The sequence below is a fragment of the Martes martes genome (genome assembly GCF_963455335.1).
Source record: "Martes martes genome assembly, chromosome: 4".
NCBI lineage: Eukaryota > Metazoa > Chordata > Mammalia > Carnivora > Mustelidae > Martes > Martes martes.
This window is the reverse complement of record NC_137891.1, coordinates 18,935,175-19,178,725: the sequence shown is the minus strand read 5'-3', so window position 1 is coordinate 19,178,725 and position 243,551 is coordinate 18,935,175. Positions and strand designations below refer to the sequence as shown.

The window sequence follows — 243,551 nt, the reverse complement described above, 5'->3', positions numbered from 1 at the left end:
TTCTGAGCTCTAATTTGTTCAAGTAAACCTCCTGCCCCTTTCTCCTGCTCCTCATCTTTTGGGACCCCTACTATATGGATATTATATTGCTTTCTGCAATTACTGTGTTCTTTCAGTCTCCCTTAATGACCTAATAGTTTTCTTTCTCTCTTTAAATTCCTTATTTTCCATCATTTTATCTTCTATATCACTGCTTTGCTCTTCTGCTTCATTCATCCTCATTTTATTATAACCTTTACTTGGGACTGCGTGTGAGTAATAGTGTTTTAAATTCAGGTCTGACTAGATTTTAGTTCTTTTATTTCTATAGTAAAGGGTTGTCTAGTGTCTTCTCTGCTTTTTTAAGCCCAGCTAGTATCTTCATAATCATTGTTTTAAATTCTAGTTCCGACATCTTACTTATATCTATGTTGATTAGATCCCTGGCAATGAGTCCTACGTTCTGTTCTCTCTTTTGGGGTGAGTTTCTCTGTCTTGTCATTATGTCCAGAAAAGAAAAAAAGGAAAGAGAAAATGCACGAATAACAACAATGACAACAGAAAAAAATGAAATAAACTGGAAGAAACAAAACAAAAAACTACACCCTGGGTATGTTTTCATCAGCTTGTGAAAAGAAACTAGATCTTAAAATAATAAAGGAAGAGAAACATATATATAGTGTATATTTAATAAATTAATATAAATTGTTAATACTATAGTATATTATATAATTATATAATATTAACATAATAATTTTATATAATAAAATAAAAATAATATAAAGGTAATATAATGAAGGGAGACAAAAATAAAAATATCTGAATATAACAAAATTTAAAATTAAAAAGTAATAAAAATGAATTGAAAAAATAAACTGAAAAAATAAACTAGAAGACTAAAGAATAAAACTACAAAGAATGCTATCTACTGTTTTCCCCAGGAGCCAAAGCTTTGCAGCCCTCTACTTGCTGAGTAAACTTGCTGAGAGCCAGCTGTCCTGGCTGGTTTTCTGAAGGAGGGGCTGTTGGTGGACTTGCCCTAGTGCAAATGCACACACAGCCGGTGTGCAGGGAAGCAGGGATCAGTGTAACAGGCTCCCGTCTGCACTAGGTGGCGCTGTTTTGCTCCTTGAAGGCTTTCAGCACTGATGGGCAGGATGAATATGGCAGCCCGCCCACCCCCCCCACCCCCGCCCCATTTAACCCCAGGACTGAAAGTGCATGCTCCCCACTCTTCAGTGAGCCCTCACAGAAAAGCAATCACTCTTGTCTCCCCAGTTTCTGTCAGAACTCTGTGTTCACCCAGCCCCTAACAGAGTTGTGCCGCGGAGTCTCAAAACCGCAAAGTTTATGGACTCCTGTGGCGCGCGCCCACGCGTTCCTCCCCTGAGGAAGGGTGTGACGGTCTCACTGCGCTTCTGCCTCCTGCTGGGCGCCTGCCAGGACAGCGGTCGCCGGACTGTGGAGCCCCTCACGGTTTATGGCAACACAGCAGAATGCCGGCGTCCAGATTCACTCTTCTCAGCCGGCCTCCCTGCTCCTGTGCCCGGAAACTGCCACACTCAGGCACCCCGGCTCTTCTCGTCACCCCGGGGATCCTCAGACCACGCCGTCCCACCTGGGCTGCCGTCCCACTCCGTCCTCTGAGCACCTTTAAGCCGGGGACATCCCCACTGCTGCAGGCTTCCAGAAGGTCCGACTGTGCTCCGCGGCTTGTAATACTTCGCGGTGGCCTCCTCCAGCAGGTTCCCTCGCCTCCACCGTATCCTCGGCTCTGTCACATCGGACTCAAGTCTCCACACGTCCTACCCTCCGAAAAGTAGTTCCTTTTCTACTGGTAGCGTCGCAGCATTTCTTTTCTCAGATCTCCGATGGATTCCTCAGGTGTTCCGGATGATTCGATAACGACCCGGCTATATCGGAGGCCCCAGACGAACTTGGGCCTCCCACTCCGCCACCATTTTGGCTCCTCTTCACTGGCTTAATTCATTGTTGTTGTTGTTGTTGTTGTTGTTGTTTTTAAATTCTTATTAAGTTCAATTAGCCAACACACAGCACATCATCACTTGGGCAAACCGGGTTTGGGTTGGCCAAACAGCCCAAAGGTAGGTCAATAAGTGAAAGGATAAACAAATCATAAAACGTGTATATAATGGAAAACTTACCAATACAATAAGACAGACTAAAATCGGCAGCCACACGGATGACTCTCACAACGCGCTGAGAAGAAAATGCCGGATGCCTGAAATTCTAGAAAAGAGAAATACAGGGTCCAAGTAGTTTCCTGGGGCCAGATGTTGGAGTGACTGGAAACTGGCACCAGGAAACTTCGTGGTGATGTAGATGTTCTATGTCATGCTTGGGATGGTGGCTACACCGCGTACACACATTTTTTTTTTTTTTTTTGCGTACACACATTTTTTAAAAAATATTGAGTACATTTATTATTGTGCTGCCTGTTTAAATTCTTTTTTAATTTGACTGCACACACATTTATCAAAACTCACCAAACTGCATACTTGTAATTGGTGCATGCTGTATAACACGGCTACTAGAGTGTTCTCTGATACTTAATAAAATCTCCCTGCCTTCATTTCCTTTTAAAATACCATTGTCCTATCAAGGTCTCTAATGTGTTCACAGTCCCAGATGATTAGTAGTAGAGGAACCCCGGATCCAATCTACTTGATAAATTTGTGTATTCTCTGGTAGGTTGAACTGTACGAAACTGCTGATCCCCAACCATTTTTGCCCTGGAAAGAGCCATCAAATGCAGTGTCCAAAGCACTGCACACTTGCTACAGCTCTGTTGGCGAGTGAGGCCTGTGAGCCTGAGGAGGTGAGTGGGTGGTGAAGGGCGGGAGGTGAATCCGTGTGAAGCGAGACAAGGGAGACCAGATAGATCCTCGCCAAGAAGACACAGTAACTCCATCCGCGTTTTGGAGATTTTGTTTAGCTCAAGTTACATCCCCAAAGCGAACCGGTTGTTTTGACTTGGAAAACTTTGTTGGTCTTTTCAACTGATCGGAGAAATCGGTTCCTAAACTTTGAGATGCCTTCCCGGCATCATCTCCACATTGCCTACCTCAGGGCCTGAATTCCCAAGTAAAAAGTGGTTCAAGAGACTTCAAAGAAATGTGAAGATAAGCACAAAGGAGAGACCTAACGGGTCCAGAGACGTAGGTCAGCTTTTGACCGTGCAAGATCTTTTAGCCGGGGAGCTTCGGGCAGATCGGACTTCGTGCAAGCTGAGCTCCCAGAAGAGCGGGCTGGCCTGGAGGGCAGTGGCGTGAACTTGGGGGCTCTGCTTCCCACGAGGAGCCCCGCCTGCCAGCCAGTTGCTCTGCCTTTACACAGGGCGAGCATCACAGGGACCTTCCAAGGCAAACGCGAAAGAGGGCAGACACGGGACTTCGACAGCAGCTATGCTGGGGCGTTATTTCCCGGGGGCGGGGGACGATGCTGAAAGCTCTCACTCTTTAAGATGAGGAGTTTGGAAGGAGGGAAAGGGGGGAGCCACTGGGCCCCACAGCTGAGCTGCATTGTGCAGAGATGGTACGTTTGGCAACACTGTTGCCCGCAGGAGCTGGAAAATAAGTTGCATCTAACGAACTCATGGATTCTTCTGGTTATTTCTAGGCAGAATGTTAAAAAAAAAAAAAAAAAAAGAGTCAGTGGACCATTTGCTCATTCAGCTGAATGTGTAAGACGCAGGAAAAGAGAGATGAGCCGGAGCAGGAACTGTGGTGGCTTTCCAGCGTTTAGAGGAAATCCTGAGGGCTGAGGGCATTATGGATTCTGAAACTAAAATGGTTTCCCACTTCCAGCATCTCCGATAGCAAAAGTGTCTCAAAGGAAAAAGATCGAATTTAAGGTGTGCTTATATAATCCTTGTTTAAGACCTTGGAAATATTTATGGTTAGTGATTTCAAAGCAGACCCTCCCTGCTAGACAGAAGGGCTTTTAAGAATCACAGGGGTGGGGGCGCCTGGATGGCTCAGTGGGTTAAAGCCTCTGCCTTCGGCTAAGGTCATGATCCCAGGGTCCTGGGATCGAGCCCCACATCGGGCTCTCTGCTCAGCGGGGAGCCTACTTCCCCCTCTCTCTCTGCCTACTTGTGATCTCAGTCTGTCAAATAAATAAAAAAAAAAAAAAAAGAAGAAGAAGAAGAATCGCAGGGACGGCGGGTCCCCCAGGCACCCTGCCACCCAAGGGAAGAGAGAGCTGTCCTGACAAAGGATTGTGGGTGTGGCTCTCATCTAAGGGACTAGACTAGAACGTGAGACATCGAAAGCCTACAGCGGGGACGCCTGGGTGGCTCAGTGGGTTAAAGCCTCTGCCTTGGGCTCAGGTCATGATCTCAGGGTCCTGGGATCGAGCCCCGCATTGGGCTCTCTGCTCAGCGGGGAGCCTGCTTCCTCCTCTCTCTGCCTGCTTCTCTGCCTACTTGTGATCTCTGTCAAATAAATAAATAAAATCTTAAAAAAAAAAAAAGCCTACAGCTTGAGATGTAACTCACACATCATGAAACTCACCCTGTAGAGTGCATAACTCGGTGGGTTTGGTACACTCACAAAGTCTTGCGGCCATCACGGCTATTTCCAGAACGTTTCCATCCCCCCCAAACAGACATGCTGTGTCGACTAGCCGTCATTCCATATTCTCCCTCCTCCCAGCCCCTGGCAGACACTGATCTACTTTATGTCTCTCCAGATTTGCCTCTCCCGGACATGTCATGTGCGTTGACTCCTACAAGTCATGGCCTTGTGTGTCTGGTTTCTTTCTCTTAGCGTGAGGTTTTCAAGGTTCCTCGGTGCAGTAGCCTGTGGCAGGCCCCGTCCTGTTTCAGAGCTGAATCGTTCAAGGTGTGAATCAGCCACATTTTGCTGATCACCAACTCGCGGACATCTGGGCCGCTTGCACTTTTTGGCGATTACGAATGAGGCAGCTATGGACTCTGTGAACAAGTGTTTTGCGTGGACATACATTTTGCATTATCTTGGGTAGGTGCCTAGTAGAACTGCTCAACTGTACGATAACTCCACATTTAACCTTTTTGTTTTCATGGTTTTCCAAAGCAGCTAGTTGTACCATCCGACCTTTCCACCGGCCATGAACGTGTTAGGGTTCCAAATTCCCAGCATCCTTTCTAGTACTTGTAATTATTTGTCTTTCTGACAAATGACATGAAGTGTGAGGAGGGATCTCACTGTGGTTTTGATTTACATTTTCCAGGTAACTCCTAACGTTGAGCATCTCTTCATGTGCCTGTTGGCCTATGTACGTATCTTCTTTGGAGAACTGTCCACGCAATTCCTTTGACCATTTTTAGTTGGATTATTTGTCTTTTTGTTGTTCAAATGTCAGAGGTCTTTACATATTCTGGATTCAAGGCCCTTATCAGATATATGACTTAATAGACATTTTTCTCCCATTCTGTGGGTTATCTTTTCACCCTATAGTTTTATCTCATATATTTAGGTCTGTGATCCATTTTGAGTGGATCTTTGTGTAAGGTATGATTGTGGAATGTCCAATTCCAGGGCCCCGAGAAGTGAAGTGGAAAAGGGAGAAGAGGTGGGGAAGGCGGCCGGCCGAGCAGGTGACACGTGATGCACGGGCCGCGGCTTGCCCTGTAACCGGCTCAAAGAACACAGCCCGTCCCCCGGCGGGTGTGTTCTCAGTCACAGGGAGTGTCTCGGGGCACACAGCGTATGCAGAAACCATGTCTCGGGGGAAGTACACAAGAAGGAAGAAGAACAATCCTTTCCCACTAAGCTCCTTCCTATTATGAGCTCCTGTTGGCCCCCCCAAAGCAGTGTCAGACTGCTCAGGTCATTCGTGGCCGCTCAGGACACCAGTTCTTATGGCCTGCGGTGTGTGGCTCTTCGCCCAAGTCTGGAATTGATGGCAAAACCCAGAGATGCGAGGATGCATCTCCTTTGCCTGGTTGCCTGGTGGCCGTAGCCAGCGGACGCGGGGCTCGGAGGGGCAGCGTTTCCGAGCAAGCGGCGGCTCGGGTCCCAGCGGCACAAGCCCTCGGGGCGAGCAAAGCCGGCGCGGTGGGGCCTCGGGCCAGCAGCGGAGCGTCTCGGACGCCAGACAGTGGCATGGAGGGAATCTGCTGTGCCCGGCACTGAGCCTCCGTGCGCTCAGGACTGTTTAAAATCGATAGTCCCTAACTGTAAGGTAAAGAAGTTTAGAAAAGGAAAGTCATGATCATAAAATACGAGGCACTTCAAGATGGAGATGCTGGGGCACCACCACGCTGGAAGGTAAAGTAACTCAGACCCCGTGTCCCTGAGGTGCGTATACACGGAGTCAGGTGTTCCGTGTCGGTGACTCGAGCACCGCGTACACACTGGCTCTGGGTGACTCGTTCTGATAGAACGTTTGATAAAATGCCCTGAACGAACCCAAACCACCGTCTTCCTTCCATATACATGGTAGGTCCATACCTAGAAAATTCAGAATGTATCGAATCGGTGAAAACATGTTTTCTTGTGTAAAATATAGTCGGGGTCTAGGCTTAGATGATCATGGGTTCCACCTACCCGAACAACTCCGAGGACCAAACAGTTGTGTGGGAAACGGTCCCCCCTGGATGCGGGGACTGTCCCGTTGCAGGACAGCTACTGGCAGTGGCTCCTGTTCGGTGAAGGCCAAGTGTCTCCCCCGCCCCCCATCGTCGTGAAGACAAAGCAGCACGAGCACAGAGTCCCCACACGACCCGGCAGGTGCCGTTCTTCTGGAGAATCACCTTTTAAGCAACACTCGGAATCCATATGCGTATCCATACGTCTGTGTTTATATCTGCATTTTGCAGAAGTTGCCCTTAGGAACTTTGTCACAGTATCACTTAAGAGGTGGGTCCTTGTCACGCTGCGGAATCTAGTGCATCTGCGTGCTGGGATTTGTTTGGCTTTTAATGATCTTCCTGACCCTTTTAGCTTCATTTTACAACAAATGCCACCAGGATGATTCTTACATGTTAGTCTTTGTGCACTTTATCTATAGAATAAATTCTTACAGTCAAAAGGTACATGCAGGTTAGAATTTTTCTAGATATTGCCAGATAACCTTGCAGATTATTGCCAAATTCAGACCTACTCACGGCCTTATAAATAAATGTCTGCTTTCCCATCACTCTCCACCACTAGGTAGTACGGAGAATTTTAATCTTGGCCAATCGGTTCTTTAAAGATAAAATGAAGGAATTTGAGGTGTCCTACTTAAAGCCATTTTCAGATCATTTTCTATTTCCTGGTATCCCCCAGCCCTGATATGTCTTTTTATCCTATAAGACATTCATGTGGGAAAGGGATCAGACTTCCAGTGTTTTCTAGGGTAGAACAGGGTCATGACTGAAAGGCAGACCTAAATTTTGGCTCTAAGAATAAGAACTTTGCAACAACTCTCACCATCCAGCAGTGGAAGGACCTGCCTTGGGAAAGAAGGAGCTCTCATCCCATAGCTGGAAACTTTCCATGTCAGGCAGAATGAACCGTAAGGGATGCATATACAAGGTCAGCATTCCCCCAAATGTACTACTTAGACCAGGAGTGTATGTGGGATAACTCCGGGTGGTACAGACTTCTTAAAAAAATTTAATTGGTGCACATTCATTTATAGATATATATATAGATAGATAGATATTGTGTTGCACTGTTACTAGCAAATCATATACCCTAAGATCCTAGGATAGTATTGCTAAAATTATAAATAAACTTTGGGCACTAATGGGCTTAATGACCTCTGAAGTCTCTTCAAAAGTGAGATTCTACAGTTCTAAATGTAATCGCACTACTACTAAATTTTCAAATAGTAGAAAGACTTCTCAGCCATAGACTAAGATTAATTATAAGCAATTTAAACACAAACCAAGTTGTAGTAGGACAGAGAACTTAAGTATTTGGAGCTTGGTGTACAGGTTAAATTCCATGAAACTTTATTTAAAATGAGAGCCAACATCCCCATATCCCGGATGCAGACCCATCCTGAAATTATACACAACCCCCCCCCCCACCAAATTTTCCAGCGGCATCCTCCTTTACCCATTAGCACCTTCTGGAGCCAGTCCTGGAGGAAGAGATCAGCAAGTTGTGTCTTCACACTCCCTCTGTGGCTTTGGCGAAACCACCAGTCGGTCCACCATATTCAGAGGTGAATATTTATTTAATTCATATATAAATTTTACATGACATCCATGGTGCTATAAACATAGGCACATTTTTTTTTTTTAACTCAATGTACATTCAAAAATTACTCCCTCTCCCCGGTCCACTCCAATCCCCTCAAGATGGAATACCTCGTATTTGTAAAAGAAAGGCCAGAAAGGCTTCTCATTAATTTCAGGCAAATGCATTTTTCAGCATTTTAATTACATCAATTGAAAGAATTAAACGCCCTACCTGGGTGTTTTTAAGAGGTTTATGGTTTTTTTCTTCTACTTAGTTCAAGTCAGGAAGGAGATTGGTAACTATATTTCTATTGGCCTTCTTTAAATCCCTGGGATGCTTAGGGCTCCCCAAACCTCACCAACAGCAAATGGGTGGCTTCCCACAAGTACAGCTGAAACATCAGTCATTAGTACTGATTGGCCCTTAAAGGGACAAACACGAATTTAATAATTCATTGATTCCACTAAGAAACGGATTAAACACAGAGCAGGTTGGACAAAAACAAATTCCCCAAAATGAATCAGTTGATTCTCCAACTCTACCCAGGCATGATCCAGACGTCTGATTGTGTGTCATTCACAACATTGAAACACACATCAAGACAAGATTAAAATCTACAGTGTAAAATCATTATATAATTTCTTCAATTCAGAAACAAGGAAAAATGAGTATTTGAAATTGATTCACCATAGCCACTCTGATATGACACACTTAACTTTGAAGGAAAAAACAAGGATTCATATACATAATTTTCTTAGTAAAATCATCTACTTCTTGCTAGTACATTTAAATTCAGAAAATGCATTAATTTATTCAAATGTATTTTTTCTAAAATATAAATATTTAAATTAAGTTTTTATAAATGCAGAGAATGTCATTTGTTGACCCCACCCAGATATTAATCAGTCTAAAACTCAAGTGATGATGAAATATTTGTAATTATGGTCATTTTAATTCATCTATAAATATAGAATAGGATCTTTGCAGTTTAATTATGAGTAATTAACTCATACTTCCTGTAGTACTGAGCACCTTAGATTACATATTGTTGAACTGAACTATTGGCATTAATATATGTATTTTAATGTTATTTACAATGCATAATTCTCTTGTATGACAACATTCCAGTGACTTCGAAAATACTTAATGAAAGAGTGCAGTATAATTCACAAACGAATCAAAGCTTTCCTATAATATTCAGGTGGGACTTCACTCTTGAGCATTTTAAAATGGGAAACCGAAAAAAAAATCAGTGACCTAAAGCTGTGTTTCCCAAAGTGCTTTTTGTATTTTATTTTTTATTTTATTTAAGTAATCTCTACACCCAACATGGGGCTTGAACGCAAGAGCCCGAGATCAAGAGTCATATGTTCTACTGACCGAGCCAGCCAGGCACCCCTGGTTTGTTTGTTTGTTTTTTTAAAACACTTGCTTCCCAAAATGCTCTGTCAGAAAGGAGCTCTGTAAGCTTTAAAGTGTAGGAATGGTACACGGGGTCTCCCCTTGAAGAATCACAATGTATACATTGAAGTCTTTGAGGAGGCCCACAATCATGAAATCTGTTTGACATTTCTTACCTCCATTATTTAACACATTTTTGATCATCAAACCTCTTATTCTCACTGCCCCCCTCCCCCAACAAAACACAACAAAACACCGCTCAGTCAATGCCCTTTGGAACCAGTGTTACTTGATACACACTTTGGATGCTGCTTTGTAACTCAATAAACGTATATGTCTCCGTGGGCAAAATTACATTCCTTTAGAACAGTTTTGACTTTGAAAGCTCTTTGCATAGGTAGTTGCTGAAAGACAATTCTGAAAATACACACACATCGAATCGGGAGCATTTGTTTGCGTAAAGTACAAGGGAAAGGAGAGTTACAAATGCTTATAGAAAAACTCTAGAGCTAATTTGTAAGGTTCGAGGAAGGCGACTCCAAAATCAAATAATACAGGTGTCTTTTGAGAGAATTTGAGTTGAAAGGTAAAAATAAACGCATTAAATCAGCGATATGCTCTATGTTGTCTGAAAATATTCTTGTAGAAAAATATCAGGTCATTATATTATTTCCCTGCAATTCCTAAGAGCTGTGGAAGCTGTCAGAATCCTATGAGGCTACGCTAGGACTGGTCTGAAAACACATGCACGCGAGCACAGGCAGAAACAAAGGTCAATAAATTGCTCAGTACGTCTGCTGAAAACCGCGAAACGGGGATAATTAGTTAACCTCATGTGAATTGTTTATATATATATGGATATATATAATATGTTATATATATGAGATATATATGCCACATATATATCTCAAGTGACCATCTTTAAAAAAAAAATCCGTAATTTCCCTTCTCTAAGTAAAGCTATCAGTCTTGGCTCGGCGGAGACGGCACACGGTGGTGTGAGCGCAGTCCCCAGCTGGACCACTTCTCAGGCACACCCCCCCTTCTGCACCGCACAGCTTTGCGACATAAACAGTCTACTTTGGCTCAGATTCTACCAGCTTCCAGCTCAGATCAGTAGCTGAGGCTTTATTTAATCCCCGCTCAGCATATGCTAATGAGAATACCGCAGGGTCATTCCACGTCACTGAAAGGTAAGTCCTTAAGAAGAGAATTACAGCCACTTCATACTTAAAATTGAACAGGTGGGTTTCCCTTTGAAGCACTTCTCTTTCATTAGGAGCGAAAGTCAACTCAATTGGAAGGAGGCAATAAATCACAATAAAACAAAAGATCACTGTCACTGGGGGCAGAGAGGTGAAAATGTCCATTCTTCAGCTACTTGGTTCTTGCTTAGCTGGGTGGACCTGTCGCCTAGGAGCTGGTAGACGAGTTCTTGTGTTCATGACGTCCTTGACTGTCATTATTTCAAAACCAGGTTGTGTATTTATTCCCATTCGCCCTCACCTCGTTACCCTTCTACTGTTCTAGAAAGCCAGTTTTCTTCTGATATTCCTCGTGGTGTTTTCTTGCCCTCCCCGCCCCCCACCCTCGTTGTTGGCGAAGCTGACAGAGAAGTCTGGGGCAGTGGAGAGGACTCGGGGATCCAAAGCCGACCACGGTATGCCACACCTGGTGCGCCGTTCACGGTGTCTGATGTCACCTGCCGGGGGCGCGGCTGCCCTCCTTTTCTCGAAGGCAAATCCCCCCTTGGTTCAGGCCACCAAGCCCAGTCTTGTGATCTTCGCTGACAGGAAGGAGTGAATGATGAAAACGATTGGTTTGGGGCAGGAATGAAGGTCCAGCTGCTGAAATCCCAAAAGAAGAGAGCACGTGAGCGATTCTAAATAGACGCTTGATGCAGAATTATGGTTTCAAATCCTTGCCCCCCAGTGAGGTTTAAAAAATAACTCTGTAAACTTATTTCTTACATCTATCTTTGTTCCCAAAATAGGTTCTGTGAAATTTACATATACCAATAGCATAAATGTTGATGTTGCCTTTCTTGACTATCGGAACAGTTTGTTTTTGGTATCACAATAGTGATAGGTAAGCTTGAAGCGGGACACAGTGTCACATCTGAAAATTCAGCTTGAGTCCTGGTTTTAACATTTTAGAAGAAAAAAAAAACAACGCTTTTGAGATATGTAATCTTGGACAAGTCACTTAAAACTTTTCCCAGTCCTACCTAATTCACAGGGTAATTAGAGTATTCAATGAAATACTGCGTGTGACCACTCAGAACGGGGAAGCCACACCGCTCAGCGGCTGTGTTCCCAGTGTCCTGTGTCCTTGGACTGTTGTAATATGTGTGTCGCCTGTCCGTTAAAGCCCCGCTAAAGTCTTTCTCTTTTCAGCAGTTCCTACATGTGGCCCAGCCTGTGATCAGAGAGAATGAGAGTTGTTCCCAGTCCTCTTCTGCTGATGACACTGTTGGGGAACAGCCACCTGAGTGTGTAATAACGTCTAGCAAAGTTAGGGTTGTATTAATCATGAATCAGGCACTGGGCTGAATATTTCCTCCACACCGTCCTACTTAATTCTCCCAAAACCGATAGGAGCTTATGGCCGTTATCTGCATGTTTTATATGGGAAACTGAGATCTGAAGAAGTTCTAAGACTTTCTGTGATGCCAGAGTTAGGGTAGAACCACAGTGTTCTGTTCCACAAACACGGAATGCAACTTTTGGAAGGAATCTAATTTTATGGACAGAGACCCAGCTCCAAAGACATAAAAGGACGTGCCCAAGACATTTGGTGAGCTAGTTATAGAGACAGAAAGAGAACAATTTATTCCATTTCCTGCAGCCCATGTCTGCTTCCTTCCCCAGAAAGGGGGAAGAAAGGCCTGGCGGGGCCTGCCGCCTGGGGCTGGAGAACCAGGCCTGGGGAAGCTGCGCGTGAACTTGCACTTCTCAGCGGGATGGACCGGCGGCAAACGCGCAGTCCTGCCTACATCTTCCAAGTCAGGTTGTAATTACAGGCTTCAGAAAGGAAGAAATTTAGACATAAGTGATTTTCCTCACTGGCAAAAATAGCCTTGATTTTTCAAGCCAAGGCTAAGGCCAAGAGCCTTTTGTTTTTTGGTTGTTTTGGTCTTGTTTTTGTTTTGCTAGGGAGCCGCCACCTTCCGGAAAGAGCACTGGGTCGAACGATGGATAGGGCAGCAACTGGACTACAAGTATTTTGAGTAAAATGGACTTTCAGGTCACTCGTGTCTTTCCAAACTGCTGCTTCAGGCTGAACTTACTGAAACATACAAACAATAAGACAAAATCCTGTAAAACCCTGCAGATCCATTTTTTTGATATTTTTATTTATTTATTTGACACAGAGAGAGAGATCACAAGTAGGCAGAGATGCAGGCAGAGAGAGGAGGAAGCAGGCTCCCCGCTGAGCAGAGAGCCCGATGTGGGGCTCCATCCCAGGACCCTGACTGAGATCATGACCTGAGCGGAAGGCAGAGGTTTAACTCACTGAGCCACCCAGGTGCCCCACAGATCCATTTTAAAAGGAAGATGATGGGCTGGGAATTGTTCTCTGAAAGCGAGTTCTGATCTGCGGTCAGGGGCGGTGCAGGCTGCTGCCCTCACTGTACTGCCAGCGGCACCCCTCGGGGTCGGGGGGAAGGAAGCGCGGTGCCGGGGCTGGGTGCTGCCAGGCGCCCCTTCCACAACAGCCCTCCTCAGACTTTGAAATGAAGGCCTCATGCTCTCGAGTGTGGTCTCTGTTCTACGCTTCCATCAGCCCCTGCTCGGTCCCCCTGAATGCTTTCTAGAGAAGTCCCAGTCCAGTCCCACCGGAGAAGCCACTGAAGGGGCTGGAGGCGGAGGGAGGGATTGCGGAAGGCCACAAGTTTCACTGAAATTACTAGAGCTTTGAAATTGAGGTTTACCTCTGCATTTTATACATTCCCCATCCTTGTAATCAAGCAGAAGTCAATGAATATTTGCTTAACCTAGTGACTTAGGAAGGACTTAAAGAGAGCCTAGTTATTACAGAATCAAGGTCCTCTTACAAGTTCAGCATCTGACAGCTTAAATGAGATGCTAGGCCTTCCTGAGAATGTCAACAGCTACGCTTGCTGGAAAGAACAGGCAATTCTCACCCTTCATGGAACTGAAGAAATACACTTTTTTTTTTATTGTAATAGGCAGTAACGATCGCAGGAAATCATGAATTTAAGTACACTGGCTATCTGTATATTATTGATAGAAGTCTAAAAGTTACTTTAACTGACAAATTTGCTAATTTTGTTAGACATTATTTGCCATTAGCCCGAAACTTCTGGGCCCTCGTCTGGCCACCTCTCCACGTGGATATCGCTGACCAAGTTTCTCTTTGTTCCCCGCTGACCCTTCTACTCCGCCCCTGTTCCCAACGGTCCACCTCTGTGTTCTCCACATGCTGTGCTCCTCGGAGACCTTCCCCCTGGCTGGCCCTGCTCAGCTTTCATCCTTGCACCCCCGACACGAGCACAAGGCCGCGGCTAGATTAGAGACTTGATACTTTTAAAAAACGAATGGTGCAGGGGCGCCTGGGTGGCTCAGTCAGTTAAGCGTCTGGCTTCGGCTCAGGTCATGATCCGGGAGTCGTGGGATCAAGCCGACGTTGGGCTCCCTGCTCGGTGGGGAGTCTGCTTCTCCCTCTGCCCTCTGTGTGCTCTGTCTCTCAAATAAAATAAATAAATAAATCTTAAAAAAAAAATGGTGCATTTTGAAGCCGGTGGGACCCTATCTGCTAAGAATTTAATTCTAACTTTCTAAAAGATTCCTTGGTTCAAATATTTAGTTGGTATGCTAGTGGGAAATGAGACCGAAGTAAGGAACTTTGGAATAACTGGCTCTCATCATAGTTTTTCAAGGATCAAAGAAGACATGAACTTGCAAGTACTTTGTAAACAGTCAATGGCCACGTAAATAAGGCGGCTGTGGTACGTTCACAAGCCCTCACGGATGTGCCGCCCAGTGAAAAACATAGGAACTCACGCTGTCTGTAGAAACACACTTACAATCTCTCCATCCTTGCCTCCAAAATCTAGATACAGCATCCTGATTCCATCATCCGAAGACATTTTCAGCTTTTCATAGGGAGACTGGATGATTGTCTTGGGAAAGGCACCCTCCTGTGGTTCGGTGGTAATGGAAAATCCGTTCTCGTAATGTACGGTCAGGCGGCACTCCTGGTTTTTGTAGGTGCACGCTGAAGGGGAGAGAGGAGAGAGTGCGGTAGCCACAGCCAGGTCCGTCCATTCTCCCAGGCACTTACCCCGGCCCGTCTCCTCGGTCCCAGGAGCGGCCACACATTTCTCCCCAAGGTGAAAATTAATCGTTGCTCACGAAAATGTTTTCCTTGGACTGATTTTGATACTGTCATTTAACTTGACCCATGAAACCAAGGGAAATAAGCTGAAAGAATTCCTTTTGTTGGGATTTACTGAATTTTATCTGGGCTCTAGCCTTTCTCTGACCATACGGGTGTACTTACCTTCTGCTTGCCTTGTTAGGGATAAAAAAGACCTGACATCTGATAGAGGGTGAGCCAGCTCTGAGTCATCGTCGTCGTCGTCGTCATCATCACACACACACACACACACACACACGCATGCACGCACGCATGCACACCCCATTGCCATGCCTGCCAGCCGGTGAAAGGAGTGAGCATTCCTCCATTCTGCTACCAGTGTAACCCACCGAAGAAGTCGGGAGTGAGCAGCTTAAAAATAATCCCATTTTTATTTTTTTAAAAAGTCCAACAAATCTCATTTTATAAATAGAAATGAGTGTTTTAGAATGTCCCCTGGCGATCTGAGGATCGTGGGTTCTGGGGAAGCTGGACGGCAGAGCGATTCTCAGACGGGGCCCCTTCCACGGAGAAGGCTGCTTTCCGTCTCTGCTCAGGGGGTGGTCACAGGGGACCCTCTGATCCGAAGGAACAAAACTAACACCTCTTGATCAGGACCGCCGTCCGCTTTTATGTGTGGTCCTCACTGCGTTTAGGAAAAGATATCAGTGCTCGAAGCGTCTGAGCTGACGGGGGACTGCCCCAGAATCCTAGTTCCTATTTAGGAAGACTTGCAAAGGTTTAAACCTTTGATCAAAAGAGTTCTGGAAAAGGTTATTAAGTATCAGGTTGGATTTTTCGGCTCACAGAACACCACATTTAACAGACCCCAGCAGGCAAGTAAATTGGCTGAGACCTTCACATACATCTGAAAGCTCTTTAGGGAAACCAGACGTTTTTCTGGGAGAGGGACCGTGTCAGGCACCAGGCGGGGCAGAGGGGGTTGGGAGGAGTAAGGGAGCATTAAGACTGCTCTGTCCCATCCTTAGCTCAACTCAGCTTTATAAACCAAACTGAACTTCACCCTACCACCTTACCACAAACTTCTAAAGCAGGACCTTAGCTAATATATTATAGGTGAAATGTGTCCCAATGGAGGTGGCTTAGAATTCAAAACTCAAGTTCTTTCCACTCTGGGCCATGTATCTTTCTCAAACTCCGGCAGTCGGGGTGGAGAGGGACCTTGGCAAAGAGTCAGAGTATTAACTGTACGGCTGGGGGACCTTCCAGGTTTGGGGGAAAGGAACGGGGGACTCTATCTGCTCACGGAATAAGGCGGCTTTTAACTGGAGCTCTGGTTAAAAGTGTACCCCTTCCTCCGACTTCCCCCAGGCATATTCCAACTTGTAACTAACGGCTGATATTTCCCAAAGGTCCACTACATTCTCTAATAGATTTCTGAGTCCTTCTGAACAGAGCCCCTCCATAAATCTCATCTTCTCAGAAGGACCACAGACCCCTGCCATCCCCGAAGTCCTGGGATGGCCAAAGACTGTGGCAAGGGTCTATGTACGGTTTCCCATCTTGAATCCTTATTTCTGACCCTCTTTACTTCTATTACCTGTAGAATAAGTGGGCGAATGAGCTTTAAACAGGTTTTTCCTTTTTCTTCCTCTGTATTTGAACTTTAAAGCTATGCCCTCAGACATTCAGAACCAACTGACTGTGGTTACTTTCAATTCCAGTTGACCTCAGCTGGTGTTCACGGCCTTCCTGTAATGGAACTGATTATCTGAAGATGTTCTCAATCCACACAGGACAAATCGAACACATTAGCAAGTTAATTGAAGCTCTGATTAAAACACAAGGCCCATTCCCCAATTCTCACAAGGCATCTTTCTATCTGTAACCGGGATGCACCTGCGGTCATGGCAGAATTTCTTCTCTCCCACCACCAGGCTAGCTCAGTGCACACAGTGCTTTGTTGTTTCCTTTGGCTGGTCCACCAACCGCTCCGTGGCTTTCCTAAGTAGAGTTCAGCTTATTGAGAAAGAAAAATTTTGCAAAATCTGCGGAATGTAAACTAAACCAAATCCCCTTGGCCTTTTCCATTCTTTCCTAGAACACTCCTGAATTTGTGGCAAGGGGCATGAACTTCTCCAACATTTACACGTATCAGTTCATCAGGTCTAGTTTTCTGGTTTTCCAACTCTCAGGTCCAAAGCTCTAGTTTTTCTTGCTGTACAGATGCAGCATAAGAATAAGAGCTTTGGGGACACTCTCAAAAGGTTTCCAGCAATGACGGGAAATGGCGGGGGGCACCAATCAGTTTCAGGGTAATTACAAAAAGACAGCCATTTTGTTGGAGTTGCTGCAGCAGACAGTCTACAAAACATCTGGTTTTTCACGTTTGCATGAGTAGAGGAAATGTGGAGAAACCCTGCCTCACACTGACGCATGTCCCATCTTTTCGACTACTCCTGAGTGGGAGTTGCTCCTGGGGGAGGCTGCTCCCTGGTGCGGTGCTGCTCCCAGAGGTCCCCACGGCCCAGGAGCAGCCATACCACCTGGGATGCTACCAGGTACAAATTCTCAGGCCCCAACCCCAAACGGCTGAATCATAGCAATCTGAGGTTTTAGGAGTAAACCAAAAAGAACTTCACTTCTGTTGTTTGGAAACGCTGCACCTAAGATGTCTTACGGGAAATCTGTTCCTCTAGAGGACAGCAGTACAGTAGCACTCTGGGCCATGACGAAAATGTTCTAGATCGGCACCATCTTTCATGGTAGCCGTTAGGTAGGCACAGGGGGTGACTGAGCCCTGGAAATGGGACTCATGTGATTAAGGAATTCATTTAGTTTTAATTAATTACACTGAAGTAGCCACACGTGACCAGAAGCTAGCATACTGGACAGCACAGGTTTGGGGACATAATGACAAGGGTAACAACTAATTGTTAATAATAATATGTAGAGAGAGCTTATGTGTCAAGCACTGGGCCAGGAGATTCATGTGGGTTATTTCTCTTCATTCTTGACAACAACTCTGTGAGGTGGGTACTATTATTTCCTTCTTTTTACAGATGAAGAAAACAAGAGATTCGAGTAAGAGTAAGTAAGAGATTAAGAAAGAAATAGGAGGCATGCCTGAGCGGCTCAGGTTGTATGTGTCTGCCTTTGGCTCAGGTTGTGATCCCAGGGTCCTGGGATCGAGCCCCACATCAGGATCCCTGATCAGCGGGGAGCCTACTTCTCCCTCTGCCTTTCTCTCTCTGTTTCTCATGAATAAATAAATAAAATCTTAAAAAAAGAAAGAAAGAAAGAAAGAAAGAAAGAAAGAAAGAAAGAAAGAGGACTGGAATTTGAATCCGGGGCTTTCTGGCTTACATCCCACCCCATGGCTGTTTCCTTGTACTGGTTCCCCAGAGACAACGCGAAGTGAAAGAACAGGAGAAAAGATAACAGAAGAGGGAAAGGGGACAGTATTCTAAGAAGCAGCCAGTGGGACTGAAAGGTGGATTTACTGGAAGACTGCTGCTGAGGAAAGTAGCTACTCTGTCACATACGCCCTCGTTATGAGCGACGGCAGGAGACGTGGAAGAGAGGTTGGCCTTCAATCTCAGAACCAGAAACAATCCTAGATCTCAGAACCAGCAGCAACAGCATCAACAACACTGTTAACTGTACGTGGTGTGGGCTGCTGAAAATCATCGCGTTCATGTGGACTCCGCCTTAGCAAATGTACATGATTTTTTTTTTAAAAGATTTATTTATTTATTTTAGAGAGAGGTGGGGAGGACCCGAGAGAGAGGGAGAGAGAATCTCAAGCAGACCCTGTGCTGAGTGTGGAGCCCGATGTCGGGCTCGATCTCATGACCCCAAGATCAGGACCTGAGCCAAAACCAAGAGTTGGATGCTTAAATGGACTGAGCCACCCAGATGTCCCAGTGTCCAAGATTTTACAGTATATACTTAGCTTATTCACTTTAGCTGAAATTCATATTAGTTTCTAGTCTCTAATTTTATCTTTGGCCAATAAAAAATTAAATTATCTATATATTTACATACAGATGCATTTCTATCTGTCTGTCACCTATCAATCACCTATCAATCATCTGATTTGGAGAGTGGCATGAGAATCATTCATCACGGCAGCCTGAACAGAATTGCTGGGTTTTGACCAGCGCTACAGCAGTGCGTCCATGCCTCGGCAGGCCCTGGAGTCAATGAAGAATGGGCTTTAGAATGACACAACATAGTGTTCAAGTCGGTCCTGACATTGATTAGTTGTGAGATCCTGGACAAGTTACTTAACCTTTCATAAGGATTTGCTTCCAGATTTGGTAAAATCAGACTGGCAAGGGAACTGTGAGGATTCGATGAGAGAAGGCAATGATTTGTGTTGTGGGACACACACAGCCCTGAATCCAAAGTTCCACAAATCTAAGCAGTATTTGCACTGATATGTGCATTCCATTTAATTTAATTTTTTAAATGTTGGTCTTGCCTCATTGCCTCATTGCCTCTTGATTCATTGACTTCTGGACCCATAACAGGGTTGTTTCTCATAGTGTGGAAAACACCAAGAGACATTATATGAAATGCCTAGCGTGTCGTGAGTACACTCAATAAATAGGACGGTATAGAAGGGGTCTTCCTGGGGTCCCTCGGTCCTTAAGTGTCTGCCTTTGGCTTGGGTCATGATCCCAACGTCGTGGGATAGAGCCCCACATCAGGCTCCCTTGCTCATCGAGGAAGCTGTTTCTCCCTCTCCCACTCCCTCTGCTTGTGTTCTCTTTCTCGTTGTGTCTCTGTCAAATAAAAAAATAAATAAAAAACCAAAATCTTTAAATATATATATATATATGCATGTGTGTGTGTGTGTGTATATATGTATATACATATGTTTGTCTGTATATATATATACACACATGTGTATATACATATGTATACATATATATACACATGTGTATATATACACACACACACATACATATATATATACATATATATATGTCTTCCTTCTACAAACATGTAATCCATGTAAAAAATCCACGTAAATAGTCCTTTCTTGGGACACCTGGGTGGCTCAGTTGGTTGGGCAGCTGCCTTCGGCTCGGGTCATGATCCCATCATCCTGGGATCGAGTCCCACATTGGGCCCCTTGCTCGGCGGGGAGCCTGCTTCTCCCTCTGCCTCTGTCTGCCAGTGCTCGCTCTCTCTCTCTCTCTCTGACAAATGGATAAATAAAATCTTTAAAAAAAAAAAAATAGTCCTTTCTTAGAGCTCTACATGAATGGGGCCTCACTCACTGTGCGCTCCTTCCATCCCGCCTCGGCGTCAACACTCAGACCAGCAGCACTGGTGTCTCTTCTCAAGGCTTTGCCCCTTGCTGTTGAAACCCCCCCCACCAACTCATGCCTCTGTTTCCTGCTCTTTTTCAGAAACTGGTGCCCCAGTTTCCCCATCAACTCTGTGAGCTACCAAAATTATTATTTCCAAGAATTTTACTCTGTGATGAATGACTCAGGGTCAGTCTCTGCTGTTAAAAACAAGAACCCTGCTAGTCGGTCTGAGTGCCTCAAAGCTTGTGCCTGCAGGAAGCCCCCCCAGGGGTCACAGGTAGGAAAATGACCTCTGAATCTCTAGGTGATCAACTCTTTTTTGAATGGAGATGGGAAAATGCTGACATTTGAATAGGCACACGGTGCCCTAATCTGGAAGCATTTAAGTTCACTTCTGGAATTCCAACCAGCCCAGAAGGCCAAGCCTGGAACTACGCTGAGGAGGGGTGGAGGTCGGGGCGTGCTGGTGCCCTGAGAGCCGGTGGAGCTCACCTGTGGTGACTTCCGTGACCAGTTCCGCCGAGTTGTGGCAGCCCTGCACGATGGTCCTCGTCCAGTGGGAGAGGTCCCTGCTGGTCTCGGCCCTGAACAGGTGCGTTTCAATCCCCTGCCTGGTGCCCGTTCGCGTTGCAAAGGACAGATCCACACCAGCCTGGGGCGAGCCTTTGCCCGGACCTGAATGGACCAGCCTGTTGAGAGAAAGAGAGAGAGAGAGAAAAAAACATCAAACCGGAAACCACTGTGTTCCCCTGACTTGCCACCTGGTAAAAAGCTCCCAGATTGGTGATTTGCTCTCGGTTTTCCGCCCTAGACCCAGAGGGTCTGCTCTCGTGCCAGCGTTTCTCGTGGTTTTTCTAGCTTCCGCTGAGCCAGCTCGTCCCCAGGGCTAGAGAAGGACTTAAAGGTGCCCGGGGGCCTGCGTCTGGTGACACGTGCAGAGGAGTTGAATGACATACCTTTAATGAGACAAATTCAACTACGCTTGCTCTGCCAAAAAGAGAATTAAGAAAGCGCAAAAGAGAACAATTGAAAGAATGTGTCAATTCCCTCCTCTCTGTCCCATTCCTGGCCATGTGTATGCCCCAGGGCGAGCGTGACACTGTTTCCTGCATCAGATTCCCTTCCCCTGTGTTCCTTGTGGTTTGCAGCATCTGGCTGCCCCCAACGTCCTTCTGGGGAAGTGTCCGTCGGGCGCACAGCGTCCAAGTGCAAGCAAACCAGCAGGAGACTCAGCGGAAGCAGCAGCGATCCGTGCCCTTGTGCTAAGCGATCCTGTGCCCAGGAAGAGCTGGCGATACTAGGCTTCCTGAGAAAAGGAAGCGAACTGGGGCACCTGGGTGGCTCAGTGGGTTAAAGCCTCTGCCTTCGGCTCAGGTCATAATCCCAGGGTCCTGGGATCGAGCCCTGCATTGGGCTTTCCGCTGGGCAGGGAGCCTGCTTCCCCCTTTCTCTCTGCCTGCCTCTCTGCCTACTTGTAATCTCTGTCTGTCAAATAAATAAATAAATCTTTATTTTAAAAAAAAAAAAGAAAAGGAAGAGAACTGTACTTTATGGGAGATTTCAGGGGATTCCAAGGGTGATCTTTACCACGTGATGTTCACCCTGGCTTTAAAACATACGCCCAGCATAAAATGTGACTCCTGCAGTAGATATTTTCTGAGAGGCCAGACGGAAGAAAAGAGGACTCTCAGATTCCGAGTGCCACCCTTCTGAGCAGCCACTGGCTCCTACTTCTCACATGTCCCCTTTAGCCCCCTGGTCTCTCCTGCTCTCTCCTGCTCCTTGATATCTCAACCTCCTTTGGGGAGAAATGCCGCTATCAATAATTTGCAGGCTAGCACGAGTATAATTTAGTAAATGTTACCTCTCCCCAGGATATTTGCATTTCCAGCCTTATCTTTTAATACAGAAAGAAACAGGACAATTTGTTAGAGGAATTCCAGGTGTCTATTCACTTGGTGCACGGGAGAGGTACTTTCTTAGGCAAAGGGCTTATTCTCTCCAGATTAAGAACTGCACAAAGGAAATCCAAAAGCTTATTTTCTCTCGTAAGCGTAAACATTGTAAAGCAAATGTATTGGTGAAATAAAACATCGCATGCTGTTGAGTTTCTAGCAACGAGCTTGTTGTATAACTCCGAGGAGCTTTCTTTTGTCCACAAATTGGTGGGAGGGTTGTTTGGCAATGTTGACCTGAAGAAAAAGGTTTGTTGAAAAGCTTTTTGGTTGCAAAATTCATTGAGGATAGAGAAGTATCCAAGAGACAAAGAATGTGGGCAAGAATCAGGAGGAAAGGGAACCCCTGCGCACTGCTGGCGGGCATGGAAATTGGTGGAGCAACCAGACTGGAAAACAGTATGGAGGTTCTGCAAAAACACAATTAGAATTAGAACTGCCAGACCCACCCATGCCACCTCTGGGACTATGTCTGCAGGAGGCAAAAGCAATATCTCAAAGACATATCTACAACACCATGTTCTCTGCAGCACTATTCACGAGATCCAAGATACAGAAAAGATACAGAAACAACCTACATGACCACTGATGGGTAAATGGGTAAACGGGGCATGTGTGCCCAAGCACGCTCACACGCACACACACACGGTATGTAGTATTCAGCCTTAAAAAGGAAGGAAATCCTGCCATTTGCAACCGGATGGATGAGCCTGGAGGGCATTATGGCTAAGCAAAATGAGGCAGACAGAGAAAGACAATATTGGGTGTGACCATTCAGATGTGGAATCGGGAAAAAGGTCCAGCTCACAGAAACGGAGCGGGACGACGGCTGCCAGCGGCTAGAGGGTGGGAGAAATGAGGGAGATGTTGGTCAAAGGGTACAAACTTTTAGTTGTAAGATGAGTAAGTCCCGAGGATCTAATGTACAGCATGATGACGATACGTAATGATAATACTGTATTGTATACTTGAAATTTGCTCAGAGAGTAGATCTTAAGCATCTCCACCCCCCACACATGCCCCAAAAGTAACGAGGCGAGGTGCTGGGTATATTAATTAACTAGATTGTGGTAATCATTTCACAATATATATGTATATGAAATGATTATTTTGTGTATTTTAAATCTTACCAATTACACCTCAATACAAAATAATAATAAAAGAGAAGGTCCACGGATCTCATTGAGAGGAGAATCTGAGACAGTGTGCTGACATGGTTTCCAAAATCTAGGAGAGACTAAAGGACTAGTAAAGCATTTCTCAAAAGGCTGCCATAGGTTTTTTTGTTTTGTTTTTTTAAAGATTTTATTCATTTATTTGACAGGCAGAAATCACAAGTAGGCAGAGAGAAAGAGGGGGAAGCAGGCTCCCCGCTGAGCAGAGAGCCTGATGCAGGGCTCGATCCCAGGACCCTGGGATCATGACCTGAGCCGAAGGTAGAGGCTTTAACCCACTGAGCCACCCAGGTGCCCCCTGCCATAGGTTTTAAAGGGACTGAGGGCTGGGTAAAAAATCATTAAGCACAGGTATAAAAAACCAAGAGTTTACAGTGTTTTCTGAGTTGCTCCAAAGTGCTTTTATACTCAGTGGTGTTTACGTTTTAGTTGCTTCAGGAAATACACCTAGTTCTTCCTTTTTAAAATCTTAAAATCTGTATCAGTTGGGGGTGCCTGGCTGGCTCAGTCAGAACAGCACGCAGCTCTTGACCTCAGAGTGGTGAGATCAAGCCCCACATGGGGTGTACAGATCACTTAAATAATTGAAATGATCTGTGAAACCTATGAAATAACAACATTAATAATAATACTGTAAACTGCCCACGTTCGGCACAGACCTAGCGTACGGTTTGTACTAAGTATCACTCCCATAACCCCTTCCCTACCCTTCGTGCCTCCACCTTCGGATTCCTTATTTTAAAAAATGCAATTCCTGCCTCCCACGCTTGGGATTCAATATCATAAAATACATAAAGCCCTTCATCCAGTGTTTAGTGATCATAAGAAGCATTCTGTAAACAATAGTTCCCTTATGCCTTCTCTAGCCTGGCATGTTCTCGCTTTCCATCCCTCAATTTCCACCAAGGGGACGTCAGCTCTGCCACAACCCAGGGCCAGCAGAAATGTAACACAGAGGCACAAGCGAAGGGAGAAGAAGATACACCGTCCTCATGGAGAATGTCACTTGTTTGTGAATTTCCTACCAATATTAATTTTCCTCCAGGCAGACTATAAAATTGAAGCCAATAACTGGAAAAATGTGATTTATTGGAAAATTTGCTGTTGGCAGATCTGGGTATAGGGAATGAAATTATTAACCCAATGAAACAAGGTATGAGAAAGGCCTGTATCCAGCTAATGGGTACAGGGCACAGGGAGTCCTTCATGGGGAAACTCGGGGTGTTACAGGCAGCAATGATGAGGAAAGGGCCATGGGAAGGAGGACTACTGCCGTAGTTATTCGTCTCATCACCAAATTTCATTCAATGAAAAGAAAAGAGAAGAAGAGAAATGGATTTTGCCACTAATCGAGCATGGATTATCTAGTCTCTCCATTAAAGAACGAGTTGATTTGGTATCTGAAGAACAGACATGCTGAATAATGTGTTCCTTTGAACACACCAGCACCGGTTAATGAAGCATGCAGGGCTGTCTGTAAACAATCAAGAGAAAGCAAATTGTCTTTTCTGCTACTGAATGCGCATATTGGTAACAAATAGATACTTTTCCAGATTAAAATCGAGTGATCTACAGGTGCACCTGGGTGGCGCACTTGGATAACCATCAGACTCTCGGTTTCAACTCAGGTCCGGATCTCAAGGTCCTGGGACCTAGCCTTGCGTCCGGCTCTACACTCAGCACGGAGTCAGCTTGGGCTTCTCTCTCCTTCTCCCTCTGCCCCTCCCTACTCCCCCCTCAAATAAATAACTAAATCTTAAAAAAATATCAGGTGAACTACACCCAACATCCACACAATGCGTATGGGGTACACTCCTCTGTGTGGAGTATTACACAGACCTTGAAAATTATTTTATAAACACATATGGCCAGTGTGGGGAAATGTATATAGATCTATGGAAAATCTCTGGGTACACAATTCAACTATGTACAAGAAAAACTTGGAAACAAATCCATGAAAACGTTGAGTGATTTACTGGGTGATTTCATTTCTTCTATAAAATCTTCCATTCCACTGAAAATTTCCACTCCGCTGAAAAATACATACGTTCCGACACCGAGCGTCATACGTGTTTTGTCTGTCGTTTGTTTAACACTGGTGTCAAGTCAGGGATGGAATACCAGATGAGCTCTTCTATGTCCTCCTGCATGTGCTTCTGTCGGGCTGGTTCTAAATGATCCTCGTCTAGCTCTTCAGACTTAACACCTGCAGTGGGACAGCCTTTCTCAAGGTGAAGCTAACTGAGCCACGTGGGATGAAACCTACTCTATGCAAACCCAAGGCTAGCCATGGTGTGAGTAGAAAAGATGAGTCCAAGTTCAAGAGGAGAAGTGCCCTCTTTCCTCTGATTCTCATAGACTCTTCGCTCCAGGTTCTGTCCCCGTTCTTGGGAGTCTCACTCCTAGACCATAGAAGAAAGTTGGAAACAGCCTCTGGCAGATATCAAGTGGAAGAGATGAACCAGGGTCAGGTGGCTGGGTGGAGAATTATTCCTCTTCAGTGGGGCAACCTGATTACTATGGACGTCTTTCTCCAGAGGGTGAACCTGAACCTGGAGTAAAAGCCGTCCCACCACAGCAATGGAGAGCGGTGGATTCTGGCACAAGGACAAAGAGGAACCCTGTATTTGTCAACATATTTGTCATTTCATTCCTATCAAGATGTTGGAAGTATAGATTTCTTTGCTCTTTATATCATCCCCAACTAATTGCTTCTGACTGTCAACAGTAGTAAGCCGGAGACAAGCCACAGAGATGTAGACATGTACCGCTATGCTATCTTGAGAAGTCCGAACAGAGAGGTTTTATAAATCATGGCAATGCAGAAACGAGACAAGGCCACCTGACAAGGTTAAGACCAAGATCCCTTCTCTTCCCTCTTTTTTGTTATGTGGGCTGCTACGGGAATAGGAGTGGCAGCTACAAGGAAGATACAGAGGAAAACGGTGGCCTGATGACATTTACAAATGTTCCGTGAAATCTTTCACTAGATGAACTTGTACTGGCATCCAACTCCAACCAATTAAATAATAATCAGCTATACAACACGGGATACTGTATTGTCCAACTGTTCCCTAAGCATCACCACTCAGGGCTCGCAGGCACCTCCAATCAACAGAGGCTGAAGCCACACTGCCCAAGTTCCTTAAGATCTTAAGAACCCAATACCTGGGTTCCAAATGAAGTAACACCAGGACCCACAAGCACCACGTCCACTGTGAAGGACAGGCTGTTTTCACTGGGAGTCAAACCGTTATTCAAAAGAAACAGTCATGCAGAGGGGAGATGGAGGGTCCATGCAAGGGAAGGTTTCCTGACGATGGCAAGGATGACGAGAGTCGCTCTGTTTAGATGTCGGTGGTGTGCGACGGATAAGGAAGACGCAGCTGGCATCTCCAGGCTAACAGTAATCTTGACGGATGCCTAAGGGAAGATAGGAGACTTGAAAATCCTTGCTTTGCTGCTTTAATGAAAAAAATGTTTTTGAGATGGGAGCCTGAGTAAAGTGCCGCAGAAGCCGAGAAGGGAGTGGCACTTGGAAGAGAGCCACCTGCTGCTTCCGATGAACTTGAGTCCTTGCTGGGAGGATTACACACCAAGGAACCGGGAGAGCTTACATGCTGCAGAAGGGAAACTCGGGCTGGGGGCAGGGCAGTGATCTTTAGGAACTCAGGGAGAACAAGTCAGAGGTTCTAAGACTGGAAAAGTGAAAATGATATCCTGATTTTCAGAACACGGAATAAAGTAGGTTCTTTGACCTCATTCCCAGGCCAAATTCAGTAATGTATTCCTTTAAAGTAGCCTTTAGTAAGTAGACTTAGGGCATCTCTCTCTGATTCTGTTGGCTGAACAACTCCATGAATACAAGTTTTCAAAAATGTTTTAAATATGTGATGAGTTCAGGGGAGCCTGGGTGGCTCAGTCAGTTAAGCCTCTGCCTTCAGCCCAGGTCATGATCCCAGGGTCCTGGAATCGAGGCCCACCTCGGGCTCCCTGCTCAGCGGGGAAGTCTGCCTCTCCCCCGACTCATGCGTGTTCTCTCTCTCTCAAATAAATAAAATCTTAAAAATAAAAAATAAAAATGTGAATTCAATTTTGGAAAGGAAAGCACATGCGCGCGTGCGTGCGCGCGCACACACACACACACACACACACCCCTGACCTATTCTGAAATGCTACGAAACGTGGGGCAGCGAAAAGACCCCCCTCATGGGGTCTTCGTTTGCAGACCACACTGGGGAACACATCACTGTAGCTGGATTCTGGACACTAAATAGCAGGTGAATGTCAGCCGGACATTAAGATTTTTTAAAGTCATCAGGTGCCCATTTAGAAAGCCAGGGCGTCGGGAGAGAACGCGTCCGCCAGAATTTGTCCCATTCTGCCGGGAACAGCCTTTTGACGTTCCTCTCAAGATTCTTCCCAAAGATTTTTTCTGATCTGCAGTCTCAAGGGAGACTCTGAAATAGCTATTATTTATGTTTCAATTATTTTACATTTTAAGCTATTTGTGTAGTTTAAAAATACGACCATCTGTCTCTTATCTGTGGCAGAGACTAAGCAACAGCAACCACGAAAATGCTCTCTCCCCAGAGAAGATAACTTTCTTGCCCAGTCGGAAGAAGACACGGGAAGGCAGCCTGGGACAGGCTTTCAAGCGGCAATTCACACCCAGTATCTAAGTTTTATCGGAACCTGCGTGAGAAGCCCAAGGACATGCTTTGTTCCCTGGTTATAGGATTCAAACACACGTTCCCATGGTTGGAACCAAAGCCCCAGACTCCAGCAAGACTCTACATTTCCTATTATCTGGGTATATGAGTTACTGAACCACTGAAAGGCCCATATAACATGAGTGGGGCAGGAGAATGAAGACTTGGATGTGAGGGGACAAAGCAGAGTCAGAGAGACCAACCCGGCTCTCTGCCAACCGGGTGACCTTGGCAAGTTACCTACACCCTCCATGCCTTGGATTCCTCGAATGCAAACTGGAGATAGCTGTATGCCTACCTCATTGTGTTGTTGCTAAGGATGAAATGAGTTATGTGAATACTACATGGAACAGCACCTGGAACAGAATACACACACAAAGCAACTGTTACCATTAGCTTGATCAGGGAAGCAATTTTTATTGGATTGTTCTGTGCTGTACGTGTACAACCCAGAACAATTCCAGGTCCATGGCAAACACTCCGTAAATATTTGCGAAATGAGTAGCCAGAATACAAGGAGGACTCTTTTCCAAGAAGTCTGTGATTAAGGACTGCCATGAGATACCCTGACCTCTCTCCCACCCTGGGTCTTCCATCCACGTGAAACAGTAGCTAATGCTGGATCCAAAGAACTTGGATTTAGATCCATGAAATGCTCTTTTCCAGATTAATTCAATCCTGGCGAAAGTGATCTAGAAAGCTAACTGGGATCCGATGTTCTATGGGATTAGCCTAACATCCATTTCCTATTCCTTCCTTCCAATCTACCTTTAGCAACTAGTGTTCTCAGCAGTGACTCGGTTGTTTAGGGAGTCAGAGTTATCTTCTTTTCTTCTTTTTTGGTCTTGGAGTAGAAGGTGACCATTTTGTCAAAACAAAAACAAACGAGTCCTTAAGATTTCACATTCACAGTCAGCATGGATCCAAGCTACCTACATATAAATGGGTCCCTCACCCACATTAAAAAAAAAAAAGGGTGAAATGTTTCTAAATTACTGCAATGGCCCAAAGTGGCTCACAAGGAGGATTCAACAAGGCTCAGTGTGGCTGTGGGATAAGCCCATTCACTGGTCAAATTCTTTGTCGGAGACTTGGGGGAACTTGGCAGTAGAAAATCCCCTCATTCCCACAGGAGGCAAGGCAAAATGCATCTCTACCAATAACCGCGGTGCTAGGCTGCACACGGTTTCTGCATCTTCAGATATATCCCTCTGCCTGACCGGTTTTGAGAAAAACAGAAACAAAAAAAAAACCTGTCTCACAAAGGATGCTCATGCACTAATTTAATTCTGGATGGGTGTTAGAGAATGTTGCATAAAATGTTCCATACAAAAACATTATTATTAATATCCTTAATTAAAACAAAAACAGTTGCAGCACACAGATTCCGCCAAATTAGTGAAATTACATATTAGGTAACTGGGTTGCTAAGCAATATTACATTCTCATTTTACTTAATTGCTGTAATTAGCATCTCCCGGCAGATGTCACAATGCAAGACACACACACACACACACACACACACACACACAAAGAAAGAAAGGAAAACAACTGATCCGATCTCGTAAATGGTTCAGGTGCTCTTGAATACTTCCATCCGTTGGCCACCCCAGTGGGACCCAGCAGTCAACAGGGTGTCTAGGCAGGTGAGGGCAGAGTCACTAACAAGCCCACCGTACCAGGAAGAGGGTACACTCCAGCCTGTCAACTATATGCAGAAAGGAAATTACAGTGAGAGACAATAATGAGCTCTTCAGGTCACCCACAGATTTAATTCACCTCCACGCCCACACACTTGCCGTGTCTAGAGATGAACAAGGGTTACCGTCTGATGGATAATCTCACATCGTGACCGTCCATGGTCTTTTTATCATTTTAAGTTAATAGTCTTTTTATCATTTAGCGATCTTAGAACTTTTTTGGGGGGGGGCAGCAGGTGGAAGGAGAGGAAGAAGCAGGGGGAGCAGCAGACAGAGGGAGAGGGAGAAGCAGACTTCCTGCTGAGCAAGGAGCCTGATGCGGGACTCGATCCCAGGACCCCGGGACCATGACCTGAGCTAAAAGCAGATGCTTAACCAACGGAGCCGCCCAGGTGTCCTGCGATCTTAGAACTTTAATTTTTAAATATATTCTTTGAGTTTTCTGGTTATCTCTTCCATATTCCCTTATCCCATCCATGTTTTAGTTACTTCAACGTATATCACCGTGAGTACTGAATATGTATTATAAAAAGACCTTCAAGAACTCCACGGAAGAGAATGACAATTAAAATCTGTTCTCCTTTACTGGGAAAATGAAACCACGAGTGGATAACCTGAACAATGAGCTTTTATAACTCTTGGCTTTTAGCTCTCACATTCTGCACTCTTTTAAACCCCCCTACCATCAGCACCTGGTACAATGCTGGCCCCTCACAGGAGACGCTTAAACATTTCTTAAGTTGAACCGGACATCCCTGCCCCACGGAAGAAGCCATCAATAGGCCTGCCGTGTTGTTACAAGCATCATTCAGAGCTGGCTTTCTTGGGCAGTGGGGGTGAGGAGTTCCAGTCTCCCTCCTCCTCATCTCTCTACTTGTCTCCCCCACCCCTCTCCCACCCAACTCTAAGAAGCTGCTGGATTAACAGGAGGGAGGACAGGAGGCCGGCTGCTAGTGTGAACCCTAGGATCCTGGGGCCAACGGGATGGGCAGATGTGAAGGCAGCCTCTGGACTTCTCAGTCTGACAGAGTGTGGACCCACGGGCCACGCATGCTACCTGAGGGAGTGCCCATGGCACACGCTCACCTTCCCTCCCTAACAGAAGAGGCCTCCTCCCAGGCTTAGTGTGAAAACCACAAGCTGATTGTAATTTAATGTCTGACCCACACGACTGGCCCAACTTGCCCTGGTGTAAAGCATTCCTGAAATTTCTGAGGCTGGCCTGAGGCAGCAACTACTTTTAGCGCTCAGAAATGGGTTAGTTCCTGAGGCACCGAAGATAACCCAGAGTGTTTAAGCAAAAGGCCAGCGTCTTTGGCTCCCCGAGGAGTCAAAGGAGTGAAGGGCACATTCATCCATTCTGGTCTCCGGGCGACCCCAGCCTTCTCCGGGGCCCACAGGTGGGAGAGCCGGGCACAGAGCAGCATCCCCCCGCACCCCGTTTGCAAGCTCTGTGCCGACCACCGGGACCGGGTGTGGCAGAATTTCTGGGTTGCATCTCCTCTAGCATTTCAGAAGCACTGCGACCTTAATCCTTATTCTCTGTAGGCCTAGCTCACTCGCCAATTCTGACGACGGTGACAAAAAAAACAACACACTTCCTCCATGTGGGCAAGAGTACCTTTTTTTTTTAAAAAATGTTCAGCAACATCAAAGCAGCTTTGGCTAAGCAAAAAAATGTTTTCCCAAGGACTCATGAAAGCCGAGGGATGAGAACAGCTAAAATTAGTGTTTGAAGACTTCCCGAGCCACCGTTACCAAGAATTGTGCTACTGAGGCACACAGGCGCCATCCCTGTTTGCCGGCGGGAGAGGCGATGGCTCGGAAACTTCTCCGCATGGGGGTCGACACCAAGAACGTGTCGCCAGCACGGCTGGTGCCCCTCCTATGAAACACAATCAAATTTTCATCTTCTCGAAAAATATAAATTAGATGTGCCTGGGACTACCAAAAAAACCCCAAACAAACAAACTAAACAAATCAACTATGAACTGTCTGGGGGAATAACTCGATTTTCGAAGAACCCTGTTTCCTTCTGGCTCTGGCCCTGCCAGTTCTTGTGCAAGAGGAAAACGGTGTCTGACGTTCTGAACGAGGCTGCCCAGCCCTGCTAAGGGGGAGGGAAGGGGACTGGAGGTTGCCCAGCTCTGCTGTGCCCCATGATGCTAAATAAGGCGGTCCTTCTGTCATGGCTGTGGATTGAATCCTTTCCCACTGTCACCCCGTCGGCTCATAGGTTGAGGCCCTAACCCTCGGTGTGTCTACGTTAAGACATAGGGCTGACAAGGTGGTCTTGAAGGTAAAATGAGGTCGTAAGGGTGTGGCCCAGCTTCAGCGCAAAGAAGTCACAGAAGCACAGAGCAAGGTGGCAGCCACCTACGACCCGAGAAGAGGGCTCTCACTGGAAACCAACCATGCTGGCACTGTGGTCTTAGCCTCCTCAGCCTCCAGGACTGTGAGAAAAGAATTACCAGTTGCTTCAGCTCTCCCGAGCTGACGGACGCAGTCGTCAATTCTGTCATTTCCCTGATCACTGCAGTAGAGATTCTGATCCTAGTTTTCAGGTGAGGAACCAGGATCCGAGAGGTAACAGGATTTGCTCAAGGTCACACGGCCTGTAAACTCTAGGGCTTGACAGGGAGGGCCTGGAATGTGCAGCCCGGGCTGTCAAACCCAATACTGTGATCTTTCCTCTCCACCAGCAAGTTAAGTTGTTGTTTTTATTTTTTAAGGAGCTGTTTTTTCAGGCTTTCTGTTTGCTTGCTTGCTTGCTTACTGGTTGATTGATTGATTGATCGATTGCTAGGATGGGCTTTAAAAGGTTTCTTCCAAAGTGCTCCATGATAATCTGTGTATTTCGGATGCTCACAAGTGTTTAGTGTGATGATGTTGTTTTTCAAATGTGGCCAATGTGCTGTTAAACCCCCCGATAGAGAAAAGGTTAAAAAATAAGAGTAATAATAACCAAATTTATTTAGCACTTAGCATGCATCAAGCATTACCTTACGCCTTTATGTTATCTAATGTAACCTTCTAACAACCTTACCAAGGTAGGTACAAATATCATGCCCATCACAGATGAGGGACACGAGGCAGTAAGAGATTACAAAATTTGCCCAAGTTTCCGCAGCTGGTACGTACGTAGCTGGGATTTGGAGCCATGTTCTAAGTTTCCAGAATCTGTACCCGGAGCATCTGTGCAATGGAACGTGATTCAGGGAGTCAAAGAACGCTAAGGCAGAGTACAAAATATCAGTGGAAAATTCCTACAGGATCATGTTAAGTGAAAAAGCAGGGCGAGCAAACAGCACACTTGAGGAGCTTCCAATGACTCGGTGAGCACTGGATCCAGGACAGCCTTTGAACGCATTCATCGGCGGTCGTCACTACATGCGGCGAAACAGTGCTGCTGCAGGACCGCAGGGAAGGAAGATCCACGTCTCTGCTCAGAGTCTTCCAAACCAGAGGCTCTCAAAATGGAGCTTGGCTCGGAAATACCTGGGGGGCCTCAACTCACAGCGAGGCTGGGCCCTGCCTCCAGTGCCTGAATCCACTGGTCTAGAGCCGGGACCGGGGTGGGGGACATCTGCACCCCTAACAAGCTCCCAGGTGGTGCTCGTGCCCATGCTGAGAACTGGTCACAGCCCAGGGTAGAAACTCCAGGTCTCCGATGGCATCCACAGCCCTGTCCTCACTCTGTCGTGTGATCTGGGTGGCTACCTCGTGATGACGCAGTTGTCAGGAGGGTGAAGGAAAGATCTATATAGCTCTCCTCGGCTACTTCCAAGAGCCACTAAAACTCCAGGGAATAAGAACATGCTCTTCTGGGAGGCTGCGGGGCAGTGGTTAGAAGAGGTTTGCTCAGTTTGGGGCGCCTGGGTGGCTCAGTGGGTTAAGCGTCTGCCCTCAGCTCATGATCCCAGGGTCCTGGAGGATCGTGATCCCGCTCAGCTGGGAACCTGCTTCTCCCTCTGTCCCTCCTGCTCTCTTTCTCTCTCTTTCTCATTCTCACTCTCTCTCTCTGTCAAATAAATAAATAACATCTTAAAGAAAAAAAAGATGCATTCTGAATCTTAGGTCTATCTCTTACTAGTTTATGACTTATCCTCTTAGCTCCTCAGTTTACTTATCTGTGAAACAGGAATAAAACCTACACCTTAGAGGGCTAGGGGTCGGGGGTGGGTTAAATGCGGCCATTTGCCTGATGCTTTCGGAGAACACTTACTCCTGAACCTCGCCTACTGAGCCAGGATCTCTAGGGCAGGGTCCCCAGGACCGGCTTCTTTAGTAAATAGCCAGGTGATTCTTAAATTGGGCCTGTTTTGCAAAATTGAATAGAATCCATGTAAAGCACCAGTTCTGTATGTAGGCTCCCTCCAGGAAGGTCAGCCGCTGGCTGATTAGCACCTTGGCCTGTATGCAAGTAGTCTCACCACCGCCTTCTTGATAATGTCACTCAGCATGATTAATTAGTAGATACTCTGTAATAAAATTTTAGAAGACATGGCTCCATATCCATAAATAAAAATTACTTGAAGTGTACCTTTAGATTTGTGTACACTACTATTTACAATTCGTACTTTTTTTTTTTTTTAAAGATTTTACTTGACAGAGAGAGACACGGCAAGAGCAGTAACACAAGCAGGGGAGTGGAAGAGGGAGAAGCAGGCTCCCCGCTGAGCAGGGAGCCTAATGCGGGGCTCGATCCCAGGACCCTGGGATCACAACCTGAGCAAAGGCAGACGCGTAACGACTGAACCACCCAGGTGCCCCTACAAATCATACTTTTTTAAAAAAGATTTTATTTTAGAGAGAGAGAGTTCACCTGTAGGGGGAAGGAGAGGGAGATCATCTCCAGCAGATGCTGCACTGAGCTGGGAGCCTGACAAGGGGCTCTATGGGGGGCTCAACGTGGGGCTGGACACAGGGCTTGTTCCCACGACCCTGAGATCATGACCTGAGCAGAAACTAAAGTTGGATACTTAACCCTCAGAGCCACCCAGGTCTCCCTATAAATCATACTTTAACAAAAGGTTTTAAAAAGAAATTTTAAAAAGTCATGAGTCCTCTTCTTTTGAATTCAGGGGCGCCTGGGTGGCTCAATCAGTTAAACGTCTGTTCGGCTCGGATCATGACCCCAGGGTCCTGGGATTGAGCCCCACATCAGGCTCCTTGCTCAGTGGGGAGCCTGCTTCTCCCTCTGCCAATCTCTCTCACTCTCTCTGTCAAATGAACAAATAAAATCTTTAAAAAAAAGGAGAAGAAAAATGCACCCAAAGACAAATCACGCTACTAGATAGGCTATGTGTCTAAATGCTCATCTGTGCAGGACACACTGCCACATGCGACGGCATGGAACACACGACAAGTAAAGAGTCACTCGAGGACTTAAATATGTGGCTGGGAAGCAGCCAGGGGAAGGACTGGGGTAACGTGGTAATGGAAGGATCCAGAATTTCCCTTTGACTTCTACCACCTCTGGCAGTGAGTTCTCTGCCGGAAGCGAACAGCTTCAGCCCAGCCTCCCATCTCCAACAGCCCGGGGGGCAAGCACTCTCCTGGAGGGAGGAAAACAAAGATGGAAACTCCAGCTCCTACAGGAGGCAAGTCCGCCACTCACTTGAAGGGATGAAATAAGAAGGAACCAGCAGGGCCGCCACAGCACCTTGGATGTCCTCTGCCTCCCGGGCTACAGCTGGAGGTCAGGGGCATGTCGACAAGCCTAAGCTTTCAGGCACTGAGCTCTGGACACACGGCCGCTGGAGCGAGTCAGTCCAGTCACTCGCCCGAATCAGGACAAATTCGGAGGTGGTCACTTAGGCTACAGGGTGGTGCTGTCCAACAGAACTTTCTGTGGGGATGGATATGTTCTAAGATCAGTGTTGTCCAACACAGCAGCCACCAGCCACAACTACTGAATGTGGCTAGTGTGGACTGAGGCGCTGGATTTTTAAAATCCCGAATGCATGCCTGCATGAATAAAAAGGCAGCCTCCACGTCAGAAGGCCTAGACACTACGAGGAGAAAGCTATGCCTGAGGTAAGTTTTATTTTCAAGTTGCCTGAGAGTTACCTAGAAACTTTGCCTTTCTCAGACTTCTGTTCCTGAAAATCAGTCTAAGAGGCCTGAGGCCCATTTCTCTTCTTAGTACCTGGAAGACAGTGACTAAGGTCTGATCTTTCTTTGGTTCCAGTTGGGAGAATGTCTCAGAATCTGCACATCAGTGCCCGTGGGCGCGGGCTATGGAAAGTGCTGGTGGTTGGGCTGAATGTGAATGGACCCCAAGACACAGCCCGAAGCTCCACAGGTCCATTTTAGGATGTCTGGACTCTGAGTGTTGTGATTTTATTGTAAGCATCAATAGTGTTTTCATAGCTATCCTGCCAAAGATTTTCAGTCTTAGGATACTCAAAAATTAAATTACTGTTTCGCTTCATTTCATTAATATCTGAATGATCTAGGTGTGGCCCCTGATGCCTGACCCCTGAAGGCCTCCTCCTCTACTCACCTCTGGGGCTAATAATTGCCTTCTTCAGGTCACCCTAGCTGTTCTCCATAATCGCTCTAAGTGGAAGAGGGCTTTAAAAGGAGTTTTGGCTCCACACACCACTCCCCTCACGTTCTGCCCCTGGGTCTCATTCTGCTCCCTGCGCCCGAGCCTTGGCTATATCCCGTCTGGCACAACTCAGTCCCTTCAGAACTGGAGAACACACCTTGTTTCTGTCTCTCTCTCTTGCTCGGGACAGATGCCCCCAAACCTCCGTCCACTACGCTCTCTGTCTGTCGGACCAAACTCCTTCCAGAATCTGTCCCACATTGTTCAGTAATTCATTCCACAGACATTTTAGGGCCCCGTATCACCAAGCCCAATGCCGGGGAGGCCATAAGCGTCACGTGAGCATGCCTGCCTTCTAGGTCCAGAAGGAGAGGTAGAGGGTAATGAAAACTATGCCCATTATCCTAAAGCACACACGGAAAGAGCTGGCAACAGGAGCCAGGAGCGGTCAACTGCTCGGACCAAGACTCAGATCTGATGCGCTTTTGTGCTCAGAATACAGACCTTGAAAAAGAGGGTGAGCCATGGTGCATTAAGATAATATGTCACATGACAATAATTGGCACTGAAGGTCTTACGAAACAGACAGACGAGGCAGCCCCACTTCCACAGGAAGCACCACCAACCGAGGAACAACTGGCCGTGGGGTCTCGCGCTGAGCAAACCGTAGAAAGCCCAGTCCCGGTACACTCCCGTATGACAATCTCTGCGCCCCACGTTTGAAGACCCTTGCTTGACGATTCTACCTGAACCTCAAGGTTGCGAACACAGGGGCGTAAGTCCGTCTCAAAGGAACTGGGGTGGAGACCCGGGGAAGGCGACAAGGAGCAGGCCATCTCCCAGATGTCACCGTTCTTTCACGATGGACGAGTGGTTGGTTCTTTGGCCCCGTGTGGCCCCACGCTGGGCCACAAAGGATAATTCACCTATCTGGGTAGAAATGTGTGGCTACATTCCGGAGGAGCTCTCCGTTCCCGATGCGACAGGAAGCAGGGATATTACGCGCCGAGATACTCGTAATTGACTAGAAGGGTTTCAAACGGAAAAGACATCAGACTCCAACACAAGGCCAACGCTACCTGGTGGCAAGAAGAGGGTATGTGTGAACTGGGCTGAACCAGGCTTCCTTCCTCCGTGGCATGCTGTCATAGATTAAAAGGTCCTTCTCGGTCAGCACGACGAGGGCTGGTTTCCACTGCTTCTCGCTCTCCCCGGGCACCTGGAACAGAAAGCAGGGCGCTGTCAAGTCACAGCCTGAAAGGAGGAGGGACTGGAAAGGAGAAGCTGCCCCCCCCCCCCCGCCATACTAATCAGAAGACCCGACCATAGGAGCCTTGGGTTCAGGTCATGAAATCAAAAGAGAAGAAACCATGCTTGATTCTGGAAAAGATGTTTTCTCCAGGGCCCTGGCGGGGATCCTCAGTACAGCAAGAAGGAGCCCAGCTGCCGAACATCTGTCACCGTTTCTCACCTGCCAGTCAGCACTGAACTCATTATTTCAGAGTGCGATGCAGATGCTTGGGGGAATAAGCACACCCAGATGGTTCTCTGGTAGAGTGCATTGTTTTTATTAGGAAACGGTAAGGTTTGAAAGCTTTTGAAGAAATATCCAAAGGCTCCGAAAATGTATTATGGAGGCAAATGTCTGTCTGTCTGGAGAGGTAGGAGACATCACAGCCTTTCACTGACACTGTTTCTACAACTCAGGCACCATCTTAAAATTCTCTTAGTTCCACTTGGCACAGAAAATTCCTTAACTCTGGGGGTGAAATGAGCCGGCGGGGATAGGAGAGGATTCAAACGTCTAGTTGGGTGTTTGGAGCAGGTGACCCTTAAGGCCCCTTCCCGTCCTGGGAGTCAGGTAGCTCAGGTCTTATGAGCCACCCTCCTACCCGGTGTTGATCATCCCAAACTCTGTACATGTTTTTCATCTATGAAAATTCCCTCTTTGCAACGCAAACTCTGGGCCCTGCAATAAGTCTTTATGCTCAGTCCGAACACACTCAGTGTGTTAACCTTGCAACTTGAAGCTCAGATCCTACGGCAGAAGCAAGAGCCTCACATGGGAGCCTGCTAGAAATGCAGAGTCTCAGGCCCATCGCAGACCTATTGAATCAAATCTGCATTTGTAGCAAGACCCTCGGGTGGCTCCTTAAAGATTAAGAATCACTGCGCCAGATGAGGTCAAGGTCGTCTTTGACGCTGGCAATTCAGTGAAGATTCCACCCCTTCATGACAAACCACAGTCCAAAATCTGCTCAAAATGAAGCTAGGCAGTAAGCCGCATAAGTGATAAAGCTAATTTCTTCCCTTTGTATTCTTCTTGTTACTTTTCTTAAGTGCTACAGTGACGTCTGTATTGAAGTGGCTTTAAGACAGAACGAGCAAAGCCAAGAAGATGGGCAGGATGGCGGAAGGGGGGAGCCCGGAAGGTTCCGTAGTTTTATGGGCTGCCTAAATCTGGGTTCCCGCTCCATTATTTATTGCCCGGGTAACTCTGGGAGAGTTATTATTCTCTGTCCTTCTATTTCTCCACCGATAACGATAATATCACACACAGCAGTGGTTTAGAGTATTGTTTCTGGAGCCAGAATGCCTGAACATAAATCATAGCTCTTTCCAATTTACTAGCTGGGGGATCTCGGCCAAGTCAGCTCATCTCTTTGTATCCTTTATATCTCAGTTTCTATACCTGTAAAATGGGGAAATAATAGTACCTATATGAGAGGATTGTGGTGAAGGTTGAGTTAAAATGTCTAAAATGCTTATCACGTTCAGAATAAGCATCCCTCTTAGTAGCGTATACCTCATAACGCTAGAGGGGAGATTAAATGAGACGGTACATGGGGGTGCCGGGCTGGCTCAGTCAGTAGAGCATGTGACTCAATCTCAAGGTGGCAAATGCAAGCCCCCAGTTGGGCGAGGAGCCTACTTTGAAAGAAAGAAAGAGAGAGAGAGAAAGAAGAAAGAAAGAAAGTAAGTCTATACTGTGCTTAGCATAACATCTGGCAGATGGTAAGGCCCTCAGTGAACCATAGGGTGGGAAACTTATAGCCAACTCACTGGTTTCTAAACTTGTCAAAAGGAATTCTTTGGATATGGCAAAAATATGTCAAAGTATGGACTTTCCTTGGGAAAAAAATATAAGGAAAACCAAGAATATCTTTGGTGCTATACAATTTCTACTCATGCTTTTCCCATCCATCCCAAAGTTCTTCCAGGAAGAATCCATGACATGATGATCATGCATCCCTTCCAACAATGCCAAATAAAATCTCCCCTTCGGGGGCACCTGGGTGGTTCGGTCAGTTAAGCTCCTGCCTTTAGCTCAGGTCATGATCCTGGAGTCCTGGGATCAAGCCCCAGGTCGGGCTCCCTGTTCAGTGGCAAGTCTGCCTGTCCCTCTCTCCCTGCTCCTCTCCCCTACTTAGGCTTTCTCTCATTCCCTCTCTCAAATAAATAAAATCTTTAAAAAAAAAAAAAAGCCTTCCTTTCTAGAAAGAAGAAACCATTGTAAAGTTATTTATACTAGAATGTGAATAACTACCTGATTCATTTCTCCCATTATGCATTTGATACATAATTTTAAAAATCTAGTTTCAGCCTATTGCTTTTTCTAACAGAACAATAGCATCTTTCAAGAGATCAAAATGAATTGTTATAGCAAACAATGTACTAGACTTCACAAGGTAACCAAGCTGTGGTCTCAAGGCATAGTATTTGGGGGGTTTGGAATAAATTTTTTCCAGTCTCTATGTTACACTTAGTAAATTTCTTTTCCAGTTCATTAAATTGGACTGGAAAAGATACAAATGATCCTCCCAAAGTGCCTATCTTTCTTACCTAGTCAGATCTGATCCATTAACGTTGGGATCATTTAAATGTGAACACAACTAAGTAACATTCTCCAGAAACAATTTTAGGTTTGCAAAACAAACCTTAACAGTGAATGCCAACAGTAAAATGCAGACCTTTCTAATGGTGAAATCACCAGCTCGACCACATGTCAAATAGTATATTTAGGTATGAGTAATTCTAAAGCCCTAAAACATTTTTTGTCATTTGTTAAAGAGAGCTTTGTGCATTTGTTACCTGTGCTGTAAGAATACTCAGTGAGCATTTTCCACAGTTTCCATGTGCAGAGCTTTCATATTAATACTATGTGAATGCTCGAAGCTAGAAATCTGCCCATGAGGATAACCGACTTTCCAAGGAGAAAAATGTTATGCTGAAAACGGGGTTTTAATACCATTCTTTGTGCTCCGTGAGCTTATACTGCAAAGCCTTCCGAGAACACTTTCTTTTTCAGGCTGGAGTATTTGTGCTGTTGTTCGGTGACAACTTCCATGACAAATCCCAATTTCCAGGCACCCAAAGATTCTCCAGCATGAATGCAACCATTCTGGGATGTGTCTATGTTTTATTAAAACGTGACTCCTTAAACAGATGTGACAACTTCCATCTCGATCCCAGCCTCCTGCCGCGGCAGTATCTTAGGAATCGATCGTGCTTCTCATGAAGAAGGCGAAGGGGAAGACCCGGAAACAGACACACTGTTCTGAAATGACCCTGAAGCACAACTGGGGTGAGCTGAATGCCATCCCCTCAGCCCCTTTGGCAGAGCCTGAGAGAAAAGGTTTGCAAAATAACAAGAAGAAGGTGGGGCACCTGGGTGCCTCAGTGGGTTAAAGCTTCTGCCTTTGGCTCAGGTCATGATCTCAGGGTCCTAGGATCGAGCCCCGCATCGGGCTCTCTGCTCAGCGGGGAGCCTGCTCCCCCACCCCCCTCTGCCTGCTTGTGATCTTTCTCTGTCAAATAAATAAATAAAATCTTAAAAAAAACCAAAATGACAAGAGTAATTTGAGAGAGTGGGAAGACTGGCAACAACTGAGGGAAGTAGAAATAAAGGTAGGAAATCAGCACGTTTTATCTCTCAAACTTACAAAATGTTACATGTCAATTCTATTTCAATAAAAAAAAATGAAGGGAAGTAGAATCATTAAATCCTCTCTTTGAGACAGGTCTCATAAGTCATCTACATCAGCAGCTTTCAAACATTTCAAATTCTTTGATCGCTCTGATCAGATTCAATCACAGGTCAAAGAGCAAAATGTAGAACAATTGAAAGAGGCTCTATATGAGGTTATAGCCTGGTTGAGATCTGAGACTTCATGTCTTTCTTTGTCCTACCACCAGCCACATGCCAGCCACATGCCAGCCACAAGCCAGACACACCACTGAGTGAGCTTCTTAGCAACCACTGGGATATAGCTGGAAAACTGCTGACCTCATTTTCCCTAAAATTTCTAGAATCTGCAGATTATTTTTAAAGAGACTGTTGCACCAGAACCTCTCTGTACCTTTTCTGTGGGTATTTCCAAAAAAAGAATACTACTTGCGGTTGCCTAGACAAAGTTGTAATGATACAATCAATTCATACATATGGAAAGTTTAGAAAAGTGTCTTGCATACAGTAAGCAAGCAAACTTTAAAAATAGTAGTTATTCCAATTCTAAAAGATATACACCCCTATATTTATAGCAGCATTATTTACAAAAGCCAAGATATGGAAGCAATCTAAGTGTCCATTGCCAGATGAATGGGTGTGTATATAGAAGATATGGTGTGTGTATATATACACATATATAAAATCGAATATTACTCAGCCATATAGAAGAATGAGATCTTGTCATTTGTGACAGCTTGGTTGGACCTAAAGAGTATTATGTAAAATGAAATAAGTCAGACGTAGAAAGACAAATAACGTAAGATTTCACTTACATGTGGAATCTAAAATACAAAACAATGTTAAAAAAAAAACAGACTTAAATATAGACAATAAACTGGTGGTTGTCAGGTGAGAGGGGGATGGAAGAATGAGGAAACAGGTAAAGGGTAGTAAGAGGTAAAAACTTCCGGTTCTAAATAAGTCATAGGGATGAAAAGCACAGCACTGGGAATATAGTCAATAATGTAGGAACTTCGTATGGTGACTGACAGTAATGGCACTTACTATGGTGGTAATTTTGTAATATATACAACTGTCTAATCACTATGCTACATCTGAAACTAATGTAGTATTGTATGTTGCCGACTATACATTAATTTAGAAGAAAATGCTAGATATTCTACTACCACATCAAAGTTAGGAGTAAGTGATCAAACAAAAGATCTGAATAAACGTGGGCACGAATTCCTTGCCTTTCTGGGTCTAATGTCCTCCCTGGCCAAAGAATGTGGTAAGACAGGGGCGCCTGTGGGAGGGGGCTGTCAGTTAAGTGTCCAAGTCTGGGTTTTCGCTCTGGGAGTGATTTCAGGGTCCTGAGATAGAGCCCCAAGTCAGACCATGCTCAGCGCGGAGTCTGCTTAAGATTCTCTCTACCTCGCTCTCTGCGCTCCCCACCCCCCAAAATAAATAAATAAATCTTAAAAAAAAAAAAAAAAAAAGAACAAGGTAAGACAAAGTTATTGCTAACAGCCTTCCAACTTGAAAGTCAGACCCTCTTTTTCAGTTTAAAACTCCCTGCTCCCAGGCTCGCACTGCTTTATAGGACTCTTGCTTTATTACCTCTTCTTCATTCCACGGACTCTGTTCCCAGGGCAAAAAGCCCAATGTATGGATTCCTTTTTCCCCGCCCAGGCCAACCCACTCTTCCTAACATGGCGATTTTCTGCCTTCTACTTGAGCACAGGGCATACAGCTCCGAGGCTTTGGAGCCAAAGCGCAACATCTTCGAAATCTGGCTTTGCCACTGCTCAGCTGAGGGATCTGAAGAGATTTCTTAACGGCTGTAAGCACTTGTTCACCCATGGGTAACACGCCCGTAATGGCCTCCTGTGCATGTATTATGAGGATTAAATGAGACAGTGTATACAAAGCACCTCCCAAATGGCAGACACTGGAGGTGCTCAACTATCCCCATCACACGGCTCCTGCACACGCTTGCTTCCAGCTCCCCGGCTCCGGGAGGAAGGTCTGGATGTGAGGCGAGTGGCTAATGGCAGAATAAAGAAAAGTTCACGGGGAAAGGTCAATCGCAACTTGGGTTTGGGAGCTCACGGCTATCTCGGTAACTTTTTAATTTAAGTCTTTTCACCTCCTGACTGCGAGGAATGTAGAACAAAGGACGAGATAGCAGGGTAATAATAATCAGCGGTTATCAACTTCCAAATGCTTTACAAACATGAGATAATTAATCTTGCACCAACTCTCCGAGTGGCCGATGGAGACCCCCTCCCCTTCACCGAAAGGAGAGGAACAAGTCTCAGTGTGGCCATGGGAACATGGGGAACACGCTAACAGGCTGCAGTCCACAGCCCTCTTCTAGCTGGTCCCCAACATCCCCGGGACCCAGCGGTCGGGAGCCAGGCAGGACCTCCACACCGGGATGCGGAGCCAAGTGGAAAGGAAGAGAAGGCAGAGAACGGGAACAGGAAAGGGAACCAGCCAGCACGTTCGGAAACAGGGCTCTGTGGGCGCCTCAGCTCTGCTGGCCTCACTACTGGGTTTGCTTCTCTTTTCTCACCCAGCTCCCAAACTGTTGGCACCTGGACCACATGGTGAATTCACAGGTGGATTACAGGGCGGGCAGATGGAATGAATTCATCTGGTTTGCTAGATATCAAGACAATGCTGGAAAATGTTAGAGCAAGCAGAATGAAAATAAGGAAAAGAGAAATACGGTTTGGGTGCGGGACATTTCGGGAGGGTATCATTTTTACATGCCAACGTTCCCAACAGTAGCAGTCCCCGATTTCAAACATGCTCCCTCCTGCCAAATTCTGAAATTGGCTCTGCAATTCTATAAGCCGTCTGCAATAAAGCCCCAGATTCAGGATTCTTAAGTAGGACTTGCACTAGAGTCAACGTAGGAATTAGTACAGCAGGATTGTAGATAAGTCACCCCGGGGTGGCGGGGGCAGGACCATGCTCCCTCTCAAGGCTCTAGAAGGAAGAATTCTTCCCCGCTTCTCCCAGCTTCTGGTCACCACTGGTGTTCCTCGAAGCTGCATCAGTCCCATCTCTGTTTCCATTGTCACATAGACCTTCTGTGTCTTCCTGTGGCCTTCTCATCAAGACGCCTGCCGCTGGATTCAGAGGCCCCCCCCCCACCCCGCCATTCCAGTATGAACTCAACTAATTACATCAGCGAAGACCCTATTTCCAAGTCAGGTCACATTCTGAGGTCCCGAGTGGACATGAATTGGGAAGGAGCGGGTAAAGCCAAGACATTAATCATAAGAAAAGAGCAAGAACCCACGACATTTTCAGTTAGTTTTCCAGTTTTCTCTTGGAACATTTGGCAACATGGAGTATGTTTTTTGAAAGTTATCTTGTTTACTGAGTATGCAGAAGGTCAGATGCTAATGTACTCTAACAGGAGCCTTTGATGGCTCTATTAAAAGTAATGCTTTGGTCCCCGGGATTTCATAATGAAGCCAACCTAAGGGCAGATGACACATATCCAAGGAGCTCAGTGCAGAGCCTGGGTTTTAAATCTTCTTTTGTCATACAGCATCATGGAAAGAGGAGACAGAAGGCACATGAAGGTCTAGTCCCCATCGAGGCACTGAGCACTTCAACCACGTGAATCTGGCCTTTCAATTGTTTCGTCTCATTTTGCTTACTGCTAATGAGACGGACGTATTCTCAGATACGTTCCAAGAAGGGATTCTGAGGTCTCTTCTTGCTTCCTAAAGACTGCTGGACTCTCCTCGGGTTACTCTGTATCTCTGTGTCACTCCCAGCTCGGGCTATGCATAATCAATTCGGACTAACAAGTTGGAAGAACCAGACCAGCCACCCAAGCCGCTCTCTTGTTAAGTTGGGTCTGATTTTCTACCCTACACTCTTCTCTGCCTTTTGAAAAGCAGAAAGACAACCTTACTGGAGAATCCAACCACAGGAAGGAGGAGAGGAGCTCTCCCCAACCCTCCGTCTGCCCACTGTCTCTCTCAATCTAATTAATTTCCCTCTAAGGAAAGAGGGGCTGTGACTCTAATTATTCAGATCTAGACCTGTCATGGAGTCTTTTTTTAACAGTGGGCATTGTCATATTCATCATAAGTGGGTGTCTGTGGTCACTACCCACTCATTGCAAATCACCATATTTGCATGATGGGAACACATATGCTGGACTGGTCCTAGAACAGACTGGTCTTTTTGGTCCACACCATTGACTCATTTCAATACCCAAGCATCCTAGATTCAAAAGAGGCCACAGGAGGAAAGACACATCACTTCGGCCATGTTCTATATGATGTAGCATTTATCTGAGCTTAATTAGGGTTTATTGGGCACTTGCTTAGCTACTAATAAATATGGGGTTTTTTTTTTCCCTTGTTTCTCATTAGTACATCATTCCCTCTCAGTCTCAGTTGGGAATCCCACAAAGGAGAAGGGGTGTGTGGTTACACTACCTAAATTCTACTCTGAACCACCTAACACTCAGCATTCTGGAAGAAAACCTGGCCATGAACTTGGATGCTCCAAACTGGATTCTGCTCTGTGTTCCCTTGCCGTGCCCATTTTGAATAATTCTGCCTGTTTTGTTTTGTTTTCCTCCCCTGCCCACATTAGTTTTCACCACCAGACAGTTGATTCTCTCCTTCCTTCCAGAGATGCTCTTGCTCCGCGACCATTAGCTGTTTTCACCTTCCTCACCCAGCTTCTTGAATCTAGACTTGCCCGACCTGTCAATTCCTCTCTCATTAGGGAGCCCCAACTCCTGGGAGCCTATCTCACCAACCATTCCATTTAGAGTCAGAAGATGTATTTACCTCTCTGCTCAGTGCCTTGGCTCAACTGGGAACAACCGAGTTTCCCCTCAGGACCTGGCGACTTTCTTTGGACACGTCCAAACACCAGCTGTTTGAAGTGGAGACCCGCTGCTTCTACGAAAATGAATTCCTTACACGGCTTCATATGGGTTTGTTCTTTTAAACTTGTAAACATTCCCTTTCATCTTGTTTACTTGTGTGCTCAGCTCAACCTTTTCTGAGGGAAGTCCAAAAGTAAATTTCAACGCTGTGCCCTGCCTGAATTATACAATACTGTAATTGAGCAATGTCAGAATTGTTTGAGATTTGCTCTATCTTCGGACCTCAAAAGTAGAAGTAAGTCAGAAGGGGCACTTAGGAGAGAAAGGGTTAGAGAGAACGTGACATGTTAGATTCTGAGCCTTCCAATCTGATGGTTTCAAAATCTACATCACAGGAAAAGAATTCTTTTATTAAGGGGGGCTAGGCTAAAGGGGTAAACGTGTATTAAGAACCTGCCATGTGATGAGCAGGGCTGTGGGTTACATGGTGTCCCTCTCTTCTCCAAATTCAGATGTCGAAGCCCGAACCCCCAAAACCACCGAATGTGACCATTTTGGGAAAGATGGTCATTGCAGATGTAGTTCATTAAGACGAAGTCAGACTGGAAGACAACAGACCCTAAACCAATATGGCTGATGTGCTGCTAAGAGGGGAAATGTGGACATGGGGAGAACATCACGTGAACATGAAGACAGTAGTGATCAAGCCCCAGGAGGCCAAAGCTGGCCAGCAGGGAGGAGACAGGCATGGAGTGGACACTCCCTCACAGCCCTCAGGAGCAAGGAAGCCTGCCAGTGCCTGACTGGTGAGTTTCTGGCATTTGGAACCTCGAGACAATCCATTGCTGTTGTCTGATTGTTGTAGTTCCTTATGGCAGCCTTAGGAAACAATACAAGCAACCTCAGCTTCCCCTCCCTCAGTCCCTTCGACACCTTGAGGCATGCATTATTATCTGTGTTTTACAGAAGGAGAAACTGTGGCTCAGAGAGGTCCCACACTAGCCGAAGTTATGCAATGATAGTTACAAAGCCACTTACGTGCCTTCCTGACCTCAAAACTGTGATATTTTCAGATCACAAAGCTGCCTCTCAGAAGAAAGGAAAAGGGGGGTGATGTGGTGATGGGAGGAAAAGGCAGGAGGGAAGAAGACCAGCTGGGAACTTGGCTGTAGTGTCTCCCGCGGACTGCGGTGCACGGGGTCCAGCTCTGTGCAAGTTGGCAACACACTCCTCTGCTCTTCTTTCCCACCTCCTGGCACACGGGGCTCCACTCTGGCCAGACATCGGCTCAGCGCAAGTTCCTCTGATTAATCAAAGCTCTTTATTCCCCAAGTCTCACATCTGATTAAAGTAATTCAAGACTAAGTTGTAAATGACTCATAACCCTTAATATGTCTTTCCACTCAGGGATATTTCTATTTATAACAAGTAGCTGGGACAAAATTAGTCTCCCATGTTTATTCTTCACTGCACAATTGAACGGCTAGTAAATGAACCATGTCTGTTTTCTAAAGGCAGTGAAATATTCTATTATACTATAAATTTAATTTGCATGTTTTTGTTATTTTAGCACACCTTATTCTTTGCTGGTGGTGTTCACTCTGGTACAAACGTCTGCCAGTTTTAAGTCCAAATTAATGAGCTGTGCAGTTCTCAACCAACCATGTATCCTATGTTCAGCAACACAGAACAGAGTACAGTAGGCTATGAAATTTGGATATTTGTAGCTACCATACCTTCCTAGATATTTGAATCACTAGGAAGTTAAGCAGTTCCTGGCCCTTCTAGCTCCTGGCTGAGAAAACACCAGATTCAAAGCACATGCTTTCAGCAATGTTATAGTGGCTGTATTAACCATAGAATCTTCTAGACAAGGAGTCACAAATTTAGAGACTACAGAGAACCAGATGTAAAAAAAAAAAAAAAAAAAAAGAAAAAAGACAACCCACATCCCATTTATAGGGGAGATTCTTTTTAGCGTTGGCCAATCATTCATTATCAGGGAAGGTAGTAGACACAGTATTGCCAAAGGAAGCATTTCAAGAGAGTTTGTACTTTTAAATGTGAATTGTCCCTAGTTTTAGAAGTTCATATATGAGTTTCTTATTGCTGCTTTAAGAAATCACCACAAAAACAGTGGTATTGGGGCGCCTGGGTGGCTCAGTGGGTTAAAGCCTCTGCCTTCGGCTCAGGTCATGGTCTCAGGGTCCTGGGATCAAGCCCCGCATCGGGCTCTCTGCTCAGCAGGGAGCCTGCTTCCCCCTCTCTCTTTGCCTGCCTCTCTGCCTACTTGTGATTTCTGTCTGTCAAATAAATAAATAAAATCTTTAAAAAAAAAAAAAACAGTGGTATTTATTCTCTTATAGTTGTGGAAATTTTAAGTCCTAAAATTAAGGTGTTGGCAGGTCTGCTACTTCTGGAGGCTCTAAGGGACCATCCATTTCCTTGTCATTACCAACCTCTAGAAGCTTCCCTAATTCCTTTGGTGCATGACTCCACATCAAACTGCCTTTTCATCCTTTGCTTCTGTCACCTACCCTTGACTCTGACCTTCCCACCTTCCTCATTTAAGGACCCACGTGACTAAACTGCCCCTCCCCCTGGGACAACCCAAGATAATTTCACCATCTTGAGATCCTTAATTACATCTGCAAAGTCCTTCTTCCTATGTAAGACAATGTATCTACAGGTTTTGAGGATTAGGATGTGAACATCTCTGGGGAAGCATTATTCTGCTTACCTCAGTTGGCAACTAATCCAAATTAGAAAAACAGTAATATGAAGTGAAGTCATATGAAGTCTGGCACTTCTTTAAAAATCTCCAGCATGTTCTCTTCCCTCCATCCCACCCCCAAAATGGGTAAATGGAGAAAACAAGATAGACTTACTATAGGCAGCCATAAAAATTGGGTTATGTGCGGGGCACCTGAGTGGCTCAGTGGATTAAGCCTCTGCCTTTGGCTCAGGTCATGATCTCAGGGTCCTGGGATCGAGCCCCGCCTTGGGCTCTCTGCTCAGCGGGGAGCCAGCTTCCCCCCACCTCCCCTCCTGCCTCTCTGCCTACTTGTGATCTCTCTCTGTCAAATAAATAAATAAAATTTTAAAAATTGGGTTATGTGCACCTGGAAGTTCATTATTGGTTTTTTTCTTTTTAAATGAAAAAAAAGTTCCTTTAATAAAAATTAAAATAACTAAATAATATGGGGACTGAGAAAATACCCCTGCAAGGCAGCCAGGCATGGCCCACAGACTGCCAACCTGCTGTTAAGTAAAGACACCTACTTCAGAAATACACAATGCACAGGTGCACAATCCTGGCAAACAGATTTGCAGAACTCACAGGTAGGGATCCCCCGAGTGCCTTGTGTTCCTCAAGGGCCCCCAACGGTCCGCTGAAGTACAAGTGTGATCTGAATTAACTGAAGGCTGAGGTATAACAGGGGTATTAGCTGTTGAGACAGATTGGCTAAGAGCAGCCTCCATCCTCAAAATGTGTGTGTGTGCGTGTGTGTGTGTGTGTGTGTGTGTGTGTGTGTTTGGGTGCGTGCACACGCGCGTGTGTTTATTCATCATGGCCTAGCTCGTGGCTCCCTTGAAGAAGTACCACCTCTGTCTCTACATGAAAGTGGATACCAAAAAAAGTGGCCATCTAGTGCAGGGGATCAAGTGAAGGGTCAGGGAAAGATGTAAGTTAGTGATCTTGGAAAACTGAAGTTTATTGGAGAAATTTCTATACAGTGGCCTCAAGATCTGGGGACTCTCCAAGCTTCTGAAACCCAGCTCTCACAAATGACAAAGGTCTCCATAATAATCCTCTGGCCCTAAGATGCTACTGATTTCTGCCCCTTACTCATTCCTTCTAACTTTTGAAAATGCTGCCTCCAGAAATTCTCATCTTGGGTGGGATGACTGTCCTTACGGGCTCTTGGTTCTGTATTTTTGCGAGGTGTCCATGGTACATGCCTAACGCCTGGGATCTAGGGGGTGTCCCACAGACTCCAGCTGAACTCTGAAGGATGGAAGTCATACCCAGATAATAGGAAACCATCACCATCCAGCCCTGTTTAAAGAGTCCAGGCACCCGTGACCTCTGTGTCTCTCATGGGCTTTCTTCACCCAGCCAGGGCTCCAATCCCTGTTCCTTTCACAAGGAGTGAGCTGTCCAGACTCAGCTTCCAGAAATGGATGAAAAGCTGCTTCTAATCTGTGACCCTCACAGATAATTAAATTAGACTCTTCTCAGTCTGGTGGGGAAAGCTATTTTATATTTTCATTAACTCCAAAGGGCCTTTTCAATTACGGTCCCTGTTTGGTAAACAAGTTATCTTTGACTAACAGCCTTTCCTTCTCTAACACCAGGAAACATGCCCTTTACAGGGATGCTGATGTGCAGCAGAAATTCATAATTTGGTAAAAAGTTATCTTTTGAAAGGCAGTTGACATTATCATTAAATCCGAAAGGAGCAAGTTCTTAAAAAAAAAAAAGTCTCTGCTTCAGCATCTTGTTTTGTTCTCACTGGGTGTGGAGAATTTTATTTCTCCTTCAAAGGAGAAAGGAAGGGTGCTTTGAAGGAGGAAGACTATTAAAATGTAGGGAGTATCTAGCTTCTCAACACCATGTCAGCATTTTCTAAAGTCATGCCTTGGTCTTACGGCTCTCCAGTAACGTCAGCCACCATAACACTATTTACTGTATGAAAGAAATACCAACATGTTCGCTTCCAGTTGGCAGATTTTTAAAACTAAACAAACAGAAGCAAAAAATAATTCATTTCTTAGAGACAGCTCAACATTCGCGCAACCAAGGATCCCAGTGACAAATTCCAAAGTCCACTTATCCTACTTTTAGTTTAAATGCCTTCATAAAACCTGCCCCAACTAGGAAGATTCTCTCTCTCTCTTTTTTTTTTTTTTCTCTCTCTGACCTCCTGGAAGCAAAGAAGCAATGTAGTATTAAGACCATAAATCTTGCTGTCAGACAGTTCTGGTCTGCAAGTCAGCTCAGCTATCCGCAGTGTGATCTTGAATGAGTTACTTATCTCCTCCACGCTTCAATTTCCTCATCTGTAAAATGGGGGTAATAAAAGTCCCTCTGCCGTAAGACCATTAGGAAGATGGAATCACATAATGTGTATAAATGGCTTATAGTACAGTGCCCAGCAAGGATCAAGTTTTCAAAAATGAGTATTTCTTGAAATTTGGTCTGCAGATAACTTGCATGGAATCAGCTAGGCTGCGGGTTACACGTTCTGATGTCTGCCCCTTCCAAGACCCAATTATTCAAAAGTGCTAGGGGTTGAAAAAAGAAAAGTGGGGGGAAGGGAAAAAAGTGCTAGAGGTAGTATCACGAACTTGCACTTACAGCAAAGGCCCTGGATAATTCTGGTGTGTGTGATTGTTCGAGAACACCTACAATGAGTGTTAATTACGGTCACCATGATTATAAGGTATATAGAACTCATTTTCCAAAGACCAGTACCCTTGGATTCCCTGCCTCAATATCACTGGGGCACGTGGTGGAAAGACCAATTCTTGAACCCCAAATCCGCTGAATGCTGTGTCTAGGATTGAAACTACACATCTCTGTTTCTGGAACTTCTCTGGAGACTGTGATACACAGCCTGCTTTGGGATTCACTGGCCCATATAACTCATTGTGACACTGGCTCCTAGCCCTTCATTTTTTAACCATTTAGCCAATGTCCATGATGCTATGAAAATGTCTATTGTTAAAATCAGCTGACTTGCGGGGTGCCTGGGGGGCTCAGTTGGTTAAGCAACTGCCTTTGGCTCAGGTCATGATACTGGAGTCCCAGGATCGAGTCCTACATCAGACTCCCTGCTCAGCGGGGAGTCTGCTTCTCCAGCTGGCCTCTCTCCTCTCGTGTGCTCTCTCTCTCTCTCAAATAAGTAAATAAAATCTTTAAAAAAAAATCAGCTGACCTGAATAGAGGTGTGTCTGCCTGGGTATACCTCCGAGCTATGATGGGCTCTTAGAAGAGGATACCCTCCCCATTTCTTCCTAATGTGACATCCACGAACATTTGATTCCTGCATAGTTTTTCCAAACCCTAGTCATTCATGTACCATATTCATGTTTTCTATTGATTTCACTTATACCATTAATGGGATTCACCACTAGCTGCTCACCCAGTATCTATTTTCTTCTTCTTTTAAGTAAAAGGACTCCAAGATTATTAGAAGCGACAGTATGTCCAGTTACAAAATTCTATTTCCCAGATCCCGATTACGCTTCCTGTCCCCCCATCCAACCATCCCAACACTGACGTGTCTTCTGCCTTCACCCAGTAGGCTTGCTTCCATATCCAACTTGACACTCATTTGGTTGGACCATATGCACAGACACATTCCTCACTAAGGGGACGCCTCTTTCAAGTCCGTTGGCATGCTCTTTGTAGCCGTCCAACAAGAGATGATATAAATGTTATTTCTGAGCAGTAAAGTAACTGTGATAACAGGGTGACGTGTTCTCCCTCCTCTTTCCAGCCTTGCATTCTCTTCCTCAGTTTGCCTTTCCGCGACACACAACCTATTTGTGGCTGACATGTTCCCTTCTGGAGTAAAAGAACCACAAGGAAAATTCCAAGGGCATTCAAACATTCTGTGGTAGCCCAACAGCAGCAAACGAGCCACAGGAAGGCAGGGAATGTAGTACCATGTCAGTATGGAGATCGTTCCAGGCATAAACATTTTTCTGGATGATCTTGGACCTCTCCAAAGGCTTTTAATTACAAGTTTCATACAAGATTACCTTTATACTATTTAAATAGTAGATCCAACTTCAGATTTATAAAACTGTAAATGCAGTACACTATTAAGAATCTAAAAAACAGGGTGCCTGGATGGCTCAGTCGTTAAGCATCTGCCTTCAGCTCAGGTCATAATCCTGGGATCGAGCCCCGTATTGGGCTCCCTGCTCAAACTGTAAATGCAGTACACTATTAAGAACTTAAAAAATGGGGTGCCTGGGTGGCTCAATTGTTAAGCACCTGCCTTTGGCTCAGGTCATGATCCCAGAGTCCTGGGATCAAGACCCACATCAGGTTCCCTGCTCAGCGGGAAGCCTGCTTCCCCCTCTCCCACTCCCCCTGCTTGTTTTCCCTCTCTTGCTGTGTCTCTCTCTCTGTCAAACAAATAAATAAAATCTTAAAAAAACAAAACAAAACACTAAACTAGAAAACGTGGCTTTCAGAATAAAGAACACCTTGTCATTTTTTTTTTCCTGTCCAGCTTTCCAAACACATTCATTCATTCAATAGACATTTCTTTTTTTTAAAAGATTTTATTTGTTTATTGAGAGAGAGAGCAAGCAGGGGGAGCAGCAGGCAGAGGGAGAAGCAGGCTCCCCACTGAGCAAGGAGCCCGATGTGGGACTCTATTCCAGGACCCTGGGATCATGACCTGAACTGAAGGCAGATGCTTAACCGAGGTGTCCCTCAGTGAACATTTCTATAGCATATATGTGTGCTGGGTCCTCTGCTCAGTGCCTCACTGCCACTAAAGGGTGGTATAAGGCAGAAAAGCCAGGAAAGAGTAAATAAGCATAAATATAAAAAAGTAACTGAGGCAAGTGTTACAAAGAAACAAAAACAGGCTAATATGATTTAAATATGCTATAAAGTATAACAGAAATTTTTACTTAGGAACAGTTCAATTGCTGTCCTCTGACAGTTCAATGCTCTAGCTCTGTGGAGAATTTTTCTAAATCTAAATTTTGGCTTCCATGGTATCAATCATCCATTACTGTCACTTGCAAAAGTACTAAGGATTTCCTTAATGTTTCTAAAATAGGGATAAACACTTTTAAAAGGACTATCTACTTTGATTTAACAATCTACAGTCTTTGAGCATATTTACGCAGCAAGTCTGAAGTCGACCAAATATTTTTAAGACATGGAAATCTACAAAATATAATGGTAACTCTTTAAATAACGGATGTTTATCCACCCATCCATTCAATTACGTAAGGAGCCCTGGGCCAGGCTTCAGGGACTAAACAATGAGTAAGACTTCACCCTTACATCTAAGGGGATCATCATCTCAGGAACACAAGCAGGAGACCCGAAGGGCTGGAAGAGGAAACGTTCGGTGTGTTCCAAGGAGGAAGACACTGGTCCTGCCTCATACGATGAGAGCTAGGATCGAAGAGAAGTCATCTGTTCTGAAGCGACAGCTGGGACTCTTCCAGACACAGGAGAGGAAGAGGGAGGTCCAAGAGTACAGTAGTGGGGAAGGGAAAGCTTAGGAAGAGAAATAATGCATCCAGAGAAAGGTCGCCAGTTCTACGGGGCAGGCGTGTTGGTTGAAGAGGAGAAGAGACAACACGGGAAAGACGGCAGCAATCTGAGGGGTTACAAAACCACTAACGGTTTTTTACAAAACGTGACTTAACTTCCCGAAACCCGCATATTCTGTGCTTGCAACATACTCTTGGTGCAGGGTCTCGCCTTTTAAGCCAGGCGGTGTTGCGGTGAGTGAGTAGGTCCTCGGGAGAGTTTTGGTGAGAGTTGTCTCTCCTGAACCCGGAGCACAAAGACCAGACCAACAGCGGAACCGGGCGCCATCAATAACGCCTGCTCCCCTGCACAGAGGAACCCCCTCATCAGAACCCTTTCGGCAGCTCCATTACCTCAACGAGTTGAGATTCTGTGCCCTGGTTATACCGCATGCGTGACTAGGAACCACCCTAAACCTTTCTCATGACATGGCCATGAATTCAAGCCTCATACCGGGTTGGGCGCCATGACACCATCTGAGCCCTTGGAGTTTTGGCCACGTGGGGTGGCGGAAGCAGAAGATGGGCAGAAGAAAGGCGGGGAAGGCACCTGGCCAGCCACCTGATTGGTGATGCTGGCTGAGAGGCCAGCCCAGCAGCAAGATCTAATCTACATCATTTTGACTCCTCTCCCCTCCCATCCCGCACCCCCCACTCCCTCTGTGTGCCTTGCTCAACTGGCAACAGGAATCCCTTAGGATGTCTTGCTGAAGCAGAGCTCACGGCGCTGGCTCTAACCCTCGAGCTACTTTCAGGGGACGCTTGCAGAGCTTAGCCGGTGCTTCCCACTCAGGCAACACCCTGGACTTCCGCGTGTACCCCAACCTTGCAGCTCACTCCCTTTCGCTTTTCTTGGCATCGTAAATATTTTTTTATAGACTGGACCTAGCACTGCCCCTCAAATGAAACCCTCCTGCCCTATGAAACCCCTGACTCAGCCCTATTCCTACCAGAATGAGCTGCATGTTTTCATTTAGCTCTTCTCCTTCAGCCCCAACTTCCTTCTGTGGTACCAGCCCCAGTTTACTGGATGAGCATTCCAACACTGCGGCAGAAAGTGTTTTCTTTGTGAGAATTTGTTTGAGTTTTAATTTAAACATACGGTAAACTATCTCCACAGTGGTTCCTGAGTATGTATTTAGGCAACAGCCTCTATAGTTTCTTACCACTTCAGTCTAGTTAAGTTGCTATAATAATAATAATACTTTTTTAGTATTTACCAAACAGCAGGCATTACTTTATAAGCGTATCTCATTTAACCTTAAAACAATCCTGTGAGGTACACAATTACCATCCTCGTTATAAAATTAGGCAAGCTATTGTTCAGAGATCTCGAATCCCATACCCAGTATATACAACTCTACTTTATTGTTTACTGTACCACAATATTCTGTGGTTTATTATTGATGGACACACAAAGGATGCCTGACCCCAACACTTAACACAGTGTCTAGCATATAAGAGATGCTCGCTATGGTCTATAGAAGGCCAAGTGGTAATAGGAAAACCCCTCCCTGAGGAAGAGGACCATGGTTACAGAATAGCTTCCCTCTACGTTTTACCCCCACTGGAAGAGGACCAGAAACGCCTACTTCTGTTGGGTAGTTGGTCAAGGCCAGATCACTGGAATCTATGCCAGCTTCAGAGGCAAACGCCCTGTGTTTAGAAGGGTCTCACACTTGGTTTAATGCCTTCTATTGCTGTCCTGAAATTCTTAATACCTTTTTAAAAAATATTTTATTTATTTATTTGACAGAGATCACAAGTAGGCAGAGAGGCAGGCAGAGAGAGAGAGAGGAGGAAGCAGGCTCTCCACTGAGCAGAGAGCCCTATACGGGGCTTGATCCCAGGACCCTGAGATCATGACCTGAGCTGAAGGCAGAGGCTTAACCCACTGAGCCACCCAGGGGCCCCGAAATTCTTAATTTTTTTGAACAAGGGGCCCCACATTTTAACTTTGCAGTAGGTCTCAGAAATCATGTAGCCAGTCCTAACTACTCTGTAAGCTCCATAAACACAGACACTATTTTGTTTACTGTTATATCCCCGACACCTGGGACAAGTTGGGTGTAGAGCAGGTCATCTGCGTGTGTTTGTACATACAGTAGTTCTTCCTTATTTGTGGTTCCAGTTGCCTGAGGTCAACTGCAGTCCAGAAGCAGATGGCCCTCCTTCTGAAGTACCATCACGAGGTCATATAATAGCCTAACACCGTGTCGTGATGTCCCCATCATTCCCCCCACTTCATCTCATCACACGGGTGTTTTATCATCTCACATCAGAAGAAGAGGGATATAGTATCATATGATAGGGGTACAGGGCAATAAGATATTTTGAGAGAGAAAAACCACATTCCCAGAACTTTTGTTACAGTATAGTGTTGTAATTGTTCCACTTTGTTCTTAGTTGTTATTAATCTCTTACTGTGCCTAATTTTTAAATTAAATGTTACCATACAGATATTTATAGGAAAAAACAAAGTTCATATAGTGTTTGGTACTATCTGTAGTTTCAGACATCTAGTGAGGGGAGGGAGTCATGGAACAGATTCTCCCATGGATGATGGGGGAAGCTACAATGTGTATTTGTGTGTGTGTGTGTGCGTGTGTGTGTGTGTGTGTACTGTTGGCTTAATGAAAGATTAACTTGAAGCAGAAGCCAATAACTTACTCAAGGGACTCTACATTTTTGGCAAGAAGCTCAAATTAGATTGAAGGCAGGAGAGTCTAGAATGTTCAGGAAACCAGAAAAGAGCCCTTGGCTATTACCAAGACTACTAGACAAGGGGGCACTGGTCTCAAAGGGAGTGACCTAAGAGGTAGATACCTGTAGACTTCACAGACAGGGTTAGGACTCTACCAAATGGTTGAGACTCCCATCACTGCTGTAAGCATACTTGTGCTCACATTGTGTTTTTGTAATAGCGTGTGTGTCTTCAACCAGACAGTGAATCACTCGTTTGTCTGTTTGCTCTCTGCTCCATTTCTTGCTCTTCTCCAGTGAGATGGTTAGTTTTATGTGTCAATGTGGCTAGGTTATGCTATCCCCTTACTCGATTAAACACTAATCAAGGTATTGCTGGGAACGTATGTGTAGATGTGGTTTACATCTGTAATCAGTTGTTTATATTATACTCCATGGTCCTCTGAGGTCCCTCTGATGCTCAGAACATCGCAGGGCATCCTCTGCCCGCCCCTCCATCTGGACCCATACTTATTCTCCCCAACACACCAGAACCACCCAGAATCACACTTGAGGGCTCCAGCACGCCCTGCTTCCCTTCCTGCGAAATCCCACACTACACCCACTTGCAACACGCCCTGGGCCATGAGCATTCCCCATGATAGATTTTTTTTTTAAAAAGGAGATTATCCTAGATAATCTGCAGACCCCACCTAATCAGTAGGAAAGTCTTATCAGCAAAACTGAAATTTCTTTGAGGAGAAAGAGGTTCACCTGTGGAAGACAGCTTCGGGTCCACCTATAATCCTCTAAGTCTCTCAGTGTCCAACCTGTTCTTCTCAGTGGTCTACCCTATTGATTTCAGATCTGCCAACCCCCACAATCACACAAGCCAATTCCCTGAACTGAATCAATCTCTCTTTCTGTCTCTTTCTCTGGCTTCAGAAACATAGGTAAACACCTGTGCTCCCTGACACTCAAGAAGTCATCTGGAAAGTAGTATCTACCTTGAACGTAATAAAAATCAGTCTACTATGTACTACTCAGGGTCCAGTCAAGAAAACAGAGCACTGCCTGGTAGTCCAGAGGACGGAGTCTATGGAGCTGGTTACAAAGTCTTTGGAACAGACGAAAAGTCAAAGTGGGAATGAAGAATCAACCCTAGGCCAGCGAAGGCTTGAAGCTCTTCCCATGGTGCAGCAAACAGGACGGAGAAAGCGTAGTAACAAGGGAAAAGCTCAGGACGGGGAGCTTTTGAGGACCAGAAAAGGAAACAGAACCGTGGTGGGATGACAGGGAGCTGGCCCATGGAAGAAGGGACGGTCAGGAAGAAGCTAGAACGAGACGAGGCATAGCTGCTCTAGGAGATGGTCCTCAAAGCAGAGAGAGGGAAGAGATACCTCGGCTCCTCCACGCTCCTGCCCTCCAGTTTCTACCTGTGCCTCCCACTGGCCTAAGTGAAGTAGGTAACAGTATCTACTTCAAAGGCTAACTGAGAATCAAATAAAGGATCATACGAAAAGGAGGAAGCACAATTAAGTATTACACGGAGTGTTAACAGGAGGAGTACATGCGGTCAAACGTCCACTGTTATCAACCATGGTTCCTCTGCTGACCTTGCAGGACTCATCAGATAGGAAATGACGTCACTGACCTATCGGCACATCCCTAACCAAGTCTGATCCCCGCTACCCTGTGCTAATCACGTGTTTTAACGACAGCCCTTCTGATTGCCTGGAATGGGTTGTCTGCAAGGCATCCTACTTCCCTGAAGGAAGCCTCTGTAGGTAACGCACACAACCTAGACCCTAAGCTGCCTGGCACTCAGCATCATGGAGTCGAAAACACACTTCTGTCCTGGGTCCTTGCATCATCAGTAAGTCCTGAAAACTAGCCATTTCAAACTCAAGAACACACTTTCCGTCTTCCCATCTTTTGCTTCCAACAGTGTATTTCTTCCTACAGCGTCTTCTGATGTGCTTCTCATTTACCACGCTGCTGGATTTAGGCCGCTTCATCTCTGCCTTAGAGAACTGGTGACCTTTTCCATTATACTCACTTTTTCCCTCGAGCCATCTTAAGACCTGAGGATCAAAAGGCTCAAAAGGCATTCACGCCATTCTAGATAGACTGGCCAGAGATGCACAGCAACTCCGGGACCTCCTCACTCTCTCCCAGGAAGGAGTATCTCAGAACAAGTCTGGCTTTAGACTCACAATGTGGGGAGTAGGTTTTGGGTGGAAAACACATTAACCAAATGACAACATCATGGCTTGCTGATGAACGGCAGCTGCTTATCTACCGCTCTCTGTTTTATGAGTCTGTCAATACACTCCTTTTGACCTCTTTGGCCTCAGACAACCCTCACCTCCAACGAATTCTGGAGTCCTTTCCTCCTTGTCCTCTTGAGCGTCCCACACAGTCCTATCTGCCCTCCTTTCTCTCCCGCCCCCATAAGAGCTCAGTTCTCTGTCATTTGCATTGTGTGCAAAGAGGTGTAACTTAGGTTAAAGAAGTGCTTTTCTTGATAAGCAAGCATTTTGGTCTCAGCGACTGCAAAGATCCATTCTTATTAAATTAAATTGAAGAAGGGATCATTCAGCTGACGACAACGATACGAGTAAAAAAACAACCCACAAACAACAGACCACTTGCGTTTAGCTTCACTACTTTCTCATTAAGAGGCTATTAGGGAACAATCTCTTCTTACTACTTCTATTATAACAGTCACTAATTATCTACAGTTGACCCCATGCGTGAGAAAAACGAAGTTATCTATAAACATAGATTTTTTTTTAAAGTGTGGGAAAAAAAGGGCTGAAAGCCTTGCTAGAAAGCTACCCAGACAAAAAAAAAAAAAAATATATATATATATATATATATATATATATACACATATACATGAAGAGTCCTATGTCAAACTAAGATGTGGAGCAATTTTTACAAATCCATTCACACCGCAACAGGCCATCCCAGCTAAATGAGGTGATACGTATTCAGTCATGGGACAGATATTCCCGAGCACACGCTGTATGCCAAGCGCTGTGCGAGCAACTGGGCACGTCGTGACAGACAGCACTCCCCAGATGGAGCTTCCAGGCTGGAAGGGGGGACAGATGCTCCATAAAGCATCAAACAAACAATAAATATACAATTACACGTGGTACTAACTGCTGCCACTTACGAGGCTTACACAGTAGGAGTGCAACTGAGTCAAGCCCACTTTCTCCTACTCTGGAAGCTTTGCTATTCTCTTGCTTTGTTCTATTTTTTTTTTTTTTTAAGATTTTATTTATTTATTTGACAGAGAGAGATCACAAGCAGGCAGAGAGACAGGCAGAGAGAGGGGAAGCAGGATCCCTGCTGAGCAGAGAGCCCCATGCGGGGCTCCATCCCAGGACCCTGAGACCATGACCTGAGCCGAAGGCAGAGGCTTAACCTGCTGAGCCACCCAGGCACCCCTATTTTGTTTTAATTTTTATTGAAGAACAGTTGATGCCAGGTTATGCTCGTTTCCCACGTACGAAGCTTTGCTATTCTTCATTCTGCCGTTCCCTCTGCACTGATTGCCGTTAAAGGCAAGTGTTAACCAGGTCAGTGAATCCGATATGCCACTTGGAATAAAGGGGACACGGGTGTTGCCAGCTTTCTGGATGTATTTTTGCAAACAGCAGATCCTTCACCCACACCCTGTTCCCATGGCTTTTTCTTTCTTTCTTTTTTTTTTTTTTGGCAAATGTTTGTACAGCTGTTAAAAAGAAAAAGGGGGGAAGAATCGGCTTTTGGGACTCCCTCACCAAAACAAAACACAATATCCAACCAAAATAGATACTCCTCTCCTGCTTTGATTTTTCCACCTTCTCAGACTTTAAACAATCAGTTCCAGAGGGTTTTGATTCGTGGGGTGGAGAATGGCAAGGACTGTGAGGCCAGTAACATTTCGTTGTGACACCAGGAGTGACATTCTAACTATTTAACAAGAGCACAGCCACCAATCGAAGAGGGGCGGGGGGCATGGAAACAAGCCCTGGGTCCTAAGCGGGAGGCACCAGACTCGGGGCCGCCTGGGAGGCAGCCTCACCAGCTCACATGCCACTTTTCTGGTCTTCCATTGTGTTCCAGCACCCATGCCTGAGTCCTGTAGTCCAAGGTCTTTCAACCAATCAAATGCTGACGGATCACAGCTTGTGTCACTATAGCCCGGGAATTGGTTGGGAAGAAGGTACAAGCACTTCCTGTCCTCAGGACTTGAGTCAGCGGTGGTGACAGAAGGAAAGGGCAATGGGAGCGCCTGGGTGGCTCAGTGGGTTAAAGCCTCTGCCTTCGCATCAGGTCATGATCCCAGGGTCCTGGGATTGAGCCCCGCATGGCATCAGGCTCTCTGCTCAGCAGGGAGCCTGCTTCCTCCTCTCTCTCTCTGCCTGCCTCTCTGCCTGCTTGTGATCTCCGTCTGTCAAATAAATAAATGAAATCTTAAAAAAAAAAAAAAAAGAAGAAGAAGAAGAAGAAGAAGAAGAAGAAGAAGAAGAAGAAGAAGAAGAAGAAAAAGGCAAGGGGACCCACAAAGAGTTGGGAACTGTGATCGTGACCAAAGATGAGATGAGGGGGCAGAGAGAGGGAACGGCTTCATTTAAATATGCTCATTCTTACAAGGATTGTTAGGGCTTACAGGGTTAGTCTTGTACGAAGTATTTGCATCTTCAGAAGGGACAAACCACTAAGCCAAAGAAATGAATCGTTAATGATGGGATTTCAGCCATAAAATGGCATAATGAGAAAGTTATTTGGAGAGACGGCCCATCGGACAGGGGTTTTTCCTAATCCCATAAATCACCTCATGTAGGAAACCATCCGGGGAGCCTATTTTTAAAGCTTGCTCGAATTCACAGATACAAAAAAAGTCCTTGTCTAGAAGGGGATAAATATGGAACTGTTCAAGGCGTTCCTTCTTAGGATCAAGCAGGAAGGGAGGAAGGCCTTTCACTGTTTATTTTACCCAATTCTGTATTGTTTGAGTTTTTAATGAGTCTTTATGACTTCTGTCACTCACAAAGTATGTGTGTGTTTCGGGGGGTCTCTTCTAAATAGCTCATGTCTTGATGTAGGAACCTCAAATGATCATGATATCTGTGTATCATTTCAAACCTTCACGTTTGCGGAAATTTGTTACAGCAGCCATCAGAAAGTAGTACACCATGTGGGATGGGGCATTAATTTGCCTCCCACAAGTAGTGTGAAGGATATTTATAAGCATGTGTGATTTGCACGCATCTGCTGAATAGCCAGTGCTCTTGCTACATTGGCTTTTTTTTTTTTTTTACAGGATGGCAGTTTTCAGGAGTACCAGTTTAAAAAAAAAAAAAAAGAGTATCCTGCACAACAGAACCACAAAGAAAGATCCTAATGAATGAGTTCACTAACTGATCACCATTTTCACTGGTAAGCCCTTAATGAGGACTAAGTCAGCAGCTAACTATGCAAAGCGAGGGTGTGGGAGCACCCCCAAGAAGGAAGCAGAGCGAGCTCATTTGCTGATCTCTGCTGACTGGGCTGACTGGGAACCGTCCAGTACCCCTGTGCCACACGCACAGTGACGGGACCCGGCCTCCTACCAGGGATGATCCCATTCTGCGGTCTTGAAGGCCTGAGATCTGGGAGGCCTGAAATCCTAAAAAAAAAGTTGTGTTGTGGTTCTGCTCACTTACACATAGTTCAAACTAACATCAAGACTTCACTTCAAAACAGAACATATATTGTATGCTGAAGGAGGAAGAGTCTCCTGGTAGATTTTTTCCAGCTGTAAAATTCCTCATTCACTCCCCAGAGCTCAACCTCTCTCTTTTTTGGAGATCACCACTTTGCTGGTGCTTAGAACTGACCACCGGGTAAGCCAGCTGCCCACGGACCAAAGCCATCGGCTTTTACCACATCCTCTGCTACTCCTCCCTGCTCCTCGTGGTCCTCGAAGTCCTTAATCTGGCCTCATGTTATCCTTCCGGGGGTCTCTCTGATTTTCCAGGCTTATCTGGTCTTTTTTTCTCATGGGATTCCTCAAATCCCACATTAATTTTCTATCCTCACATTTTCATGTTTGTTCACAACGGAACCATCTGGAATGCTCTCCCCCACTTCTTACCATCCCCATCCCTTAATGTCCATGCACCCCTTCCAACTTGTCCTTAGCTGCAAAAGCACTTGGCATACATTTACTCTATGCCAAGCTCCCAACTGGGTACTGGGGCGACAGCAGGGAAGACAAACCAGGTCTCTACCTCCAAGAGCTTAGTGTCTGTCCAGCAAGGGAGGTAATAAAAAAAGCTAAGTCAACAAATAATTCAAATTGTGACAGCTACTGTATTAGTTTCCTATGGTTACCACAACTTGGTGGCTTAAAACAACAGAAATCCGGGGACACTTGGGTGGCTCAGTCAGTTAAGCGTTTGCCTTTGACTCAGGTCATGATCCTGGGGTCCTGGGATGGAGCCCCACATCAGGCTCCCTCCTCAGTGGGGAGCCTGCTTCTCTTTCTCCCTCTGTCCATCCCCCACCCCAGGCTCATGCTCTCTCTCTCACTTCCTTTCAAATTAATAAATAAAATCTTTTTTAAAAAAATCCATTCTCTTATAGTTCTGGAGGCTAGAAGTCTGAAAGTACTGACATTGAGCTAAAGTCAAGGTGCCTACAGACCCGCACCCATTCGAGGCCCTAGAGAATAATTTTTTCTTTGCCTTTCTAGTACCTACAGCTGCATTTTTTGCAGGCCTTGGCTCAAGGGCCCCTTCCTCCACCTTCAAAGTCAGAGAGTACAGTGTCTTCTCACCCTGAATGCTTTTCTCTGCTTCTTTGTGAGTTTCTCTCTGCCCCCCTCTCAGAAAGACAAGAGGGATTGTGATTACATGGTGGGCCCACCAGGATAATCCAGGATTACTCATCACAAAATCCTTAACCTAATCACATACTCAAAGACACTTTTTCCATAGAAGATAACATTCACAGGTTTCAGGGATTAGGACCTGATACACCTGGAGGCCATTACTGAGATTATCACACGGCCTCTGCGGAAAATCATCAGGATGGGAAGAAAGGACACTGCCTCTGAATGAGATGGCCAGGGAAGGTGAATGCCATGAGGGAAATTTAGGTCAAGAATTAAAGAATGAGAACAAATCTTGGACCTTGATTCTTCATCAGGGCCCATCTCGAAATATAAATGTGCATTAAAAGTTAATCAAAATTCTATGCAAATAATCTGAATAATGGTGAGCTGTATAAATGTGTCCTTTCTATCTCATGAAAATCAAGCTTACTGCCTCTTGAAATGGTAAGATGGACAGAAATGACACTAGTGCATATGAGGATTTATTTTTTGTTTTTTCTATGTTCCTGAAGCTAATTGCTGGTTAGAGGCTTTTGCTAAAAACCCTGATTTTGTATTTATTTATGCCTCACTTCAAAACAAGTTTGAAGAATTAAATAACCGTTGACAATGATAAAAGCTTTGATAAGGATATAGGCCATTGGTCAATTCACTAAATGTTCAGACTAGCCATTCAACTGTTGGGAAAATCCACTTCTTCTATTCATTTGTTGCAAATTATTGGATATTAGCCAATCGAGCCTTGAAATCTATAATTTAAAGAATCATTAAGGGTTTGCGGTTATTTTGCAAATGTCAAAAATGTGTTTTACTTGTAAAGAACAGAAGATTGGTAAGGACTGTTGTTTTTCTTATAATAGATGCTTCTCTTTAAATATTAAATGCTTTTTGTCTTAGCAAAAGTAACAGCTATTGAAGAAGATCTCTGGAATGCAGATAATGTTCTCTCTACTGATCTAGATGCAAGTTACAAGAGCGTGCTCAATTTGTTAACATTCGCCTCGCTGTACTGATAACATATGCACATTTATGTATCTATGATACTTATCAAAGTTAAAAAGCCGCAATTCATTTATTGCTAGAACAATCAGAAAATGCAGTACAACAACAAGAAGTACATAACCACCACCATTATTTCCTGAAAACTGTAGCTGGAAATGTTTCAATTCACCTATTCTTTATCTATCCATGTGTATTGATGTGATGATAGATTAAAAGCATGACAGATTAAAGACAAACCCATCTAGATGTGGAATCTGGTTCCCTTCTGCAGGCTAGCCCTGTGACTGGTTCCACCTACCAGGGTGCAGCAGACTTGATGCTGTGTAACTTTGGAGGCTGGGTTCTAGAGGGGGGCAACTTCTGCTTTTGTACGCTTGGACTGCTTCCCCCGGGATCCAGCTGCCATGCTGCAAGGAGTCCAGATCATATGCTGAAGGCACATGGAGAACCCACGTGCTCCTGTCGACAATCCCAGCGGAGGACCCAGCTGACAACAGTACCGACTGCCTGCCATATGTGAGCGCCATCTTGGACGGAGTAACTCAGTCAAGCCTCCACACGACTGCTGCCCCAGCCGATAGTAAATGGAGAAGTACTTTTCAGCTAAGTCCAGTCAGCTCACAGAACTGTGAGAGGTAATAAATGGTTGTTTTAAGCTACTGCCCCAATTGCATTCAATAGGTAGAGATATTACTAAGCAGTAGGTAGCTGAAATTCTCCACTTGTCTCTTCTTCTATTTACAAATTGATCATTGAATTCACTTACAAACTGTCTTGGTCAGCACCATGTTGTGTCACTATGGTTGTGGGCTGGCCAGGAGAGGAGAGAAAACTGGGCTTGGTCCTCAGGAAGTGAGATGGACCACAGCTGCAAGCCTGTGGAGTGAAGGAGGCAGAAACCGAGGCCACAGAGCAGGGCCATCTTGGGAAATCTGACTAGATAGGAAGACAGAATGAGAACCCAGCATAGCTATGCCCAGTCTGTTCAGACTGAGAAAAGGGACTTGGGTAGACTGAAGCTGGAAGAAAAAGCACACAGTTCAGGTGGGTGGGAAAACACGCTACCACTTCTTCACACTCAAGCGGGTGAAAGAGCTTGGTGCCCAAGGGTCCCAGACGAAGGACGAGGGTCATAGCATTTAGGCTGGGTGCTGTCTCCCAGTCCTTCCGTCCCACTCTGGGGAATAATCCCGAATCTCATCGAAGAATGGGCCAGCTCCTGCTACTTATCATTAGGGTGGTCTCAAGGTGGGAGAGGGGAGGCAGCATGCGGGGTGGGGGTGGGCTCGTTACATACAATGGGGAACTTGGATGTTAGATTTAGATTTCCCAAGTCACATGAGGATGAAAACATCTGATATCCAAAGACCTCTTACTTGGATGAGACAATCTGAAATTATCATAAAAAAATGTAAATTGTGAGGGTGTTGCCCAAAATACCTCACAGACATCCTTCTGTCATGCTGAGCCTGACCCCATCTCTAACCTCATCATTTCCCTCAGGCTAAAAAACAAAGACCCTCATTGTGAAGCCCTCTCCAAAACAAAAAAAATAAAAGTAATGTATATCATGAACCATGTCATCCACTTCCTGTGTCTCACGCCATCCATCGTCCACTTCCTCTGTCTCACCCCACCCATTGTCTACTTCCTGTTCCTCACATCATCCATCGTCCACTTCCTGTGTCTCACCCCATCCACCACTCGTATAGCAAGCCCTGCCTGGGGATGCAGTGGGAACTCAGGATCACCAGCCAGGCACAGAACTGGTTAAGAAAGCACAGCACAACAGCCTCCTCCAAAGGAACTGCTTTGGTCACATGTTAATGACACAGGGAAGCTCTGCTTAATCATCTGGATCTGTCTACAAGATGTGCCTGCCAGCCTACACGCGTTTTCCACTCAGTTTAATCAACCCAGGCTTGGCACTACGAGCCCTCAGACAGTCACAAGCATATGGCTGTCTAGAGTAATAAAGGTGATAGCCAGATAGGGCTCCCGGAGTCTGGGGACTACTTTCTTTCCACCGAGTCTTTAAGCTCAAGGCGTAAAAAGATTCCATTGACTTCCATTTGGTGTGCTTTTACCAAGAGTATGAAAGCGGATCTTTTGGTTCCTGGCTCGTCTTGTCTATTTTCTGAAGAAGTGTTCTAAAGCAGAGGCTTCGGTATTTTATCAGCAGCGACTCACAGTGATGAAGACATTTTAAACCACCGGCCAGTTCACCCAGATGCGTGCCTCTGTGTGTGTGTGAAAATGGAAATGACCATTTTGCCCCACAGTATTTTTATTGTGTCTGATGGTGAATTTTCCACATCAGGCTGGCGAGGCTCTGGTGCACAGCCGTTTGACCCAACAGTCTAGGTGTTGCTGTGAAAGCATTTTTTTAGATGTGATTGTTTAAACCAGTGCGTTTTAAGTAAAGCAGTTTACCCTCCATAAGGTGGGAAGGGCTCTGAGGAAAGATTTGGTCTCTGGGCTGCCTTTGGGCTCAAGAATGCAGATATAACTCAAGCCAGAAAGGCCAGCCTGCCCTGCGGATTTTGGTCTCTCTCATCCTGTGTGTGTGTGTGTGTGTGTGTGTGTGTGTGTATCCTATCAGTTCTGTTCCTCATATACACTATGTAAAACACAGGATATTTCTCTTTCATTCTAATTAATTGAAAGAAAAATGGTGTTTGCCATTCACTCTAGGAAGTAATGACCTTCAAAAACCAGCTTTATTATCATGTGATTGATGTACCACAGACTTCACCCTTTTATTTTTTTTTTTTAAGATTTTATTTATTTATTTGACAGAGATCACAAGTAGGCAGAAAGGCAAGTAGAGAGAGAGGGGGAAGCAGGCTCCCCGCTGAGCAGAGAGCCTGATGCGAGGCTCAATCCCAGGACCCTGGGATCATGACCTGAGCCGATGGCAGAGGCTTTAACCCACTGAGCCACCCAGGTGCTCCTAGCGTTCGCCCTTTTAAAGTGTAAGGATCAGTGAGTCTCACTGTATGTATAGCATTGTATGGCCATCACCGTATTCTGATTTTAGAATATTTCTGTTATCCTCAGAAGAACCCCTGGACGCTTCCTTAGTCATTCTCCAGTTATCACTTGTTTTCTGAAAAGCACTGTCTAAAGCGGTGTTTCTCAAAGTGTGATTCAAAACCGGCATCATTAGCATTGGCTGTGAGCTTGTTAAAAATGTAAATTCTTAGACCCCCAACCCAGACCTCCTGAGGCAGAAACGGCTAGGGTACGGCCCAGACACGTAGGTGGTGATTCAAGAAACTTTCCAGGTGATTCTGTTGCAAGGAGAAGTCTGAGAAGCCCTGCCCTGTGGAACATGACCTGAAAGCAGGGGGACTCTTGCCCATATGCTGGAGTGTTCTCTGCTCCCAGGATGAGAAGGGGCATCCGCTGAGTGCCCCAGTTCCCAGAGGTTCTGTGGGATTCAAGTTTCATGCAAAAATCGCCTCAACAGGTTCAGACCTAAAATTCACTAATCACTTGCAGGAACAGCTCATTCTAACAGAATGTTTTGTGTGAAGTTCCTACCTCTCCACTGGTGGGTTTTGAGTGTGGATGATGAAGAAGATGTGCTGCTGCCCTTCTCCAGAGGGACTAAGAGCATGGTCAGGCTGGGGCTTTGGGGGAAAGGAATCCTGCTCCCCCTGGAGGGTCCATGTCCAAGTGTGCAAGGGGCAGGTTGCTTTGGTAGAGACGCTGTGTGAAAGAGGAAAAATTACTCATATGGGCCCAAATAAAGAGAGTAGGGTGAGGATGCAGAGGCTTCATGGAACCCAAAGATCATGAGGGAAGCAGAGCCGGGCCTTCTAGAAAGGGGAAAGCCAGCAGAGTGCTTCTCCATCTATCAGTTCGCCAGTCTGTGTATACGGTGTAGGGCGCAGCTTTCTCAGGGCTCATGGAGGAGCTCTCCTACCTGAGTCTCCATCACCTGTCCATTAGGCTTCCACTGCTAAGTGGCCCATTCTTCCGTCTCCCCAAATATCAACTCTTCTTTTCTCATGTGGTCTTGTCATAGGCCACTGATTAGCCTATGAAGGCTCACAACTTTTGTGTCTTATATTCATACATCCAACGATTCCACAAATAGAAGCATCAGATCTAAAGACTGAACAACAGTAATGATTTCTGGGTAAGAAAGTTAGAAATCAGGATTCAAAACCAGGCACTTGTGTCTAGTAAGATGTGCTTCTTTATTCAAGCTACCACTATTCCAGAGACAATGAACACACACAGTATGTATGTCATAAGTTGTTACTGAAGGAGTGAAAGTGCTTGAAACCTCAGAAGGAGTAACATCTTGAATCACAAAGATGAGGTCCATATTGCATTTTTTTTTTTTTTTTTCAGAGAAGAAGAGAGAGGGTGTGGGGGGAGAGGAGCAGACAGAAACGGAGAGAGAATCCTAAGCAGGCTCCATGCCCAGCGCGGAGCCAGATGTGGGGCTCGATCTCATGACCCTGAGATCATGACCTGAGCTGAAATCAACAGTCAGATGCTTAACTGACTGAGCCCCCCAGGCAAGCCCATACTGCATTTTTGTCTCTACTTTCTCACTGACAACCGTGTGCTCCTGGGATGGTACGGAACATTCCCGAACTTACATTCCTCATATTTGAGGAGTACAGCACAGACAATGTATAAGATTCCTTCCACCTCTGCATTTATCAGACTCATCAGTGCTGACTCCGCAGCTCCCTTTCTCCAAACTGTGGGGGAATGGCAAGAAATGGGCTGAGTCCTCCGCTGTGGCCAGAGGCACAGGACCTCTACCTGCCCTCAGGAGTCAGCGTGCTCCTCATTCTTCATGACTGGCTCTGGAAGGAGAGTTTACTTACTCCTTCTGAAACAAGGCTTGCCAAACTCCCAGGAAATAGCTACACGGCTAACGGACTATGTAATTCCCAGGGCCCCTTATTGCGTCTGGTTGTGCTTCTCCAGAGATTTAATTTCAGCTAAGAGTAATGTACATTCACAAGAACACCCACGACCTTGGCTGGTGCTTGTGACGCAGCCCTGCGAAGCTGTGTGGTCACTCCTTTTCTACCCAGTGCTCATTAGGGATCCTTGCTTCTGAGATGCTCAGTTGACAGCCATGGAGACGGCATCGTGTTTCAAAGCAGAGAGTAATAAAAGAGTTATAAAAACTTCTATGAAGATTCTCCCATATTTCTTAAAGTCGGGATGAGAAAAAACCTGCTACAGCTCTAAGGAGAGATGCATGCATGAACAGTGTACGGAATTAGGCTTTGGGGGGTCAGTTCAACCCATGGGTCGTGATTATCAGCCTTAGGGACTCTCTAAGAGAATTGGGAAAGGCGCCCTCTTCTGGGAAGACGCAGCCCTGCAGGGCAGACCAATGAGTCTTTCTGTTGAAGAAACAGAGCCCTTTCCTCTCCTGGGGGTCAGGCTCCCGCCACCATCCACAGCAGGAAGCTTAGCAAGTAGAATGTCAGTGGGTTTTTTTGGATTTTTCCCCAACTAGCCCCCACTGCTGGGCACCTCCGAGGAGCTCAAGGAGGCTTACACAGCAGCTCTGTGAATGCCAACTGCATAAAGACAAACAGACCAGACCGGGGTTTTAATACCCTTTAAAGCAAGAGAGACTACTCTAAGAGTTTATACTGAGACATACATATTTCAGTCCAAAACATTACACTGCTTTTTTGAAAATTTTCCTAGGTGCTTTTCAGTTGAAAAAAAGAACACCAGATTTTGGTTTTCAATACGAAAACAGAGAATAGGATGTTTGTGACTAGGTAGGTCTTATCACTCTACCTGGTAACCAAAAGTGGATAAAACCCACCTGCTGGGACAACTGGAGATCACTGGCCACTCAGGGAAAATTCTCGATAAGTTGTCTTTAAAAGAAAATTGATCAAACTGAGTATTTTCTGTGTCCCATAAAACCAGGTGGGGGCAAGAATTCAACATGACAGTGTGCACGAAAGTGCTTTTAAATTCTGGAGACTTACATAAATGGCAGTCACTTTAATTTGCGAGTTAGCCAAAGCCAAGCTTAACAAGAAACCAATAGCAGCATTCCTGTTTAAATTAGGAAAAATATAAGAATGCCCTTGGGGCACTGGGGTGGCTCAGTCAGTTGAGCATCCAACTCTTGGTTTCAGCTCAGGTCAGGATCTCAGGGTAGAGACAGACTGAGGCCCGAGTCAGGCTCCCTGCTCCGTGGGGAGTCTGCTTGAGATTCTCTCTCTCCCTCTCCCCCTCCCCTGCATGCACCTCTCTCTAAAATAAATAAAATCCTAAAAACAAGAATGCTCTCTAGTCTTACTATTACATAACATTGTTACAAAAGTACTATCAATATAGCAAAAGAAATAAAATAGAGGCATAAAAAACTGGGAGGACAAGTGGTAAGAGTGTCATATTTTAGGGCTGAGATAATTGCATACCCGAAAAACCCAAGAGAGGCAATTAGAAAACTGATAGAAACAATAGAAGAACTCAACAAGTTAGCTAGGAACAAGATTAACATATGGAGATCACAGCCTCACATATGCAAAGTCAGTAAGAGTCAAAATGAAAGAAGATCCTATGTGTAACAGCTAAAGATAACTAAGAAATAGAAAGAAGTACAAAACCACACAAAGAAAATTTTAAAAACCTAGTGGAGGGATACCAAGAAAATCTAAACAAATCTCCACTTCTTGGAAGGGACTACTCATTATCATAGAGATGTCACTCCCTCCTTAAATTAATCTATAAATTTAAACCAATCTCAATAAACCCCACCACCTAACTTTTCGCTCTGGTAATGGAAGACCAGATGTCTTGAAAATCCTTATGTTCCAAATACCTGAACGTGCTGGATAAAACTGGATTTGATTGAGTATCTGAAAGCCTCCGGTGCAAGAGAAAAAGAGGGAAGTGATGTGAAGCAATGAGCTGATGCCATGACCAAGCAGGGATAGAATGAAAGAGAGGTAATTAGTCTCTATAACCCCAAACAGGTTTCAGCATCACGTATGATTATTTACTGGGCAACTCTGTGGGTGGCCACGCTCACAATGTGAGAGGCTATAATTAATGTCTCTGCATAAATCTGAACCTTTTAAGGGCTTCACAGCTAGTGAAAGAGTAGACAGAAAAAACCTGTCTTCATAGCATCTTATAATTTGAATAGGATAAAAGTTCTCCTCCGATGCTTTATAACCACAAGCTTAGAGGATTCATGAGGGTCTGGGGTTGATATTTCTATAGCCTACAATGATCCGGGAAACCCCAAGCAGGGTAATTATCATAAACATTGGCCTGAGCCACTGAAACTCTGGCAGCACCTGGTAGATCTTTCTGGATACAGCTGCTCCATAGGGACACACCTTTCACCCACGCACATGACATTCCCATGGTTAAACACCCAGCAGAGATGAGCTCACAGTCCAAAATTTCAAAGCACATGGGATGAAAATCCTCCATGAGAATGAGTCAACAGACACATCACATGGAGGTTCTTAGACCATTAAGAACTTACGGTATGGGCTAAACTGTGTCTCTGCTGGCCCCTACGACCATGTGTTGAAGTTCTAACCCCTAGTATCTAAGAATGTGATTGTATTTGGAGACAAGAGTTCTTTAAAGATGCAGTTAAGGTAAAATGAGGTCATTAGAGTGGGGCTTAATCTATTTGTGTTGTTCTTATAAGTAGAGCAGTTAGGAGGTAGACACACCCGGGTAGAAGAACATGCGAGAACACAGGGAGAAGATGGCCACCCACACGCCAAAGAGAGGTCTCAGAAGAAACTAACACAGCGGACACCTAATGCCGAACTTCAAACCTCCGCAAGTGTGAGAAAGTATGTTTCCATTGTTTAAGCCACTCGGGCTGTCCTACTTTGTTATGGCGGCCCCGGGGAAACAAACACGATGCACTGTAACACAAGGAAGGACAGACACATAGCAGAAGTCTGTTTAAAGCATTAGAAGCCACACTTATAGAATAAGACAAGGACTCTTGCTGAAAAGCCAAACAAGCACTAAAGAAGTGTTTCGGGAAAAAAAGAAACTGAATCCCACGGAAGGAGTGGGAGTGGAGAACAACAGGGAACAAAGAAACCAGTCAACTTATGATAAAATCCAAGCTAATATCATGGCTGGATAACAAGAGTGACGACCGATCTGGGTTAAGTAAAAGGAGGTGGTAAGTAAGACCCTGAACAAAATAACGTGGAAGACAGAAGTGGCGTGAAAGCTTCCCAAGATCCTTGTATTTGAAGAGAAGGGGTTAGAGATAGTAATTCTGTTTGGATTTTAAATCATATACACATACCAAAAATTTAAGGGTAACTACTAAAACAACAGATAAAGACTATATGATTTCCAAAATGAGTAAAAAGGAAAAATAAGAGGAAGAACAAAATAAAAATAAGACATGGGCAAGGAAAGAAATAAAACAACAGAAAAAGCAAAGATCGTAACATAGGAAGAACTCAGTGTCGAACTGCCTGCTTCCTTCCTCTGTGGTTCATGTTCCGTGTTCCTTAAACGGAGGGAAATGATGGGGTACACCGCGTATACAGCTCTGTGCTAGGGCATTTCTCTCACCAAAGACCTACGCGGGGGATCAAGTGACCGCCAGCCAGAGTCCCGCCACCAGGCAGGATTCCCTGAGCCATCAGAAGACTCTGGTGCTGCAAGGCGAGCAGTTCTAACCCATCCTGCCTCCCATCCCCATGGGAGCCACTCTTGCAATATCCAAATCACACTAAAAAATGAATGGAAAATAGTGTTCACAATGGGCACACATTAATTTTTTCAAAATCAGTTTTAAAAGTCACCAAAATGGCTTAAAACCAAACCAAATCAATCCTCTTACTTATTCTTCCTCCTTTTACGCTTGGGGGGAGGGAAGAGAGATGTGTCTCAATAGATCTCCTATTACCTGTCTGTGTGCATGGACATTCCAGCAACGCTGGGTCACTGCTCTGCCGGATGTTTGCCAGTCTTTGCAGAAAATACTTGAAAAATTGACTCCATCGGCTCTGGAATCATGGCACAGACCAGCGGCCCCATGAGAAAATATGCATCCCTCAGGGGGGCAGAAGGGAAATTTACTAAATTTGTATTTTCCATACAAATCTTTTCTTTTGGAATACTGCACAGGGCTGGACCAATGTACTAAGCCCACCTGATCTCATAATTAATACAGAAAGACTCTGACAGTTATTGAATCAAATAGGATTATGTTTTGCCTTGCACAGTTTCTCTGTGGATCACTACTTGACTTTGAAACTTCTCACTTTGTCATTTCCTTCATTAATCAGCTACCTAACGACAGGGACTATGCATTTAGAGCCTACTAACACCCTTGAGCAAGACTGATCCTGTATCAGGCAATCAACTAAAATTGGCTGAATTTTCTTATTAATGCTAAATAGAACACTTATGAAATTAATGCCAGTTGTTATTAGTCCTATCCACCACTCAGCTTGGAATTAATTAGATCTTTCTTCATGGTCACTTTTAGCCACCTACTGGCAAGAGAACCAAGAGTGGAAAAAAGAGAGAAGCGACAAAATCAAAAGTTATCAAATCGCCACCAGAAGCTCGAGGCGGGGGGAAGAGTCAACAAAGAAACTAGAATTATTATTTTAAATTATTTCTGAATATTTGCAGGTTTTTTTTTTTAAGGAAAAAGTATTCCCTATGACAATCTGTGAGGAAAATTAAATCAGAGAAAGAATACCTCTGAGACACAAAGTGATGGGTGGGAAGGCAACTCCCAGAGTTACCAAAAAGGCAAGGCCAGATACGTGGTGATGTTCCTTCTGATGTCTCTTCTAGCAAGAGTCCTGGCTCGAAGGACTCTTAATGGTTTTTTCTTCTGTGTATTAGCAGGGTTGACTGGTTCTTAACTAATGACCCCTTCTTCTAGGTTAGCTCAAGTATCTTCTGTTTACAGCCTTCCATGAGCCCCTCCATAGAGTGAACATCTGGCTTTCCATTAGATTTCACTCCTATAGCACATAGATCATGGTGTCTGTGGCTGACTGCTAAAATTTCACTCTAGGGCTGGACAGAGCACTGGAGGACAGTGATCATGCTTATTGTATGCCTCTACCTGTATAGTGGTCCCGGGAATAACAACAACAACAACAACAACAACAACAACAACAGCTATTATCACCATTAATGAGATCTCATTACAGCAGATGTTGCTATGGTCTGAATGTTTTGTCCCTCCAAAATTCATATGCTGAAATCCTAATCCCCAAAGAGATGATGCTGGAGATGGGGCCTTTGGGAGGTGATTAGGTCATGAGGGCAGAAGTCTCATGAATGGAATTAGCCCTCTTATAAAAGAGATGCCACAGACCCCCTTCCCCCCAAGTGGGGATCCAAGGAGACATCTAGCGCCCAGAAGAGGGCCTTCACCCTACCCACCTGGCACCCTGGTCTTGGACACCCAGCCTCCAGAACTGTAAGAAATGCATTTCTGTGGTTTATAAGCCACCCAATCTGTGTTAATTTGGGTAACAGCTGCCCAAAAGGACAAATACAGACGTAATTAGCACTTCGCATACATTATAGCATTGAATCTTCACAAAAGCTTCATGAAGTGGTGATACCCCTTTTCACTTTTCTTATAACGGAATTGAGAAACATGGAAGTAGCTTGCCTGGGGTCACACAGCTAGTAACTTATAAACCCCAAGAAACCAAGTTCTCCTTTAGCACAGTACACAGGAGTGGTTATCAAATCTCAGCGCACATCAGGGTCTCCAGGGACTGGTGGAAAATGCATATTCCCAGTCTCCGACCCTGGAGTTATTCTGATTCAGGAGTCTGGGGTAGGACCCAGATGCACTTTAACTAGCACCACTCCCTCTCTGGGCAGTGCTGACAGAGAAACACTAGAGTCTGCTGCTTGCCCACCAGACACTTGATCAGCGATGGTAAATGAATGAATTTAACATTTATTGACATTCACATAAAATAGGTATGTGACATTCTTCGCATCTGTCTCTCCATGGGTAAAGATGGAAAATTACAATGGTTGAGATTGATTTAAGTCATGGCGTTCAACACATTCAAATGAGGGCACCCAGGTGGCTCGGTTGGTTAAGGGGCCGACTCTTGGTTTCAGCTCAGGTCATGATCTCAGGGTTACGAGATCGAGCCCCATGTCAGGCTCCATGCTCAGCACAGAGTCTCCTAAAGTCTCTCTGTCCCTCCCCCATGCCCTACCTCCTACCCCACTCCCTGCCCCATGGCCTGGCTCACGGGCTCCCTCTCTCTCTCTCTCAAATATATAAATAGCTAAATCTTTAAAACAAAATAAAAACACATTCAAATGGGTTTCTTTATATCAGGACTTCTCAGAGCCTTTAATATAAGCAAAGTATTAACGGCAAAATATAGCATTTGCTTTAAGGTAATTTTTTAAAAGATTTAGTTATTTGAGAGAGAGAGAGTGCGTGGGGTGGGCGGGAGCAGAGGGGAAGGGAGAGAGAATCTGCAACCGCAACGTCATGACCTGAGCCGAAACCAAGAGTCAGAAGCTGAGCCACCCAAGCACCCCCACTTCAAAGTCATTTGGTCATGGATTCCACTCCTTCCTTTACTCTTACATGAGCCCTTCAAACAAAAACCAAAACAAAAGCAAAAAGAAAAACAACTGTAACAACAGACTTTGGAGAACAGTGCCTTGGAAAATTAATCATCACTTACATTTATTTACATGGGGCTCTGCAGTTTACAACGTGCCTTCGCATGCATTACTACCATCGCCATTTCTAGGGGTGGAGGCAGAAGCTCAGAGAGACTAGCAAGAGTTCACCTAAGAAGAGCGAGCTCACAAATGCAGTGTGAGCATCAGACCTGGGTCCCTGGGCTCGGGGTCCGCTGCTTACCCAGGGCACATGCGGGCACGCTTCTTTCCCATATAACCTTAGCGCTTAAGGGAAGCTGAGCAGTAAAAGTGCAACGCTCTTTACCTTTTCCTTGCCTCAGTTTTCTCATCTGTGAAATGAGTCATCTGGAACAAACTTAAGAGCAGTAGTACCTCACTCGAAGTCAAACAGCCATCTTTAGTAGCAAGGCTCTTATAGTCCGTTTTCATAGCTCCTTAGTGAGTCCAAGAGATCTGTCTTGAACTAGGAGGCAGTCACCATGCCAGGAATTCTGGGGCCAATGAGAGAGGCACAGGTCCTTTCTGACACAGGATTAGGTCTCACGGAATGTGCTGGTACAAATGTTTGTGTGCAACTGCCTTTTCAAAAATTGCTTCCCAGGCCAGAGTACCATGTCCTCTTGTGCCCTGACTCTGGCCTGCCATCTCCTGGGGGGGGGGGGAGGGGGAGAGCTGGACAGCAGGGACAGCAGAGCATTGCCTTGAAATATCACTGGTGTCCTTGTGGTCAGTGCCACATGGCCATGCCCGAGGCTCTGAAATCTACCGTGACTCACCAGCAGGGCTGGAAGTCAGTTCCCTTTGATAATAAAAGCTATTACCTGACTCTTTAAACATTTCAACTTTCCTCCCCATTTCACAGCTCATAAAGCACCTCTCTGATGTGGGGGGATTTTTTTTTTTTTTTTTTTTTTAATTTAAGAGGAGCTAGAAGACAGGGTGTTTTTTTCCACCTCCTGATTGCTTATGACCTCCCCTAAGCTACGAAATGGTGATTGAGCAATGTCGCTGTTCTCACTGCTCACGTCTCTTACGATGCCCCTGCGCGGGGTGTCTCGCTGCCCTCCTCCCAAGCGGATCTTATCGCGCGTCTGGGGTAAGCGTTGCCAGAGCCTAGGTTCATTTGGACGCCATGCAACTCAGGAGCTGCCCGTTAGCATCAGAGCCAAGAATCAGCGCGACGGGTCCAACAATATCTTGGAACTTGGGTCAGAGTCTCAGCTGAGGCCTCATCAGACACAGAGGTCAGCGGCTTGGCACTGGTTCTAGAGCACACACTGAGCATCTTGGGTTCAGAGCAGCCATGGGGGAAGAAGACAAATGCGGGGCCTCATTAAAAATTGAGGGGAGAGGGCGCCTGGGTGGCTCAGTGGGTTAAGCCTTTGCCTTCGCTCAGGTCATGATCTCAGGGTCCTGGGGTGGAGCCCTACACCGGGTTCTCTGCTCAGCAGGGAGCCTGCTTCCCACCCCCCCGCCCCGCCCCGCCTGCCTCTCTGCCTACTTGTGATCTCTCTGTGTCAAATAAATAAATAAAATATTAAAAAAAAAATTGAGGGGAGGAAAAATCCCTCCGCAGGACCCATGGGTCTTCGCGGTTATGGATGCGCCTTTCTGCTCACATGAGGAATGTGCTCAAAATAAGAAAACAAGTGGCATTACCATATTTCCATGAATCAAACACCATTCATCAGGGATCCAAGCAAGCAGCCCCAAGGTCATGGTGAAAAGATTTATAGCACATCTCTTAAATCGAAATGTTATTTCTATCCTTTGAATGCTGTAAACTGGCTTAAATCCAATGGAGGTAAAATGATAATGGCATGTGTTTTTCCTTTGTTTATTTCCTCCTTCCTTTCTCTTCTTTCTCTGTTCTTTTTTCCTTCCTACCAATTTCTTCCTTAAGCTCTTACTAAGGAGACAGTAATAAATAGCTCTTTAAAAAACTTGGGGCGCCTGGGTGGCTCAGGCCGTTAAAGCCTCTGCCTTCGGCTCAGGTCATGATCTCAGGGTCCTGGGATGGAGCCCCACATCGGGCTCTCTGCTCAGCAGGGAGCCTGCTTCCTCCTCTCTCTCTGCCTGCCTCTCTGCCTACTTGTGATCTCTGTCAAACAAATAAAAAACTAACCGTTCTGGGGCGCCTGGGTGGCTCAGTTAAGCAGCAGACTCTTACTTTTGGCTCAAGTCATGATCTTGGGGTCCTGGAATAGAGCCTTGCATCCAGCTCCCCAATCCCTGCTCAGCAGGAAGTCTGCTTCAGTACTCTCTCTCTCCCTATGACCCCCCCCCCCAGCTAACTTGCACATGTGAACACATGCACTCTGTCTCTCTCTCTCTTAAATAAATAAATCTTAAAGGAAAAGGAAAAACTAACTGTTCTCCCCAGAGTGAGGCCTCCCAAATCACCCCCTGCCATGCATCATTTGGCACATAAATCCTGCTCACACACTTCTTATCACCCCTTCTGGAGGACAAAAAATTTTAGTAGGAGCGGGAAAATTATATTAGGAAAGAAGGGTTTCCTCAGATCTCCATGCCTGTCATGTTTCTAAGCAATGATTTGCTAGGTCATTTTGGGTAGGACTCTCATGCTTTTACTAACAGTTTCCCTTTTCGTTAAGGCTGGCAAAATGAGTAGACACTACCAGAAGCTGGTGATTTGGGGAGATGATTACCCAACCCAACACGGGTGTTTAAGATTAGCTTGAGTTTCGTAGGCCTGGTTTGAAAAAGAAGAAACAAACAACAAAAAAACACTCCATGTTTAAAATTACAGAGCACGCAGGGCTCACATTTTCATAAAACCACTTAAAAATGAAAGGTCAAACTAATCACTCCAACACCGAGAATCAGCCTTCTTGTCAGCACGATTCAGAGAGGAGCTTCTGTTCTCCATGATCACACCTATCTTGGCAGAATCCCAATAAGCACTTTGCACCATGACAACCGTGAGGCAGGCACAACATCTCGGATGGTGTCTGTGTCCCTCCTGAAAGGGAATGTGGCTTCTGCATGAGAGCACAGAAGGAATGAGGCTCACATCTCTAACCTGGGCACACCTGCACACAGGCATGGGCTCACGCATGCTCTGGGAGTCATGGGCCACAGAATCAGGGCGTTCTCATGAGCGCTAAGGGAAATAAACATGAAATCACTTCATAAAGCCCTAATGCAAATATCTCATTGTTGCTATGGTCTCAATGTTTGCGTCTCCCCCAAATTCATACGTTGAAAAGCTAATGCCCAAGGTGACAGTATTAGGAGGTGGGGGAGGGGCTCTGGGAGGTGATAAAGTCACGAAGGTGGAACCCACGTGAATGGAATTAGTGCCCTTATGTAAGAGACTCCACAGAGCTCCTTTACCCCTGGGGCTCCTCCCCCTGTTAGGACACAACAAAAAGTCGACAGTCTGGAAGACAGCCCTTATCTGCCCCTGCTGCCACCCCAAACTTGGGCTTCCAGCCTCCAGAACTGTGAGACATACGTTTCTGTTGTTTATAAGCTACCCAGTCTACGGTATGGTATTTTATTATAGAGAGCAGCCCAAACAGATCAACACAACTGTTTATTATAGCTTCTGTAGTTCTAAGTTATCAAGGAAGAACACTGGTGTGGGAGAGACACTGAAGTTTTCACTTCTAAATTGATTTGGGACTAACACACAAGGCCCTAGGCTGTATTTCATAAGAAGCAACATGCTCCAGGTCTCTTAACTTTTTAAAAGAAGGAGACTCATGAGCTTGCGGATTTGCGTTGCGGGGTGAAGATGGAATTAGTAAGTAAAGCTCACTAGAACTAGAAGCGAAGCAGAACAGAGCACCTGGCCCAGTGGTAGGCACTCACAAATGTTGTTGAATTATTTTCCTTAAGAATTTATGCCATTCGGGACGCCTGGGTGGCTCAGTTGGTTGGACGACTGCCTTTGGCTCAGGTCATAATCCCGGAGTCCCGGGATCAAGTCCCGCATCGGGCTCCCAGCTCCACAGGGAGTCTGCTTCTCCCTCTGACCTTCTCCTCGCTCATGCTCTCTCTCACTGTCTCTCTCTCAAATAAATAAATAAAATCTTAAAAAAAAAAAGAGAGAGAGAAAATTTATGCCGTTCGGTTCATCACGCGGTTTGGCTGTGGTGCCCCTAGTGGTCGTCCTCAGTTGGCACCACACCATTGCCCAACTATATTCCAAGGCTCTTGGCAAGACTCACCTTCAGGCACCTGGCTCTGAGAGGCAGGAACCATTGTCTACAGGGATGGAGGGTGCTGAGCTGAGCCAAGCAGGGTGAAAGTGAGAAACAGAACACACTTAGACCAGGAGGGATGCCCATGTGACCGTAGAGTAGATTTTCATACATTACTAAGAAATGGTCTTGGAAGGCAATTCCAAAGAAGAATTCTAAAAATGCAATACAGCAGCATAGGAGTGAAGGTACAACTGCCTAAGGGTGTTGCTAAGAAAGGCAGCATCACCTGAATATATATATTCCGTGTTCCAGCCACCCAAGATTAATGGCCATTCTGAAATGAGGCCATGCATTATGCGCCTTTTGCACACGCAATTCCTACTACCAAGAAAGTCTTTCTTTTCCCCATCGTTAAGATTCCACTTAATACCATTCTTACGCTCCTGGGCACCATTAGCAGATTCCTTCCTACGAGCCCTTGCAGATTCAATGCAGAAATTTAGAGCATGTATATTTAAAATTCTTAGTTTCCCCATCTATTGTTCTCATTTGTCTGTGAGTCAGAGAACATCTTGGTATCTTGCCCTTTATAAACAGTTATCTAGAATAACTCGCCTAGTCCCTTACCTTCACATTCCTCATTCCCCTCATAGCACTTGTATCTGGATTGTTTTTTGTGTATCCTCTATCTCGTCTGTTGAAATGCATGCTCCAGTGCAGTGAGAACTTGGCCCGCTTGCTCCCTGTTCTATTCCCAGAACTTGAACCTGCTCGCATATTGTGTGTGCTCAACAGTTATTTACTAAATGAATGAATTACAGGTACTAAAACAATGTTTATCGAATGAACGAGCAAATAACTAATCATGCATTTGATTTTAACAATCACTAAATTATTTATAATCAAAAAGATGTCCAACCTCTAAAAGATGATGTAAACACAGATTCCTGTGAAAGTTCCACTCTGGACTTGGAGCTATTGGATTTTAGACAAAATTATCTTTCAATTCAGTTATTTCAGCTAAAGCTGTAAAGCTTGAAATGGAGGAAAAACAACATGGCGGAGGGTCCTAGAGTGGAAAACCAAATTCCAGGAGAAGTTGGCTTCTAGGAGCACCTGGGTAGCCTGGTCGGTTAAGCGTCCACCATTGGCTTTGGTCCTGATCCCAGGGTCCTAGGATCCAGTCCTGAGTCTGGCTCCCTGTTCAGTGGAGAGTCTGCTTCTCCTTCTCCCTCTGCTCCTACACCCCCCTCCAAATCCCCCCCCATTCCGCTTGTACACACTCTCTCAAGTAAGTAAAACCTTTAAAAAAAATGAAAAGTTAGGCTTCTACAATTGTAAGGTCTGCTTTCTCAGAATAATGTAAGGGTACGGGGTGAGGTTTCTAGAAACCTGAATAACTAGCAATTATTTTTAAGGCTCTCTTTTGCTACAAGGAAAGTTTAAATACAGGGACATCTGGGTGGCTCAGTTGGTTAAGCATCTGACTCTTGATTTCAGCTCAGGTCGTGATCTCAGGGTCGGCAGATGGAGCCCCACATCAGGCTCTGAGCTGGGCGCCAAGCCTGCTTAAGATTCTCTCCCTCTCCCTCTGCCCTTTTCCCCACCTCCTCACCACATGCACTTTCTCTCAAAAAAAAAAAAAAAAAGAAAGCTTAAATATAAAATGGAGAAAACAACAAAATACAACTTTATGTATTAGAACCTAAACTTTGAACAAATACTTGTTCCTTCAACTTCTGATCTCTTCTAGGGAAAAGAAAAAACAGGAATTATGAATACCTTTTTGTATGCTTTTGCTTAAAATTCATTTTTACATGTTTAGTTATTTAAACTTTATAATGACTTATTATTTATTGCTTTATTTAATCGAGTTTATATAAACTTTAGAAAGGTGTTTTTATAATTTATAGTTGGTTAAATATGGAATTACCTCTATAAGCTTGATAGATAGGGTTTTAGTTAAAATTACATATATATATGAATTTCGTATTGTGTTTACAGGGAAATTGAGACTGATTCACAATCAATCAATTGTACTTATGACTTACGACCTCTTTCCCAGGCATCATGTAATAAGCTCCTTTATTTACGGACTTTCTCTGTGAAATTAAAAAGTAGGCTAAGTACAAATCTTTTCACTTTTTGAGGACCAACTCAAGTCTGATTTTTGCCATCAAGCTTCTCCTAGAAAACACAATTTATACTGTTCTTTCCCCTTTCCTAATTTTGGCAGCGCTACTGTTGGGTATATATTTTTATTCAGTTTTCAATCCACCACAGACAGCAGATCTTTGGCCTTCACGGATTTAATATAGTTGTTACTGTGCGTGACCCCAAATGTCGATGACTTGCAGTCGTTTGTAATTTTGCTAGGGACCAGTTCTTAAGGGGCGGGCTGACTTTCCTCCACAGACCCGTCCATCTGGCTCTGCTGTTCTCCTCATAAAGACACACACACACACCAGGTGCCTGGGTGGCTCAGTTGGTGAAGCAACTGCCTTCGGCTCAGGTCATGATCCCCAAATTCTGTGATCCAGTCCCGCATCAGGCTCCCAGTCCACAGAGAGTCTACTTCTCCCTCTGACCTTCTCTCCTCTCATGCTCTCTCTCACTGACTCTCTCTCAAAAAAATAAATAAAATCTTAAAAAAAAAAAAGCAAAACCTCACAAAAACAACAAAAAAAAATTCACACACACCATGGGTGTACACTCTGCTCTGTTCTTTTTGGAAAACAGCCTAAAAAGGCAAAGGATAGTACTGATTATGAAAGTGATGGTTTTCTGCCAGAAAAAAGAAGTTAAAGACAAACGAAACAGTAGAACACTGATTTGGTAGTTCTGAGTTCACTGTGAAGTCAGTACTTTGTGAAAGAACCACAGCACATCCTTTTTACCACATTTAATAAAAGAAAATATATACACATATATTTTAGTAGCATTCACAGATTTGGGGATTTCTAAAGGCCTCTATAGACATCCCACTTCAAAACTGCTGCTTCGGAAAGAGAGCTACCTTTACAGCAAAATACGTGGGTCGGCCTTCTTAGACTGCTTTCGATCTACTACCTGCTGTGTGCCAGGCCCTGTGCCAGACAGTGACATAAAATATTTCATTTAAACCCTATAAATTCTCTTTTGGGGTAAGTATTAATGTGTGTTTGTTTTTTTTAAGATCTTATTTATTCATTTGACAGACAGAGATCACAAGTAGGCACAGAGGCAGGCAGAGAGAGAGGGGGAAGCAGGCTCCCTGCCGAGCAGAGAGCCCGATGCGGGGCTCCATCCCAGGACCCGGAGCTGAAGGCAGCAGCTTAACTCACTGAGCCACCCAGGTGCCTCAGTATTAATGTCTTTTTTATAAACACAAAGGATCAAATACTTACAAAACAAAACAAAACAAAACAAACAAAACTTGTCTGAAGTCATTCAACCAGTAAGTAACAAAGCAGGGATTAAAATGCAGGTAGGTCCCGTTCCAAAGCCCTGCTCTCCCCTTGGAGATCTTGCTTCATCACAACCCCTCCTACACATTCACTCAGTCAGTTCTTACTGGATTCATTTGACTCCAATCTCCTTTCAAGGCCCTAAATTCACCTTAGCCAAAATGCTTGGTTCCTGAATTCAACCGCTAAGCCAGAGACAATTATAGTGCCCACAGTGCTCACACGCACACATACACACCAAGGGCACTTTATATGTTCTGAGCGCTGACACTATTGACTTCGGGCTGTTTTTGTGCAACACAGACATGCCTTCATGTTCCGTCTTCACTGATGGGAGTCCCCTGACACATTTTCTTCCTCATTGCCTCTGATAAAGATCGGGTTGATTTGCATTTCTCCCTTTCAAACCCATTACTGCTAATGAGCAGAAAGCAGCCCTAAGGCAGACAGCTAACCAGGGAAAAGGGAGTCTAGGGATGCTGCAACTGAGAAGAACCAGAGTATGGTTCCCACAAGATTTAGTCCACCTGTACGGGGAACAAAGAAGGGACGAATGGGGAGGCTGGGGGGTAGGAGATGGAGACTGGAGAGGTAGATGAAGTACACAGACATGTTTTGTAAGCCAAAACAAAGTCTCTTAGACAAGTGCAGTAAGAAGCATTGCTGGTGCTATTCTAGAAGTCTTTCAGGACAAGAGGAAAGTGTCCATACTTATTAGGGCGAGAGAGGCCTTGGCCAATGGGGGTCATCATGACCAGAAACCTACTCTCCTCTATCTCCTCTTCCTGGTACTCCCCAAGGTTTTACTCTTTCGTTCTCTTATTTTCCCAGAGATCTCTTCAACCCTTTGATCTTCTCTAGAAGGTACTCCCAATCTCTACCCCGACCTCTCATCTCACCAAAGTTCCAGACCAGCAGGCCCCCACGATCCCCAAAGGCAAAACAGCAATAAAAGGATTTTATATTTGCATAATTCTGAACCTTTCTCAGGACACTTCATATGGATGGTGAGGTGTCCTGGGTGGAGCCAATTATGCCCTGGGCTGAAAGGCAGAGATACACGAATTTTAGTCTCACACTTCATGTAAACTAGCTACATGATTACGGTCAAGTGACATGAAACTGCCAATTCATATTCTGTTATTTTTATTTTCTCTCCCTCCTATAGCTCTAAAGCTTTGATTCTTAGAACCCATGGAATAAGTAAATCATGTACCTGAATTGTGTTATTTACTGGGGGCAAGAGAGCCAAGAGCCACCTGAGTCCAGAGCCCTCCTTTCCTTTTTTATTTTTATTTTTAAAAAATATTTTATTTATCTATTTGACAGAGAGACAGAACACAAGCAGGGCAAGTGGGAGAGGGAGAAGCAGACTCCCCACTGAGCAGGGAGCCTGATGCAGGGCTCGATCCCAGGACCCCGGGGATCACGACCTGAGCCGAAGGCAGACACTGAATGACTGAGCCACCCAGGCGCCCCCTTTTCTGATTTTAAATCTAGTGCTCTCATTAGGAAGGATGATAAATTCATAAAACATTACAGGTACTCAAAGACCCCCACTCATCACTCCTGCATCTCACTCAAAATTGAGAAGCTTGACATTTTCAAATAAAGGAAGCCCTAAGTTACACCGAGTTTATGGTCCAAGAATTCTTTTTTTTTTTTTTAAGATTTTATTTATTTATTTGACAGACAGAGATCACAAGTAGGCAGAGAGGCAAGCAGAGAGAGAGGAGGAAGCAGGCTCCCCGTGGAGCAGAGAGCCCGATGCGGGGCTCGATCCCAGGACCCTGGGATCATGACCGGAGCCGAAGGCAGAGGCTTTAATCCACTGAGCCACCCAGGCACCCCGGTCCAAGAATTCTTATGTGGAAAGATGATTTTTTAAAACACAGAAATGAGGGTCAGGTGCCTGGGGTTGCTCCTCTCCTCTTCCAACAAAGCCGTGTTGAACAGGCAAAGTGAGACTGTATTTTTTCTCAGAGGACTCTACTGCAGGGTCTGCTGGCAACAGGGAATATGTTTCTGGCTACCACCACTAGTCCACTGACTCACTCATCTGACGATACAGACACTGTCTAGGCTCTGGAGCAACAGGCCTAAATAAGAAATTGCCTCTTCTCTCTGCAAGATTGTACCTGCACGGCCAAGACAGGTCGAGAAGTATTTTAGGGTCTCTCCCTGAATCCTTAGGAAAGGGAAATGGGTAAGAGTAATTCTGAGAATCCTTCTTGCCCTCTGAAGCGCCGTAAAGACCCTCATTTTCATCTTGACTCAGGCCCTATGTCAATATGGATGTTCTTAAATCAGATTCTAGAACTCTAGATACATCTGCATGCCTGTTCCTAATTCTACCTAAAATCAATAAAGGACTTCAAACTTAATCACCCTGATTCAGCTTACAAAACCTGAAAATACCAACTTGAAAGAGTTTCAGGCTGAAAAATGAAACGTGGTTATTTGCATTGCATTTTTAATATTGCAACCTAGTCCAATCAGAACTAATAAAAAGCCCACGCCAAAAATGGAAGGCTGCGGAGGGACTCTGAAAATGACACTGGGAATTTCAAAGCATTAGAAAGTAATTCTTCCAGGGTGGGGGGGGAGAAAGTCATGAGCAAATGCCAGGGTGAGTTACTAGGATTTGACTATAGATGTGAAGAAAAGGAAACTTCTAGGTGGTGGCTAGAGCCCCCTGCATGTCCCAGAACTGGCTACTATCAGTATCTCTTTGCCCCCTGAAGATCTTGTGTACGTGGCTGGAATGTTTTTTCCCTGCGTGAACACACCAGGGATTACAGTAGGTATCACTTGGTCTTCTGCCAAAATTCCCTTCTCTAGGTTGGAGCCCTCAGCCTTCATGGTATGTGAATAATGACTGCCCACAGTAGAAGCCTTCTCTTCCTCTCAAGACCTGCCCCTGGCCCACAGGAGTGGCCTCTCTTTACCTACAAAGTAGCCTACAGCCGGTGGCTGACTCATATGGGGATATAAAATCCCAACTCTTCTGTGTAAGGTGGGGCTGGGTAGTCTGGGCTTCCCTTCATGTTCCAGAGCCCTCTGTGGGACTGGGATGAGGCTAGACTCGAACCGACAGCACATTTTCTAAGCTTCCTCCTGGACCTCTCTCGCTTCAACCATTGCCTTAGAGATTTCTTACAGATTTCTCCTGAGCGCCCTCTCTGTAAGTCCCTCCCCTAGAATCTCCATCTCCAACTTGGCTTCTAAAGAATCCTAAGACACTGAACATGCCGCACGTGCTGCCTTGACCTCTTGGAGCCTCCCAGGGCTCCTGTTCTCATCGGATATGCCTCCCACCCTTCATTCCACTCCCCCTAGCCCTAACCCTATTGGGTTTTACTTCTCTGACAGCCTGCAAAATGATTCAAACAAGCCAATCCCATACTCCTAAGGGATCCAGAGAGCATCTCGCCCACTGGTTACTACAAAGCCTGTCTCACAGTCCCTGCTGTTTCCCTCTGCCCCCTAGTAACCCCTACGGGGTCCTGCAAGGCTTGCAGCATTGTCTCCAGGCTCTTAGTAAATGTCAGTAATGAAATGCCGCCAGGCTCCTCTGTCCAGTGTTTGCTGTCATGGGATCTGCCGTCTCCTGCTGTTCAAGGTGGGGATCTCTCCCTCACCAAGGGGGTGAATAGAAGGTGATCAGAATAATCAAGTAATGGAAATCAACAGGAAAATCTTTTTTTTCTTTACTGAAGAGAGGGAGGTTTTCTGGAAGAGATCTATTTCATAAAAGTAGGGTGGTCAGTAATGACCAATAAGATAAAGCTGAGCAGAGTGTGCTGGCCATACAACCAGGCACAGGGAGCCTTCCATCTTGAGGTCTACACATGTCTCCCAAGAGATCAAGAAGGGCTCATATGAATTTGTGGGAATCAGCCCCACAGGGAAAAAAACGGGCAGCGCGGAGGTGTCCGCCTTGGTGACAAGGACTCCCATTACCAAACTGTGCTGTAAAGTCACGCAGCAAAGTGGGCATATTTCCATCTTTCCATTAGAGCTGCCTCTCGGCCAACCCAGCCACCCCCATTTTAGATCCCCCATTTCTCCGAGCATGGCAGAAGGGCGCAATCTGCATTCACACATGCGCGGTCCCTTTCAAGACTTGTAGTGAAAGACCAACAGGAGGAGAACCAGGCTGTTGCCGGTTTTCCCCAGGTTTTCCCAGTCTTGATCCCTCTCAGAGGTGAATCACTCCGGAACTGGATGGCTTGCCTTTTAAAAGCAGCACAACAGGCCCATTAGCACTTAATTGCATTAACAGTCTGTTTCCTAGCATAACAAACAGACTTGATTTAGGGATGAGGCAAATCAGGGGTAGCCTGGACAGTAGTTCTATTTCTACTTATCTGATGGGAGTTCCCTCAGGTCAGAGACTATTTTCTCTCTGGGAAGTGGTGGGAAATTCCTACGTAGGTGATTTTTAGGCAGATGGTGAAGCTGATATATTTAGAGGCTCCAGAAATATCGTTCCCTTAATTACACTGTCAAGATCTTGATTACCGGCAGCCTGTTTCACTCAGACCAAGGCTATTTCACATGTGCATCTGAGATTCCTCTAAGGGAGCTGGGCAATGCAGCCACAGGATGAAACTGGTGATACTCACGTGGCGTTTGGGTGGATGAATAAATTGTTATTGTTGGAACTGAAAATTAATGATGACTAGGGAATTATGTGAGATATAGGGAAAATATGTTGACAGATGGGAGACGGGTGGATAGAGGCGGATGGATAGGGACAGGTAGAGAGCCGGATGGATGGAGAGAGGGATGAGAGAGAGAGAGAGGGGGACATGGATGGATGAACAGGTATAGGGCAAGATGGATAGCTGGAGAGAGAGACAGATCTGCCTTTGCACAGCAGTGCTGGCCAATAAAAATGACTGTGCGAGCTGAAACCATACCGAGTGCTCTCCATCACTTGGAAAAATTAGTATTGTTCTCTGGACCCTTAAAATTTTTTATTGAAACATTAAAAATGGTCTTGCTGTCAGCTGTAAATATACAGGGAAATGAAAAAAGTAGTAAAACCTATTTACTTAGTAATCTATCCCTTAAGACATGAGGAAGATTGAGAATTCATGTATTTTATTTCTTTGTCGAAAACTTGAGAGCAGTGTGAACAGTGCTTGTTGCCTTCGCCTCATCACAGAAGTGAGGATTCTCAGTGAGCGTCTTTTCCAGGCCTTGACAAGCCATCCTACTCCTTTCTAAGTCTGGATCAGCCGGCAACATTTTATCCTTTCTACTTTCAGCCAGGCGAAATGTCTCGGAGCGCTCCCACGCTGTGAAGCTTCTCACTTCTTCTGGGGCATCATCATCCTCTCTTCACCGACTTCTAGATGCACAGCAAGATTCTCTGGAACAGCACTGGCCCCCAAACTCCCAGGGTCAACCAGTTCTTCCCTAATTCTACTCCCGTTTGATCAGAAGCTCACTTCCACAATGATCACTTTCCACTTGACCGTACTTTCATCTTTTTTGGACAGCTCGCCCTTTCTATTATCCATTCTTATCAAACGTCAAAGATTTATCACCGGGGAACAAGGAGGAAACACCACTACCTGCTTTGCAGTCTGTGTGTGAATGAACACACATGTGGTGACCGGTCACTGACAGACTGTGAGAGAATCACGGGATTGGTCACCAGGCAACACACATTGGATGTTCAGATAATGATTTTCTGAATGAGGAGCTGGCAGCAAAGTCTGTACTTTATAAAATTACTCGCAGTTAATAGACCATAGTAACTGAAATATGAACCGTGTTGTTGAGAGACTGGGGGCATCGATTTGAACCATGATAACCAAATTCATAGTGCTTGCTTCAGCAGCACGTATACTAAAATTGGAACGTAACTGAATTCATAGATATTGGAAACACTCAAAGCAAGGCCAACTCTGTGTGTGTGTGTGTGTGTGTGTGTGTGTGTGTGTGTATGTATTTTAGTCTTCCCCTAACCTGTCCTAACAAAGACCATTTCAGTCTTTGTTGGACCTGTTCATTGGACTTCTGTAGTACAAAACAGGAAGAAAGAGGAGAAAGGCAGAGGATCACTGTGTGGACAATGAAGACTGGGACCCACCAGGTAGGTATAATTGAATGACATAGTCAAGGATGGACAGGAAAAACAGAGAAGAATCTCTCTCTCTTGGATTTATTTTTTTAGGATCGTGAAAGGAACGAAAGTAGTTCAAGATTAGGATGGAAGTGGATAGGAGCAAAAAAAAGATTTTAGTAAGGGTTGCACTGTCCTCATATGAGAGTGTCCCCTGCTGTGGACTGAATACCTTCCCTTCCAAATTCATAGGTTGAAGCCCTAATGTGATGATATTTGCCCTGGGGCCTTCAGGGAGGTAATTAGGAGGGTGGAGCCCCCATGATAGGATTAGCGTCCTTAAAAGAAGAAGAGCGCTACCATTCCTTTCTTTCTGCCGAGTGAGGCGACAGTGAGAGGGCTGTCTATAAATCAGAAAGAGGGCTCCACCAGTATTCAGTTCTGCCGGTGTCCTGATTCCAGACTTCCAGACTCTGGAACTGTGGGAAGCAAATTTCTGCTTATAAGCTACCTGATCTACTGTCCTCTGTTTCAGCAGCCTGAATGGATGAAGACACCCTTTATTTTCATAAAGACACATAAAATATTTGAGTTCTTTTGATATGTCTCTTCATTAGGAAACAATGCTTTTGGGATGTGATAATGCTCTAGCTTTGGATTCTGGCGGTTTCATGCAGACGGACACATGTTCCCTGGGTCGCTGTAGGAGCTCAGCTTAGTGGAAAATTCTGGACGGAGGAGTGGAAAGAAGGGTTCACATTGTCCCTGCCACTTGCTGGAGGAGTTAATTTACTCCTGCAGGCTTGCCTCATAGGATAGGAATCATTTAAACACATTGCCTGCGACAGACTAGGCACACAATAAATACTAATTACCAACTTCCCTTCCTCCAATAACACCCTGGGGAGGCACAGCTATATAAATGTTCCCATTTTTAAAAATCTGAAGTGGAAATGAGGAAAGCTGAGAACTGAATTGGCATCTCAGAGCTCCCAACTGGATTTTTTGTTGTTGTTTCCTTGTGCTGTTTCTGTGTTTTTAATCCGATAAGAAATAGTTTGCAAACTAAGAAAACAAAGTAAAGCAAAGGTAACACCTGATGAACTGAGCACAAAAGGAAATCCAACAATTCTGCCATGTGGCTGTTGGTTAGTGTTTTTCTAAGCAGCAAGAGTCAGAGCCTAGCTTGTTTTTCTCTTGTTTGAAACTGGACCATTGAAAACACCTCAGTAATAATAACTGCAAAAAGATGAAAGAACAATGACGGAAAGATTGTGTTTGGGGCATATTATATTTAACAATTCCAGGTAAAGATTGGCATTGATAGGCCCTTTGGGTATAGACGAGGGCTTGGAAGGAGGTAAGAGGTTTAAGATCAAGAAAAACAAGGGAACAACCACACTGGTACACTTGACCCATCTACAGGTGAGGGTGCTCACAGGGAAAGCAGCGCAGCGCCTGGACTGTTACTGTCACAGTTCAGAAAGCCAAGAAGTGAAGGAGAAAGAAAAAAAATGGCCCCAGCCCAAGGGCAGTTGGCCCAGTGCTGACCTTGACACTGTAGGAAGTCCAGAGAATGGCTACGAGAGTCCAAGGAAAGACTAAAATCAAATGCAATGGATAAGCTGCAGTGGATTCTTTTAAAAATTAGAGAAATAATGATATCATCACATTTTCCACTCTTTAATTATTCCTGTATCTTGATTTAGAGTGTGACTTCAGATCAAACACTTTCCATTCTCTGGGTCCCAGATTCCTCATCTGTACAAAGAAGAGGTCGGTTCAGGTCACTGCCGCAGTTCAGGCTGCTATCACAGACTACCATAAACTGGGTGAGTCAAACAACAAGCACTTGTTTCTCATAGTTCTGGAGGTCGGAAGTGCAAGATCAGGGTGCCAACTTGGGGTTCTGGTGAGGGCCCTCTTCCTGGCCTGTGGAAGGCTACCATCTTGCTGTATCCCACATGGTGGAGAGAGAGTGGTCTGCTCTCTTCATCCCCAAGAAAGGCACGAATCCCATCGTGGGGACTCTACACTCATGACCTCATCCAAGCCTCATTACCTCTCCAAGGTCCGCCCTTCAAATACCATGAGGATGAGGGCTTCAATATATGGATTTGGGGGGATAGGAATGTTCAGTCCCTAGCAATTACCTCTGAGTCCCTTCTCTCTGATACTGTAGATGAAGGTTCCCTATTGTCCACCAAATCAAATTCAAATCATCTGTCCAGCTTTCAAGATCTTCCATAATTGGATGCCACCCAAGGTATCAGATGTGTTTGATGAACCTTCACCTCCCTTTAGATCAATCTCTAGGCATGCCTTCACTATAAGCTGTATTAATCCATTGCCTCCACTTTTTTCCATGTTCACTCTCCTCTCATGGAGCCTACTGAACTCTCTCCATTGCCTCAAGGACTAGCCATTTTGTGGGAGCCATTCTTCCAGTCCTCAGACCATCTCACAGGAAAGAATAACATTAATACAAAGTTTTCCTCCTGTGTACTATAATTTATTTATTTATTTATTTATTTTTTTTAAGATTTTATTTATTTATTTGACAGACAGAGATCACAAGTAGGCAGAGAGGCAGGCAGAGAGAGAGGAGGAAGCAGGCTCTCTGCCGAGCAGAGAGCCCGATGCGGGACTCGATCCCAGGACCCTGGGATCATGACCTGAGCCGAAAGCAGAGGCTTTAACCCACTGAGCCACCCAGGTTCCCCTCCTCCTGTGTACTATAGAGAAAATTTTAGGATTAGCATAGGCAGGATCTTATTTATTTATTTATTTATTTTAAAGATTTTATTTATTCATTCGAGAGAGAGAGAGACGGAAAGACAGAGAGAGAGAGAGAGAGAGCGTGCACACACAAACAGGGGGAGAGGCAGAGGGGGAGGGAGAAATACACTCCCTGCTGGCCTGGAACCCCGACGTAGAGCTCGATCCCAGGACCCTGAGATCATGACCCGAGCCAAAGGCAGATGTTTAACCATCTGAGCCACACAGGTGCCCCACAGACAGAATTTTAAAAGGGAAGTTGTTGTTGTTGTTTCGTATTGTTTTAGCTCATGTAAATGCCAGTTCTAAAAATTTGAAATTTAATTTAATATGTATAAATCATGGCCCAGAGCTGCTGCTATTAATCACAAAAATCAAAGATTAACAGCATAGGAAAAGACAAAGGACATCAATTTAAGGTAAATTACAGCTGAATATATATAGGATCACACTTTATAGCTTTACAAATACCAAGCAAATTCTCTAATATTTGTGATAATATAAGAAGGCCACAGTATTAAGGATTTGCCATTCTTTGTAACATTTTGCTGAAAACCATTTGTATGCCTCCACACTAGGATTCAGTATTAAATATTTAATCAAAAAAGATTCCAGCTTGGATTTTTTTCCCTAGGACTTGATCTATGGTAATCTTTTGAGAAGTTCTGAAGCTGAAGGCAATAAAAGACATTCTTGCTTCTGATAATTGTCCATGGTAAGTCATTACCGCTCTTAGGAATATAACACATAATACAATTTGAAGAAACATCTGTAATGGTTCCTGAAACTGTAAGAACAATACTATTCTAAAACCAGAAAGAGTTTTTATGAGCCTTTATTCCTGCTCCATAGGAATGCCTAATAATGACTCTACTGATAATATGGTATAAGCAGACAACTTAAAAGCGAGAAAATGGAAACTTTGGGGAAAATTTCAACATTATTAATAATGACACAATGGTATTTTCCAAATACACAAATAGTAATGAAGTTTGTGTTAAAAGAGATGGAGGGAAAAAAGAAAAAAGGTAAAAAAAAAGAACCTCCAGGAGTTGAGACCATCTCAGTCTCCTGGAAGTAGAGAGATGTGTGTGTGCTAGACGGCGCCCTTTGCCCCCACCCAGGTCTAGTCTCTACCCATTTCCCCCCTGCTTGTGCCTTTGGAGACAGAGCTTATGCAGATGCATCAGTGGGGCTCCCCTGCCTCTGGCCTGCGGTCAGCCTCAGCCAATGGGAGACACCAGAAGGAGATCAGTGGGAGGGGTCACAGGGGTTGTACTTCCCTCTCAAAGACCATAGCTCTTAGCGGTGGCCCTTTTCTATAGCTACAAGTCTAGCTAGTTTCAGGTAACTGCTCCTTTTCTTGCCATTTCAGATTAAGGGTTGGCTGTGGCCTCTTGCTGTTGTTAGCACTGGAGTGCTTCTCCATCTCGTCTTGGTTTTCCTGATCTTGGCCACAACTTACAAATTATCCCTTCATTAAATCCATTCCAATCATCCCTTTTGAGTTTGCCATCCACTTCCTGCCAGGACCCTGAGATCTCTAGAACATCTGCCAGTCTACTCAGGCCCCTAAGCAGTCGAGGACATCTTTTCATCCCAATCCTCTTCTCCTCCTCTAGCAGATAATGTCTGTTGCTTTGGCTTCCCCAGAATCCATACAGTCTGTTCCTTGCACAGCAGCCAAACTTTCCATTAGAGAACCACCTCTCCTTATCTCTCAGGCACAAGGTCTGGATGAGACTGATCTAAGCACAACCCAGGGTGAACATCTGATCTAAGTCAGTTCCATTAGGCTTAATCTCAGGACTTCTGTTGGAACTATGAGGGCAAAGAGGCTTTTATTCAGGTAGACAAGTAGCCATAATGGAAAACATAAGCCTGGAACTGTCGGGCCAAGGATGAGGGCTTGCCTACATGTACACCAATGAAGTGGGCAGGGTGCAAAAAGATGGAGAAGCAGGCCTCATAACATTATTTGGATCCCTGGATCCCACCATGTCTGAAGCCGATCCTTGGGTACTGTTCTCTGTGTTCTCAAAAGTGATACATCCCTTTTTTGCTCAAGCTGAGTTGAGCTTTCTGTCATTTGCAATGGAAAGATCCCCCACACATTTGGAGGAAGTAAAAAGTAGAAGAGTATTGGAGACTGTTGACTTATAAAATGATGCCATCCCCATCTGCAGTATTGTTTTCATCGAGAACCCCAGCACATAGGTCATGAGAGGCTACCTGGGTTCTTGTTTATTACACTTTCAGTGCTACCACCACCTGCATTGTTCCTTTCATCCTTTGAAATCTGTTTGAGATGGGACAACACCAAATCAAACAACCCACTCTGTGTTGAACTTTGTGGCTGAGACCCAGGCATGAACTGGTATAAAGAACAATGGTGGAAAACAGCCTAATGCTGTGTTCAAGTATTATTTTCAAGTGCTGTTTGACTGGGCCTTCTCAGATGACATGGTTCCCTGGCAAGAAAGCTGTTTATTGCGACAATCATCATTCCCATTTACTGCCTATTACAATGTGGGTCACTGGGAGGTCAGACTGGTCCAAAAGCCCAGTGTTTCTGAGCACTCCAGGTCAAGTTCAAGGGACAGCAGTCAGGTATAGGGATAATGGCAAAGGCTGAATGCTTTGACATAAAGAGAAGGGTTAAGTCCCAGCAGACGGCTGCAAAAAGTGAGTTTTACTGTCTTTAAGGTATCATGTAGCTTGGGAAAAGAAATCAGAGGGACAGTGTTAACATGTCCCCAGGTCCCTTTCCACAGTAGCTGTCCTCCCTGAGAACAAAGATTAAATCTTCATTCATCCTTAAATACTTCACTCCTGCCTAGTACCAGGCCTTGCACAAAACAGCTCACAAATGACGACCGTCAGGACCTGCTGGCTTTAGAATACAGATAAAATATAAGATAACGTATCAAAAGAGTCCACACCTGGTAGTTGCTAAGGCTCTTTGCTATTATTGCTTTAACTTTAAATGAACGTATCTACATTATTAATAAGCAGGTTCATGAAAACTCACAGAAACCCCCTTTTTAAGCAACCTTTTCCACTTCCTCACCTCACAAGGCTAAAGGTCCATTGTGCGTTTGAGTTATTTTTCCTGACCTCCATATGTGTGACAGTCAAACCACGCATCTACTCCCTCGCTCACCCATTCACCAGTCTGCCAACACCTGCAATTTGCAACATATTGGACTCTATGTGGGGGAATCAAAGCTGATTAGGACACAGCACCACCCCCCCACCCCGCCATGTATGACACAAGCCTGCTGGATATGGACCGGAAGTCCAAACAGCCCGCACATGAGAGATCCAGCCTATGTAACGAGGCAACTGAAAGCATGGTTGAGCGTGGTTGCCACAAGTGCTGGGGGAACCCGGGGAGGGGGGGTGATGTCTACTCCCGAGGGAGCATATTCCTTACCTTATCTGCAAGCCAGCCGAGATGCCTGATCTCTCGGCTCCCAGCAATGCCTGTTTTCCCCAGCTGCTCTCTGACCTCCGCGATCACTTGGGTCAGCAGGTCACTAACATTGGAATGGATGGCGCTGAACCAGGCCTGGGCGGTGGCTGAGTCCTTGCTCCGTAGGATCACTGTGTGCTTGGCATCTGGAGAGTGGATTTCAAGCTGCCTAGAGAAGCAAAGAGAGAAGGATTAGAATGCTCCCAGTAGGTCATGCTTTGTCAAGTCCTGGGACACAAAGGTGAATTAAATTCTCTGCTCTCGCTTTCGGACTTTGCCAGCTTTGCTTGGTTTATCTGAAAGCTCCCCTCATTCATTCATTCATTCATTCATTCATTCACTTATGTGTTCATCCACAAACATCCACCGAGATCTAAGGCATTGGTCTAGATACTGGGGACACAGTTATTCAACCCCCAGATCACCTGAATTAAGGATGTCTGGTTTTCCTGTTTTTCAGCTGACTGGCTTGTCCATAGTATCATTTCAAGACTTCCAAACTGCGAGCTGATACTAATTTGCTTTACCTCTCAATCCACAGAAGATTTTAAGAATGTACTTACATGCTTGCTGCTAACACAGGAAGGGGACTGGAAATAGCTAGCACACGCTTCGTCCTACTGCTCAGAGGTAACTGTGAATATTTAAGAACCAAAGATGACCACACTTTACATTCCTTCGGAGTCCTGTCTGTGGCACACTTCCTACCATTTAATCCTTGGGCATGTGTAATGAAGAAATGAATCAGCCTAGGAAGGGGTAACAGTGGGGGAGAGAGGTACATTAAGGGCTCTCTTTAAGGCAGAATAAGAAAGGAAAGAAACAGGGAGCCTGGGTGGCTCAGTGGGTTAAGCCTCTGCCTTCGGCTCAAGGTCATGATCTCAGGGTCCTGGGATCGAGTCCCACATCGGGCTCTCTGCTCAGCGGGGAGACTGCTTCCTTCTCTCTCTGCCTGCCTCTTGCCTACTTGTGATCTCTCTCTCTGTCAAATAAATAAAGAAAATCTTAAAAAAAAAAAAAAAAAAGAAAGAAAGAAAAAAAGGCAAAAGTCAAACACCAAAGCTTACCCTGGAGGTCCACAGGGACCACCTGAGTTATAAATGAGATTTGCATACTTGATTGTGGTAAAAGAAGGAAGTTCTAGATAGATTTTTTTAAGTACTCCTAGATTAACAAGCTATTGCAAAAATAGTATATATGGACCGTATAATGGAACTCTCTGTCCATTACACCCTTCCCCCAGTTTTTCCCTCAGGTTATGGAATACAATATGGAAACCGACATTGGTACAATGTAGGTGTGTGGTTCTTGTGCCACTTTGTCTCCTGTGAATCACAACACTAGGAACACACGACTATTCCAATCCCACATACCCTCCCTCCAGCCACTCCTGATAGTTACGATGCTCCCCTCGCCACTGTCATCCCCAAATCCCCAGCAACCATTAACCTGTCCTTCACGTCTATACTTTTCACACAGCTAATTTGTATTGCAGGGAGACAAAAAAACCCACATTTATTCATTCATGTATACATCCAAGTAAATATTTTTACATTGACGTTTGCATCAGAAAGAGAGGAATTGGGAAAATTCAAAACTGAAGAAAAATGATCCATTTGTTATTTCGTCCCTTAATTATTTGCTACCATGTGTTTGAATGTTTACTATTTACATATGGATCTCCTAATTTGTCTAGGGCTGATAATTATTAGTCCAATTTAATAGAAGGAAAAAACTACAGTTTGGAGGGAGAGAGAAGTTACCCAAGGCCACACAGTGATGTTAGGATTCAAATCTATGTCGGTTAGGCTCCAAATCCCAGGAATTTAGCTACTGTATTACAGTGTTTCTCCTTTAAAAGGGACAACATCCCATGGGGGGGCCCTCGTTTTCTTCCACAGCTGTCTGAAGTCTCATTCTCATGCTCAGTAGTGTCCTGAGTTTCAAAATAACAATTTACAGATCCCTGAAAATCAGAAGTCCCAAGGCAACCTGGCCTCGTTAACATTTGAAACCAAACTTTTAGAGCAAGTAAACCTTTTTACTCACAAACTAAAATTGTAGAAAAGGAATGATTTAGAAAGTAGAATGTCGCTGGGGAAGTTTTAGCAAAAATTAGCTTTTTTTTTTTTTGATCAAAAATTTGCAAAGTAAGACTCCTCACAAAGATTCCAAAGGTTTTTGGCTGTGTGTGTGTGTGTGTGTGTGTGTGTGTGTATGTATGTGTGATTAAACAGGGAATTCTTCAGGTGACATCTGTCCTCAGAAGAAAAAAAATCTCATGCCTTTTGGGCACTTTTCAAAGAAACAGGAGGTAATTCTTGCCTGCAGTTCTCACTCTTCAGTAAAGTTACATAGTCAAATACCAACCAGGGTTCTCAAAAAGCATTCATGTGATTTTCTTTTTCTCTTTTTTCCTTATTTTAAAGATTTTTACTTTTTTTTTTTTTTTTCAAGTAGGCTCCCTGGCCAGCATAGAGCCCAACGTGGGGCTCGAACTCACGACACTGAGATCAAGACTTGAGCTGAGATCGAGAGTTGGACACCTCACTGACTGAGCCACCCGGGCACCCCAGTATTTTATTTGTAAGTCATCCTTATCCCCACATGGGGCTCAGACCCACAACCCCCAAGATCGAGAGTTGCCTGCTCTGCTGACTGAGCCAGCCAGGTGCCCCTCAGAGTGCTTTTCAATTTATTCTAACATGATCCGTTATTCTAGAAATTTAAAACCTGCAACTATTTCATTTACAATATTTTCTTTTGAAGACCCGAGTTTGTTTTTAAACAGATGATGGTTTGGGAAGCCGCCACTCCCCAGGTATCACACACACATACACAAATGATATGCCAGCAAGGAAGAAAGGAAACAAAGAACATCTCCTTTGTTGGATTGCCAGCCTGCCCCCAGAGGAAAGCTGACTTGTAAACAAAGGTACAGGCTAATGATACAGAGGCCTGTTTCTCCCAGGCCCTAACAGCATTTATCATCACTACTTTTTAAGTAAACTTTTCAAGTATAACCTGCAGACAGAAAAGTGTACAAATCGCAGTGCACAAATGTACTTTTTGCAAAGGGAATACATTTGTGGAACCGCCCCTCAGATCAAGGAACAGAACGTGACACGCGGGGTCCCAAAAGTCCCCTTCCCACCCCCCTTTCCAGTTATTACCTCCCCACCCCCAATAAAATCACCCCTATTCGGATTTCTATTACCAGAGATTACTTTTATCTCAGCCAAAATGTGTTTGTTTTTGTCTTCACTGGCTGCTGTTGCCTGACGTACGGGAGGATGTTGGACTATTTCTGGGGCAAACAGGTCCTGTGCTTTTAGTGGTGGTTCTCAAAGTGATGCCCACCGGCAGCAGCGCCAACCAGGGAACGTAACTAGAAAAGCAAATCCTCGGATCTAACTCTGAAGCCACGGAATTAGGAATTCTGGGAGTGGGACCCAGGAATCACCTTCCAGGCAAGTTTGATGCAACTCAAGTCAGAGGGAGGTTGCTCTAGGAGTTCATAAGAAGCCCTGAGCTTGGGGCACCTGGGTGGCTCAGTGGGTTAAGGCCTCTGCCTTTGGCTCGGGTCCTGATCCCAGGGTCCTGGGATCGAGCCCCGCGTCGGGCTCTCTGCTCAGCGGGGAGCCTGCTTCCCTTCCTCTCTCTCTCTGCCTGCCTCTCTGCCTGCTTGTGATCTCTGTCTCTCAAATAATTAACAAAATTTAAAAAAAAAAAAAAAAAAAAAAAAAAGAAGCCCTGAGCTTGGCTGGTTGCCAGGGTTCCCAGTGGCTGAAAGGTGCATTGAGCTCCTCCAATCAGTCTTAAAACCCCAAAGAAAGAACTCAGAGGACACAACAGAGCGGCCTGTGGCTTTTTATAGTTAAAAAAGGAAAACGAAAAAAGATGACAGAAGTTCTCAATCAAAAGTGTTCTTCAGAAACCCCTGAATAGGTTTTTGCTTTTGTTTTGAATCACTTGACTAAATACAGATGCTTAGACCCCATTCCAGACCTACTGAGTAGGAATTTCCAGAGGTTGAGGCCTGGGTATTCACTTTAAGTGTTCCATAAATTAGGGGTGCCTGGGTGGCTCAGTCGGTTAAGCATCTGTTTTCGGTTCAGGTCATGATCTCAGGCCCCTGGGATCGAGCCCCCGCATCGGGCTCCCTGCTCAGCAGGGAGTCTGCTTCTCCCTCTCCCTCTGCCTATACCCCCTACTTGTTCTCTCTCTCTCTCAAATAAATAAATAAAATCTTTAAAATAAATAAATAAATGTTCCATAAGTTATATCAATTAAGGACCATGGCAGGCCTCTCTGAGCCCAAGTTCAAGTCCCCTGTAAAGCTGTGCCTATAGCTGACTATTACCAGAAGGCTTCTGCGCAGGCAGTGTATCAGTTATCCACTGCTGAGTAACAGCCTCCCCCTGAATTTAGTGGCCGATAGCTGCAAAACGTTTATTATTTCACAGTTTCCGTGGCACATGAATTGGAGAGTGGCTCAGTTGGGTGGTTCTAGTTCAAGGACTCTTGTGAGTTTTCGGGCAGGGTGTCAGCTGCAGCTTCGGGCATCTGAAGGCTTGCCTGGGGCTCTACTCCTCAGATGGTGCACTCATTTGGCTGCTGGGGGGAGGCCTTAGTTCCCCGCAACGTGGGCTTTTCCAGAGGTCACTGAATTTCTTCATCACATAGTAGCTGGTCTCCCCCGGAGAGCAAGAAGGAGGTGCTATTCTTTTTATGACCTGGTCTCAAATACACACACTTGGGCCTAATTTGTCACTGAAGCTCCCTTTACCAAAATGTGATCCTGTGCAATGCACGTTTTAGAGCATGAAGAGCTAGAGAAAGAAAGTCCATAATTCCATTCCCGGGCAGGCAGTGTCGTCCTTCCTTCTTCACCAGCCTACTTTCTCACCAGTTTAAAGTGCACGTGCCAGATGGAAGCTGTGAAGCACGTGGAGTTTGGGGTCAGGCTGGCTCTAAAATTTGTTGGCTTGTGAGGCGCCACGCAAGTCACTTAACCTCCCTAAGCCTCAACTTCCTTATCTGTAAAATGGCTCAATAAGCTTGCCTCTTAAGAGTTTTGGAGAGACCACACGAGATAACACGTACAGGAGCTGTCACAATGCCGAGCTGGTCTTGACTGGTTCTGGTTTGCAATGGATAGTCTTCCCAAAGGTGTGCAACACAATGAGAGGGGCCCCGCTTGGCAGGGAGAGTCCTCCACCAGGATGGGCTTCGGTTCAACTCTTTCCCCAAGTCCAACGTGGACTTGAAGGAAAATCCAGATGCAGGAAAAACAAAAAAGTAAACAAGGGCTATTTCTAACATCCTGGAATGGAAAAGGAAGGATAACTTTGGGGAGAGGCATGAGTGTCTTCTGCAAGATCTTGGATGACTTGGGGTAAACTTGAGAATCCATCCCCTGTTATCCCCTTTACCTCTGTTCTACCTAAAAGAGCCCCATGAGACCCACATTCAGGATGTTGATAGGAATTAGGGCCAACAGTGGAGCTACGAGAATCTGCTAAGGCCCCTTTGTTTTCTCAATGGCTGAACTAACGGGCAACCGTGAGGGTGAAAAGAGATGGGGAATTGTTTTACCTTCCTGAAATGATTTTTGCTGATAACATATATAAAAGAACCATTTTCATATCTTTCATGTAACCCATTTTTTAAAACCAATTTCAACTCCAGTAAGTACTTCGTCCATCTGTAAATGTATGGAAGGAGATAAAGATGAAGAAGTGAAGTAGAAATAGAGGAGGTGAGGCGTGCGGAGAGGAAACAAAGGGAAGTAAGAAAGGCCCTAGGGTGGAAATGCTACTGTGGCTGGGTAGCTGACGTCATTAAAGTCAGGGGACCCCAAAAGCATGAGACAATGGAAGTGAAAGAAGCACAGGGCAGGGGTGTCTGGGGGCCTCAGTCGGACAGGCAGACCAACTCTTGGTTTTAGCTCAAGCCATGATCTCTGAGTTGTGAGATCGAGGGCTCCACATGGAGCTGTGTGTTGGGTGCGGAGTTTGCTTAAGATGTTCTCCACCCACTTCCCGCCGCCCCCCCCAAAATAATAATAATAAATAAAATCAAATCTTAAAAAAAAAAAAAGCACGGGGCAGAGCAGTGAGAGTAGTGTCCTATCACTGATGTCAAGCTGATTTTTATAAATGCTTGTAAATGTGGACACTATGCTGGGAAATGTATCCAGGTGGGTTCAACGAGGAGGGAAATTGGGTGAAAAGAGGACAAGATGAGAAAGGAGACTTTGCTGTCTCACATTCTGGCTTCTGAATTTTGTTCCCTGTATCCGTTGTGTATTCACTGTATTGGGATGGCAGAGGAGGAGGAGGAGGAGGAGGAGGAGGAAGAGCAGGAGGACCGGGCTGTAGGTAAAACAACCTTGTCTCAAATCCAAGCCCTGTCACTTGTGAGTGACACAATCACATCTGTAATTCTGTCTACCCAGTTTCCATTCCCCTTTCTGGCAAAAGGCTTTACCCCCATTCTCAGCCTCAGTGGTTTGGGGGCTCAATGGTTTGAGTGTTGTAGGTGTGATCTAATTTGCCTCAAGGGGATCTGGCCCAGGATTTCCGTAGGAGTAACTGCCAAGGAGGTGTTTTTTCCTTATCACATCTACTGAAGGGTCAGAGAAAATCCTGAATCTACTGAAAGCTATCTTGCCATCAAAAGGAGAGGGTCTACCTGCAAATGAAGCCAACACACAGGAAAACAAAGCTGAGAGGCCTGGATCCAGCCATACCTGACACACAGTATATCCTTGTACTTTTCTCTTATGTTCCCCTTTTTGCATAAACCTATTTGAATTGGGTTGTCAAATACAACTACGAGTCCTGACTCACTGACCACAAATAGGTCACATAATTTCTATGAGCCTCGAGCTTCTTTATCCCTTGTACAACAGGGGTGGGATGGTGATAATGATAATGATGATGAAGTGATAATGACGATAATAACGGAAGTGATAATAATAAAACCTTCACGGGGTTACTAGAGCATCAAATGAGATAATAATTGTGAAAGTGCTTTGCGACTTGTAAATCCTGATATTAGCAGGTGTCATGTATGCTTTTGGCATTTTAAGACTCTTCTGTTGGCTTAGTAGCTGGGAAAAGGCACTATATTAGTGAAGACAATAATTTTGAACTGTTGGCCCATGAGCACATATGAGCAAGTTAGTCCTTTCCTAGCTACACCATTAATAAAGAGACAAGGCACGCACACTGAAACAAAATCCAAGTAAATCTCTTGAGTTACAAAACGGAGCTGGAAACGTGGTGATTTCTTAATACATGTACACAAAGATATGCCGTGTCTATATGTGAGTTTTTAAGAGAATTCGAGGTGTTTAGCGTGTGTTAGGTGTCCCTATCCCCAAGAAGCTCACCATGTATATAGTAGGATGAATAGCATCATTCCAAATTCATGTCTGCCCAGAACCTCAGAATGTGACTGGTTTGGAAACAGAATCTTTGCGAAGTAATTAAAGTAAGGATGGTGATGAGATTCTTATTCCACTCGTCTACCCACTGAATTAGAGTGGGTCCTAAATCCAAGGATGTGTCATTTTAAGAGACAGAAAAGACATGGAGACACAGAGAAGAAGGCAATGTGAAGATGGCCATAGAGCCTGGAGTGATGTGTCCACAGTCAACAACAGCCAAAGATCGGCAAGTATCGGAAGCTAGGACAGAGGCATGGGATAGTTTCTCCCTCAAAGCTTCTGGAGGGAACAGCCCTGCCAACTCCTTGACTTCACACGTGCAGCCTCCAAAACACAGAGAGAACACTTCTGGTGTTTTAAGCTTCCCAGTTTGTGCCCACTTTGTCACAGTGGTCTTAGAAAACTAATAACACAGCGTAACAATCTTTTTGCGCATAGCTGAATGGGAACTGCTTAATGTGTGAAACACAGAGGTGTTGAAAGTAACTTGTAAGATGCAGATCACTTAGGGCTATGGCAATCATGCTTGCACTTCAATGGCACGTGGGAGTTGAACAGTCTTCTTCTTGGCAAAAAAACCAAACCAAAACAAAACAAAAACCCACCCCAAAATACCCTTACCCCCACCAACATTCAATTCTACAACCAGAAAGAAAAAGGAAACCCTCCTAAAATGAGGGACATAGTAACCCCTGCTCCGTAAATCGGAGTGCCTTCTACTTCTCTCTTGGCATTAAAAAAAAAAAAAAAAAAAAAATCTAGACAACCTCCTTGCGAGCTGATGAGTCCTACATTTCTGGAGCCGGGAAAGAGGAGGGAGGGAGCACCTCAAGGAGCAATAAAGTTAGGACAGTTGATTGGAGCTATTTTCAGCAGGACAGTCTTTTATGACTCCTATTTTGTTCCCCAGTTGAACTGACCACTGCTTGATGAATTGTATTTATCTGTAGTTCAGCGATAAAGTTCTTTTAATTCCCCGCTGAATAGAAATATTTAGGGCAATGCCACAGCTGTGTTTATTCTCACACTCCACCACAGTTATGTAAATACTGCCTATGGAACTATTTCTGATAAAGGCCCATACCAACCCCGAGGAATTACACGCTCACTCGAGATGTCTGCCAAGATGAGCAGTTTCGATCCAGCTTGGCACAGCCTGTGAATGATATCACAGCTTCTCAGAGATCATTTGGCAAACCTCGCAATAAAAGAGTAATTTTCTTACCCTCTTACTCTTTTAAAGGCTCCCGCTGAGACAAATAATATTTCCCAGAATTCTCTGCTCCCCTGTTCAGAAACATGAGGCTGCCACATAAAACTTGAAGCCTCCCAAGACAAAATTGATGAGTAAAACCTGCAGCCTGGCAACAAAGGCTTCACGTGACCTTTCCCCTCCAATGGGAGGCTGGAGAAAACACAGATGAAGGTAGTTCTGAAGAGAAGGCCTGCAGGCTTGCTGCCACCATTGGGAATGGAGAGGAATTCAAACCACATGGTTCCTGGTCATTATAGTTGCTCCCAGTTCCATGAATCTGTGATTCCCAAGGCTGAGACAAAAGATTTCCTCTCGGACAAATATATGGCCCGCCATGAATACTGGCTATCTCTAGATAGTTCAATTTTGAGGTATTTTTATTTCCATCTTTCTGCTTTTTCCTGCATTTCTAAATTTTTTGCAATATAATCAGACAGATAAGAGGAAAAAAGTTTAAGAAAAGGAATGTTGGCATACCTTTTTCACTAGGAAAAATATCTTTAGGTGAATAAGAAAACACTACAGGAAAAGTTAGAAAAATTTTAGAATCTTTTTTAAAAATCCTCAAATTGGTTGTTAACTAAAAAGACTTCAAAAGAAAGAGATAAGAGGTCTATATTTACAATATTCATAATGAGGAGGAGAACCTGTCCTGTGGGGATGAAAACTCCACCACCAAAGATGTTCACTTTCCTCATTTTGTCCCTTCCACCAGCCTTTGAGGTGAATGGTATTAGTGTGTCTACTTTACAGATGGGGAGATGGTCCCTCATGGGGGCTAACTTGTTCAATCTTCCTGTAAGTAAGAGGAAAAGCTGGAACTGAATCCCTAGCACGTTGACTACACAGCCTGTGTCTTTTTTTTTTTTTTTTTTTAAAGATTTATTTATTTATTTATTAGACAGACAGAGGTCACAAGTAGGCAGAGAGGCAGGCAGAGACAGAGAGAGAGAGGGAAGCAGGCTCCCTGCTGAGCAGAGAGCCTGATGCGGGGCTCGATCCCAGGACCCCGGGATCATGACCTGAGCCGAAGGCAGAGGCTTTAACCCACTGAGCCACCCAGGCGCCCCCACAGCCTGTGTCTTAATCATCAGCTCCATCGAGCAGGGTGTTTGCAAAATGTGGTTTGTTGTTTACGAGAGTAGAGAACATTTCTCCTCTTGGTTGCTGCTCAGTATCTTTCAGACACCCTTCCTGCATATTTGGAAAGTTTTCAAAATTATGAGCTGTGCTTCCCCATGCTAGAAGCCAGAATTCGAGTTCCCCGTCTTTCTTGCTGGTGGGGCTCAGAGCCCCTCACGCAAAATGGCAAGGAGGCACCATGAGAAAGTGGTTGTGTATGGAAGCCATCTTTGGCAAGTATGGCGGCGGCGGCATCCAGCTCTAACTGGCAGCAGCGGCAGATCTTGGCCAGTCCCGAGCTGTTACTGGTGCAAGCTGAGGCAGTTGCCTAACTGTGGCATGGTTGTTAGATGGCAGCAACAGTGGGATTTCTTCCAGAACAGCATTCACAATGTGAATGGGTGTTGAGTTTAGCCTGCCTCTCTGAACTCTTTGGGAAATAGGTGACCACTCTCATATCCTCAGCCAGAGTTGATGCTATTGCCTGAAACTACAATCCCCTGCTAAGAATGCAGATTTCGGACTCTCGTTGCCATGATGGGGGCTACTGAGATCACCTAAGGAATATGTCAAGTGTGAGCAATGAATAGAAAAGGAGCCAGAAAAGGTGTTCTGCTATTTTTCACAAAATCCCATTTCAAAAACAGGTCATGCATGATGTAGTATTCTGCTAGGCTCGGAGGGAACCTGACGGTATCTCTCATGTTGGGTAGCTTTCAGTTTTCGGTAACACATAAATTTACAAAATATGTGAAGAATTTCAGCACTTCGACTTTCCTAGGGGAATGATATCATTATCAAAGTTTTAGGAGAGAGTCAGCTAATGTCAAACTACAGAAACATTTTGTTTTTCCACTACTGACTTCATCTGTACCTCACAGAATATTCTGTGATTTGACCTTGCTCAACTGATTTTTTTTAAGCCATTTAAATATACAATGTGCTATGCAGGTCAAATAAATTTATATTCGTCTCTAGATTCTTAATATCCTACACTGAGAGCATAAATAGTCCATCCCAGAGTCCGGTCCAGAGCAAAGCATTTGCAGTCTGAACATCTATTTTTGCTTCTTTCAAATCAGATTATTTGGGGCCGGAGTTAGCAAATAAAAATATAGGAAGCCCAGTTAAATTTGAATTTCAAGAAAATAACGAACAGTTTTTAGTGTTAAGTATGTCTTGCGCAATACCTAGTGGTAGAAGCGGTATAAAGCACAGGGATTAGAAAGTGCATAGAAAATAAAACTGATAGTCTTTGTGATGGATTAGCTCTGAGGGACAGGGAAGAGGGAAGTGTCAAGGAGTTTTCCAGTTTAACTGCATGAAGGACAGTGTCTGTCTGTTACTAAGATTAAAAATTGAAAATGGTTCAGATTGGGCAAGAAACACGAGTTTGGGTAAATTTCTCCATCTTCATTTAGGTATCTTGTAATAACCTCAAACTTGTAATGTATACATAGACCAGCTATGCCCCAAAGGCCTGTCTCTTCTATGTTTATTGTATTTTCATGGAATCAACATCTTCCCAATAATCCAGGTTGGATGACCCATTCATTCCTGATGTCTCCTGTCCTCTTCTCCCAGGATCCATTCAGTCTCCAAGTTTTATCAGTATTGCACTGGTGGTATCTCCCTTTCAAAAGAGATGGTCAGACTGTAAATTAGCAAGTTTTTGCAGCGGAGCTAGGGTAAGCGCTTGTCTAGGATGGGATAGAAGGTTTACTTTGTAGGCCAGCTTTCATCAAACGGTAACAGTTGCCTGAAATGATATTAAAGAGAGCCTGAGGACTCATTCTAGACTCAACAATAAAGAGGAGCATCATCATATACTGACATCTGGCATGGACATGGGAGTGGGGACTGGCAGCACTCATGTTGTCTAGTTGATATTTCCAGAAAGTGTTTTGAAATGTAGCTCTCACATGTAGCTCCCCATTACCCCACGCTTGGAGAGAGTCGTGGCTTTCCGTCATCCAACAGTTTCTCTTTCAAGGCTTATCCCTTTAGAGCTTCTCTCTCCCTCCAAACCGTAAATTCTCTGAAGGTATGATATGTATTATGTTAATATCCCCCTGTTGCCTGACACACAGAGGGGCATAACCCATAAGTTTCTTTCTTTCTCTTCCTTTCTCTCTTTATTTTTATTTATTTATTTTTTAACCCATAAGTTTCTCCTGGGTTAAGTGAACAGATGGCTCTATTACTAAAAGTTTGTCCAGACTTGATGGTGGCTCCCTTTCTAACCTTTTTTTTAAAAAAATTTATTTATTTATTTATTCATTTATTTATTTATTTACTTGACAGACGGAGATCATAAGTAGACAGAGAGGCAGGCAGAGAGAGAGGGAAGCAGGCTCCCCACCGAGCAGAGAGCCCAATGCAGGGCTCGATCCCAGGACTCTGAGATCACGACCTGAGCTGAAGGCAGAGGCTTAACCCACTGAGCCACCCAGGCGCCCTCACCTTTCTAACTTCTTGTTAAGGTTCTACAACCACCTCCCTTTACATTATGTTTTCGCCTTACTACATGTTAACCCTTTCAGTCTTGAATAATGAAATTTAATTCTGTGGTATAAAGTGCTTCAGTTTTAAATCACAAGATTTATTTACTATAGTTAAATAAGTAAAGTCAAACATGTTTTAATGTCCCAGAAGGGTAGTTTCCGCAGATGATGTGCAACAGTCAATTCTGAAGCATTTGGTTAATTTTGCATTACCTTGTTTATCAGACAATTTGTCATACGTAATTTTCTTGGGCTAAAGTAATCGATTTGTGATCTTGCCAGCCTTATCCAGGTTGGACGTAAAAGCAGACCGACTTGCAACTGTGTAAATCAGGGTCAAAAGATGACACAAAATTAACGCAACAAGGAATACTTCTGAGAGGTAAGAACAGGAGTGGATGCCCTTTAAGTTATTTCTGTGGGATGCACGGACAAAATTACAAGACAGCCTGTCATTCGTTGATTAATTATTTTGAGTGCCTGGCACCTAGCCGTGGAATGAGGCAAACGAGGGGAAGGGAACTGAACACAGATAGGGTTTCTGTGGTTCCTGAGATTCTAGTCCAGCAATCTTTGGACAAGCACACACTTTAAGTTTTCAAATAACATGAAAAATTCCTACCATGAGAGAATAATTTGTATCTGTTTTAGGAACAATCTTTTATTCAGTTCTTAATAAACTAAGCAGTAATTCACCACCGTGATGTCCACAGCTGCCTATACATAGCAATAGTACTTCACCAAAGCCAAAATACCACTCATCCGTTCTGTTTTAATTTCTACTAAGTCTTTCTATGTAAGGGGGAAGGAGAAGAAAAGGGGAGGACAAAAGCACTGTATCTCCAGTGCCCCTATACAGAGAAAGATATCACTGTTGGAAGGCCATGAAGCCCTTACTACCTTTCCATAAAGATTCTTAGTAGCCACCACTCAGCAGAGAAGAGGGCCCCATGAGAAGGGTAAAGACGAGGGAAAAGTTGGATGAGATGAGAAGGATCTGAAAAGGATCTACATCACACGAAGGGACTAGAACAGCCACGGAATTGGGATTCGGAAAAGTGGAAAAGACCATGGGCAATTTTAGTCAGCAAGGGAGCACTAGAGGAAGAAGAGAAGCAGAAACCAAAATGAGCCAGTTAAATGGATGAACGAACAAATGATCAAAGACCAAATTAGCAATCCAGAAAGAATTCAGAGGTCATTTAACCCAACCACTAATTTCAAAGGTGAAAAACCTCCAGGAGGAGAAGTGATTTATCTATCTGCGGTCACACCTGCAGGTAGTAGAATTACTGAACCTGGAATCCAGAATTCCTAACAACGATGTTTATTCAAGATCGGAGGATGGACACAGAGAGCTCACACGCTGAAGACCACCTTACCTTTCTTTACAGTCTTCCAGAGGGCTGGTCCTGAATTTGGGGCCAATACCTCTTTCCGCATTTGAAACAGTCACTGTAATACTTTGTAGATATTTCACTGTCAAAGTATTTATAGAAATGACAGCTTTATAATTATTTTCTCTGTGAAGTCTTTGCTCAAAGACATGTTCACCTCTTTTGTAGATAGCAATAATCATTTCATTACTTGAAGGATTTAAACAAGCACAAACAAATCAGCTACCCACAAAATTGCTATGTTAAAAAAAATCTGTATCTGAACTATCTAGACAAGTTTTAAATTGTCATGCAATTCTGTGCTGGTTGCAAGAGAGGGTGAAAATCAGAATAATGCTAATGATCATCCCAAGTTTCAAAAGGTCACGCTACATGAAATTCAATCTTCTTCATTCTTACAGTAAATGTCACGGTGCCAAACAAGTTGGGAAGAGAGTCAATCTCTCTGTGAAGGAGCAAAGCTGTGGGCTAGATTTGTTTAATTTTATTTTGACTTTATTAGTTGTTTCTTTTCTTCCCTTAAAGAAAATATGTGTTAAAACAGTAGAACAGAAAAGTTGTTACCCATGAAGGAAATTTACTTAAAGCTTCTACTTTTTGACATGGAGGTACATGGGGAGGAAGAAAGGTGGGGTACGCCATGGAGGGGAGAGGAGAGTGCCCTGATTCTGTGGTTGCTACGTGGAAAAGATGAGCTCCTGGGCTGCTCAGATGCCTGCCTCTGCCTATAGCATTCCAAGTATGTGTTCCCTCCAGATGTGCAAGTCAACTGATTGAACTTTCTATTTTCAGCTTTGTACCCCTGGGTAATCTGCATGAGGGCTGCTTACCAATTAGCCTGGACTGATCTAATATATATATATATATATTTATTTCAAGATTTCAATATACCCCCTCCAAAAAAAAAACAAAAACCCTAAAGAAACCAGATACTTACATGGGGCAAGTACTGATAACCTTAATCACATCTGAATCACTCATTCAAAAATATTTATTGAATGCTTACTCTCAGCCAGGCAGTCTGCTAGGTGCTGGGGACACAGTCCAACAATGTAGCCATGGCCTTCAAGGAGCTTATTGTCCATGGGGTGGAAGGGATGTGCTAGCAGACAAGAACCCAGTGATCACCTTTCAGGAGAGGCCACGTAGGACGGTGGTTAGAATGTCATTAATGGAGTCGTTGGCCTTGGTCTGTGCGCTGCCTATGAGCTGAGCATCCTTGAGTGAAGACCTTAACCTCTCTGCATCCTAGTTTCTTCATCTACAAACAGGAGTGGGCTGAGTTCTAACAAATACAACCCCTGGAATAGTGACGATCCTAAAGCTTAATTATTTTAAACATTTTTTATTTAAATTCAATTTAGTTATCATATAGTGTATTATTAGTTTCAGGGTAGAAATGAGTGATTCAACAGTTGCATACAACACCCAGTGCTCGCTACATCAAGTGCCCTCCTTAACGCCCACCACCCAGTTACTCCATCCCCCACCCACCTCCCCTCCAACAACTTTCAGTTTGCTTCCTAGAGTTATGAGTTTCTTATGGTTTGCCTCCTTCTCTGTTTTTATCTCGTTCTATTTTTCTTTCCTTTTGAAGGAAGGGGATAAGTTGGCTAAATCAAAGAGGAGGAGTAGCCAAGGGGAGTATCCCAGGGAGAGGGGCAGTCTGAGCAAAGGACAGAAGGGGAAAACCGCATTGTACATTATGGAAATTGTGTATAGTATTTTAAAGGCTCAGACAAAATTTAGGGGAGAGGTAGGCAAGGAAGTGGGAACAGAAACAGGGGTGAGTCCAGAGAGGACACACTGACAGAATTTCATTTACGCAAGTGATGTGATCAAGCTGTATTTTAGTGAGATCACGCTGGGAAGATGGGATTGGAGGGGACAGAGACTGGAGGCATGGGGACTTGCTAGGAGATCTTTGAAGGGAAAGGGGTGGAAGCAGTAGAAATGCAAAGGAAAGACCACTCTAGATATTAAAGGTTAAACTACAGCAGAGAAGGAGAGCATTCTATTCTATTCTATTGTGATCATCTGATTTACGAATACTTTGATATACTTAATACAAAGATTGAATTAATTAATATTGAATCTTATCTTTGTATCTTTGGGAAAACGTTTCCTCCGAATATTGAATTCAAAAATACCCAGGCATGGATGCAGGAGTCTGCGAGGCATGGGAGGAGGCAGTGGGATATAAAGGTAAGTTGGATGGAATCCAAGCCATTTATAGCCTAGTGAGGGGGATGGTACCAAAATAATTATAATACAGGGCACAACAGGTGTGCCATTAAAGAAACACACAGTATCCAAGGGAGGCATGTTGGAGAGTAAGGATCAGGAAATAGCTCAGGAAGAGAAAGGCATTTGAGATGGGGCTCTGGAATAAGAGGATTTTGACAGGTGGGGAAGGAAGGGGGGGCATTCCGGTTTGTGGGGACCACCCATGACCAGGGACATAGATGCTAAGGGTATTTAAGAATAGCAAATAGCCCAGTTTTTCTGGAAAACTATTTCTATAACTGCACTGATTTTTTTAACAGTGTTGCTGAGATCTAACTGACATACAATGAAATGTACTTTCAGTAGCAGTAGGTTTAGACATATGCACACCCGCCATGATGACTCTGCTTCCCTCCATTTCTCTTACAGCTCAGTTTGCATGATTTAGAATTTCAATAAACGGAATCATTTAGTGTATATTCCTTTTTCCTACACAGTATAATTATTTTGAGATTCATAAATGTTGTAGCATGTATCAGGAGTTCATTCCCTTTTGTGACCAAGTAGTAACCAATGTACAATACACCCCTGTTGATTTCTCCATGCACTTCTGGATAGACATGTGGGTTCCTCCTAGTTTGGGGTTATTACAAATAATGGTGCTGGGAACATCTGTGTTTTTTTATGGACACATGCTTTCATTTCTTTTGGGTAAACAGCTATGAGTAGAATCACTGATTCATACTGTAGGCAGGTGTGTGTTTAACATTTTAAGGAATTACACAACTGTGTATCGAAGTGGTTGTAACAGGATGTCTGGAAGGCTCAGTCAGTTAGGTGGCCAGCCCTTGATTTCAGCTAAGGTCATGGTCGTGGGGCCGTGGGATCCAGCCCCATGGCGGGTGGGCTCCAGGCTCAGCTAGAGTCTGCTTGAGAGTCATTCTTTCCCTCTTCCTCTGCACCTCCCCCCTCATGGTTTCACTCTTTCTCTCTCAAATGACTAGAAAATCTTTTTTTAAAGTGGTTGTACAATTTTTCATTGCCATTTAGTAGTGGATGGAGGTTCTAATTCTTCCATATCCTTGTCAACACTTGATATGATCAGTGTTTTTAATTTTAGCTAAATTAAACTGTCGCGGTATCACGCTGTGGTTTTACCTTACGTGTCTGTAATGACTGACGATGTGTATCTTTTCTTGTGCTTATTTCCTATTCAGCTATCTTCTGTGGTGAACAATATTTTCTCCCAGGCTGTGGCTTGTGTTTTCATTCTCTTAAGAATAAGTTTTAATTTTCATGCAATCTAATTTATCAACATTTCTTTATGGATTGTGATTTAGGTGACATATAGAACTCTGACTGATCCAAATCCACAAAAGCTTTCTCTTATGTCTTCTTCTAAAAGTTTTATAGTTTTAGGTTTTACATTTAAATTGACGACACATTTAAACTAGTTTTTTGTATAGGGTATAAGGCAGGGATTGAAAGTTCATTTTGGGGGGGGGGCATCTGAATACGCCATTTTTGCCACACCACTCACAAAAAAGACTACTCTTCCTCTACTGAATTGCCTCCGTACTTCTCTTGAAAAATCAGTTGTGCACCTCTGCAGGAGTCTTTTCCCAGACTCCCTATTACATTTCATCCACCAATTATCTATTCAATGTCAGTATCCCACTTCTTTGATGACTGTAAACTTTATAAAAACTCTTGAATGATATGGTACGAATCATCCAACTTTGTTTTCTTCAAAGCTGTTTGGCTATTTCTGTATGCATATTTTATTTGCATTTCCATATGAATTTTTTAATCGATTTTCCAATTTCTGTAGAAAAACTCATAGTGGTTTTGATGACTGTGGCGATGCCCCCACAGATCAATGAGGGGAGAGCTGTCTTCTTAACGAGACAGTCATGCTTTTCTGTAGGCCCATATTTCTATTTGCCATCATTTTCTTTCTGCCTGAAGGACGTTCTTTAGCTCCTATTGCATATGCCTGCAGGTAACCAGTTCTTTCAGTTTTTATATGTCAGGAGAAATCTTTATTTTACCTTAATTTCAGAAAGGTATTTTCACTAGATATAGAATTCTAACTTGACAGTTTTTTTTTTTCCTTTCAGTACATGGAAAGATCTTGCTTGACTTTCTCATTTGCATTGCTTCTAAAGAGAAATAAGCTGCTGTCTTGGTTGACTCATGCTGCTGTCACAGGATACCATGGACTGGGTGGCTTATAAACATGAATTTACTGCTCACAGTTCTGCATACTGGGACGTCCAAGGTCAAGGATCCTGCAGATTCCATCCAGGTCTGGTGAGAAGACATGGTGGAAGGGACCAGGAGTTTCTAGGATCTCTTCAAAAGGACAGTAACCCATCATGAGGGTTCCACCCTCACACCCTCACACCTCCCCCAGGTCCCACCACCTAACACCATCACACTGAGGATTAGGTTCCAACAGGGAATTAGGGGCGGGGACACAAACATCCATCTAGAGAAGTTGCCCTTTCTTTGTTCCTTTTTACGTACTGTGTCTTTTTTCTTTAGCAGCTTTTAAGCTTTTCATCACTGGCATTGAGCAATCTGATAATAATGTGCCATGGTGTCACTTTCTCCATGTTTCTTGTGTATAGAGTTTATTAAGCTTCGCTGGACTTGTGGGTTTGTAGTTTTTATCAAATTGGGACAATTACCAGCCAGTTATCAGTTTTTCTTTGAAAGTTTTTCTTCCTCTGCACACTTTGAGGAGCCAACCATAGGTGTATTAGGCTGCTTGAATTTGTACCATAGCTCACTGATTCTCTGTTCATGTCTTTATGGTTTTTTTTTTTTAAGATTATTTATTTATTTGACAGAGAGAGAGACAGAGAGCAGGAATACAAGCAGGGGGAGTGGGAGAGGGAGAAGCAGGTTTCCTGCTGAGCAGGGAACCTGACATGGGACTTGATCCCAGGACCCTGAGTTCATGACCTGAACTGTAGGCAGATGCTTAATGACTAAGCCACCCAGGTGCCTCTCTGTGCATGTCTTTAGAAAATTATCTTCTCTGTTTCACTATGGACAGTTTCTGTTACTGGGTCTTTTCTGTTATTAATATCATCCGATGTGTTTTTCATTTCATACAATGTAGTTTTCATCTCCAGGAGCTTAACTTGGATCTTTTTTGCATCGTTCAAGTCTCTGGCTAGCTTTTTGAAGGCACGGAATACAGTTATATGAACTGTTTTAATGTCCTTGTGGGCTAATCCTAATATCTGGGTCATTTCTTAGTCAATTTCAGCGGATTGGTTCTCCTCTTCATCAGGAAACATATTTTTCCTACTTCGTTGCGTGCCTGTTCATGTTTTAGTAGATGCCAGACATTACGAATCTTACCTTGTTGAGCGCTGGATATGTTTATAGTCCTAAAAATATTCTCGAGAATTTTGTGTTTGTTTTATTTTGTTTTTTTCCAGGACACAGTTAAGTTACTTGGAAACCGTTTGATCTTTCCAGGTGTTGTCTGCAAGGCTTGTTAGGCAGAACTGGGGTGGTGTTCCACCTAGGATGAATTTTCTCCCTCTGTGCATTCTGTACTCTGTGTACTCCTGTGAATCCTGACATCTTCCAGTCCCGCCTCAGGAAAGGCATTATTCCTGGCTTTATGTGAGTGCTGAGTAATGTTACCTCTAATCCTTTGGGGGTAGTTTTTCCCTTGCTCTCGAAATTTGCTCACATGCCTTCTTATCAGTACTCTGCTCACCTTGAGGGGCCTCTTTAAATCTCCAGAAACCTCTCTGTGCAGCTCTCTCCTCTCTACTACCTGTCTTGTGGGGGCTCGCTGTGCTGAACTTCCTGGGCTCTCTCTTCCCTGTCTTCCCAACTTAGGGGGCCTTTTACGCTCCACTGGGGTGCTCTGTCCCTGTGCCATTGCCTGAAAACTCTCAAGGCAGAAAGCTAGGGCAATCTCAGGGACTGTCTTGTTTCCCTTATCTCAGGAATCGCTGCCTGAAATCCAAGGTCTCGAGCACACATTTCAGCTGCATTTTGGATGTTGCAGGTAGGAGAGAGGATAAATCAACTTCCTGTTACTCCGTCTTGCTCAGAGTGGAAGTCTTGTACCTTGCCCAACAATATTAAGTCTTTAAGATAAAGTCTTTTCAGCATGGCAGTCTTCATAATGAAGGCATTATGGCATTCACCATCGCCGATGTATGAAGGGACAGATTAGACTGTCTTCACTTCATGTCAGTCCAAAGGCATTTATAAGGTAGCTACTGTGTTCATAAAGATGAACCCACCCAAAACGGGCTCTGCCTTCCTGGCCTCAGTTTCTAGATACAGCAAACAACTTTGGAAGGAACCAATCATAGGGCTTATGTATTATCCATGCTTTTAGCATTCCCTCTTTCTGAATGGCACCTGCCAACACCATCGCTAATTATGCATAGAAGACAGCTGGAGGGAATAAGAAACTCGAGTTACAAGATTTTGCTAATTTTAAGCAGCCCTTGGGCTTAAACTTAGGGGCAGAAGTTGAAACTCTAGAGGGAAAGGCTTTATGCTGATGAGCTGCTGACTTCTCTAGTTCATGCTACTGTTCTGCTCTCGTAACCAGGACAGAAAACTGGCTCTACTTCAGACAGGAGGAGATAAAGCTGTAAATGTTCCCCCTGCTCCCGAGGATCTGAGGGAACAAAACAGGCTGGGGTAAGGTACAAGGTTGAGGACATCGAGGAGCTGGATTACACAGAGCCATCTCCATGGTGCTTCCAATTTTGAGATGAGCATTTCATAAAAGTCATTCGAAGCAATATGTTGACCTTTCAGGAGTTGGAGCAGCTGACATTTTGCCTGGATCTCAGCCAGGGTGGGTGCTATTCTAAACGAGAAATCAGTTATCCCATCTGCACTGAAGGAACTTGTCCTGATCGTTTGTTAAAGCTTTATTTCCAAGGCACTGAGTGAATTTAATTTTCCCATCACCGTCCCCTCCTTAATAAATTCCTCACACCTGTGGATTCGCTAGGAAATTAAATTTCAGCTCTGGAAAACAAACCAGAAAAAAGGACATTCGACTAAAGGAGGAGAGATTAGTTTTGGGAGAGCCCAGTGATCGAGTCAAAATGAAAGTGCCTCTCAAACTGTAATGAGACGGATTATATTAAAATGCAGATTGTGGTTCAACAGGCCTGGAGTGTGGCCTGAGAGTCAGTGTTTCTCACAAGTCCTCATCTGATGCTTTGCTACTGGTTGTCTCTGTAACATGCTTTGAGTCCCAAGGAGCTGGAAGATACTGAGACCTCGTTCATGTTTCATTTTTCCACTAAGTCACTGTCATAACCTGGGAACCTTCTCCACTGAGCTTCAGTTTACTCTGATCTAAACTGTTCTCGAAGGTTCCTTCCAGATCCTAAGAATGTATCGCGTTCCTGAAAGTACAGGTCTAGCTTCCCTGTATGTGTGAATGCTCGCATGCTATTGGCAGACGTGCCTGGAGCACCTACTGTGTGTCAGGCCCTGAATAAGGTCCTGGCTAGTCACGTATGCACTAGGTCAAACCCCTGCACTAAGAAATCAGTTCAGAGAGAGAAGCGAGCCATGAGAATGTGATGCCATGCATGCTCTCAAGCTGTTTCAGCAATGGCTGTAAGAGGACACAGATGTCTGAGAATCTCGCTGTGTTCTGGAAAGCAGGTAGGAGGGGATGTCCACCCTACAGTGGTTCTCGGACTTCAGTTGCATCAGAATCACCTGTGAGGCTTGTCGAACTACAGATCACTGGGTCCCACCCACAGACCTCTGAGAATTTGTATTTCTAACAAATTTCCAGTTGATGCTGATGCCTCCGGTCTGGCATCGCACTATGAGAAACATTGTTCTGGACTTCAACACACGCCAACGAATGGAACAGGGTTTTTGCTGTGGAATGGATGACTGGGAGGGGTCACCGTTCAGTGGAGGAAACGGGTTTTCCTTCCCTCACCGCATACGGAATGGTTAGGATAACACTGGGAGGGGTGAAGAGAGAGAGAAAGGGTATAGTCATAATACTATGCTGTGTGAGCTCTGGAGTCAGAAAGGGCTGGGCTCAAAGCCCAGTCCTATCACTTTACTGCTTGGTCTCAGTAGAGACAGCAAAGGCCCCCCCTCCAAAAAAAAAAAAAAAGGCTGGGGTTTCTCAGAATAACAATAGCAGTGATTCTACCTGGGGGGAGGAAGCCAGAAAAGACTGCCCAGAGCAGGTAATACCTGTGTGATGATTTGAGGACGACCGGTAGGTTGAGAAATAATCTGTTAGTGGTTAGCAGGCAGGGAGGTAAGTAGATGGTTCTAAGTAGAAGCGTCACCACGGTGTCAAATTACACAGTGTTCTAGTCGCTAAGTACTTTCTTGTACGTGTGCATATATTATGGCCTTGAGAACAGAATCAAATTTAAGATTCCTCGAGAGAAACTAGCCTTTAAAGGAGTCCTATGTACAATTCCTCTGTGAAGTCAAAAGCAAGACATGTTTTAGTGCTAAGTGCACAATGAACACAGACTCAGAAGTCCTGGGTCTGCCTCCTAACAGTTCTGCGACACCTTCAGTTCATGTACATGTGACCTTTCCATTTCTATCAACCCTACAATGCAGCTACCATTATTATTACTGCCATTCTACGGATAGGAAGACTGAGCCCCGAAAGGATTAGATAAAATGCCCAAGGTTATTAACTAGTAAATACTGGCTGAACCAGTATTTGACCTCAAGTCTATTGGATCAAGTTTTATGCTTTGGGATTTTTTGCTTTTGTTTGATTATTTTAAAAGAGGATTTTCTATATGCTACCTAATGATTAGACACAATGAGAAAATCTGTTAAAACTATAGATTTCTAAGCTCTTTCTATGGAGGTTCCCATTCTGTGGGTCTGAGATGGGTCCAGAAATCTATTTTATTTATTTTTTATTAACATATAATGTATGATTAGCCCTAGAAGGAATCTGTATTTTTAATCACTGACTGCCCCCACCCTCATCCTTGCCACTATATACATTTGGGGAAATTTGAAAAGCATCATTACCTGTTGTAGTGGGTTGAATAATGTCCCCCCCAAAATTCGTATCTACCTAGGACCTCAAGGCGACCCCTTACTTGAAATTGGGTCCTTATAGATGTAATTAGTTAAGACGAGGTCATCAAGGATTAGGGTAGTCCTAAATCCAATGACTAGTATTTTTATAAGAAAAGGATACAGGGTGCCTGGATGGCTCAGTCAGTTAAGCATCTGACTCTTGATTTTGGCTCATGTCATGATCTCGGGGTTGTGAGATCGAGCCCCGTGTCAGGCTCCACGCTGGGTGTGGAGCCTGCTTAAGATCCTCTCTCTCCCTCTGCCCTCCCTCCCCATTCATGCCTGCATGTTTTCTCTCTCTCTAAAAATTAAAAAAAAAAAAAAAAGAGGATACAGAGATACACACAAAGACAAGATTAGTAAAGACATACAAAGATTGGAGTGCTGTGACCAGCTGTAAGTCAAGGAATGCCAAGGATTGCTGGGAGCCACCAGAAGTGTGAGAAGGAAGGAAGGATTCTTCCCTAGATCCTTTGGGAAGAGCAGATTAAATCTCTCCAGAACTCCGAGAGAGTAAATTTCTGTTGTTTTAAGACTTTCAGTTTTTAGTAATTTCTTATTACAGGCCTAGGAAACAAATATATTTGCCTCTGGAAATTTCAGGGAAGTAATTGTCTTAAATTAACATTCTGACATGGAACTCTGGTAACGGTGGTTGCTTCGAGGGAGGAGAACCAGGTGGCTTGGACAGAGGAATTAAAGGTTATTTTTCTCTGAATGTCCTTTTGTGCATAGTAAACTGCATGTACGTATTAACTATTGAAAAAATAAAAGAACAAATAAATAAATCATTAACGATTTTAAAGTGATGCCCTAGAGCAACACACTTGGGACCAGAGCCATGAAGTGGCTCTCCATCAAAGAAAGAAATCCTTTTAAAGCCATTTGACACGAAGGGCTCATTCAAGAGTGACTTCCAGAGTCCGTCTTGGGGGTCAGGGTGACAAAGCTTGTACAATGAGAACAGAAGCTGTTGAAGGTAACACAGAACTCTGGCAAGACACAGAAGATCAGAATCATGTATTTGTTAGGATGAAAATGGGGGACCCAACTGCCACTCCTTTATGTTCAAGAACACACTCCAAGAGATAAACTGACCTAAGTCATGTAACACACACGTAACATCATGAGTATGAGAGCCACGTGATCATTCATTCTGTTCAGTGTAATATTTCTTGGGCACTTCCTGTGTGCTAACCACTAGAAATATCAAGATGCATCAGGTGCCTTCCTGGGCCTGTCCTGGGCCTGTCGGTCCTCAAATCCATACCTTGCACTTTTCCTGACTTTGCTTAGTATCACAAGGGGACGCGTACTTGAGGCTTCTGTGTCACATGGCTTCTGCCCACAGGAGACACTGGGGGAGACCAGAAGGCAAGAGGGAGGGAAAACTCAAGCTGGCTTCTCAGCTCATCTTTGACCATTATAACCAATTCACTGCATTCCATTCACTGTTTAAAATGAGCCCACCCCACCCCACCCCCCACCCCCCAAAAAAGCCAAATAAAAATAAAAATAAAATAAAATGCCCAGAGTACTCTGTTTTCCTGGTTGGATGCTGACGGAAATGCTTCTGCCGGCTGGATTTGGATTTCCTGTGGCTGTAAGCCATCCTCTCTGCTTGGGCTACACGGGTCAACTCGGGGACAGCTGGACAGTCTGGAGCAGCACACATCTGCCAGAGTCCCAGAAGTGCCTGCAGCTGGGGCCCTCTAGACCCACTATGACTGCTTGGCTCCAGGGCCTGCACCTGAAACCCAGGGGACAGACGCTGACCTTCCCCAAGCCGCCCCCAAGGCCACCCCCTCCTCCCCACCAGCCCTTCTGGGCTTGAGTTCACAAGCATTTCCCTTTCTTTGTTTTCTTTCTTTTCTTTCTTTCTGTAAGATTTTATTTATTTATTTGACAGAGAGAGAGAGAGAGAGAGAGAGTGAGCACAAGCAGGGGGTACAGCAGACAGAGGGAGAGGGAGAAGCAGGCTCTCAGCTTCCCAGCTGAGCAGGGAGCCCGATGTCGGGCTCGACTCCTGGACCCTGGGACCATGACCTGAGCCAAAGGCAGTCGCTTTACCAACTGAGCCACCCAGGCGCCCCTCCACAAGCCTTTCTATGCTTCAGGTCTGCCTCTGCAGAACACTGGTCACACAGAAGTCGGGAAGCTCTCTAGAGCTCATCACAGTAGGAACGCCACCCAACTCTTACAAATAAGCCCACAGAGGTCAAGGTCCATGCCGCACTACGTAGGGTTGTTTTCCTCTCAGAAATGGTGCGCTACAGCTTTTGCAACCTAATATAGTGACCGAGGCAATCATGGTAAAGGATTTTTCCATCTGGGGACCAAGAGTATCTTGGGGAACTTCCAAGGCCCCAGAGATCACAGCGGAAGAAATTCTAAACATCTGTTTGGCCCCGTCAGTGGTAACAGACAGACCGTAGGAATGCAGAGCAGGGAAGCTGAGAAGCTCTGCCCTGTCTCCTGGGTCTTCCTTGAATTCTCTTTCCCTCATCCACTCATTGGTCCATTCCCTGGCACACACCTCTGTCCAGGAACTATGCATTCAGTGCCTGTCCTGAGCCGGTCACTGACTGGGCTGGGCGCTGGGGAAAGCATGTCAAGCAAGGGCAAACCAGATCACTGTACTCATGGAGTTAGTGAGAGTCAGAGGTCAGTCAAATCAAGACACAAATAAATGTCAAAACCACCACATGGCAAGAGGTACAAAGGGTGACACATGGGGACTCAAGTTGAGGAAGCCCTGGGTTTCTCCTGGGTCCCAGTGAAGGTGTGATGAAGTGTAGACTTCTTTAGTGAGGCATGTTTTTCTCTTACATTCTTCAGCTTCATACCTTATGAAATAATTCAACATATATTATATCATTTGATTTTCATACCCACGCTGCAATGACAAGAATTAAAAAAGAAGGTTGCGGGTGCCTGGGTGGCTCAGTCGGTTAGGCGTCTGTCTTCGGCTCAGGTCAGGATGCCAGGGTCCTGGGATGGACTCCTGCATCGGGCTCCCTGCTCAGTGGCTTCCTTCTCCCTCAGCCTGCCCCTCCCCCAAATTGTGCTCTCTTTCTCTCTCAAATAAATAAAATCTAAAAAAAAGTTTAAAAAAATAAAAAAGGTTGAGAATTATGCAGGGGAAGCTAATCTGCCTGAAAACAAGAGACTGGTAGAGGTGAGGGTAAATAAGAGAACAGTGCATTTTCATGTCTTTTATTCATTTATCAAAAATCGGTGGTCTTGGCCAATACTTCAAATGTAAGTAGTTATAATCTAGAAAGGCAGAAGAAAGGCCAGAAGCAAATACACAAATCCTAGCATTTCAGCTGGGACAGAATCTGGTTATACTCTAGTGGCATCTACTTTTGCTGAAGCCAACAGAAGGGAGACTTCCTTTTGGACAAAGGTATTCTCTAAACTCACAGGGAAAGAGCATTAGCCACAGATAATAACAGTTCCCAAAGCAACACCTCTAACTGAAATAACACAGCATGCTTTTCACATGTTTTAGTGTGAAAAGGCCCAGTGGCCCTTTATTGGGTACCTCTAGGTCATGCTCACTCACTTGGATAATGTCGACTAACAAAGAAGCCATATGGTTGCTTTTAGACTCTACATTAAAAACTATATAATGTGGGGGAAAAAAAAAACTATACAAAGTGGGAAAGAGAGGGGAAATTTTTTCATTTACTAACGACACCCAGCTCCATGAGAATTACTGTTATCTCCCAGTAAATATCAGCTTGACTATATTGTCTGGACATTTCCACGATGACCATATTGGTCACAAGAGGTTTACACTGTGGTGTCAGATTGTCCTGAAATCTCAATCATGTAACATAACCAGCGTTTATGAAAATAACATGTTCTATCCCCCGACGTGAGTGGGGTGGGGATCTGCTCCAGAAGGTCACTCAGGACGCCCCGCCCGCCTAAGGGAACTCTGCCAATTCAAAGCTGCAGCTCCAAGAGCACCTGTGCCCATCAGGGCCTCAGCTCAAAAGCGCACGCATCATCGCTGCTCATGGTTCATCAGCCAGAATTCGTCACAAGGCCCAACACAGCTACAAGAAGACTTGGCAACTCGGGGGGAACAAAAGGACTATTCAGTGAGTGTCTCTGCCACGGCAACCTATTTCCCAAACTCAACAAAACCGACACAGTAGGAGGGGTACTATCTTTGCCACAATTCCTCCAACCATATCAAGGGGCAAAGTTTCCTTTAAGCTCTTATTTTGAGTCCTGATGGGAGAAGGGAAGAGAATTAGCCTTTCTTTAGCTCCTACCATGTAACCAAGGCTGTGTAACGGGTACTGTGAGTTGGCTAACTCAACCTCATTGCACCCTCTTTATAACGTAGAATTCTAAGATAAGTAAACAAATAAATAAATAATCCATGTTCCCAGATTCCCTTATAGGTAAGGTTTTGTAAATATGATAGGTTCTGCCAAATATATATTTTATGTACTCCCGGGAGATTGGGAAGGTGGAAGTTCAGACTGCCACTGCTGGTGAGCAAGGATGCCAGGGTCAAAAGCAAGGAGCAAGGGCAGCTAGCCGGGACTCCTGGCATCCACTCACTCAGCCTCCTGGGCGTCAAGACATAATCCCAAGATGCCAATCCCCTCATTCCTGGATCATTCCCCTGGTCCTGCATCATTTTGAGGGTTCCAAGGGCAACCTCCTAGTTCTCTACTTTCCTGATTGTATCAGTTTTATAGACTCTTGAGGATCATTAATGGAGACCTAGGCTCAGGCCTTCCCATTTTCTGCAAGCAACTAATTCCTTAAATACCTTTCTGCTTAAGTCACCTAGCCCGGTCTCTTGTTTCTTTCACAGCAACCTGACTGATGACATTTACCACATATATTTTTTTTAATTTTCTATTTATTTATCTGACACAGAGAGAGAGATCACAAGTAGGCAGAGAGGCAGGCAGAGAGAGAGAGAGGAGGAAGCAGGCTCCCTGCTGAGCAGAGAGCCCCATGCAGGGCTCCATCCCAGGACCCTGAGATCATGACCTGAGCTGAAGGCAGAGGTTTAACCCACCGAGCCACCCAGGCGCCCCCATTTACCACATATTATTATATATATAGTAAAAGTTGTGAACTCCTCCAGCAACTTTCTGAGAACTCTTAACTGTTGAAATGAGTGAACCTGTACTTTTAGGGAATCTGGGTTTGAGCAGAAATAACTGCAGGCATAAATTTGTTTTAAATCTCACATTATAGCTTTACAATGCATGGGAATGAACGCTGTAATAAATTCTGTTCTTCCAAAATTCACACGGTAATTCACATTCTCGCAAGTACGCCTTTCCATTCAGTGGCTTTATATATTCCCCGATATAACCAACCTTATCCAAGATGGTATACACCTCTCATCTTTTTTAAAAAAAATATTTTATTTACTTATTTGACAGAGACAGCGAGAGAGGGAACACAAGCAGGGGGAGTGGGAGAGGGAGAAGCAGGCTTCCTGCTGAGCAGGGAGCCCGATGCGGGGCTCGATCCCAGGACCCGGGGATCATGACCTGAGCTGAAGGCAGACGCTTAACGACTGAGCCTCTCAGGCACCCCTACACCCCTCATCTTGAGCACATCTAATCTGTGTAAAAATTCTGAAAAGTGGCTCTTACTATGCTTTCATTATTTTCTTATTTACAGATGGATTCACTGGGGCTTACAGGGTTAAAATTAGGTGTCCAAGATCACAAACAGCCAGGATTTAAACATAGGTCTTTCGCTTTTCAAAGCCACGAGCTCTTTCCACTGCAACACGCAAACTTCTAAGAGAGCTACAGTTCATTAGTTCTCAGCCACTCCAAACACTGGTTTATAAATGGTTTGGTTAGTTCACTTAGCTCAGGGCTGGTATTACTAGTCAGTTCTTCTCTCTTTTCCAAGACCTCAAAAGCTATGAGCATCTGTCTCAAAATGGCGTACTTCCCATTTTAAGAAGAATTAAACAGAAAACACGGATGGGACACAGCAGAAAGATCATAGAACTAGAACAAAAAAATGACTGAATCCCATGTTCTCCATTGCTGGTCACCCACGAACAGTATTATTCTAACTCTGGGCACTATACCTAATGGTAATAGACTCGTGAAGCCTGGAAGCCTAGTAGCAACTGAAGTCCACAGGATTCTGAGAGGGCTACAGCATCAAGAGAAATGTTGCTTCCAATTCCTACGCTGGCTCATGCATGCTGTTTTATCTGTCACTCTCCTTCTCTGCGTATTGACTGCAGGCTCTCGAATTCTGCCATCAAGGCTTACTGGAGTATTTCTAAAAAACTGTGTGGCCGTGGTAAAATTCCACCCCTGCTTAGTGATTCAAACCCTGTCTCCGTCTTTCCTGGAGAAATTAATCTAAAGATACTATTTGCAAATTGACCCACTTCTTCAAGCTGCCAGCTCCCGCGGCTGCGGCATCAGACAGAGAAACGTATAAAGTCACAGTGTGGTTTTCATCTGTCCCAACAGCTGTCGTATACTTTTCAACTCAGTATTTTACCCAGGGTTTTCCCAGCACTTAATAAAACTATCTAAAAAAATGCTTACTGCATCTTCCTGCCACTGAAAGAATCCTTTGGTGATCTTCTGAGGGATGGAAATTTCTAGAATAGAGTAAAAGAGGTAAACGGGAAGAGGTTGCCATTTGCTAAGTGCCTACTTCGGTCTAAGACATTAGGTACGTACCTTATTTAATCCTTAAAACAGTACATACATGGGGCACCTGGGTGTCTCAGTGGGTTAAGCCTCTGCCTTCGGCTCAGGTCATGATCCCAGGGTCCTGGGATCGAGCCCCGCATTGGGCTCTCTGCTCAGCGGGGAACCTGCTTCCCCTCTCTCTCTGCCTACTGTGATCTCTCTGTCAAATACATACACAAAATCTTAAAAAAAAAAAAAAAAGTACATACATAGAAACACTAATTTTATTTATTTAAATTTATATATTTAAAAATTTATATTTATATATTTAAAAAATTCAAAATTCAAAGAAAGTACGTAAATTGACCAAAGTCACGCAGATAATTTAAAGAAGAGCTAGCAAGGAAACTCAGATTGGCCTGGCCCGAAAGTCAATCATCTCCAGATTGCATAACGCGTCCCACAAAAAATATTGCCAGAGAACACCAGCTCTCAGAATTCTAACTGCCGGATCTAGTGTTTTGTTTCCAGGTAACATGAGGAAACATCTTCTGATAGCCTGAATATTTAACAGTACAGGAAACAAAACCAAATTGCACTATTTGGCCTTTCCTGTGTGTTTCATAACCGAGGTGGAGGAGAGGGTTTTATTCTAAGGGGAAGAAAGGCACTGCATTCCAACCGCAAGTGTGTCTATTCAGGGTAAATGGTTTGGCATTTTAGATGAGAGAAAATTAACATTAAAAGGATTTTGCAGTTTTCACGCCACTGCTCAACAGTTACGGCACAAACGGACTCCTTCCTCTCCTCACGTCTCCGTGTGTCTATGGCAGTGTCGCTGTTAAAATCGGCTTGGTGCAGTGACAGCAGCACTCCTATCCCCGTTCCCCAGCTCTGTCCTAATGGAAGAGGACACTCCCGCTACACGTCTGCTTTCGGAGGAGAGGACAACCATCCATCAGGAAAGCCATTCATTTCTCCGCTAAGGCGCCCTGACCACTGCCTGCGGCCGGGCCGGTCTGCAGCTCCCGCCTGGAATGAAGTCAACAGGCTTTTTCTCTGAGCATCACTGTGCCTAAAAGAAATCTTGATCCAGGCGGTGGGTGGCTCAGTCAGTTAAGCGTCTGCCCTCAGCTCAGGTCATGATCCCAAGATCCAGGGATCGAACCCCCTGGTTGGGCTCCCTGCTCAGCAGAGAGTCTGCTTCTCCCTCTCCCTCTCTCCACTGCCCCCACTGCTGGTGTGCTCTTTCTCTTTCTCTCTCTCTCAAATAAATAAAATCTTGAAAAAAAAAAATCTTAAAACTTTAGAAGAGGCATAAGACCTTTTATGAAGCAGGACCTTGTAAATATGGATTTGGGGCTGTCCGAGATGTTTTTATCCAACAAGGTCAGGAAATGAAGTGTTCAACTGAACCACCTTTTTCTCATAACTAGTTATCACTTGTTGCATATACATTAGACCCATTCGCCACGTAAATACGCTTCTCGTGATTTCAGTTCTTCTGTTTTTGCCTCCTCCAGATTTGTTCTCTGCCCTGCTTTGCCTTGCTTGCTGCTGTGAGAGTACAACTCTACCCAACATGTCACTTGGGCTCCCTCGACTCTGGCGTCGAGTTGTACGCAGCCATCAGAAGCACCAAGAGCAGATCCTAGGGCAGTAGGGGGTTAGATTAGGGATACGGCCATGCCCCAAACCCTCCCTGGGTCTCGGTGCACCTCTTAGGGTTCCAGTCCTCACCAGGCGGCAGGAATTTCTCTCTCTGCTCCGGCCCCAGGGCAGAAGCAGAGTCCCGTGGTGGCTGAGCCCTGGGTGCGTCTCCATGTGTCCTTGGTTCCGCTAATAAAACCTGCCCTTCTGGAAATGGTCCCTTCACCAAACACTCTTCAGTTAACCCTTCAGGAAGGACACCAGCCACCCTGCCTAGCATCACTGCAATTGCCATTCTGTATTTACTGAGTGACTCCTCCACACTGTTCTAAGAACGAGGGCAAGTACAGAAGAAAAAGCAGGACATGCTGCTCCTCTCACCGTACTGGAGAATCCAAGCAGGGACATAAGACTGTCAAAAGACAGTCAGACTCTGACTCTCAATCAAGGCAATATCTCCAAAGGCTGAAACTTGTCCTGTGCTTCTAGCGACTCCCACCCTCCACGGCAACATACCTGTCCTTGGTCCCTCCACTGAACGCCAGTGTAAGCATCTAGCAATAGGACTCAGGGATGACTGACCATAGCTCTACGTCCACGGGTGACAGAGCAAAACTACTTCTGGACTCCTTTTGCCTCACGCCTTGAAGCCCATTTTATCAGGAACTCCTGCAGATTTTGGTCCTTAAAATCTCTCCAATTCATCCAACTTCTCTGTAGTGCTCCTGCTCCGCTCTAGTACAGGCCCAGGATGATGTCTCACCTCCATTTCTGCAGTAGCCCTCTGACTGCTCCCCCAGCCTTCAGTCTCCAGTCTAACACAGAATGGCTTAGCTCTGATCGTGACCATGTCCACAGACACTAGACACATTCTTCCCATGGAGTGCTCCAAAGAGAAGGAACTTCCAGTTCTTAAGCAGTGCTATGCGTTTTCTTGCCTCGGTGCCTAGACCTATTACAATCTCTGTTGCCGAGAATACCCTCTCTGTCTGCCCTCCCCAACCTCGGATCTGGCTGACTTCTATTTTATTATTTACGTCTCGGCACAGACATCACTTCCTCTGACAATCACCACCCCCCACCCCCCTCCAGAAATAGGGGATTAGGTAGTGTGCCTGTGAAGGAGCTTCCAGAACCTCCTTCCTTCTGCCTCGCCTTTTAGGGTCTGTTCTGTAACTGCCCACTTGCCTGCACACATTCCACCCCACCCCCCGACAGTAAGGTGAGTCAGGGCAAGAACTCTGCCACTGTGGCAGCTCAGGACCTAGCCAAAACCCCGAAGGGTCAAGACTGTCCATCAAAACGTTGAAATTTAAGCAAATGAAAGAAATCTCAACCAGGCTGGATGGCGCAGCAATGTGAAAATCCCTATCCTAGTATTGCTTAGGAGCAAAGAAGGCACCTGTCAACAGACACAGGAAATGTATGCCTAAGTAGATACTGTCTAAATATATCTATGCCTCTCTGTGCCCCCAAACCATCCACGCTGAGCCAAGTAAAATTCTATGCGTGAGCTGAGGAAGGAGGGGAGGGCTTGCTCTGTGGATCCCCCTCTCACCCTCTTCTACCCATCCCACGGCAGGTGATACCTGATGAATGGAAGATGCCTGCATTAGAGCACTGGGTTATTTTCAGAGGCTTCATTATCTCAGCTGGAAAATCCTGGGGCAGCTTTTTGAAAACCAAATGGAGTTCAATTAATGTATCCAGAGCAAAGGATCAAGACCTAAATATTGAGAGTCAACATTAGCAAAAATCTCTCAGCTCCCAGATAGTCAAGTTCAACCTCCTGAAACGCTCTTAGAAGAGGGGAAACTGAGATTTTCCTGGAATGGTGCTTTGAGGCACGGGAAAGAACTAAAATGAACTCATCTTATTGGGTATCGATGAAATCACGGAACCATGCTTGGTAAGCATTCTCCTCAACTCCTTTTCTCAAGGCTACCCAAAAATAGTTAAATGCCCCTTTTTACTAGCTTACCATTGCCAGGGAAACCTTACTAATTTATCTCCCCTGATTAAAAATGTATGATAATTAGGATGAATACTCAAGTTTATCTATGGAGGGAACAGATTTTCTTAAAAATAACAAGGCTAGGAAAATGTTTTTTAAGCTCATTAAAATGAACCTTTTGTGCATTCTGTTGTATACAAAGATGCAAATCATGCAAGGGTTCTTTTGGGGGGGAAACATAGTGACTTCGCCATTCGTGTTCATCTCCACTCCCTTAAAAGATCCCAGTAAAATCTTTACCTAAAATCTTTATCTAAGCCCAAGAGAATGAGTGCTCACCACGTGTCTGGAGGACAGACAGCAATGGATCAGACAGTGTCTGAGGACAGACAGCCCAGTGATCAACTGCAGATTGAAAAAGGAGCCAAGAACGTGACAACCTGAAGGGCTTGTATTCTCTCTAGAATTCTAGAGAAGTGTGAGCTCCTGGCTCTGGACACCTGCAGGGGCTTGGAACCTTCTGAGAGAGAGAGAGAGTTAAGGGTGATGCAGATCTAGAAACAAGGTCCTATGTGAGGTCTGCAAGCTGAGTGGTGGGGCTCTCAGAAAGCTTTCAACCAGGTGTTCTCCTGGTTGAACCCACCCAAAGACTGGATAATTCTCCTAAGTAATTCAATGGACCCAGACCAAAGTTCCAAACACCAACATCTGCAGAACTGGAAGAGGTCTCTTGGTAAAGCTGACTTCCCAAATAGTAACTGTATACAAATTTCCACCAACTGATAATCCCTCTCCCCCCACAGAGGTTCCAATAGGTTTCTTCATCCCTCAGTGTAAAAAACGAGCAGATAGCAAAGGATCACCAAACACCTGAGGAAAACTCCAGCAGGTCCGATGAAGATCCAAACAGAGACAAAAAAATAATAATAACAGGAGAGACAACAAGCACAAAGAAAACAAAGCTAATGAACCGTCTTCAACATGTAAGAGGAAAATACAATATCCGTAAGACAAGAACAAAATTCCTTTAAAAAGGAACACTCAGAGAATAATAAGCTAAAACATACTAGCTGAAATTTAAACACACTATGTTCATGAGAAAGGTCCCAAAAATAAAGTTAAAAAAAAAAAAAAAGTGACAGAGGTAAGAGAGAAAGAAACAGACTTAGAAAATCAATCCAGGAGGTTATCTTTGCAACAGGGGATCCAGGGAGAAAGAAAACCGAGCAGGACATTGCCAAATACATACTATGAAAAAAATCTCTGAGACCTCAGATATTCATCTCTTGATTAGTTTACAAACAGGTTTCAAAATGAATGATAAACACCCGTTGCTTTTTAACAATAAATCTTTTAGACCTATTTGATTTTTTAAACTCTCTTTATTGTTTTAATAACATTTCAACTGTCATTTAAAATAACTTTTGAGGGCACCTGATTGACTCAGTCAGTTAAGTGTCTGCTTTTGGCTCAGGGCATGATCTCAGGGTTCTGGGATCCGGTCCTGCTTCGGGCTCCTTGCTCAGTGGGGACCCCACTTCCCCCTCTGCCTGCTGCTCCCCCTGCTTGTGCTTTCTCTCTCTCTCTCTCTGACAAATGAACAAATAAGATCTTTAAAAATAAAATAAACTAACTTTTGGAAAGGAGTGTCTTTTTTATTTTCTTAGGACTATTATGAATGCTAAAGCCATGTCCCCTTACTTTGCCTAACTATGTACACTTAAAAAAGAACACAACTATTTAGAACATTTCCTTTTTCAGATTTTTGACTAATTCAGCCCTACCTCTCTGAGCTCTCCCTTCCCAACCACCTTTAAACAAACTGTTGAACTTATTATTGTGTATTTCACTTCCTGAATTTCTCAAAAGCAGAATGTGAGCACTGTTGCATCAAACACCGAGGTCATCTCGCTTTTTATGCATACCCTTCTAGAGGAATAAAAATATTTCATTTTTTGGTTGGAATAAAAATATTTCATTTTATTTCAGTGGTCGTCTAGGTAAGAAGCAAGAAGAGATAGATGATAGGTATGTAATAGAGACTGTAGTAGATAGAGGTGATAGACAGTCAGACAGAGAGAGGGAGAGAGGTAAGAGACAGATACAGACAGATGAATAAACATGACCAAAATTGTGCTCCTGGTGGTAGAGGGAAGTCAGCACTTTCTAATAAAAGTGGTAGATCACCCAAAAGATAATATTCATGGGTTTTTTTGTTTGTTTGATTTTAGTTTTATGCACGATTATAAAAGTTTAACCTAGCCATGTGAGGAAGCTGCCAGGTCCATGGTGGCCTACGCAAATTCAGAAACCCTTCTGCTGCGAACACCTGGATATACTAGATAAGATGTAATAAGAAAAGTTTGCTTGTTTGGGCTTTAATGTACTACTGAGCTTGCAAAAACAGAAAAGGAAACTCCCAGATGTCAATAAAAAAGGGGGTGGGTGGGTAGGTGGATGGGAAGGCATTGAAAACAATACTGGTGAGTATTATTCAAGCTGATCGTAAGGCATCCCTGAAAAGCAGAGTGGAGTGGGGTCATGGCAGGTAGTGGGTCAGCAGTGGGTGGGGGGGGCTGAGGACTTGGAGTTCAATACATACATGACAGTTAAGGGTCTGCGAGCCCATGACTTGGGAAACTGGATTGAGTTTCCTGCACAGAGCCAGAAATCCCAAAAGGATAAAAATCTCTGTGAAAGAATGTCTTACACAATAATCTCTGCTCAACAGTTTGGGGAGATGACCTGGCAACTTCTTTCTTCTGGGGGAAAAACAAAACAAAACAAAGCGAAACCCTTCCTCCTTCCCTTATACCCAGGACTGAGGTATTCTGACTGAAAGTTGCATTCATGGCAGAGTTATGCTGCCAGGAATTAGGGGATGTCTACACTGGCACCAAATCATCACAACAGTTAAACGTGGTCAGGTTAGCAAGCACACTGTATAGATAAGGAAGCCGGAAATCAGAGAGATTTGGTAATTTATCTAAAGTGAAAGGACTAAGTGACAGAGCTGGGATTCAAACTCCTCTCTTCTAACCTCAACTCCAGAATTTTATTCACTGATATTAGCAGGTGGTTAATTTCGGCCTCTGTTTTAGAAACTGAAACTGTGTCCACTGACCATAGCGTCACTGTAAATCGATTTTATATTTTCCCTTTGCAAAATGCAAAATGCAATGCCATCATTGTATGCTGGCAATACTTTCCATTATGAGTCCACCACGGTCTGTCCATCCGAGAAAACAGAACCAAGAAAGTACACACCGCATGAGCCTCTTAAGAGAAGCCCTTTTCACAAGCAAGAATTTACTGTGGAGAGAAGGGGAGGAGAACTGTGTGAATCCTCCTCATTCCCTATGGACTAACGGAGGAGCCTTTTCAATAGTATTCCACGTTTAAAGAATACGGTTGAAAACTCTACATAAGCTTTGGGTGAGGGAGACAATAGTGCACTCCCAAACACTGGGAAAAGGAGGAAATAAGGCTAAAACAGTAAAATGATTACTCTTTTCTGGTGGTCGCCAAAAGACCATGTCTTTACGAACGTGAAATTAAAGCACTCAGGATTATCTAAGACTCAGGACAAAGTGATACGGGAGCAATGCTGGGGAGCCAAGAGTAGAAAGCGATTTAATTTGATGAGCAAAAATGAAATCCAATATTCTGATCCCCATCAGGAATCAGACTGGGTGAACACAAGGGGAGGGGGACATCTACCTGGGGGAGTCCCGTGCCCTTAGGAACAGCCCAAAGGAGATTGGGGGGGGGTCTCATTAATATAGTAGTTTCCATAATGGCCACCTTGGCAAGACTCTCCTGATCCCAGGAGGAGTGGCTTCCAGCTTCCCTGTCTAAAATACACTTTTTCTTTTCTTTTCTTTTTTTTTTTTTTTTAAGATTTTCTTTATTTACTTGAGAGAGTGAGAGAGAGAGAGCATGAGAGGGGAGAGGGCCGGGGGGAGAAGCAGACTCCCTGCTGAGCAAGGAGCTGGATGCGGGACTCGATCCTGGGACTCCAGGATCATGACCTGAGCTGAAGGCAGTCGCTTAATCAACTGAGCCACCCAGGTGCCCTAAAATACACTTCTTAAGGTCTGTGAGCATCTCTTGAATTGATAACCTTGGTGACAATTTAATTTCTTGAATGGAGAGAATGCACTGCTTAGGCCGCCTTGAAAGTCCATACTGGTTTTATTACTTGAACAAAATTCACTAATGGGTTGTTCTGGTTTATTTAAGTTTGCTGAGCCTGGCAGGATAGAACTGCATTTTTATTTGTTCTTTTATTCTCAAGGTTATTTAGCGGATTTTTTTTTCTTTTAAAGTTTGAGAAGATAAGAATACCGAAAATGGACAGATGAATCTGCCATTTATCATTAACATATCATATATTTTTGAATGCCTGCTTTGTATCAAGCAATGTTCTAGAAAGCGGAGATTTTAAAATGATAACAAGGGTGTTCCAGACCTTGAGGGTCTTAATAACTTTAAGATCTAGGTAGGCACATAAGAAAAAAATCTCAAGTCATTATAAAGGGTGCCACGATAGATCTACACACAAGGTAGAGTGGGACCAGTGCCTCGCCTATGCCGAATTTTAAAAGGTGACGAGGAAATTGTCAGGAAAGTGAATTATTTAAGGGTGGCTGGGGCATAAATGATGATATGGGTGGAACTGGACACTTAGGGAAGATCTAGATCCTCATAAGGTTTTTATGTAATACTGAGGAGTTTTGAGATTAGTGAAGGGGACAGGGAGCTGTCTTGAGCAAATGGATAACTCTTGAGTGTTTCAAACCCCCTTAGCTAGCTGGGTGTAGGGTAGATGGTAGAGGATGGGGAGGAGGCAAGCTAGAAACAAAGCACCTGGTAGGGAATAGGTCCAAAGAGTCTATAGAACGGGGGTATAGCCCTGGACTAGGGCAGCAAAGAGCTGAATATGAACAACGAGGTATTTATGAAGCAGACTTTTTTTAAAAGTGTTGTAATCATTGACAACCACTAGCAGTGACATATTCTTGTGGATTCGGTGCCTGCTGGGTGACCTTTTCCATAGAAAGAGCAGCAATCCTGCCTGCTGTTCTATGGCTGTTTCTATTTGGGAAACTGAACATTGGAGTTTTTAATGCAAACTCTAAGTAGCTGTGTGTCACCAGCCAAGGGAATTAGCCCCAAGATGCTGCGGCATTTGTCATCGGTGCTCAGGTTTTAGCATCCAGGAGCCCATTAAGTCCTGGCCATTGTCCCTATGGTTCAGGTGAGCCGTTCTGCCAGGTGCTAAAGTCACAGGGAACTAGGGTATCATGATTAAGAACCCGGGCTTCCTGTTGGAACCCCAGATCTACCGTCTGTTTCAGCTCTCATTTCTGAACTAAATTTCACTGTCTATAAAATAGAGGTTAGAGTACCTACAACCCAGGGTCAATACTTAGACTGAATGAGATAGTTGCTTAAATTCACACATAAGTGGCAGAACCCAGATTCCTCTGTGGATCTAGCTGACTGCAGAGTCGACTCTCCCTTTCTCCTTTCTCTTTCATGGTTAACGTATGCATTATTTTCAGCTTTTAAGAAATGTTACAATTTCAGTTTCTCTCTCTCCTTTGACCCAAGACATATTTCACAAAGAGCTTTTAAAAATCCAAGAAGAAAGGCTTTCTGTGCCTTGGTTTTGCAAATAATTTTCTCCTTTGATTCCACTATCCTCAGAGAATGCTGTCTATGGTATTCCAACTCAGGAAATTTATTGCATTTTTCGGTGAGCTAATCTATAGTTAATTTCATCAATGGTTTATCTGGGATTTGAAATGAAAATGTATTCTTTGTTATCGGTGTACAAAGTCTGTGATGTATCCGTATCTCCCTTATTAATTACGTTGTTTGGGTCTTTTGTATCTTCACTGACCTTCTGTTCACTTGGACGGAGAGTGTGTTGAATTACCTGCTATTAGTACATTTCTATTTTGTCTTGCGTCTTCTACAGTTTCCGCTGCAAAGGCCACTGCTGGGTTATTTGGTGCGCATTCACAAGTGGTCAATGTTCCTCATGCACCCTGGCCTTTAGCAGCAACCTGTCCTTTGTCCTGTTTCGTGCTTTCAGTCTGCACTTTACCTTATCATGTATCAAGATCAAAACTGGTACCTTTTGTCAGCGCTCTTAGTTTGCATTTGCCTTGTACGCTTTGCCCATCTCTTTGGTTTTCGCCTTTTAAAACCACTTTGTGCTAGGCGCGTCGGGCTCAGCTCCGAGTCGGGTTTTGCAGAGTCCGCCTTCCTGACTGGTACATTGTACTTGGCCCAGCATGTAACCAGAGTTTTTATAAAATATTTGTTTCCTTTTTCCTTTCTTCTCTTCCTCAACCAGGGTCAAGACTCACCTAAAACCATGATCTTTTCTCACCCGGTCCCCGGCTTAACTGAGGTATAATTAACAAAATGTTAAGATCTTTAAAGTGGACAGCATGGTGATTTGATACACATGTACACTGTCAGAAGTCAGTCTCATTATCTGCAGTTCTGGGTCTGTCCGGACGCAAGTCCCCTTTGGACGCTCTCGTTTAGCTGGATTCCCATCTTCAGTCCTGCCCTGTGGTTCTCACACCCGGGCAGGAGAGGGCCCTCCATACCTCCCATCAAAGACCACGGATATAACACTTTAAAAATACCTTCCTTCTTCTGGCTTAATAGATGGAAGTCTCCAATGTTTGAGCCAAGACCTGATGTCTCCCAGAATATTCTTTCAAACAGAATTCAGTGCCTTAAGAGGGAGTTATAGCATACAGTCCACAGCCTGGAAATCATTGACTTAAACTCTCTCTCCCCAGGCATGAATCTTTTCTACAATATTCCACATTTTCTAGTCTCTGCATTTTTCTGGTATTGGCAAGCTGACACTCTCACCCACACTACAGGCCTGCATTTGAAACCCAGGAAAATCACGTATTAGGTCTAGGATGTTTGGAACTTATATAAGAGCTGAGCCTCTGTTTTTTTATCTACAGAATAGGGACAAAGCGAAATTCAGAGGGCCATTAAGAGGGCCAAAGGGGGGGCGCCTGGGTGGCTCAGTGGGTTAAAGCCTCTGCCTTCGGCTCGGGTCATGATCCCAGGGTCCTGGGATCGGGTCCCGCGTCGGGCTCTCTGCTCGGCAGGGAGCCTGCTTCCCCCTCCTCTCTCTGCCTGCCTCTCTGCCTACTTGTGATCTGTCTCTCTGTCAAATAAATAAATAAAATCTTTAAAAAAAAAAAAAAAGAGGGCCAAAGGGGTCACAGATTCAAGGACTGGACAGGAGATGTGAAGGAGCAGGCAGGTAGCTAATAGAATCCACCTCCCCCCCCCACCAACCAAGGGTACAGCAATAGGAGTGACAAGGAGAGTCCATCCCCCTATATAAGGAGAAGCCTCTACTGGGCTCCTCCCTGCAGCAACATGGGCCAAATAATCTCACCAGATCTTTCCACGGTTCTAGAAAAGCAGAAATCTGGCTTTCTCATGTGGAATTTCCCAATGATTCGATGTGATAAGTAATTCCAATTTCTTTAAAACACCAGACAGGCCATATCTGTGGGCTGGGTACACCTGTCGGCGGCCACTTGGCAGCCTCTAGTCTGAAGTAATTAGCATAATGTCCAGTACGAGATAGGTACTTGGTAAATTATGAATGCAGCAGATCTAACACCTTAGACATCAGACTCTTGGAAGAAAGGACTTGTCTGATTGGGTAGCCTGGAGACCAGGAAAGATCAGGCCCAGAGTGACCAGAACATCCAGCTGCAGGCCCAGGACATCAGCAGAAACCGGGCAGGACAAAACAGAGAACAGGTTGGAACATGGCAGAATTCGGCAGAATCCCTTCCAGTCTGCCTGCTCTGACTCCTCTTCGGCTGACACTCCCCTCTCTCTCCTGCAACCGCAGCTCTGATCCCTGGGCAGACATAACTGGTATGGGAGGGGAGCAGGCTCGATCCTGCAGCGGCTGGAGTCAGAAAGGCTAGCGGCTTCCTTAGAGCGAGCTTATTAGGAGGAGAGCGAAAAAAAGCTCTGAGCTCCGAGCCAAGGAGGTACTTCCTCCCTGTCCCTATTCCCTTTGGCTTTTCCCCATCAGCAACTCAGAACGGAGCCAACTACATCCTGCTTGGGTGGGTTGCAGCTGTCCCACACATGTTACAAATAAGGGCCAGTGGAGCTGTCCCTATTTTTAGCACTTAAATGTGGATGCCAAGAGCTCCAAGATTCCCCATTTGCTGGCTCAATGCCGCTCCCTCTCCTCCACATATCTCTTATTTTTCCTCCCAGATAGATGTTTTCTTGTTCCAAGGAGCTAAAGTAAGATATCTAGGGGAACAGGGACCCCAAATATTTGCTTGTCTCACTAAACTTTTTATAATCACCACAAACTAGGTAATGTATCTCTCCCATGGCACGAGAAATCATGTACAGACTTCGAGAAACACCACTCCAGGGTTGGATCAAAGCCACTCCTTTTTCTCTCTTGAGCAAAAGAGAGGTTTAGAGCAGAAAACGGCATTAAGGATCCTCTCCTGGAGACTTCCGAGTACACAGCTGAGGGCACTGAGGTCTGGGGGGACTGACGTGCTTACTACTACCTGACATTAATAATAAATATTATTACCTTATATTCGTGAAGGTTTTCCTGCACTAAGCACTTCACATGGATTTCTGGCTCAGTGAGGTATCTATTTCAATGATTCCCATTTTACAGATGACAAAACAGGGTTACTGGTTTGCCAAACTTGCCCAAAGTCACCTACACTAGCAAGCAGGGAAGACAAACGTAGGACTCTGACTCTAATTCTTAACTCTTCCCAGAAGCAAAGCTCAGCACACAGATGAGTCATGAGGACAAAAGGAAGGAAGGAGGACGGAGGAAGAGAGGGAGGCCGGTCACGGCTTGAACATACTCATGATCCCTGCGGGGCCCTTTCAGGCTTTTCTCTGGCACCTGCTGAGTGTTTGGAGAACACGAGCACCGCCCTCACACCCTCAGCGGCCGCCCTGCGGCTGAGATCCGGACACCCCTGGCCTTCTTTACCTGTTCTCAGGGTCAGCAGAGGCCAGACTCCGGGTGACAAAGCACATCTTGAGGGGGATGTTCTTCCGATCTCTGTGGAAGGAGCAGGGCTGTGCGGATGACAGGGCGTCTGAGGACCCGGCCCCGAGCCGAGGGGATTCGGGCGGAGGCGTTTCCCAGCCAATCTCCGACACCGGGGAGCCCTTCTTCACATAGGGTGTGGCTTCTCGCATGTACTTCACTGCAAGGAAAGGGACAACGACAGCGCTTTTAAAGTGTGTCACGGTGAATTTCTGGAAAGTCTGACTGCGTTTCTGAAACTTGCACTACACGAGCTCCTGATACCCAACCTCTTAAATTCTGAACAAGACTCACAATTTCTTTTCCTCTCAAAGCAGTTTTTCTGTTATTTAAATTCTATACCAAAGTGGTATTTATTTATTTATTTTTAAAAGATTTTATTTATTTATTTGACAGAGAGGGATCACAAGTAGGCGGGGGGGGGGGGGGGGCAGGGAAGCAGGCTCCCTACCGAGCAGAGAGCCCGATGTGGGGCTCCATCCCAGGACCCTGAGGTCATGACCTGAGCCAAAGGCAGAGGCTTTAACCCACTGAGCCACCCAGGTGCCCCCAAAGTGGTATTTAGAACTTGCTATTACAATGACCTGAACTTGAGAATTACTTTCAGCTTTTTTCAACGATGGCAACTTTTATCTTTTCTGACTTTAAGATGGATTTTGGTGAAGAGGCTGAAAGACAAACGGACAGAGTAGGAGAAAGCATACGGCTTATAAACACATAATTATTCAATACAGAGGCAGGGATTCTGGTCACCATATTCTCTAACCACGCCCCTATTCAGAACTAAGAACGCGCTTTTCAAATTAAGAGTGCTAAGAAAACATATATGCAAAGAAACAAACAAACGGACGGCAACAACAAAAAAAAAAACCCTCACAGAAAAAGATACTTATTTTGCATGGAAAGAACTTGTAAGAGCAAAAATACCTTCTGTAAGAGCTGAAAACTAGGGCCAACCTAAATGTCCATCATAAAAATAATAAATTGTAAGACATCTATACAGTCATTTTTACAAATGAGATAGATTTAGATGTGTTGATGAAGAAAGACCTACAAGATCTACTATTAGTTTAAAAAATGGTAGAGAGAAGTGCACATACTGTAATCTTCCGTATCTAAATCATAAATACATAGGCTTGCATATATACAACCATTTCCGGATAGGAACATAAGAATACGTTAACAGCAGTTAGCTCTGAGGAGTGGAAATAAAAACCAAGCTGATGGAAAGATAGACTTTACTATTCACTTATTACCCGTTTACACCGTTTTTATGTTTGGCCAATATGAGTCTATTACTTTAATAAAATTTTTAAAAAACAAAAATATTTCCAGAGCTGAGTGGAGCAGACCGAAAGTCTGCTCTTTGATTATGTTTCCTCGGGCTTAAGAAGTTATTTGCCTCTTCTGAATTTAAGCCTTTGGTCCTTAGATAGCTTTTGTACTAACAGGGCAACTAGATTCTTGGAACGTGCAACATGAACTTCCATATCCTTCTGTCACTCACACAGTTCGGTTCTGTGCTGCTCTGCAGAGGGGAGTTTGGCTAAGTTCCTTACCGCTATCTGTTATTACAAATGGCAGTGGACTGGAATGGGTACACACTGGAGGATATTTACTCCAGATCTTTGATGATTCAAGTCCACAAACTAACACCTTTATGGGGCAAGACATGAGGCCAGGCTTACAGAGCCTACCAAAATAAGCAATAGGTAGTTTCCATACTCAAGAATCCAAAATCATGGGTGACTCTAGTGGATGCTGCTGGATCCCCTCTGATTCCCTTCCACCATCCTGAGCATGTTTTTCTTAGACGCTCTGTGTTGGCTGAGAACAACTCTTAGCTGTCCACCTGTTCCAGAAAACAGGTGTTGACCCGACAGAAGCCAGCAAGTCTGGGAAGCTACAGAGTCACTGCTTGATTCCCCAGACAGAAGATCTGCTTCTCAGGAACCCCACCTAAGACAGAGACATCATACAAATCCATAAATGATGGCCCAAAGCAGAATGAACTAGCTGAGTGTTAGAACAGGAATGAAGTATGCCGGGAGAACTCACAAGGAAACCGAATCCAGGCGTATGAGTGACCAGTTAGGTTCACAACAATTTAACAAAGCCAAACACACCAAGATGCAAACTATATGGCCAAGTATTAGGGAACTCGACCACAGGTATCAAAAATAGCCATACTAATTCAAGACGGAGATGTCATTTAGTACCAATACATATTTGAAAAGAAGATTTCAGGGTTTTAACTGAATATAAGTGCAATTAGGAGAAAACAGCTCCAAGGTCGCCACAAACCTGTTAGCACAAGATGCCGTTAGAGAAGAAGAAAGGACAGGTATATTTTAAGGAATATTGTTTATTCCTGGGCAATATACCTAAAGAGGAACACAAACACACCTACGAACAAATGCAGAAAATTTAGGGGGACAGATATAAGCTTTCCAAAGCTGGAGTAAATAGACCTGTTTTGAAGACACAGAATTTGTTTTTTCTCTAAAAACATTTTAGTAGAAGCTAGAACACTGCTTAGCTTTGCATTATAGGCTTATACTTATTATATACAGGAAATTGAAGTATCAGTTGAGACAATTTGAAGGCTCTCCTTTGGTTGTATTATTATTCTTCCGGATGGTGGGGTGAGTGTGGTGGAAGTGGGAACGCAGAGATGCTTCATGAAGCAGGTGTCATTTGAACTTGGCCTTGAAGGGTAGACAGGACTTTAAAAAGTAGAGATAGGAATAACAGTCCTTCTTTTATATAATGTACTCTGATTTACAGATCATACTGCAGCCCCATAAGAAAGGAAAGTTGGGCCTCGGTTTGAAGGGGAATAAAGAACCAACATTTCTCATATACCTAACAATGTATGGAACCAGGGGCTTAACATGTCTTCACACATTTAAGGTTCAAAATGACTCTTCAAGGCACCACCATATTTATAAGACAACTAAGGTCCAGAGAAAAAATGGGTAAGGGATCTTTCACTTTCTGAATATCCACATATCCGCAAGCAATGAAAGAGTAAGTTGCTATTCCTTTCAGACTCTGCTAAAAAGAAATGTCGTGGAAGGCTATTCTTATTCTGATGGACACCAGGAACTTTACATATATTATCCTTTCCAAGGCTAGCATTATTTTATGCACAGCACAATCATGCACAGAAGTTTAAATTATGTGGCTGGTAAGTGGTGGAGCTGGAGTCTGACTTCCCAGAGATCACATTCTTTAATGAAATCTGGCTATCCCACATCGATAATGGAGGCAAAAATGACAAGCTAACAGGTGTGGACTTTATTCCATAGGCAGTGGTGATATCCATAGTGGCCTTGGTCTATGAGTGAGGCGATGACAGAATCAGAGGTTCGCCATAGAGGGAACTTTGGTAAAGTAAGATCAGGTGTACTAAAGAGAAAAGACAGCAGAGGCAGACCCACTAATTACAGAGCCATGGGGAGTTACTGCCAGAGGTACCCAGAGCTGTACTCAGAATACCTATGGAAAGCATGAGGAATCCCAGAAATGTATGGTTTGATCCACTTATGGGCAGAAGCATGGGAAGTATGGCAAGTCCTAGCCTAGAAGCAAATACCAACCAGGTAACCACTTCCTGTATGGCACAGAACTTGGGGAATTTATGAAGGAGAGAGAGAAGACACAGCAACACCTTGAAGGACTGGAAATGATATTCAAAATAGTAATCCTTTTAACTGACCAACTGAAAATAAGGACAGAATACATTAACAAAGTAGGGATGATAATTTAAAGATTTATGCATTCATCCAAAATCTACCAGTCATTCATCATATGCTGAGGACTATGCTGTCCATGTGTGATGATCAAAAAAATATGTCCCCATTAAAAAAAAAAAATGTAAGCCTAGAAAAGGGGTAAGGGAAGTGAGTAGGTGACATGAGATCTTAAGTTAATCTTGCACCTGGTTTAAGGAGGTCCCACGCTAGGCAAGTCTCTAGGGGACTGGCAAAATCAAATGCAAATCCCTTCTAGAGGAAGGCAATTTCATCCTAGGCTTCAAAGAGTCCCTGTGAATCACTTTCAAGGGCAATGAGCAGCATCAATTCTAAGAAAATGTTGTTCACATAGAAATGAGGTAGTATGAACAAGAACTAGTAAAAATAACTGAGAGCAGTGACAGTCCCAACAGAAACGACAAAGCAACAAATAAGTTTACCATGTAAGGAAAGTCTGAGAGAATCTTCCGGAGACTATTTTTTACAAGATTTTATTTATTTATCTACGAGAGAGAGAGAGCAGTGGAAAGGGACAAAGGGAGAAGAAAAGTGAGAATCTCAAGCAGACTCCCTGCTGAGCGTGGAGCCGGACATGGGGCTTGATTTCAAGACCCCGAGATCATGGCCTGAGCCCAAATCAAGAGTCAGGTGCTCAACCGACTGAGCCACCCAGGTGCCCCTTCCAGAGAATATTTTTTTAAAAGTGACCTAACAGATTGGTAAAATAACCAAACAGAATATCTAGTAGTAGTAGCCAAAATAATAAGTATTGCTATATAATATATAATTATAATAAATAAACCAGAATTAAAACTTCAATAGGTAGACATATCAATGAAAAAATTAGTGAACTGTAGATCAGAAGACATTTTACAGAATGTAGCATGAAAATATAAAAACATGGAAAACACTGAAAAGAAAGGTAGAGGATGAAGTGAGAAGGTCTAACATATGTCTAACTGGAGCCCCAGAAGTTAAGAGAATATGCCAGAGGCTAAGGATTTTCCTGAGGGAAAGACAACAACCCATGACTTCAAGTAACCTGACTGAACTTTGATAAACAATACCCGTGTTCTTCCCAGTCAAGACAAAGAGAAATAAGGGGTCATCCTGCTTTCAACCTCAAGTAGGCTAAGACTCTCCTTAGAATCCATGCTTCCTCTGAGAACTTTAGCTATCACCTCTCCCTCTCATAAGTTTTGTGAGGAAGATACAGCCAAATCCCTAAATGAGTCCAGAGATCTCTGGTACCACCAGAAAACAAGTCTGCAATTTCAAGGGGAGGGGGAAACAAGCAAGGAAATAAAGAGATTATCATCACCATTCCTGAACAAGATAGGCTGAAATCACCAAAATGTTTTCACAGCAGTCTTGAGGAAGAACAGGTAACATCACATCCCTGCATAAAGCCCCTTTGTTCAGGAATCTTGCTTCTTGTTGACATGTATAGAAAAGAGAACTTGGTTTTATGTATAACAAAGAAAGCAACAGAACATTGCCACTGGATTCCTCCAAGGGCTCATAGCTTCTGGTGGGTCCTTGACAATAAAATTGGCAGAATATCCCTTCTTGCTACAAGCTTGGTCATCAGTTATGAGCAAAATTCTACTGTTGAGCTGTCCCTCTCTAATCACAAGGGAGGCCTGAGGCTAAGTCCCTTCTCCCCTCAAGCAGAGAGTAAGAACAGTGCGGTCACACCTGGGTGTGGTAAAGCGGTGCCTCTAACAGAAAACAAAGCATGTGTGAAACCTTTTCTTGGTTCTTTGTGCTTTAGCCTCTTGAGATAATCCTCACTTTGCAATCAAAATAAGGAGAGGATGGTCTAATTCAGGGAGGGTAAAGTGTTACCCAAAGAGTAGATTTGACTGTAACAGGTGTCCCAAATTACAGTGTATTAAATGATAGAGAGGTTTGTTTTTCTTTTACTAAAAATCTAGAGCAAAAGAAAAGGGCTGCCAGGATAGCTTTGCTCCCTAAAGCTGTCAGGAGCTCAGCCCTCTGCCCCCTTCCTGCTCTGCATCTCTAGCCTGCCATCTGATAACCCAAGATGGCTGCTTGAGTTCCAGCCATTTTGACCAAATTCCCATCAGCAGGTAGGAGGAAGAAGTGTAGGACACACCACGCCTCCTCCCTTAAGAACACTTAAGAAGCTGACACACTCTATCTGCTTACAACCATTGACCAGAATTTAGCCACAGGGACATGTCTAGAAGGAAAAGAAATTTTATTCTTAACTCTGGTGCCAAACCAGCTAAGCATTGGTGGGGAAGGGAGGCTATTGTTGCAGAAGAAGAAGAACAGATATTAGGGGAGGACTCTCAGTTTCTACCACACAAATGCCTCTAATTCTGTCAGCCCATCACAACTAGACGTTATACCACATCCATACAAATAAACGCGTTGGAGAGATCCATTAAAAAGCACAATGTCTAGATTCCAGAAACTCTGCTAAGTGTTTTTTGTGTACTAACTCATTAGAACTTCACAACAATTCCGTGATGGGAGTACTACAATCATCCTCATTTTACCAAGGATGCAGTGGCAGGAAAGGGTTAAGTCATATCCCCTGATTACAGGACTAGAAAAGGCAGAAGCATGAGTCAAAGCCAGTCGGCCTGGCTCCACAGTTCATGCTTTTAACGACAAGGTACTACTGTTTCTCACACATTTTTTTTTTAATTAATTGAATGTGTGTGTATGTGTGTGTATTTAAGCCAACATTTTTATGCACTGGGAGAAAACATCCAATTAAGTGGCTATTGCCTGTCACATAAGAGAGCTTGATTCTGTAAGCCTAAACTATTAAACTATGGCATTTCAATAAATGCCTTTTAAGATATTGTAATACGTATGCATAATAGAGGGTTTAACAGCTAGTGTTTGCATAATTACACCTCCATGTGCTTACAGACCGTAATTTCAGGCAAAGAGCTGTTGAAACCGATCAAGAAGCAGCCAGGCCCCAGTTCAGGGTGCTCATAATCAGAACTAATTAATGAACAATGCCCTTTCTGGGCATCATGAATTAAAAAACTGTGGTGGAGCAATTAACATTCCAATCTTCACTTGCAAAAAATAAAGCGGGAGGGGGACAAGAGCCCAGAAGGAGTGGTCTTCAAACCAATAATCCACCAAGTCACTTTCAATATGTTTCTGGTTTGTCATCTCAAGGACAAGCAGCGGTGAGGCTTTCCAAAGAGCCTTCCGCAAAGCCCAAGTTTGCGAAGGCCCCAAGTTGCCACAATTAAATCTTTGTTGAGGCGGCCAGATGACATTTGGAAGGAGAGGCACACACAGGCTACTAATGAGGAAATGCTTGAGGCAAATCCAATCAGCTTGCCAACCAGGCTGGTTTCTCAGGAGCCAGCGAGCCCCTTCGACACGACACGTGCAAATCTTCTTCTTAAAAATAACAACAGACCAAAAAAAAAAAAGGATTTCCAGATTACAGGAAGGGAAAGAAATATTTCATTACTCTGGGGGAGGTGAACACAAAATGGGCATTTTCTAATGTGATTAAGGTGAGAAGGGACCAGCCGGAGGCAAAAAATATGGGCACTGGGACTGTGGGTGAAGGTTTCAGGTTGGGGACAAGTTGGTGAGAAGGGGATTTGCTACAGAAAGGTTGAGACGTTCCCTTCCTGGCATTTGCCTAGGCCATCTCAGAGAGGAAAGGAGTGGAGGGAGATCATCAATATTTCCAAAAAGGCCAAGAAATGATGAAGGAAGGAATAAAGCTTCTGGATAGCAACCCTCAGGGGAGGCAGAGTAGTGAGCTGGCAAGAGAATTTGGCCGTGGGAGTTGGGGACCAGAGTTAAAGTTTCAGCTCTGCCACTAACTAGCTCTCCAGCCCCAGGCCAGTCACTGCCCCTCCCCGACCTCATTTTCCTTAACTGTCAAGAGAGGGAAATGAGGTCCCTACCCTTCAAACATTCTATAATTCTTTGGGAAGCTGCCTCTTCTGACAATATTTTTTAAAAGAAAGTTTTTTCTTACCTCATCTTGCTCTTTGTGTCATCACCAATAAATAGCTCTGTTAAAATGTGTGCCCCATTCTTGGTCCTTAGATAGATGTATCTTGTGACTTTTTAACCAAACTCTACAGGCATCTGACACATGTGACAGGAAGTCTATGTAGAGATTATGTACTCAAGTTACCTTTTCTTTGGTTTGCAGAGTTGTCTAGAAGGATCATTATTCTCATTCCCTTACCAATATTTATTTATCTTCCCTTCCACTGGGGGAGGGGGTCCTTCAAGGCAGGATTCTAAGAGACACTTGAAGGATAACCCAAAGTTGCTGGTGAAGTCATAAGGACATTCTGGGTGAGCGTACTGAGTTTTATTTTTATTTATTTATTTATTTATTTATAAAGATTTTATTTATTTATTTGACAGACAGAGATCACAAGTAGGCAGAGAGAGAGGAGGAAGCAGGCCCCTTGCTGAGCAGAGAGCCCGATGCGGGGCTCGATTCCTGAGCCACCCAGGCGCCCCTATTTTTTATTTATTTTTTATTGTGTTATGTTAGTCACCATAAAATACACCATTAGTTTTTGATGCAGTGTTCCAAGATTCATTGTTTATATACAACATGGTACTGAGTTATAATGTGTGGTGTCAGGAGTAAGATAAACTGGTTATGAATTTGCTTAGTAATTGTTGGCCTCCTATTAAAAATCTATCTCAAAATTACCCTATTTTATTTTATTTATTATTATTTATTTATTTTTTTTATATCTTTTCAGCGTAACAGTATTCATTGTTTTTGCACCACACCCAGTGCTCCATGCAATACGTGCCCTCCTTTTAGATAGCACAGTGATTGGATGTAGTCTGCCCTAATTTTTCAAGGAAGCAAGATTATTGCCCCCAGAGATGCCTCCAGAGACCCAGGGGGGTTATCCTATCCCATGAGTCCTCGCACGGCTCAGAAACACACTGACGGGTTTGGTTATCCATTAATAAAACATTCAGTGAGCTCCTGCTACGCGCAGGGCCCTGAGTATTGGAATTATCCCACTCAGCAAAACAGACTGGATGCCCACCCTTGAGGTGCCTACGGTGAGGTGTCCATGTGCATGTGGGGGGTGGGGTGGAGCGAACAGACCAATAGATAAATATAGGGCACTGCTCCGAAGGACACGCACCCCGGAGGACTGGGGTCTGTCCCCAGTTCACACAAAGCCCCTCACAAGCCGGCTCCTGCCCACGTCTTGTCATCTCAGCTGACTGACTCCCTCTCAGTCTCCACAGTTCACACACCAGCCATGAAGAAATTATCTTTCATTCTCCGAACATGGCACGCTTGCTCTCTCCTGCCTCTGCTCTTTGCACATGTGGTTTCTTCTGCATGGAAACATCTTCTGGAAAACTTTCCTCTCTGCATCCTGTAAGCCTCAGTTCAGGTAAAACCTCCTCAAGTCCTCCAGATACGTCTACCTGAAGCTCCTTGTGACCTCTCCTGGTATCAGCAGCATCGGGACAGAAACATTACGGGATGGCTTATGCCATGCAAGGCACCATGGTCAGGATCTTACGCACATTTGAGCACTTACACATCACCGTTCTTTATTTGTACTCAAGTCTCTCTGGTGCAAGCATGAGGCCCTCAAAGCTGAGTGACTACAGGAGAAGTTAAAACTCTAGACTCTGGAACCACAGTACATAGTTTCAAATCTTGCCTCTGCACCTATAGCAGTCAATGAACTGGGAGATCACATTTCCTTACTCTTTCAAAGCCTCCATTTGTCCATCTGTAAAATGGGGATAAATAGGGGTGCCGGCCTCAGAGAGTTGCTGGTGGATCAAATGACCTAAGCCACACAGAGGGCTCCGAACTGTGTCGAGCGCATGGTAAGTGCTCACTAGAGAAAAAGAAAACGTGGTATTCACATCTATATCCAAGCAATGAACACAATGTCCGGCTGTCAAACATGGAATTGTTGAGCAAAGGAATGACAATGTTAATAGGATCTCCAGGATAGAATTTTTCACAGATTTGTTCTTAGGGAGGAGTCTTATAACTGAGCAGCAGAGGCCAGAGGGTATGTGTCACCTGTCCAAGGTTTTAAGACAAAGAAGCAACGGATGAAGGTCAGAAGTTCCGTATCCTCTATCCTGTAGGATGGGGGTTGGCAAGCTTTTTCTGGAAAAATCAAGAAAGAAAATTTGGCTGGGCCTGTGGACCTTCGAGTCTCTGTCACAATGATCCCAGTCTAGCAGGAAAGAGCCACGGGACTACATGCAAACAAATCAGCCTGGCAATGACATTTTCTTTTCTTTTCTTTTTTTTTAAAAACAAGTTTGTTTTTTGTTTTTTGTTTTTTAAGATTTTATTTATTTATTTGACAGACAGAGATCACAAGTAGGCAGAGAGGCAGGCAGAGAGAGAGGAGGAAGCAGGCTCCCTGCTGAGCAGAGAGCCCGATGCGGGGCTCGATCGCAGGACCTGGGATCATGACCCAAGCCGAAGGCAGAGGCTTTAACCCACAGAGCCACCCAGGCACACCAAACAGGCAGTGGGCCTGATTCAACCCGGGAACTTTAGAAAAGTAGCAATAACTAGCAATTATTGGCTACTTACTACGCATGGGGCCTCACTTAAAATGTCTGAGGTCTATTAGCTTATTTAAAAACAATTCTATGAAGTAGGTTTATTATTATGCCTACCTTACAAGCAAGGCGAGTGTGGCCTGGAGGCTAGAGAGACTTGCCCAAGGTCTCAGAGCAGCGACTGACAAGCTGGGACCTGGATGGATGCATCCCCGCTCCAAAGCATCCAGTCCTGATCACTAGAAAGGGAACGCGCTCTTCCCTTGCCCTCTCTACACTGCCTCCCCATGCGGCCAAATGCTGCTGCCCGAGTCCTGTTTGTCCAACCATGAATATTTTAGGGATCAAGCTCTTCAAACACCATTTTGTGTGAAATGTCTTCCATGGATTCCTTTTCTCATATTGAACCCAAATCTCACTCCTATACTGAGGGTTCACCGATCACGGCTCGACTCTGCAGAAATACACAAAGCATCCTGAGTGTCCTATAAACTATTAATACATGAGTGTTTGGCCTTCTTTAAAGTAAAAGATAAGCCAGATTACTTGATAAGTAAAAAGATAAGCCAGATGTTGCTTTTACTACTTCAGGTTCCCAGATAAAACAGGAAGAGGCACCTAAAGTCTTAGAAGATAAAACTAAGATTTTAAGAGTTTCACACAGGCCATAAATAAATAAATAAATAAATAAATAAATAAAAATAGGGATAAGATGGAGCATTCTGTCATTGTGGATTCAAAATAAGCATCACTGTAGCATGTAGGATAGGAAAACCTGTATTATAGTTAATGTGAAGGAAAGTTCTAGGGATTTCCATAATGATGGCCCCATAATAAATGGGACATCAGGCTCCAATGATTGAAATATGGTGATCACAAAGGAGAGGATGGTTCCCCTCTTTATCATCCTCATTTGTCCATACCTGAAACCCTAATAGGTTGGACAATGTTTAAGATTTATTTATTTTTATTTGAGAGAGAGAGAGTGTACATACCGCAGGGTAGGAGGAGGGCTCAGAGGGGAGGGGCAGAGGTAGAGGGAGAGAGAAACCCAAGCAGACTCCACGCTGAGCACAGGGCTGGACACGGGGCTCGATCTCACAACTTCAGGATCAGACCTGAGCGGAAAGGAAGAGTAGGATGCCCAACCAATTGTACCACCCAGGTGCCCCAGGTTGAATGTTTATATGAGGGTAAGAAGAATGACCAGGTTGTGGAAAGGTTCAAGAAGCAAAGAAAACATAAATTAAATGAGAGGCCCTAGAACACAGAAGGAAAGGGTCTGGAGTCTGATTGCTAGGGTCCCATTCCTGGCTCTCCTATCGCTGAGCTCTGTGGCCTTAAGCAAATTGCTTAGTTTCCCCATGTGTTCATTCCTTCACCTATCTCAGAGGATTGTTGTGAGGATGGAGTGACTTAATTCAAACTAAAAAATGTACAGGGAACTTGGCATAGTAAACACCATAAGGGGTCAGTTACCACTGTCAGGAGTTAGCCTCAGAAAGAGACTGATGGGATCTAACAAGTGGTGGGTTGGGCTAAGCTCACTCTGTGCGTCTCTGTAGGGTAAAGCCACAGTTTATGAATGCAAATTACCAGAGTAAAATCTGGGCTCAATGTAAGAAAAGACTATGAGGTAGGGAGCTCCCTATTTCTCGTGACATTCAAGCAGAAACTAAAGGGTGGTATGTTCCATGTTGCAGAAAGGATGTGTCTCCTCCGTGAAAGGACAGACTGTTTCTAAAACCCCCTCAAGTTCTCACATTCAATGTTCCTTCTGGAATGTGGGTAATTAAGATGTCTACTCCAAAAAGACTCCAATACAGTGAGCCAGGTCATGGTTGTATACCAATAAAACCATGCCATCCATTTCTTTACTCTTATGTACTTATTAGCTACATATTAGTTCTATGACATGAGGACAGTTCTTTGAGCCTTAGAATCCTCACCTGTACAACGAGAACACAGTGCATTCTTTAGGGAGGCCATACAATGCATTACTTTAATAAATGAGCTCCAGAGTCAAAGGATTTGGGTTTAAAACCCAACTCTTCTGTTTCCAAGCTGGGCTTCTTTGAGCAGGGTATGCAATCTCCCTGTCTCTCAGTTTCCTCACCTGATAATAACAGGACCTATCTCAAAGAATTGTTAATGAAGATTAAATAATTTTTAAAAAATGTATACAGGGCTGCCTGGGTGGCTCAGCTGGTTGGGCGTCTGACTCTTGGTTTCGGCTCAGGTCATCATCTCCTGGTCAAGAGATAGAGCCCAGCATCTGGCTCCCTGCTCCGCCTGGAGTCTGTTTCCCCTCTTTCACTCCTTCTGTCCCTCTCACCACTCACACTCTCATTTTCTCTCTCTCTCAAATAAATAAATAAGTAAGTCTTTTTAAAAAAAAGTATGCAAAGCTCTTAGGACAGCGCCTGGCATACCTGACATACTTAGGACATACTTGACACTCACATTTAACTACAATTACTATTGTGTCGTTGTTACTGTTCTGAGATTTAAATGAGAAAATGCATAGCGGGAACACCGATCTCTTTTCTATCAGAGCTGTCAAAATCATCCATGCTTGAAAGCATCATTTTATTATTTATTCACTGCATATAAATTAAGCCCCTACTCTGTGCTCAGTGGGACTAGACTTGGCAAGATGGATAACTGGTTAGACTTACAAGTTACTGCTTCTGAGAATTTTATGATCATGCCAATCAGAGAAGGCACCAACCAAAAACCTGGGAATTGCTATTGAATGTAAGTCAGCACACACACAAACAGCCTCAAGTGTATTCGTCAGATAGTGGCAAGCGCTGAGAGGACATGGATTCTGATGTCTGCACATTTGACCTCTCAACAATTTGCTGGAGGCTCTTCACCGTTGCAAATAATCATAATTTCTCCTCCTTGGGAAAATACAGTAACTATTTTAACAGCTATCCCCTGACATCTGAAGACAGGAAGTGAGTAATGGGTAGAAAGGATGTCTGATACTCAAGCCCTAATATTGTTTTTACTCTTTCTTATACAGAGGATCCTATGTGAATAGGACTTTACGTCAAAAGGCAGGAAGCACTGCTCTCACTCCCTCTTTACAGGCATCTCTGGAAAATAGACCTCTATTATTCCAGGTGTAGCTTGGTGAAAACATCCTGCAAATCAAACTCAGCCTCAGTAAATTTGCAGCTACTTTTCAGTGGCAGAAGCCCAGAGTCATAAAGCTTTTCCAAAGGAAACCACATTAAGTAAATAAAATGTCATTACCAAGGGCAGACTCAGGCCAGGTCTGAGAATTTTTTGTTGTTGTTGTTGTTGTTTTTTTTTTTTACCCTAAGATATGCTATGGACCCAAAGCAATTATACAGGCATAGGGAGGAAAGGGAGATTGCAGAAAGAGATTTTGAAACATCAGGGTCTCCCAAATGAGACGATGTTATGAACAAACACCCGCTATTGTAAAAGTGTGTTATAGTTTAAAACACTTCCATGTGCACAATCTCATTGCTTGCTTACGGTCCTCCACGGAACCACGCATGAACAAAAAGTCCTTTAAGAGGCTGACTATGCACGTATCTGCTTGAGACCTCTACAGCTTGGGAGGTAAGAGCCTAGCAACCTTCCCCACCAAATTCTACACTCTGTCAAGCACGTATTATGCCCACCCAAACACATCTTGCTCAACAGAACGATGCCTACAGAACCCACCTGATGTACTGGATTTTCTCCTAAAGGCCAAATGTAGCTTGGCCTTGTCTGTAACTCTTCGGCACGAGGAACTGCCAAGAACGATAAGAAGTCAGTCAAGATGGCCGAGGAGAGACCTAACAAGCAAGCTTCTTGGATCTGCCTGTCAGAGCCAGGAGAATAAAACCTTACACGTTTCTCCTCTGAACTTCCAGAAGCTTCAGTGGACTCTGAGCAGTCAGGATAGAAGGGCTTGTTTTTGTTTGTTTTGGTTTTTAAAGAAGTCTGGGGATGCTGGTGAGCACCAGAGAAGAGGTAAGACTTTTTATAATAACCAGACCCCTAGGAAAATTTAACAAGAGAAGAGGTGGGGGGAAATTGAGCTTCAGAGAGTTTATAAATATCTTACTTCCGGGAAGCAGAAGCCCTGGAATTGGGTCCCTCATGTTCTAAATCTAGTATCTCATCTAATAAATCTAATAACCACAGCCGTAACAATACAAGAGATTCAGTGCCACGGAGATACAGGCTAAATGACTATAGCTAAGGAGTAATGAGTTGCTAGGAAAGCTGGCAAAGTCTATGGATAGGCAGGGGTTAAACTAATAAACATTCTCTAATGGGCATATCAGAATTCAAATTATCAAACTATTCCACATCTGTCATAAGGGAAGAATCTAGAGGTAGCATAGGAAAAACAAATAAAAAAACAGACAACCCCCTGCAGTATTTGATGAAATAAAAAAGGTAACAGAAAACCGGTATTTTTGGGGGGGGGGGCCAGAGAGACAGGGAGAGGGAGGATCTTAAGCAGGCCCCATGCCCAACACTGAGCCCTACATGGGCGGGATCTCACATCCCTGAGATTATAACCCGAGTCGAAATCAACATTTAGATGCTTAACTGAATGAGCCACCCAGAGGCCCCAGAAAAACCAGTATTCTAAATAGAAGGGAAAATAACAGATACAAAAGAGATTAAAAAGATAACAAGATAACACTTTTGACAGATTTATGATAATAAATTTGAAAACTTACTAAAACTGACCTAAGTAGAAATAAGAAGTGTGGCTAGTCCTGTAACACTTGGAATGGAAACACTGGTTAATATTTTTCCCACGAGGAAAACACCAGAACAAGATGTTATCAGTGAATTCTACCAAATTTTCAAAGACAGGTCATTCAAATCTTACTCAAACTATTTCGGAAAGCAGACAGAACCTCCCCCAACTTACACTGTGAAGCTAGTATAATGTTAATAAACAGACAAAGAAAATTTCAGGGCGCCTGGGTGGCTCAGTGGGCTAAAGCCTCTGCCTTCGGCTCGGGTCATGATCTCAGGGTCCTGGGATCGAGCCCCACATCGGGCTCTCTGCTCGGCGGGGAGCCTGCTTCCTCCTCTCTCTCTCTGCCTGCCTCTCTGCCTACTTGTGATCTATCTGTCAAATAAATAAATAAAATCTTTAAAAAAAAAAAAAGAAAATTTCAGAAAGGAAAATTATATTCATAAATGTAAGTCCAAAATTCTAAACAAAATATTAGCAAACCAAGTCCATCAATATATCCAGAAGACAGCACAGCTTTGGCCGGGGGGATCTGGGGGACCTTGCCTCAGAGGCATCTTTGATAGACTTTGCCTTAGTGCAATGAAATTTAAAGTAAATAAACATTTTTAATGATTTTTTTTTCAAATTATGCAATATTAAAGGTGTTTTATACATTTATATATTTCAAGTACTCTTTCGGCCTATAGTATACCATTGAATTTAATACCTAGAATAAGCAAACCTTACCACCATATCAGCACTTGTCTATAAAAGCAATGTCATGAATCAAAAAACTGATGAGATATTTTTCAGGCTGCTGGCCCCAGGCTTGTTAAAACTCTGGTGTTAGTCTCTGTCAATGAATATCTATGGTTTCCAGTATTCTACCACAAACAGTGGTTTGTCCCTTGCACAAGACAAGAAGATTTCTGGTTTAGATCCTTCTCTAAGGGCTGGCAGATATGCCTTAAAACATTTTCTGGTGATTATTTTGAGATTCATATTGGTACTCAGGTAAAGTTGCCTTTTGGAACATTTCTGAATGTGTGCTAAATACTATCCAGTTGAATATTTATAGCAAATATATGAGTTATGGGTCATTAGCCCCATTTAACAGTTGCAGATACTGAGGCTTGGGGAGGTCAGGAAATGTTCCATGTAGCCATTTGCGGAGGTGTCAGAACATAAGCCATACTGGTCTGACTGGAAGCCTGTAATCCTGTAGCTAAACGATACTGGTTCTTGAAGAACCCAATAAGCTTCCTGTTCAGTTTGAGCTTTCCGTTCACAACACCCACAACCTCCTCCCTCATCTTTCCTGCTCCTAGATTAGATCTCAGAGCAGAGATAGTGTTTTAGAGCAGGAGGAAGGCTTTAAGTCATCTGCTCAGTTCAACAGCTACTTCCCTGTTGAGCTCTGAGCCTCACTCTGCCCTTTGCTTGGCCCTCGGCTGTCTGCAAAGAAGGTGGGGGGAGGGGAAGATGGTGGAGATACGGATTAATTGAAACAGGAAAGTATCACTAAGCTTGCCATCCCTGCAGTGATCCTAGGGTGTTCGATATCTGCCAGTTCCCTTTGTCCTTGCTCTCTGTCTGTTGTTGGAAGGTCTGCCTTGGTGGGAAACGAGGAAGGGAGATACCATTTATGGTGCAATTTTTTTTTTTTTTTTGGTAAGAAGCTATAAATATATTACCTGGTTTAATACACACAGTAACCCCAGGAGATTAGTATTGTGAAATGGGAAATCCTGGCTACGAATGACAGACTGAACGCTCTCACTGTTCATTGACCTGGCCATCCAGGTTTCCCTCCATGCAAACTTGCCGTGGAGAGAGCGGCAGATGGAGCCAGACAGCCTGAACCAGAGTCCACAGTATTTCTGCAAAGAAAAATATAAGCGCTTTACTTTCTATTAGGCTCTAAACTTTTCGCTCCTTTTTCTTTTCTGTTCAACAGATAATGCTTATCTAAAATATATTACCTTTTAGGATAAGCTTACAAGTCATGCAGGATTTATGACCAGAGCAGGTCCAAGAGGGTTCTGATATAAAATAATCAAATACTTCTAGTCTTACACGTTTAGAATGACAGATGCAGAACTTACACTATTACAGCAGTGTATTCTGTTGGTCAAATATATATTAAAAAAAAAAAAAGATTTCCTTTGTCTTCTATTCTTGGGTAATGCCCTCAAATACCTTTTTTTTTTTTGATGATTTTATTTATTTATTTATTTGACAGAGAGCACAAGTAGGCAGAGAGGCAGGCAGAGAGAGAGGGGGAGAAGCAGGCTCCCTGCTGAGCAGAGAGCCCAACGCGGGGCTCGATCCCAGGATCCTGAGATCATGACCTGAGCTGAAGGCAGAGGCTTAACCCACTGAGCCACCCAGGCACCCCCCCTCAAATACTTTTTAAATGGATATTCTGCTTTAAGAAAGCCCACCCACATTGAACTATATACTATACTAATTACTTCCCAGAAATAGTTCTTTCTAGTTCAACAATCATTTACAAACATTAAGACATATTTCAGTGAATCATACCCAGAGTTCATGGAATCGTAGATTTATAAATGCATTATACTTGGAACGAATTTTCCACCAGAACTTAGAAATACACGGTATTATTTATACAGTGAATGAAGTACATCCAATTCTGAATTATTCAGTAATGTCCATTGCCAAAACAAAGATGTAGGGAGAGAAGGACTGGAATTACTAAATCTTAGCTATATACGCATTTCTCTAATATGATGAAAAATTAATTATGTGGCCACTTGGAAAGGTACAGCACAAAGGTTTCACATTGTAAGACAAAGAATAATGATAAACCCATTAATGCCACAGGGACATTTATTTCTCCTTTAACCAAAACTGTGAATAATAGGAAACATTCATTGGTAATTCGCAGACACTTACGACCTATCTATGAATGACCACACCTATGCCTTCACGACGACGTACGGCACACAGGGAGAAGCTGACGCCCAGACAGGCTTGCTGGCGCATCATTACACACACAGGTAAGCTGCAGAGTGGGAATCTGAACCCGCTTTATCACTGTAGCTCTAGCCATTAACCATTACACGTGCTGCGCACCTTAGATGCCGGTCCCCTTCTCTTGGCTCTTCCTAGCATCCAGCACGTGCTTTCAGAAACCCATCCCTACTCCCGGAATGAAAAGCATTTGAAAATGCACTGACGGAAGACTGGAATAATATCAGTATCATTACTCTTGGACACTGAGCTAGAACGGAAAACCTTGGACTTGAGAGTTAGGATTCCCGGTGGGAGGCACAGCTCTCTCCTTCAACTGCACGACGATGGACAACACATTTCATTTTCCTAAAGCTCAGCCTCTTTGTCTATGTATACCAATGGAAATGGTAATTTTTACAATTTAGACATAATTTATATACAGCAAAGTGCTCAGATCTTAAATGTATCACTCAGTGAGTTCGGATGAATGCATATTAAGAAAGAGAACATTTCCATAGGTCTAGAAATTTCCCTCATGTTCCTCTTCAGTCAACTGTCCCTCACGCCATCCCACAGAAAGGCAACCTGATTTGCTTACTCTAGAATTTTCTATAATGGAATTGTACTGTATGTAATTGTTTGCAGCTCTCTGGCTTCTTCCACTGGGCATAATGTCTTTGACATTCACCCACGCTGTAGTGTATTATAACTGTCCATTCCCAATAATAACACTAGGATATGAGCATTAAAAGAGATAATGTACATTATTACCAATTTTCCCCCCAAAACAGTTATTATTCAAAAGAGGAAACCCAGGAACAAAAGGGGAGGAATACCTACCTCTGTCACAGGCTGGAACACATTTGGAGAAAGGGGCTCATTTTTAGTGGCTCTCATGTCACACTCTTTATATATTTAAGGACACCGATGGCCGAAACACTTACATTTGACATTTTGGGTGAAAGCGGATTGAATTTAGCCTACCAGACCAGAAATTAATTTTCTGCCAAGCAGAGACAACTCTGATAGCATACCTTCCCAGTTCTGCCCACCACAGAGATGGAGATCCACCTAATCAGAAGATTACATTGGAGAGACCAGCATGCGCAAAGCCACGCATTAATGCTAGCCTGTAGCAGGAAGCGAAGTTCATGCTGTCACTTCTGCCCAGCTGTATAATTCAGTGTTCACAAGGGAGCAGGAGCCTGCCCTCACAAGCATGAAACCAATACTGCATTTCACAGAAGGCGATTCGGCCACAATAAATAAATCCATGCTCTAGAAGGAAACAGAATCACTGAGATGCGTATCTTAAGTCCTTTCTGGCAGAGGCATTCTTCACTAAAAGCATGCTGTAAAGGGGAAGCAGGTATCATTCCCAAAGGGATTTTTTTCCCCAACTATCCTTAGCAGAACGTGAGGTAGAAATATTCCAAGTCCAATTGCAAACTCTCAAGCAAAAAGTTCAGAAGCCAGATGAGTTTTGGAAATGACCCCTTGTTCAGGCAGTCACTCAGGCAAGAAGGACCCCGTGCAGGGAAATATGAAAGTATACAAAGTTTATCAAAATATCAAGTCACAATTAGAGCAAGGTATAGAAGAAATCTCCAGCAAGAGAGAAGGTGTAAGCCTGTGGGTGTAAGTTTCTACCCTGCTTCCTGCAAGAACATCTGTTCTTACATTCAGCACAAGCCACCCCTGATATTTATTGCATTGGCTGAATGCTGAAAGCATCTGAAATGTTAAACCTCTTGATCTGTCAGCAGTCGGGTTTCTGTGAAAAGATGAGCTACATAATAGCACAAAATGGAGAAATTCCATGTACCCGAAAGACATAAATCGCCATCACCACCGAATTCTCTTTCAATACACAACTGTAGAAGTTGCAGAAAAGACATCCAACCTTTATCTTAGAATGTTCTCTTCATTTTCCTATACACGCATAGCTCCGTCCCCTTTAATAAGTTACCTCCAAGGTCGTTCAGTTGTGACTTAACCCATTCACTTCTCCAAAACAGGTTTAGATTAAATGCAGGAAAAGTCGAAGCATGTGTTTGGTTCCCATTAAGCTCACGATGTCCCTCTGGGAGAAACAGGGAGTTTGGTTCATTATCCTAACTGTTAATGAAGGATAAATTGCTTATAGTTAAGTGGGGGTTTACATTTTATTTTTATCCACTGCTCCAGTGTCTCAATTCTCATCAAAATGTGCGCCTGGCAGTTACTCAACAGAGCCAGAAAACATCAGCAAATGAGTTTGCATCATATGAGTTGTGGATCTGGGGGAGAAAAGTGGTTAAGAAAGAAAGAAAAAAACAACAGACTTGGGTTTTATGATTTAAGGATGTCCCCTTTAAAAGAGTAATAAACAAAAGATGCCTAGAATATATGAAAAACAAAGAATGTGGGTAGGAACTTGATTACATTTCTATGCAAGATTTCATGTGATGTCAAGCACTGAGACAGTTACTTGGCAGGGACCCAAGGGTCCCATTACCGGAGGCTGAAATGACAAGGAAGGGAGGGGGCACTGCTTCTCTATTGTCTTCTCCTCTTCAACCATCTCCTATCTTGGAAGGACCTCCTGCGTTCACCATCCTGTCCTGCTTGCACAGCAGTGGCGGGAAATATTTTGAGAAACTAACCAAGAGTCTGAACTAATCAAAAAGCCTGGTCTCTAACTCATCAAGGAACTAGGGTTCCTGGAGAAAGCGATGAAGAGAACCAGCTAGTAACAAACTGTGCCGGTCCTATTTTATCTTGGGAGATTCCTTCTGATTTAATCTAGACACAATCCCTCCGTCCTCTTAGAACCCCGGGAATCTTCTTCTTGGGGAGTTATAACGGATGGTTTAAATCATCTCTCCCGCTGGATTCTGGGCTCCTTCGCAGGGGAGAAAACTCAGGTCTTTCATCCCTGTTGTTTTAGGGCTGACCTCATAGTCGGTGCCCAATAAATGTTTGATGAATGTGTGAATAAATGAATGAGAGAATACGGGGAATGAATTTTTCCACCCCAGGCACGTCTGCTATAGACTGACTACCTGGGGATACAGAACACATTCTGTGCAGAATTCTCTTATTATTGATTATTTTCATTCAAAATACACTTCAAAGTGTTTACAGATATTAGTAACTTTAAATTTGCATCCCTATTTAACGTATTCACCTAATAATACTGTTGTTTTCTTCACACATTCATACAGGAAAGAAATGATTTCTTAGCCAACACTCTAGGCAAACTATCCTATCCTGTGAGAGTTAATGCTTTGCAAATTATAGATGTCCTTCCTCCCTTGGGGAGGATGCTAAACGTTAAGATACAGATCCCCGGTTCTGGACAGGTGATGTTCAGGATTTTAACACGTGATAAGAAGAAATTTAACAAGAAGAAATGCCCACAGCTACACGCAGAGAGAGCTCCCTCTCACTGGAGGTTTCTGGATGAGGCTGGAGGTGTGCCGGGCAGCACCGTGGAGAGGAACCCAACATCCCATTTCAGTTGAGATGCCCTTGACCTTCTCTTCAACCCGAAATCCTAACATTTCACGATTTGGCACTGCAAACGGAGGTTTCTGCTAGTACCGTAAAGCAGTTTCGGGGACCGCATGAGGGCAAAGACAAAGAGGACACAAGCCTGGGCTTCTCTGAACAGCAACGTTCTTCCTGGTCTCCTCTTGGGAGCCTTCATGAACTTCACTATTCTAGCCAAGGGAGCCAGTCCTCTCTGCAGAAATCCTTTGCTTTCCCCAGAAGCGACCTTTGGTTCACAGTACAAGGCCCTCCAACATGTCACTGAATCTTCCCCTGGATCAACACTCTTTACGCTTTCCCGTCCAGCACTGTTTCCCCTGGGGAAGGGGGTTCAGCCTTCCTTGCAAACTAATCTCGGGCCTGCAGGAGGCTGCGCAGGAAAACAGGAGGCAGACTGATTAGAATGTTCTGATTCTGATCCTCAGGCCACTAAGGACCTCACTGATAATGGAAATGCAGTTTAATGTTCCTCTCAGTCCTGCCTAGACGATGGGAAGTATCACCTGGTATCTCAGAGCCCGAGATGCCGCCCACTGAACCCCACTCGAATGGGCCCGCACTCCATTAGGGCTGCTCTCCCAACCACGCGAGTCGGGAGCTGAGACACTGAGCCCTCGCAGAAAGGCAGCCCAAGCCAAAGGATTGCTTGGACGACTCCAACGGCCCAGGGCATGTGACTAAAACTCCCTGCTCATCAGCTACTTTTTTTTTCTTTTTCTTTCTTTTTTTCTGGTTCCAGCTTTGCCAGCATACGTTCTCTCTGATTTCGGTTCTACTAACAGAGATTCTCAGCTAGCAGATAATGCTAAGCCTCCAGCGCACTGAGATTTGCCTTCTCCAACACGAGGAAGTTCCCAGCTTTGCTGCAGAGGCTGGACGGGGGTCTCCACGGTTGGCTTCAGCGTCAGACGGGTCCTTCCTCTGGCCCAGATGGTCCAGGGCCAAGGACGACGTGCAGGGTGGAAGAAAGCCGGGGAGGGTCAAGGCAGACTGTCCACTGTTTTGCTCAAAACAGAAACGGGGCTAGGGTCAGAAACTACTAATTCAATCCCCACGCTTTGAGAGAGAGAGATCCTCAGTGCATTCTAGAGAAAACAAAAATGAAATGGGAAACAGAACCCTTTGTCCTCAAGTGCTTCAAAGAAGCAAGAACGTCCGTGGTGCCTGAGGACAGGCTCCAGGTAGAAGGCAAGAGGTTCTGGATGTGTCTATCCATCAGCCTGGCGCAGTCCCGCCCTCTGAACCGGGCAAGAGAGGTCACTGCCCTGAGCTCTACTCCCAGAGGGCTCTGCTCTGATCCTTCTCCAGCCACACTCCTCCCCAAGAGCTGAGGAGTCCTCCAGGCCAAGGGGATGCACCCACTTGGAGCCTGTGTCCCTCCTTCAGGACCCTGAAATTTCCTGTCCAAATGCTTCCAAGCTGGCTGAGGGCATGTAGGCATCTCCTCCCCGTCTGTCCTGAGGCCCAATGAAACACACTATGCCACCCCTCCAGGCTCAAGAGGGGCAAAGGGACACTAGCTTGCAGGGGCAAGGTGTGGACAGAGCCTGTGTGGGCTGCGGGGGGGGGGGGGCGGTCCATACACATGGGCCAAGAGCTTTGTGGCAAGCTTCAGGCCGGGTCCACTCTTCCCCTAGCCCCCCACCAGCTTTCCCCTCCACTACTTCCCAGAGTAGAAAACTCCAAGGGATCTGAGGTTCTCAAGATAGCCCAGCACTGCAGGTGGCCAGACAGATTTCATCTCACGTTTAGAAGTTTGACTGATAGCGTTGAAATAGTACGTGAACCTCCATTTGTACTCACGCCCAGAGCCTCGAAGATACTAGGGTCTGGGCCTAATGCTCATCCTGCCCCGCCCCCCACCTGCCCACCAACTGCTTCTGGGAGGGAAAGGGAAAGAAAGAGTAAGCGTTATTCGGAAGGTGGGAAGTGAGGGTGTTAGAGGGCGGGTGGCGGGTACTACAGAGCTCCTCGAACCAACGGAGAAGCTAAGGAAAAGGAAAATTGCCAGGAAGAAATCAAAATAGAGCACCTTCGTCCCCTGCATTTCTAACTCCAGATGTTACGAGCGTTCAGGCAGAAAGGTGTCAATTCTGTATAAGGAAGGAAGAATACGCTCTTCTGCCTTGACAAGCAGCGGGGTGACAAAAAGCCTTGTGTCACCCTTGTGTCACACTGGAGAGAATCAACAGAAAAGCAACACACAATAATCTGAGTTTTCCACAGCTGGTTCCAAGCGACCGTCCCCCATCTCTCGCTCACGGTACCCTGCACAAATCTGCACCCCAGGCACACCCCTACTTTGTGGACACACAGACTACTGGTGGACCAGGTCCCTCTCTGGCTCGCTCGGGCTGAGAGGGCCCATGGGCTGACGTCGCTGCCCCGTCTTCGCTCTATGCAACATCCCAGTGTGAGAGGACAGTCTCAGTGTCTAACTCACTGGAGTCTGGAGTTCTGCCCCCAAAAGCAGAGCCTGAAATAAGGACTTGGGGGCAGGTGGCAAAATTAGGAGGTGATATCAAGAAACACAAATGAGGATGTGGAGAGAGACAGGGAAGGGAGACCAAGCAATATGGCAGGCCGGGGGCTACTCTTAGCTTTCACCTTTGCTATGCTGGGAGGTGCCTGACCTTTTTACCCCCTCTCTCATGCAGGAATCCAATCATATGAGTAGTGACAAATGCTCAGAGAGCTAAAAGCTCTCATCCTCATGTGTGGAAAACAATTTCGAATTATCCATATTTTAATAAAAATTGTATACTCACTGCCAAGACTAGACCACAGCTGCAAATTCTCTTTGAAGTCAGAGCTACCACCACACCTTCTGGTGATGGGTCATACAGTAACTGCATGGGCGAGGGCAAAGGGGCTGGCGGCAAGAGAAGCAAGAGCTCACGAAATAATTTAGATCACCTCCTGGCGTGCCATGTCCAGAACAGCCCCAGCTGTACCGTACACGGTGGGGGAAAATCCCCGTATGCCCAAGGCTAAGCATATTAGACCTTGCCTCCACCCAAGCTCTCAAGTCTCCTCTCCCCCCGCTCCCCACTCTCCCCCCGTCTGAGGCTCTAGCACACAGGCCTAACATGAGCCAGAAAGGACAGATGCCCAACCCTCCTGACAACACACAGTCAGCAGATGTCAAGTCCCCTGGACTCTCTGACCTTGTGACCCCATTCTGACAACTGGGTCTTTCCTTATTCATCAGATCTGCCTAGGACCTCCTGTCCTTCCCTGCTGTGAGTGAATCCAACTTCCCAAACAACTAGGTGACTCAAGTGGCCGGATCACATTACTGGCTTTCCCCTCTCTGCCTGACCCACGGCGAGGACCGCTAGCCCAGCGTGAGTTACGACAAGGCGAATCAGAGAGACACACACGAGTCCTGTGAGGGCTTCAGCCAGGATCTTTGACAAACCCAACCTCCGCAAAGACAGTGAATCAAGTGTCTTCCATACAGAGGTGACTTACAGACGTTGTTACTGCTCTAGCAGGACGTTGGGCTAATCAGAAAATAATGCAGCCTAATCTCAGGTAATCAGTACCCAGCAGAAGCAGGAGAAAATCTCAGAGTTACCAGATGCAAAGGAGGGTGACCGTTGACCAAACTCCTCCAAGACATCTCAGTCTACTGGACGTCAAGTATTTTCCAAGAGCTTCTATACAGTAGCCTGGGCAGCAGGTGAAAGGACTCGAGTCAGGCATGAGGAACGATTTTCTGACCCTAATTACAGGATTTAAATACTTAGGTGTGTTCCTGGGGCGCTCTTGGGTAGCCTCACTGTTGTCTCGCTTTGATACCTTTGTGAGACTTTTGGGGGTTGCTAAATCAGTGGTTTCTTAGCTGAGTTCCAGAAACCTCTAAGGTGTCATGGAATCCCTCATTTCTACAAAACGTGCTTTAAGGGGTTACAAGGATATTTGGTTAAGATTTCACTTTTTAATAAGAATTTACTTTTGACTATTTGCAAAGCGGTACTAAAAAGGAGTGCTCGTGTATTCTACTGTGTCTTACCCGGAACTCTGACATGTCGGAGCACACCAGGTCAGGACTGCTCTTAATGCGGCTAATTCACTTTTGCAGAAGCTCTGACATCGAGCTTCTCCTGGAGCACATCTTCGGCTAATTGCCGTGGACTCTGTTACATAATGAGGACCACTTCCTAATACTTACCTGTGTGGCCATGGTCTTCCCATCAGTACACAATCAACATAAGGTGCTGAGACATACAGAAAACTGCAGCTGGCATCCCCAACTTCCAATTACAAAGAGTAGCTAATTGGAAGAGCCTTATTACTCTAATTGGCCAGCTCCTTCATAAGGAAACATGAAAAGCTACGCTTACAGAATAAATTCATACAAACACAACCCTACCGCCATTTTTATTTACGCTCTGTCTTTGGGGGAATTTTTATTTCTGCTACTTATTTGGAAAAGGAACAAGTCATGGTGAAAAATCAGTTTGAGACCATTGGTTTAGATAAAGGTGGGTAGTAACTTCAAATAGTCCTTTTCGGTCTGATTTTGTTATCCTATCACTTGTTCCAACCATATCAGAGACATGAAATTTTAATATGGAAGTATATTCATGGTGATGTGTTGTTGTTAAATGAGCAAAGAGGGTTCCAGTGAGTCCTATACAGCATATTTTATATATAAATATATGCACATAGATACACACATGTACGCTACATATTATATATGCTCAGAAAAGACTTAAAGGGTATATGCCAATGTTATACGTTATACAAAAAGCCAATTAGAATTATTTTTAGAAAGCAAAGCAAAGAAACATGACATTTCTCAATGTAGAAAGATAGGTGTGATTGGCATGTACTTCCAAATGCAGCAAGGAAATAGATGTGTGAGATCAGCCTGGGGTTTGCTAAGTACACTCCCTATTCCTTCATTCACTCCCAGCGGGTTGCTTGGCGAAGAGACACACGGACAGACGCAGTGAGGACATACAGAGCAGTGGCGTGTGTGCTGGCTTAGACGTAGAGACAACTGGGTCCAAGTTCTAATTCTGTCCTGAAAAGCTGTATATTCCCATTCACACTTGACCATTCTCACACTCAAATTTCCTCAACTACAAAATGAAGATAGGGATACCTACCTAGTAGGACACTGTATATTAAAAAAAAAAAAAAAGAAAAAGACGAAATACACTTATAGCCTGAGTACCGTGCCTAGCTCATAGTGAGGGTCCGGCGAATGGCAGCAATTAGCAGTCCTAGGATGTGTCTCCTGCTGCAAGATGCTTTCAGTCCAATGGGAAAGGCAGCTGAACTTCTTGCTCATTCACCATGAAGGAAAGAGATGACTTCGGGCTCTGCCACATCTTTTGGGCCCCCAAAGCTAGAAATCCAGGAGAAACAGCCAAGAGCAGAAGGCCCTCGGCTGTCTGTCAGTCCTTCAGCTTAGGTTCCCGGCAAAGGTGCTGTTTCAGGGGGCAGCAAACAACACGTGCGTGGGTAATACAACTGTCAAAGCTCTTGGACGCCCTGGCAAGCTGTGGGCTCGGAATGACAGCTGTGGGCCCAGTCCCGCCTACTTTCACTAGTTCTAGTTGGCGTACGTTCTTTGCTGCTGCTATAGAACACAGAGTCCCATCGTCGTGTGTCACCTGCTACGCAGGGGTGTGTGTCTCCTGCAACTCTCAGAATAAAGTTCTCTCCCCAACAAGCTGAACTCCTCAACCCACACCCTATTCCAGCTTTCTGACTCTGACAGCTATTTTCAGTAGCGAGTCCCTTCTAAGGAACATGGAATACAGGAGAGTTTTGAATTATTTGATGGCAAGGAAGCACTAGATTTTAAACACAGGGCTGCAAATTAGCTCACGGTATCTTGTACGATCTCTAACCCAATGTGAGATTGGAGCTTTGAAAACCACTTTTTTTTGGGGGGGGGGGTCTTTCATTGTCTTGATGAAATAGAAAGCAGATAAGAGAAAAGGGGCCCCCAAACAGGGATGACATCAGCTAGACAGGGAGAGAGGCAGGGGTGACAGAGCGGCACAGCGGGGCGAAGCAGGGAGAGGTGGGCAGGGAGCACTGACGGTGGTGGGAGGAAATGTACCAGGTGGAGCCTGACTGGGGGGAAGCAGGCAGAGGGGGAGCAGGCGGTCGGGGACAGGAGTCAGCATTTCGCGGCAGCTGCTGCTGGGGTTTCATGCGCTATCCCTTCAGCCACTTCTGACGTGAGCCACATCTGGTTTCAGGTCGGGCTGTGGCGGGCCATTCCCTCAGACCTTGACAGCATGCCCCCGCTCCTCCACCCCGTCCTTTTATTAAGGATCCTTGACACACGATGTTATATTAGTCTCGAGTGTATAACAGCGACTACACAAGTTTACACGTTACGCTATGCTCATCAGGGGTGCAGCCACCATCTGTCACCACAGGGCATCATCACAGTATCATTGACTATATTCCTTATGCCACGGCTTTCATTCCCGCGACTTACTCATTCAGTAACTGAAAACCACTCCCCTTCACCCATTTCGCCCGTTCCCCACCCCTCTCCCCTCTGGCTGCCATCAGTTTCCCGAGAGCCTCCCATCTTGAAGATTTCCAGCCCCTCTGCTTCCGAACTTTCTCCAAAGCTGCAGAACCCACGAGCCAAGTGTGGAGGATTTAACGTGAGGCAGGGAAGCGGGAGGCAGGGGGACAGAACAAGGGTCGGGGGAGGAGTTGGTGGGTCACGCTCCAGTCTTCCAACTCATGGTTGTGGTGGGGGTGAGGTGGGGGGAGCCATTCTAGGGGCACTCGGAACACTTTCTCCGAGGGTTGCCAGTGAGACTGAGCCCTACCTGCCCGAAGTGGTAACCAGCTCAGTATCTCAATATTGCACTCTTCAAGGACTTCCCATTCTTGCCCCCATCAATCTCTCTGCCCTCACTCCAGTTTTTGGAGGTCGCCTCCCAAGGAAATGAGCTGCACCTCAGTCCTCGTCTCAGACTCTGCTTTCAGGGGACCCCAAATTAAAAGAGGATTAAAGGAAGGACGCTGTCGGTGGCAGCGGCCACGAGAGAGAAAGAGCACATATTATGTCCATGTAGGTCCTACAACACACAGTATTAATCATGGTGACATTGGGCTGAAAGGGATCTGAAGACACTACCTATGTCTGTCTTCTTACCTTAAGGCAACTACTTCATCATTCTAGACGGCAGAGCCTTTCTTAAAAGTTGCTGTGGGAAAATTCCTCAACGTCATTCACAAACTCTATGAAGTTAAGGGTTATCATTATCACTGATAATGAATTAGACCCCGAGTACCAAAAGCCTAAAAAAAGATACTGTTCTTAACTTGTTATAAGCCAATCCAATCAAGCTGATTGATGACCACGTGGAAAGGTCAGCGTGTGAGTTCAGGGCTCATTATCCTGAATTACGACCTCCTTTCCCACCTCAGCAAGGGCGTCTGCTTTTACCATGTATTGGACAAGAGCTAAAGTTTTCCGTGCTCACTGGTGCTGTATAAGCAATGATTTCGCTCACTCTTATTTAAAAGCTCTGTGCTCATTCAGTTTTGGAAATCTATTTTTTAACACTTACATTAAAAAAAAATCATTAGGTATCACTTAACAACCTGAATATTATTTTAGCTCTCAGGCTCTCTCTTCTCCAGCTTCTTGGATGTTCTCAGAGACATTGATAAAAATTTTCTATCACTGGTATAAATTTTATTGGATAAGAATTCATTTTGTTGCTCTGTAAAAGAAAAGAACCATATATTTTCATAGCAAAGCTATTTTCTTGATAAAATCACCCTCTGTGGATTAAATTTCTCTTTCAACCTTGATGTCCAATATGCAATTCCCAGAAATATTCAAATGGCTAAACAAATTTACGAGTAAATTTCAGATAGCATATAAGAATGAGGGTAGACGTTTTGAAATAGACTCCTGTTTAAATAATCATTACAGGGAAAAATCCCACCTTCAGCAGAAAGAAAACAGTTCCACCAGATTTTTTTTTCTTCTCATGGTACAAATTGGGGGAAAAAAAAAAACGAGTTCTAAAAGGGAAAATTAGAGCCGTTATCTGGACTATTGGTGACAGTCCTCGGAATGAAAAAAGCTATTCAAATCCAAAATGCAGAGTGCGTGTAGCGGGCTGTAATTGACAATGAACTTCCAGTGGTGTTTCCAAGAGGCACATCCTGGCACCGTGCAATGGTGGAGGCAATTAAACAGTCATAAACATCTGAAACTGGAACACTGACAAGAAAGCAGCCTGGCATTACTAGCACTAATAGTCTGGCAGTCCATCTGCGGTGCTCCTCTTCGGCTTAAATAATGTTTGCCAGGATTCTCAGTCAACACTGTTTCCCTCTCTTTTTGCGTTGAGCCTCAGGAATTGTATGGATCCTGCTGTGATCAAGAGATGAAGAGGCACCGGGGTTCTCCTGAATAGGGGGGCTGGAAGGTGGGAGTAGGAGAGATGAGAAAATGCATCGCAGTACAAGCCCTCCCCTGCTGACCAACACAGGAAGGAACGGTACGGGATCTCTGACACGCGGGGGCAAAGCGAGTCTCATCTTGTTATTCGCATTTGCGATAACTTAAAAAGCTCCAAAAATCTTCCTGGAACTTCAGGGATGTGTGCTGGGACCTGGGCTGAGGTAGAAAGTTCACTTCTCCTCTTTGGTATCCAAGGGCTGTCTATAAGGGCGTGAAACCATCTAATCCAGAGAAGGGGCAGGCGAGTGGAGTTAGAAGCGTGCAGATCAGGGTCCAAGTTCTGTAGCGCTGTTTACCTGAGGGGCGACTGTGAGAAAAATATTTTTCTGCTCAGTTTCTGGTCTGAAAAATAATGGTAATAAAACCGTAACGACCTCGTAGGGTTGCTGTGAGCCTTCAACACGATCAGTAGGCGAAGTGCTTCCCATGCCACCCGTAAGTAATACTCATGGCCACTGCTCTCAGAGACAAGGAAATCTAAGTCCAGATTTTGTTCTCACAATATGTAGATTATGACAAGACTCATGCTGAAGTAGAGACAAAATGCTGTAGAGGAGATTCATGACAGAACGGAAGTTTCCATCATCCCTGTGTGAAACCCACCATGTGCCTAGCACTGGGCTGGGTGGTTTCCTATGAGAATTCTCAGATCACTGAGTGAATAATGTCTAACAAATTCTGTGTGAGTGTGATTCCAAGCCCTCTGGTCTTCTAGCTACACCTCCTACCTTACATCTCATAGCTCAGAAGCCAGCTTCCTGGGCAAATCTTTCTTGAGCCTTACTGTGGGATGGTGTTACCATGCAAATATCATTTCTCCATTCCCTCTCTCTTGCCTGTAACCTTTGTGAATTATCTGTTGAACAAAATATTTATTAACGAACCCCTAAGTGCTGGAAGCCTTTTTCTTTCTTTCTTTCTTTTTTTTTTTTTAAAGAAAATCCTATTTCCTAACCAAGGTACAGAACTGTGTAAAATGTGTTCTACTTTGTGGAAAAAGCATACATACATACAGAATGTTCTGAATATGTCTTAGTTCTGGAATATTCTGGAAGAGACTGGTAATTGTGGTTGCTTCTGGGAGGGGTGAATGACAGAGAGAATGGGAGGTGAAACTTGATTCTTATTGAATTATGCACTCCAAGCATGCGTTCAATATTGAAAATTATTTTTAAATGTTTTCCTATGGAGCTATAACTATTATTAGATTATTATTTATTAAATTATTATTAATTATCAATTTTATTATTTATTAATTATTATTAAAATGTTAAATTATTTTTTAAATGTTTCCCTATGGAGCTATAATTATTATTAGGTTATTGTTAATAACTCCATGTTCTGCCCATATCTTCTTATGCTTATCAAAGATGCCCACAATGAGAGTCCTGTCACTTTTAGAGCCAGCTGAAGGAGGGCAGGAGCCCTACCTAACTTAGCATCGACCTCACAAAATGACAGTGCCACTGGAAAACATGCCTGATGTGACATTCCATTTGTTGGATCCAGTATTTCTACCCACATACTTTTTTTTTATTTGAGAGAGAGAGAGAGAGAACATGAGCAGGTGGACGGGCTGAAGGGAGAGGGAGGAACAGATGCCTCACTGAACATGGAGCCCGATGCGGGGCTCGATCCCAGGACCCTGAGATCATGACCTGAGATGAAGGCAGATGGTTAACCACTGAGCCACCCAGGCACCCCTCCACCCACATATTTTTAAGCAGAGAGTGAGGGGTAATGTCCCAGAACCCTGAATACAATGGCCACTGTCCCGTGGCCACTATGCCAATGACTGTTGCATCAGGTCAAGTTGCAAACACAGAGATTATAAAAATGATCATCTCAACATACAACGATGCACTGGCAAGTCTATCACCAACCCCCGTGTGATGGTCCAACCATAAATTCCATTGTTGTAAATCCAAGTATCTGCTCAATCGAGCTGAGAACCTGCCATACACGCCAGGGACTGTTCTAACGAATTCTAGATCTTCACCTCAAACTGAACCTCAAAATGAGTTTCATTCTGCCACAAACTGTTTTGCGAACGGTAGTGTTACCCTCACTCATGCCTCTTCAGTATGTTTTATATACACACACATAATCAATGGGTACAGTGTCCTGCAGTTAGGGTCACTGGGTTGAGTTGGAATCTCAGTTCCACCACAAACTGAGCAAGTTACTTAGTATCTTTCCCCTTCAGTTTCATCTTCTATAAAGTGGGTATAGTGGCATCTATCTTTCATGGCGACTTAAAGATTTTAAATAGTGTATATCTGAAGAGAGCCTGGCTTAGCTTAGCCTGCCGTAGGGTGGCTTAATAAATCTAGCTATGAAGAAAAAGTACAGGTGCTTTCAGTTAAATGAATAAACTGCAGTTTTATAAATCTAAGTCAAATTATACCTTGTCTATTTTAGTTTGCTTAAGGGTGGGTGAAAGAATGCTTCATTCTCTTGTCTTTGTTTTTTTTTTTTCCTACCAGTCAGAGTAAAGAAAATACATGACCATGATTATTAAGAACCACATAGTTCCAGGGGTGCCTGGGTGGCTCAGTCCTTAAGTGTCTGCCTTCGGCTGAGGTCATGATCCCAGGGTCCTGGGATCGAGCCCTGCATCAGGCTCTCTGCTCAGCAGGAAGCCTGCTTCTCCCTGCCCCACTCCCCCTGCTTGTGTTCCCTCTCTTGCTGTGTTTCTCTGCCAAAAAAGTAAATAAAATCTTAAAAAAAAAAAAAAAGAAAAAGAAAAAGAACCACACAGTTCCATAAAATGAGGCAGCAGCCGCTTTCTTCCAGATCCAGAGAGAATGAAAGGTGGTCAACAGCAGGGGACCGGGAATGAATCAACAGGGCCAGCATCATCTCACTTGGATGATTCTGGAAACCCCCAGTGGGCCAAGTTCACGAGAGCTGACTTCTGACACTTCCTTGACTATTTACTGTTTGATCAGAAACAGTAAAGGCGACTTGGCCTTTCCAGGAGTCATACCGTGTCAGTGCAGAAAAGGACCTGAGTGAGCACTCAGACGTCAGGCTCCGGTCACCAGGGAGGAAACTGGGGCCCACGGGGGGACACTTGCCCTAAATCACTCAGAGACCAAGTGCCAAACCCAGAAACAGAAGCCAAACCTGCAAGATGCCCGCAGCAGAACCTTTCTCTCTGTCGTTTCGCACCCCAGCTGTTACAAGATACCATGGGTTTAATTCCACGAAATTATCATGACTTGTTAAATTTTTAACTTCCCCCTGAAACGAACTTCAACTGAAAACACTCAGCATTCCCAAATGTCGTATCATCTCTGCAAAGGCAACTAGTACGATGATTTTATTTCATGAAAATGGGGGTGGGGGGTGTAGAAGCAGCGAGCAGTGATTCAAAACTAGAGTTTCCTCCCACAGCCGCGTGAAGCAATTTGGCTCTTTTCAAGATGCTTATCTCTCCGCGAGGGGATGAAAATTAAAAGTTGGAAAGCTCAAAAACCTCTGTAAAGAGTTTTACTACTGACACTTTCAGTAGGATATGGCGGCTGTGTTCTTTTCTTCCAAGGGCTCATATGACTTCTGGGTAAATTGATTACTTTTTGAAGTCCCCTCTGGTTATCAAATAGCTTCTGACAATTTGTGTGTTTACTCATTTCTGCAACCTTGAGCCACTGAGGGAAAGACAGCATTACAGTTTATGATTAAAAAAAAAAAAAAGGCGAAAACATCCAAAATGATGTTTGCCATCTCCAGCAGAGCTCACATTTAAAGGAGACTTTATTCTAGAGACCCTGAGGACGGGGGTTCCGGGGTCTTGAACGTGCCAAGTTTTTCTTTTGCTTTCAAATCATTATGCCATTTACTTCAGTTCAGAGTTGATCATTTTCATTTTGAAACAAAGGAATAATCTATGAATAGGGAAGGCATACCACACTGCTTTGAGACACCTGCAGGCCGTCAGATGGAAAGGGCATGACTGCTTCCATAATGGGCATTAAGTCAACTCTATCTGCTTTCGTTTTGGGGAGTTTGTACATTGGGATAAAACACATTGCTTTCGAGGGGCAATTCAAACCATAGCTGTTAGCAATTATCAGGAAATGCTGGTCCCGGGGACGGACATCAGAGGGAAGTGACAGAGAAAACTAACTTTACCTAATAGACCCTGATTGGGAGTAAATTTATATGTATGCGAAGTATGAGTTGGCCAAATATCGTCTCTAAGAGGTACTTATAAAGTGGTTAAAAACACACACATGATAATTGATTTCAGAATCATTTGGTGGCCTGTTCCCTTCCTTTTCCTGGAATGAATCATCATACCTAAGGACTGCTCTGCATAGGTCAGACTGTCTATCCGTGTTAAAAATCTGGTTGTGGTTTTACATTGAGGGGTAGGAAGAAAATCCAGGGCCGGCCACTGGTGGTACAGGCAGAGGTGTTGGTTTCATTTTTTTCTTAAAAAATCGGTTCTACGGTCAATACATTGCTTGTGGAGTTGCAGGGCCCAGGCCCAGTGACACTGAGTCTGTCTTAAACTCCCGCTTAGCCAACCGAGTAATCTTTCTCTGTCTTCACCTGCCTTCCCTAAGGACGCTGGCTCGGAATTCCAAGCTCTTTGGTCCCTGCGGGAAGAAGGAATGGAGCGTGGATCTGTGTCTCTTGTTTACTAGGTAATGAGGAATAATTAGCTCTAAGCTCCACGTACAAACAAGCCCATCTTTTCGATCCCCTGCCATCTCTAAGCTTTCACTGATAAGCTCCCTAAGGGACACAGGTGGTGATAAATTTCACAACCCCCAGCACTTAGCCATAGTCCGGCAAACTCTATTTAAACTTCAGGATCCAGTAATCACTATGGAGAAGTAGGCAATGCCTCAAGGAGGAGGAGCTGCTATGATGACTTTGTTGCAATTGCTAGTTTAAACTAGTTAACACCAGACTCTCCCACTGTACTGCAGGAGGGTATAGTATCTGTCTAGTTCAAGGCTATCACTCCAGGATTATAAAGTACTGTTAGTAACAATAACAACCTGGAGGCTCATCATGAACTAAATACAATCGATGAATGTGAAGACCTTAGCACAGTGCTTAGAACATATCAGATATTCAGTAAATATTTTGTTGAATAAAAATAACAAAGACACACAGAGAGGAAGCAGGCAGATTATAACTTGAGAAGTTCAAGACCGGCGCTAAGTTTTATTTGCACAGCAGTCCTGAAAGCTAATATTTACTGAGGGCTTACCACGGGCCAGGCTCTCTGCTACCTCCTCTACGCTTGACAGCAATGTTAAGACCACTTCACAGATGAAGATGCTGAGATCTTTGGGAAATAATACGCCTTTAGTTACCAAACAAGCAGATGGCAACTCTCGGGTTCACGGGAGGCTTTCCCAGTTGTGGCGTATTGTTAGGGCAGCCCCTAGCACATCCACACACAGGGGGAGACGTGAGTCAGGCAGGGATTCTCGCAGGAAGGAAGAAGAGCCGGGAGGAGGAAGGAGAAGCAGAGACAAAGTCAGTTCTCAACGATTCTCCCAAGCATTTTTGTTGTTAACCTTGCCCTTTGGAAGGTACCCCTTAGACTAATGGATCGTGGGGAGTGAGAGACAGAATAGCTAAGACTCAGGATATTCTGAAGAGACCTTTGGCAAGTATAAGGCTTTGCAGCAAGCAGACGTCAGCTGAAAGTATGGTGGTGGTACAGGGGAGACATGAAGAAAAACTGAGGGGCGTGCGAGTGGCTCATTCGGTTAAGCTTCTGACTCGAGTTTCGGCTCAGGTCGTGGTTTCAGGGTTGTGAGGTCCAGACCCACATAGGGCTCCACACTCGGCACGGAGCCTGCTTCTCTCCCTCCCCCTCTCCCTCTGCCCCTCCTGCTCAGCAGCGCTCTCTCTCAAGTAAATAAATGAATCTTAAAAAGAAAAGAAAAGGAGAGGAGAGAAGGGAAGAGGGGATGTGAGGGGAGGAGAGGAGAGAAGAGAAGAGAAGAGAAGAGGAACGAAAAAAGACAAGGAAATGAACATGAACCTGTTTACCTCAAAAGTCTATCAAGGGCTACTTTCACTTGAGACCAGAACTTCTGCGGCTGGAAATTACATTTCCATGATGTGTGTGCGAAGGTCAAGAAGCCAAGTATATACCAAAAGGCCTCACGAACACCTTCGCGTGAACCAGGCTGGATTTGATGAGGGGGCTTCTCCCTCAGCCTGCGCCCCCCAGGGCTTGCCATGCCAACCAACCACCTATTAACATGCAAGGGCTCTTGTGACAGGGCGAAAGCACGGAAGCCTGGCAAGCCAGAAGCTGCAGGAAATTAAACCCACTTCATTCCCATAAGCCCTCTGATTGCATTACCATACGGAAGCCGCAGGCGCGCCTGTGCTTTTCTCCTCAATCACACCTGGGTGAAGTACTCATTAGCTCTCACCTGTGTCGTGACGCGTTAACATTTTCAGTTCTGTCTGTCTTAGTCTGTTTGGGCTGCTATAACACAATCCACAGACCTGGGTGGCTTGTAAGCGACAGGAAATCATTTCTCACGGCTCTGGAAGCGGAAGTCTGAGGTGAGGGCACCAGCAGGGTCCAGTGAGACCTCCCCTCCGGGCCCCAAGGTTTTCACTGCAACTCAGATGGTGGAAGGGGCTAGGGAGCCGTGTGGCGTCTCTTTTGTAAGTGCTAACTCCATCCACGAGGAATCCATCCTCAAGAGCTAAGCACTTCCCGAAGGCCCCACCTCCTAAAACTCTCCTGTCAGGCCTCAGGACTTCAACATATGAATTTGGGGGCACACAAACATTCAGACCATAGCATCCTCTCTCTGCTCTCTTCTGTCGATCTGTCCACACCTCTCTCTCTCTCTCTGCTTTCTCCTCTCTCTCTCTTTCTCAACAGTTTGTAACATGGAATCCAAACTTAAATGTCAAATGGTCTGCTTGTCCACTGACATACTAGCATGGAAGAGTGGCCACCTAAGTGATGGGTCCACCTTCAACTTGTCCTGTGACCTTGAACATATCACATAATCTCCCTGAATTTGTTTCTTCACCCATAAAATAGAAGCATTAGTAATAAGTGTTTTCTATAAGCCACGGGGCTATGGAAAGTTCTTTCCAAATGTTGATTCATTTGATCTTCTCAATCTCATGAGGCAAGTATGTATTATGACCCTCATTTTTTCCAAGAATATTCGGGGTACCTATTACACAGAGTTAATGCTCTAAATAAATTATACAACATGAGAAAAATACTTTGTCAACTATGGGGCACTGAAGAAATGTTAGTTAGCTATCAATTTGTTCTCAGTTTAAACAAATCTCATGATTTGTATAATGGATGTTCCTACTGGTGCTAAGAGGAGGAGGAAAGGCAACTTATATCCAAACCTGACATCATCTCCTATAAATTACCAGTTTTTTTAAACTAGCAATTTTTGATAAAGAAATGAAAACCAAAACAAAAACAAGCTCAGAAAAACCTAACTGCTAGCACTCTCCAGAGACTGGAGGACACTGGAGTTCTGAAGCCACTTAGGGGAACAGTCTATCTTCATGAAATGTGGCTTCAGCACGCTCTCCACCTACCCTTGTAATGCAGTCCTCATTGGTTCCTTGTGATCCTCCAGTTCAGAACTTTTCTTAAGCCTCTGTCATCTGTAGTAAGTATAATCCCATTTTTCATCTCTAGTAGCTCCCCCTAGAAGACAGCACATAAGTGGCTAAACCAATCTGGTTGAAGTGTTGATGAGTGCTAAGCAGTTACTGTGTTACCCCCCAAAGTGGGAACCTGACCATGTGGTAGGCCAGTGAATGAAGAATTTTATGTAGGCCTACTTGTCATGAATCATCCCGATATAGGCCGTAACATTCACCCAAACTTGTAAAGCATGTTTTGGATAAAGTAGGACTTTCATACAGAGTCTACGGCAGATGATCCAAAATCTTATGCAAAAAATAGAATAAAGATTATAATTTTCAGGGTGCCTAGGTGGCCCAGCTGGTTAAACGTCTGATTCCTGACTTTGGCTCAGGCCATGATCAGGGTCCGGAGATTAAGCCCTGCATCAGGCTCTGCAGTGGGCGTGGAGCCTGCTTGGGATTCTCTCTCTCCCTCTTCCTCTGCCCCTCCCTGCCCACTCATGCTATCTCTCTCTTTCTCGTTAAAAAAATAAATAAATAAATAAAAATTTTTAAAAGTTTTTTTTTTTTTTCTAATAAGGAAAGCAAGTCTGGGAGAGGCTAAGTGACTGATTTCATCCTTCCTGCCCTCCCTTAATACACCTCTTCCTTCCTTCTGAAATGTAACAGAAACTTTCCCCCCTACAATTCCCTATTCATCCTAGCTCTGTCCTCAAAAGCTGTCACTGAATCATCAACCAAAAGCCTCAGAAACACATCAGGTACCTAAAAGCCCTATGTAAATTGCAAAACACTATGCAAACATAAGCTATCTAGCTTCACAGAACGCATATCTCACCACCAGTTTTTCATTTTTGTTTTTTTTTCAACAAAAATGACAAACTTTTTATTGTTGGTTGGGGGTTGTTCTCCTTCACCAAACAGGGCAGCTCCAAGAATTCCTACATCTGGGCTCCATTCTGTTCCAATCAAAAGTAACCAGAAGACTTCACTCGTCAACCATTTCTGCAATTTAGGAATAAGCTAAAATTGCAAAGCAAATCATTGTTCATAAGAATTGTTCCTCTGTCTGGCAGCCGAGGTGGGTGTGACATGGGCACAGCAGAGAACAACAGAAGCAAAAGCCATCCTCAGAGTGGGGCAAGTCTTCCCCATGAAACCGTGAACAGAGCCATGTTTACTGAAAAGCTCTTGTAATTTCAAGAGAAAGAACAGAGTTAATCTGGAGAGAGCTCCAGGCATTATTGAAATTATTTTTAAAATGATCCCTCTCCCTCCCCAATTTACCTACACCCTTGTACCCTCAATCAGGGCACCTTGCTGGCGGTAGCAGATGGAGGGTCTCATTCGGCATTAGGACCCAGAGGGGTTGTGAAGTTGAGGGGAAATTGTCCCAGCCGATCCAAGGAAATGAGCTAGCCTAAGGAGAGAGGAATTCCAACAGTGGCTGTGGTTCTGGGACAAAGGCATTCAGTTTGGGTTCAAACACAAAGGGGAACTCCTGTCAAAAAAGGGAATTTCCCAAGGAAGCCTAAGTGTTTCTGTGCAAGCATTTAGAGACTCAAGATGGAGAACAGGACACCGGGGCTCCTAATGAACCAAAATTACCTTTTGCAGAGGAATTAGAATGAACTGTTAATTTGATGTTGGATAGGAAATTATTTGGGCGTCGTGGAAAAAGGAAAAGAAAGGGCTGGAGAAGTTCAGGGTCCCCAGTGTTCGGATTGGGGAATTAAACACACCTCAAGGGCTTCTGGAACAAAAAGATTAATGCTGAGTTCCACACTCTCCTGACATTTACCTCAACTACTAGGTATTAAATATTTACAAATCACTTGGGCTTGGATGGCACTTCCTAATTCTTCTTCAAATTTTTGCCTTCCTCACAGAGAGGGGAATGTTGCTATTACTCCTAGGCTATTAGTGAAGAAATGGGGGGAGGGGTCATAAATGCCAAGTGACTTATTCAAAATGGCGGTTAATGGAAGAGTTGGGGCTGGTGTGAGGGAAAATGATGCAGTCAGGCATGAACCCAGATTCCCAGAGGAACCAATCCGGACCCAGGAGAAATGAGCTAATAGGCCTAAAAGAAATTCAACAGAAAAGCAGTGGCCTGCTTCCTTTCTATAAAAAATAAATTTCTATGATCTGTGTTTGCCATAGGCAAGATAATGGATTCTTATGCCCACACACACACCACCTATTTTTAAAAATTCTTTAATTTTAGTGACGTGAGAAGACCTGGAAGAGAAGGGGAGTGATGTACCACTTACAAATATGGCCAAAGACAAGGTGGAGTCCACACTGAACATGGCTCTGATCATGCTTGCTATGTGCCGAGCCATGAAACCATCATGTGAGAATGGGACATGTGCTATCTTCTGTATTTTGCACAATAAAGCATCCAAGTTCATCCAAGTTCTCCATCACCTCCACCTCTTTCTTCTATAGAGTGATCCCCTCAAGGAGGCATCATCCATTTCCTTTACCGGATTTTGCCGTCAAACGATAATAGTAACTCATAGTTATCAGAGCATTTATACATGCTAGACACATTCTCAGCATATTAAATCTATTGACTCCATCTTCACAACAACATGATGAGGCGATTACAATTATTACTCCCATTGCGCAGATGTGGAAATGGAAGCCCTGCACCATTTTCACTCACGCCAGCTCTTCCATTAACTTTGCCATTTTGAATAAGTCACTTGGCATTTATGACCCTCTCCCTCACTTCCTCACCAATAAAGTAGAGGAGGAATAGCAATACTCCCCTCTCTAGGTGGAAGGCAAAAATTTCAGAATTAGGAAGCACTATCCAAGCCCAGGTGATTTGTAAGACTGGTTCCAGCACAGCTAGTCAGCAGCAGAGCAAGGACTTTGATCCACAGTTCAAGCTCTCAATCCCTTAGGCCCAGCAATATTGTATCAGCCTTCTGCCCCTACCCTTAGGTCAGGCCATGAGTCTGCACACAAGGACGTATCTTCTTGGTGTTCTGTGCACCCACGTCCACTTCTTATAGCTCTTTTCCTTTTAGATGAGGCATTATCCTTGCATGATGCTATTCCCGAGGTGTGTCCAAGTTTCCCAAGTCTTGATGGCAACCGTTCAGTGATTTTATTTCTTTGAATTAAAAATTTCTAGGTAACTTTGATTCATGTCCTCTACACTCATACTCAGATACACATGGTTAAAATTGTAACCATATAATATGGTGTTTTACCCCCTCCTGGTTTTTAAAGATATGAATCTGAGCATCTTGCCCATTTTTACTTTTCTATATCAAGGGGGCTACAAGCCAAAGCCCATGGGCCAGTTTGGCTCTTGGCTTGCACTTGTACAGCCTGCTTGCTGAGAATATGAAAATAGTTTTTGTTTTCTTTTAATGTTTTTGAAGTTGTAAAATAGACTAGAAAGAGGAAGAGAAGACAGAGGAGGGAAGGAGGGAAAAAAAAAAGGGAGGAGGAAGAAAGAAGAGTGTGTATTAAATAGCGCAGGTGACCTCCAAAGCCTGCGGTCTTTACTCTTTGGCCCTGTATAGAAGAACATTGCCGATCTCATATTTTATATAATTTCTAGAGTTTGCCAGAGAAATGTATGTCCCTTTTTCTCTAGGTATTTTGTTCTGTCCATTGCCATAATCAAATATCCTCTTTATCTGATGAGCCCCTATCTGAGTAAATCAATCCAAGAGAGATCATAGGTCTGATGTGGCAATATTTAGTGGTATGCTGGAGCATAATGGATCACGTGCACATCTGCCCAAGTCAGCACTCGATGCCTTTGTCCTGGTACCTGGCATCAGCCACGGTGGGAGTATTTACGGCATGGGAATTGGCAAACACTGCCACATTTTACCTAACCGTATGGGAGAAAAACACATCATAGTAACTCCTCATTCTCCAAAACCATCCCAGGGTCAGGATTAAAGGTGGGTATGTGTAGGAGATAAGTACAAAGACTGCCTTTTACTTTAAAAAAAAAAGTTGTTGAGAAAGTAGGAGTTTAAATCAAGAGTCACAAACCCAAATATCCACAAGGGCTGGAAGGGTAGATTATACAAATGAATGGGCTGGGTGGGGGCAGACAAACCATGAGAGACTGTGGGCTCTGAGAAACAAACTGAGGGTTTTGGAGGGGAGGGCGGTGGAAGGTCGGGTGAGCCTGGTGGTGGGTATTAAGGACGGCGCGGATTGCCTAGAGCACTGGGTGTGGCGCATAAACAAGGAATGCTGGAACACTGAAAAGAAATAAAATAAAATAAAGTGGAAAAAAAACAACAATAGGAAATGACAAGTCTGTGCAAACAAGTGGACAAAATCTAAGTTCAAATTTTTAAAAACGAAAGGAAAAAAGAAGAAAAGCAAGCCCTTTGCCACTCAAGCAAAACACTGCCTGACAATTTATGGCCAATGGCTTCAGGAAAACATTTTGAGATAGAAAACTGTGCCTTTAAAAACATTTTCTAGGGGGCGCCTGGGTGGCTCAGTCAGTTAAGGGGCTGCCTTCAGCTCAGGTCATCATCTCAGGGTCCTGGGATCGAGTCCCGCATCGGGCTCCCTGCTCAGCCGGAGAGCCTGCTTCTCCCTCTCCTCCCTGCTTGTGCTCTCTCTTGCTATCTCTGTCTCTCTCTCTCTCCAAGAAATAAATAAAATCTTAAAAAAAGAAAAAAAGCAATAAAAAGGATTTTCATGAGCTATAAGGAAAAGTGTACCGATGCAGGGTAATTGAGTAAGAGAAGAATTACTGAAAGAGGTAACAGGCTCACCTGTCCTAGAGGATGTTTTTCAACTGAAAGGATCACATTTGTCGGAGGCCATTTATTTTCCTACGGAAGGCAGAGGGATTCACGGGTGAGATAGCCCCTAAGTATCCTGCTCCAGCTGTAGGAGCTTCCGCCTATAGTTAGGGTAGACGTTCTCCCCTTTTTGGACATTTGTTAACTCTTTCAAGCCATATGGGTTGCATTTCTTTTTTTTTTTTTTTTTTTTAAATTTTTTTTTTTTTATTTTTTTATTTATTTGACAGACAGAGATCGCAAGTAGGCAGAGAGGCAGGCAGAGAGAGAGAGAGAGAGGAGGAAGCAGGCTCTCTGCTGAGCAGAGAGCCCGATGCGGGGCTCGATCCCAGGACCCTGGGATCATGACCCGAGCCGAAGGCAGAGGCTTTAACCCACTGAGCCACCCAGGCGCCCCATATGGGTTGCATTTCAATAGGCTGTCCCATTCATGAGCTTTAAATGATCACAGACAGACTGGAATCATGGATTTTCCTTCCTCTTTCTGGAAATTATTAGACTGATAGGTTTTTGGTTTTGATGCAAACATCACAGAAGACCCCAAACACAGCATGAATGTCTCAAAATGAAGCCAGGGCTGTCCTGTGGCTCTTGCAAAAGAGAGGGAGGAAGACAGATCAACTCAAGCCTGGTAGGAGGTATGGGGACAAGTAAAACCAATAGTGACCCCAGAGATCAGACCTACACCAAGTCTCAATTCAGACTTTTTAAAAAGAATTTATTTATTTATTCATTTGACAGAGAGAGAGAGAGAGAGAGAGAGAGTACAAGCAGAAGGAGCAGAAGGGGGAGAAGCAGGCTCCATGCTGAGCAGAGAGCCTGATGGGGGGCTCGATCCCAGGAACCTGGGATCATGACCTGAGCCGAAGGCAGATGCTTAACCGACGGAGCCTCCCAGGCACCCCTCAATTCAGATTTTTAATAATGACTGGGAGGAGAGGAAGTATAAAGATTTCCAAGTGTGCAAAAATAAGACATTCCAAAGAAATATAAAGTGAGATGACGTAAACTACAGGGAGCTCTCTGGGGTCCCACAGGGGGTCACTGGAGGGGCTGCCCCTTCCCTGAAGGTGAACAGAACAGTGCATTTAGGGAAAGAGGACACCTACAGAAAAAGGTTGCTGAACCACCCTTGTGGTCAGAGAAAAACATGGAGGAAGCAACGACACTGTATCCTAAAGACAGCATCTAAGGTGGGCAAAAAATTCTGCATCACAAATAGTCTGTTTTGTTCTTTCTGCCCCCATTGACATTATACCTACTCTGTGTTATGACTGGAAAAATACCATAACTAAAGTTGTTTAAAACCAAAGGACTAAAAAGCCTTTTGTCTATTTGCTTTTACAATTGCTGTGGACTGACTGACTGTGTCCCCCTCAATGCCGATGTCGAACTCTTCATCCGCGGGGTGATGATGTTAGGAGGTGGGGCCCCTGGGAGGTGCTCCTTCTTCGTCAGTGACATTAGTGCTCCAATAAAAGGGGCCCGAGATATAGAATTGTTAAAATCACCATATTGCACACCTGAAATGAATATAACACTGTATGTGAACTATATTGGAATGAAAATTTTTTAGGATTAACAAAATAGAAAATAAAAAATAAACAATAAAATTTAAAAATGCCCAGAAAACCTCCTTTGTCCCTTTTTCCGTGTGAGGACACAGGGAAAACACCGCTGTGTGTGAAACAGGATGTGGGCTCTCACCAGACGTTAGAATGAGCCAGCATTTCGATCTCAGGTTCCCCAGGTTTTTATTACAGCAGCCTGAACAGACCGAGGGAACAATCCATAGTTACTGATTAGGATACTGGGGACCTTTAGGAGAAGGCATAACCAAGGACAGAATCACTGTGTCGAACGAGAGTTGAAAGCTCACCACATGCCAACGGTGGGGGCTGGAATCTGGTTCCCAAATTCAAGACAAAGACCTGAAGGATGAGAAATTTCTCCATGTTCTCTCCGTGGCACTGTGTGTGCAAATCTAACATCGTTCTTGTGCACATTCAAGTCCTTAGAACAACAGAACTCCTAAAGAAAAGGTCAAAAAGGTCTACAAGCCGGTGTCTGGACAATAGAGCCATTCTTCCTTCAGGACAACTATCAAAACTCGAGCTGTTCGGGGAAGGCAGGTAGAGTCTAAAGTGATCTTACTTGCCTGCTGGGTTACTGGTCGTTCCATTAGCATAACCCAAAATGCCAATGCACAAACTTGCTTTTCTCTCATGAGTGTTAAGGAAGGTGTGGAGTTGGCAACTTTGCCTGGCACCTTTGGGTTCTGGGACAGTGACTTGCACTACGGAAGCAGAAATTCTTCTTTCTGGACCTTTCCATTCAGTTGCACAAGGAAACCTCTGATTTGTAGGAACAGAGTATGTGAGGGCAATCCCAATGAAGCTTCATCTTCAAAGGACACAGATCTTAAAAGGACACCGAGCCTCTGACTGTGTTTCATTATCACTCAGAGTCTGGAGATTGCAAATAACACAGAGGTAATTACGGAAGCACATCTGACACCCTTTCCTTGGCTTCTTGATTGATGTTCCTGCTACCTGGCCAGCATCACTCTAGTTAATGGATGGCTGTAAATGCAGGCAGAGTGACCAGACCACATGAACGGAACCCTGGGTGAAGGGTCACACATGGTTCTGTGTTGACGGGCCTGAGCATCAGTGAAGGAAGTCAAAATCTAATGGAGTCTGATTTGCAGCAGGGGTATAAGGAGTGATTCTCCATCTCCTGATAAACCAAGACCCTCTTGTAGTCTCTGAATGCAACATTAAAGGAACAGCAAGTAGTTTAGGGACTGAGGCACACTGAGGGGGGGCAGGACTTCCTGGGTTTTGTGGGTGTCATCATTACTATTTTGGCAGGTGGTACAGAAATAGCTAAAATCGGGCGCCTGGGTGGCTCAGTGGGTTAAAGCCTCTGCCTTCGGCTAGGGTCATGATCCCAGGGTCCTGGGATCGAGTCCCGCATCGGGCTCTCTGCTCAGCAGCAAGCCTGCTTCCCTTCCTCTCTCTCTGCCTGCCTCTCTGCCTACCTGTGATCTCTGTCTGTCAAATTAAATAAAATCTTTAAAAAAAAAAAAAAAAGAAATAGCTAAAATCTTCTCCTTAACTTGTGTGTCTCATACTAGAGCACGGAGCCCCCGGCCTTACAGTACTGTGATACTGTTATACCATAGCGTCCAATGAAAGAAACATAGGGCTTTTTCTTTATTTTGGATCAGGAAATCCCTCCCACAAAAAGCTAATGTGCTAAGGAAATTCATGTCTTTGCCTGCATTTATTTCTAGTTTTATTAGGAAGAGAAGCTGATTCAATCAGCCTTGGAAGAAGGGCATTCTACTTCTCTCACACTAAGAATTAACTAGTACTTCTCATTTCCTCTAAAAGCAGACAGATCCATTTAAGCCAAGATCAATGTTAATGCAATTCCCTGGACTAGGAAGACATACGGGTTCCTGGGGCTACACAAGAAGATGATTATGAATTATCACTTGTCTTCGTCCTCCTACCCAGCCTTCAGGCTGACTCGTCTGGAGAAGGAGGATCATCTCACTCGCTCAGATACAAAACAAAACTTTCCAGTAACTCTTTATATGTTTGATATGGCATTAATTCCATGGTTTTCCAGCAAATAGAATGCATCACTGTAATTGCAGAGGACTCAACGGGCATAACTTTTTCCTTTTATTTTAATATCTTACTACTTATTTTTTAAATGTTCGTAGAGTTTTTCCTGGAAAAAAGAAACTCTGAATGGCTGCTACACACAGATTGATCTGGGACATATTTCAGTCTCTTGAAACCAAAACAAGGGAGCAAGGGCAGTTTAACCTTGAATATGTGCAGAGCTTTTAACCCATTAATGTCACTTGTATTAATTTGCCCTAAGAAAATTAGTAAGTACTGCATAAAGATTTAGTACATCAACGTGGATACTTAGTAATAGGTAAGCGGAAAGCAACATCTATAGCCAACAACTACTGGATGTCCATTCCAGTAATACTCTAAAGCAATGAAGAATAATGAAGTACTCTTTTCCTTTTTTCTTTTCTCTTCTCTCCCTCTCCACTGCCCTGCTCCCCACCCCCGGGTTTTTTTTGTTTTTTTTTTAACCCAATAAAGATGTCCATGGTGTATTTTAAAGTAAAAAAAAGCAGGTGAAAATACAGAATATATAGTAAAGCCCTATTTTTGTTTTAAAAATATATAAGCAGGGCGCCTGGGTGGCTCAGTGGGTTAAAGCCTATGCTTTCAGCTCAGGTCATGATCCCAAGGTCCTGGGATCGAACCTCACATCAGGCTCTCTGCTCAGCAGGGAGCCTGCTTCCTTCTCTCTGCCTGCCTCTCTGCCTACTTGTGATCTCTCTCCCTCTGTCAAATAAATAAATAAATAATAAAATCTTTAAAAAATATATCTATATATAAGCATATCCATGCTCCCTATGTACCTATACAAACAAAATAATCTAGAACAACACACCAATTTTGAAAACATAGTTGTCACTGGGTGGAGAGATAAAAAATGATTATTTTTTTCCTTTTTCTTCTATTTTTTTTCCCCACAAGAAATACATTCCATACATTACTCGGCATTTTCTGTTGAATGAGATGCTGAAGTGACTTGTCTGCCAGAGTTTTAAATATTCTACGCTTGCAAAAGAATGTCTGTTGGCTTCGCTAAGTCGCCCAAACCTTGCACTCCCCTTTGTTCTGGGCAACTGGGCATTCTCATAGGTAGGTTACCCTGAGTCCATTCAAATAAGCTCTGTTGTAGCAACAGTTGACATCCTGCCCCACTCTCCTGAACGTGAAGACTCCTGTAATTCTCTGTATTTACAGCAGGGAGTTGTTTGTTTGGGAGTGGGTTTTTCTCCCCCCTCCTTTTTTAACTTGCTCTAAAAATATATGCATAAAAATAAAGATGACGGAATACAAAAAAAAAACTTAGTCCTCATCCTTCCGTGGTCTGGGAATTGTGGTCTGGAAATTCAACACAAAGGATTTGTTTTCTGAAGCATCTGGCACATGTGGGGAGTGTGGAGAGGAGAGGGGGTGAAATGATCTGCTGTCTGGGGAAAAGCCAAATTTCTGCATCAGGAGGCTATAGGACCGCTCTGGAACTGCCCAGAGAAGGGGAGACATGGGAAGTTTCTTGAATTTGCTGTGTCACTTTGAGGCAGAGAATTCCACAGAAAACTAAAATATGAGAATTTCTTCTAAGGGCCACATAGTTACTACTTCTGTGCCCAGCTGTAGACTAGAATGGCGCTGATGACCTATGTTTGCGTCACTGCCTAGGGCAAGCATTCTGGTTCCAGTGAGCCCGGTGTGGTGACCACAGTCCAGGTTGGAAGCCACGCAGTCTCAGGCACTTAGGTCCCCGGCCATGTTACTTTGCAGCTGCAGGACACTGAGTGAGGCATTTGCATCCATCTCTCTGGGCCTCAGTTTCTTTTCCTAAAAATAACAGACATACTGCTCCCACCCTTGTACAGATTTTGTAATTGTCAGTAATTACATACGTAGTGGGCAGCATCCTATCTGACACCCAAAAGGAAAACAGTAAAGGTTAGCTACTTTACTAATAAAAGAAATAAAAGTGATAAGAATATGGTTATTTCTTTTTTTTTTTTAAGATTTTATTTATTTATGTGAGAGAGAAAGAGTGAGAGAGAGCATGAGAGGGGAGAAGGTCAGAGAGAGAAGCAGGCTCCCCATGGAGCCTGGAGCCTGATGTGGGATTCGATCCTGGGACTCCAGGATCATGACCTGAGCCGAAAGCAGTCGCCCAACCAACTGAGCCACCCAGGCACCCAAAAAATATGGTTATTTCTAACACCGGTTATATAATATCATCTTCTAGCTTGCCTGTTTTTTTAAACTCTGAATCAGCGGAATGCCTGAAAAATATTCAGAGGACAGCCTTCCAGGAATTAGTCAAGAAGGTCTCGGTCAAAGCCTATTTCTAGCTCGTTCTTTCCGTGACCTGTTTTCCCCAACTTTATAAATTAACTGCTACGGCAAACCTTCAACAGCCCCATGATAGAGGGAGGAAGTAAAAGAGAAAGGATAAGCAAGCTCCTTCTTTTATGCAGGGTTGCAGAGTCTAGCTGCAACGGAGGCCAAGTCTTAAATTATTCCTTTTGCCGTACGCTATTAGTTGACCAGACTACTAACTGAAAAGCCAAATCTTTTTTTTTTAAGACTACTTAAATTTATTGATCTTTCCATGTCAAGAGTTGGATCAATATACTCTACAAAAACCACTACAGTCCCTCTATGTTTCTACCAAGTACATTTCATTCTCCTTCTCTGGCGGGTATCTTGTGGTTGTCTGTGTGCTGTGAAGAGGCCCTCTCTTGGGGCTGACGGCGGAGTGTTTTGGTTATTCTGAAAGTCTTACGAAAATATGTTGATAAAGGTTTGCAAAGAAGAAAACTGAAACAGACTTAGGGGAAGTTAGGAACCGAGTAACTTCCTGTCTTTCTATTTCCACTGAAAGCAGCAGCGGCAACCCTCACGTCAGTAGGGCAAGGTCTGCGCCGGCCTTGGGATCCCTGTCTGCTGAGCGCCGACTTGTGAACTCACCTAACTCCTCATTTGTCCTGGGATGAACAGACTGTCCAAGTCTTTGTACCGAAGCCATTCAATGGTTCTTTCCAAGTTTTAAAGTTTTTACTTGATAAATCTCCAGCAAACACAGGATGTGAACAGAAATTTCTACTTCTGGTTTTTCAAATAAATCATCGTATACATGATGATTTTCATTACTAATAAGTATTAAGAAATCTCACGTGAATCTTCAAGGCCAATCTTCTCTATCAGAGACAAATTATTCCATTACTTAGAGTAATAAGCCCGCCTTCCTTCCCTCCTTCCTTCCATCCATCCATCCACCCTTTTCTGCCTCTTTCATTCATGTATTCATTAAAATGTACCCCACAAAGTCAAAGACTCCTCTACCCCTAGCTCCTAAAACAAAACCAGGCACATAGTGAGCCTCATTATATACTATTTGAATGAAGAAAGAAAGAAGGTCCCTTTGCTCATAGAGCCACACCGCCATTACTCCCCCGTAATAACATGGCAGAGAGCAATACTATACCACAGTATTACTACCAGGCCAAGCATTGTTTTTGATAATTATTTTGTAACTGTAACTTCCCAGGGACAATGCCACTGACCCCTGCCTGGGGTTGGGGCAGGTGATGCAGTGGGCAGGCCGGATACAACTTAACCCTTGTTCCCTCAGAGCTAACAGCTGAAAGATGGTGAGAACCAGGGAGCAGATAATTACACACGCAGTAACATTGTTACATGTTCCTGGGTGGAGAAGCATAAGGATGTTTTGAGAACATATAGAGGGAGACCCAATCTTGTGAAGAAAAAAGTACAGAATGGGGACGGGTCAGGGCAAGGTACCCTGAGTTAGTGACAATTAAGCTGGAAGCGAAAGGGTGGGCAAGGGTGGGCTTGTCAAAGGGAAATTAAGACGTAGGCAGGGACGCAGCAAGCAGGCAGCCCTGAGGTGAGAAGCGGCACATCTGGGAATGCAGAGAGCCTTGGCAGGAACGCGGCCAACGGGGCAGACTGAGTTGGCGAGGAGCGGAAATTGAGGGAGATGCAGAAGGTGGAACTGGCAGGGCTTGAGAAATACATTCATGAAGGGGCAGGGACAGAAGAATCAAGCAATGCCTCACGATTCTGGCCTTAGTAACTAAGTGGCTTTATCTTGAACTCATTTTTAGAATTTTAGTTCACTGTATTAGTGTCTTTGGGGAGGAGGGGTTGCAGAGAGAGAGAAACGCTGCAAATGGGTCCCAATTCCTTAGCTTGTCCAGCAAAGCCCCCCAGTGGTCTGACCTTTCTTTCTCTCTCGCATCCCTTCCCCAACACGATGCCGCAGGCAAAAGTTCACAGCTCCCACGCATTTGCTCGCCTTCCCTTTCCGAATCCCCTGTTTGGGGAAGTCCGTCCACCATTCTCCACCTAATCAACATTTCAGCTTTTAACAACATCCGGCAGTCACTTCCTCCCTGACACCTCTCAGAATAGGACTGACACCTTCCTCCTTCATTTCCTCCTGCACCTCCGAGCCGCAGACTTTCAGCTTAAATGCTAGACTGGCCAGGAGGCATATTTGCAAAAGAGGGTCACTTTGCGCAGAAATGAACACGTCCGTATTGTGCACTGGGTCGGGGTGGGGAAGCTGCGGCTCATCACAGACGGCCACGTTACTCAGCTTTAACTAGTCTTTACCATGGGAACGGGGGCTAGAGTTAGCAGATTTGAGCTCTTCCAAAGCAGCTTGAAATCAGAGGGCATGTGTGTGTTTGTGTGTGTGACAGCATGTGTAGGCATGCACGTGGCAGGGTGCAGTTGTGTAATCTCTCCATTTCTCAACTTCGACTTAAAAGAACATTTACTTTTTAGACCGCGTGGACCATTATGCTTACACCAGTTTGTAACCTCCGTACTTTAGATTCTGTCTTCATTCTGCTTCCTCTGTTCATCTCTTTATGATGTTTCCTGGGTCTTCTCAGAAGCCTCCTGAAGGCAAGCAGTGTGGAATATTCATTCCCAACTCTATGCGCCAGCAGCATCCCAAGCCTCCATATGCCCAGGGCTGGACAGACCCTGTGTCTGGCTTATTGCAGGCGCTGAACAAATATTGTGAATTAATGCGTTCAAAAAGTTAATCAAGCCATAGAGATCTGCTAAGTGTCCCCAGCAAGAGATGACTCGCTGGGCTCTCAACTGCCCCCAACACCAACTGCCTTCCCGGAAACGCTTTCATCCATGATTTATTTGTTGATCTGGTTTCTCTTGGTGTCACTTTCTGCGGGTAGCGCACAGAGGGCTTATCGTTCCTTGACCAAAATCAAATCCGTCTTTTCATGTTCCCTCTCTCCTAAATCACGGTCCTCAGACGCCAGTCACTGGGCTCTGACTTCTGAGAATGTTGCCAATACAGTTTGTAAAGTGCTCTCTGACCCTCAGAAGAAAGATGCTGCAGAAGAGAGACTTGATTATAAAATAATTGAATACACCGGGGTATATCTGGCCTTCTGTTTAAACGGAATTGACTCACGAAGGGTCACGGATGCTCATTTGTTCAAAGAAGAAGGATGCTGAGAGATAAGGATGAGAAGCAGAAGGGACACTGCCATCTGTCATGAGGTGTCAGGTGGAAAACGAAGGGCTGGCTTCTATTTTACAAGCAGAACCAGCTTGATGCATAAGCAGAGGGAGCCGGGCCTGAAGACTGGGAAAGGCGTCTGGTGAATTTATAAGAACCTTGCCCCCTCCCTTCGCCCATCTCTCCAACCCAGTATACTACAGTTCAAACTGCAAGCACACAGAGTCAGCCAGCTCCTTCAACGTTACAATGGTATTTTCTAAGGAGAGGAATCATAATCAACGGCTAAGGGGTTCCATCTAATGACAAACCCATGATCGCCCATTGCAGCTTCAGGGAACAAAAGAGGGAGGGACAGAGTCACGAAATGGAGATGTTCTCCTGGAGAGGACAAAGAAGTGCGAGTTTGTAAGCAAAAGGTCAAGTGAGGACCTGAAGTTATCTCAGGGTCAGGAACAGCGGGGGGGGGGGGGGGGGGGGGTGATGTGAAAAGACAACTGGATTTTCACGAAATCTGATAGGCTACAAATGTATTGCCTGCATGAACAGGACACCTAGAAAAACTATGGGAGGATATTATCTCTAACAAAAGCGTTTCAGATATGACACACGGGCAGAGGAGGTAATTTGGGACAGGAGGGTTGGATGAAGCCCCTCAAATGACTCCAAATACATGTTTATTTCCACTTCTTTTTTATACAACCTTTTCAGATAGCCATACAAAGTACATCTTAAAAGCTAGGTTTTGCGTGCAAGAGGTCTGTCCCCACTACTGTCTCTACCTGCGGAGCTGGCACTATTATAGTTGGCCCTGGAAGAAAATGCCTGGTCTCACAGCTGGCCCCATTTTTCCTTCTCCCTCATGCATTTGGCTCATGATTACAGTGCTATTCCCTTGTACACCAATGGGCTATATTATCACAAATAAAAACAAGTTCTCACCCTAGCAGTTCCTTCAGCTCTTCGTTAGGTCATCCTGAGCTACTGACTTGGTTCTGTAAGCTTCTATCCCTTTTTCTGTAACATGGGGATACTAAGAGTATGAGGATTAGTTGAGTACCGTGTCTGCCCACAATGGGCGCCCAAGAAACGTCAGCCATCATGATCAGGTAGCTTTGCCCACTCATTCGCATTTACTCATCTTGCTCTAGCTGAGAGCAGTTAACCACAAACGGTGCAACTCAGCACACGGCTCACCATGTCCCTTAAAATGTTTTAGGGAAGGTTGGCATTATCGCCCGCTACCTGTTGTTGCTGACAGGCTCCTTTTTCTCTTGCCTATAAAACCTCCCCAGAACACTGTCTCAACGTATTTGTCTCATTAAAAACAACATGCAAAATAAGAAAAGAGAAGAAAAAAAAGAACATCAAGTTTTAAGAGATAATTAACAAAAACCAAGCCTAGCAGAAGTGCAGGTTTACTTGGTTCATTAGACAAAAAGGTAATGAAAAATCCAATTTGATCTCAGGCCAGACCACCTGGTTAAGTTAAAGCTCCCAGAAACACCGGGGTTAGCAATAAGCAAACAAACACATATGTATATATGTATTATATGTAAGTTTAGATAAATATTAAATATATAATTAATATCACATATGCATATAATTTTATATATTTTAAATACATCATTTTAAATGATTAAGTATTTTAAATTTTAAATGTTTATATGTTGATTTATATATCATCTATGTTTATATGTTTATATAAGTGATATATATATATATAAAATGATATATATATTATTTAAAAATCGCATCTCTGAGATGGAAGTTGTAACAAGCAACTGAGCTGGAATTCAGACTCAGGTTAATCTAACTCCAAGACCTATGCTCTTAACAGCTACAGTGTATTACCTCTATGGCTCACCATATTTCAGAGATGCTGTCAAAGAGATCCTGAAATTAGGAGGTATTCTGGACTAAATGCCCTTTCACTTCCCAATCCTTCAAATCCTTAAGACTCTAGAATCCATGATGAGCCTATCTAAAATAGTCTTTCCCTCCCCTCTCCCCAACCCCAATAGCGTCTTCTATTTTCTTACTTTGCTTTAGTTTTCAACACAATACTTAACACACCTGGCATCAAAGTATCTATTTGTGTGTTTGTGTTGTTTCTTTCACTAGAATATAAACGCCATGAGGTCAGGAACTCGAGGTTATTCATATCCGCATCTCTAGTACTGGAACAGAACAAGAGTAACATGACAGAACAAACATGGATTCATTCAGTGGATGGCTGGATACGGATGGATGGAGGCGTAAGGTGCATGGATATATTTTGTGGCAGGACACCCACTTGGGTAATGATGTGGGAAAATTTCGGGGGGGAGGGGCTTGCATTCAAAAGGCAGGGTCTGGGAACCTTATCTGAATGGGCAGAAGGTGAGTATAAGGGGGTAAAGGGAGTTAAAGTTGGAGAATTAGGCTAGAGCCAACATATGGAGAGCCTCAAATGCCAAGATACTTGGCAAAAGCAGTAATATGAAAACCATCTTTCTTCCGTTGAATTGAACAAGCTGAGTGGGCACTTGCAGCAAGGCCTGGGAAGGAACCATCTATACCTTTAGGGTCTATAGTAGCTGACCTAGATGGTAATCATGTTCTGTCCAATTCCCTAGTTTGGGCTAATGGGGCTTTAACTTTCCTCAAGACAATTAGCCAGGATCTGAGATAGAAAAGAAGAGAAAATCAACAGCTACATTCCCTGTGGACCAGGTGTCTAAGGCCTCCAGGAGAAAGAAATATAAGTCCAAAGGTGCAATTTTTGCCTGCCTATGCAGTCAGGTCATATCTTCAAAGTTGTCTTTCCTAGGCTAGGAAGAATCCCATCTTTTTCTCCACGGCACAGGATCGAATATAAGGTCTCTATCTACATGTCCCTTTCCTAGGAGATGTCAGAATTGACAGTAACCAGGGCCACAGTTTATTGGTGCTTGCTCATACATCCAGCTTTGGGCTGGGGACAAGGTGGTAGATATTAATTGGTCCACAATCCTATAGCAACATTGCAAAATGCTAACTTTCAATTTCTCAAGGTCACACTTTTACGCAGTGGGGAAGATGGAATCCAGACAGATCTATCAGGTTCCCAAACCTGTTTTCTACTGAAAGGACTGCATTCCTACATGATACTGGGTAATAGGTCCTCAGTTGTGAAAGGCGAGTGAGCAATGATTAAGGGGAATTCTGGGGACGGGAGCAGGGTGAGGAGCGATGGCAGGGTGATCGAGGAGGCTGAAGGAGAGGAAGCAGGGAGGAGCCCATGAGGGCCCTGCTGGAGCGGAAAGGAAGAGTGAACAGGAATGCAGAGACAGGACACCTGGGCCAGGAGATTGCCTTAAAAGGCCAAGTGGCCAGATGTGGCAGCCGTGTTCAAGTAATGGAAAGGTCACACCGAATAAAGAACTCATTCATTTGTGTTTCAAGAGAAGGCAAAATGAGGAAGTACAGCATTCATGAAAGCAATCCCCATCACCCAAGATGTTTCTAATGTCCATTTCTAGTTTCCTTGGCCTAGCACTCTTTCCCTTCATCTGTGAAAAACTTTCCTGTATGCCAACCATAACCTGGGGGTGTCCTCCCTTCCTGGCCGCTGGGACCTCAAAGACATCGACACTAGAGGGAGGTGAAGTTAGCCAGATCTCTCCCCCGCCCGGGGAACAAGGGAAACAGAAAGAACAAATACCCAAGCCTTTATGGGGAGCCGGATGTGCATGTGAGCTTGGGAAGCTACTTGTATGGCTGAAGTGTTCTGCTAAGTGGAGAACGCCAATCTGACAGAATGAAGAAGCGCAGAGAAATTTCCAGATTGAAAGAGGAAAGGAGGATTGTTAGGGAGGCAGGGAGAGGGATGGAGAAATTGAAATTGACTTACTTGTAGTAGTCAAGCCCAGATTCTAGTCACCCCTGAAACCTACCCTTCCACATTTTGTCAAGAGATTAAAAAAAAAAAAAAAATGCTGATTTTTTTTCTTTCAAACCAGTTTGAGTTGGATTCTGTCACTTGCAACCACAAGAACCCTAGGCCAGTCATTAGCGAACCCCAGTGCCCATGGGTTGAGGTAAGGGCACGAGCTCCCCACCTCTGGACATAATTAAGGAAGGCCATAAGACACAATTCTCATTAAGGAGATCTTAGCATGCTGATTTGGAGGTGCTCTTAAGTCTAAATTCAAGGAGAGCTGCCAGATGGTCAAGAACCTGCTCTTCAGTTGTGCCTCTGTCCCTTCTGCATGGGTCATTGGCTTCATTATCTCCAGCCCCGTTAAGGTCCAATAGCATCTGGCAATGGCCTACTTACAAGACCTCCTCGGGAGATTTCACAATCACGCTGATAAAAAAAAAAAAAAAAAAAAGACAGAAGAGAATTTATCTTTGTTTCCATGCCAAACCAGGGCCCAGGGTGCCAGGGTTTCAGTCTCAGGACAAAGCCAGAAAGACTCAAAGCTACTACTTGATCACGAACCTTAATGCTATGGTCTCTGAAGGGAGCTCAAGAGGCTCGTGTGGCCATCTTACTTTCCTCAGGGACGTTGTCTTTAGGGAATAAGGCCATTGAGATTATGTATCTGCTTGCTGCCTACATCCATCTTACTCTTTTAGGCCCACACAGACCCTCCTCGTCAGTGTCAACCCACTCAAGAGGAGGAAGTGTTTCTGATGTCTTACGGCTGTTGCTCATAACAATAAGGGCTGAAGGAGTTTACAGCAGGTTGTGGCCAAGAGTTCGAAAGTTCTGGCATCTCCACAAAAAAAAAAAAAAAAAAAAGAGTTCTAAGGTTCCTGTTCTCTATGGAGATCACAACAGAGCCACCCTGTGTTAGAGGACATACTCGAGCTCAACAGTTAGAGGCCGAGCTTCTTTCCTACATGACACCTTCAGAGGACAGAGCGAGTGGAAACACTACCGACAAGAGTCAAGACCAACCTAAAAATATTCACGCATGTCTACCTGTTTATAAATGCTTAGGAGATTCTCCCTGGTCATTGGCGATTACCTGAGATTCGACTGGTGGTCCACTTTGAACCCTTTTTTTCAGAAATGAGCCCACTTCCTTCCCAAGTGGGAGTTACTTCTTGGTAACTTTAAGAATTAAAAATCACACTGAACATAGTTGTGCATATTCAGAAGTGGCCTTACAATACTGAGGGGCCCACAGCCAACACTGGGTGTCCATAACTGTTAACAATGGCTGCTTGTCAGAAACTGCAACAGAGACCTTCTCCTAGAAGAGGCAGCCCTTAGCCCATCCTCTGGTACTTCCCATTCTACCAGACCGGCTGGGCTCCACTGACTCTCTCTTGTCCGAGACTAACTCCAGTGGCTTTCGTTCTGAACCAGGCCACTAAATGCTGCTTTGGTCGGCCCTCCAGGATACCCCACAGGCCTGTAAGCTCCTTGGGGGCAGGCCTATGTCTTCACTCATCTCTGAATGTAACAATCCTCTCCAGCACTTCACAGGGGCTCAGTAATTGTTCGTTTTCAACTCAAGCGCAGCGCCGAAGAATGTGAACTTACCCAGGACTTGTGACCAGAGTGGGCTAACCTCGGGCTCAGCACCTTTTCCTGGAAAGGGTCAGATAGTAAATACTTTGGGCTTTGCTGGCCGTATAGTCTCGGTCACAACGAAGCAATTCTACCACAGACAATACATAGATGAATGAAAGTGCCTATGTCTCAGTAGAATTTTATTTCTGGATACTGAAATGAGAATTTGATATAATTGAAATTTATCAAACTGAATTTGATATAATTTTTACATGTCATAAAATGTATATATTTTTCCTTTTTTCAGCCATTTAATGATATAGAAACCATTCTCAGTACAGGCTGTAAAAAAAAAAGATGGTGAATTTCAGTTTCTGATTTGACATGGGAAGAGCTCAGATGTCATCACTCCCAACCTCATGGCAAGAAAAAGCTGAAAAACTGAAAATCAACAACTCTCCTCAAGTCCCTTAGAGAACTGAGATCATAGAGCAAATCAATACCCTCAAACCTAGAGAGATGGGCAGATACAGAGAATCACATCTTACCGGAACAGAGACTTTGCTGGAGCCAGCACTGGGTAAGAACACTTAATAGGTAACTGGCTGACTATCCTTTAATTATTAATTAATGGATACCGAGAGATTAAAAACTCCTGAAGCCAAGCCTTGAGGGGCTCCCTGGGTTTTATCTCAAGGAACCCCATAAAGTTTCTCACTGTAACTGGTAGACATTCTCCTCAGGCTTCTAGCAGAAGGAAGGAAAAGACGCCATTTTGAAATACACCCAGACTGTTCTTTTCTCCTTAACAAGACCTGCCCTCAATGGAAACTATTTTACCAGAGCCTAAACCACTAACAGGGGTTTTATCAGAGCCTAACTGATGTGAGAGAAGGGAAATACCCAACTTGAGCCCCGTTTGGCTTCCTGTCTCGCCCATGGTGTGAAGAAAAACTTGTGAGAAGCACTTGTGAAGAATTTTTTATGCAGTCAATTTATTAATCTTTTTTTCGTGTGTGTGTGTGTTTTTTGTTTTTTTTTTTTAACTCTCTGCATGGAAAAAAAAAGTCCATAAACAAAGCCAAAAGACAAATGGGAAACATATTTGCAACCAGGGGGAGGCTAATTTCCTGAAACCATAAAGAACGCCTACGAAAGGTAATCAACACAACAGGAAAAATGGGCAAAACATCTAAACAGGAAAAGAAAGGAAAAGGCTCTTGAATCTGCAGTGACAAAAAACTCACTGAGAACTGAAACCTAATCACGAGATAACAGAGTGCTTCCCAGGCCCCATGTCTTAACATAGGGCTCCTGTGTAATAACAGGATAACTGAAAAGAAATGCAAGGCTCAGATCCTACTTACAAAGGAGTCTCTAGGGAAGCCCAAGACAAGAGGGAAGACCAAAACAAGGACATCCGAGGAAAGTTAAGTTAGCTTCTGACACAGAGAGCTCCTATGGCGATCAGTAAACACAGCCTAGCTCCCAGGCAGATGAACAAAAACAAAACAGGTGGTAGGCCAGAATTGGCCCATAGGCCATAGTTATCCCATCCCTATGCTATAGTCTAGGGAAAGCCAGGCATTCCCTGCCACTCTCTATAGTAGCAAATAGGACACTCAGGCCCATGTGCAAAAACTGGCCTAGCCCATGCTCATAAGGGAGAATGAACAGGGGCCTACAGACTTACCCAAACACAGTCCTTCTATTTTAAGTCATTTTTTCCTTATTTTTTACAGCACATAAAATTTTAAAAGGCAAAGAGAAATCTTTGAACACATTCTGTTACCTAGACACATCATACATTTTTTTAAAAAAGATTTTATTTATTTGATTTGATTTGTTTATTTGACAGACAGAGATCACAGGTAGGCAGAGAGGCAGGCAGAGAGAGAGAGGAAGGGAAGCACCACTGAGCCACCCAGGCACCCCCATATCGTACATTTTTAACTGAAGAGATCTCTCCTAGACCTTCTCCATCTAGACAGTGATCATAAGGCAGGGGCAGCTGGAACGGGCTTTTCCAAATGATCACTTCGCAGACGTTCTCCATACTGCTGTACAATCTTTATACTTGCAATTTTGAATAGGTAGAGGACATTCTGTGGAGCAACCAGACACTTTTAGTCGGAGGGTTTCTTTCTATCAAAAGTATAACCCGGACTGTGACGCAGGTCTCACATGAAGGCTGGGTTCCAGCTATCCATGTTGCCATAGTCGGACTGTGACCCCCCGAAACTTCACATATTGAGATCCTAATGTCACAGGTGATGGCCCCAGGAGAGGGGCCTTTGGGAGGTGCTTAAGTCATGAGGGGGCCTTAAAAAGAGACCCCAGAAGGGACATTCACCCTCCTTCCACTATGTAAGGATCCAATGAGAAGTCTGCATCCCAGAAGAGGGCCCTCATCTGACCGGCTGGCACCCTGACCTTAGAGTTCCAACCTCCAGAGCTGTAAAAAATAAATTTCTGTTCTTTATAAGAAACCTAATCTGGGGGCACCTGGGTGGCTCAGTGAGTTAAACCTCTGCCTTCCGCTCAGGTCATGATCTCAGGGTCCTAGGATAGAGCCCCACATCGGGCTCTCTGCTCAGCAGGGAGCCTGCTTCCTCCTCTCTCTGCCTGCCTCTCTGCCTACTTGTGATCTCTGTCAAATAAATAAATAAAAATATCTAAGAAAAAAAAAAAAAGAAGAAACCTAGTCTGTGGTATTTTGTTACAGTAGCTGGAATGGACTAAGACACATGACCTTCAACTCCTGGACTGCTGGTTCCCAATAAAAATAAAACGACTGGAAAAGAACCCAAAAAATTCTTTACAAAAATATCTCGATACCTCTTCAAGAACTACCTGTTTTTCTCAACTTCTCAGAAGTCTTGGCCAGCTTCAGTGGAACAATACCCACGTTTAGGAGCCGCCGGTACCATGATCCCAGAGAACTGAATCTTGTTACTCATTAGGTCCTGGCTGGACCTTAAGGGCTGAGTATTGGGAATTTCAAGAGTCACATAAAAGAGCATGGCACCAGCTGGCAGGGAACGTGAGCGATGCCAGCGTTTTTACAAATGTCCTCCCTGTCGCCACGGCTCTTTTCACTGACAAAGACCCTGCTGTTTTCAACCCACTGCAGGTCCAACAGATTGCACTTAACTAGGATAGTGGTTCTGCAAAGCAGGCAAAACGCTGATCGGGATGAGACCAGCCAGGAAACCCACTTCCTTTATCCCCTGATCAGGATGAAAAGAGGGACGGGGTTCATGAAAGGCTGTGCATTAGGGTCTGATCCCTGTGCTGTCATCTCATGTTACCTGCATGAAAGAAGGGGATTGTTTGGGTTTGGAGGGTGCGGTGATTTTCCAATCCAGTTGCTAGTCAGCCGTGGGCTCGCTGCCAACGTAAGTGACTCTACCATATGCGCCATTCCTTCTCGGTTTAGATTGGACTGTACAGCGCTTTTGGCTGTATTGATCTAAGAGTGGATTTTATTAACATTTTGTCCCTACCTCTGTACAACCTAAGGCTGTAGTCTTTGGGGACAGCTTCCTTGTTTAATCTTATTTGTTCATGCCCCGGAATCCAATACAGTGTTGGGGGTTTTTGTTTGTTGTTTGTTTTTAAAGATTTTATTTATTTATTTGAGAGAGAGAGAGAGCGATCATGAGTAGGGGGGAGGGGCAGAGGGAGAAGCAGTCTCCTGCTGAGCAGGGAGCCCCAACGTGGGGCTCAATCCCAGGACCCTGAGATCATGACCTGAGCTGAAGGCAGCTGGTTGACCCACTGAGCCACCCAGGTGCCCCTCCAATACATTGTTTAGTACACAACGGGTACTCAATAAATGCTTACTGGAAGAAAAACAAAAACAAAAACAGAAAAACTAGGCAATGGAATTTTGCCTAAATAGGATAAACATAAAAATAGCTAATATGTATTGAGCATTTAACCTTCCAAGAGTGCCTGACAACAATCCCTTCTGGTAAGTAGGATTAACATTGCTATTTTTTAGATGGGACTACTGAGAAATGGAGGGACAGAGCCAGGCACAGAGCTGGGAGAGAAGAACAGTCTGTCAGCACGACACTGATTTCAGAAACTTCTACCTCCAGCGGGTACATGATTCCCATGAAATTTCTTTTGATATTTAGACATGAGGAGTCCTACATCTCTCATTCCTATACGCACTTACTTCCCAAGAACTGCTTGGTAATGATGCCCATTGTAAAATGCAAAGCTCTTTATGAAAAATCAGACAGAGGACTATAGTAATAAGAAATGCAGGCTTCCTGGAATCCTCAGAAAACTGTTTCACCTACTCCACCATCAATGAAAGAAGCCGATTCTATTGTTGGTCTTTGTAATTGTTAAAATGTTCTTTCTTCCTGGAGGAGCTGAACTCCGCCTCCCTGTAGCTCACAGTTTCACGGGCCTTTGTCCTAAGGGAACTGACATACTCCCTCTTTCCACAACCAACCTGGTGGCCATCTGGAGCTCATTGCCTGGTCTCCCTACATTTATTTTATTTCATTATTTTTTAAAAGTTTTTATTTATTTATTTGAGCTAGAGAGACAGACAGAGACAGAGAAAGCAAGGGGAGGGGCAGAGGAAGAGGGACAAGCAGACTCCCCACTGAGCAGGCAGCCTTACACAGGGCTGGACTATGATCATGACCTGAGTGGAAGGCAGACACTTAATCGACTGAGCCACCCAGGTGTCCCTACTCAACATTTTTCTACAAAGCCTCCCCTCTTTTTTTAAGATACCAAATGGCATGATATTAATAAAGAGTACAACTTATTTTTAGCACATAAAATGTATAGGGCATTTTAAAATAACATACCTCTAACAAAATAAATCAGAGGCGGATCAAGATAAACTTAAATATAGGAACCACACAAATACTAGGAGAAAAATTACCTTCTAAAATTATCTTAAGCTGAGGTAGCCCTTTGCACATATGACATAAAACCAGAATGCCATTTAAAAAGATTAGTAAACTTGACTATATAAAAATTTTTAAATTACTGAATGAAAAAAAATACCACTAAACAAAGTCCCAAAACAAATGGGAAACTTACTTGCAAATAAGGAGAGGCTGATTTCCTTAAATGATAAAGGACACCTACAAGAGTTAATCAGCCTAACAAAAAAAGCAAAAAAAAAAGGGGGGGGCAAAGAATATAAACAGGAAGAGATATTTAAGTCTCTTAAATCTACAACATGATACTCAACCTCACTCAAAGTAAGTGAAATGCAGATCACACCTACCATGCTGTTTCTTTTTAACTGATCAGACCAGCAAAGATCAAAAAGTTTGATAACACAATGTAAGGGGCTTATATAAAAATGCAAAGATGTGAAGATGTGGGGCCTTCTCCTTCTCTCCCTCCCTCCCTTCCTTCCTCTTTCAAAATGTGAAGGACCTAGGGCACCTGGGTGGCTCAGTGGGTTAAAGCCTCTGCCTTTGGCTCAGGTCATGATCCCGGGGTCCTGAGATTGAGCCCTGCATCTGGCTCTCAGAGAGCCTGTTTCCTCCTCTCTCTCTCTCTGCCTGCCTCTCTGCCTACTTGTGATCTCTCTCTGTCAAATAACAAATAAAATCTTAAAAAAAAAAAAAAAAAGTGAAAGACCTGATGGGGAAGAAAGGCTGACTACTACTCTGGGCCAGTATTTTATCTACTTTCCCTTACTTAATCCTCACAACAATGAGGTTACTTCTATTTTTGTAACCGATGAAAATGAGGTTCAGAAAAGAGAAATCATTGACTCAAGCATAAGCAGCAGAGCAGGGATTCAAACCCAGGTATGACTGACTGCAAAGCCTAGGCTCTTCCCGCCCATTCATCTCTGTGTTCCTAACAGTTTTTGCTCCAGATATTTTACAGCAATGCTCTTTGGCACATAAAGTTTTGAATCTATTATATCTTCACTATTGATTGTGCCATTTATCAATGTGAAATCATTGTACAGAATACTTTTTGATTCAATGCTATTTTTCTCATTGTTATCCACTTACCGGCTTTTTTATTATTAAATCATTTCACACATATTTGAGTACCAACCGTATACCAGCTATCCACTGGCAAAAGTGAATAAAGTCCGTCTTCAAGGTAACTGAAGACGATATTAACTGATAGAACGCTGTACAATGCAATAATGGACTAGACAAATTTTATTCAATTGGCAATGAATGCAAATTACCGCCTTTTTAATCCACTCTGCAATATTCTATGTTTTAAGAGAAAAATGTAAACCTATGTATTTACCATAATGCATACACTTTTGGGTTTATTGTTAGTGTTCTTTTGTTTCTCGGCTTTTTCTTTTCTGCTATTTTTTTTTCCTGTATAACCTATGTTTTTTATCCTAAATCCACTTAAAAGACAAGTATCCTATTTTCAGTTATAAGAATGGTTATCACAGAGATATTTTCCACAAACACAAAAAAAATCATATTTATCTAATCAAAACAAGTAACAAAAAAGTGTTAGGCCATGTTTTACAGGTTACCAGAAATGCACTCTCCTCCGTTATCCAGCCTTAATTAATTAATTTGGGTTCCCAAACCTAGTCATTACCTTGTGCGTGTGCACTCGTGTGTGTGTGTGTGTGTGTATGCATGTGCGTGCACATGCACACATGTTGTTCACTCTCTTTTTCAAAAACCTTTTTCGTCCTTTGTATCTAGCTTGTTTCCATAGTTACAGCAATTATTAGCATCAGTTCTTATGCTGACCATTAGTATTTTTATTCGCCTGACCTTAAAGTTCAAACAAAGCTGAACAAGGATCCTCTGGGGACCCCTGTAGTGGGTGGGAAGCTGGAATAAACTGCTCCTAAAATCCCCTCCCGCCCCAAGGTACTTCATAGCCATCCACAATGCGTATTAAGCGTTCAGACGCACCCCAGGCTTAAGTAGCTCAACAACACAACCAGCTTCCTGTTGCGGCAGAGCACCTGGCTTGCTTATATACTCTTTAGACCTTGCAAACGCTAACAATCACAAACAAAAAAGACACTAGAAGGTTCTAGCAGTGGAGTTGTTAACAGGCTCTAGAGCTAGACTAATTTGGCTCAGACCTGGGCTCTGATGCTTATTACTGTGTGACCTTGGGGAATTCACATAACATCTCTGTGCCTCAGCCTCGGTGAAATGGGGATCATAGCCACTCAGAGGGTCGTTCTGGGCCTTCGATGGGATAAAACACAGAGAGTCCTTCCAAGACACCTCCCTAAAAGTCTTGTCTGTTCCTCGGCGTTCAGCAAGCTCTCTTGCTTCTTGAGCACCGTGGCCTGATTCTGACCACTCATAACTGCAGTTTACCTTCCTGTCCTTTCCAACACTAACCTGTCTCACTCCTGGGAGCTTGGCAATGAGGACTTGAGGAATGGAAGGAGAAATGCTACCCTCTGTCCCCCCGCAAGAGTCCCGCTGCAATCCCTCGGAGCGAAGGGGGTCACAGCCCAGCCCAGCCCAGCAGCAGGATCTTGCTGGGGCCTGGATTATTTCACTGCAGCCGCACTCAGTGGGTCTGCTGAGCTTCCCAAGAGCCACACAATCATTCTGATGATCGAGGTGCTCTGCTGGAAAGACGGCCAGTGGTTCCTGTGTGTGAAACTCGCCGAGGAAAAGCGCAGCAAAGCCAGCGACGTCTCACCTGGGACCAAGGCTACCCCACTGGCACACGTTCATACCCCACCAATTGTGAATTGTGAGGCCAACTGTGAGGCCCCTGGCCATGTGCCGGTACACTCAGTGCATGGCTGAAATGACCCGTTGTGCCAGTTTCTGGGTCCAGACTGAAGAGACAGGCAGCCACCCTCTCCTGTCCCTTAGAATCCTCGCTCTGGGGGATCCCAGCAGCCGCATCAGGAGTCTGTCTGCCTGAGCCCACTACACTGTTAGCTCAACAAATAATAAAACAGACCACCAGCACACATGAAAACACCTACCAAATGTTCAAGGTGGTCCTAATATGTGACGTTCTTAGTATTGTGTGATCTACCCAAACTCACATAGTGAATCTGCTGTTGGGCAGGGCCTAGAACATCAACACTCATGCATCCCTCACCCAGTGCTCTCTCTCTCCTCCAAGTGGCTGTTCTCGCTAATCCGTGAGCAGTTGCTGCCACGACAATAATCACTCTTGGAGGCTCTCTCCTGTTAGTCCCACACAGCCAGGTGGTTTTCTCTTCCCAGCAAACACTGATCCTCATAGAGGGACAGACACAAAGAGACAAGAAAAACAAGCACCGTTCATTCTGCCAAAGGGCAGGTCAGTGTGGATCTTTTCCTTAAACTCTCCTCACCTCATTCCCTCTACCCATCTCTGCCTTCACGATATGAGCTGTGCCTAAGAACCGGGCACTCTTTGCCTGATGTCAAGTGCCTACCGAAAAACATTAGACCTTAAAACAATTCAGCCTTCAATATTAAACAGGAACATATAAATCTTACATGCATGATGTTCCTCTTAAAATACAGTCTCTGAACAATGGAATCATTTAGTCTAAATGGACCATGCTTATTTTTCTCAAGCAGTGTATTGCTGGTACCAAACTTTACCTCTGGTTTCATTTGGCTGGGGAATGGCAAAGACAGCAGAAGTATGGAGGCATCGTGGAATTCTAGCAGGAAGAGGCACCGTACACTGTCTCTCTCCCGACTGTTCCCTCAATGGAAATGTTTCCTCAATGGAAAGAAGTTATCCTGGGGGGAGGCTGGGCAGATCTGACAGTGAGAGAGACACCGGATTTGTGGCTGGAAGAGAATGGAGCCAGCAGCCCATATCCCCAGGAAAGGAAACTGCTCTGTCCCAGAGGGAGGTGAACAAGGTTTTGGGAAAAGAGAAAGGTCGAGACCCCGTCAAAAATTAGAATCTCAGAATCCAGAGAATGAGATAAAAGAAGATCAGAATTTATGGAATTAAAATTTATGGAAACCCTGGGTGGTATTCTCTTCTAGCCTCTATTATTTCTGTTTTCTGAAGAGGAGAGAAACAATTGTTTTTCAGGAAAAAGCACCTGAAAAATTTATTTCCATACCATTATAAAGGAAAGGGTTTAGGGGAAAACATATAAGTAATTTCTGTTCCATTAGATCATAAGTGATTAAATTTCTTTGTTAAGAAGTGAATACAACTAAGATTATGTAAATGCTTACATGTTTTTTTCTAGCAGTCAGTCAGTTTGGACTGGAGAAGACTTCTATTGTTTGCAGCCTTCTTCCAAGTCAAGACTCATTTTTAGCTCAAGGGTCTGACTTGAAAACAATGGAAAAACATGCTTAAAACAAAACTGTGCCCTTTTCTTTGAAACTTAACACCAAATATAGAGCTTTAATCAAGTTCTCAAAGCACCTTTATATCAGAATTTTGCCCTACTAACAGAGGTCTTCCAAAATATGCTACTCTCAGGAATTCTGCTGGGTAACAATGTTACGTGTTTTATCTCTTTCCTCTATTTGTGCTGTCAAGAACTCTCTAGACTGCGTAGATATGAGGTTAGGGACACACTTTTTTCTTTATATGTATTATAACAAAGGAGGCAGGTAAACATCTCCCTGCCTCCAATACCACTGGAGTCAACTAAACTGAAATGAGAAGGCTGGGGAACACCCAAATTGGTGTGCACCTGCCACAGAAAGGACAGAGGAGAGAAGAGGCCTGCAACTGACGGGTTCTGGGGTCCAGAGCAAGACAGGAAGTGCTCTAGCATTCATTCAGGGCTGGAGGGGCCCCTGGAGGGAATGGAAAGACAAGAAAAGAAAGGGACGGGAGAAAAGACGCTGCCAGAGAGGCAGCCTGACAAGTAACACCTTTCATTAAAAGCAGCCACATGTGTGCCACAGTGGATGGTACATTACTCAGCCCGAGGGAGAAGGCAGTCCCCACCACTCACAAGTCTACAATCCCAGAGAAGACACACATGCAAAATAATAATACTTTCTTTAAAAACTAACAAAACAGGGGCGTCTGGGTGGCTCAGTGGGTTAAGCCTCTGCCTTCGGCTCAGGTCATGATCTCAGGGTCCTGGGACTGAGCCCCACATCGGGCTCTCTGCCTGCCTCTCTGCCTACTTGTGATCTGTCTGTCAAATAGATAAATAAAATCTTTTTAAAAAATAAATAAATAAATAAAGACTAACAAAACAAAAGGAACTGTGATCTAAAGGAGAGATGTGAATGGACTTGGGGGAAAGTTTCTTGGAGGAGCCTCTGTTGAACGAGTCCTAAAGCACGATTAGCGGGGGTATGAGAAGGCACCTTCGGTCTACCAGAAGGCCAGATTGTGTTGTTAACCACGGGACAGGATTCAAACTTCAGATGAGATGCTCCTGGCTTTACCCACTCCAAGAAACAACTTCTGAATGCTTATTCCAAAATTTTCCTGGTAGTAGTTGAGGATACAAGCATAAATAAGATACCGTCTGGTCCCCTCAGGAATCCTCAAGTTAACAGGGAAAGAACCACATAAAGAAAAAAATCAAAATCCAGTATGGCAAACACAGGAAAAAATGATTACATCCAACATCCACTATGTGATTGCTGCCTGCCAAACATGGTGACTTTACACTGATCCCATTTAATATTTCCAAACACCCTACATCATAGGGACTGTGACCATCCAGATGAAGGCACTGAAAGGTGAGTTATTTGCTCAAGCAAATGTAATTGTTCAAGGTCACCGATATCAGTGGGGGAGGGGGCGGGTTTAAAGCCACATGTTCTGAATTTGAGGCCGCATTTTCTCTCTTTTTTTTTTAAGATTTTATTTATTTATTTGACAGAGAGAGGGAGATCACAAGTAGGCAGATGGGCAGGCAGAGAGAGAGGGGGAAGCAGGCTCCCTGCTGAGCAGAGAGCCCGATGTGGGGCTCGATCCCAGGACCCTGAGATCATGACCTGAGCTCAAGGCAGAGGCTTAACCCACTGAACCACCCAGGCACCCCGAGGCCGTATTCTCTTAACTACTATGCTATACCCCTGTACGGTTTGCTGTGGGAAGGAAACAAATAATTACTAGACACAGTGCTATTTTGTTTACTCCTAACGATGACACACTGACACCAGCATGCTGTCTGCATTATGGATGAAACAACTGAGATTCAGGGTGACACAGGTCCTCCAGCTCTGTTTGGTCTAATTCCAAAGGCACAGTATTCCTAGTAAACCACAGTCTGGGGGAAAAGATAAAGTCACCATCTGACTAGGGGAGGTCTTAGAAGACTCGATAAAAGGGCGCCTGGGTGGCTCAGTAGGTTAAAGCCTCTGCCTTCGGCTCAGGTCATGATCCCAGGGTCCTGGGATCGAGCCCCACATCGGGCTCTCTGCTCAGTGGGGAGCCTGCTTACCTTCCTCTCTCTCTCTGTCTGCTTCTCTGCCTACTTGTGATCACAGTCAAATAAATAAATAAATTCTTAAAAAAAAAAAAAAAAAGACGACTCGATAAAAGCGAAGACATTTGAGGTCAATCTTGGAAGAGCAGGATGCGACTGGTTCTAAAAGAATATTCCAGGTGGTGTGAATGATGGGAGCAAAGACACAGGATGCATGAGCACGCCTCATGAGAGCACAGGGAGACATTCCGGGTGGCTGCAGAGGGGTTTACAACACAGTGGCCTTGGTCAGCTGAGCCCAGGTGTGCAGGACCACCGGGCTAACTAGCCCAAGTTCAAGGGTATGGACGTGATTCTCGGAGCCTGGGGGATCCTCAGACCTTTTTACGGAGGAGAAAAAGCACAATCAGATTTGCATTTTAGACAGATCTCCCTGGCAGCCGTGTGGGGTTCAGAGGGCTAGGATGCAGTAATTGAATTTACAGACATTTGGGTGGTTAAATTGACAGAACACAGTGCGTGAGAGAAAGGAGTATAGGATGAATCCGAAGTTTCTAGCTCGGAAGCCTGGTGGCAGATTACAAAAACTTGGGAGGCAGAGGTTTCTAGGGGAAAGTGGTATGTGCCGTCCTGGCATAGTGAGTTTGAAAGGCCTTTGGCACATCGAGTGGGGCTCCCATGAGGCAGCCCAAAGATAATTACAAAACTCCAGGGAAGACTTGATAAAAGTCATGGAGTTAAACTTTTGTCATATTGCATGCATCTACGACCCAAAGAAAAGGAGTTAGTATGAACAGGATGGGGCAGGTAAATAGTCCCTCGCGCCTGGTTTGTCTCCTGTGTGTTTTGCTGGGAGGATGGGGTGGCTTGTGTGGGGGGGGGGGGCTTCTTTCCTCCGGCTCTTCCTCATATAGTTGGGATCTACTGAGAAAAACCAGTTGCAGGCTTTTGGTCCAAGGGATATTCATTCTGCAACAGGCTAACCGCACCCTGGTGATCCCAGCTCCGGAGAGAACACGTGGCCTCAAGTTCACTGTTGTGGTGAAGTCCTGCTCTGGCCTCCGGCAGGAGAGCCAAGATCAAAGCTCGCAACATAAATATTGTGCTGATTAAAACCAAACTTTCTGCTTTTGATGTCGGCTAGCCTCTATTGTTGGTAGGAACAATGCAGTAGTGTAGCAAGAGGACCCTAGCTATAAGTATAAACCAGAATGTACTCGATTAAAAGAGATAGAGACAGAAAGGGAGAAGAGAAGGAAGGAAGAAAAAATAGAAGGAAGGAAAGAGAAGAAATAAAGAAACTAATGTCTGTCCCAGGGAGTGACGCAGAAGCAAGGTAAGGCGAAGTATCTTCTGTCGAGATCCCCTTCTGTGGCGAAAAGAGCAGAGCACATTGGATCAGGAAACCTTCCTTCTACCCTCATTTTGCCATAAACTGCCTGTGCAGTGTTAGGACGCCCTGCACCTTTGCAGGCTATTAAACAGAGGCTGTCTCCAGTCCTTTCCAGCCATCCCACATCCCTATTTCATGGCTGTTCCCAGGAGATGCTCTTTCTCCTAGCGCACCACCTTCTTTCCTTCTGGCAGGGAAGGAGGCCTGATCTCTCCTCGGGGTAATGAGACACAGGGAAGGTGCCTGAGCCATTTCTGAAAACTCTCAGAGGTTGTCAGGGGCCCTGCTCACTTCCACTTCTGAAACTCCCAATATGCTATGAAGTTAAGAAACGCCAAAACGGGACCAACGAAATTCTCGCATATTCGCAAATGCTTGTATTTCACGAATGACTCTTATTTACAGCCAAAATAAAACTTCATTTGGGAACAGTATCAGAAGTCCCTATTTGAGTCCTTTTATGAGTCTGAGGTCTAAGGCGAAATGGCTCACCTGCTCTTCTCTCACAAATCCGGGTCATATCAGTACCACCAGGAGCTGAGCACATCGCTGTCACGTGGTTCACAAAGAAGTACTTAAAATTACATGGATAATAAAGGAGTACTTGCTAAATGCAAAATGCACACATGGATGAATCAACAGTCTGCATGTCCTAGGGGTCTGCATACTTCATTAGGAAAATGGGAAGATGACAATATGATTATCTGAAAAGCATGCTGATTATAGTTGGGCCCTAAAACTGGGTAGATCCTCAGAAACCCCCTTTAATCTATAGATTTAAGGGGGCATAAATTAAGACTCTTACCTAGGAAGTAGAAATGATATCCCCGTTTTCACTGTAAGCCTCCAATACCAATCTTCAACTGGGATATATTTCTACCATTCAGATTTACAATGAGGAAGGACAGAACTCTCCAGAAGCCAGAGACTAGGTCCCCAAGAGAGCACATGCCAGGGTTTTGTTCGTAAATGTTTTTGAGGGGATTAGGAAGAAACAAATGTTGAAGCAAAACTTTACCCCATGGATAAACAGGAAACCCAAAGACCGACAAAAATGTTGGATTCAGAAGAACTCCAAGATCATGCTTATTGTTTTGATGTTATAAGTATCTAGTCCCCACCCAGACAAACAGTTGCAATTGCTCTCAAAGTTTTACTTTTCAGCCAATGTCTCCTGCTAGATTTTCCCGATTGGTGGCTACGGAGTGGAGAGCCATCTTGGAGAGATAGGGGAAAAAAAAAAAAAAGAATCAGCTGCCCAATATTGATTTCAGACAACTCAAAATGGGAGGGTCAGTTCTCGGGATGGCCCACCGATGGCCTATGTAAATCTGTGCTTCAAATCTGTAGATCTTGGAAGGAAGCAAACACAACTTGACATGTACCTTCCTCCCAGGGTTCATGGAGAGGATTAATGAGTTAATAAGCATTTAGTACTTTGCAAGCCACAGGTGACTGGCAAACATTATTAGGACCACATTTTTCCTCCCAAAATGGTTCAGGCTTTGATCAGAAGGTAAAAATCCCAGGAGAAATGTGTCCTTTGGATACAGGAAACTGGATGCCTGGTCTTGGGTAACAGGCCGCCTGTAAAAATGCCCTAGGTTGCCCAGTCACTGGTGGCGGGGACAGATTTACCCAATATGAAGGCAACAGTATTCCCCAAAGCAATATTGAAAGTAAGCGAAGTAATAAGCAATTCCAATTAACAGTGGCATTTGCAGCAGCCTCAGAAACACTTTGGTGAGACTGATGTTTCCCTGAACTCTGTCCCTTCTCAAGTCTGAAACTTATTTAGCTGTTCTGCAAACTACAGCTCTGTGAACAGGGCGCACTCATTTGCTTTGGCCACATCCAGACTTTATGCACACACGGACATAATCTAGTCAGACTGCAATAACTGTATTTATTTGATACAACTCAGGTGGTTTCCAAGACTCCCATTAGCAGAGAAAATACAGAGTTATTAAGTTCATTTTAGGCTTAAATATGTCTCCTTCCTGGAACATTGCCTCCTAACTAACTCTATTTACTCTCCAAGCACAAATCCTGTGAAATGGTTAAGTAGCTAAAATTTACTGAAGGATCTTCTGTACCCCGCAAAATGATACTCTATCTATCTTGCTACGGAGCACGCCTAAAACTCTAGAATGATCAGAGTCACCCAAAAAGGGAAAATGCTAGTTGCTTTTGGGAAGGCGACAACCTCCAAATCAGGAGTCCCAACCCCTATTATCATCAGGATTCTAGCATTTCTGCAAACTTTTCCATTTTCTGGACAAAAAAAAATGAACCTAGCCAGGCCGTGAAGAGTAGATTTCAGGAGGAGAGAATGGAGGTGGGGGAAACACTCAAGAAGCTATTGCAGAACCTCAGGAGAAATACAGCGAGACTCTTGAAAGAAAGTGGTCGTGGTGGGAATTCAAAGGTGGACGACTTCCTGTGTATGTCAGGCTTTGTGCTAGGTTGCCATAGAAGGGTCCAGACTCTGTGAGCACCCAGCACACACATACATCACCACGACAGGGACACCAGGGTGGCTCAGCTGGTTAAGCATGTCTTTGCCCTCAGTTACGATCTCAGGCTTCTGGGATCAAGTCCCGTATTGCTGCCTCGCTCAGCAGGGAGCCTGCTTCTCCCTCTGCCTGCTGCTCCCCCTGCTCGTGCTCTCTCTCTCTCCCCCTGACAAATAAATTAAAAAAATATTTTAAAAATAAATTAAAAAATAATAAATCACCATGACATCTCTTAACTGCTATGACTGTGGCATAAGTAAAATGCCCCCAAATCACACACTGGGAGGACACTGAGACTAGACAGTCAGGAAGAACTTCACAAAATGACATACTGAACAGAATCTCACTCATCTGAAAAGGAGGGAAGTGGCTTTCCTGGCAGCATGAGATACGCAGGTTTGCCAAGCTCAATACCTATCACCTATTGAGTCATTCATTCATGTAGTCATCCAATCATGCCTTTATGCATTATTCATGCGCTCCCCAGGCCTCTGCTGTGTGCCAGGCTCCACATGGAGCCCTGGACATGTTATATTGAATGTAGCCCAGTGGGGACAGATGAAAACGTGGCGGATGTCAGGCTATCCAGTTTCACTTATATCCTGATGTCACTAGGGATCCAGCCAAGGATTTCTAAGCTGCCAATGACATGATCACAACTTCTATTGAGTAAAATAGTTCTGGCCAAAAACAAAATATGAAAATGGAGGATTAGAAAGGCCGGTGAGTGATAGCCCAGACATGAAGACACTGACTGCCACAGTGGAGAAACAGGATGGTAAGACCCGACCAGGGCAAGGGCAGTGGGCACAGAGGCAAGTATAAGGATTTGCACACTGCCTGGGGACAACGAACAGAGTTCCGAGAGAGATGGGCAGGTAGAGAGCGTCCGAGCCTCAGTTTCCTGATTTGGATCAGCGGGAAAAGTGTGAGTCTGTGACTCACTTGAAGGGCCTCGGAGGAGGTAAGTTTGAGCAGGAAAGTGAAAGACAAGCTGGGGGCATACCATGTTTGAGAAACTTCTGGGTCACTCACGCAAGACGTCCAGTGGGCCCTCGTGAAGTTCAGGACAGAGGCAGCTGCTAGAGAAAGGGATCTGAATGTTGTGTGCAGAGAAGGACAGGTGAAACAACTGAAGTAGAAAAGAAGCAGAAACAGGCAGAATCTTACCAAAGCCCATCAGAGACCTATGGAGGATGACGACCTTGGGAAAAGAGATAAGCGACAGAATAGGAGAACTGGGACAGGCTGCTAGGTGAAGTTAATGAGGCAAGAGAGAGAGTCCAGAAAGAGGGCTGGTAAGTAGCAAACAGCAGTGAAACACAAGCCTTTCTACACTCCTTTCACCACCACCCCACCACAAAATTTGTTTGTCCCATTTGCAGGCACATCCTTTAACATCTTTTCCAGCTTGCCTGAATACTGATCTGTGGCTACAGTAATTGTAATAGTTGAGTTCAAGACCCCATGAACACCAGTGCTGGTGAGACACCCGATGTGACTGGGCTCAAAGGAACCCCAAGTGGTGAACATGAGAAACCCTGTCAAGTGTATCTGACTTGTCCTCATGGATGACCAAGGCATTTTCTAAATTATAAGTCAAAGTCATTTGCTTAACAGCATTTCCAGAAAAATCTGAACTACAGAAATGCTGTGTTTCCAAGAAACAGTCATGGTTTCTTTGGCTTCCTGTCTTTGGATAACCAACTGCAGTTTTTTGGAAGGGGTAAGGTACAACCCAAATCAGGCTAGTGCCCCCAAGAACATCAGCTGACAATCTCACAGCAGTCTGGTCAGCACTTAAGTCCGAAGAAAAAGCATCTTATTTCCGTTAAACATCTATTTTTCCAAGCCTTAGCATAGATATTTTTCCTTTTATAAAAGTAACATAGGGGACGCCTGGGTGGCTCAGTTGGTTAAGCAGCTGCCTTCAGCTCGGGTCATGATCCCAGCATCTTAGGATCGAGTCCCACATCGGGCTCCTTGCTCGGCAGGGAGCCTGCTTCTCCCTCTGCCTCGGTCTGCCAGTGCTCACTCTCTCTCTCTCTGACAAATAAATAAATAAAATCTTTAAAAAAAATAAAAAATTAAAAAATAAAAGTAACATAGGATGTTCCAAGTTCAGTTTGTGCCTTATTTTATTTCATTTAAAATAAATATATGCAGATAGAAAAATATAAAAGAGCAAAAACATAACAAGTCAGGCCCAGTTTGAGCTTGAGTAATTAAACCAAACTCTTGTCGTCTTGTGTTATGCCCTGTGGAGATCATCTCATCCCTGGTTTTCCTTTGACTGACGCTAAAGCTCTTTTCTCAAATTAGATCCATAGAGAATAAGAGCCCTAAAGAGGCACGATGACCTACAGGCTATCAGGAAACGTCTGCTGAATCAGTGATTCTTCACTTTAAAACTAGTAAGTGCTGGGGGAGTGAAGAGATAATGTCTAGAGCTGATCATCAAGGAAATGTAGCATAAGCATGTCGTTAAAGTTAGGGTGGTAACCAGTAAAAGAGCTAAATATGGAAACTGTTAAAAGTGGGCTGGTTGCTGGGGAGGGTGGGGAAGGCTGGGGCAGGAGGCTGTGCTTTTCATTATAAGACATTCTGTACTTTGCAATTTTTTAACCAGTGGCATTTTTATTTGGATAGTACGAAAGCGAGAAAAAGCACTGAAATGTTACTATTGCATGTGCGCTTACTTCATCCTGCGTGATATAGATTTTTGAACTTGCAATCACAAAGCGGAAAGATAGAGATTTTCTTTTATTTTAATAAATAGTCTTTAATAGAAAGACTGAGACCCAGGTAAGTTAAATACACTACCTAAGGCCACAAATAGTACAGCTAAAGCAAGAATCCAGCCACTCTAGCAGGTCTGTATTTTAGCCACAGACTTCCAAGCTGCCACTTTGGATGAATTTCCCAAAACAGGAAATGGATTTATTCCTATTCAGGAAGTTTTTAGGCTATATTACAGGTCCTCCTGGACAATTACTCTATCACAGCTCAGCCTTATTAGACATCATAAATGTTACAGAGAAGGGGCACCTGGGTGGCTCAGCTGGTTAAGCATCTGCCTTTGGTTCAGGTCATGATCTCAAGGTCCTGGTATTGAGCCCTGCATCCTGCTCAGCGGGGAGTCTGCTTCTCCCTCTCCCATCACCCTCCCCCTACTCGTGCTCTCTCTTGCTCAAATAAATAAATAAAATCTTAAATAAATAAATAAAATAATATTGAGAAGAAGGAAAGTACCAGAGGCTGGGATATGGAATTGGTTTCCAAAAAGTCAGCATATGGGGGAAGGAGGAACACTGACACCTGGTATGATCATCTCTAAGTAGCCAAAGTCTATCAATCTGCTACAGCTGTCCTATTGAAGTATCACGAACTGGGTGGCTAAAGCAACAGAAATTTCTCGTCTCCCAGCCATAGAGACCAGAAGTCCAAAAGCAAGGTGTGGGAAGTGGCTCCCATTGAGGGCTATGTCCTAAGGCTCTCCCAATGGATAGGAGACACGCAACTTCTCCCTGCGACCCTTCACACGGTCTTTCTGTGGCTAGCTGCCTGTCCAAATTTCCCTTCTTCTAAGAATTTTGTAATTATTATGGGCTCACCCTACTCCAGTATGACCTCTTAACTAATTACATCTGCAACAATTCAGTTTTCAAATAAGTTCCTCTTCTGAGGTACAGGGAGGGGAGAGGGTTAGGACTTCAACATATGAATTGGTGGGGAGGAGGGGACATAATTCAACCCATAACACTAGGAGAAAACCAAATCCTTGAAGCTTTCCCCAAACATTTACAGAGTTTTCTAAAGACTTTTTTCTTCTAGGAATATAGCCCATTAAAAGTTAAACTCAACTGGAAAACAAAATTTAATGGTTAGAAATTCATTTTACATTATCTAGTTTTGAACCTCCACTAAATAAAATAGAGAATGCTAACCATAATATTACGGCCTCTAAGTGACTGCATACTCTAGGATGCTTTGGGATCAAAGGAAGTAATGATAATTTAATTATAAATAAATATGCATATGTTTATCCACACACACACCGAATGTTATAAATGTAACAGATGTTATCCAGTGAAGTCATTGCCCAACAATGTAAAAGCATTCATCCTATAACTACATTAGAAGATTCAACCCTCAGGTGGATACGTCACATTTTAGGGGGTCTTGTCAATTATAACCATACAGCTGAATGAAGTCGGAGCGCCTTAACCTGGGGAGACACACATAAAAATTTAAAATCCAATTTACTTTTTCATTTGACCATGATATTTACCTTTTGCTTTTCACCCAGAAAGAAGAACAAAGACAAAAGGTTTCCTTTTTATTCCCAGTCAAATCTTCTAACTACAGGTCTTTGCAGCAAGGGCACATCACAGAAAACTTAAAAGGGGAAAAATTTCCTTTTATTCAGTCTGTCTAATCAATAGTTCTCCTAAAATAAGTAACTGTTTATTAGCTTAAAGAGCTTTTGCAAACCTATCTAACTTGGGAGAACTCTTCAGGTTAATTTTGAAAAGAAGTGCTGGCAGAAAACTCAGAGAGAGTAGGAAATATTTCTCATTAGAGTAAATTATAAAGCTGATAATTTTCCAAATACACCTACTCTGCACTCTTCGTTTGTTTTTGCTAACTCATTCATTCATTCACTCACTTTTCACTGAGTCACTCAACAATTATTGACAAATCCTAACCTAAAAGTGGGTCACTTTTCTCAAATTTGTAATATTACTGTTTAGAATTGGAAGGCACTGTTTAAAATAAAAGCAATATTATACATTAGACTTGGTCCTGAATACTCACTAAACACCTATGTAATCAAAAATGAGATAATGAGCAAAAAATATGTCAATACTTGTAATGAAAGCATAAAATAAAATGAATTATGCTTTGTCATAAAAAATTATTTGTCCTAGGGAACCTGTGTGGCTCAGTGGGTTAAAGCCTCTGTCTTCGGCTCAGGTCATGATCCCAGGGTCCTGGGTTCGAGTTCCGCATCGGGCTCTCTGCTCAACAGGGAGCCTGCTTCCTCCTATCTCTCTGCCTGCCTCTCTGCCTACTTGTGATCTCTGTCTGTCAAATAAATAAATAAAATTAAAAAAAAAAATTCTTTGTCCTTGGGCACCTGGGTGGCTCAGTGGGTTAAGCCTCTGCCTTTGGCTCAGGTCATGATCTCAGGATCCTGGGATCGAGCCCCACATCAGGCTCTGTGCTCAGTGGGGAGCCTGCTTCCCACTCTTTCTCTGCCTGCCTCTCTGCCTACTTGTGATCTCTCTCTCTGTGTCAAATAAATAAATAAAATCTTAAAAAGAAAAAAAAATTCTTTCTCCTTATCTTAAATCTTTTTTCAGACACTTCCTCCTCCTCCTTCTACTTGCCCTGACGGAAGCCTGGCGTTCCCTTGAAAATACCACTTCCTTTGTAACTCTTTCCAGTTCTGCACCATTTCTTTGACTTCTGTCCACCTTCAAAGGCAAAGAAGAAAAACCAGCAAACTCCTCGTTCCCTATTGTCCCTTCTCTATACTTGAGCCCCTAAGATCTCTCAATGAACTCTGCCCCTTAAGCTCTTCGGAGGTGTGGCCAGTCACACTCATGACACCCTTCCCGGAGAATGTGCTTAGAACCCCCGCTAAGTGAGCTCCTGGCCACGTGCCCTTTCCTGGACACGGCTCTCTGGGCAAAGAAGAGCTCCCTGACCCAGGTCACACCAAATAGAGTCCCCCTCTGTCAGGAATTTGGAATTGCAACACTCTCCGCACAAAATGCGAAATGATGTGAAAAAACAGCATGGCCCAGGAGACACCTACATCCATATTCATTCATTCATCCTCTGAACACTTACTAATTGCCTGCGGCTAGCCAAGTACTGAGGTCCTATATGGCACAGGGTTTTTAAGAGGTAAGATGTAGAAGAATTTAGCTAAAGCGCTGCCTTTACCTGGAAAGTTAGAAAAGTAGGTTGAGGCTAAAACTGTAGTAGGTTCAGATGGCAGACCAAAGACTTGGGTTTTATGTTGCAGTTACAATGAAAAAGAAGCTGGTATTACAAAATGTTTCTGAACTGGTTCGTAAAGAGAAGCCCTCTGCTTTCCCATCACTTGCCTTTTATGACTCATCCCTTGAACGTAACCAAAATGGACTGAAGTACAATTCCAACCCACCTTTTTCATTACTAGGATTGAACTATCTCTCATACCGTGGTTCTCCTGATTCAGTGCAAGGCAAACTCCAATGGAAGCAGAGAGAAGAACATGGCCTCTCTATGGGGCTCCTGGCCCAGTGGATCAGGATCAGAAGCATCGGGAGGGGGGGGTGCTTCGTTATTAAGCTTCTATCTCTGTAATCTGCTATAATGCTTGGAACACTGGAGATCCTCAGTCAACATGTGCGGACCCAAACCCAGTAAGAAATATGCATCGTTTGAACTTGGAGATGCAACTGGGGGGGAATGAGTTAAAAAAAAAAATCACTCAGGATTTCTGAACGAATACCTTGCTGGGTGTGGTGAGTAAGTCTGGGAAATGCGCTTTCTTTGGCATAAAGAGGGGGCTGGAGGAAAAAGGTGGAAGGAGAGCCAAATACTTTCAAAGAACAACACTATGTCCTAAGGACAGAGTGATTTAACGGTATGCAACACACCTGTGCTTGCCCAACGGCACCGTGATTAAGAAATACTGTTATCGCCTTCCAAAGGAAGTTTTCTGAAACATTAAATATGATAACCTCCTGGTGGATTTTTCCACAGCAATTGCAGCAACCACTTCTAATCATGCTGCTAAAAAGATAAGGCAGGCTGGGGTCTGAAAGGGAGGACACAGGCTGTCCGTGAAGAAATGCTGTCCCCAAATGTAATCTATCAACACACAATCTATCCGAGTCAAAAACTTCCCTTTTTAAAATTTTTGCCCCCCTAACTCCTAGGTCTCTGACAACTAGAATTATAAAGATTTGGGCAATCAGGGTCCAATTTTTTGTGCAAACCAGCTATTTAACTTCAAACCCTACACTGTTTTAGGTAGTCAAAATACCGATTTTTCTAAGGCGATTTAAAAAAAAAATCCTGTTTACAAGATTCTAGAACACCTTAACAATCAAAGATTTAATCTGAATTTTAATGCCGCTGCCAAAGAAGAACAACGAAAAAACTGGAGTTGTTTTGTCATCTTTATACATACATGTGATCGGAAGCACATGAAAGAACTTTTTCGTTTTAAAAAAGATTTCATGTACTTATTTGAGAGAGAGAGAGGGAAAGAGCAGGAGCAGGGGGAGGGGCAGAATGAAGGAGAAGCAGGTTCCCCGCTGAGCAGGGAAAGGGTAGGGGGACTCAATCCCAGGACCCTGAGATGAAGACCTGACCTGAAGGCAGACCCTTAACCGAATGAACCACCAAGGCGCCCCTCAAAGAACTTTGTAACTGTGACTTGCTTACAGTGTCTTTCTCGGTGACAAATACATCCCTCAACTGATTTTTAATACAGGTCAAGCATGATGAAAAAAGAAAAAAAAAAACTTTTTAAGATGTAGAAAGAAAAAAATCCTGCAGCTGGGTTTAGTTGTGACAGTAAGATCCAGGAAATGAAATCTTCTTCCCATGTATCTCCTTTTCCCTTTGTGGATCAAACTGGAAGAATGAGCCAACAGCTGGTGGATTTAGTATGAAAGAAGGGTAACTTCACCACCAATCAGTAAGAAGCTGGAGAGACTTCAAGAAGCCCCTTAGACCATTCAATGTCCCAAAGCCGGATACAACTACTGACTTCCAATGGAATGCTGGAAATTTTGGACAAGGGGATCTTGCTCTGCCTGAACTCTCCCCACGGCTCTCAGACGCCCCGCCCCAGCCCAAGTTAATTCATAGTGGAAGAAACTTCTCAGTCCTTCCCATAGAAAGCTCAAAGGGTAAACCCCTTTTTTTAAACCAACTGGAGGTCCTCTGCAAAGCCGTGGGTTAAAGAAAGCTATTGGTTGGTTCATCCATTCAACTGGTATTTACTGAGTGCGGCCGTGAGTTCCATGCACTCCTCTGAGCACTGGGAATATAGCTGTGAACAGGGGAGACAGACAAAAAACCAATAAACAACATACAGTATAGCATATGTGTGTGTGTATATATACATATGCATATATATACACACATATAGATATGTATATAAACATGTACTTTGAGGTGCCAGAAAGAAAGCAGGGTAAAAATAAAAGGGGTGGTTGTTAATAACAATTAGTTTTAATTAACAGTTAGTTTTGTAGCTACAACATCAAGATGTCCAATCTTCAATTCTCAGATGATAACTACTTCACATCATGCTGGTAATAGTATTAGTTTTTATGAGTAATTCAGTCCATGCTAATTCTGGATTTATGGCCATCTCATTCCTTGCCCTTTGCCCTCATTTCTTAGGGGCTGCTTCCAACTCTGGTCCTTCTAAAATTGGGGATGAGGCACAGTCTTTGGAGAAGGAACCACACCCGCATTCTGCTGCTCTTTTCTTCTGAGAAGGGCCTGAGAAAGGCCACAGCCACACCTCCAGAGCAGCTCCTTGGTTTACCTTCATCTTTACAAAACCCTTTTCAATGATCGACCTGCCAATCAGTCTCTCTCTGCTGACTCACGGTTTTGTCACTGGTTGGCTGCAAGTCCACCATTTTGAAAGCCATGTACATAAGGAGGCGAGTTCTAGCATGTAGAAACACAGGATGCCCTGTTAAATTGGACCTGCAGGTAAGCAACAAATGTTTTTGAGCCTATGTATGTCCCATGCAATATTCGGGACATATTTATACTTGGAAAAATGCTCTGTATCCAGTAACTGTGCTTCACCCAGAAACCCTGCATATGAAGACTTTGGGAACTAGATTAATGATCTCAGAAGTATGCATCTCAAGTTCTGGCTCACACAAAAAATAGAGAAATTGCTCCAAAGTAACAGTACTATGGCGAGGCTAACATGCATGAGAGCAAAATTCAGCAGTGCCATATGTATGTCTCGCAGCAACCTCGAACCACCTTCGCCAGCACCTAGCCCTTTCAGCACTGACTCACACACCTAGAGAGAAATCTCTGAACACTTAGTAAAAGACAGATGGTCTCATTAGACATTTGACAAAGAGAAAAAATTGTGCTAGGTCTCAATTACTATTTGCTCACTCCCTAAACTCGCTGCCAAATTTTTATGAACTGTATTCCAAAGCCTCCCATGGGAGGTGTAATTTTTTTTTTCCCCTCCCTAGGGCTGCTTTAACAAAGTGCCACCAACTGGGCGGCCTACAGCACAGAAGCAGTCTCTCCCAGCTCTGAAGTCAAAGTGTTGGCAGGGTTGGTTCCTCCTGTGACGGCGAGTCTGTTCCAGGCCGCCTCCAACTTCTGATGGTTTTCTGGCAATCCTTAAGAGTTTCTTGGCTTTAGATGCCTGACTGCAGTCTCTGCCTTCAGGTTCCTATGGTATTATCTGTGTGATGTCTGTGTCCAAACTTCCCTTTTTCTAAGGACAGGAGTCATACTGGGCGCTCACCCTGTTCCACTGTGACTCCATCTTGACCAACCATATCCGCACTGACCCTATTTCTAGACGCCACATTCTGAGGTCTGAGGGGGATGCACTTCGGTGTATGAATTTGGAAGGAACACAGGCAACCTATGAAGGGGGTAAATCTGTAAAAGTGTCAGAAAGACTGGTGAGGGAAGCCAAAACCCAACAAAACACATCTGTACATGAAAACGAACAGGCAGGGTGTGGGAAGTGGGAGGCTCCCAGGGCCCGAGTCCTGCCACAAGAATCTGTCCATCACACGCCGGGGGAAGGGGCTGGTGAGCGGACAGAGAAAAGCTGCTGGCATGGCAAGGATACTGTCTTCACACAGCCTGGAAGCAGGCAGTGGTAGACAAGAATGACTTCTTCCGGGTCCAGTTCAGGCCCTGGTTCTGCAGCCCACCGTCCCCACTTTAAGGATCCCTCCCTCACTCTACAGATAACTCCGGCTGTCTGTAACACCCCCCTGGCATAACTGTTGTATGTGTTTCCTGCCGGACATTCTGTCACTACAACTGTATCAGGGAACCTTCTGATTGTCCCAAAGTGTATTTTGAATGCACGTTTTACATTAGATGCACACAAATAGATGAGTATGAACACATCTAAAAAAATAAACTAGCTGATTAAAAAATAAATAAATAAATAAACTAGCTGAGAATGGAATTTTACAAATCAGTGTCTGATATTCCTTCTTTAAAAAGTTTCTTCTTGGGGTGCCTGGGTGGCTCAGTCGGTTAAGCGTCTGCCTTTGTCCAGGTCATGATCTCAGGGTGCCAGGATCGAGCGTCAGGCTCCCTGCTCTGCGGAGAGTCTGCTTCTCCCTCCCCTTCTGTCTGCCACTCCCTGGCTCATGCTTACTCGCTCTCTCTTTCATAAATAAATAACATCTTTAAAAAAAAAAAAAAAAGATTTCTTCTTTCAGATCATTCTTCCAGGCTTTATGGGCCTTTCCTTTTTTTATTTTTTTAAAGATTTTATTTATTTATTTGACAGACAGAGATCACAAGCAGGCAGAGAGGCAGGTTGAGAGAGAGAGGGGGAAGCAGGCTCCCCACTGAGCAGAGAGCCCGATGCGGGGCTCGATTCCAAGACCCTGAGATCATGACCAGGGCCAAAGGCAGAGGCTCCAACCCACTGAGCGACCCAGGCACCCCAGGTCTTTTCAAAGAATACACAACTTAAGTGAGTTCTTGGAGCAGTTATAAAGTTATATTGATTATTTTTCCCTGATATAGATTGATACACATACCATACCAGGAACACAAGGTCTCCTGTTACTTCATTATTATTGAGGCAAACTGGTGGAGAGTACATTTTCTGGCAAAATGAGAAATAATGATTCTGATATGAGTTATAACTCAAAATAAAATGTGCCCATATAAAAAATTTTTAAGTTTTTAAAATATTTGAAAATTAGTAAATCCATTACAAAATTCTACTTTCCAAGTTTTAAGGGGAAGGATCACCTTTGTTACCTTACGCCCTCTTTCAACTGGGAATTAAAATAATAAAGGCCTATGGCCTGAAGACACTCCTGAGCAGCTGTGGACCCAATACCATGTATGTTATTGTATAGTCAGCAAGTTTCACCAGCCAAAGCTGTCTGTTTCTTACTTTTCCCCAAATCCTGCCATGTTAGAGCCATGGCTAATGACCAACATAATTGCCATAATTGGGCCAATTCTCTTCGATTCTCCGAAGTTCTAAGACAGAAAAGACTTGATTGATCCCTTCTCTTAGAATCACAGAGTCTAGTGGGGAAAGACAAACAGACAAACATACCTTAAAGACAGTCCACACACTTTGAACTCTTTGTGTACTGAGTTCTGTACTCACTCTTCTAGTTCCCACATCAGTCCTATAAATAAAGTACTATTGTCATCCTGCTGTGATCCATGAGAAAATGGAGTTCTAGGCAGGTAAGGCTATTGCCAAGGTCACACGGCTAGTTGGTCCACTTTGTTCACGCCCAGTCCTTATCTAAAAAGGTCAACAGGATCGAAGATGAGAAACACTACACTCCCCTTCGACTCAATTAATCTAACTTGTGCATCATCGACTTACAGGAACTGCAATCAACTAATAGGAATGGCAAAACTCTCTACTGACCACACATTAAAAGAAATTAAAAGGCAGGCACAGGTAGCCAAAGCTCTGCTTCGCAAAGTTTCCCAGGGCAGTATACAGCATCTTAATCGTGCCTGGACTAGCCTTTATGAGAGATTTGGGATGGAAGTCTGTCCAGATCTGAGCACAGTCAGTCCACCTTCCACTACGTTTCCTCTGAACACTTTTAAATTAGGCCACGTGGTCCAGCTGGAGCCCGTTCGCATGCATCTCCTCTGCAGTCCGGTCCACACCTGGGAGGCTGCTGGCAGGGAGTGCCTGCAGTTCTCGGCCTGGGGGCATCTTTTGGGCAGGGGGTACTCGTGACCTCAGGGGGATGCCCAACAGAAGCACCAGAGAGGTATGCCCCCAGCAGTAGCCCTTAACAAAAGGATGAGTGGAGAGTGGGTAAGTTTTACCTGTTTCGTCCCACCTCAGGGGGAAATACGCTAAGCTCCAGAGTGAGCAAGTGGCCCACTGTGGGGCCATGATGGCCTTGATGGGCTCATTCCCTTTACTCTCTCCTGTCCCCACTCTACCACCAGTGCTTCCTGGGATGGTATCCCAAATAAACATCTTACCCTGAGATCCTCATCTCAGTCCCTGCCTCTAGGGGAATACAAAAATGGAGCAAATCTCAAAATAGATGAAACTATTAGATTATGCACAACACACTGAAAAGCAAAGCAGAGGGAAAGGAACTTGGAGACATCCGAGTCCATCCTGGTGGGAAAAAAATCTTCAAAAAACTATTAATACGCTCAGAGAGATCAGCAAAGACATGGCATCCACAAAACAAGAGGGTGCTATTAAAAAAAATGAGCAATGAGAATAAGAAAATGTTCCTGGAACTCAGTGATATGACAGATGAAATGTTAAAAAAAAAAATCAATACAAGAGTTGCAGATAAAAATCTAGTGATTCTCCATGAAAAAGAACAAAATAAACAGAGAAGGACAACTGGAGAAACAGCAAGAAGACAGCAACAAAAATCAGCTTATTTTTAGCATAGTATCAATACAGAGGGTCCAACACCAACCAAAAGAATTTCCATGCACAGAGAGCAAAGACGAGGGAGGAGAACTGTCAAAGAAATAAAACAAGAAAATGTTGCAGAAATGAAGTGTAAGAGTATTCAGACCACAGGTCCCAGTCTACTCATTAAATGGCACCTTTAATGTCATAGTTACCTTTTTTATGACACCCTGGGGTCCGAAGAGATACTTTCCAATTCAGTGTTTTTAAGTAGTTAAATCCAAACAATGTACTACATCTTCGTGTCCTAAAAACGTAGCACCTGCTGGGCATTATACAACTCCCCAAAAGCTGGAATCCTACCGGATGCTGCCACCCTCATTTCCTATTCCACACTACTTTTTATTTTGTGTGACACTTGTTTTTGTTTGTTTTGAAATCACAGCACCTGTAAAAAACCAGTTTTGCAAAGATACTGATATCATAAAAGGAATGCAGCAATCTCCTATTGAGTCTCCAGTTAATGATTTGCCTAGTGTCCAACAGATGTTGCTGTTTTCCCCCAAATTTCAAAAGATTCCATGGCCCCCTTGTGAGTTCACTGGGGCACCCTATGCCATATTGGCGCACAGTTTGGGAACCATAGTTTTAGCCTATCTGTGCCCATCAAGGGCTTAGAAAATTGATGAACAAAAACTCCACACCAAGGCCAATCACTAGATGCAACTCAGAATATCAGTGATAAGAAGAATTTAAAATTTCCAGCAAGAAAAAGGAGGCCACACGTAAAAGAAAGAGAATGAGACATTTAGGTGCAGAAAGGCTTCTCACAGAAACTCTGAAAATTGCTGAGGGAAAATGCTCATTCAGACTTTTCACACCCAGAGTGTAAGTCCAGTGAGAGACCAGATTAAAGATACTTTCACCTATTTACCTCCCACACATTCTTTCTCAGGAAGCTACTGGTGAATGTGCTCCAGCAAAACTAGGGAGTAAACCACAAGTGAAGGGGACAGAGGCTCCATGAAAACAGAGGAGAAAGCTCAGGACAGCCTGAGCAAGATGGCCATGCACCAGACCAAGGGAGAAGGAGTCCGTCGACAGAGCAGGAAAATCAGCAGAATGGGGGTATGATTTGCCATGTAAGAGTGTTTGAAGAAGAGTTATTCTTAGAAATTTGATAAATCTAGTACTGCTTTTGGGGAAAAAAAAATTAGATAGGTATACGAAAATGAAGCAAATGGGAAAAAAAAAAGAAGCTGTTAGGAACTGCAAGAAACTTGATCAAAACTATCCCGTGGCCGGAAAATGGAACAATGTTGACATGATGACAATTTTATAAAAATAGAATGATTTAGTCAATAATGGCTGACACTGAGAAATGAAGTAGCAGGACATAGGCATATTATATTTGGAATATTAGAATATACATTTAAATATGTATATTAGAATTATAAATATATTCTAATATTCCAAATTATTATATGCCTACAGTGCTATTAGAATATATATTTTAATAAAAATTACTAAATTATTAAGTAAAACATGTATTCTAACATTCTGGGGGACAATAGAGAAGGTGCTGGGCAAGGGTGACCAAAGGAATGCTATATTATATTTATATTATATCATATATTATTATATATATTATATAGCATTACATTATCTTGATTTAGACAAATTCTAAACAAGAAGTAAAGAACAGAGGATAGTACGTGGATACTGCAAGCAAAAAAGAAAAATCATTAACCTTGATTTTTTACCGCAGATGAAAAGCTTTCAGATGAAAGTATCTGAAATGCAGGGTCCCAAATAGCCAAGTAATTACCTATATTTTAAGCTTCACTTTGCTTATGTAACCCCACTGTACAAGTCACCTCTTCTGTAAGCCATTCCTTTGCACACCAGGTATCCTTAGTAGCTTCTGATACTCCCTAAATTCCACTACAGTATTTACATAACTTATAAATTATTATTATAGAAATAGTTGTAATTTATATAAATGTGATTTATTACTCCACACCTGTCTCCCTCTGGAATGTTCGATTTCAGAAGAGGAATTTCATCTCATCCCCCTGCAGATTTTGACTTCAATCGACTGACAAGGCACCACCTTTCAAACATTACAAGAAAAATTATTTTAATAACTAGTTGTGTAATTATTATACACATATGTTATCAATCCAACTGTCCTTCCTTTTTTCAGATTTTATCATTTCTGATTTGAGGAATGTGCCTTAACACTGCTGGAGGCCCAGATGGAAGCTCAGTTCTTGCAGACAGAATTCACAACTACTCCAATCATTCATTAGGGGCCCTCCCCATCTGAAACCACTTTACATCATCTGCCTACGTTTTTTTTTTTTTAACTTACACTGACACTGTACATTCAGACCTCAATATTTATTAGAACCAACTTGCAATTCAAAATCTCAGTAGATAATATTTTTCTTTCCTTCTACCAAAACCAAACCTGAGATGTGTGAGTTCCTTTGTTGTCCCTTCCTGTGGGATGGATTTACTTTTCACTTGTCCCTGTATTGAAGGGATAGCCCCTGACATCCCTATCTAAGCAGGTATCCTATTAAGACACGCCCGTCTTAAACATTATCTTTTCTTTTTCAAGGGCACATGAACAGTGATCTGTCTTCCACTGGGTTGTCTCTTGGATTCTATGAAATACAGTATTAAATGAAAAAATAAAAAACCAAAACATAATGCTGGCTTAGTAACAGTTATGTAAATATTTCACATTTTTAACAAAAGAAATATTTGGGTTTTTTTTGGCTAATTAAGATCTCCATGTTCCTATAAGCCCTAGAAATTTTTCAAAGAATTCTGAATTTTGCTGTGTAGGTTAAATCTGTTACTTGCCCACTTTCCCTTTACAAAACACTTTTCTGTACGTTCCTGCAGATCAGCATTTTAAGACAAAGTTCGCATTTGCCCACCAGAAACCACAGCAGCCTACACTGTGATTTGGCTGATGGAAAACATCTGATGCTGCTAAAAATCATCAATGAAATAGACCCTTGTGGGATCCTAATTCACCTCTACAAGTCCAACTCTCCCAGGCCATCAGTTGCATCCTTTGGTTCCCAAACATGGCAAATCCCAAAGTCTCCTTTGTGTCCCCTAAAAGACTTTGTATCACGTATGCTTGACCCCCTCATTTCCCTTCTGTGCTTGGATTCTCTATCTGCAAACCGTACTTAGCTAAGCATGCGACATGACGTATTTTAGTTAGTAAATATTTAGTGCTTACTATGTTCCAGGCAACGAGCTAACCACTTTCCATCCGTAATCGCTCTCCTCCTAACAATGAACCTACTGATTAAGAAATTGAGGCTTGTAAGTAGGTCACTCGCTCAAACTCATACAGCTAGGCAAGAGGCAGAACAAGAATGTAAGCCCAGTTTGAGCAAATCCAAGGCCCATCCTCTAAACCACGGCATTATACTGCCGTGAGGAGGAAACCGCAAGGCAAAGAAACAAGAGCAAGCCCAAGAACAGGGTCTACCGACATGGTAACACTCGGCAACCGGTCATCAAATTTGAGATGGAGCTTCCCATATTTATCAACGAGCTACAAACGATGCTTCCAATCACAGGAAGGGGAAGTAGTTTTAAAAAGCACTGAGCCGGGGCGCCTGGGTGGCTCAGTGGGTTAAAGCCTCTGCCTTCGGCTCAGGTCATGATCCCAGGGTCCTGGGATCGAGCCCCGAATCGGGCTCTCTGCTCAGCAGGGAGCCTGCTTCCCCCTCTCTCTCTGCCTACTTGTGATCTCTGTCTGTCAAATAAATAAATAAAATTAAAAAAAAAAAAAGGCACTGAGCCATGGGATGGGTCATCATCTTCATTTCCGCAATAATCACTACTGAGCGTGAACTTTCCCTTCTTGTCTGTCCCACTTCGGGAGCGGGCCTCATCTGCATGGGTCTGTTAGGACACTACTTCGTGGTGTTACATATTTTCTCTGGAGTCGCATTCTGCAGGCCGGAGCTAAAGGCAAGTGATTATTATAGACCAAAGCCAGTGAAGTGGGTAATGAGGTCTGGTATATAAAACATTTGGTATAAATACGGGGGAAATTCTGGCTTTTCTTTAACATTAACTGCTTTGAAATGCATCATTTGCAATAGAATTCTTAGTAGGCCACTAGCTGCCGGAGAATAATTTCCCTTCACCAAACAGACCACTGGTAGCTTCAGCTAGATGCCTTTCACAAACGTGGAGCTGTGTGCAGTGAGTTATTTTTAATACACACTCCATGGGGTGAGTGCTACAATGCACCACGGAACGTGAAAAGCATTTCCCTCCACGGCAGAAGTATGAAACTGAAGGACAGTCCTGATCCGCTTCACATAAGGAATATGGTCTGAATTTTCAGGCTGATACATCAGCTTTAAAAAAAAAAAAAAAGACAATTAAAATATCTAAGCAGTTTTCATCTCCCTAGGTGCAAAGTGTTCTTACCTATTCAGACTTGTAGGTCCCTGAGCCACAGGGGGGCAGAGGAAAGGTGGTTATAAATACAACATTAAAAGGATAATTACATTTTCCAATAACTTTTAAAAATCATGTCTGGCTCCTCTTTTGCCTTTCAAGACTGGTCTGTGTTAAGTAAGTGCTTCCCAGGCTATAAAGTGGCTTCTGTATTCTTCGCTACAGCCCCGGATAGAGTTTTCATTATCGATGCTGAAAGTGTATCACTACCACAGTCCAACGGCACTGAGTACTGGAGGATGGGAGTCATCAGAAGAGGTCACCAGGTCCCCAAAGTACTTTCCCTCTGCCCTTCCCTCCTTCCCTCCTTCCTTTCTGTCCTTCCTTCCCCTTCTCCCTCCCTTACTCCCCCACTGACTCTCTCCTTCCTTTCCTCCTCCCTTCTGTCCTCTATTGTTTTCCTTCCCAAGACATTTTACAATCAGCCTAATCCATTGCCGCGTACTATGCCACACAGGCTGGGGTAAAAAAAATCACACCCTTTCTATGATGAATCTCAAGAAATTCACCATCAGCCTCAAATGCCCCACCTCCTCAGTAACCGTCAACTCCCCAGAATCAGAGGTCATTGCCTGACACCTGTCAGACTTCCTTTCGTCCACTGTACAACGTCTCGACACGATGTCTCGAGCAGTAGTTAGAGCCTGGCGGGTGTGAGAGAATCCGATGTCCAGCTCCCCCATTTACAATGTAACCTTGAACCAGTCACCTCATCTCCAACTTCCATCTTCCTCCTCTACAAAAACGGGGGGTCATTCCCCCAGTCCAATCATCCACAGAGGGTTGACCTGGTGGCAAAATCATAATGTGCGGGAAGCCACTTTTACAAACCTAAGCCCCGTGGCGGAGGGGGCTCCTTCCTAAGGACAAGTCAGGGTCGAGCGTCTGAACCCCGGGCTGCTGGCTGGGCCCGTGAGGCTGGGTCACCTCAAGAGAGCCTCGCCTACCTTGCACTTCTTGAAATGTGAAACTCAGCATGACATTTCCCTGCTTCGCACACTTCACCCTGAGAAGGAAATCTAACTCTGTAACAAGGCCTAGAAGCCGCGGTTCTCCGGTCTTTTTTTTTCCCATTCTTGCCCTTTAGCAAGGCCAGAAGGCCACACTCCCCCCACCTACCCACACGGAGCTACAGCTGAGAGCCAAGCTCTTTGTCGGGCTGCCTTGAGACCTGCGCCTTCCACAGCCCTGTCCAAGAATGGGCCGGATGCCCTTCCGAGGCTCGCACAGCATCCCATGACGCCCGTGACGTAGCACTTTCCACTGCATCCTGGAGCTGCCTCTTGGGGTTTATCTGCGTCGGTCACTGTGATATTGTCTGTCACGGGCAAGCTCTAGGGGTCTATGGCACAGAGAGGACACTCAGTAAGTTACCTGTTAGGCAAATGAGTGAATGAATGAATGAGGAACTCCTCTGCCACGTGACAGGACAGGACTGTTTACCGTGGTGGAGGACATTCCTGAAGAGCTACCTGGGAACTCTCTACCATTACCATTTCAGCAAACCAGACGTAATATGCAGAAAAATGCCCCCTTCCGCCACCCCCAAGATGCACACCTCCTAGGCTCCAGATCCCAACCATAGGTTACCTTGCCTGGCAAAGAGGAAGGCTGCAAAGTGAATTAAGGTTGCTAATCAGGTAAGTTATAGTTTAAAATATATATATTTTTAAGATTTTATTTATTTGACAGAGAGCGATCACAAGTAGGCAGAGAGGCAGGCAGAGAGCCATGGGGGAGAAGCAGGCCCCCTGCTGAGCAGAGCGCCCTATACGGGACTCAATCCCAGGACCCTGAGATCATGACCTGAGCTGAAGGCAGAGGATTAACCCACGGAGCCACCCAGGCACCCTAAAATATATTTTAAGAAGGGAAATTATCCGGACCATCTAGGTATGACTGACGTAATCACAAGTCCTTAAAAATGCAAGAAGGAGGCAGAATAAAGGTTGAAGTGGTATTTTTTTTAAGATTTTATTTATATATTTGAAGAAAGAGAGAACAAGTGGTGGGGAGGGGTGGGGGTGGAGAGAGAGAGGAGAGAAGCAGACTCCCTGCTGGGCAGGAAGCCCCAATGTGGGGCTCGATCCCAGGACCCGGAGATTGTGCCTGAACTGAAGGCAGATGTTTAACTGACTGAGCCACCCAGGCACCCTGGTTGGAGTGTTTTGATGTGGGAAAGACTCAAGTTGCCACCACAGGCTTAAAATGTAAGGGAGTCATGAGTCAACGCATCTGAGTGGTCTCTAGAAGCTTGTGGAAAAAGCAAGGGGACAGATTCTCTCTTAGGGGCTCCAGAAAGGAATACAGCGCTGTGGACACCTTGAAGTTAGCTCAGTGAGATCTGCATCAGACTTCTGACTTTAGAAAACTGTAAAATAATAAATTTGTGTTTTAATTTACTAAGGTTTTGGGTAATTTGTTAGAGCAGCAATAGAAAATGAATATACTAGACAAGAAAGGATAAGACCTGAATTGGACAAATCCTGGGACCTCTCAGAGCTTCACTCTCCTAATCAACAAACGGGGGATATGCGTCCCTAATCTGCTTCTCGCATAAGGCTGTTCATGAGGCTTCAAAGCGATAAGGTCTGTGTTTGGATCTCAGCATTGGAACTTATTCCCTGTGTTTTTTTAGCAAATAACTTCGATGATCTGTGCCTCAGTCTTCTCATCTGGAAATAGTTTTGGGTGACTGTGAGAATCCAATGATTTAGTCCACGTAAAGCATTTAGAACAGCATCTCGTGTGATGGAAGGAATATATAAATGTTAGCTTTTATTACATATGTAAAGAGTCTGCAAGATGGTAGGCACCACAGGGTCCTACAGAGGATACCGTCCGAGACCTCCAGGGGCTGCCTGCCTAAATCCACAGACAGTACTACTGACCCCTAGATATACTACGGTTTTTTTCTATACAAATATACCTATGGTAAGGTTTAATTTATGAAACAGGCAGTAAAAATAAGTTAGTTAGCACCAACAATAACCAATAAAATAGCACAATTATAACAATATACTGTCATAAAAGTTCTGTGACTGTGGCCTCTCTCTCTCTCAAAATATCTTACTGTCTTGTACTGGCCCTTCCCATGATGAGGGCAGATGATAAGAGGCCTAGGCGAGGAGGTGAAGCTGGGGGAGTGACACAGGCACTGTGACAGAGCATTAGGCTACAGTGACCTTCTGAGTATTTCTCAGAGTGGGGATTGCCTGCTTTCCAAGTTGCGGTGAACCTCGGGAAACTGAAACCATGGAAAAGCAAAACCCCGTATAAGGGGGACTACTGTATAGAGGGGCAAAGCAGAATCAGCATTCTTTTTCTTAAACATCTATTTATTTATTTGAGAGAGAGAGAGAGAGTGCACGAGCAGGAGGGGCAGAGGGAGAGGGAGAGAGAATCTGAAGCAGGCTCCTTCCTGAGCACAAAGCCTGACACAGGGCTCAAGGTCATGACCCTGAGATCACATTCTGAGCTGAAAACCAGGAGGTGAACGCTTAACTGACTGCACCAGCCAGGCGTCCCCAGAATCAGCGTTCTTATAGAATACTGGCTCATCAAGAGAGGGGAGGGTCAGGCGCCTGGGTGGCTCAGTGGGTTAAAGCCTCTGCCTTCGGCTCAAGTCATGATCCCAGAGTCCTGGGATCAAGCCCCATGTCTGAGTGGGGAGCCTGCTTCTCCTTCTCCCTCTGTCTGCCACTCCCCCTGCTTGTGCTCTGTCTCTCCCTCTCTTTCTCACTGTCAAATAAATAAATAAAATCTTTGGGGGAAAAAAAAGGGTGTTGGGTCTGAATTTACAGGATGTAAAGTGAAATAAGGTTTAATGATGGCTTCACTTAGCTCCCTAGCTTCCCAATGAAGAAAATCAAGGTCCAACAAGAAAAAGCATCTTGTGAAAAGAGTAACTGCTAGTTAAAATGTAAGAGCCCGAGTTTCAAGACTCTAAATTCCACAGTTCTTGGATATTCTTTAATAATCTGTACATCCCAGGGGCGCCGGGGTGGCTCAGTTCGTTAAGAGTCTGAAATCTGCTCAGGTTATGATCTGAATCCTGGGATCGAGCCCCAGGTTGGGGGGGATCCCTGCTCAGCCGGGAGCCTGCTTTTTCCTCTCCCTCCTCCAGCTCATGCTCTCTCTCTCAAAAAATAAGTACAATCTTTAAAAAAAAAAAAAAAAAAGATCCTGTACCTTAAGTAAACTAAGATCCTATAAAATACAAATTCTTGTCCAATCCTGAGATTTCATGCCAACCAAACCACTGCCTCTGCCTTGCACCCCATCTCCCTGCCCTGCCATCCCTACTTCTACCACTAAAGGAACTGACGGTGCAAGTGACATTTTAGATGATCTCAGCAGCCAGGCATTCCTGGGAGCAGTGCTGGGGGAGGAGCTTTGATGGACAGGGTTCCTGTCAACAAGAGTCTCTGACCTTCTCCTTTGAATTTCGACTTCTTCTGATCCAGCTCCCTAGGATACCTTCTGGACCCAGATAAGATTCTCTTCACCACCCACTCCCACCTTCCCTACCCCAGTATGAGTCTTCCAGAACATTCTGCACTCTCCAATCTGGACAAAGTTATGGAGAAACTAACTTTATTGTAGTTTCAGTTACAAAAATGTTGACAGATTCCAAATTACTGTTTTGCTATCAATGTAAGGGCAAAAAACCTCATCCCACCCCTGACTCAGAACTACCGGGATATTTATGCAGCTGTGCCCAGCTCCACTCCACAGGGGGCCATTCACTCTGTATTCTGTGTACCCGGTGTCCCCCCGCGGTATGGGGTTCCATATCTCCATGGCTGAATACAAGGTCCCTGCCCCTACTCCCCCAAATGGGAAATGAGTTCATAATCTAAAGACGTCTGGTCTTAACTTTGATGACTATCTGGTTAAACACCGACTTCACTGGCACAGTATATTCACACTGTATTTTCAGCTTGAATTACAACGTAATCTCCTCGCAAGCCAGGTGATCAATGACAAAGACCCTGCCTCTTTCCAAAATGGCCCTATTGTGGCAGCAGCTCCCTTTGGAGAGCCAGGCACTCGATGCCTTAAGGTTTTTAGACCCAATCCTCTTCCCTGTCCCTCCCTTTTGTGTAGCCCACACAATTGCTTCTCCTGCTCAAGGCTGTCTCGAGCATTTCAGCATATATGAGAAGTGGGGAAGAACATCCTGAGCCCAAGAACTGAAGAAACTTCAACGGAGTTAAGTACACCATCGAAGGAGAAGCTCGGAGGATCAGTTTCACCCGGAAGTTACAGGGATGAGCTCTGGAGTCTGACAGACCTGGAAGCTTCCTCCCGGTGTTACTTTAAAAACAACCCACTGTCTATCTATAATGTTGTTTCCTCATCAGTAAAAGGTAACAACAGTACTGGCCTCACAGAGTTACAGAAAGCGTAAGGAGCAAATGCAAGGAAAGCCTGGCACATAAAAATGCTCAAGAAATGTTAGCTGTTGCCATGATTCCCTTCCCACAGAGGAATGGTCTCCTAACATTACAGTTACATAATAATAATAATAATATAAAGTATACTAAAAATAAGAACTATAAACCCTAGCACAGTATGAGGAATGGACTATCCCTCGGGAGGGACAATTTCAGCTTCGTTTCATGTAATTATAACTAATCACAGCAGCCACTTGATACATGTTCTTTTTTTTTCTTTTACTCTCAGATTCTCTTCCATACAGCAGCCCTGTAAAGCAGGAATGTCCAGCCGAGTTTTCTTACTCCCATTTTTCCGGAGACACGAAAGCTCAACGAGGTTAAGATAACTCTGTGACAGACTGCAACTAGAACGCAGGCTTGGAAACTTGCGGTTCAGCTTTTCATTTCAGGGTGTTCCATTAGCAGTGGTGTTGATTCTCCACTAGAGGGCGCACGTCACGGAATGGGGTGTGTATTGGCTGCCGGCGGGCTCAAAAAACAAAAAACAAAAAAAACAAAACCAAAAAACCCCCACCAAATCCGCTCCAGAACAACAACAAAACAAAACAAAACAAAACAAAACAAAACAAAACAAAACAAGACCAGTCTAAGTTTAAAAACTTGCATTTTCCATATAAACATATCTTTAAAACATCTCCCTACGCCTCCCGTCCCAGCTGATGACATCTACAAAGCCACTCCTAGGTAGAAATTCAGCCATCGAGATTGCACCTCAGAATACAGGCAAGAAGGTATGTGATTTTAGAAAGCCCTTCCGGTGGTTCTGATATGCCCCTTCAGTTGGGAATCCATGTCTTAAGCTACAAAAGAGATGTGTGATCCTTGCTTCCATGGTATATGATCTCTCCTACTGCATTTAGAACCAACACTGGAACTCAGAACGAGAGACACTGTTTCAAGGGGGGCCTCTATTTGTTTCTCTAGATTGCGGTTGATCTCTGAAAACACAGGCTGGGGATAAGGGGTAAGACTGCTGCCCCAAGCCCAGGGGGTTCATGTCTAGGAGGCTCTCAGGCCTTCCCCCAGAGGTCCTGTCTGCAACACAGCACGACGTGTTGCAAGAATGTCACATGAGAGGCTTTTACAAAACTCACTCTTCAGTTGCTGCATCTGTAAAGTCACATAACTGATTCTTTTTCTTTATTTTCAACTGCAGGGAATCACCTTACCTTCCTCTTTTTGAGAGGTATTTTTATCTCTTTGCTAAGTCATTATTTATTAAATTGAAACCAAGGAAAAGAAAAGACATAATAGGGCAGTGCCTTGAAACAGAACTGACCTGCTTTTTGGCTCCTGGTCCTCTGATAGTTTATAGTAAACATTGCAAGCTAAGCAGGTGGCCCAGCGGTTTATACTCCAAACTACACTTGCCCCAGATCCCACCTGCCCCTTGTCACACAAACCAACACACACTTGAGTCACGAAAACTTTTTTCTGTTTACTTATGTTAATCATCAAGCCAAAGCAAATAGCCCTCCAGTTTCTGGATCCAGGGTAGCAATTAAATATGAAGACATCACAAATCCTCTAGATAAATAAAGGTGTGTGTGTGTTGGGGGGGGGGGGTGCCCTCTGTATTCCAAACAGGAGGCAGACACCATGTGTTGCATCAGCTGTCACATGTAACAAAGCTGGTTTCCCAACTCTGAACTTTTCTCAGTTTCACACACCAGCACCACATCTGGTAAGCAGGAAGTTGACCTAAGTCCTTAATTTAGGATTTAAATCAACCACCAGTTTACAAGATCTGAGTTGAAACACTCTTGTTTCCATGGCTATGGGTTCATTGATTTATTCACTCAGGACGCAAATCAACTCAAGGGAAATGAACCATAACTAAATAAAAGACCCCAGACAACTCCACCTACAGTGAGGGGAAGTTGAATAAATAGACAAAAATAATTACATGATATTTGTACTGACTAGAGGTTTGTACAAATTAAGTTATGGGCCAGGGAGGCAGATACCAAGTAAGAAATACAGATGAGGTGGGAAACGAGAGTGATTATCCACTTAATACCCTACTGCCTTTCTGCACATAATCGCAAAAGGCTACAAAACCACGGCTACTTATTCTCTCCACTTGAAAAATTAGGAGGCTATGCACCCAGGATCTCAAGAAAGTCCATTCTTAGAAGCCTCACACTCAGGGGAAACTGTTTACAAATGCAAAACTGTTTCCACCCCACTAGGGAAAAATCCCGGGAAAAGGCAGGCAGAAAAACTGCTTCAGCAACCCTCCACCCAGAGCAGCCTGGAATCCAGACTGACCGGCCAAACACCTGGCACCAAAAGGGAACTTCTGCGTAAAGCTGCAAAATACTTCCCAGCTCAGGGCACAACTCGCCAGCATAACCCCGGGTTCCAATCCGAGAGGAGGAAAGTCCAGAAGGATGATGGGCTAAATTTTAGCGTTCAAACAGTGCCACTTCTCTCTGTCTTCTTTAGGACTGAACCTTTTTAAACGGATTGCCCAGGCTTCTGAGGAGAACATGGTGCCCAAGCGGAAAACTAAGAGTTGCGATTATTCAGGGAGCCCTCACCGCAGCGCGGACGGCTGCCCTTCCTCTCCAGTGCCACTTCCCCGCCCCTACGCTACCCTCGGATTATCCGCGGGTAAAAATGACGCACGGTGCCCTAAGCATCTGACACTGCGCCTGCCACGTAGCTCAAGAAACCCTGCTCGCCGAGCCTCTGCACACACCCCTGCTGGGTCCAAGCCCGCAGCGACTCTAGGGTAGCGACAAGTTGCCCCCCAGGTGGGTTAAAGTTGTCCCAACTCCCCGCCACCGCCCCCCACGCCGGGCCCCCGCGTGGTGCCGGCACCTGGGTGAGCGTGAGGGTGCGATGGGAGGGTGAGGGGGTGTGTGCGCGGCCCGCGCGGCGTTAACCCCTTACCTTCCAGCAGCACCTCTTTGCCGGCGCGCTTGAGCGCCTGCACCGCCTCGTCGTGGGTGGCGTCCCGCAGGTCGGCCCCGTTCACGGACAGGATGGCGTCGCCCACGTACAGGGCTTGGGTCTGGTCCGCCGCCAGCCCCTTGAAGATCTTGCTGATGAGGATGGGCATCTTGTTCTCCTTACCCCCCTTGATGCTGATGCCCAGCCCGCCCAGCTCCTGCTTCAGCACCTTCACGCCGCGCTTCTGGTTGGAGATGGACTCGGGCACCTGCTCCGGCAGGTCGGTGAAGGCGGTGCGGACCCCAGCGGGCGAGTCCGGGGGCTGCGCGCCGCCGGCGCCCCTGCAGAAAGAGCCATTGGTGGCGGTGCCGATGCCGTTGTACGCCGCGGCGCCCTCCTCGCAGCTCAGAACCAGGGCGTCCTCGCTCAAGTTCACCAGAACTTTGTGCCAGCGATCCCGCACCAAAACTTCCAGCAGCCCGCTCCGCTGCGCCCGGCCGCCTCCCCCGCCGCTCGGCCCCGCCGCCGCCGCCGCCGCCGCTACCGCCATCTTTCCGGCATTCTTAAAATGCCATGTGATTGCCAAAGGGGGGAAAAGTGGGGAAGGGCTGCGGGGGAGGCCGCGGGCCCGGGGAGCGGGGAGCGCGCGCCCCGCAGGGAGGAGGCCGGGCGCGGGACGCCGCTCCGGGAGTTCGCACGCGCGCTCGCCGCGAGTTGGCAGCCGCAGCCCGGCCCTTTCCCCCTCGCCTGATCCTGGGCGGGGTGGAGCGACCTAAAAGAAGGACAGACAGACTCAGGGGAGGGGAGAAAAAAAAAAAGCAAGCCAGGCGCCAGTTGCAAAAGCCTAAACCGAGGGGAGCCGCGCCGCAGCTCCGCGCGGGGAGGGCGGGGAGGAGGAGGCACGCCCGCGGGGAGGGGCGGGGCCCGCGGCCCCGCGGCCGCTCACCTGTTCCAGCCGCCGCAGCCCCGGCGCTCCGGCTCCCTCGCCGCTCGCGGGCTCAGACCCCCGCCGCCGCGCTCCCGGGAGCCCACGGCGCGGCAGGGACGGCTTCCTCGCGCCCGCTGCCCTCCCAGCACGGCCCTCTCCTCTCGAGCTTTCCCTTCTCCGCCGGCGCCCACACCGCTCCCTTGCTGGGACCGCTCCTCCTGCCTGGGTCCCCTCCCTCGACGCCCCGACCCCTTCCCTTCCACTCCCCCCACCTCCCCGCTGGATTGTCCCTTAGTCCTAACCCCCAACTCTATCTATATCCCTCTCCTCACGCTGACTTCCTCCCACCGAGGCTTGGCTTCTCCTGCTGAGTTCTTACCTGTCTCTCCTTCGCGGGAGGACTGCCAGGTAGACTCAGACGGAGGCCCAGGGTTCTCTGAGAGTCAAGAGGGAAGGCTGTCCTGAGAACTCAGCGTGAAGCGTCAGCGTAACCCGAGTGCCCACCGGAAACTTCCTCTCTTTCAATGCAGGACATCTTTCGGCCCGATCTCTGGAGAGGTCCGCGCTGGTGGGGGTTTTCAGCAGGTCACTGTCTGTCCCAGGTCCCAGGAACTGATGCCTTTCAACACAGAATATGCTCAGTGGTTCTGACCTATCTTTTCCCCCACCAGTGCCATACCAAATGTTTCCTGGGACTTTCTCTTTTTTTCCCAAGATCCAATATAGGAAGTTCACCATTTAAGAACTCGGTGCCAATGGACTGTATCTGAAAAGTTCCTTCACTGGTTACTTATTGGGAGCTCAGGCTGCATTTTTTCCGGGAGAACAAGATGATAATTGTTGGTTACCTGACTAGGCCAATCCGGAAATGCCAACATAACCCGTGGCACAGCTGAACCTCCCAGAGTCCTCCTGGTACTTCAACGTCTTAGGTTCTCCCCCCACCATAGTTAGGTGTCATGGGCTTGCCCATTCCATAAAAACAAGAGAGTTTTAAGTCCTTCTTGAATCCCCCATTTCTTTACACCTTTCTCTCCTCTGTCCAAAATCAAAACAAAACTCTCAAATCTGCTCATTCCTAAAGTAAACCCCACCCAGCAAGGTGTCCAGAGGAAAGAAATCTTCTCAAACACATTCCCACTGACATGTATCACCACCGACATTACTGAACATACTCTAACCCTTCCAGAATGACCCACACTTTTTTTAAGATTTTATTTATTTATTTGACAGACAGAGATCACAAGAAGGCAGAGAGAGGGGGGGGAAGCAGTCTCCCTGCTGAGCAGAGAGCCTGATGCGGGCTTGATCCCAGGACCCTGGGATCATGACCTGAGCCAAGGCAGAGGCTTTAACCCACTGAGCCACCCAGGGGCCCCTGACCCATACTTGTAACTGACAATTCTTTAAAACTCAGATGAATCCCTAAAAGGTAGCTGGAGTCCCAGGCAGGGTCCCCAGATGACATGAAAACATTTGGACTTCTTTTAAGAAGTCACTGGAGGCAGGTGAGTGGAGACCGTTGGATTAATGCTTCTGTTTGCAGCTCCCTCCTTTCCTACATTTTTAATCCACCAGTCTTCTACAAGATCTGTGTTCTTTCCTGTAAAGGTACCCACGGCTGCAGGGCCAGCAACTACAGGATGAGACACGGAGCCCACAGGGTATACCACTGTGGGGTGGGAAAACCAGTCGGGACTGCCCTGTGCTTTAGAGCCGGAGGATTCACTCCTATCACTCTTTAGGGAAATCAGAGCCTGGGTGTCTATGCGATAACCCAAAACATTGAGGAGGAGCTAGGCACCAGAACCCCAGTGTGCTGATTGAGAAACCAAAACTGATACCCTCCATTTCCATCATGGTCTTACCTCTGCTCAAGCAATGTGGGAAGCCCAGACACAACTCTAGGTGACTTATTGATTTGCCATAAGATACCACAGGCTCTGGAACAGTACTTTCTCAGAATCTCTGTGATCACCACATTTTTTCCTGCGTAAGCCAACCTGCATGGGAAGAAGGAGGCAGCTTGTTGAAAGCGGCATCTGAAGGAGGAGAGACAAATCCTGAATATCAGTAGGCCTGAGGTGCACTTGGTAACTAGAGGTGGCTTTGTCAGTGGAATTACCCAAACAGCCCCTATTCTGCACAATTTGCACATACGAATTTAATCCTCCCAGGGATTCTTGGGGGGGGGGGGTCCCATTTCATGGGTGAACAAGTAGAGATACAGGTTTAATAATTGGCCGGGGCCTGTCGCTGGTCAGTGGCAATGAGGATCTGAAGCCAGATATGAAGAGTCTGGACCCTGAACCATGGTCCTACAGTCTCCTGTAAACTCCAGGCGTGTTAGCTGTAGGGTGCATCCTGCAGTGAGGCCGGACTTGCCACTGGGAGGGAGCACCTAGCTGCCCTGAGTGTAGACGGGTAGTGCCCACCCCTGCCTCCGGCCTCTCCCTCTTTCCAAGGTTAGCCACCACTCTGCCCTTCCCTCATTGATCCTTTCTTAAAAATTTTACCATAGACATGTTCATAAATTGAAGCTGGTGACTCTTGTGGTCTTACAGGCCTAGAAGTCCTATCTCATTCCTCAAATACCTTTGCATCGCTGGCCTCTGATAGGCAACTCAGATTCTCAATTTTTCCTCAATTTCTTAGTTCTTCGCAGGACTTGAGACTAGGGCCCTGTAGCTCCTTAATATTTGCCGTTAGACAGATGATCCCTTCCTACATCCCCCCCCCCTTTTTTTTTAAGAACGATCATTGGAAAGTACTGAAAAGGTTTCCAGCTTCCTCCTTTTATAAGGCATCTGAACCTCAGAGTGTAGCAATGACGGAATCAAGGCCACAGAGTAGGTTTGGGGCAAAGTGGTCACTGGGCTCTCGTGACTGCCAGTCCAACTCCGTATTCCTGAAATTAAACGTAAAGCTCCCTGACCCCCTTTTCCTTAAACCAGATTTCTTTTGCTTAGCTCTGTCTCCTGTTCTGTTTCTGCCTTCTGGCCTAAACTTCTGATTTTCATTTCCCACCCAGCCAGAACTGGGATCCTCCTCTGTGGGTCCCTTTCCTCGCGGGATGTACATTTTGCTCCAGGACGTGTGTGAACGTAGATTTGCAAGAGCGGGTCACAGAATCCTCAGCCGCCCAGCACCACGGGTACAGGGGCAAGGAAGAGTGTGTGTTCATCCAACCATCCCACAAAGTTTGGCTGTGTACCTACCAAATCCCAGGCTGTGCTCTAGGTGTTGTCATCTGGGAGCAGAGAAACTGGCAAAGGTGTGCCCTATGGAGCTTACACTGTAGTGGGTGGTAGAGTGGATGTAGAGAAAGACTACAAACATGTAAGATATTTTCTTGCAGAAGTAAACACTGGAGAGAAATGAGAGCAGTGTGTTAAAGAGGCAAGAATAATCAGGGCAAGTGACTATGAGGAGACTGGGAGTGGTGCCCTTATGGAAAGCCTTTGGGAAGGGGTGACTTTGGAGTGAGACATGGATGGTAAGAAGAGGGCAGTCTTGCAAAGATCCAGGGGAAAAGATCCCAGGAAGAAGGACGTGCCAGTACAATGCACCTGAGACAGAACCCAGCTTGTCTGGTTCATGGGACCGGAAGGAGGTCAGGGTGGCTGGGGCAGCCTGTGGGAGGAAGAGAGAGGTAGGGGCAAGTTCAGAGAGGGAGGCTGGACCAGATCGCAACGTAGGGCCTTGGAGGATTGCAAAACAGACCTTCCTCCTTGTCCTCTTTGAGCTTCAGCTGCGAAACACTTTGGATTGTCAGTGTTGGTCTTGATTTCAAATGTTGCTTACTGTTACCTCCTGAGTAAACTTCTATGGGGCTGAACACATGACCCAACATTTGGGTTTGGAAAATATCATCACTGTATTTCTGGCCGTGTTTCCTAAAGGGCAGATAGAACATCTTTAGGGAGATTTGTCCAATATGCAGGATGGACAGCGGGCACAAGGTGACTAGTAAAGAAGAGGAGACAAAGAGCTGCTTGATACCTGGCGGGGGGAGGGGAGAGATGAGAGAGTGGAACAAGAGTGAGAGAGAGAGAGTGAAAAAGAGAGAGACAGGGTGAGTTTGCAAGAGGGATACTCGAAACGCAGAAACTCCTAAGGGGAGGCCTAGAGATGTCCGTACCATTGGCGAAAGGCTTGTGGAGTACGAGGAGGCAGCCAGAGGCCCACTCTGGGATGCAAAGATAATTCGGACAGGAAGACAGTCATGAACACAGAGGACACGGGGAGAAGGAGCCGGCCGCCGCGCTGGGGGTGGAATCAGGGCAAGCAGCCGTATCGAAACGGCAGCTTAGGGAGTCTCACTTCCAGGGTGAAGCCCCGAGACTGGGGGATGGCACCGAGCAGAAAGAAGGCCGAGCAGGTCCCTTCTTCTCTGGTATGCCCCAGATGGCTAACAGGTCTATCATCAACTTGAAGGAGGTTGGCAAACACCGTCTATTGCGTGAGCCCGGCTTTTCTGGGTGGGTCCCCGGTAAACTAGATAGACCACCACCCAGGGTACAGCCGGCCAGCGGTCACGTGAGAGTTCTGGGATTGCTCACGCTGAGGTCAGAGTGCTACACCAGGGACCTTTCAGGAGGAGCAGGGCTAGCCCCGGGCAGAGCTGAAAGTACTTCGATGTTTATCTTCCAGCTTCTCCTCCCTTCACTTTCCTTCCATAACAACCCGCCGGGGAAACAGACCTTACCCCAGTCTTTCAATACCTATGATGTAAATTTAAGGCATTTTTTCTAAGGGATTATACATTTGATCCTTTTTAAAACTGTGAGCTGTAAGTTAGATCTTATATTAAAGACACATTGAACAAAATGGCTCTCTGAAATCCCGGTAGGCAAGAGAATCTTCCACGTCCTAATTAGGCCACAAATTGGCCCAAGTAGGCATAAATCATGTCCTGGTCCAAGGGTCAAGAGGAATAAGAAATCAAAGTTTCTTCCATACACATTTTTCAAATAATAGGAAATGAAATAGACAGGAAAGTTCAAATAACTATTTCAGATCTTGCTAAGCTGCTCCTTAGCCTCCAAAAGAGGCTGGTTATTAAATTACTTTCAGAACCTTTGGAATCAGAGGTCTATCGATGAGGGAAACTCACTTTTTCCCATGGTGTCTCCACTCCCTTTACGGAGTCATCCTCCTGTATTTGCCCTTGACCTCATGAGAAACTTCCTCTCGTGATCTGCCTCACAAGCTGACAGCCCGTTTTTGCTCATCACCCAGTTTACTCCCTCCTACTATAGCAGTGTTCTCCTCCATCATCTCCCTGTTAACTCATTGCTCTGAACTCTTGAGTCCGTCAGCATGGCTATGCACAGATCCTCCTTCGTCCCGGGCTGATTTCTCACCCATTCCTTCTGTTCTAGCTGCGGCTGTAATGGAACCTTGGGCTACTTCCCAAATACTGTATCTCCCACCCACTGTCTTCTCTATCAAGATCCTCACCTTCATTGACTGCTCTGGAAGGCTCTCAAACATTACACCGACATTTTTGATGCCTAGTAATACCTCCAGATCACAGAACGTTTACAGTCTTCCATTTTTCATCATTTAATAAACTCTAGCACTTTCTTTAAGTTATGTTGTCTTTCCCCTCAATCCCCTAGCAATCTAGACATTTTTTGATAACTTAAGCTCCTTTTTCCTTTTAGAATTCATTCCTCCACCATCATAAGTCAGACATGAGTATTTTTAAGGAAACTTCAATGTATTCTGTCTCAA

At 44.5% G+C, this 243,551-nt stretch overlaps 1 protein-coding gene across 1 annotated transcript; it reads right to left on the bottom strand.

The window, feature by feature from the left end:
• Positions 1-7,905: 7,905 nt before the first annotated feature.
• SNTB1 (syntrophin beta 1) lies at positions 7,906-237,631 on the bottom strand. The gene is made up of 7 exons (XM_080802965.1): positions 236,885-237,631; positions 138,993-139,212; positions 96,581-96,788; positions 37,405-37,544; positions 20,720-20,916; positions 14,611-14,801; positions 7,906-11,407 (listed from the first exon to the last, which is right to left on the bottom strand). Exons 1-7 carry the CDS (start codon positions 237,432-237,434, stop codon positions 11,315-11,317), a joined length of 1,599 nt encoding a protein of 532 aa, XP_080659091.1. The 5' UTR covers positions 237,435-237,631; the 3' UTR covers positions 7,906-11,314.
• Between the last annotated feature and the right edge of the window lie 5,920 nt (positions 237,632-243,551).

Bases quoted from the DNA above. Each gene is read 5' to 3' on its own strand.
- SNTB1 (XM_080802965.1), bottom strand. From the start codon at position 237,434: ATGGCGGTAGCGGCGGCGGCGGCGGCGGCGGGGCCGAGCGGCGGGGGA. The intron at 139,213-236,884 runs GTAAGGGGTTAA...CTTTCCTTGCAG, and splicing joins CAAAGAGGTGCTGCTGGAAG to TGAAGTACATGCGAGAAGCC. The intron at 96,789-138,992 runs GTAAAGAAGGCC...TTGCTTCTCTAG, and splicing joins TCTGCTGACCCTGAGAACAG to GCAGCTTGAAATCCACTCTC.